The sequence below is a fragment of the Lagenorhynchus albirostris genome, chromosome 1 (genome assembly GCF_949774975.1).
Source record: "Lagenorhynchus albirostris chromosome 1, mLagAlb1.1, whole genome shotgun sequence".
NCBI classification, from domain to species: Eukaryota; Metazoa; Chordata; class Mammalia; order Artiodactyla; family Delphinidae; genus Lagenorhynchus; species Lagenorhynchus albirostris.
The window spans coordinates 135315369-135603726 of record NC_083095.1 but is presented as its reverse complement, the minus strand read 5'-3'; the positions used below and the strand labels follow the sequence as shown (position 1 = coordinate 135603726).

Below are 288358 nucleotides of genomic sequence, written 5' to 3'. Positions count from 1 at the left end.
TCACTATACTCTTGGGAGGCAGGGAGAAAACCAGGACCCTCTCAGTTTGAAGAATACAATGTAGACCCCATTAGGGAAATGAAAATTAAAACCACTACATACCTGTAAGAAGGTCGAAAAGAAAATATATTGGCAATACCAGGTGGTGGTGAGAATGCAAAGCAAATTTTACATCACATTGTTGGTGATGTAAAATGACACAACCACTCTGGAATACAGTTTGACAGATTCTTGTAAATTTAAAAATACGTTTGCCATATGACCCAGCAGTCCTACTCCTAAGTATTTACCCTAGAGCTGTGGTTCGCAACCAGGGATGATTTTGCCCCCATGGGACATTTGGCAAGGTCTAGAGATATTTTGGTTGTCACAACTGGAGGGTGGGCTGGATACTGCTAGAATCTAATGAGCAGAAGCTGGGGATGCTGCTAAACCTTCTAAAATGCACAGAACAGCACCCCAAAACAAAGAATTATCTGGTCCAAAATTTCAATAGTGCCAAGATTGAGAAAATCTGCCCCAAAGAAATGAAAATGTACATTCACACAAAGTTCTATGTAAAATGTTTATAGAAGTTCTACTCATAATTGCCAAAAACTGGAAATAACTCAAATGTCCATTGATAAACAAATTGGAGTACATCAATATTATGGAATACTATTCATGAATTAAAAACAAACTATTGATACATGCAACAACTTGCATGAAAGGATCAAGTCTCAAAAAGTTATATGTTGTATGTATGATGTCATTTATACAACATTATCCAAAAGGCAAAACTATAGTGATGGAGAACAGATCAGGGTTCCATTTACTTACACATGAATGTCCGACTTTCCAATATCATTTCTTGAAAAGACTATTCTTTCATCACTGAATTGCTTTTACCTTTTTCAGAAACCAATAGGCAATATTTATATGGGTTTTGAGGGGAGTTTCTCTATTATGTTCCATTGAAATATGTGTCAATGCTTTTGACAATATCACCCTCTTGGATACTGTCACTTTATAATAAGTCTTAAAATTGGGTAGCATCATTCCTCCAACTTTATTCTCTTTTTTCAATATTTCTGGTCTTTTTTTTTTCTTGCTTTCCCATACAAATTTATAGAATCACCTTATCTATATCTGAAAACTATCCTGCTAGGATTTTTATTGGTATTGCATTAAATCTATACATGAATTCGGGGAGGATTGAAATCTTTAAAATGTTGAGTCTACTTACACATCTTTTTCCATGTATTAGGGAGACACTATATGTCTCTTCATTTATTTAGATCTTCTTTGATTTGTTTCATTAGCATTTTATAATTTTCATCACACAAGTTCCATACATGTTTTATTAGATTTATACCTGAATATTTCATTTGGAGCTATTGTAAATGTGCGTGTGTGTGTGTGTACATGCACATGTGTATGTGTTTTCATTTGGGTCTGCAATTATTCATTGCTAGTTATAGAAATGTGATTTGATGTTTGTTTTGACTTTGTATTCTGTGATGTCACGAAACTCATTTATCAGCTCTAAGAGGTTTTTTGTCGATTCCCTGGGATTTTCCACATAGACATTCATATCATCTATGGGTAGGGATAGTTTTATTTCTTCCTTTCCAATCTCTATGCCTTTTATTTCTTTTTCTTGACTTATCGCACTAACTAGGATTTCTAGTATGATGTTGAGTGGACATGGTGAGAGAGGACACCCTTCCCTGGTTATCAGTCTTAGTCAGAAATCTTTCATCAATATGATGTTTGTTATAGGTTTTTAGTAGGTATCTTTTATCAGGTTGAGGAAGTTTCTTTCTATTCCTTTTTTCAAGAGTTTCTGTCATTAATGAAAGCTGAATTTTATCAAATACATTTCTACATCAATTAATATGATCATGTGGATTTTTTTTGTCTTTAGACCATTAATGTGGTGGGTTACATTGAATGATATTTGAATATTGAACCAGGGATTCCATTGCAGGGAATCCTTGAATTCCAGGGATTAATTCCATTTTCTCTTGGTGTACTGAACTTTTTATTTTGTTCATTCAATTTGGCAATATTATGTTGAGAATTTTTGCATCTGTGACCATGGAGGTTATTGGAATGTAGTTTTCTTTTTATATACTACTGTCTTTGTCTAGTTTTGGTATCAGAGTAATGCTAGTCTCATAAAACAAGTTGGGAACTATTACCTCCTCTTCTATTTTCTAGAAGAGATTGTATAGAACTGGTAATATTTATTCTTTAAATGTTTGGTAGACTTCACTGAACCTATGAAATCATCTGCAACCAAACATTTCCTTTTCAGAAGTTTATTAACTATAAATTCGATTTTTTTAATAGTTACAGAAAAAAGTAGGTTTGGGTAGCTTGTTGTTTTTGAGAAATTGTTCCATTTCATCTAAGTTGTTGAATTTATGTGCATAATATTGTTTGTAATTTTCCCTTTTTTAACTTATAAATATCTTGGAGGGACTTTAGTGATATTCCCTTTCTTTTCAGACTCAGCAATTAGTGTCTTTCTCTTTTTTTTTTTTGGTCAGCCTTGCTAAAGTTCTATCAATTTTATTAAAGTTCTTTTAAAAGAACCAGTTTTGTCTCAATTGATTATCCCTACTGACTTTTAGATTTTAATTTCATTGGTTTCTGCTCTTACCTTTAGAGTTTCCCTCCTTCTGCTTGCTTTGGGTTTATTTTACACTGATTCTTCTACTTTGTTCAGGTGAAAGTTTAGATTATTGATTTGAGATCTTTCTTTTTTGTAATATATGCATTTTGGGGCTATAAATTTCCCTCTAAGAACTGCTTAGCTGCATACAACAAATTTTGATACGTTGCATTTTTATTTTCATTCTGTTTAAAATATTTTCTAATTTCCCTTGAGACTTTCTCTTTTACCACTGAATTATTTAAAAGTGTATTGTGTAATATGTTTTTGTTGTCTTTCTTTACTAATTCTAGTTTAATTGCATTATGGTCTGACAACATAATTGGTATGATTTAAATTACTTAAAATGTGTTCAGTTTTGTTAAGGAGTAAGCATATTGTCTATCTTTGTGAATATTCCATGTGCATTTTTTTTTTTTTTTTTTTTTTTTTTGCGGTACGCGGGCCTCTCACTGTTGTGGCCTCTCCCGTTGCGGAGCACAGGCTCCGGACGCGCAGGCTCAGCGGCCATGGCTCACGGGCCCAGCCGCTCCGCGGCATGTGGGATCTTCCCGGACCGGGGCACGAACCCGTGTCCCCTGCATCGGCAGGCGGACTCTCAACCACTGCGCCACGAGGGAAGCCCTCCATGTGCATTTTAAAAAGATGTGTATTCTGTACTTGTTAGATGGAGTATTCTGTTGATGTCAGTTAGATCCAATTGACTGATGGTTTTGTTCAAATTTTCTATACACTTGATGATTTTCTGTCTACTTGTTCTTTCAGTTACCAAGAGAGAAGTTTGTAGCCCTACAATTGTACTTGTGGCTGTTTCTGTTTCTCCTTTCAGTTTTGTCAGTTTTTTCTTCTAAGTATTTTGAAGTCTTATTGTTAAATCCACGTTCATTTAGGACTATTCTATCTTCTTACTGAATCTTATCCTTTTATCATTATGTAGTATTTCTTTTTATCTGGGGCAATTTTCTTTGCTCTGAAGTCTACTTTGCCTGATATTGATAAAGTTTCTCTAGTTTTCTCTTGATTAAAATTTTCATGATCTGTAATTTTCCATCCTTTTACCTTTAACCTACCTATATCATTATATTTGAAGTGAGTTTCTTCAACACAGCAAATAGTTTTCATTGATTCTAACAATTTCTATCTTTTAACTGCTGCATTTAAACAATCTGTATTTAATGTAATGATTGACATGCTTGAATTTAGCTTTTTCGTTTTATTATTTGTTCTCTTTTTCCTTTTGTTTTTTTTTTGTTCCTATGTTACCCTTTCCTTGTTTCAGTTATTTGAATTTTTTAAGTTTCTATTTTAATTTAACTTTTGTGATTTTAACATCTCTTCATATAATTTTTAAGTGGCGGTTCTAGGGCTTCCCTGGTGGCGCAGTGGTTGAGAGTCCGCCTGCCGATGCAGGGGACACGGGTTCGTGCCCCAGTCTGGGAAGATCCCACATGCCGCGGAACGGCTAGACCCGTGAGCCATGGCCACTGAGCCTGCGGGTCCGGAGGCTGTGCTCCGCAACGGGAGAGGCCACAACAGCGAGAGGCCCATGTACTGAAAAAAAAGAAAAAAAAGTGGTGGCTCTAGTAATTACAATATACATACTTTAAGCAATCCCTTTTGGAATTCAAGTGAAATTCAAAATCCTTGTCACTATATGGGTCCCTTATCTTCTCCTTTATGTTTTAATTTTCTTATGTATTGCATCTACATACTTTAAATACCCCACCAGCCAATATAATAATTTTAATGTGAGTCTTCAAATATATATTAAAGAACTCAAGAGGAAAAGGATAGTCTGTTAATAGGTATGCAGATCATGACTGTTTCTGTTGTGCTTCCTCCATTTCTGATATTCCAACATTTCTTCTTGTATCATTTTCTTTCAATCTGAACATTTTCCTTTAATTTTTTTAGGGAGATTTGGTGGTTATGAATCCCCTTTTCTTCATCTGAGAATATGTTTATTTCACCTTTATACCTGAAGGATATTTGTACTGGATATTGAATTCTAGTTTAACATCCTTTAAAAATCTTGTTTCTCCTTCTTCTGGCTTCCAGTGGTTCCTGATGAGAAATCTACAGTCATTCGAATTATTGTTCCCCTGTTGAGAGTGTCACTTTTATCTGGCTGCTTTCAACATTTTTCCTCTGTCCTTAGGTTTCAGCAATTTGATTTTGTTGTGTCTGGCCATGGATTTCTTTAGGTTTATCCTCTTTAGTTCTCTGAGCTTCTTAAATCTACAGGTTTGTATCTTTGCACAGCTTAGGAAGCTTTCAGTCATTATTTATTTAAATTTTTTTTTCTTTTTAGGGGCACTGTACTCTTTCTCCTTATTGGACCCTCATGACATGAGTATTACACCTTTGGCGTTGACTGACAAGTCACTGAAATCCTCATTTTGTCAATCTTTTCTTCTCCCTCTTCTTCAGATTGGGTCATCTGTTGATCCATCTTCAGATTTACTGACCCTTTTTCTTTCTCATCTCCAATCTGCTGTTGAGTCCACTCAGTGAATTTTTTCTTCCAATTGTTGTATATTTAGGGTCTAAAATTTCCATCACTTATTGGAGCATTTTCATAATGACTTCTTTAAAATCTTTGTCAGATAATTCCGATATCTACCAACTCAGAGTTGGTGTCTTTTGATTGCTCTCTTCCTTGGGCATTGAGATTTTTGTGGTTCTTCATATGTCGAGTACATTTGGATTGCATCCTGGACATTTTGGATCTTATGAGATTCTGAGTCTTGTTTATAATCTAAGAAAAATGTTGACTTTTTAATTCTATCAGGTAGGTTCATACTGTAAATTTCAACCTGCCTTCTCTGGGCTGTGGTTTTCAAAGCCTTTGCTGTCCTATTTGGCTAAGCTTCACATTATGCAGTCTGTGACCTGGGCGGGGGTCTCTTCAGTAAGTCGTCAGAGCCTTTGGTGTACTGATTAGGACAGATCCACGCATGCATAGCTCACAGTTGGGGAGAGGGGAGTCCAGGAGTTCATAAACAACCTCATGGGATTGTTTTCTGAAGCCCTCTTTTTATAATCTTCCAGGTACTTTTTGGTTCCCTGGGACTCCCTTTTCTGTCCTCCAGCCAGAATGCACCACTGTGCACATAGCCCTGTCCTGCACCCTGCTCATGCAGGACTTGTGTATGTTTTATATTGTCTCCCCTTCAGACTGCAGTATCCTGTTGGTGCAGCCAACCCAATGCTTCTTTTTGATTCTTTTCCAAACCCTAGCTCAGTGCTGGCCACTTGGGGCTGTGTGTACCTACAGAGCCAGATCCAGGAGCAGCAGGCACGGAGCTAAGCACTTGTGCCTCCACACACCCCCAGGGGAGGCATTCCTGCCTGGAGCCCATGACACCAGTGCCGAGACCTGAGCCATTATCAGGCGGGGAGCAAAGGCCAGCCCTCGTGGGATGAGTGCTCACACCATTTTCCCACACTCGTGCAGGGAGGGCTGGCCTTCTTAGAGGATAAGGATTCCCTAGAGATGGGGAAGAATAGCATCATCAGGCAGGAATTAGAGCCATGTCGTCTACTGAGCACATGTGTTATGTTCTGCGTCAAGCAGGGCTGCAAAGCTGTCCTTATCATGACCAATGACAGAAACCTGAGTTTCAGAAAATTAAGTCAGTTCCCAGCATCCCACAGCCCAGAAGAGACAGAGCCAGGATCTGAACTTGGAACTGACCACAAACATAAACCCATGCTCTTATCAAATGCAAAACAGGCATGAAAAGCAAGAATCAAGAACTTATCCTGAGATTTGTGATGAAAGTAATCAATTTTGTTCTTTAACCTTTTATAAAAGAAAAGCTTACTTGCTCACCATTAGATGAGACAGGTTATGGAGGCTGAGAGGCTGTTTGAACAAAGAGAAAAAGAGGCTGAGAGAGGGGGGCCATTTCAAGGACTCTTGGGCAGCCCCCACAGAGTGACTGACACCCCAGGCCCCTATTTCTCTTGTGTGCTGCTCATTTTGTAACTGACTTTCCATAATTTCATTGCTGTGTCTACATAATTTCATAATATGTTTGCTGCCTTTCTATTTTATTGGACTTTTTCAGAAATTACTAGAATCCTAAATGGTTACCTGATGTACAGTCTCAGAGGTATGAACTTAAGTCAGTCTTTTAAGGAAAGGTGAGTGGCATGCCACTGCTGGGAGGTGCCCACCCCGCAGGGTCAGGGCTTGGCCCCTTGTGGAAAAGGAGGCTTTCTTACAAATATTCCTCAAGGTGCTGTGACTTTTACCAGTGAACCAAGCAGGAAGAATGTTTGTTCACCTAACGAGTTCTCACATTTGCAAATGTGGAATCCAGGTCAAATTTTTAAAGACATTGCTAATTGAAAATATGATTGAAGCCAAACTCTTCATCTGTCAGGAGGCTTCCCTGACCTTCCTGTATAAAGCAGCCCCTTTTTAACCACTGTGCTTATTAACACCTGATAGTTATTTGTTTGATCATCTGTTAATTGTCTCTACCGCTTAGACCTGCATACATGTGCACACATGCACACACACACACACACACACACACACACACACACACACACACACACACACACACACACACACACACACACACACACACACACACACACACACACACCCCTAGCAACAGTGCTATACCCAGAGCAGATACTCAGTAAATATTTGTCACACAAATGACCCCAGCGTATTCATTTTAGGCAGTGAAATGAGTCCTCACCCCCAGGCTACCCTGGCCACAGTTGAGAAGCTCCTGTCAGAGCCCGAGACCCTCTTGGTCCCCTCAAAGTGCCAGGGGTGCCACCCTCCTTCCGTCCTGGATCCCCAGGCCATAGCGTTTAGTAAGGCCCTAGCAGCCTACACTGTGCCTTAGGAAATCTTTTGGAAAAGCTTCCCATCTGGGCAGACACAGTTCCTGACTGGATACAAAGGCCCACAGCAGGGCACCGGCTGGCCTCAGCCCCTGTGAGCCCCTCAGGGTGACTCTCCAGCCCCCCTCTGCACCTATGTGCCAGCTCATCAAAGATGTCGTCATGGCTCCAAACCCTGCCTGGGAGAAGGGGTCGAGTCCCACCACTGACAGAAATGCTGCCGTGCAGCTGTGAGAGGGGAGGAGACCCACATACCCTGACGGAGGCCTCTCTGGGATGTACTGTTAAGAGGAAAATCAAGGGTCAGAATAGCCCATGTAGTGCCCTGCCTTTCACCTAGAGGTAGGGGTGGGTATGTGTATAGAATCTAAATATGCACATACATTCATATTCCTCTATATGTGCGTATGCACACACACACAAACACATATATGCTTATATTTTTTAAATTTTTATTGAAATATAGTTGATTTACAATGTTGTGTTAGTTTCAGGTGTACAGCAAAGTGATTCAGTTGTACATATATATATATTCTTTTTCAGATTCTTTTCCATTATAGGTCATTACAAGATATTGAGTATAGTTCCCTGTGCTATACATTAGGTCCTTATTGTTTATTGATTTTATATATAGTAGCGTGTATATGCTAATTCCAAACTCCGCATTTATCACTCCCCCTTTCCCCCTTTGGTAACCATAAGTTTGTTTTCTATGTCTGTGGATCTGTTTCTGTTTTGTAAATAAGTTCATTTGTATCATTTTTTAGATTCCACACATAAGTGATATCATATGATATTTATCTTTCTCTGACTTACTTCACTTAGTATGATAATCTCTAGGTCCATCCATGTGTGCTTATACGTTTGGATGGGAGGGTACACCAGAAACTGATAACTATGTCACCATAGATAATCCCCATGGATGATGACTCTATAATTTATCCAAATTGGTACATTTGGAGGAGGGAGAGTGGCCACTGGCCATTGGTGACCCATAAAGCAGGACTTTCCTAAGCAAAACAGGAGGTGTGGTCACCTCACCTTGGGGAGGGGGACAGGGGAAGTGTCCTGGGGGGCCTGCACCCAAGCTGCGCCTCTGTGCGGCCGGGTGACTGCCCTTGGGCAAGACCCCACCGGCTGCCCAGACCGGCTTCCTTGTCCATGACATGGGCTCTTGCTGGGGTGGCCTCTAAGGCTGTGGCTGCCGTTTAAGCCAGGACACCCCCAAATCTGCACTGTGCATTTTCACTCCTGCCACCGACTTCCATGCCATCTGGACCTCACTCCACCACTCTTGCTTCTTGGTCCCACCAGGAGTGGGGGCCTGGCCCAGCCTCAGTCCAGGTCACCCCTTGTCTTCCTCAGGGGGTTTTCACTGGGTGGGTGAGGTATCCCTATGCTCCTGACTCCCCCTCCCCAGGTACACACTGAAGAAGAGGGAACAGGTGTGCTGTGGCCTAGAGCATGTGAGGAAGCTCTCAGACACGCCCAGATGTGAGGATGAAGCAGTTATATTGCATGTTAGTCTTAACAGTCACACCAATTAGGTGTTGTATTTTAGGGATTTTAAGTGTTTTTTCCCAGAGGTGAGATCGTATTTACAATCCCGCATCTAGCATTTGCTCAGTAAACTCACAGGAAGGTGATGTGAAGCCTTGGGATGAGAAGTGGACGTTAATATTCAGGACTGGTTTTGCTGGAGCTGATTTCTACCAACGGGCTCCATCACAGTAACTCACATGCGCAGGTCACTGTTCCAAAGCGTCATCCCAGTCATGAGCCCATTTGCCCCGCAGAGGAGCCTGAGGAGTTGTTGAGCCAATGTTCCAGCCTGAGTTTAATGAACAGGAATAGTCACTGAGGCTTTTGAAGCACAAGGGCATGGCCATGGTTTTGAAGGGAGAGCACAGAACCAGGACCCACCCCCAGTTCAAATTTTCTCCCTGCACCCTGGGAACAAGGAGCTGGAGCAAGTAGGGAAGGATATTGGGATTCTCCAGCTATGCCCAGGGTAGAGCTGGGACCCTCTCTGCAACCTCCTGGGCCACTGAGCAGAATCACAGTTGACTTTGGCTCTCATGTTCAACACCAAAACAGGAGTGAAGAAAGGTCGCTCTGCTCCAGGCGCGTCTCCATAACCCCCTCCCAGTTGGGCCTATACCCCCATCACTGCTGCCCATGTCTGGCCATGAGGCCTCCTGATGTATGTGGTGAAACTGCATGCTCCAGCCCTAGCACAGATCTGGGATGGATGGACAGACAGACAGGTGGGCAGGTGGATGGGTGGATGGATGGATGGATGGATGGACAAATGGATGGGTGGATGGATGGATAAATGGATGGGTAGATGGGTAGATGGGTGAATTAATGGACAAATGGATGATTGGATGGATGGATATATGGGTAGATGGATGGATGGGTGGGCGAATAGATAGACAAATGGATGCTTGGATGGATGGATGGACAGGTGAACAGGTGGATGGTGGGTGGATGAGTGGATGGAGGGATAAAAGATGGCTGTTCATGGTGCCAGCTTGTAGCAAGTACTCAATAAATATGTGCTGTTTTTTCAGTTTGAAATACAATGGCCCTGCTTTGAGTTTTGCATGAGCAGAAAGCCACGCCACTACAGTGGTGCCTAATACTTAGTCAGACGTTGCGCCGTGGTTGTTGTGGGTCCCCTCTGCGTAGCTGGTCGGGTATCTTTCTCTTGAGTACACAGGCTGTAAGTCTGTGTTCTGTCTTCTCCGTGCTGCTGCTTGTCTCGTTCAGCCATACACCTGCCTGTGAGCGCTCACTGTGTGACAGGGGTGAGCGAGCACCCGCTCAGAGCCCTTGACCTCACATACCCGTGGCTGGACAGGATAACTACCCAGGATGTTTGGAAATGTACCCCCGAGAGCATTGTGTTAGACTCCGCATGTGTGTATGTATATAACACACTCCCCTTCCACTTCCCTTCCCTCCCTGAAAAATTCAGTCCTAAATCCATAGGTTCATCAAAGCAAGGTGGGCACCTGCAGTGGGCAGAGTGGTGTTTTGTGGGTTTTTTTACCTTTTAGATTTTTATTAGTAGTTCTCTCTGAAAAATCAAAATAGTTAGCAAATTACTTTAGATTCATCAAGACTGTATATCCTTTGTATTTAGATCTTTAATGATGTACAACATAATACAAAACAAACCAAAGAGACTGATTTCTATGACTAGGTGCTATTCATTGTGTCATCCTAGAGCAAGGGGCTGGAGGGAGAGGCTGTTCTCCAGGGAGAACTGAGGTGCAGTTAGTGCTGGGTGACTAAATCACAGCTCTTTCTTCCCCACTTAATGTGCTGGGAAGGGGCCAATGATTTCTTAAACTGACAACTGTTTTCTAGAGCAGGGGGCTCTAAAATCTCGGGTAGCAGAAGACTGTGGTCCAAACGAGGCCAAAAGAAACAGGCTGGGGCAGGGAAGTATGGTAACTGCCTGGCAGAAAAGGCAAACTCAGGGCCCCAAGGGGAAAAGGGCATTCTTTGCACCTTAGAGACATTGCAGAACCAGTGTTAACGCTAAGTGACATCGTTAAAAGGGGAAAAAAACAAAACTCTGGAAGAACCTTTCAATTGCACTCAACTTGGATTAGAGGTCAGTCCACCCTTGCAGAGAAGGGAAACATCTAGCCCCAGAGCAGCACTGAGTCTGGCCCTCCCACCTCCTTCTCCCCAACTCCTTTTGGCAGCTGGGCCAGGTTTTGGATGAGGCCATACAGACCCCAGAAAGACCAGAGAAGTCTCTCTGGATGGCAAAGGTGGGAAGGACACTTCTCAGAATACAAATACTTTTACTATGGAAGGAGCCGGGACAGTTCCGGGGGCATATGCACACCCAAATCTTCCCCACTTTCTCCCCAGCTCAGGACCTAGAGGACACAGAGACCAAGGTCAGGGTGTCAGAGCCAGACAGAGTGAAGAGGGCAACTCAGGGGAAAGGAAGCAGCATTGGTTGGGGGCTGTTTACATACCAGGATCAAATAAGGAAATAGCTTAAGATTGGTAGAAACCAGGTTTCTCACTTTCGGAGAAAGGAGTTACAAGTAGAATGAACTCTGGGGTGTTAGATTGGAATTGGGAGTATCAGGGGACTCAGAGTTTCAGATAGATAGATGATAGGTAGATAGATAGATAATAGATGGATGGATAGATAGATGACAGATGAAAATGTCTATGTACACATGTGGATGTGTACACACACATGCACACACACGTTCCCCAGCTCTACTTACTGAGTCTAGGAGCAATGACATCAGCAATAATCATATTTTGGCTTCTAAACACCATTATCCACTATCTTAAAAAAAAAAAAAAAAAAGGAGAAATGGCTGAATCCAGGGCTGAAGCAGAAGAGATACAAGACGAATCTTGTTGACTGAAAAAAAAAATGCACAGCCTAAAAGTTGAAAGTTATGTTTTACTCGATGGACAGAACTGAGGACTTAAGCCTGGGACACAGACTGTCAGGTGGCTCTGAGGGACTGCTCCAAAGAGGTAAGGAGGGGAACCAGGATACATAGGCATTTTTGTAACAAAGACCGGGTGGTCAGAACATCAAAAGATTACTGTTAATTAAAGAAAACCAGACATCTCAAGTTAAGGAATTTAGTACTTTTCTGTGTATGGGAAGATGCAAGAGTCTGGGCTCACTGAAATCATTCCTATCAATATGTACCTCAGCTCTCTGTGGCCAGTATTCTGTGTTTTCTCATCCTGAGTCCTCTCAGTGTGCACCGTCGGGGGCGGCTGCCGAAGCTGACTGCTAGATGTTGGGCGGGGGCGGGGGGCATCCTGCTTCCATCCTGAGTTCCCTCAGGGCTCACCATTAGGGCACCTGTAGTGGCTGATGGCTGCAACAGCCTTTGTTTACTGAAATGGCAGGCGGCGTTTTTAGTTCACAACCTTGACCATCTTCTTTTGCTGGAAAGCAAAGATGTGCTCTAAAAAATGACGGGGGCTGTCACACAGACACAGATCCCACTTGAACAAGCCCCACTGACCAGGGCGGGTATCTGAGCATCAAGATAATCACATGGATGGATTATAACACAGTGAATCAAATAGAAGCCTGGAATCAGTAAATGTATCAAGGCTTGGTGAGGAGTGGAATATGTCTGTAGATTCCAAGTTCCTCCCCATAAAATGCTTATTAATTACGGAGAGGAAAGGAGCAGCTCTGCAAGAGGGAGCCTGGCTGACGGCCACGAGAGAGATCCACCCAACTGGACACCACGAGAAGGATGCAGTGTAACCCAATCTGCTCTGATTGTGAGGAAACACACACCCAGACCATGGACATTCTACACAATACTGGGCCTGTGGTCTTCAAAATGGCCTAGGTCTTGAACGTCAAGTACCCTGAGGAATGTTCCAGACTGAGGACAGCTAAAGAGACACCGCAGCTGAATGCAGTACACCGTCCAGAACTGGGGCAGATGGCACGTGGTGACTGGGGTCTTTCACGGTGACAGATGCATTGTTGCCTTCGTGATTAGACGAATTCCCAGTTCTGATGGTGATGTAGGAGAATATATCTGCAGGAATGTAACCCCACTCACAGGAAATGCACACGAAGTTCTGCCGGGTGATGGGATTTCAGGTTGGCAATTTACTTTCAAATGGTTCAGAAGGGAAAAAAAGCTACTTATACTCTGCAAATTTTTTGTGAGCTTTTAGGTGCTGCCAATTTTTTTTAAGTCTTAAAATAAGGTATGTTGAGTCACCAGAAAAAGAACAAGAAAAAACTATTGGTACAATAACAACAAAACTCCCCAGGTGATTATGAGGCATCCCCAAGGATGCAGAGCCTTTGTTTGAGAAGCCACACAAGCAGTTGGCTGCAGGCTATGTACATAGAACCCTTTCCCCAGGCCACCCCACCCCAGAATTCTCAAGCGGGGCCACACTTGCTAACTCTGCCCCACCTGCTTAGAGACCGCCCTCAGTTAATTCTGGGTGCCCCGCCCCATTCGAGTGCCCAAGAGGCCCCATCAACCTAGGGGCACTGGCCTTCCTCTCTCCATGCTTCTTCCCTTTGGACTGGCCTGGTTGTTGAGAGACATCAAGGCTACATACAGTTCTCTGCCCATGTCCTAGAGTCATGAGTGATGCAGGTTTTGGAGCCCACTCTTCCCCTGAGCCTCGGAGAAGAGCCAGGGGATGGCTGGGGAGGGTCCGAGTGGCCTGGGTTGGGCATTCTGTCACTCCCTCCACTACCACTCAAGGCAGCCTTCTTACCACCATCTTCAGTCGGGGTATCCCCTAGAAAGGCCCACAGATCTTGGTAGCAGTGGACCCACCGGCCCATCAGACGTGCCCAGGCATACCTGACCCCCTGAGGGTAAAACTTCAGCCTAAGCTGCTGGTTGTGAGCATGAACCCAAGGGGGATCCTCCATGCCTCTTGCCCCAACTGCATCCCCGTCAACCCGCCCAGAGAACCAGCCCCCATGTTGTCACACACCCTGGGCGCCTCTGCCCCCAGGGAGACTGCATCTTAAAGGGAGCTGGCTGCCCACGTTGCCAGGTTCTCTGCTTTGGCTTCTCTCCTGAGACCACCCACCCCAGGGTCAGGGTGGAGAGCTGGGTTCAGTGTGCTTGCCAACATCGAGTGGCGTGGAGGGGGGCCGTGGCCTCAGCTGGCCGCGACAGCCAGGGTCCACGCAGGGAAGGGCCACAGGGAGGTGTTTTGTCCTCCACTCCTGTCCCGACTCGCTCCAGTGACAGGCTTGCTTCACTGTGTCCCTAGCATGGACAACGCCGAGGACCCTGTGTACGAGAGTCTGGAGGAGTTCCACGTTTTCGTCCTTGCCCACATATTAAGGAGGCCCATCGTCGTTGTAGCAGATACGATGCTGAGGGACTCAGGCGGGGAAGGTAAGTTTACTCATAATGAAACCGATGTATTTTATTCATCACCCAGAAAGTGTAACATCCCGAGTAAGGAAGGGACAGTCCAACGTAATGGCTGAGCCTCCAGAAGGACACAGAGCCTTACTCTGCCTGGACAAAGGTCTTATTTCTCCTTGTTTCTCCTCGACTCCACATGTTTCTGGCTCCTCCCAGTAGAGAAGGGATTACTCTTTTTTATTTAATATTTTTTTTTGGCCGTGCCACATGGCTTGTGGGATCTTAGTTCCCCGACCAGGGATTGGACCCGGGCCCTCAGCGGTGAAAGTGCAGAGTCCTAACCACTGGACAGCCAGGGAATTCCCAGGAGAGATTACTCTTGGCCGTCCATCCACCCTGTGTGTCCACGGCAGGAGAAATGTGGCTGAGTGGGGGTGGGGATGAACCCCGAGGGGATCCGGGCCCCACCCGTTGCCCACACCCTCCAGCAGTGCCGGCCTCACCCCAGGGCCACTTGGCCACTCAGCCACTCCAGTCCCCTCCTGCCCCTCGCATGTGTCTTAAAGAAGAAACAAGAAAGGCAGAAAATGCAAAGTCATCCGCAAGGCTGTGATGGGACCAGGGCTGGGGGAGAAGGAGGAAGGGATGGAGGACTTCCCAAGGCCGGTACCCGCTGCACTGCCAATCATGTGCACCCTCTCCCTCGGCCAGGCCACTACCTCCCAGGGTAGACACTGCCTCTCGCTTTACAGACGAGGAGCCCGACGCTCAGAGAGGCCACACAATGTGCCCCCAACTTCAGCTGAGGCCTTGAGGAAGCAGGGTCGACCCAGGCAGGGAGGGCTCCATGTGTGTCCTCTAGCCTTTCTGCTGGAGCCCACAGGGCACCATGCTCTCTGAAAAGGAGGGACACAGGAGGGGCCAGGATGGTGGATGGACCAGGAAGGTCACCCTAGTGTAAGTGTCCTGCCTCTCATGGCTGTGGTTACCACAGAAGGCAGGGAGCTGGGAGTACCTTGGTCACTCCCAGTGACACAGGCCTGCCGGGGTCTGCAGCTCTCTGGGTGCAGAGCCCGGCCTCCCATCGGGGTCCCTGTACTCATCAGATCCCACAGAGCTGGGTCCACACTTCCTTCCTTTGCACCTGTCCTGGAGGGTGCAGCCCTCTCAAAGGCGGACCCACCCTGCCTCTCAGCAGAGACGGGGGCAGAACCATGGTCACTGATATAGACAAAGCAAGGGTGGGGAGGAATCCTGAGCTCATCAAAGACATCCCTGATGTCAACTGTCTTTTCCTTCCACAGAAGGGCAGTGAGTCACTGAGTCTGAGGCCAAGAGGCAAGGTTCTTTGTAATTAAAAAACATGCCGTGTCAGGGCAGGTATTTCCAGTAGTTACTGTATTTCAGTGAGGATTTAGGCTTTTTCCCCCTTTTGGTAAGGAAATGAACAAGACTGTGTCCCAGTTGCTAAAGGAGCTGATCCCCGTCCCTCACTTCCCATCTGACTCACGACTTGGGCCTGGAGTGCTCTCACTGAGCTTCTCAAAACCTAGAACAAATAAACTCTCAAGCAGCACATACGTTTTTCTGTATGCAGATGCTTTTGTGAACACAGGAGAGGAATAAGTACATTCAGGAAAACACGGGTTTCTAGGTGGCCATCAGCACACGTCCTGGCTGACCATCTGGGGTGGGCGTTTTGATCACCTTGCCCGGACTCAGGGCAGCAGGCAGGCCCGGCAGGTCACAGCAGAATCCCCTCAGCCCTGCTTGTTCCTAGGGTGCAGCTTGACAGGGCGCAGGGACAAACGAGCCAGGAGGACTCTGCCCAAGGAGGCAGGTGGAGCAGGGTGCCCTGGTCAGGTACAGGACTTGGGGTCTAATGGGCCTGGCCCCTGCGAGCCTGGGCTTCCCTATCCATCGATGGCAAGCGTCACCTAGCTCCCAGGGAGCTCCTGCCAGGTGGGTGGAGGCCCCTCTGCTGTGGAGTAGGTGACAGATGACAACACCCGGGCCTGCAGCCTGAGCCCGCCCTCCCTTCCCTCCGCCCTGTCACCTCCCCCAGGATGGTGAGGGATACTGTCCACGCCCCCTCCAGATCCACATGTCCTCACCCTTGTTTGTGTCTGCAGCATTTGCTCCAATCCCCTTCGGAGGGATTTACCTGCCCTTGGAGGTGCCTCCCAACAGATGCCACTGCTCACCTCTGGTTCTTGCCTACGACCAAGCGCATTTCTCTGCCCTTGTGTCCATGGAGCAGAGAGACCAGCAGAGAGAACAAGGTACGCCCACCACCACCTAACAGTGCAAGGTGGGGAAGGGGTGGGCCGGGAGGGGCAGGAGGCAGAATATGGAGACCTCCCTGGGAAGCGCACTCAGCAATGATAGGTTTTGCCTAAAACTACCATATGCATGCAAAAAAATATCATTGAAAATAATGCCATTTGCAGCATCATGGATGGAATGGACTTAGATTATCGTTATCATAGATTATCATACTAAGAAACTTAGATTATTATAGTAAGTGATGTCAGACAAAGACAAATATCATACGATATCACTTATACGTGGAATCTAAAAAAAATGATACAACTGAACTTATTTACAAAACAGAAACAGACTCAGACAGAAAACAAACTTATGGTCACCAAAGGGGAAAGGGGAGGAGGGAAAAATTAGGAGTTTGGGATTAACATATACACACTATTATATATAAAATAGATGAATAACAAGAAACTACTATATACCACTACACTCAATATTTTCTAATAACCTCTAAGGAAAAAGAATCTGAAAAAGAATATATACGTATATATGTATAACTGAATCACTTTGCTTGTACACCTGAAACTAACACAACATTGTAAATCAATTATACTTCAGTTTTTAAAAAAAGAAAATAATGCCACAGACAACTTTTAATTTAAATTATGAAGCAAATTAATAATCAAGCCACCCTTAAATAACTTTCACTGTGGTTCCCTTTCACATGTACGCATATACTATATGGATGTAATTAATCTCAGATGTAATTTTTTTTCTTTTTTTTTTTGCGGTACGCGGGCCTCTCTCACTGTTGTGGCCTCTCCTGTTGCGGAGCACAGGCTGCAGACGCGCAGGCTCAGCGGCTATGGCTCATGGGCCCAGCCGCTCCGCGGCATGTGGGATCTTCCCGGAGCGGGGCACGAACCTGTGTCCCCTGCATCAGCAGGAGGACTCTCAACCACTGTGCCACCGGGGAAGCCCTCAGATGTAATTTTTAAAAGCCCGTCTACTTTGTTAGACCAACCAGACGATCAAAATATTAAAACTCTGGACTAGTAATAAACTTACACTTAATAAACAAACAAATAATTAATTAATTAAAAGCCCGTCTAGTGCAGAGAGTCAGCAAATTACAGCCCACTGCCTGTTTGTAAATAAAGTTTTATCGGAAACAGCCACACTTGTTCAAAGACATATTGTCTGTGGCTACTGCTTTTGTGCCCTAACAGCAGAGTTGAGAAGCAACCCCAGAGGCTGTGTGGCCTGCAAAGACTAAACTATTTACTAATGAGCGCTTTACGGAAAATGTTTGCCAGCCTCTGCTCTAAAGTAAGCTTTTGAATCAAAAGCTGGATTTTTCCATTCGAATCATTACATGGGAGTTTCCTGCCAGGAGCCATTTCAGTGCTGCAGAGAGGCTTGCCGGGCTGGGCCCACAGGCTGTGCACTGCACAACTCCAACCACCAGTCACATAGACTCATGTGGGGCCTGTCTTCAGTCAATGCATTATGTGTCTGCTGTGGAAATGGCGGGATTTTGTTTGGAATGTTAACTGCTGACGGATATGTGACTAACTGAGCAAATAAAGGGAAACTCTTCCTTTTTCACTTCTGTGTCTGGTTAGACAGAGAACTCCCAGGATGCTAAAAGAAGGAAAGACTGACCAGTTTCAGGGTCCCTGCCATAGGATGTGGTCCCAGGAAATCCATGGTGGCTCATCCTGTGGTGATGTGAGTCCAGAAGGAGAGGGAGCAGGGCTGCCACTGGCTGTAAGGGGACTATCACGTCCTTTTCCTGTGCTATTTACAGACATCTCGCTTTAGCCATAGGAAGACATGTTTCGTCATTAAGGCCTAGGTGCCATTTGCCTTTTCTGTTGTCTCTCTGCGTGTTGGCCAGTGAGAGCTGGCACCTCCCTCATGGCTTCCAGCTCTTCTCAAAGCTCACCGTGGCTCTGGAGAGACGGGAGGGCCCTTTCTCTGCAGCCTCACCCTATCAGCAAGTGATTGAAAAGACCAAAAGCCTTTCATTTAGAAGCCAGATGTTGGCCATGAATATGAAGAAGAAACTTAATCAGGATAGTAGGTCAGAGGCTCCTAACTGGGCAACTCAGGACTTTGACTTCTATAGAAGAACTGTACAGAAAAAAATGAAAAAAAAACTCTAAAAGAAAGGTGAAATAATAAATCCATGATTTAAAGGTGAAACATTTTAGAAACAATTAACATATCGAGTATAAATTTTGGAGAATTTGAATAAAATTGGCTGTGTTTCATTTAGAAAATTTTAAAAAGAGGGCCCTTCTCAGGACCAGGGATCCAGGCCAGGTGCGGGGCCTCTCATCCGGTCTCCCAGAGACTCTGTGGTCAGGGAGAGATCAAAGTCCCAGGGCTGGCATCTCCAGTTGCTGAGCAGGGCCTTCAGAGCCCGGCTCCCTCCTCACAGAGGCACTGAGCTTTCTTTCAGGCTTTCCAGATACTGCTTATGGATGCTTTCAAGGCCAATATGAAGGTGCTCTTCAATAAAAGGACAAATGTGGAGGGGTTACCGCCGAGCAAGGGAGCGTTGCAGAGGTGCAGGTGGTTTCACCTCTAAAGACTTTTTTTCCCATAAGTGGATTCTGGTCCCAGTGTGGGTTCTGAGCAGCTGTGTCGTGGGCTCCTGCAGCTCCGCCTGCTGGCTTGCTCCTAATAGCAGTGTGGTCCCTGCCTCCACAGCCCTCACGTGACCAATGTGCAGGGCTGCACGTTGACCCATTCGGTCCTCACGACCATCGCACAAGCAGAAGCAAAGCACATGTAAGCGGCTCCCACTGGCTGGGTAACCTCTGTGCTACATGTCAGGCCCTCACACATTGGGAAAGGATACAGATGCTCTGCAGACTTTGAGGCTTTAAGTACTGCTACCGACACATCCCCTGTGCCATCCTCACTGAGCTGGTGGGTGCTGGTAGGCGCAACCCTGCTTCCTGCTCCTCCCACTGGCCTGAAGTCCAGTGGTCCTGCATGCAGTATTTGTTTGGGGGGCCGAGGGCCCATTCAGTGAAGCACCTGTTGCATCCAGGTTTGGGGACCCAAAGATGACAGTGTCCTTGCCTTGGGGCCCTTACCACCTTGTAGGGGAGACAGGCACCCCCATCAAGCCACATACTACACAAGGCAGGATGTTTCCCGAGCAGTCACGAGCTCCATTCAGCAGGGGAGCAATTACTCTAATTGGGAAGAACAGACAGATAGACCTGAGCAGAAGTGCTGGGCTGACGCAGGGATGTGGCTGGCATGTTGCTGGTGTGGCCCAGCAAGCACATGTCATAGGAGCGTGATGGTGTTGGGCCTGGGTGCTGCCGTATCCTCACCGCGTTGCCCGAGGGGCGCCATGTGCCCTCCCAGCCTGTCCCCTTATCTGTTGCCGGTACAATAACACCCATCTCCCTGGAAATGAAAGCTTTCTCCTCCCCTTCCTCACCCTCATTCCCTCCCCCCTCCCCTGTCCTCTGCCCTTCCTCTTCCTCTTCCACCCACTCTCCCATTTGGTCTCTTTTCATTTGACACATGTAAGGACATCACCACTTAATTATGAAGTGACCACCATGGTCACTTCCACACTGAAGTCCTCAGTCACCCCTGGGAATGACATTGTCTGTCCCAAAGCCAGGCCTGTCCCCTGATCCTTAAATGTTGCTTCTAAGATAAACCTAAAGGCCTTGACTGGCTCCCTTCCTGGCCACCATTAGTGCCCAGCATCTCCCTGAAAGGACCTGCCATGGGCAGGAGGAACAGAGCAGACATTGTCCGGGGAGCCATCACCAGAGGAAGCCTACCCCAGGGTTCCTGTGGGGCACTGTCCTACCTTCCAGCCCGACGGTAGAGGCTGTCGGGGGCTTTCTGCAAATACCAGATCCTAGCAATTCTGCCATTGTTACCCAGTGGTTGAGGATGGTGGGGAGAAGCTGAGAAGACGTCAGGAACCTGCTCAGGGAACAGACTCAGTCTCTCTTCTCAGCCTTTATGATGCCAAGAAAATGGAAGCAACCACAGAAGGCCATGATATTAGCCCCCAAAAGAAGATAGTTCAGAATAGCATTGGGATGCAAGGGGCTCAAAGGAGAAAATGGCTGCTGCAGCTGCTTCTCTAACAGGGAGTCCTGAGGTAGGTGGTCCAGGGCTGGTGCATCAGCTCTAGGCATTCTCAGGTACTCAGGCTCCAGCCTCTCCCTGCTCCACCATCCTTATTGTGTGGTTTCAGCCTTATGGTCATAGAATAGGTGCTGCAGCTCCAGGCATCACATCCATATTCCAGGCTGGACCAAATGCCTCTCTTCTTGAAACTTTGTCATTTCAGTTGGGAAGAACACCTTCCCTCGACACGTGCTGGCATCTTACTAAGGCTGAGCTCTATACTTGCAGTTTCCCGGCTTCAGAGCAACCTGAGAAATGAGTGCAGTGGAGGAAGAAGGGGGTGAGGTGATGGGTGGGGGTTCAGTGAGCCAGCTCTGAATCAGGGAGAGGATGTGATGTTTCCAGGCAGTTCCATCTGGACTCTCCTCTTTATTTCACCAGCAATGACCACTCATCTGGGGAAGAGCAAAAGTGCAAAAATGAGTTCTTTACCAACTTGGGTCCTCATCTGGAAATAAACCACGTTAGCTGTTAGGTTCTTAATTCCCTAAAAAGCGGTGGTGCGTGAGGCTGTCAGTGCTGTGCTCCTTAGGAGAAAATCCATTCTCTTTCAACGCAGAGAGAGCAGCAGCCTTGCTCCCAGGGCCGCTGTGTACCGCCCGTGGATGTCAGGTTCCGGGCTGCCTGGGTGAGGGTGGCGCATGCGTCTGGCGGTCCTGGCCGTGGCCACGCCCCCACAGGAGGAAGAGCCGGGGCGGGGGCGGTCCTGCTGAGAGACAGACCTGGCGCCACGCGGCTGACTTGATGGCACGCTGCTGTCCCCCCCGCCATCTAAATGCCACCAGGAAGTTTCATGCCCAGAGGCTTTCTCTCCTAGAGCCCTGGTTCTGTGCCAGAACCCCCCCACCCCAAAGCTGGCAGGAGCCTTCTGACCCTGCTGAACTGAGACCTCGGCCTGGCCCGGGGCTTTTCACTCCGCCTTCCAGAAAGTCTCCAGCTCTGTGCCTTCAAGCTGCGTTGCACTCTGCCCCCAGGGAGCCTCCCAGGAAGCTCTTTACAGACACTAAGGTCCACCCCCATAGCATCCTTGCCTACGAGGACCAAGGATGCTCAGTGAGAGGAAAGATAGTGGGAAACCATCCTCTTCCTTCCTGCCCTTCCCTGCCGTGCGGGGCTTCCGTCCGTTCACAGGGTTTCCTGGTTGCAGGTTAGAGCCCCTTCGACCGCAGGTCACCAAAACCCGACATGGCTCAGACAGGAAGAGGGCTGGTTGTCACACACACCACACTCTCAACATTGTGGGGCAGGCAGGCCCCCCGGGGCAGGTGGGGCGTTTCAGGAATGTTGGAGATGACCAGGCCCCTCCATCCTGCCTGCAGCCTCCTCACTTTCTGTTCCAGGCAAGCCCCTGCCGCCATCCCCTGCTGCAAGCAGGTCCTGTTCGCCCCCAAACTCCGGTGTCTAAGAGCATGGGGCAGGAAGTATGCACAAAGATCCTATCGCATCTTGTCCTGGAAGAAACAAGGCATCTTCAAAGACCGCGAGGGTAGTGTCAGAAGGGCTTCTGGGTTGATGGACGAGGCTCCTACAGGACGAGAGGGACAGTGAGGACCACCACTGGAAAGAGTAGAAACATGATGAAGTTGCTTCGGTCCAGGAATTCATGATGATGCTCGGGGAAAGCCTCCCTCATCAGCTCTCCAGGAAGCTCAGGTCCACCACCTTGGAAACATAAAAAGCAGGAAAGTATCAGGCGAGATCCTGCGTTTCCTTGGTGAACTAGTGACGGGACCTTCCTCTGAGTTCAGGTACCCTGGCTTGTCATGAAGGGAGAGGTGTTGGTAAGGGCTGAATTCATGTGTTGAAGAGCTAACCCCCAGGCCTCAGGCTGTGACTGTATTTGGAGATGGGGTCTTCAGAGGAGTAATTAAAATACAGTGAGGTGATCAGGGTGGACCCTCATCCACTGTGACTGGTGGTCTTATAAGAAGAGGAGGTTAGGACACAGACACACAGAGAGAGGAGATTGCAGGAGGACACAGAGAAGACAGTCACCTGCAAGCCAAGGAGAGAGGCCTCAAAAAGAAACAACTCTGCTGACACCTTGTCCTTGGACTTCCAGCCTCCAGACTGTGAGAGAATAAATGTCTGCTCTTTAAGCCCCTCTGTGTTCCACTGTTATGGCCACCCGAGCAAACCAATTCAGACAGAATGAGAATACCAGGTTATTCAAGCCCATGGGAATGAATGAGAAACTGCCATGTTTCTCATTATTTCTGGCTCAGTTCATCACTGTCACCTTCTTGACCAGCGGATGCTGCGTTCAGATCCATCAGGGGCCTGGTCAGAGTGTGTGAGCTCCCCACCCCTCAGCAGCTCATGCGTGGGGGTCCTGGGACCTGTTGTAGCTGGTGGCGGACTTTTTACAAAGTAATATTCTGCAAGCTCTGTAGATCCAGGTCCCAGCAGATGTTTGGAACGTGACTAGTCTCTCGACTCCTCTCCAGGGGAAGGGGTGGTCCCACTGGGAGGCCCAGCAGAACAAAGAGCAGGCCCACTGTATGCATGGTCGAGAGCCCCCAAAACCTGCCGTGGGCGCCAGCTGCTCTGAGAGCAAGGTCTGGGTCTGGGGATGAGCAGCTGGCCGTGGTCCAGGGGACAGGCTGTGGGCGGGCTCCAGCTCTCTTGTGTACAGCCGCACGGGCCTGAGCCACGGGGAGGTTCATTCAACAAGTGTTCAGTGTGACGGCACACTTGTGACAGTGACAGTACCAGACAGCCCACACCTGGCATGGTAAGAGCTTGGAGTTGAATTCCTTCCATCCCGGGGTCAGCCAGGCCTCAGGCATGGGTCTGAGCAGAGCTGAGCCTCACCAGGTGAGCTGGGCCCCAGAGACAGCTCATAAGTGGCCATAACAAGCTCCACTACCAGGTGCCCCAAACTCAGGGGCTGGTGTCCTCAGATTGGAGGCCTTAGGAAGGAGGGCCGGGGGGCGGTGGGGCTCTTTGTCATGCACCTGCTGGCCCCATCGGTTCTCTTGCCTGCAGCCCTCCTTCAGTGTGGCAGACAAAAAAACAGAGTCCCAGCCTGTGCCCTCAGCTCGGCTAGGAGAGGGACTAAGAAAGCACAGTAACACCAGTTTCTAGGATGGAACCGGGCATTATTCTCTGAAGCCAAGATAAGAGACTCTCAGACCACAGCTGGGCCCAGGCTCAGGACCGAGCCACCAGGCCTGTGGTCTCGGAGCCTGGGGAGGAGGCAAGGGTGTAGGACACAGAGCATCAAGGTCCAGGGCACCTGCTGGTCCCCCACTGCCGAGCAGAGCTGTCGCCCTGCCCCAAGCAAAGGACACCTTGTGGAGGGCGCCCCCCACCCCGGACCTCCCAGCACCCTGGGATGGAGGCTGACAGGTACAGTCATCACAGGCCCAGAGAGAGCAGCTGTCTTGTTCTTGCGTCTGAGGAACGATGTTCTGGGAGCCTGAGAATGAGACAAAATGTGTTGTAGGATGTGACATGGGACTGCCTTCTTCCTGCCACTCCCTTCCTTCTGCTTGGCCCAGTGCGTCTCATCTGAATGTGTCCAAGCTCCTGGCGGCTTAAAAATTCCATGAGGTGTCCTTTAAACCTCTCGTCCTCCCCTGTGTTGAAACTATGTTGGGAAAGAATCCACTGCTCCCTTACAGCTCTCTCTGCCTCCCCCGCCGCCCCGCCCCTGCCGCTGCTGAGGTTGGCCGGCTTCTAGGAAGAACCCCGCTGTGTCCTGCAGGCTGGGGTTCCCGTGGGGAGAAGGCAGGGCTTGCTTGCAGTGGGCAAGCTTGGGCTGGAGGGATTGGTCAGGTGTGGGCAAGCTGAGTGGGCAAGGCTTTGCCAGCGCATTTTGGGACTTTTTGTAAATAACAGTTACCCGTACTTTCGTGGTAACTTCCACAGATGATTGATGGTCCCCTGCTTTCTCCATGGGGAGGATGTTAGTCCTTTGGCCCCAGGACACCTGCACCCTAGTTCTGCAGCTTGCAGGAAGGATCCTCCCATGCCCACAGCATGGTGCCCGTGGCCTCCCTGTGCCACGTCCTCAGATGGCTCTGCAAAACTCAGACCTGGGCTGAGTCTGCACCCCACAGTCACGCCAGTACTTGCAGGCACTTCCTGTGTGCAGGCCTGGTCTAGGTCCTTTCCAAGGGCAACACTTGACCCTCTGCATGTTCTGTGCCCACCTGACAGAGGAGGACACTGAGGAAGGAGGGCCATCCCCAGGGAATGGTCACAGCCGGTGAAGGGTCACTAGGGCAGGTTAGTAGGGTGGATGGTGCGACTTCCAAAAAGCAGACTTGGCCAAACAGGGTGATGATCAGGGAACAGGCATCTCCCAGAGACAAGGTCCGGGAAGTGGTACCCAAGCCAAAGTTTGCTTGGGATATAAAGGCAACTCACACCTGGTGACTTAGGGACCTTCAGGATGGGAGAAGGTGGGGGAGGGGTGCCTCGCTTCCTGGGAGATGTTAATACCATCTGTTTCTATTCTTTTTAAATAAATAAATATATATATATAGTAATTATTTTCCTCCTAAATGCAAACAGCCTGAGAGCCTCTGGGGCACATCCAGGGGCCACATGGGGGTCAGGGTGCCCTCACGGTGTCCCTGTGCCTTCCCTAGGGGTTCCCGCTTAGGTGACCCAGAGAGCTGTGTTCTGCTGCCTCTAAGGAGCCAGACGGAGGAGGGGATGCTGATGTGAACAAGGGGCTTGGACAGTGATGCCCACGCAGCTGTCAGACAGCTCTGAAGGCTGAGACTGACATCCACGGATGATCACACCAGAGTTTGTAGTTTATTTACTGGAAACAGACTCAACACACCCAAAATGTGATATTTGAAAAAAAAAAAAAAGTTTTTGCAAGAGCAGCCTGAAACTTTATCTCTTGCCACTTAGAAACAACACCCCACGTTTACAAAACTGAGCAATTTGGGAATTTTGTGGAGCCAAACAGAATAACCCCACACACAGGACATGAACTCTGTCTTCAATCTGTATTTTATGCACAGCTCATAGTTAAATTAAATGCCAATCTATATTTTATGATTTCTCGAACCATATATAATGTGACATTTCATTTCCAGTCTATTTGACGACAAACTGTGCTCTTTCTTACAGGATTGATTTATAATAAACAGCACCTGTCTCCTATTAAGTAGAAATTGGTCTTAGGCTATGAATATTATTAAATATTCCATTTAAATGGATTTTATAATATAATTTTGTTAATATAGCCATCTAAAATAAAGTGATTTTTACTTAAAAATCACTTCTTCATCATATTCTAATCAAACTGGCCCATCTGTGGACCTGTCTGAATACAACAATGGGAGGAATTTCGTACCAACCCACCTGTTACTGGACATTATGAGAATCAGATGAACTCATGGTAGCAAGAAGGCTTGTAGAAACCAGAAAGTGCCTAAAAAATGCAAATTCCCTGCATTGTCTTTGCAATCAGCCTCCTTCCTCTTCAGCCACCTTCTAGGCTTGCAGTTTGCCACTAAAAGACACACTCGGCCTGGGCGTGCAGAGCCAACTTGCCTCCCCGCGTGGTCTGCAGGCAGCCTTGCTGAACCGCTCGCCCCGTTCCTTTGCTGCTCCTGCTGTAGCCTCGAGCATGGCCCCTGGAGGCCTGGGCCACACCTGCAAAGGCCCCTCACTGTTGGAGAAGAGGAAGAGTCTCTGGGGGCATCCAAACTCTTAGCTCAGACCCTGCACCCCAGGGCCCAGGGACCAGACGAGGGGTGTCATCTTTGACGTTGGTTCTTGACCCAAGAATATCTCGAAGGGCCCCTACGTGACTAGGAGCCATGTGTGGAACTTCAAGGCCGTGAGCTCTGTCCTGGCTTTGCAGGGGGACGCGAATTCAGAGAGCTGGGTCTTGCTGATCAAATGCCCAAGAGTCCAGTTGTCCACCGACACCTGCGTCACCCCGAGGACCATCAGCTCTGGAGCCTGAGACTCAGTTCCAGAGAGATGCCAGCTGTGCTCAGCTACACGGAAAGAACTGGCCAAGGGTCTTTCACGAGGAAATCGGGGCCTGGAGAGATGAGGGAGCAGGAGGCACAGACACAGGCTCCCCCAGGCCTCCCCAGGGTGTCTAAGCCACGGAAAGAGTGGCCCCAGGAGCACCCCCAGCCGCCATCTCCCCCACTCCTGAATCAGCCCAGCCCCCATCTCCATATGAAGTGCCGTCTCTCCCTCAGGCTGCCCCAGGCTCCCTGTGGACCTGCAGGCTTCTGATGGGTGGTGTCAGAACAGGACACGGCCTTCATCGATCCTCCTGCAGAAGAGAAGGAAAACAAAGCCCCAGGCACCTGTCCTGCCCCCTGGACATGGGGAGGGAACCTCTTGGTCAGCCAGCGTTGACAGCCTGCTTCTGCTCTCCGAGAAGCCCCCCTCAACACCGTCCCACAGGGCTGCGTCTGATGCATGAGAGGACACGTATCCAGAAGAAATGGCCGGCTTCCTGATAACCTGAGTCCACTCAGAGTATTGTCTCTCGGGACGTTTTTGTGGGGAAAGGGTCTGTGGGAAAGAAAGCATCCTGATCAGAGCCTAGTGGGTGGTCTGGGGCGTGAGGCCATGGGCAGCTCATCGAGCAGGAACTCACCACTTTCCTTGCGTTTGTGGAGGGGACAGGGCTGCCATTGCTTTGCACCTCGAGGTCTCATGAAGCAAATCCTCATAAAGCAAGTCTGATCTTTCCCAGAGGCGCAAGGATGCAAGGTTCTCGCGCAGCCAGGGACTCTACGTCAGGCCCGCTGGAGGTTGTTCTCAGGCACTGGTGAGCCACAGCCAAGGCCGCCGTGGGGGTGGGAGCAGGGAGAGGAGAAGGATGACAAGGACCACCCTTCGGAGGCTCCTGTTCTTCACTGGCCAGATCCTGGATGTCTTGAAGCCAGATGTCCTGTCTTTCTCATCTTTGTGTCTCCAGCACCAAGACACCTGGGAGGCAATTAAATGTTGAATGAATAAATGAATGAATGAACGAGATTAGATGCTCACGATCTACTAATTTCAGATAATTCAAAAAAAGGCAGGGTGACACAGTAGTGGAAGACAAAGTACACAGTGTGGAGGAAGGCAGACCTGCTTTTCAATCACAGCTCCAGCTTTGGCTTGGAGTCACTTACGTACCAGAGTTTCACCTCCTCTTCTGTAAAGTTGGAGCAAAAATCCTGTAGCTGGTGTAAGACTTGTAAGTAATGAATGTAGAGCTCCTGACACAGTACCTGGTATTGACGGAGAGTTAGACACAGAGATCAATGGAACAGAATATGGAACCCAGGAATAACCCCACAAAATATGATTTTGACAGAGAAACAAAATAAATTCAATAGAGGATGGATAGTCTTTTCAAACAAATGGTGATGAAGTGATTGGACATCCATAAGCAAAAAAAAAAAACAAAAACTTAAACCCAAACCTCATTTATACAAAAATTAACTAAAAATTAACCATAAAGTAAATGTAAAATGCACAACTATGGACCTAGAGGTAGGTGAAGAGTTGGGTTTTTTTAATATAAATTTATTTTTTTTTATTCATTTATTTTTGGCTGCATTGGGTCTTCGTTGCTGCACACGGGCTTTCTCTAGTTGCAGCACAGGGGGGGCTACTCTTCATTGCAGTGTGCGGGCTTCTCATTGCGGTGGCTTCTCTTGTTGCGGAGCACAGGCTCTAGGCGTGCAGGCTTCAGTAGTTGTGGCATGCAGGCTCAGTAGTTGTGGCTCGCAGGCTCTACAGCACAGGCTCAGTAGTTGTGGCACATGGGCTTTGTTGCTCCGTGGCAGGTGGGATCTTCCCGGACCAGGGATCGAACCCGTGTCCCCTGCATTGTCAGGCAGATTCTCAACCATTGCGCCACCAGGGAAGCCCCAAGAGTTCTTATATATGTCTCCTGTTTGTTCTGTGTCTCTGGAGATCCCTGACTAATAGAACCACAAATCTGTTGTTCATCTCTAGAATTTTGTCATTTCCAGCATGTTGCATAACTGGAATCATACAGAGAATGCAGTCTTTTGGGATTGGAATGATCCCCCAAAAAAGATGAAATTAATAACTTGGACCTCTGCTCTGCAAAGAGAAAAAGAGAGGGGGGGACAGGAAGGGAGGGAAGGAAGAAAGAAGGAAAGACAAGTTATAGACTGGGAGAAAATATCTGAAAACCACCTATCAACAAAGGACTTACATCTAAAATATACAAAGACCCCTCAAAACTCAATAGCAAAAAAAATCTCCAAACCATCCAAATAAAAAATGGGAAAAGACATGAACAGACATTTTACCAAAGAGGATATATGGATGGCAAATAAGCACATGAAAAGATGGTCAACATTAGAACCACTGTAAGACGTCCCTACACACCTGTCAGAATGACTAAAATCTTAAAAACTGACGACACCAAATGCTGGAGAGGATGTGGAATAACCGGATTGCTCCTGTATTGCTGGTGAGAATGTAAAAATGGTTCAGTGACTCTGGAAAACAGTTTGGCAGCTTCTTATAAAAGGAAACATCACTTACCATATAACCTAGCAATTGTAATCCTGGGCATTTATCCCAGAAAAATGAAAAGTTATGGTCACACAAAAGCCTGTACACAAATGTTTATAGCCGCTTTATCTGTAATATCCAAAAACTGGAAACAACCCAAATGTCTTTCCCGGGTGCATGGTTCAACATACCGTCTATGCCACAGAATCCTACTCAGCAATAAAAATGAATGACTATGACTCATGCAATTACTTGGGTGGATCTCAAGGGAATTATGCTGAAGGGAAAAAACCAATTCCCAAAGACTGCATTCTGTTTAATTCTAGATCTACAGCATTCTTGAAATGACAAAATTATAGAGATGGAAAACAGATGAGTGGTTCTCTTAGTCAGGGATGTCCAGAGAAACAGAACCTATGGGATACATACAGATACATATACAAGAGGAGATTTATTATAGGAATTTGTTCACATAATTATGGAGGCCAAGTTCTACCATCTGCCAACTGCGAGCTGAAGAACCAGGAAAGCCAGTGATGTAATTCAGTCTGAGTCCAAACGCCCAAGAACCAGTAGCACCGATGTCTGCGGGCAGGAGAAGATCAATGTCCCAGCTCAAAGAGAGCAAATTCCTCCTTCCTTGGCTCTTTTGTGCTATTCGATCCCTCCATGGAATGGATGCTGCCTGCCCATGTTGGTGAGGGCAGTTCTCTGTACCCAGTCTATCAATTCCAATGCTAATCTTTACCAGGACCACCTCCCAGACACACCCAGACATTATGTGTACCAGCTCTCTGGACATCCCCTAGCCCAGGCACGTTGATACATAACATTAACCTTCACAGTGGTGGACAGGGATTAGGGACCGATAGGATTATTTAGAAGCACACTGTTTAAATTGCAAATAGTTGAGGATTCTCCAAATATCTTTCTTGGTTATGGGCACATAGTTTTATTTAGTTATGGTCTGAGAACAAACTTTTTACGATTTCTATTCTTTTAAATCTGTGAAGGTTGGCTAAGAATATGTTCCACCTTGGTGAATATTCCATGGGGTCTTGAAAAGAATGCGTGTTCTGCTGTTGTTGGGTTCCATAAATGTCCATTAATTCAAGGTCTCTGATGACATAGTTCAGTTTTCTATATCTTTGCTGATTTTCTAATTGTTCTGTCGTTTCCTAAGGGAAAAGTGGCAGTCTCCATCCATAATGAATGTGTCTTTCTCCTTTCATTTTTGTTAGTATTTGCTTCATGTACTCTGAAGCCCATGCACACATGTAGGATTGTGATAGCTTCATGGAGAACTGTAATGTTCTTCTATATCTTTGGCAACTGGCCATGCACCGGAGCCACTCCAGTTTTTTTTTATTAGTATCTTTTAACCTATGTATGTCTTCATATTTAAAATGGATTTCTTACAGTCAGTATATACTTGAGTTTTGCTTTTATATCCAATCTGACAATGTCACTTATTAATTGGTACATTTTAACTATTTACGTTTAATGGTAGCTCTTTTCTATTTGTTCCATCTGTTTTTTGTTCTTTTTTTCTCTTTCCCTGTCTCCTTTTGCTTACTTTTTTATTTAATTTTTATTGGAGTATAGTTAACTTACAATGTTGTGTTAGGTTCAGGTGTACAGCAAAGTGAATCAGTTATACATATACATACATCCACTCTTTTTTAGATTCTTTTCCCATATAAGCCATTACAGAGTATTGAGTAGAGTTCCCTATGCTGTACAGTAGGTCCTTATTAGTTATCTGTTTTATATATAGTACTGTGTATATGTCAATCCCAATCTCCCAATTTATCCCTCCCCTGCCCTTACCCCCTGGTAACCACAGATTTGTTTTCTACATCTGTAACTCTATTTCTGTTTTGTACATAAGTTCATTTGTACCCTTCTTTTAGATTTCACATATAAGTGATATCATATGGTATTTGTCTTTCTCTGTCTGACTTACTTCACTCAGTATGACAATCTCTAGGTCCATCATATTGCTGCAAATGGCATTATTTAGTTCTTTTTTATGGCTAATATTCCATTGTATATATGCACCACATCTTCTTTATCCATTTTTCTGTTGACAGACATTTTGGGTGCTTCTATGTCTTAGCTATTGCAAATAGTGCTGCTATGAACATTGAGATGCATGTATCTTTTTGAATTATGGTTTTCTCTGGATATATGCCCAGGAGTGGGATTGCTGGATCATATGGTATTGGGTTGGCCAAAAAGTTCGTTTGGGTTTTTCCAAACATCTTACGGAAAAAACCCAAACAAACGTTTTGGCCAACCCAATAGTTCTATTTTTAGTTTTTTAAGGATCTTTCGCTTCTTTCATTGGTGTTAATTGGGCTTCTTAATGGTTCCATTTATCTCCACTGTTGATTTACTATTATACCTGTATTTTTAATTATTAGTGATTTCCCTAGGGTTTACAGTGAACATCTTTAATTACTGAGACTCTGTTTTCAAGTAACATTCTACTTCATGTGTTGTATACAGATCTCATGACAATGTATTCCCAACCCCTCCCTCCCATCCTCTGGGCTATTATTATCAAGCTCTTTACTTTTACATGTGCTGTAAACATGTAATACACTATTGCTCTCTTTGCCTTACTTCTCAGAGTAATTAAAAGGAAGAAAGCTGAATTTTATTTTCAAATTCATTTATTTTATTTCTATCACTTTTCATTTCTTTGTGTAAATCCAAGTTTCTACTGGGAACATATTCTTCCCCTTAAAGAATTTCGTTTAACATTTCTTAGTGCAGGTATACAGAGGACGAGTTTTCTCATTTTCGTCTGAGAAAGTTCTCCTTTGTGCTTCAGAGCTATTTTTGCCGTGTATAGAATTCTGGATTAGCAGGGTTTTTTCATCCAGCACTTTAAAGATATAACTCCATTGTCTTCTGTCTTACCTGTTTTATCATGAGAGGTCTGCTGTGATCCTTAGAATTGTTTCTCTGTATGTAATGTGTCTTCTTCCCCTGCTGCCTTCAAGATTTTCTCTTTGTCTTTGGTTTTTAGCAGTTTGAATACACTATGTATACAGATTTGTTGCTGTTGTTTTTCCTGCTTGTTTTTTTCTTAGCCTCTTTGATCTGTGGTAGAGTTTGTCATTCATTTTGGAAATATTTAGATAAATAATGTCAGCCATTATTTATTTAAATACCTCTCCTGGTTTTTTTCTGTCTCTCTTTTCCTTCTGGGATTACACTGACACAGATCTGCTGCTATCTGATACTGACCCGCCGATCTTGGGTTTTCTGTTCTGCAACCCTCCCCCCACTTTTTTCTCTTTCTGTTTCAATCTGATTAATGTCTATTGACCTATCTTACTGTTCACAGCTTCTTTCGTCAGGTGTGTAAAGTCTACTGATCAGCCCCTCAAAGTCATTCTTTACTTCCATTATTGTGTTTTTTTATTTCTAGCATTTCGATTTGACTCTTTCTTACTCTCTGCTGAAATTAACCATCAAATTCTGCATGGTATCTACTTTTTCTATTAGAAAATTGTTTTTAATTAGTTGTTTTATTTTTTTAATCAGTTGTTTTATTTTTTTAATCTTTATTAACTTTGTTACAATATTGTTTTATTGTTGTTATTAATCAGTTGTTTTATTTTTTTAATCTTTATTAACTTTGTTACAATATTGCTTCTATTTTATGTTTTTTGGTTTTTTGGCCACAAGGCATGTGGGATCTTAGCTCCCTGACCAGGGATCAAACCCGCACCCCCTGCATGGGAAGGCAAAGTCTTAACCACTGGGCCACCAGGGAAGTCCCTAATCAGTTATTTTAAATCACATCCTATAGTTTCGATACCTGTGTCATATCTGTCTTGTTCTGTCACCTGTCTTTTCTCTTGTCAATGTGTTGGTTTTCTCCTGTCTTTTCTTATGCCGAAAATGTTTCGTTGAAAGCTAGCCATCTTGAGTAGGGCAATAAAGACTAAGGCATATCATTCTGATTCCTTCCCTTTTGCTGCACGGGGTTTGGATCAGCCTAGTCAGGATCTGATGCTGCCCTGGTTATCCAGCCTTCAAATCCTTCTAGTTGTATCTTGTGTTTATGGTGGGGCTGGTATTTCTCATTGTCTCCTGTACCTTTGTGCTGAGCCTCACCTCGGTGAGGGTCTCTCTCCATATTCTTGCCCCTTTTCTAGCAACTTGTTAGCCTGGGTGCAGGAGGCAGAGCCCAGAAGGGTAATGTTTCTGTTGTTCTGATTAAGCCTCTATCTTAGGTGGGTGCTGTGTCCCTGGATCTGGGGGGAGGGAGTGACTGGAAAGGCCCAGTGCCCTAAGACCAACAGTGTGTGTTGCCCTGCTCTCTGCAGTTCCTTCCTTAGCAGATGGGAAAGGTCCGTGAAGGACACTTTCTCAGAATTCTGGCCAGTCTTTTTGTGAGCACCAGGTCAGGTCCCATGGAGAGGGGCCTGTAAGTTCTTGTGGATTTCCCTTATGTCTGTGGCCCCCAAGGTTCTGTATTCTTTCACTAGGCTACACCCTTCCTTTACCAACTTGTTAACAATTTTAGCTGAATTCTTCTTAGTGGGGTCCAGCTTAGTGGGGTCCAATTAAGCTCATGTCCATCCCTCCTCAAAGGCACCTGTCTTTCCACCTGTGGCTGGCCAGTTGCCTATGACTTCAGCTCTCAGACAGGTTAAAGGAAAGTTGTGAATCTGCAGTTCGTCTAGCTTGTTGTTATTATACTGGTGGGACATTGCTCCTTCGGCTTTTTACAGCCCAAACAGAAACCAGAGGTCTCCACTCTTTTTTGGAAAATAAGTACTGAAAATTGGTTGCTGCTTCGGTTATCCTTTGTCCAGGCTAGTTTGAGATGATGCCTGTATGTTTCCAGGTTAAAAGATAGAAGAGAGTTTTTTCAAAGGGGAAAAAAAAGGTTGCAGGTTTATTTTGAAAAGTATTTGCTGTTCCTGACCTTTGCCACCAGAGGGCAAGTCACCGCATCACTCCCCCTCTCACTGGGTGAGGCCAGGTTTCCAACAGGGAAAAGTAAGTGTGTAAAGTGAGAGGCAGAGGCAACGAAAGTACCTGAGGCTCACAGAGGCCTGTTTTCGAGGCCGCTCTAGGCTGTACAGCTACAGGTGGGGCTCCTGGGCCCTGCAGCCCCAGCCCTGACCAGCAGGCCACAGCTGTGCCCTCGGCACAGAAGACGCCTTCTGACATCCAGGCTGAGAGGCTGCCAGGAGCCTGCTGGGTGGTCAGGCTCTAGCACCTGCAGGTGATTCCAACCTTCTGCTTTGTGTGTTGGGGCGGGGGAGCTGGGGGGGTCAGGGTGGGGAGTCCAGGAAGTCCGTTCCAGCCCAGCTACTGAGTGTAGGAATTTCCAGGAGCCCTTTGGTAGGGAGGCTGAGGGGGGCTGTACAGCTGTACTACTTTAGCTGGTTTGTCTGAAACAAATAAACCAAAATCACAGTGGCTTCATGTGATAGGAGTTTGGTTCTCCTGCAGATAAAGTCTAAAACAGGTGTTCCTGACGGGCAGGCAGGTCCCCTCCAAGTGGGGAGTCAGGAGTGCATTCCTGATATCTTGTAGGGCCGCCATCATCAGAAGACATCACGGCGGGAAGGGGTGAAGGGGAGAAGGCGCACCCGCCCCACAGCCACATCGCCCAGGGCTTCCCCCAGCACTTCTGCTCACGTCCCATGGGTGCGAATAAGCATGTGCTCTTTCCTAATGCTAGGGTGGGGGCCTGGGCAGGCGCCCTCAAGGCACCTCTCCCCTGGGAAGGTGGACAGCCAGACCCCAAATCGCCCACGTTGCACCCACAGAAACTGCTCCTAACAGATTATTCTAGAACAATGTTTCCCAGATTTGCTTGATTTTGAGACCCACAGGGGATGCTTATTTAAAAGAGTCTTTGGGCCCGTTTCCTGGACACTGGTTTGGCCATCTGCATGGCCATCTGCATGGCGCCTGGAGTGGGTGCCTTTACCAAGCCCTCCAGGGAGCCATGCTGCCCTGTCTACAGAGGGAGCCTCTACCCCCTGCCCACACCCATGGGTGGGAAGCCGGGGCAACCCTCTCTCTGTTGTCGTGGTGACCCTTGGAACTATGGGACTAGCTCCTGGGTATGGCCCAAGGGAGGCTGGTCCTGAGCTATCCTGCAGCCCTCCCTGGGTGTGACTACCCTGCAGCTCAGCCTGGGGAGGGGCAGCCTGTGTGTCACAGCCACATCAAGGCTGGACTGAGCAGTTTGTGGCCTAGGCAGACCAAGTGGCCCCTGACCTCCCAAACCTGAGCACAGTGCCACCCAGCCACATCGAGATGAAAAGGAAATTCTGGAGCAAAGCTGTGTTTCCCTTATATGAGGGGTTAGGGGCTGGGGTAGAGGAAGAGGATTATTTGTGTGTCTTTAGCAACTGGAGGGCAGCACTGAGTCAATGTTTCTGATTTCTTACCAGAAAATCAATTATTAACGGTATTCAGTCATAGATTTTATGTATTTATTGTTTATTGATTTGTCTTTTCTGTTTTTGCCATGATTCCCTTGTCATGAATCTTGGGGAAGTGACACCAGGTTCATGACCAGCATGGGGTGGGGGAGGGGGGAAGTAAGGAGAAGGTAAGGTAAACCCCAGGAAGGAGCAAGGCCCTGTGCATCCTGGAGTGGTGCCTGGGGGCTCAGTGTCCCCAAAGATGGGGCTCTCGGTGCCAAAGGAAAGCAGCGTGTGGGAGGCCCCATGTGTTCAATCAGGCACAGGCAACATCTGGCCGCCAGCATAGGAGCAGGAAAGAGGTGCTCCAGGGCCTGAATAGGCAAGGATAAGCCTGAAACAGGGAGGCCCCCATCCATGAGCTTTCAGCTCCTAGCCCACTTCCCCCGCTAGAAAGGGGCCTGGCCACAACTGCCTCCTAAGCCAGTGCGACAGCGGAGGCGAGACCTCCCTGTGGAGGCCGCAGCAGGGTCTGAGTGTCACACCTGAAGGTGCACCAGGCCCTGCACCCACACGTGCCAGCCCCAGCGTTTGGGCAGGCTGGTTCCCCAGGCAGCACTCAGGGCAGCACCCAGTGCTCTCTCCACCAGCCACTGGCATGGAGCCCAGCTCCAGCAAACATAGCAGCTGGCCTGGCGGAGCCCCAGGCTGTGCTACTCTGCTGGGGCCTGATGCTCAGGTGAGGCCTGCAGGGGAGCTTAGTGCAGTCCCCACGCAACGCTGTGCCCAGAGGGCAGAAACAGGATGGCTCCTGTCCTCTCCCCGCATCCTTTCTGCCCCTGACAACAAGAGTAAGCCCGTCACTAGGGAGCTGATCCCACCAGGCTCAGAAGCTCCCAGCAGATCCCAGACAAACCTGTAAACAGCAGCCTCCAGCCCAGCCTTTCTGAGGAGGGCCCAGGTTCCCCCAGGGCAGGGGTGTGTTTTGATGAATCCATCCCTGGGTGCAGTGTGGAGCCCATCTCTCCTCACTGCCTTGTCCACCTACGCGTTCCCTCCCCAGAAGGCTCACTGGTCAGCCCTAGAAAAGCTTGCCAAAGCTCCCTCAGCCTGCTGTTCACCCTCAGGGTGCTATCACCACCTGACAGCCTGAGCTGTATGTCACCTGTTCATCCTGTCCCTAGTACAGGATGTGAGCTCCCTGTGGCAAGGGCCACAGGGTCCGTGGGTCCCGCAGCAACACAGAGCAGGTGCGCAGGCAGTCCTCGCTCCCCTTCTCTGGGAGGAGATGGGCGGGCCTGGCCCCAAGCCCCCTCCCAGGTGACCTTGCTCACTGCGCTGTCTGGCCTGGGTCGTTCGTTAGAAACCACAGAAGCAGTAATAGCTGTTTTTTGTCTGCTGCCCAAGGACGGCACCTGTCTTTTGACCCAGGTCAAGCCCAGGTCTCCAAATGCTCTTCAGCCTCCACAATAAAGAGGAAACTTTTTAAACTGTTCATGGTGCGTTTGAAACCTCCGGCCTTAACACCCCTCCTGGCGTAGAGGTCCTGTGTACAACTCCATTCGGTTTCCTCAATCATGGAGACACCTGGTCTCGGTGGCCTTTTCCTGTCTTCCCTGGGGGTCACGGGGACTTCGAGCCTCCCGTCCCCGCCCCCGAGCCACCTGGCACGGGTCTCTCTCTTTTGCGTTCCAGCCGTGATCCCCCTGACGGATTCAGAGCACAAGCTGCTGCCTCTGCACTTTGCGGTGGACCCCGGGAAGGACTGGGAGTGGGGGAAAGACGACAATGATAACGCCCGGCTGGCCCAGTAAGACCCTACCCTGTGTCCCCTCCCCTGGCGCCCTACGGGGCGGTCTGTCTCCGGGCTTCCCAGGGAGGGGCTGGACACGGCGCCCCTGCTCCTCGGGGGCTGGCTGGCTGCACTGGCGGGGTGCGCGAGGGCGAGCTGGGGCGCATCTCACTCGGTGTTCCTCTCTCGATAGCCTGATCCTGTCGCTAGAAGCCAAGCTGAACCTTCTGCACAGCTACATGAATGTGACGTGGATCCGGATCCCCTCTGAGACCCGGGTGAGCCTGGCGCGCGCCGGGACGGACGGCAGGCGCACTCGGCCCGGGGCGGGCAGGCGAAGTGCATCCCAGCCTTGCCCGCGGCCCCGCCGCCCTGCCGCCCCGGCTGGGCTGCAACGCGTGCCTCTGTGCGCCTGTGCCTGCGAGTCTGGACGTAGGCGCGCGCTCCGGCTAGGGGAGCTTTTGTCCCCTTACTTTCTCCAGAGCGACAGGAATAAACACGCCCACTCAGAAAACAAACCGTAGGCAACTCACAACACAAAACTCTCTCTTGCTGAGATGGGAACACGATGTGCTGCCACGGAGCGGAATTAACTATAAAACTGTGTGTGGGTCCTTGGAAAAGGCAGGGAACCGAGGGCGCGATTCCTCGGCACCCCCTCCTTTTCTTCTTCTCTCCCCTCTTTTTCTCCCCTCCATGAGGGGAGGGCTGTGAGACAGGGGGCTGGCGCCCCACTTGGCCCCCTCCCCCAGGGAGGACCCATGCTGGCCCTGCCTCCAGATGCTAAGAGGGATTCGCTTTAAGTATCTGACTGATGTTTTTGTGATCTCAGTAGTAAAGTCCCAGGAAAAGGGATTTGTTTAAAAAACAAAAATTACAAATAATTGGCCCTCCCCAGACATAAATTTACTTACCCATAAAGTCGGGCTCGTAACGAATATTTTTTAAGTTTCATGAGGAAAGCAAGGAGGGCAGTGCCTGGCACACAGTACCCAGGACAAACTGGCACTGCTCAGAGTGCTTTGTACTCCAGCGTTTACGTGTATCTAAACTTCACAGGGCTCCCTGAGGCAGGTCCCGATACCCCATGTTACTGATGGCACGAGTGACAGGGGATGGCAGTCTGGCTCCAGAGTCCAGCTGCCTGGAGTATGTCATGACGTGGCTGTGGGTGTTCTTTTCTCACCCCCACGAGGGCTGTGAAGGCAGCGGCTCTAGATCGAGAATCAGGAGACTCTCAAGCTGGGACACAGCTCGGGTTTCGGGCAGTGAGGCCGGAAGCCACACCGCGGCGGCGGGGTCTGCCTCCACCGGCCGCGTGGGGCCGACTGATCTCTAACCTCCTCCCGTCCCTGCCCTCCCTCTCCCCTGCAGGCCCCTCTGGCGCAGCCGGAGTCCCCGACGGCCTCGGCGGGGGAGGACGTGCAGTCCCTGCCCGACTCGCTGGACTCGGACCGCGACTCGGTGTGCAGCAACTCCAACAGCAATAACGGCAAGAATGGCAAGGACAAGGAGAAGGAGAAGCAGCGCAAGGACAAGGACAAGACCCGCGCGGACTCTGTGGCCAACAAGCTGGGCAGCTTCAGCAAGACGCTGGGCATCAAGCTGAAGAAGAACATGGGCGGCCTGGGCGGCCTGGTGCACGGCAAGATGAGCCGCGCCAACTCCGCCAACGGCAAGCACAGCGACCCGCCCGAGCGCGGCAAGGAGAAGAAGGCCAAGGCGCGCAAGGGCAGCAAGGAGGAGTCGGGCGCCTCGGCCAGCACGTCGCCCTCGGAGAAGACCACGCCGTCGCCCACGGACAAGACGGCGGGCGCGTCGCCGGCCGACAAGGGCGGCGGGCCCCGCGGCGATGCCTGGAAGTACAGCACGGACGTGAAGCTGAGCCTCAACATCCTGCGCGCCGCCATGCAGGGCGAGCGCAAGTTCATATTCGCCGGCCTGCTGCTCACCAGCCACCGGCACCAGTTCCACGAGGAGATGATCGGCTATTACCTGACCAGCGCGCAGGAGCGCTTCAGCGCCGAGCAGGAGCAGCGGCGCCGCGATGCCGCCGCCGCCTCCACGGCCAAGCGGCCGCCGCGCAGGCCAGAGGCCGAGGGCGCGCCGGGCCCGGAGCGCGCCTCGCCGGGCCCGCCGGCCGGGCCTCCCACGCAGCTGGTGCTCAAGCTCAAGGAGCGCCCGAGCCCCGGGCCAGCGGCGGGCGCGCGGGCGGCGCGGGCAGCGGCGGGCGGCGCGGCCTCCCCGGGCCCCGGCGGCGGCGCGCGACGCGCGGGTGCCAGCGGACCGGTCCCGGGCCGCAGCCCCCCGGCGCCGGGGCGCCAGAGCGTCATCCACGTGCAGGCGGCGGGCGCGCGGGACGAGGCGTGCGCCCCGGCCGTGGGCGCGCTGCGGCCGTGCGCCACGTACCCGCAGCAGAACCGCTCGCTGTCGTCGCAGAGCTACAGCCCGGCTCGCGCCGCTGCCCTGCGCACCGTCAACACGGTCGAGTCGCTGGCGCGCGCCGTCCCAATAACCCTGCCCGGCGCGGCGGGGGCGGCGGGGGCGGCGGGCGCGGCCGAGCCCAAGTCGCAGACCTACACCAACGGCTTCGGCGCGGCGCGCGACGGCCTGGAGTTTGCCGACGCCGACGCGCCGGCCGCGCGATCGAACGGTGAGGGCGGCCGGGGCGGCCCCGGCGCGGGGCCGGCGCAGCGGCGCTGCCAGCGCGAGAACTGCGCGTTCTATGGACGCGCAGAGACCGAGCACTACTGCTCGTACTGCTACCGCGAGGAGCTGCGGCGGCGGCGCGAGGCGCGCGCGGCCCGGCCCTGAGCGCGCGCCGCGGCCCCGCCGGCTGGGCTGTCCTCTCCACGCTGTTGGTGTCTCCTCCGCGCCCTGGTCCACCGGGAGGCCGGCGATCCTCTGTCCGTGCTGTGTACGTGTTTGGTCAAACGTTCCTAATGGTGCCTGAACCTACACTGACGCCACTCAGGTAGTAGACGGATAGGAAACAAGTCATACTGTTGGAAGTGGGTGTGCTAGCTAGCATCTGCCTCGTACCTGTGGAAACTCAATAGCCATTGCAAGGGTATTTTTGTTCTTCAATAAGAGAAATAAAGAAATTTGCAGCCCTTTGTTTTTAGAAGGGAGTGTTTTACATGCCTTTTTTTTTTTTTTCTTTTTTCCCTAACCCGGCGACTGACCTCTTCCATGTAGCGGTCACCTGCGTGCGATTGTTGCCACCTAGGGTTTCGAAGCAAACGCGCGGCCCCGGGACCGCGGTGGCGGCTCTGCCTCGGGCTCCCACCTGTGCCCCTCCCGGGTCCCTGGAGGACAGGGCGGTTGGCCTCCCACTGGCGCCCTGGTGGTCCCTGTGACCCTTTAGGAATACACGGCTCCATCTCATAAGCAAAACCTCCTCCCACAGTCCCCGGCTCGAGCGACATTCACACTGCCATCAAAGTCGCGGGCGTCTGTAGGATGGGCACCGGACAACCTACCTCGCAGGGCGCGGTGAGGTGTAGCGATCACTCCCGGTGCCGGGCAGCTCAGGCGACAGGAGCTTTCCAAAGACACCTTGGGGCCCAAAGGCAAGGTTCCGAACTCACAATTTGGAGTTGACCATATATGAGCAAAGATGACAGCCTGCTCACATTTCTCCTTCGAAGACACTTCCTCAATGCTCTGTCACCAGAGTGACCCCTAGGAAGCGACCATCGGTGCCCCAGGAGAGAGGCGAGAACTTGACCCTGCGGTCACTGTGTAAGCCCCCTCTAGGCCGCCCTGAAACCCGGCCTGCGCCTCTTTCCAGAGGGGAGGGGCTGAGGGCCGCCGGGAAGGAAGCCCACCCTCACCTCCACCTCCACCCGCATCTGTCTGGGATCAGCCAGGTGGAGGGGCACCGCTCCCATCGGGGTCCCCTCTGCAGGGTACGGGTAACCCTGACTGTGGCTCCGGAGCACATGAGGGGCAGCCCCATCCCTGAGCAGTCCCTATTTTGGTGCCTCCTTACATTTCTTGAGGAAAAAATAATGTGTCCTTAGCTACCCTTTTCTGAGCAGCAATATGCAGCGTCTTCCTTCCAAGATTACCTCTGGAGAATACCGTTCTTGGCCAAGGACACTGAGGCGTTAAACCTGCCTCACTAAGGAAAGATCTCGTTTCCAAGAAATACAGATACGTTGGGTAAAATCCTCACTAGCAAAAGAATCCTTTAAAACCTGTGAGAGCCTTAGAATAGCCTCTAATAATCCCAAGAAAGAGAGGAGAAAGCACCCAGCTTCTCTGTGGGTGTATCTTCAGAAAACACAGGAGGTAGACCATCTCTTCATTGGCGCCAGCTTCTCCTTCTCCAGAAAGGATGCTTTCCCCCGAGATAAAGAGCAGAAAAAAAAAAAATACGGAAGGGGATTTTTGTTTTTACTTGTTTGAAGAATTATTGATATAATAAACTAATTTGAGTATCTCCTGTGAGTAATTTCTTTTTGTTTTTAATTGTCCACAGCACGTGGAGTTTTCAGTAATTTATTCAAGGTTTACATAAGTGGTTCCTTAAAATTATTTATTAAATAGGATCTTAAATTTTTCGAAAGTTTTACTTTTCGTGCTAAACGATACTTTCGGTGTGTGGTAATTACTAACATTCATGTCCTTCATATTACTGGGGTTTCTTTTGTTAAAAAAAAAGTAGTTTTTAAAAATTCTCTCCTCAAGAGGGTTTGTGGCAGCTTTTTGGACTGATTCTTCACGTCATGCTGACCAACTGCTTTGCCATCCAAAGCTGTGAGGTCACAGGAAATAAATATGGCTTCACGTGTAGACGCCAGTTCCTGCCCTGCATCTCACAGAAGGTGGAACAGCCAGCCTGGAAAATGCTCCCCTGCGCATTCAGAAACCAAACACACACGCACAAGAAGTCAAGGAGGCAGAAAGTAATCTTGTGTTTGTTTTTTAATTTTTTTAACATGAAAACAGCCAACCAGAAATTTCCAAAACTGGCTGTGCAAATATTTTATCTTTCTCATGCTCTCTGCCAGGTTAAAAAAAAAAAAAGGGAAAAAAAAGGCAAACTGAGAATAAAAATGGTCCATTTGTAGTACCAGAGGAAAAAGGAAAACCTTTAAAGCCAGGCAGTGTTATTTGTAGGTAATATCAAAAAACAGTGACCTGTTCTAGCTCCTCGGATTTCAGGGTCACCACCACCAAACCCACATCTGACATATATGCCATAAATAAGAGCCTGAGATCCAACCCCAGACCCCACCCCCAGGCTCCTCCCCTCCCCCCCCACAACATGGAAGACCCGTGCACCGGCCGCTCCATGTGCAGGGTGCCTGTGGGTGTCACTCCCATCTGGTACGATGCCCTCCGTCCACATCGTTTACAAATAGACGTCTCCTCTTGTGAGAGATCTGGATCCATCCTTCCTCTAAAAACAATGTTAAAAACTGAGAGAGCCCACTGTTCCCTTAAATGTGCTGGTCCAGCCACCCACCCCACCCCACCCCACCCACGCCCCAGTGTTCACAAGAGACCTTTAGCCCTGGTCTCAAGCCAGACATCTCTCAGGCGAAATGAGTTCATCAGGCTGGACGGGAACTATTAGAAACTGCTGTGTTTCTCACGTGTGGGTCAAGAGGTCCTCTAATGCCCTTCTGTGACTTGGGGGCCCTTTGTGGAGTGGGAGGAAAAGGAAGTGGATTGGGGGTGCTAGAGAAAAGGAAGACGGCCAGTTCCGATTCTAGAAAGGACATGAGCCCCACCTAGGCGCAGGTCCTGGACACGGGCTGAGCAGCTGCCCCACCTGTGGGCCACCTCCCCAGCCGGTCTGACCTGGCCAAACTTCCCTTTCTGGAAAGGTCAGATGTCTCTTAAGTGACAGCAAGTTTCCAGAAGGATCCCAGATACTTCTAAACCCCAGTGGAGGTTATTTCAGTCATTTGCTTCACACTTCCTGCAACTGCGTTACCTGGGTGTATGACTTTTTAAAAAATAATATATTGTGAAAGGAAGGCGTTTTTAAGTGTATTCTGTTTGTAGATTTTATGCTGTTATGTTAAGATTTTACAAGCCAAGTTTAAACTGTACTATAGAAATTATTTTTATATTATTTTCAGAATATGCCAGAGAGCAATATTTTGCACCCTTATATTGTCACAGGGTTACCCCCTCGGGGGGCTAACTTTAGGTTGGGTGGGGCTCCGCTGTGGGCTCTTGGGGGTGAAATGTTTTCTGCTCTTTGTTCAAATCCCCTCTGAAAGTGGAACTGTGTGAATGTCTCCTCTTTTTCCATGGAAAGCTTGATTTGTTTTCTGCTCCTGGATTTTGGTACCGCATCTTTCCTCTTAAATGAATACTTTCTATTCACTAAGTTACTGTGGACCTTTTTCTTGCCTATCACCACCCAGTGGCTCCAGTGGCGTTCTGAAAAGTTGGGATCTGTTACTTTACAAACTTTATGTTTTCCAAAGTGATTTGATTTATTAATTCTGGTAGCTTACCGTCAGGAATTTAGTGACTCAAGATAGCAGGGGGCACATCTCGAGGTGTGAAATCCTCCAGGCAGTGCCCACCACCTCTGGGGCAGGGCCGTGGCTACGTGGCTCTCACCTCCTCGCTTAGTGACTTCAAGCTTATTTTGCGAACTACTCTACTTTGCAGAAATAAACTTAACCGATCAAAATATATTTCACGTTGGTTAAGAAAAAAGGGCTGTACCCATCAGTGGTGGGAAATTTGTGTGAGGAAAAAAAAAAAAGGCTTTGCCAAACCATGTGTTCCATTCGCTGTGTCTTTCATGTTTACTAAGAGACGTGGAGTAATGCACGTTTGGGAGGGTTTCTTTCTTTAGGACACGATTCAGTTTTCCTCATTGTGGTGTGGACTTTACAAATTAAGTTCCTCGAGTGCTTTTTTCTTTTTCTTTGTTCCAACGGTTATAATAAATAAGAAGAAAACGTGTGTCGTGGTTGAGCAGACCCTGCCTTGTCAGACCCCGGCCGCTGTGACATTGCCTCTGTCCAGAGTCTGGTTCTGCTGTCATCCGAGCACAAGCACATCCAAGAAAGGGCCCCACAGTGGCTGGCACCCCTGGCACCAGGGAGCAGGCACCCCCTTCCAAAAAGCCTTAAAGCGGTGGCTCTCTGGAGACCTCCGGGCCCCACCTTGCCCTTCAGTCCTAACTATAAGTTCTCCTTGCTACTGGAACTGGGCCGCTTTGGTGTGCGGCTCCAGGGTGGGGAGAGGTGCCCAGCTTCATTCTTGTTTCTGTCTCGTCCCCCCAGTGCCCAGATCCACTCTCCAGCACAGGTCCCAGCGGCCCAGAGCGTGATTCTAACGGTGGATCTGCTGACACGGGGTTGGGCCCAGGGCGCTTCATCCCCAGGAGACCCACAGGGCACACATGATGATGAGGGGCCCCACACTCCCCTCAGGAGGCCTGGAGGCTGCAGGGAGCGCTCCGAGGCACCCTGATCAGGAAGACTTTCATGATTGCTCCGAGCAATGTGCGAGATGGTCTGTTCGCAGTCACGTGGGTAACTTTGTTCCCCAAAACCGGTCCTTCCTCTTTGCTCCATGCCCACCCCCAGCAGAGAATAGAGAGGGGGCTGCCCTGCACAGACCTCTCGGGAACAAGTGTGTAGTCTGTGCTGTGTCAAGATGCTGTGCTCCTCCACCCCCACCCCCACCCCCCACCGGCTGACTTAATACACACATCACTGCAGGAACAGCACAGAAACCAGAGTCTCCAAACAAGGCTAAAATATTACTATTTCCATTTTATTTTGCAAAATAATTTGCTGAAATTTCAATTTTTGCTGTTTGATGCTTGCAAAAAGAGTCCCACCCTAATTATGTATGTACAAAATGATGCCCATTGCTTATCCTTTTTTATTCCTCCAAGAGAGCATCTCAAGAATACACACACACACACACACACACACACACACACACACGCACAATCAATTCTTTAATGTAAGATGAGAGGTACCACTGGCTTTTTAAATATAGGCTGAATATGCTCAAGACCAAAACAACCCATTATTTTAAAGAGGATAAATTAGTGGAGCCAGCTCCTTGAGAACATCTGTGATAGAACAGACACTGCAGGATGACTTCAAAGAAACAACTAGGTTCTGACAAAGACCACTCCCACCCCTGTACTTCTCCAACCTCTGCCCCAGTGACACAAGCCTGGCCCAGGGCCTTTGCACATGCCCTCTGCCTGGAATGTCCTCTCCCAACACCCACCCTCAGCCACCCTTCACTACCTGCCAGTCTTTGTTCCAATGTCACCTCTCAATGAGGCTCTCCCTGACTTCTCTATTTAATAAGCCAACACATCCCACCCTCCCTGCCGCCTCCCTGTGCGTCTTCCTCTTGTGCATTTATCGCCACCTGAGGGCTGCGTGTGAATTACTCATTCATTCATTCATTGTATGCCTCCCTCCAGCCCCCATAGAATGTAAGCTCCACGCGGGCAGGAATTTTTGTATGTTTTGCTCACTGCTGTACTTCTGGTGCCTACAACAGCGCCTGACATATATTAGGTGCTGGATAAACACTTGTTGAAAAAAGAAAATGAAATCAATAATTTGATAGCTATTAAGAAGCCTAAAAGTATCAGTTGCAGCCTTTATCAAGTCGAGATTCTACTCTTGCCCCTAAATGGGGAGAATTTTAGCTGATACAGCAGCCTGGCTGCTTCTCCAGCCTGTGGTTTACGAAGGCCGGATGCGGCAGTGAGCACCAGACCTGATGGTGGCGGGTCTCCCGTGTAAACGCCTGCCCCGGGGCCCTCCCTCATAGAGAAGGTACTCCGCTGTTTACAGAGGGCCCTCTGGGACAGGATGAGGTGGGGACAGTTTCCTCCAGGGCACCTCTCGTGATCACACCCCCTCCATGAGGTCGTCATGGGCCTGGACCATTCTGGAGAGTCCCTTATAATGGGTCCTTAGGACGCTGTGCCTTCACAGTGTCTCCAGGGAGATAGGCCTTCCTTCCTAGAGCAAACTCAGTGGCAGCAGATGACCCTGCCCAGGAAAGGGCATCAGCCTGACCACTAGCAGGACCCGTTCTTATGTCACCAAAAGCAGGCCTTCAGGGAAGGGGAGCTGCTCACACAGGTGTGGGGGGACTGCGTTGACAAAGTTGGAGGCCCCCTGTCGCCCCTTGGTCACAGGTGTGTGTGTACTGCAGGAGCAGAGCCTGGACATAGCAGAGCCAAACAACACAGCCTCCTCGGCCAGGCCCCCTGGTGGCCTCGTCCACCAGCAGGGGAGGGATGCTTCCCCCTCTGAACTTCCTACCCCTGCGGGATGATCTTCCCAACTACCTAACCTTGGTGTTTACTTCTAGGTCCTTTGGCCAAATGTGTTTTCCTCTACCAGTTGTTGGCAAAATACTGTTACAAGCTTCTTATAGGACCCTTGTCCTACTGTGGCCTGGTTAAAAGCCTTTGTCCTTCTCCTGTTCCCTTTCCGTGGTTCTGATGTCACTTCTCTGGGTGCCATATTTTAGGGTCCCCCATTTGAGGGGCCAGGAGCTCCCTCGTAGCACTCGCTCGGCAGCCGCCGAGCAGACAGTGAGTGAGCCCACACGTGTGTGTCCCTTCGCTTGAATTGCCAAATAAACAAGGCCCCTTTCATTGCTGCCCTGACACACGCGGGTGTGGCAGACATGCTCCTGGCCAGTGCTCAGAGAGGGCGACCTTTCCAGGGCTGCTTCCTTGGCCCTCGCAAAACTTCCTCCAAGGCAGGAGCCCTGCAGCCTGTCCAGTTTTTCCTGCTTGCCTGGAATGGAATCCAAATGCCTGCCCTGGAGTGATGATTTGGTAGGTGGGAGTGGGGCAGCTTGTCCCCACTAACTTGTGACCAAAACTAGTAAAGCCACCGTGAGCACAGCTGGAGACGGGCAAGTGGCCCAGAGCCCCTGTACACGAGGCAAACGCCACCTCCCAGAGCCAGTCATCATTCAACACCCCGAGGAAGCCCGGGGCCCTCCACCACTCACAGGGCCCTTAGAGCCACAGGGGGCTCCCCTGAGTCTGCACTCAGAACCTGAACCCCGTTCACCCTCAGCTTTGACCAGTGTGTCTCATTTTAACTGATGATTGCTGATGTGTACTTGCTTGGTTCCTTCCAACACGCATTGGCAAGTGAATGTAGTTCCTCTGTTTCTTTCCCTGTCTTTTTTCTTTTACTGGTTCATTTGATTGATTTGGGATGAAATACATGACTTTGTTTCCCCAGTTTACTTGTTACCATGGACGAAGGAAAACATTGAGTCAGAAAGGGGTCAGAAATCCCTGTTGCTTCAACCGAGTTGTCCAGAACCCTTTTCTGATTCAATGCAAATATTCTTTTCCATCTGGTCTATCCTTGGAGAAGGAACCCATTGTAAGAGCTTGTCTTTGGTGGTTGGATTGTTACTTTGTAAAGTATTAAAGCACTAAACCGATTTTTGCAATATGTAGTAAATCTTGCTTTCATTTTGGAAAACTTCCAGTAATGACTACTACTGCACTTTTTATAGAAGAACTGTATTTCATTTCTTTCTTTTATGAAAGATTATTTCAAGTAACAATAGCTCTGTAATCCGTGTGATACGGCTTCTCCATTACTTGACATGGAGAGAAGCTTTGATGCCTACTCAATAAATTAACATGTTTGTAAAGCACTGGCTGGTCCAATTATTTACCCACTCCAGTGTCCCTGGTAAAACACCATCTAAGAAAAGTTTTAGGGCGCGGAGCAAGAGGATTCTAACAGATGTCCCTCCTTACCCATTTTTATTTTAAGTGTTCTTCCAATCAGATGAGATGTAAACCTAGGTATCACAGTTTTATTATGTGAGACAAGAGTTTCTGTCCTTTTTAAATGGTCAGGACACTTTCTGTCAAAATGAAAACAATAGAGCTTCCCTTAACGTGTGTTCGCCAGAGGTCAGCAAGACGGCAACTGGGAGGCCACAGAGAATGAGAGGATTTGACTGTGGATTTTTATTTGCACATGTTTTTCTGTGCAGGAGAGGCATGGTGTCTGTAAAAGAAAGTACGTCGTTTCCCTGTGGGCTGCGGGCCTGTCGCAGGCAGGCGATGGGCTCCAGCACAGTCAGAGCCGAGCACCTCGCAGGAGCTGGGGCAGGGGCAGTGGTGGTGGTGGTGGCGGCCACCACGTGCTGTGCTCTGCCTCAGGAACATCATGAACATCGTGGGATTCTATCCAGGCAACAACCCTGCGAGTTAGATGTCAAAATCCCTGTTGTGTAGACAAGGAAGGAAGTTTGGCAAGGTAAGTGGCGAAACCAAGATTGCAGCTCTAATTTGCCTGATGGAAGAACCCGCGCTCCCAGCTGCAGGGCCACCCAGGAGCAACTCCCAGCCTGTCCAGTGGGTGGACTTGACACACAAGGAGAAGGAGAGGGAGAGGAAAGATGCTCAGCTGGCCTGTGGGATGCACTGTGGCCCTGGGGACAGCGTCCGGCCGGGGCTCCACCTTCCATTTCTGGTTCGGACGTTCTTCTCCACTAGAAAATAGGAGACTGTACTTAGTTCTTGCAGGACAGGTGGAGAATCCCACATGAAAGGCACACTCCTCCACCAGCAGCTTTGAGAGGTGCTTAAAAGGCTTTACAGGATGGTGGTGGGAGCCCTGCACAGGAAGAAAGAAATTCTGGCCCCTAAATTACAGTGACCTTGAGAAAGGCATCTCCCCTTTCCAGGTCCCAGTTTTCTATAAAATTTCAGTATATTCTGTAAAATGAGGGACTTGAGGGAAGGATCTCTAAATCCCCAACAAGTCATGGAATCCGTGTATCATTTAGGAAAACAGAAGTCATATCAGTTATTTTAACAGAGAGAATTTAATATGGGGACTTGGTTGAACAGGGATCAGAAGACTGAAAAGAACAAAAAGGGCCCATGGAGGCAGCATGGAGAAAGTGAAGCTCATCACAGGGCTGGGGGCAAATCTCAGGGGCCAGGTGGTTATGAGCTACAAGCATGAGGGGTGGGGGGCACCCAGGGCTGGAAGCAGGCCTCTGAGGAGGAAGAGCTGGTGTCTCTGAGGGGGACACGGTTCGGCAGGACCTTCCGTGTGGGGGAAAACATAATTAGAACAAACTGCAGCTGGCAAGTAGCGAACTGTTGCCAGGACAACGCTGAGAGATACTGGAAGTAAAAGAAAAGAGCAAGTCCTCTGTGTGTGTGTGTGTGTGCCCACGCGCGTGCACATGTGCGTGCATGCACGCCCATGTGCATGTATGCATATGTATGTGTGTACATATACACGTATTGTCTGTCTACACACACACGCACAAACACACACACACCCCAAGCAAGGAGGAAAATGAGAATAGACAAGCCGCGTGTCTGTCACCAGCCGGGGACCATGGCTGACATTCCTGACCTCCTCCTTCCAGAATGAGTCTGGTTTCCTTTGCCCTCAGCCAGGACCTCAGCTTGTTGGGATCTTTCATTTCTGATGAAATAACCCAAACTTTCGTTCCCGAGAGGTCTGAATCATCACAAGTCCCCTGTTGGATGCTGTAGTTGACCATTAACTTTTATTGGGGGCGTGGATGTAATAAAAGGCACCCCCAAGAGTCCCCTGAATGTCACAGGTCAACCCCTCTGTGTAGCAGCGACTCTATGTTGCCTTGATGATTAAAGTTCGTCACCAGCCAAATAATAGCTCCCTCCTCTGCGTTGAGGCGGTGGCCTGAGAAGCCCCCAGGGCTGGGTCTCAGCCTCCAGACCAGTGACACCCTGAATGTCTCCTGGAGGAGGCCCTCCCTCCCTGGGAACGGGGTGGGGGCGGGAAAGCACAGGTTCTTGGTTACGAGGCAAAATGGTGACAAGAGCCACTCCCACTCCCATGGGACAGACCCCACCGTACGGCCGTGGCTAATTCAAATCATCAGGTCCATCTGTGAGACCGAGCTCCTGCCTTTGCAGGAGCTGCCTCCCTGCTGGCACCATCGCTCAATCTCCAGCAGGCTGTTCCCAGCTCCATCAGGCCAGCTGCTCCCAGGTCAGCCGGATATGCAGTGAGTGAAGCCCCTGTGTGTGATCCCATAGCCATGAAGCTGAAATTCTTCTGCAAAAGCAACACTGTGTGGAGCTCCATCATGGTGAGCAAGGCATCCTTTGAACCCATGAATGGTAGCTTTTGGCAGAAGTGTTGCAGGCAGGGAAGGCACACCTGAATCCAGAATACATGTATTCCAGTGAGAGAAATGGCCTTACTTCATAATGGAAAGGGTCCAGCGCAATCAGCCAGCCACGTCTGACTGGCCACCCTAGGGAGGGAACCATACGGAGGCTCTGCACCGTTCCCCACTGCCAAATGTCACTCGCGCTCAGCAGGGGCGGCCTCCAGGCTGGCCTTGAGGAGGGGAAGTCGTGTAGTTTCGCTCATCCCCAGCCTGCATCGCTGCAAACGGGTCCCTCCGTACTGGGGCCGATTGAGCCTGGAGAAAGTGTTGGCTGACATCACAGGACCTGCCATCTTGTCCAACCGATTCCTGAGAGCCTCCTCTGCACAGGGTACATTTAATGAGCATAAACATGGGACATGATATCTCCATGCTCTAGGAGAGCCGTCCCCAGACATCTTCCTTCGTCACCACACCTCCTTGTCACCGATCTTTGAATCCTATTCTTTCCAAGTTCCTGACTGTCCAGTCAACTACTTGTCCCTGCCCATAAATCAGTGTGGATTGGGATTCCTCGACAGTGGCGTTAATGATGTTTGGGGCCAGATCGTTCTTTTTGGCAGTCCTGTGTGCATGGTAAGATGTGCAGCAAGTCCCTGGCTGACCTCTACTCACTAGATGCCAATAGCTCTCTCCACCTGGATGTGACGGTCAAAAATGTCTCCAGACATTGCCAAATATCCCCAAGGCGATGGGGGGAGGGGAAGAATCACTGGTGTAGGTGAATTCTTCTGGCTGTCTTTCATTCCAGAAAAGTGATAACCATTTGTTCTGCTCAAGCTCTGTCCACTGGGATGATTTCCCTTCCCCATCGTCTTCCAGGGACACTTGAGACTGGGGCTGTAATGCCCTCACAGCCTGCTCTCAGCTGGAGCCAGCATGTCACAGAGAACCACCGGAAAGCAAGCCTCCTCCGCCATTTGGTTACTGGGAACTTCCCAGGAGGTATCGATTGCGGGAGAGGAGGCCACAAGCAAGAGGACATGTTGCAGGGTCTGAGCCACCTGTTCACGCAACTGCGTGTGCCTTCTGGGTTTTCTTAGGCTCTCACACACCATCTCCATGAGATGACAGATTGCAGCCACACAGACCTGACTTCCTGGGAGGGCGGGGCAGATCACACCCCGCCCATAATGCACTGAGCTCAGGACAGTAGTCCACTGATGTCCCCTCAGCTGTTCAGTCCCCACCAGGACCCAGTAGCAGCCAAGACCTCTTTCTTGGAAAGAAGAATAGTCACATGCAGAGGAGGGCATGGCCTTGTCCAGAACTCTGGTGCTCTGCATGGTGGTCTGCCCACTGGTAGCATTGCTGTTGGCCACAAACACTGAGTGTCACTGGGTCTATTAGGAGATGAGGTCCAGGGGCCCCACTCACACCTGGTGGCCTTACAGGTTCCTTGGTAAAGGCTTTGGGAGGGTACACCCAAATGGCCAATATGTTGCTTTCAAACTCCAGAAAGTCTCTGCAAACGTCATGCCTGCTTTTTTTAGGTATAATGATGTCTCTTTCACTGTATTGGGCTGTCCTGAAACGCTCCATGGTCTCCCCACAGCTTTGTCAAGAGGATGGGCCCCTGAATATTTGTGGGGGGGGTTCTCCCTCTTTTGTGTCTCAGGGAGGCAGGTGCAGTCTGCATGAGGACATCAATTGTGGGATCCAGCATGGTGTTCTGCTGGGCCTCTGCCAGCTGTGCTGTGGCAGGAAAACAGAATGAGTCCCAGGCACTCCCGGACATGAGCAAACTGCTCTGGTGGTCCTTGCAGATGCCCAGGGAGAACCAAAGCCACCCATCAGCGCCCACGCTGTGGAACGATAAAGGGATGCATTAGGAACCTTCTCGAGTCATTGATAGCCCCACGAATCTCTGCAATTCCTCCAGGATGCAAATTAATCACCTTTGGTTTACTCTCATGGTAGGGAGGGGAAGTGCCAGGACTTTCCCTTTTGTCCCGTTTCTACCAAAGTAGCATCCACTCCAAGGCGGGAGAACTGATGTGGGGGCTCAGCCAGCTGCCAACCACGCACTGGAAGCTGGGGAGATGACCACAGACCCACCAGCGCCATGGACACCTGCACCTGGGAAAAAACTCTTTTTGTCTCCTGACCTCCACAAGCCCCCACTTTGACTGTGGAACCACGGTGGTATTTTGAAGTCACCAGAAATGAGTGACAACTCAGAGCCAGTGCTGAGTACCCTGAATTCTCAAAGTATCCCTGTCTCCCCGCGGTTACAGGGGAAGAGACCTCTGTCAGAACACGTCTGTCAGTTGCAGGCCACAGCTGCCCTCGGGAAAGGTCTCAGGCCCCTTCGAGGAGATCTGGAGGGGATGTGCAGTGTCAGCCGGGTGATACGGCAGGGCTTTCTCGGGGGACCCAAGGGGCTCCAGACGTGTGAAGTGGCTCAGAGCTGCCAAGTCCATGAACAGCTGTGACTCTATAGTGTGGTTACTTAAGCAAGGAATTTTTCTTTCAAACCAAAAGTGATTTTTTATAACATCAGTTTTATTGAGGCGTATTTTATGTATAGCCAAAGGCACAAATATCAAACATACAGTTGGGTGCGTTTTGACAAATGTCTACTCCCTGGTCACAACCAGCATGGTCGAGATGCAGAACATCACCCTCACACCCTGCCACACCGAGTGCATCCCACCCCCAAAAGCAGCTCTTATCCAGACTGCTCTAGATTTGCTCTGTCCTTACAAACATACAAAGGGAATCAATATATGTACTGTTTGGTGTCAGTTCTCATTTGTTCCACTGGTTTGGGGGATTCACCCACATTGGTATCGGCATCGGTCATTTGTAACTTTTTATTGCTGGGCATTGTGACTGTAGCACAATTTGTGTATCCACTTTCCCGTTAATGGACAGGTTGCTTCCAGTTTGGGGCTATTATGAATAAAGTCACTATGAGCCTTCGTGAATGTTCTGTGGACATAAAGTTTCATTTCTTCTGGATAAATACAAATGAAGCAAAATTGCTGGCTCACAGAATGAGTGTATATTTCACTTTATTAGAAATTTCCAAACAGTGTTCCAAGTAGGTTGTATGGTTTTCCAATCCCACCAGCAAATGGTTTTGGTTACCTGAGACATGAACATACCCTGGCCTTCTTTTCTGGCGCCCATGCAGTAGGCCCCAAGGCCTTCCAACAACCCCCCTCCCTGGAGCAGCCTGGGTGGACGTGGGCTCTCGGCACACACAGGCTTTTACACACCTTTCTCTGGGAGGCTGAGCTCCGTCTGCCCTCTGCCCTGGCCAGACTCACATGCGTGCATCTCCTTGCTTGGGTGTTCGGCTCCTGGACATCGGAACTGTTGTCTGATTTCCCCGATGCCCAGGGGGCCCAGACCATGGGTGTGACTGGCACATTTTCCCTCCGTGCAGAAGAGGAGCCCTCCCCTGTGTGCCCAGGTGAGCCCAGCAAGCAGCCGCCCAGGGAATGGGGGCGACTACCTGCTCTGCATTTTCCAGGTAGCAGCTGGGAGCGGGGCACTGGGGCTGAGCTCGGCTCTAAGCAGGGATCGCCAGGTAAGGAAGACTTCTCAGAGAGCTGAGAGTTGAATCAGACAGAGAAGGGGATAAACGACTGTCCAGCAGGCAGTGAACAGGGTGAACACTCCTTACACAAACACTGATCAGGAGCCTGCTTTGTGCTGGGCTCACCAGTGCTGGGGACCCGCCCATGAATACGACAGACCAGCTTCCTTCCCCCTCGCTCCCGGGAGGTGGGGGGCAGGGAGGGGAGAAGGCAGAAAGGGGGCAGCAACCGGTTAGTGTAGAGGCTGCTGGGAAGAGGATGGACAAGGACAGTAGCCCCATGGCCGTGGCCACTTCAGCCCTGGGTCCCAGGACTGGGGAAGGCTTTGGGGAGCCCCTGCCCATCCTGGCACAGCCTGGCCACTCTCCCACCAACAGGGAGGATCACCATTGCAGCTGGTGGACCAAGAAACCATGGCCCAGAGAGAGTAAGAGCCTCCTCCCCAGGTCCCACAGCAAAGAAGCAGCGGATGGGCTGCAGACAGCACCACTGGCCCCGAGGTTCGTGCTTGTCCCAGATGTGCTTGTGGAGAGAGGGGAAGCTGAGGGTTTCAGGAACGCCGTGTGTCCAGCAGCTGGTGGCACTGGCCAGGCCTAGAGGTAGGGGGCCAAGAAGACCATCCTCTCTGGCCTCTTCACCTCCCCTTGTCAATCACACACCCCACACAGGGGCCCCAAAGGCAAGTCCTCAGCCCAGCCCAGGCTGCCCCCCAGGAAGACAGCACAGCCCTCCCTGCACTGCACTCAGCTATCCCTGGCCTCTGTCCCCTGCCTGTCTGAGCAGAACACACACGATATGCACAGCGCTGTCTGAACTTTCGACCAAAGGCCAGCACCCACGCTCATTCTGGCAGGATGGGTGCCCTAGAACGAGCCCTGAGGTGGTGGCCAAGGCCCCCTGGCAGGGAAGTGGGGACAGTCCTGCCTTCCCGAGGCCCCCTCTACCCTGGCAGAGCCCTGACATCCATCAGGTCCAAACGTGTGGTCTGAATGTTTGAACCTCCAGATTCAGTAAAAGCAGCACAGCTGCTGGAATGAGCACTCACCATGGGACCTGGGTTGGGAGCATCGTGCCTCGTGCCCTCTGCCTCTGGAAAGCCCGGCAGTCCGAGGAAGGGAGCTGCGAGGAGAGGACGGCGAGCCCCAAGGACAAGCAAGCAACTCAGAGGATGGCAGGGGTGTGAACAAACAAGGGGTCAAACTGCTTCTTGCCTGTCAGTCCAAGGATCTTGGAAAATAGCTGGCCATGATCAGTGACATGAGAGGGAAAGCCATTTTATGACCACCACGGAAGGAAAGCTCCCCAGGTGGGATGGTGTGGGCTAAACCCCAACCAGGGGACATGAATGCAGAAGCTGACAGCTAAGTCCACTGATGGAGCAGACAGGTCCCCTGGGGGGAGGGCTGGACCACGACGCACCGCAGGAAGAGCAGAGGGGCTGCTGCCCGCGATGCCGGAGTGAGCTCTGGACCCTCCCAGGATGGACACACAGCAGGAACTGGCCGGCTCCAGAGGTTTTTGGATTCGTGAGGAAGGAGAAATCTTGGTGCTGGACCCAAGAGGATGTTGTCTGGACAAGAGAATGTGGGTGAGGAGACTGGCGCCCTGAGGAGCAGCGCTCGGCTGAGGTCTGTCACCACGGCTGGCCCTTGAGTCCCCCCGCTGTTTCTCCCTTCTCCACCTGGAAACTTCTGGCTAAGGCAGACCTCGGAGATCTGCAGGGTCAGTTCCTGACCACAATAAAGAGCGTTGCACTATTTTTTTGGTTTCCCAATGCATATAAAAGTTATGTTCCCATGCTGGAGAAGGTATGGAGAAAAGGGAACCCTCCTGCACTGCTGGTGGGAATATAAATTGGTGCAGCCACTATGGAGAACAGTATGGAGGTTCCTTAAAAAAATAAAAATAGAACTACCATATGATTCAGCAATCCCACTCCTGGGCATATATCCAGAGAAAACTGTAATTGGAAAATAAACGTGCACCCCAATGTTCATTGCAGCACAGTTTACAATAGCCAAGACATGGAAGCAGCAAAATGTCCATCGACAGAGGAATGGATAAAGAAGAGGTGGTACATATATACAATGGAATATTACTCAGCCATAAAAAAGAACAAAATAATGCCATTTGCAGGGACATGGATGGACCTGGAGATTATCATACTAAGTGAAGTAAGTCAGACAAAGACAAATATCATATGATATCACTTATATGTGGAATTTAAAATATGATAGAACTGAACTTATTTACAAAACAGAAATATACTCACAGACATAGAAAACAAACTTGTGTTTACCAAAGGGGAAAGGGGTGGGAAGGGATTAAATTGGAGTTTGGGATTAGCAGATACACACTAACAACAAGGTCCTACTGTATAGCACAGGGAACTACACTCAATATCTTGTAATAACCTATAATGGAAAAGAATCTGAGGGAATATATATATATATATATATAAAAAACTGAATCACTTTGCTGTACACCTGAAACTAACACAATGTTGTAAATTTACTATACTTCAATTTAAAAATCATTAAAAAATAAAAGTTATGTTCCCAGTATACTGTAATCTATTAAGTGTGCAATAGCATGTCTTTTAAAAAACAATATGCATACCTTAATTTAAAAATACTTTATTTCTAAAAAATACTAACCATCATCTGAACCCTCAGAAAGCAACTTCAAAGATCCCTGATCACAGATCATCATAACAATATAATAATAATGAAAAAGTTTGAAATATTGCCAGAATTACCAAACTTTGACAGAGACATGAAGTGAGCAAATGCTGTTGGGAAAATGGTGCGTATAGACTTGCTCAACACAGGATTGCCACCAACCTTCAATCTGTAAAAAATGCAGTAAAGTGCAGTGCAATCAAAGGAGGTCTGCTGTCCTGTGATGACCGTGACACCTGTCCAGTCACTGTGTCCACCCTGTGAGATGGGCCAACAGCAGTGTTACTAAGGGGATGTCAGAGCCAGAGGAGACCACACGTTCTGGGCACAACAAATACTAACGTCAACGAAGCTGCATCTGGAGATGTCTTTGGATGAGTGGTTGGTGGCTCCTGTGCTTCTAAAAAAAAGGCTTTGCTGCATTCGCAGGACTTTTGGCTTTGTCCTTACAGTGTGCAAAGCTGCATTTAAGTTGTAAACAGAGACCCATATGATGATAAGAAAGTGCAGGGAGTAAATTTTTTGCCTTCGACTCAGTCTTGGAGGGCTTTTAACTGCTTTTTGTTTTCTGTAGATAGATTTGAAGCCATAAAAGGGAGAAGGCTATGCGTCCTGGGCAGCGTAAATTACACTGACCCAAATGGCGGACTAACGTGTCCTTTGGATCTGGGACTAATTCTAAATCTGTTGATTAATCATTTTAAACTTCAACAATAGTAAATGTATTAATTCTGCCCTTCACACGCAATCCAGCTGGAGACTACGGGTGACTTTTGTATTTGCTTCTGGGGCAGAGAGAAGGTAACCACCCTGCCCGCGGCCGCCACGCCCCGCCGCGCCCCGCCCCGCCGACAGACAGACCAAGCAGGGGCATTGGAGCCACAAGCAGCCCAGCGCTGCCCCCTGGTGGTCGGGGCCTCCACGCAGGGCCTGAGGCTCTGGGGAGACTGTGAAGGATGGTCTCCCAAGCTCTCCTCTCCTGAGGTGTCAGGAGGGCCAGGAAACCCACAACAGGGTTTTCATCGTGTTGTTTCCTTTACCCAGAAAGGGACAAAATACTCTGCAAATTGTCTTTAGCAAACCCACCACTTACTTCTCCTTTCAAATCCAAGACCGGTTGATTCTGTAGTTCTAGATTTTGCTGCAGTTTGTGATCTGTGATCACACCCGACAATAACTATGGTGCACCCAACAGTAACTAAATCAGAAGTTTGGACTCAACACAACATTTTGTTTATGATAAAATAAAGCCCAGTCTCTTTGCCACCGACAAGTGATTGGGGAAATGCCCAATCCATCCATTTCCCTGCTGGGAAATAGAAATGAATAATGATACCAAAAAACATCCACTTCAAAAACAACTTTTTATTTAAAGATAATCAATTCCATCAGTTAGATTTTTTGACACCATGTGTTAAAGAATCCTTTTCTGGATGCCTCAAAGAGAGATGCAATAGATATAATCACAAACCACTGCCTCCAGAAGAAAATGCTTCAAAAGTGGTTTTAATGGTCTCTAGGTTAGGATCCCATTGAATATTTTTTAAGGCACCTCTCCACCAACAATAACCCCCCCAAAATGTTAGGGATCTTTCCCATTTGGTTAATGCTTGTGACTGCCACAGGTGTTGTTATTCTGGTGGCCATATTGCAGGTGCTTTGTGATCATGGATGAAACCCATTGGGTACCCACTCCTGCAGGTGTGCTGACCTCCCAGATGCTGAAGAGTAGACAGAGAAAACAGTGAGTAAGGAGAGGGCAGAGGGCCCCTGGGCAGAACTTGGCTGTGAGGAACACTTGTTCGTGACCCGCGTCCCGCGAAAGCTGTCCGATAATAGTTGTAAGCCTCCTTTGTCTTTAGTTTCTTTTTTTTTTTTCATTTTGGCATAGGCTGCTGCAAATGGACATCCTTCTCCGTGTTTTTTTTAAAATTATTTATTTATTTATTTTGGCTGCACTGGATCTTAGTTGCAGCAGGCAGGATCTTCATTGTGGCACGCGGGCTCCTTAGTTGCCACATGTGAACTCTTAGTTGCGGCATGCATGTGGGATATAGTTCCCCCCGACCAGGGATCGAACCCAGGCCCCCCTGCATTGGGAGCGCGGATTCTTACTCACTGACCACCAGGGAAGTCCCTGTCTTTGCCTTCTGTTATAGATGGTTATAGACAGAATAGTTGTGTCCCCCTCAAAATTCATATGTTGAAATATGATGGTGTTTGGAGGTGGCACCTTTGGAAGGTGATTAGGTCATGAGGGGGATCCTTGTGATGGGATTAATGTCTTTATAAGGAGAGGCCAGAGAGCTCCTTCTTCCTCTCTCTCCCCCCACCCCGCACCCCCCTCCCCCCAGGGAGGGCACAGCAAGAAGACAGCCATCTGCAAACGCCGAAGCAAGCCCTTACCAGGAAGCATATCTGCTGGCAGCTCATCACCAGGGGCAGAGCCCTGGAATGCTTCCCAGTACCTAGCCTCCACCGTGGCACTCAGGCTCCTGAGGGCAGGGCCCTGTAGTCCTGCTACCCCCACCCCCCTCCCCCTTCCCCCTCTGCCTGGCCTGGAGCTGAGAAAGTACTCAGTGAACCTCTGCTGGGGGAGAAGCACAGAGAGTGTGAAGGACCAGAGGCCCGGCAGGGGCAGAAGGAATGCCTGGGGTGGGCACCTTTCAAGAGTACTGGAGGCAAGGCCCAGGAGGCCAAAGGTGGGACAGGGTGGGGAGGGCAAGCTGGGCAGAATGAAGACCAGCGGGGCTGGGAGGACTGACACTGGGAGAGGGCCCACCAGGAGCTACCTCCTCTCAGGGCTGGTCCTGCAGGAAGAGGCCCGCACAGCATCCTCCAGTCAGCTGCTTCGTGAAGGAAAAGCGAGCCTCAGATAGAAGGGTCTGGGCAGGGTGGCCAGGTTTAGAAAGAAAACATAAAATATAGGATACCCAGTTAAATTTCAATTTCTGATAAACAACAAATACAATTTTTAGTATAAGTATGTCCCATGCACTATTTGGGACATACACTAAAAACAATTTTCCATTGACTTTCCATTCAAATTCAACTGGTGTAGGAGTCCGTTTGGGCTGCTACAACAGAATACCATAGCCTGGGTGGCTTATAAACAACAGATGTTTATTTCTCACAGTTCTGGAGGCTGGAGTCCAAAATCAAGGTGCTGGCAGGTTCACGCGTGGTGAGAGCCCACTTCCTGGTTCATATATGGCCAACCTCTTCCTGGGTCCTCATCTGGCAGGAGGTGCAAGGGAGCTCTCTGAGGTCTCTTATAAGGACACTAATCCCATTCATGAAGGTCCCACCCTCATGACCTAATCACATCCCAAAGGCCCCACCTCCTCATACCATCACGTTGGAGATTAGGATTTAACATAAGAATTCGGGGGAGCAGGGCTGCCACATAAACTTTGAGTCCACAGCATGTGGGCATCAAGGATTTTCTCTGGCAAGCCCAGCCTAGCAACTCCTGAGGGACAGATGTCCCTTCAACTATCTGGGCACAGAGGTGGGAGAAGGGCCCTCAACACTTATGCTGACATTAAACCATCATGAAAACTCCATCGCCAGAATTCATGATCCCACGTCTGACTCCCCTGAGTCGTGGACCTGCTCTTGACGGGGAAGCAAATCTGGGAGAAAGGAAACGAAAGCAGGAAACCCATCACTCCTGGTCACCCATCACCGGAGGGCTTGGCCTTGTGACAGACCTGCTGGCCAAGTCGGCTTGGAGGGGCTGGGGGAAAGAGGGCTGGGTGGCCCAGAATGCACTGGCTGAAGGGCCCCTCAGCTCCATGTTCAGAGGGACCATCTAGTGCTCAGACCTCCGCAGCCCTGGAACACGGAGGCTACTCCTTCCTGACTGTGGGAATTCACCTACTCGAGTCTGAGAAATGGGCCAATAGGCAGAGCAGAACAGCAGGGTCTGAGACAGAGCTCTGGAGGCCTCTGCAAGGAGAGCAGCAGCAGGTGGGGAAGGCGCCAGCCCTCTCCCTGCTCCCAGCGTGGACGTGGGTGTGAGGCTGGTGCATCTGACAGCCTTGCCGGCCCCTGAGAGAAAAGGCTCCCTGATCTCGGACCTGGCAGGGCGGCTGCAAGCCTGGCTCTGACGCAGCCTCCACAGAAGAGGAGATGAGTGTACAGGAGGCTGAGCAGAGTGAGTGCCTGTGTGTGTGTGTGTGTGTCTGTGTGCGCGCGCGCGTGTCTGTGCCTGGCAGCGTGTCTGCATAGGTGAGGTATCTGTGGGTCTGTGGGTCTCCTGTGCACACATTGTGACCATGGGGGGTCACATTTCTTCCTCCACAGCTGTCCCCCCAATTCTGCCCAAGGGAGGCTAAGAGGGGGAAACAGGCCTGCTCCGTTGCAGGCTGAGATCCTGCTGGTACCCCTCTCCTGCTGGAAGGCATCCTGTGGGGGTTTCTCTGGCCTGGAAGTACCTGGTGCCTTCCTCTGCAGCAGCCTGGGGTCCACCGTGGGCAGGGGCCGCTGGGGTGGGAAGGTTTGAGGTGAGTCGCTCTTAGCTCCGGTCCAGATGGCTCCTCAGGCCAAAGCGGCTGCTGGCCGTGCCGTGTGGGACAGGAGCCCAGGTATGTCTGGAAGCCTCAGTAAATCAACAGGAAATTCCCAAGCAGCTCATGCCAGGCTCACTTTTTCCCAAAGAGATGTTTTGATAAAACTGTGAATGGATTTTAAACATGCATGATAGAAGGACATGGAAAGCAGACTTAAAAGGGATGGAATCCTGATTTAGGTAAAGGAAACAGTGATGCAGGGAGTTGGGGTCTGACACCCATACCCCAAGGCAACAGCCGTAGCCTGCAGAGCTCACGTGCTGTCCGGGTGTCCAGGCCCACGTGAGCCTGGAGAAGGATGCCTGGGCAAGCGCTTCCACACCCGTGGGAGCTGACTGTGCACACGTCAAAGTCAGCACCGAAGGCAGAATTCCGCTTTACGGCAGCAGACATGGGCCACTGTGTGAATGGGCAATCCTAGACTGAAACTGGGCCATTTCGTGAGCAGTAGGTGTCTCTTTGGTCACAAGCTCAACTTTGTCATTTGTCTTCATCAATTTCGAGTACCTTTGCAGGATAAAATCCTCCAGGCAGAAGCACTGAGTCAGTTGTGTGCAAACACATGTGGAGTGACACTGCTGGTGCCCCAGCACATGGAGGCGGGCAGAGCCAGGAGTGGCCAGACACTAGCCATGCAGCCACCAACCTCAGCCACATGCCCAGTGGGGGCCAAAGGAGCAGAGCCAGGGTGTCCCAGAGAGGTGACAAGTGCCACCTGTTGCCACACCACCCTGGGGGCGGGGGCTGGGGGGAGCTGGAGAGACACTCAGCACCAGATGAGGCGGTGTCGATGCCCACCGAGCTCGCCCCACCCAGGACCAGGCTGAGAGGAGCACCGGGTCCCATGTCCCTGCTGACCCGCCGGCCAGAGGAGCAGGAGGCAGCTGGCAAGGGCAAGCTGCTTCTGCACTAGCGCGGGAAGAGCGGCGTTTTCTCGCACTTAGGAGGCAAGCAGAGTCAATGCGGGGCCCAGCTTAAGCATGATTCATCAGCCTCCATCTTTATCCCCTCAAGCTCCGGTTCATCCCTCCCAAAGTTGGCCCCATAGCCAAGCCTGTCTTCTGTGTCTCACATTCCATACCTCTGCCTGGGCCAAGCCACCTAGGACAGGAGGCGGCCACAAGTGGGATTCCTAGGCCTTCGGGGTCTGGGACCCACCTGCGGACCTAGAGGGTAGCGGAGGCCTCCAGCCAGGACCCAGAGTGCCTTCTGCTGCCTGGGGGCCTGTGGGTGGGCTCCACCCAATTGTTACCGACCAGGGTTCTTGGCCTCCTTAATCAATAGAAATTGATCAGAGGCCAGACAAGAAATTCAGGCAAGGCTTTACTGGGGCCCCTATTGCAGCAGGGAGGAGAGAGAACAAGTAACAGTTTCCTTTGCTAGCTCCCTCCCTGGGGCTGGGGGGACTGGTGAGCTGCTTCCTAATATGGGGTGAGGGAAGGGGTGTGCCCAGGGTCAGGCCGGAGGGGTGGCTTAGGTGATCTGCCCACCCCCTTGGTGGTGCTGTGTGCAGGGGGCATGCGCAGTACCCTACTTTTGCTCCCCACACCCTGTTTTTGCTCCTGGCTCTTCAGAAGCGGCAGTTGGGTTTTTTTTTGTCTCTTTGTATCTTGTTGCCCATAATTTGCCCCAACTGCTCATGCACACAGTTATTTTTAGTCCCTTATAGTTTCTTGGTATTCTGTTGCTCCAGGAGACCTTTGTCCAGGTGCAAGCACTGCAGCAAAGGGTCCCAGGTCCCAGGTCAGTGACTCCCACTCCTGAATTCACTGCTGAGTGTGGGCTGGTGGCGCAGACCAAGCCTGAGTCTGATACACTGTGTGGTATAGCAGCCCCATTCTGATACAGGTGGGTTCAGGCCCCACGTGGACGATCAGACCCTTCACCTGGGCCCCACCATCCAGGGTTCTGCATTCACCCAGCACTGTCTGGAGGCCACTTAGAAAGGACACAATGACAGCTCTTGGACCTCATGAAGACAATGCTGCTTCCCACCCTGTGGACCTGAAATCTCCTTCTATAGAACAGGCGTCTCTGGTCACATTTGAAGAACGAGGAGTTGGTCAGATGAACCATCTGCTCTTTTAAAACTTGCAGACAGTTGTACAGAGGATGTCCGATGACCAAGATGGAATCAGACTAGACCTCAATGCCAAAAACACAACAGAAAAATCTATAAACACTGAAAGTTACACAACACACTTCTAAATAATCCATGCATCAAATAAGAAATCTCACTGGAAACTTTTAAATACATGGAAATGAATGAAAATTGTGACGATTAACGGTATGTGTCACCTTGACTTGGCCACAGTGAGGCAGAAGATAGATGGGTCCCATGCTGAGCCACTGGAGTTTGTCCCCTGTGGACAGATACTCCAAAATAGCAGGAGTGAGAGAGGAGCTGAGCCTTGCCCAGATAAAAGGTAGAAACCACATATTTCTCATTCTCAAGGTCAAGGAGACCTTCCCAACCATACATGCGCAGAAAGGCTCCTTAGAGGTCAAAAAGGGAGTGATGTCAACCTACCCATAGGCCTCTTCACTAGAATCCATCTTGGCTAAGTGATGCACGTGCACACACGCGAGGACCCTGAGATAAACCAAATACGGACTCAGAATGAGGCAAAGCAAGATGACTGGCCAAATGAAGCCCAGAAGAAGTGCCCCATATAAGTGATTCAAACTACCATGAGCGCGCAGCTCTCTCTCCCTGAGCCCTCCCATTTGTCTATCCACACGTACTCTTTTTCCTCCTAATAAACACTTTACCTGTTTCACTACTTTCTGTTTCTTTGTGGAAATTCATTTTCTGCAAAGCCATACAGGCCAGGGCCTTGTCACTGGCCACTGGTCTAGTGGCTAGGATTCAGCACTCTCACTGCCTTGGCCTGTGAGTTCAATCTCTGGCCAGGAACTGAAATCCTTCAAGCCACTGCAGGCCGAGGCCAACCAAGATCAACAGGATGCTCCTATCTCTGGCTAAACGTGACTTCTGAGTGTAGCTGTGAGGGTGTTTTTGGAAGAGATTTTTAGCATTTGAATTGGGAGCCTGAGCAAAGCAGATGGTCCTCCTCAAGTTGGGTAGGCATCATCCAATCTGGTGAGGATCTGATAGAACAAAGAGGCAGATGAAGGTTGGATTGGCTCTCTGCCTGACTGCATGAGCTGGGGCATTGATCTTTTCTTGCCTTCAGTGCTGCTGGTCCCCAGGCCTTCAGCCTTGGACTAGCTCTTGGACCTTCAAACTACATGACCTACTTTCCTGGGTCTCTAACTTGTAGATGAGAGATCACAGAACTTCTCAGCCTCTGTAATTGCATGAGTCAATACCTTACAACAAATATCTCTCTATAGATAGATAGATATTTATATCTATCTATCTATAAATATATATATATATTTATATATGTATATGTGTATAAATATATCTTTTAGATGTGATTAACATTTAAATCAGTAGATCCTGAGTAAAGCAGATTACCCTCCATAATATGGATGGGACTCATCCCATCAGTTGAAGGCCCTTTTGTTGTTGAGATTTCACACCATACAAAAAACTAACTCAAAATGAATCATAGAACTAAATGAAACACCTAAGACTATAAAACTTTTCATAGGAAATAGAAATAAGTCTTCATTACCTTGGGCTAGGCTAGATAAGACACCAAAAGCAAAGACAACAAAAGAAAAAAATAGATAAATTGCACTTCACAAAATTAAATAATTTTGTGCTTCAAAGGACACAAAAAAGTAAGAGGACAACCCACAAAACGGGAGGGGAAAAACTGCAGATCATATATCTGATAAGGAACTTGCATTTAGAATACATAAAGAACTATGACACCCTAACAACAAAAAGTCAAATAATCCAACTAAAAATGGGCGAATAACCCAATTAAAAACGAACAGATATTTCAACAAACAAGACATAAAAAGATGCTCAACATCATTAACCATCAGGGAAATACAACTCAAATCCACAATCAGATATCACTTCACACTTACCAGACTAGATCTGACTAGAATGAAAGTCAGATCACAACAATTGCTGGCAAGGATGTGGAGAAATCAGAACACTCATACACTGCTGGCATGAATGTAAAATCATGCCACCACTTTGGAAAATGGTCTGGCAGTTTTTAAAATGGTTAAGGATAGAGATCCTGTATGGCCCAACAATTCCACTCCTAGGTCTATTCCCAAGAAAAATGAAACCGTATGCCGACACAAATACTTATACACTGATGTTCACAACAGCCTTATTCATAATAGGCAAACACACTAAATATCCATCCATTGAAGAGTGGATAAATGAAATCTGGTATATCTATACAACAGAATATTAACTGGCAATAAAAATAAAGTATTGATACAGGCTGCAAAATCAGCAGCAGTGATTCTGAATCAACCCCCACCTCTCCCTTCAGCACCATAAAGCTTTGTTCAGACACATCCGTGGTCATGTGAACTTTTCACTTTTTTTAATGGAGTAGTTTATTTCAGGACCAGGAACCTTTTGGGGGGACTGGTGAGTGCATGGAGTAGAGGGGACACCATGGCAGATGCCCTTTCCCAGGTGCCTGGACTGGGTTTGAGCTCGTGGTGTTGAGAGTGAGGGCAGGAGCTGAGGAATAGATGTTTCTGGAGCAATGTGGAAAATGTCTGAGCCATGGGGTTATAGTCAGAGGTCACCTAACCTTTGAGGACAAAGTCTTGGAGGTCACACTGGGGCCCAAGAGGAGTTCTGCTTGGTCCAGGTGACAAAGTGTGGCTTAGAACTGATGGACCCCATCAGTCTTTCCACTGTTATGGGAAGACAGGCCATTTTCTGCAGAGGTCTGTGTCCTTGGCAATGGGACATGGGGGTGCACTGTGTCTTCATAGTTTGGGTATAATTTAGGTATAAGAAGGACTTGCCTATTACTTTGTGGTCATAGGTTGGTGACCCGTGAGCCATAACTACATCAAATTTTATTTTTAAAAAGACCACTTTCCTTCCCAGCAGTCAAGAAATATTTATAAAAAATGATTACATATTGGGTCATAGAGGAAAATCTCAATAAATACCAAAAGGCAGAAAGTGTACGGAAGTCCTAAAACCTCAGTGCAATAAATGTACAAGTTAATAACTTGTTTAATTTTTAAAATGCAAATCATACCTCAACCCTAAAAATCTACCCACTGGAAACTGAAAATAAAAACACTCTCCTAGATAAATGTTGTATGACAGAAGAAATGGAAACTGCAATTAACACAGACAGGAACGATGAGAAAACTGCCCAGCCAGACTCCCAGGACATGGCCACCACCTGTTCTATAACCAAGCAAGAAGGAATGAATAGAAATGAGATGTCTTCAAAAAAGAGAAGTAAGACGTGAGGACTGTGTTTTGGGCATGCACAAGGATAAAAACAAAAGTAAATGAGTTAGAAGAGAAAAAAATATATCGAGTCTTGATGAATAAAATGAAGGCCTATTCTATGATGAGACTCATCCTTGCAGGCCAGGGGCTAGGGACTGGCATCCTCCTCCCAGCTGTGGGCCTCCAACTGGGCCTCTCAGAGCCCCATCCCTTCCTGCATCTGCCCCAGGCCAGCTGGGGTCATTGAGGTTGAGTGTAAATCACAACACCCTGGACTGGGACCCGTAGGAGAGATGCCAAGTGCACTGGCGATGGAAGACCCGGCTGTGAGCCACGTTGTGAAGAAGTCCTGGGTACCAATGTGTCCCCCTTTCTAAGTCAGCCTAATTAATTAAATTCATCCTAATTTAACTGCCTAGTAACTGGATAACCAGACTGGATCCTTTGTTCTTTGTAGATCTCACCTCCTGATCTCTGTTCTCTCCAATCTAAGGACACAGAATGAAGGAAGAGAGTGGCTCCACAGGCCCTGGCAGCCCGTGACGTCCATCCCCCACCCTCCCCCCTGCCCACCTCCAGCAAAGCCTAGGTGGCTCTGGCCAAAGAAAAATTTCTGTCCTGGCAAAACGCCTCCTGGGGGCAGGTGGGTGTTTTCGAAACAACGCTCCCTGCTGAGCCCCAGGGGAATTTATTTTGCAGATTCATGAGCAAAATAAATGTCATTGTTAAGCCACTAAGTTTGGGGATGGTTTGCCACACAACCATAGTGACTGGGAAGAGTGCATTGATGTCGAAATTGAAGACGGGTAAGAGTCAATCTCCTGCTGTGCGAAGACGGAAGTGCCTTGGACTGACGTATTTATGCTTCAGTAAAAAAAGTTGTTGTTGGGGGCTTCCCTGGTGGCGCAGTGGTTGAGAGTCTGCCTGCTGATGCGGGGGACACGGGTTCGTGCCCCGGTCTGGGAAGATCCCACATGCCGCGGAGCGGCTGGGCCCGTGAGCCATGACCGCTGAGCCTGCGCGTCCGGAGCCTGTGCTCCGCAACAAGAGAGGCCGCAACAGTGAGAGGCCCGCGTACCGCAAAAAAAAAAAAAAAAAGTTGTTGTTGTGGTAACCCCAGAGACAATGTACATAAAGTGGCTGGCGACGCGCCTGGCACACAGCACGTACTCAAGCAGTAAACAGCGGCGGCCATCGCTATCATCACCCGCCCCTCTCCCAGTACAGGTAAGTGTTCAGCAAATGGTGTTACGTGGGAATTAGCTGCCCCGTTGCTGGAACCACAGAAAAGACACCAAGGGTTTTCTGTGGCCACTGACTAGTCCCCACACTAACGTGCCTTGCTTTTTCTTTCATTCATGGACCTCTTTCTATTAAAGGTTTGTCTTTGCAAACTGGTCTCCAGCCAGCTTCCAGGTTTAAAAATAGGCTCTGGGTTTAGCTGAGGCCGGGTGCGCGGTTTGGCGGTGCGCTAGGGCGCAGCAGAGCCGGCGCCGCGGGGTCGCGGAAGGTCGCGTTGGCTGGGGCGCAGGGGCACGCGGGGGCGGCGGAGGGCCTGGGGGCGCGGGCGTCTCCCCGTAGAGCCGCAGGTACCGCCCTCCCTGGCAGGTCACCGTGACCTCGGCGCCGCGCTCGCCCAGACTTGCGCTTTCCGCTCTCTCCGCGGGGCGTTTCCCGGGACAGGAAATGTCGGCGAGGTTAGCGCGGGCCACCCGCTGCCTTGCCTATGGGCGGCCGCAAGTGCAACAGAAGGGGCGACTGAGCGAGCGGCGGGGTTCAGCGTGTCCCCGGGCGTTCTGCACCTCCACCCCCGACCCCGTCACGAAGCCGCGAGCTGGGCGGGAGGAGGTGTCTTAGTGCCCTTGACTCGCATCGACAGTTCTGCTAAAGTGAGGTCCGTGCGCAGGTGAAAGTCCCTGGGCGCCGGGGGCCAGGCTGGACCCCGCCTCCCCTCCAGGAGCCCCAGTATGTCGAGAGGCAGGCGAGCACAGACGTGGTTCCAAGACGAAGCTACAAGCTCAGCCTGCAGGAGAGTCCAGGCTGGGGTCCGCATGGACCTCCTGGGGAAGGTCGTCCAGGAGCCTGATATGAGCCGGTGTGAAGGGATTGGTATGACCGCACCCATCCAAGCGGGCAGCGAGGCCCCATGGCAGGAACAGGAGGGAAAGGCCCTGGACAGCAAAGATCCCGGGGAGAGGACTCCGGAGGATGCTCAGTTTGGTTAGAGTTTAAGGTTGAGAGAATGTTGGATGGGCAAGATTAACCCTCATAGGCCATTCAGACCTTAGCTCAAATGAGCACCCCATCAGCCAGCCAGGAATATTTGCTAGAGAAGAAGGAAGGCAGGGGTGTAGATCCTGAGAGACTGAAAGGATGAACAGACTGGGGCCATCTCAGAGCAAAGCAAGGTCTCAAATTGTCCAAAAGACTGTCAAGGTGTATTTGTCAGGGGAGGTCACCCTATGCTACAGCAACAAACAGCCCCAGATCTTCGAGTCTGAGCACAGCAAAGGTTTATTTCACTTCTGTACGTTTGTTTCTCACACACAGTACACTTCAGATCTGGGCCACTCTCAGGGATGCGATTAACCAAGTGGCAGGTGGCCCTCCAAGCTGCACCCACCCTGTGGCTCTGTCTCCCCTCAAGACCTCCTATCTGGTCAATGTGTATGGAAGAGGGAGAGGGCCCAGAGAATCATGCCTCGCCCTGGATGTCACAGACAGCATTCCACTCACAGTGCACAGCCACCACCAGTCACATGACCCTTGACTGTAAGGGAGGTAGCAGTGTCACCTCCCAAGAAACTGGAAGCAGAGGGAGACCAGATGTTCGGCAACAGAAGTTTCCATCCAAAGGGCCTGAGCCCCAGGGACCAACTCTGCCTACACTCTGCTTTGGCAGGAGGCTGGCTCATTCCCCAGGCCCTGCCCGAGTCAACTGTCAACGACATAAATGCACAGCCTTCTGATTGGCTTGTTAAATGTCAAATTAGCAAAGTTTTGGGTAAAATGACTAGGGTTAGCTGAATCCACTCTCATACGGACCACCCCTCTCCTCTCCAGGTGAGGTCCCTGCTGGAAACACAAGCACTAGGACGGTGAGCAGAGAATTTAGCAGGGGAATACACTGCCCTGTCTGCCCAACTTACTCTTCCCTCTTGCCCTCACAGGAGTGGGCATATGACCCTGGGCTGGCCAAGCTCTGCCTCCCTAGCACAGGGGTCCATCTGGGCTGGGTGTACAACCAAGGGGACCAATCAGAGTGGCCTTAAGGACTTGAGTTCTCTGCTGTGAGGCTCTGGCTTGTCTAAATGGAGCTGTTGATGGCCAGCTTGACACTCTGACCATGTGGGGGAGCTGGCTGCAGGAAGAAGCGAAAGGGGGATGGGGGACAAAATAGAATTATGTACAGAGAGGTTGACATGTTGACTATGGATGCAATGTGAGCACCTGGATCCAACTATGCCTGAAGCTAGTCATCCTGTTACACAGCCAATAAATTTCCTCTTTCTGTTTAAGCTAATTTGAACTGTATCTTCAAGCAATTACAAAAAAAAAAAAAAAGTTCCTGAGTAATACAATTACCAAATGGCCTTTGGCCCCACACCCTAACACAGAATTCTTCTTAGCTGGGATGTACTGCTAATATCCCTCCTTCCCTCCTAGAAGCTAGGGTTCTAGGGCCCTCCTTTTCCCTAAGGCCAAGCTGTTAGTGAAAGAAAAGCAAGTTACCTTGCCTGGGTGTGGGAGCAGGAAAGACCCAGGCCTTTCTACTGGGGCTGTGTTTATCCCTGGGACATACCTCTCACACCCAATCTTCCCTTTTCTCTTCAGTTTCATGTCCTGTGGTTCCAGGGGTCAGGGCCTGATGGAAGTGGGGTACCCCCAGGACTGCTAGAGAGCCCCAGCTCCTCAGATAGAGGGGGCACAGGGGCCAGCGGAGCAAGCCTTCTCTGTTCCCCCAGGGGAAGCATCTGGGGACCAATACCCCACTGCAAGGTCAGGGGCTAGTGAGGGACAGGGTTTGGGGAACAGAGACCCTTTCCAGTGAGCTTGGGTGGAGATCACAGCCATCCACGTGAGGGCTCGTGGGCTTGGAACACGCACAGCTTCTGTCTCTCAGGCTCTGTTCAGGGCCTTCGGGATCTCGCTCCTCTGACCCGTTCTTTCCACATCTGCCCTTTGCACAAGGTCTCTGCTGTCTGGCGGACTGTCCTGGCTGCCTCAGGCCTGCAGTCTCAGCCCCCAGCCCCTACAGACTTCGGGTTCAAAGGTCTTACCATGGAGCCCAAGGTCTAGGAGGTAGAGTTGACAAATACAGGACACCCATGCAACATTGGGGCCATGCTGATACTAAAAACGTATTCATTGTTTATTTCAAATTCAAATATAACTGGACAGCTTGTATTTTTATTTGCTAAACGTGGCAACAGTAGTGGGAGGAAGCACCAGCAGGGAGCAGGGCTGACATAGAAAAAGGACCCCAGGCTTGCCTCCTGCCGGTTCTCTTTCCTGGGCTGCACCCCATCCCACAGATACTCGGGCTCTAAAGCAAGGGGTCTTCCCTTACAAGGGGAGCTGGAGATGACTGCAGAGGCACCCAGAGCAAACCCCAGCATGAAGGAAGATAGCTGCCCCACCCACATTCCCCACCCGGGTCACCTGCCAAGCCCCTCTGACCAGCAGATCCTCTCTGTGCATGAAGTCACTCTGGGCAATTATGGTGTAAAATCTCGCAGCAGCTCTGGGGGCCGTTCAATGGTTGGGTGTATCTCTAATCTGGCCCAGTGACTGTCCTTCCATGGAAAGATAATAAACATTCACTGCCTCTCACCCTTGCCCACACTCAATGTCAGGTCCCAGGGGAACACCAGTACACCATGAATGGCTGGGAACCAGGGCTGGTGCCCACACGTCTGGCTGAGCTGGTGGGGGGGCAGCCTGCACCCTGCAGCCCCCACATCACCCCCCTCCATGGTTGCTTAACTCCCTGGGAGACCGGCCTGCAGCAGGCTTGCATCTGTGGTCCCTGCAGCCCGGGTGGACCTAAGCTGTGGGAGGGTCGTGTCTGGATATCTAGTTCCATCACTGGCCACAGAGCCCTGCAAGAAAGTGCCCATCAGAAAGGGCCGTGGGCACTTTCTCAGATGGGCATCATTGTCACCTGGCGTGGAATAAAGGGGCTCCACAGCCACGTGGCACTCACAGCAACCGTGGACAAAGTCTCTCTGAACAGTCTCTTGGGTCCCCCCATCCTCCCCCCACCCCTGCCACACACACACAGGGCGCACCTGGGTGAACTGACACTGCCCTCACCTTCAACTCCTCCCACCCACTGCGGTGGGCAGGGCCACCAGGCCTCTCATCCCAACATGATTAGGAAGAAGCACCTCCACCCTGAGCACCTCCTGCCACACGAGGTGAGCTGGCTGTGCTTTGATCATTATCACCACCACCCACATTTAGAAGAAACAGGGCTCACTCGGAGGGGCAGCGAGTGCCGCATGTGGCCACGTGGGCACCTGTCTTTGGAGGTGTGGCCTCAAGTTCCTCCTACCTGGACCCCCCAAACACTTGGCCCCCTAGGAAATCCCGAGTCTGGGGTAGCGCTCCCAGGCCTGCCCCATGGGCAGGGGCAAACCTTCCTGCGCTCAGGTCCAAAGCACACGTGCAGCTGCCTGCGTGGAGCGCAGGTGCCCAGGGACTGGGTGCGGGACTGTGGGGCCCCACACAACTCCTTCCTTTTCAGTGCCTGCCAAGCATCGATTGTGACCCACTGATGTGTGGACATAGCTCAGTGGGAGGTGGCCAGCGGAAAATGGATTGGATCACACATCAAGTATATCACACTTAGGGTGAGTTGATGTTGTTTCCTAAAATTTGCATCAGTTACACATTTATGTATGTTTACATGCATCTATACAGAAAATGTGAGTGTGTCGCAGGTAGGGTGAATGTGGGGCACATACAGAGAGTGTTTCTTATGAAAATTGTATCCGTTATAGATAAATGTATACACATGTGCACACATTATACACACATGCATATATATATACATGTGTACACTCGTGTGTGTATGGGATTGCTATGTGAATTGTATTATCTCCTGTGAGTCACAGCCAAGAAAGTTTGAGAAACTCTCTTTTATTCTGTTTACCTAAAGAGAAAGAAAAACTAACAAGCCAAAGGTCCCTTGGCTTTTCAGGAAACAGGCAGCAGATGTTTTTAGCGCAGGCTCTGAAGGTTGAGGAGAGGTGTGGCTGGCCGCCACAGGCACTGGAGGGCGTGTTGACATTGCCCGTGGATGTCCAGGAAAGCGCTTGGACATAAGAGGCAGGAAACCTCGGCTCCAAGACCACGGCCAATACCCCAGCTTCCCGGACCTTCCACGTTCCTCACCTGCCTTACCTGTACACATGAAGGTCCTTGTGTGTGGCCCTAAGTAGACCTTCCTTCTCATTCTCACCAGCAGAGGTTTTTAACTTGCAAAGAAAACTCAAGTCATCCCCAATGTCCCTTACAGTGACAAAGGCCTCTTAGAACCAACCTCACCCTCCTAGCGTACAACTCACAAAGGAAAGAGACATAGACAAAAACTTAAAACAAGCAACAACAACACACACGGAACCCATCACCTCCCTCAGCCAGAGTGTGTAAGATACACTCAGGAAGGAAGTGGCCGGGTGATTCAAAGAGGCCGAGCTGCAATGTCTCAGGAAAGGAATATTTTCCTGGAAATATTCCTGGAATATTTTCCTGGAAAGGAAAAGGCCTGCCGTGTCTGTGGTTGGAAACAAGGTTTCAGATGTAGCCTTGGCCAGTGCCCCCTCCTCGACCCCCGCCGGCACTCTAGACACAACAGCAAGGGTGGATGGGTGCAGGAAGGTGCCCAGCGGGCCCAAGCAAACTTCCTCCCGCTGGTCCTCGGGCCAGCACTGTGGTCCAGGGCCGGCAGGCAGGCCTGGGCAGCTGCACAGTCTGCAGGGCCGAGGGAAGACCTCCAAGAAGCCTGTTTCTCCATGTGCTCCCAGCCGCTGACTCACCCACAAACCTGTTTTTGATTTCTTGTCATAACCAGCTTCAGGCCCTGGCAGATCCAGCCCTATGGAGGGTGTCATTCCCTAGCAGAATCCCTTCCACACCCCTGCAACCCGGGAGGACCCAGCTCTGAGCTCGTCCTGCCGCTGCCACCCCACAGGTCCAGGCTCAGTGGGTGGCCAGCACCCTGATTTGTCTGTGCTGTTTGTTCTCTGCCTTTCCTCCGTCTAAGAGCCCATCCCCATCCCCTAGCTTAAGGCCACCTCCTCTCCCTTGCTGAGGCTGATCTGGCATTTTCCCACGTCAGCAGCCGTGTGTCTAGCTGCGTGAGCCTGAGCAGGATGGTGAACTCTCTGAGCCACATTCCCCATCTGCAGGATGGGGATAATCAAGTTGCCAGCTGAGGCAAGATCACGGCTGCAAGGCACTGAGCCTGTGCATGGTACCCCTGGCTCCATGAGTGTCAGCACCAGCAGTCATGATGATACCTGGCCTTCCATCCTCCGACAGACATAATCTCTCTGCAGTAGGACTTATTGGTCCTGGCTCCATCTTCCCTTAGTGCCTATAGAATCTTCCCTGCATACAGCATGTGATCAGAAAAGAAAGGTGAGGGGATGTGTCTCCTAGCTGTCTGGGGACCCTGCACGGGGGAGGGCAGCTAAGAGCCAGAGGATGGCAAACAGCAGCCCCTGCAGGAGGGGCAGGAGCAGGTGGGGTGGCCACACCTCGGCTGCCGGGGACTGGCCTGGGGCCAACGTCCACGGCCCAGCGCCCAAGACATTGGTCCGTGTCGGCCCTCCTCCAACCAGGCAGGGGCCGGGCTACGTCCAGACCAAGGGCTCGGGAAGACCTTGCAGGCTGAGTGCCCAGTGTGGGTGTGTCTTTGAGTTGACGTTTCCTGGGGCCCTTGAAGCCTCTAGAATCCAAGCCCCCAGGCTGGCTGGGCTTCCCCACCCCTGACCTTCGGCAGGAAGAAACCAAGCACACTCACCCACAGAGGCCAGAGCTGACCAGGGCGCTGGGCTGTCACAGCCCCAGTGCCTGCGGGGCGGCCGACGATGGGCGGGGGAGGCTGGATGCTCCTCTTCCTCCTCCAGAGGCGGGTGAAGTAAGGAGGACAAAAGGTGGCATTCCAGGGCCCTGCACGTGCTCAGGCAGAGGGAGACCCCAAGAGGACAGCTGTCTCAGCCTGGAGCGGGGTGACTGGGCCTCCTGTGTGTTCTAATGAGACGGGTGGCTGGACGAGTTGGTCCAGGGAGAGGAGGGGCTGGGCCGTCCTGTGTCGTAGACGCACTGAGGACAAGAAGCCAGGCCACCACCAGCAGCGGCCAGACGCCCCTGTGGGCCTGTCTCCTGCTTCTGCACATCCTGGTGAAGTTGAGAAAGGTGAAGGTGGGGTGGTACGCGCAGTTCATCTGAATATCTTTACTGGTGTTGAGGGCACAGTTGCTGAGGTCACTTAGATTTTCCAGGCGGAGGCTCATGTTCCTCAAGTTAAAACAAACACGTTGTTCTTGAGAATTTCGGGACAGAGAATTGTTGAGGGTTTCTGGCTCTTCCCAAACAAATGGGCTATTCTCAGGCTTGTGAAATAGAGAGGTCTGCAGGACCAAGGCCAAGAGGGTGCCAGGCCCTGCGCAGACCAGCAAGGCTGGCCTTGGATGGATTGGCCCAGCACCAGGGCCCAAGAGAGGCACCTTTCAAAGAAGGGTTATGGAGGGGAATCTCAGTGGGGTGAACCCAGGGGATCACGTTTCCCTTATGATCAAAAGCGAGGACCTGGTCACCCCACCTAGGCGTGAGCCACAGCACGGGGCCTGAAAACCAGAGCCAGCTGGGGCTCGCCTGGCCATCCCATCGAGGGGCTTCTCGGTCTCCGTGCTGCTAGACATCACACAGGATCCCCTGATCCACTAGCTCTCTACTCTCCCCTGCAATCTCCTCTCTCCTCAGGCCTCCTCCCTCCCCAGCTCCTGCCTGAGAAAAGAGACAGCAGAGAGAAATTCTGAGACCTCTGCCTGCCAGCCCTGTGCTCAGAACCTTCTCTCCTGTCCCACCTGGGGTACAGCCCAACCTCCATTGGTGTACCCAGGATGGAGTTGCAGATTTACCAGATTTACCCTTCCTCCCCAAACTACCATCACTACCAGACAAGCTCGGTGAACAACAGAACATTGGGCGAGGAAGGATGGTGGTCCCTGGGAGATGGGAAATGGATGGGGTGAGCCCTGCTCCCTGCCTGAGAGGTTTATGGGCTGCAGAGCACACCGGGGGCTTCCTGGATGAATACAGGGGGCTCCCCAAGTTCAGGAGATGGAGCTGGACATCCAGGGAGATAAAGGAAGCTAGAGTTTTAGGACAGAGGACCTAAACAGAGACCACTGCCAAGAGAGAGCCCTGGCGATCTGCAGAGTACTCACACGTGCCTGTGAAGAGTGCCCTAAGTGGGGAGAGACCAGTACCCTGTGCCCACTTGGGGTTTCACCGGCCAGACTGGAACCTCAGATTCACTGGGTATCAGGAAAGAGTGCTCAGGGGTTAACCCAGACTCTTAGATCTAGACGTACCCAGCTCCAAACTCACCTGACAAATCACAAAAGTAAGACTATAGAAGATCAAACAACTTCTAAGTAACTTTACTGCATCTCAGAAAAAAGCTCAAGAATATTTCTCAGAATACAAAAATGTCAAGCCTACAACCTGGTAAAATCTACAACCCCTGGCATCCAAATAAAGTGGACTTGCCAAAAAAAATTTAAAGATTAAAAAATAAAAATTTTAAAAACCAAGGGGAAAAAATTAAAAACAAACAAAAAAAAGAATGACCTTGCCTACGAAGAAGCAAGAAAACACATCCCTAAGGAAGAGAGCTGGGCCTGGCCAGCACAGAGCGTCTTCTGTGGGCCAAAGGCCGGGCCTGCCTGGGAAGCAGCGATGAGGGAGTAGAGGTCAGGAGGGTCCCCTCTCCTAGCACAGGAGCTCCTCTAAATGCTGGAGGACGACGAGGGGGGCGGGGTAGGGAAGAGGTCATCAAATACACAAAAGAACGAGGAAAGAATCTGGTTCCACATCCCCCTCCAGTAATACTACATGAAAGGGTTTTCATACTTGCCCTAATTTCTATTTTTCCTCTTTATTGTGAATATACATCCAGAAAAAATGTTTAAAATATGTGTTCAACTAAGCAAATTATAGCCAAGCAAACCCCTGTGTCACCACCAGTCAAATGCATCCCAGTGGTACCTCCTCGCTCCCTGCCCCCTGCCTGGATTTCTGCCCCCAGCATTCGCAGGAAGCCCTTCCTGAAATGGTTTTATAGTTGACCAGGCGTCCTTGCGTCCAGTGATGATAGTGAGAGCTGCGTGTCTCTGTAACATCTATCAATGGAATCGAGCAGTGTATGCACAGCTTTAGATCAACCTTCTTTCTCTCAATATTATGTACTTTGAAGATTTAACACTGTTGCTGGATGCATCTGTAGTTCATTCTATTCCTGCTATATAGAATTCAGTGTATGAACATGCTTTCTTTTTTAGTCCATTACACTATGGATGGACATTTGCATTGTTTCCATTTGGGGACTGCTATAACAAAAATACCACAGACTGGGTGGCTAAAACAACAAACATTTATTTTGCACAGTTCTGGAGGTGGGAAGTCCAAGATGAGGGAGACTGCATGGTCAGAGGTCGGGTTCTGGTGAAAGCCATCTAGACATCTTCGTGATTTAAAGATGGCAGTCTTCCCGTGTGATCTCACATGGCAGAGAGAGAGAGAAACTCTGGTGTCTCTTGTATAAGGTCACTAATCCCACATGAGGGCCCCACCGTCATGACCTCCCAAAGGCCCCACTTCCAAATACCATCACATTGGGGATTGAGTTTCAACGTATGGATCTGGGGGACACATTCAGTCCATGGCAGAGGCTATGATCAACATATTGCTAAGAACATACTTGCGTATGTCTTTGGCTGCAACACACACACGTGCTAGTAAGTAGCTCCTAGAGGAACTGCAGGCTTGTGGGTGTGCAAATCTTCAGCTTAGAAGACACTGGCACACCATTCTCCAAAGTGATTACAGCACCAGCAGTGTTAAGAGTTCCTGTGATTTCACACCCTTACCAACCCCTGCCAGTGCCAGTCTTGTTGTGTGGAGCTAGTTCACTGTGATTTTAACTTGCATGGTTAAAGCACATGTGTATGTTATTGTCCATTTGGATGCCCTCTCTTTGGAAATACCTGCCCATTTTTCCATTTTACTCGCTATTCTGTATCTTTCTTACTGATTTTTAGATGTACTTTATATATTCTGGATATGAACCCCTTGCTGGTTACATGTGTTGCAAATATCTTCTTCCACTCTGTGACTTAATGTTTCTCTCTTTTAATGGTATCATTGATAAAGAAAAGTTCCGTAATTTAAATGAATCAAAGCCATCAAACATTTTCTTTATCATTAGTGTCTTTTGAATCTTGCTTAAAAGACCTTTCTCTAGGCCAAGATCATGAAGTTATTCTTCTATATTTTCTTCTAGAGCTATATTATTTGCTTTTCATCTTTTTCATTGTTAAAATATATATAACATGGTATTTACCATATTAATTATTAAGTTCATTCACACTATTCTGCAACCATCAGCACCGCTCATTTCCAGAATTTTTCATATTCTCAAACTGAAACTCTGTACCCATAAAATAATAATTCCCCATCCCCCCTCCTCCCAGCCCCTGGTAGAAGCCATTCCCCTGTCTCTATGAATTTGACTACTCTAAGTACCTCATGTAAGTGCAATAATACTATACTTGTCCTTTGGCATGTCTTATTTCACATAGCATCATGTCCTCAAGGTTCATTCATGTTATAGCATGTGTTAGAATTTTCTTCCTTTTTTAAGGACTTTTTCATCTTTTCAAGCCTATACTTTTATGCACTTGGACTTTTCTCTCCTCAGTATATACTGAAAAGCCTGTCCTTTCCCCATTGCTCCTGCAGGGCCACCTTTTGTCATGAGTCAAATGAGCTTATGTGCCTGGGCCTGTTTCTGGGCTCTTTATTTTGATCCATTGGTTTATTTTATATTTTTGAGCCAATAATCAGGCCGAATTCATGGGCTTGCCACCAATGCAGCTGCTCAGGGCCCCATGCTCAGAAGAGCCCAGCATTTGATGTAATATTCGCCTACTAATGTCTTAGAATTCTTGAAAGCCCTCACATTTTCATTTTACACTGGGTCCTGAAAATTACACAGCCAGTCTTGCCAGTAACACATTGTATTATTTTAGTTTTATAGTAAATTTGAAAACTTCCCACTTTCCTCCAATACTTCTTTAAGACTATCTTGGCTATTTTTGGTCCTTGCCATTTCCATATAAAATTTAGAATCAGCTTCTCAAGTTCCACCAAAAAAACCCAAAAACTGCTGCTTTTGTGATTAAGATTACATTCAATCTATAGATCAGTTTATGGAGAATTGAAAATACTGAGACTTCCGGTCCAAAAACATAGTTAATTCCTCCAAATACTTAGATCTCTTAACATCTAAAAAAGATTTTTACATTTTCATCCCTATGCATGTTGTACAAATATCCAAGGAAGCTGACTTTCTTAAACTGTGGTAAAAATATGTAGCATAATACTATCTTAAACATTATTAAGCATATAGTATTGTTAACTCTGCCCACATTATTGTACAAGGGTCTCTAGGACTTTCTCATCTTGCAATTCTATACAGCTCCTCACTTCCGCCTCCCATTAACCCCTGGAAATCATCGTTCTAACTTCTGCTTGCAAGTTTACTATTTTAGATCCCTGATATTGATGCAAGTAGAATGATACTGTATTTGTCTTTCTGTGACTGGCTTCTTTCACTTAGCATAATGTCCTCAAAGTTCATCCATGTTGTAGCATGTGTCAGAATTTCCTTCCTTTTTAAGACTGAAAAATATTCTATTATATGTATAGACCACGTTTTCTTTACCCACTCCTGTTGACAGACTTTTTTTTTAATAGATCTTTATTGGAGTATAATTGCTTCACAATACTGTGTTAGTTCCAACACTTGGATATTGTGAATAATGTTTCAGTGAACACAGATGCACAAATATCTCTTTGAGATCCTGTTTTCAATTCTTTTGGATGTACATCCAGAAGTGAGATTGTTGGAGTATATGGTAATTCTATCTTTAATTTTTTGAGGAACTGCCGTACTGTTTTCCATAGGGGCTGCAGTCAAACAAATTAGATTGAATTATTAGAGGAAGTATCATTAACTATGAAAAAGTGATGACTATCTCGTTTTGGATTTAAAAGCTTTTATCATGGGGACTTCCCTGGCGGTCCAATGGTTAAGACTTCACCTTCCAGTGCAGGGGGTGTGGGTTCGATCCCTGGTCGGAGAGTTAAGATCTCACATGCCTCACAGCCAAAAAAAACAAAACACAGAACAGAAGCAATGTCGTAACAAATTCAGTAAAAACTTTAAAAATGGTCCACATCAAAAAAGTCTTTAAAAAGAAAGTTTTTATCAGAGGCAAACCAAGAGAACCACAATAGTTTAAGATATTCCAATGGCCGTTTTAAATTGTTCACTAGAGTGTTTCTGCTGCCAGAGCAGAAAAATCTGCCAGTCTAGTAGAGTTTGCCAGAAGTTGATACAACAAAAATAACATTCAAGGATACAAATGATCAATAGGACTTAAAATAGACTTATAAACTGTATCAGTATTACACCATTAAGATATATGTACACACACATAAAGTTCTTGACCATCTCCATTAATCCAATTTCAGCCATTTTAGAACTTTAAAAACATACATCTATGTATTCAAAACAAGTAAAAAATAGGGACTTCCCTGGTTGTCCAGTGGTTAAGACTCCATGTTCCCAATGCAGCGGGGCATGGGTTCAATCCCTGGTCGGGGAAGATCCTGCATGCCTTGCAGTGTGGACTGAAAAAAAAAAAAAAAAAACTAAAAAATACTAATCACACCAACACTTTTACAATCTTTCTTTTTTTTTAATTTATTTTTATTTTTGGCTGAGTTGGGTCTTCATGGGTCTTCGTTGCTGTGCGCGAGCTTCAGTAGTTGTGGTTCGCAGGCTCTAGAGCACCGGCTCAATAGTAGTGGCACACAGGCGGCTTAGTTGCTCCACGGCATGTGGGATCTTCCCGGACCAGGGCTTGAACCCGTGTCCCCTGCATTGGCAGGTGGATTCTAAGCCACTGCACCACCAAGGAAGCCCAACACTTTACAATCATTAAGGCTATTTTCACAAATATAAACTATTCACCAAGAACATATGTAGAAATTGCCTTTAACTAAATATTATTCTATTTAGTATACTGCTCATTTTTTTAAAAACTACAACTGTTAAAAAATGTTGATGCATCTTAAATATTTGTGCTAAAAAAGTTACCAGAAACAAAATACTAAAAACATTTTTGACTTGGTAATGCATTATCCCATTTATCTTTGGCTAAATGTAAAATCAGTTTTTATTACCTGAGCACAACATTAATACAGAGAAAAGGGAAAGGGAACCCCCAGGATTCAAACTTTGCCAGACAATCCAACAAATAGAAGTTAAATGTACTCATTTTAAATGTTAGCTTTTACCTTTAACATTAACTACTCAGTGCTTGCCCAGCATATTATATTTGCAAATAAAACTGACTTTGGTAGTATTTTCTCACAAGTCATTAATTACACAAAGCTTATCTTGCTCCCATAAATAGTCAATCTTCTATCTTTCCCCTCAAATGCTCTTTCCAACTACTGGACCTTTAGCAGGTCAGTAAGATGAATGGCAAGATAGCAATGCTTTATGTGACCCACTAAGCAAGCAGTTAAGACACCCATAGAGAGAAGATGAGGAACTATGAATCTATGAAAATATATGAAACAGGCAGCTCTCACTAAAGCTACCAACCATTGAAATCTGGTATTATCCAACGACTAAAAAGTGCCTTTGGTTTTTAAGTAAAAATAAAAGACACATTTTTCATTTTCACTGAGAATTTTATTGAACAACGTATTTACCATTTTGTTCCACTACCTTGTGCCATTTTTCAGGCAACTCATAATTCCATCTTCCCAAAACTTTTCATCTTTTTGAGCAAAGAACTGTTCCAGGCGCCTTTTACAGTCTTCCAGGGAATTGAAATTTTTTTCTGTTAAGAGAATTTTGTAAAGACCAAAATAAATGGAAATCCGAAAGTGCAATGTCTGGTGAATACAGAGGATGAATCAGAACCTCCCAGCCAAGATATAACAGTTTTTGCCTGGTCATCAAAGAAACATGTGGTCTCGTGGTATCCTGATGGAAGGCTATGCATTTTCTTTTGACTAATTTCGGACGCTGCTTTCAGTTGGTCTAACTGGGAGCAGTACTTGTTGGAATTAATCGTTTTGTTTTCCAGAAGGAGCTCATAATAGAGGACTCCTTTCCAATTTCACCATATACACATCACCTTCTTTGGATGAAGACCGGCCTTTGGTGTGGTTGGTGGCGGTTCATTTCGCTTGCCCCACGATCTCTTCTGTTCCACATTATTGTACAGTATCCATTTTTCATCACCCGTCACAATTTGTTTTAAAAATGGAATGTTTTCGTTACATTTAAGTAGAGAATTGCATGTGGAAATATGGTCAAGAAGGTTTTTTTTTTTCCTGCTTAACTCGGGGGTCCCCAACCCCCAGGCCGCGGATTGGTAATGGTGCGCAGCCTGTTAGGAACCAGGCCGCACAGCAGGAGGTGAGCGGCAGGCAAGCTAGTGCCGCCCTCCATCGCTCCCCATTGCCCACATTATAGCCTGAACCATCCCCGCCGCCGCCCCCCACCCCCCACCCCGTCCATCTGTGGAAAAACTGTCTTCCACAAAACCGGTCCCTGGTGCCAAAAAGGTTGGGGACCGCTGGCTTAACTTATGTGGAACCCAAACATCAAAGCGATTGACATAACCAAGCTGGTGCAAATGATTTTCAACACTTGATCTGGATATTTTGAGTATGTCGGCTATCTCCGCGTGGTATAATGTTGATTGTTCTCAGTGAATGTCTCAATTTGATCGCTATCAACTTCAACTGGTCTACCAGACTGTGGAGCATCGTCCAGCAAGAAATCTCCAGCATGAAACTTCACAAACCACTTTTGACATGTTCAATCAGTCACAGCACCTTCTCCATACACTGCACAAATCTTTTTTGCATTTCAGTTGCATTTTTACCTTTCTTGAAATAATAAAGCATAATATGCTGAAAATGTTGCACTTTTTTTCCGTCTTCAATATTAAAATGGCCACACAAAAATTCACCAATTTTGATAAGTTTTTTTTAAATGCACGCTGGTATAACAGCTGTCACAATACAATCTAACAAAATTGTTTTGAACGAAGTTAAAGACAACTAAGTGCTACTAGAGCCAGCTTACAGGAAAACCGAATGAACTTCTTGGCTAACCCAAGCTTCATAAAGAAGAGGCCCATGAAAGCACAGCACTCTCTCACCTGTAAAAGTAAAAAAGAAAAAAGAAGTACTAGGTTAGTTGTGATTTCTCTTCATACTTAAGAATACTCACATCTGGGAAAGCCATCACACTTGTATTACGATATTTCTCAAAAAAATTAGGCAAGTGAGTAAGGCAATGTATCCATCAACACTTCAGATCAAACTTGAATATAACAAAAAAACCTTAGCATCTAATGTAAACGACTAAAAACAATTAGGATATCAACCTATTTAAATCGTCAAATCATGTATCACCTGCTAAGCAAATAAAATCTACTATAGCCATCTACTGGCAGGGTTGGTTTATTTTTCAATATACATCTGGGATTTAAAGAAATTTTAAGACCTTATGCTCTACTTATTCTTTCTCTGCTTCCAACCCTTTTAAACTGATTAAACTAAGAAAAACATTCTATACGTAAAAATTTCAATGTGCATCAGATACAGCTTTTTTTTTTAAAGAGGTCCCACTATGTTCATGCCTTCAGTGTGGTCAATGATGCTTGGGTATTGGGCTGCTTCAATAAACAACAACAACAACAAAAACCAGACAAGAATTCTAACCTTTGGAACTTACACTCTATGTTGAACCTACCATTAAGACTTGCAAGACTAAATGTTAGGGACTGGAATAAGATCTGGAAGACATCCCTGCTCATCAGACAAATCAGGCAGGCAATTCTTGGCAGTACCTCAAAATATCATTTGATTGTAGAAGAAATAGATTTCTCACATTATTTTCAGTCCACTTGGTTTCAACAGACCCAGAGGGAACCGAAGTGCCAACACAGTCAGCTCTTCTAGCTCTAAAATTAAAATAGCCTCTACTAGCTCAGTTCTGAAGCGACTATACAGCAGTACGGGTGACACTGATATGTAACCAAATAGTTTTACACAATTTACTGGATTTCATATTTTAACTGTTTTCATAAACAATAAGAAGAGTGACTGATAAGCTACTTGGGAAGGTCACAGGAAAGGGCCCAAGCTGAGGAAAACAACTGGTACAAAAGCATAGAAGAAACATGATATAAATTCTTGTGCAGTGGTCCACTCTGAGAAACCACTGCCTGACGCTGCTAGGCCTATGCAGAACTGAAAGTGGAGACTAAAAACAGGGAGACCAAAGACTTTTCCCAACAGGGATAGAACAGAAATAGGTATGAATCAAAAGTAGTGAGGACAGCTAAGCCAAAGCAGAAACAGTTTAAACTGACTTCCAGCAAGGTGGGAGCATTAATCAGAAAAGGAAATGGAGGGAGGGGGTTTCAGATCAATTTTGGAATAAGTTACAGTGGCTACAGGATGTCCAAACTGGAGCCATCTAGTAAGCAGTTGAGTATATACGTCTGGAGCTCAAGAGAAAGCTGGGCTGGAGCCATTGCTGAATACTGTGGACAAGAATGAGACCATGGGGATGTAGATCCAGGTTTAGGGCCTAAGCAGCAGCACCAATGATCAGACCTCTGTGCCTAATTTAACTCTCCAGGTACTCTTTAAAGCACCCTGAAAGTGGCCTTACTCCCCTCTCCCTCCTTTTGGCTGCTGCCACCAAAGACAACTGCACTGAGGCTAAGACCCTGGCCCTAACATCCTGTTGAAAACACATACAGTAAGTTGAGGAGTATGAGCCAAGATAACAAATGCCTATTTTTTCACAGAAGTGGAAACACTGTTAATTGGGGAAGGAGCAAACCACTGTCTCAGATATGTTTTTTTAAACCTTAATCCTTGCTAGTATCAAACTCTAAAGGTAATTTTGCCCAATGCTCTCAAATTCAAGGGTGATGAGATTCCAATTCCCCATCCTCCCACTGGTTTGCTTACTGCCAACATTACTCAAAGCCCAGCATCAGTCAGTCTCCTGACAAGCCAGAAGAGTCTCCCCCCAACAATGGGCTAGATACCCAATAGTCTTCTTTACCTTATGCTTTAACATTTCATGTGGAAGACCAAGTCCGGTGCAAACCAGTCACTGTGCTTAAAAACTGCTTATAACATATGTTGTATCACTATTAAATTAAGAAAAACTTTCAAGTTTAAAAGAATCATGAAAAAAACTGTTTCTGATCATTCATATTCCCACCATTACAGAGGCTCAATTCTTCTGCAGTGTTTTAATACAATTTTTAGTTCCAACAGAATATTCCTTTTTCCTTGCAAGATATTCTCTGAAAATGTCTTATAAATAATTATAACTTCTTAAAGATGGTTATACAACTCAACTTTGACACAAGAGTAGAAAACATGTCTGCAAAGTGATGGTAACTGCAGATTCTTGGGTAGCTTCAGAACCTTACAGAGGGGCTTCCCTGGTAGCACAGTGGTTAAGAATCCGCCTGCCACTGCAGGGGACACAGGTTCGAGCCCTGGTCTAGGAAGATCCCACATACTGCAGAGCAACTGAGCCCATGCTCCACAACTACTGAGCCAGAGTGCCACGACTACTGAAGCCCATGCACCTAGAGCCTGTGGTTCACAACAAGAGAAGCCACCACAATGAGAAGCCCGCACACCGCAACTAGAGAAAGCCCGCACGGAGCAACAAAGACCCGATGCAGCCAAAAATTAATTAAATCTTGCAGATAGATTGGTTCCTACTCTTGTCTAATTCAACACTATAGCAGCACATGGATTCTCCTTCACTATTATCTCCTCTCACTCTACCATCCCTCTAGCTTAGAACTAAAGCACTTCCTCCAGAAAGCCATCCTTAACTGTCCCAGACCTGGGTGATTCTCCTTTGATATCCTACAGTGGGGATTAATTTTTTGCGCCATGGACCCTTCAGTCTGATTAAGCCTTTGGGCCTTTTCCCAGAATTTTTCTATAAACACGTAAAACAGTATTACAAAGGAACCCAACTGTACTGAAATAGTTTTCAAAACATTTAAAATATCATGTTCTATGGTATTATATGAGCTTCTTAACTGATGTAAACATTTAGCTGCTGATCCAATAACTATCACAATTCTGAAGTAATGAAGAGCATACATTACATCCGAATGTATCTCCCACAACTGTAATGCTGGGATGTGAAAACATACAGCTAATACTACTGTGGGGTTTTTTGTTTTTTTACTTTTCTTTTATTTCTTTTTTTTGTTTTTTTGGTTGCATTGGGTCTTAGTTGCGGCGTGCAGACTCTTCATTGTGGTGCGTGGGCTCCTCTCTAGTTGTGGCATGCTGGTTTTCTCTCTCTAGTTGTGGCATGCGGGCTCCAGAGCACGCGGGCTCTGTAGTTGAGGAGTGCAAGCTCAGTAGTTCTGGTGCGCGGACTTAGCTGCCCAGCGGAATGTGGGATCTTAGTTCCCCCACCAGGGATGGAACCAGCATCCCCTGCACTGGAAAGCTGGTTCTTTACCACTGGGCTACCAGGGAAGTCCCGGGTTTTCTTTGCTTTTTTTGTGGGGGAGGGGATCTACATTCATAACTGAAATAGTAAATTTTAGCGAGACAATAGCAAAAAAACTTTTTCCCGTCCAAGTTCACGGATCTTCTGAATTATAAACACTGACCCTAGATTAAGAATCCCTGCTGTAAAACATCTAGTTTAAAAAAAAAAAAGGCAATCCATAGAACTCACACAACTCCTCAGGGTGGGAGAAAGCAGGTATTAAGAGTCAGTTATAGCAGAAACACCCTTGGAAACCTGTTAAATATTCCATAAAGTTACAGTATAATTGTTTTGTGTACATGACTCAAAGTAATTCTAACGCACATTAAAGTTTGAAAATCCCTACAACAACTTTTGCAGACGTCTCGACATCCATTGTAACTAACACATGCACCCATAATAATGAATGGGAATTTTAAAATGTTCTTGCTTGACTTACAGAATTTTACTTCCATTTTAGTTTACTATTAACCTCCACTTTAATATAAATTAATAGATGCGTTAATTGTGAAAATTAAAGAGCTGCCTTCCACTGGAAATCAAGTTCTACCGTCAGCCAAGGCATGCCGATCAAAGACTATAAAAACTCAACTTTCGAATCACTGTTAATCACATATTATTGCAATTAGTCAAACAACTGCTGTACTTAAAAGATGACACCAAGGCAATGGGACTTATAAATGGAAACAGAATACCATTAAGGTAGTTTTTATTTATTGTTTTACAAGCAACTGCACAGCAAGAGCGCACTCACATTCCCATAGGATGTCGGCACTCGGCTTTTCAGAAAGCAAAGGGATGCCTTCGGGCAACACAAAGCCGACCCAGACGCTCGCGCTTTTTCTCTCCTGTCCCCACCCACCTCTTTGGAGTAAGCACCGGGGAACAGGTCCCCGGACGGTGGCGGTGGAAGAAGGGGGCGCTGCATCTGCCCTAAAGTGGCGTCTGCGGCTGGGAGCCGGGGGATCAAGGCGCTGGCGGCCAAGATGGGATGGCCATCTTGCAGCGGCCGTTTTACAACGCAGTTCTCCCGCCCTCAGGCGCGAAGCGCCCCCCCCCCCCGCCCAGCCGCAGCCCGGAGGCTACACTGAGCGCGACCACCTCGGGGCTCGAGGTCGCCCCCGGAGCACCAGCCGTTGGCCGCCCACGCAGCCGGAGGGCCCCGCACCGGCGCCCGAAACCGCCGCCGCTCCCTCCCCTCCCTCATGCCACATCTCTTCCCCTAACGGCCACCTTGGCGCACCCGTCGCCTCCCTGCAATAGGCTACTTTCTCCAGGCCTTCTTCTTCAGAACAAACACTGCACTAAGGCTTTGCCACGCGACAACGGGTCCCTCTGCCACTCTAACGCCTGCCTAACCCTTTCGCTTCACAAGGTTTTGTCTCCTCATGACGCACCGAAATAACCCGCCGCAATGCGCTTTCCCCGCACAAAGACCTGCCCGCTGCCTCCTCGCAGCGCAGCCCTTGCCGCTCCCGGTCCCCGAACCTCAACCAACCCAGCCCGCCTGCCTCCCTCTCCTGCGCCTGTTACCGAGCCCAGCCTTGCTCTGCTCGCCGCAAGACAGGCCAATAAATCGGCTGCTGAGTTGTTGGAACAAGGAATAACAATTTTAATCAGAAAGCTAGCCGACCCAAAAGATGGCAGACTAGCAACTCAAAAAAAAAAACAAAACCATTTTACCTCAATCCAAATTCCCGCTCCTTTTATAGAGAAGAGGGTAAGGGGAGAGGCCCACTCTGGCGCCCACCAATGGCTGAGCGGGACCACTTACCGGTCGCTCACTGACAGTTGCTCGCTTTGGGGAGCGGCCCGCTTCTGCGCCCACCAATGGCTGAGCGGCGGTTGCTGGAGCAGCGAGGCTGCTAGGACTCGCGTTTGCCCCTCCCCATTACAATTCTTCTCCCTCTCCCTTAACACGCTGTTAGACGCCTTTTCCCCAGGGGCTCAGACTCACCCTCCTGGAATTTAGACTTCAGGCCATGCTTCGGAGCCATTTGTAAGCGATTCGCAGCCGCCTCCTCCTTCTCCTACCTCCCCCGACTACTGCCCCCTACTCTCTATCCCACCCAACTCCGCGTCAGACGCGCCGTCAGGCACCGCCATCTCTACCTCCTGGGCCGGATTTACCAGCACCCGCGGAGCCGACAGCATCGCGACCCACGCAGCCGCTACTCCAGCCAATGGCAGCCCGCTGCGCACGTGGCCCTACGCCGGCGCCGTCCCGGGGCAAGCCAGGATTGGTAGCTCCAAGGCACTTGAGGCGCCGCGAGGTGGGGGAGGGCCGGCGGCTTCTTCCCATCCCCCACCCCCTAATGCTCTGCCCCTCCCCCACCCTCTGACTGCCTGGAATTTTTAAAGCTTAAATTTGATTTTGTGTGTTGTTGGGGCGATGGGAAGGGAGGCGGCGCCTCACCCGCAATAAAAGAATGGGAAAGGCCCAGTTTCGGAGGCCCTTAGGCGGCCACAAAGATGTGGGCTTTGAAATGGCCTGAGAGAAGAGGCTACCTCTGAAGCCTACTTTCAATAGCATCTCGACTAGTGTCTTCATAGGAAAGCTTTAGGGTCAGCAATCTGGCCGGAAGAGGGTAGGTAATGGAGTCTGCGTCTAGAAGTTTCATTGTTTAGCAAGCTCACTGCCGGTTTATTTGGTGGAACTGACGGCCATCTGTCGGGTCCTGCTCCTCCCCTTCTCCAGACCTGGTCCTGCGGAAATGAGGACGAAGAGGGAGACACAAGGCAGGCTGTGGGGAGTCGAAGTCTGGCTTTTTGAGATAATGGAGTTCAGCCTATCTCTGAAAGAGGCCAACGTGAATAATACCACACGATACCGAGGTCGGGGTTCCGCACCTGCCCTATTTGTGCAAATTTTTGTCACCTAATTTCTTTGAGCTATTATTGAATATACACACAAATGAATTTCCTCATGTCGGTTCCCCTGTTCAAAAAGTGTGTAGTTTTCTCAGCTGCAAAATGGGAAGAATAATAGTACCTTTCTATCCGTTTACTGTGCGAATTGCATGGAAAGGCTTAATGCGGTGTTGAACAGTGAATTGGTGCTTAAGAAACGTTAAGGAGGATAAATCCCAAAGTCCTTAGCTTGGCATTTGAAGTCCTTCCACAAGCAGTCCCCAACCATCCTCCAGGCTTTATACCTGTCTCATCAGTGCCTTCTCTAACCCCAACATGCTATGCACCCCGTGAATTCCAGACGCCTCTCCATTTATCTGACGCCAACTTCTCCTTCAGTCTTCCCTTAACACAACCCCTTCTTTGACCACAGAAACCCACAGAGAACCCTCACTCCATTGTCTGTACAGCATCTGGTCTGTACTGCTTAGAGCATCAAAAGAAGGGGCAAGGGTCTCTTTGTGACCACACCACCACACCAAAACCCTGAAGTACACTTCTTTTTTTTAACGTTTTGAATACAAAATATTTCAAAATAATTCAAAATTCAATAACTCAAAAAAATTTAATATAAAAATGAAGATAGTGAAAAGTCCCTTTCCTACTTCAGTCCCTCATCTGCCCCTTTCCCCAGCAAAGGTACTACCCCGTTGGTACCCAATTATTCCTCCCCCAACAAAATAAATACACACAAATTCCAAATATGTCTATTTCATTTCTAAACAAGTGAGTACATATCTCTAAATGATAAGGGCTTTTTAAAAACACAGTACCATTATTACATTTAAAAATAAATGCTTCTTAATATCTTCAAGTATCCAGTGAGTGTTCAAATTCCCAGGATTGTCTCATACAATCTAATGATTGTATTGTGTATGTCACATTATAATCTTATGATTGGTTGGTTCAAATCAGGATCCAAACACGGTCCATGTATTTCATTTGATTGAGTTCACTCTGTCACTCTCTTTTTCTTGCCATTCATTTGTTGAAGAAACTGGACCACTGAGAATTAGCACACTTTCTTAAAGTGATTTATTTATTGAATAATTGAATATAAAGCCTCCAAATATGAGTTCGATGGGAGAAGAAAATGTGTTTAACTTAGTGTATCTTTGAATATATTATTTTAGTACAAACAGTTATGAATCATTAGCCAACATAATAAATCACCAGCCAACAATAAGAAAATATAGTTTGAGATTGCGCTCATTTCTAAATATTACTTCTGAAGGAGCTGTGATCATAATGTCCTCACTTGAGCTGAATGTAGGTCCACATCTAAACAAACCATTGCTTTTCCTACAGCTTTGGAAATGAAAGGAAAGGAACAGAAGATGATGACAACTATTTAATATAAGTTTGAAATGAAATGAAGATGATGGCAACTATTAATATAACGTATACTAAAATAAATTTAAAATCAAAATCACCTCCCCAAAGAACACTGATTGCATTAGTTTCCTGGGGCTACCATAACAAAATACCACCAACTGGATGGCTTAAACAACAAATGCATTGTCTCACAGTTCTGGAGGCCAGAAGTCCAAGATCAAGGTGTTGGTAGGGTTGGTTTTTTCTGAGGGTCCTGAGGGAGAATCTGTTCCAGGATTTTTACCTAGCTTTTGGTTGTTTGCTGGCGATCTTTGGCATTCCTTGGCTTATAAACACATCACTCTGATCTCTGCCTTTATTTCACGTGGCATTTTCCCATGTGTCCAAATGTGCATTTCTGGGTGCCTACCTGTGTCCATATTTCCCCCTTTTATAAAGACACAAGTCATATTGGATTAAGCGTGCATTCTACTCTGATATGACCTCATCTTAACTAATTACATCTGCAACAACCCTATTTCCAAATAAGGTCACATTCTGAAGTACTAGGGGTTAGAACTCCAACATACGAATATCAGGGGGACACAAATTCAACCCATAACACTGACCTTCAACTTAAAATGGATATATATTTAAAAGTAAGTATATCTTCATTGACTTCTCATCAATTTACCTGTTTGAATTTTCTCTGACAGAGTTTGCCTTTTAAAAAATTCTACTTCACCTCCCATCCCCTAGAGATTAAATATTCCTTTGTAATAACAGGAGTATTTAGGGGTCTTCATTTTCGATTGTGAAATTTTCCATGTGTTTCTTCCAAAGTCTGAAATAGTATCTTGAATTGATGATAATAACATATGGTAATTGTGGAGAATGTTTGAGAATTGCTGGGAATGACAGGAAATATTTAAGCAAGGAAAGAATTTGCAGCTGTGAACATAGAAGCAAAGTTTCGCCCTAAGAAATTGAGTTCCTTTAAGAAAACATATGAAGGAAAAAATAATTACTTGCTTTGAGATATGGTTTTTTTTTAAATTGAGGTATAGTTGATTTACAATGTGTTAATTTCTGTTGTACAGCAAAGTGATTCAGTTACACACACACGTGCACACACACACACATACATACACATTCTTTTTTTTTTTTTTTTGTTCACATTCTTTTTTATATTACTTTCCATTATGGTTTATCACAGGATATTGAATATGTTTTGAGACTGCTAAATTGCTACGGTAAAAATGTTCAGTTTGGATCACTGACTTAGAAAAAAAGAATTATGAAACTCCTATGTCTGTTCACAATAGCTATCATCACTAAAACAATCTTACAGTGGTTTAAACAGCCCATAATAATCACTAGCCCTTCCCAAATGCGCAAAGTAAATTACTTAGAGGAATTCAAGGATATGAAATTAATGTGCATAGTAAACCCTGTGAATCAGAGCTGATCTCCAAACTAATTTTCAGCATCACAGAGCATAAAGTTAAAATTACACATTTCAAACATTTTGACAGAGATCACTTCAGCAATATTTATGAACCCCACAATTTCATTAATTTTTCATGTCTTCTATCTCCTAACCTTTGGCATTCCACTGACCTTCAAATAGACCACTCAGTAACAAATATTTTTATACACAGATAACCTTTAACTGTGTATTTATAATATGAAATTGTTTTCTAGCTTTATTGTTCCCTTTTTTTAACTTGTTCAGTCTTAATAATTTTTAATGTGTTGAACTGTTTGAAAATAAGTAACACTGGATTGAAGTCAGTTACGTGTTGAATTGTTTGAAAGTAAGATCATCTAGATTGAGTTCAATTATTATGGACCATATGAAGTAATAGCGAATTGGAAAAAACGCAGAAAAGCTACCGCCCAACGTGGGGCTCGAACCCACGACCCTGGGATTAAGAGTCCCATGCTCTACCGACTGAGCTAGCCGGGCAGCTGAGCAACACCCTTTTTCTAAATCTTTTCAAAGTAATAAGATTGTTTTAACTTGTTCCAAGACTTATATTTTGTATCTAAATTTTTTCCCATAATTTTTTTGGGTAAAGTTTTATACCACTCTCAAAATTGTGTTTCATTTCCGATTCTGTGCACACAAACTTTTACTGTTTAATAAATGTTTAAATGGCCCTCTAGTGGTCAGCGGTAAAGCGGGCTGATGCAGGCGCCCCTGAATTCCCGCTGAGAGGACGGAAGTGAGCGTGGGGTGCCTCCTGTTTATCCCCGAGATCCCCGCTGAGAGAGCGCTCACCCCCTGCCGCTCCGGGGACCAAGAATGTTCTCGACACCTGCGTGGCTGGACACAACAGCTGGGTCTGGAGGAACGTCCTGCGTACCTTCTAAAGAAGATCAGAATCCAAAACACATGTGTAGAGCTGGCTGGCCTCTCGGGGGCCCCCGTGTGGCTTTGAGGTATCTGGCATTTTTCTACGACACGACGGTGGTTCAACGAAGCCATGCCCCATTGTTCACATAGTAGAAGATTATTAAAAAGCTAACGCAGTCTCAGAAATTAATTGAATTAATTGTGGTGTTTGCTCACACACAGAACTAAAAGGTAAAAACATTTATCCTACAGTATGATAACACCTCTGTGTGGGAAGGGACCATTATTTCAAAACTCTCCCCACTAGAACGAAAAAAATTAAAGATTTATTCTGCTTTTCTAGTAGTAACCAAATAGTCCCAGTTGATGAGGGAGTGCTCTACTTTATAGGGTGGGGGAAAAAACGTAGGATTAGAAAAAGCGTAAATCGGCAAACCCTTGTAAACGAGGATTATCCTTCGAGGTTAAACCGTTATGTTAATAATTGTTAAGGGTCACACAGGTTCAAAGCAACACTACACGGGTTACTTCCTAGATTCAAGAGTAACTGTACAATGGAAGAATCAAGCTGTCACCACCCTAACTGAGAAATTAATCTGAGTTTTGCTAGTGGTTTACTAATCTTCAATGAGACTGTGTGTCTTCAATGGTGATATAATCTGAACTACACAAGATCAATGGTCATTATTTATTCTAGCCAAAAAATACTTTATGTGGATCTATCAACCATTAGATATTAATTCCAGTTTACAGGAAATAAAGAGAGGAACCAGACAAATGACAGCAGAAGGAAGCAATAGCACAAAATCAGAAAGTGGGAAATTCTGCAGGACAATACGTCAACAAGTATTGTATTTTTAAAAAATGACTTTTGCTAGGTTGAAAGAGATACAGTGGCCATAATAATCGATGCAATAGGTGATCCTGGATTGGATACCATTCTGTATTGTGTATGTGTTTCTTTTTTTTTAATTATGGCAAAATAAACATAACATAAAATTTACTACTTTAACCATTTTTAAGTGTACAGTTCAGTGGCATTAGTACATTCACATTGTTGTGCAACCCTCACCACCATCCAACTCCAGAACTATTTCATCTTCCCAAATTGAAACTCTGTACCCATTAAACAACTCCCTATTCTCCCCTCAGCCCCTGGCAACTGCCATTCTACTTTTTGTCTCCATAAATTTGACTACTCTAGGTGCCTTATGTAAGTGGAATCATATAATATTTTATCTTTTTGTGTCTAGCTTATTCCACTTAGCGTAATGTTTTCAAAATTCATCCATGTTGTAGCATACCTCCGAATATCCTTTCTTGTTAAGGTTGAATAAATATTCCATCTCATGAATATACCACATTTTGTTTATCCATTCATCAGTTGATGGGCATTTGGGTTGCTTCCACCTTTTGACTATTGTGAATAATTCTGCTCTGAGTGTCAGTGTACAAATATCTGTTCGATTCCCTGCTTTCAATTCTTTTGGGTGTATATCCAGAAATGGAATTGCTGGATCATATGGTAATTCTATGTGTAATTTTTTGAGGAAGTTCCTTTGTAATTTTAACCTTTATGTGAGTCACCTCCATAATGTGGGCCTCTGTTTCTTCATCTACAAAATATGGGGAGGTGGGGAGAGAAGGGATGAGAGTGAGAGAGAGAAGGCTAAGAAAAGGGACGGCTTAAGGAGGTCTCTAAGGAGCTCATGACCACATAGACCCCTGGACAGAAGTGCTGGTCGCTTCCCTTGAGTTTCACTGAGTGAGTGTAAGAAGAAAAGCTTTTCTTATTCAGAACAGGCACAACTTGATTTCCGCTAGATGTTGGGCCTGGGGAGGCCTAAAGGTGGAGGATGGAGGATGGGTGGCCAAGGTTGCACAGGCTGGTGGCACTGCTGGGGCTCATCTGCCTCATACCATCTCAACCCAGCATTTCCTTCTCTACTCCCTCAACTTCTCCGTTTGCCTGTTTGTGTTCAGAGAGAAGGGGGAGAAGCCAGTGTCTAGGCCATCCGGAAACACAAAAACACTTGAGGGGTTTCCCTGGTGGCTCAGTGGTTGAGAGTCCACCTGCCGATGCAGGGGACACGGGTTCGTGCCCCGGTCTGGGAAGATCCCACATGCCACGAAGTGGCTGGGCCCGTGAGCCATGGTTGCTGAGCCTGCGCGTCCGGAGCCTGTGCTCCGCAACGGAAGAGGCCACAGCAGTGAGAGGCCTGCATACCGCAAAAAAAAAACCCAAAACACTTGAAATTTTAATAGGGAAATTTCATTGAAAGGAACTGTACCATCTTCCAGTGTCACCATGGAGATGGCTGAGATGAGCACTATGAAGACCCTGGTACTCCCGTCTCCTTCCCTCCTCCCTCTGGGTACCAGCTGAAGCTAAACCACACTCCTCAGTGGTCTGGGGAGATCTTTGCAGCCAGCATGCTGATCTTTCTGCTATTTCCCTTAAATCTCTCCAAGGTCATCCACTGCCTCAGGATGAAGCCCAAGTTACAAACTCCTTAATGAAGCCTGTCTGGTCTTGCCTGATCAAGATCAAGTTACCTCTCTGGCTTCGATTACCCACCCCTACCTGTACTAGAGGCTCCAACCCTACTGGGCTAGAAAGAGCAAAGACATGGACTTTCCAGCTTCCACGATGCCAAGTGCACTTCTCAATATTTAAGTTGTAAGATAAATGTTTACTTTTGCCATCTTCTCAGTGTGTTTAATGATAGAATATACAACTTCATTTGGAAAAAGGGTCAAATGTCTAAACAATGCCTCAAATGCCCCTATGAATAGAAGACCTGGAGCAGTAGGACTTCCTGCTCTCCCCTGTGTGAGGCTCTGGTTCCCACCCTTGATTTGCTCTGTGATGTCAGAGCAAATGTGATGTCAGATGCTCTTTCCCACTCTGGTCCCCAGATTCTTCACCTACATAACAAGGAGACTGACACACAAGGACCTTGCTGGGCGGTCTCTCCTCTGGCATCGTGTGCTTCTTTGACCTTCCCTGAGACCAGCTGGTAAACTCTGGACGGGCTCCCACGCCCTTCCCACTCAGGTCCCAAATGGCATCCCTGCAGGTTGAAAGGACAGAAAGGAAATTGTGAGACCGCATGCTCACAATGGTGCCTTTGTACCCAGCATAGCCTCTTTGTTCTTTTCAGCTCAATCTCCCAGTCTTCCAGGTCAATATCCATTCCCCAACCCCGAAAGTGGTGGGCAGCAGGGCTCGTGTGGAAGCAAGCCAAGAGCATTCAGCAAGCACTTAATACTAACAGCTACCAATTGTGGAGTCTCCACTCTGCGAAGTGCCTCCATGTTCTCAGAGGACCTTCAGCTGGATTAAATGACTTGTGCAAGACTATACAGCTAACACGTAGCAGAGCTGGGCTTGACACACCCCTGTCAAGCTGGTGCTGGGGCACCTTCAAGGCCTCCAATGTCATAACCACTTCTTCTTGTACCCCTTCTCCTTTTCCATGACCCAGGCACTTTGCAAAGTACTGTACTGTATATGTGTTAATTCATTTCAGCCTCATAACAATCCTAAGAGGAAAGTGTTGTTGTTATTATCATCATAAGGATAAGGAAACTGAGACATGGAGTGGTTAAGTAACGTGCTCAAGGACACACAGCTAATGAATCTGTACGGTCAGGCTGCTCAAGATGGCTGTTCTCTTGCTCTCCGTACATCCCCTGCCTGACCAGTCCCTGCTTACTCACAGGACTGTCCAATCCCCTTAATCATAGGGCTTAATCAGTAACTAACTAGGTGCTTGCCCCCTGCCCCAGCTTCTGGTTTCCCTGGTGACTGATGAGCCCCAACCTATTGTCAGTCCTCCCTCCCCCTATATATGGTAGCTTCCTTCTCCCTGTGAGTAATGAAGATGGCTGCCATGTCCTATCTGCCATACACTGTGGAGTGTTTCTCCAGGACCTTTTGCTTCAGATGTGTAAGATTCCATATTGTTGACGTCTCTGTTACTGTCTACGGGCTTTTTCTTTGGTCTTGCAGCTGGGCAATTACAAGGCTTGCAGGCCTGTTGGGTACAATGCAACGAATCCTAGAGCTGGAACTTGGATAAGGCAGTCTGGCTCCAGCACCCATGCTTTGGTCATTATGCACCAGTCAGCTAACAAATTCTTAAATCTGACCTTTCATTTCCTGGGGTTTATGAAGCATTTCTTGGTTGGTTGAAAAGGAATTATAGTCGAAAGGGCTCTGGTGTTACAGGACTAGGCAGATGAGTGAAGGGGCCAGGGCTGCCTGTGAGAGTACAGGTCTGATCTAAAGGGGCAGCCACTGCCGGGCATGCAGGCCCAGGACCACCAGCTCTTCTGACTTTATTTAAAAAGGAACCAGAAATCTGGACTTTAAGCAAAAATTCCTGATTTTCAAATGTTGACAACTAACTTTTTTTAAATGCCAAAACGTGCTCGCTGAATAAAACCCACCCATGGGTCACTTGTAACCTGCAGGCTGCCAGTCTACACCTCTGGAGTAGACTGAGTCAGTCAGTCCCTGAACCTTCCAGGATTGGTTCAGTGGTGGAGACAGGCCTCCCTGCCCTGCTGCTATCTCAGACATCATGGGGAGAGGCTCCTGCCACCAAGGATTAGAGCAGAGGCCCCATGCGTCACTACCAAAGACATCCCCTCCTGGGCCAGAACCCCCCACCCTGAGGCCCCCAGTCCTCAGGGAATTACCACCTGATCTGGTGGGTCAGACCAGGATTCCAGGCTCAATTTGAACACTTCTTACCTGGAGACTGTCCTCTGTCTCCCTAGGACTGCAGCTGTGGAGGGAGGGGCTGCTCCAGCCATGCCGTTGTCCAGTCCTTTTTTTTTTTTCTGAAAGTACTATCAAGTTTTGTAGGAGAAAGGAAAGAGAGGTTTTTTTTAATTAATTTATTTTATTTTTGGCTGCGTTGGGTCTTCGTTGCTGCGCACGAACTTTCTCTAGTTGCGGTGCATGGGCTTCTCACTGCGGTGGCTTTACTTGTTGCAGAGCATGGGCTCTAGGCCCACAGGCGGATTCAGTAGTTGTGGTGCATGGGCTTAGTTGCTCCACAGCATGTGGGATCTTCCAGGACCAGGGATTGAACCCATGTCCCCTGCATTGGCAGGCAGATTCTTAACCACTGCACCACCAGGGAAGCCCCCGTTGTCCAATCTTGCCACACACAGTGGGCACACGAGAAGCCTCTACGTTCCTGGGGAGGGGCAAGTCACTGGCATGTATGTACCTTTGACCTCCCAGCCCTCTTAGTCCATTTGGGAGCCCGTTCATTGCATGGAATCTTAGAGCTGGAAGTCGCCCAACTGCTCATTTACAAAGTAGGAAATAAGTCCCCATAGGGTCATTTTAAAATCTCAGACTTGAACAGATATTTGTACACCAATGTTCATAATAGCCAAAAGATGGAAACAACTTAATTGCCTAGCAACAGATCAGTGGATAAACAAAATACAGTATATGCATACAGTGGAATAGTATTCAGTCATAAAAAGGAATGAAATTTTGACATATGCTACAACATAGATGGACCTTAAAAAATTATGCTAAGTGAAATAAGCCAAGCACAGAAGCAACATTGTAAATATTGTTCCACTTATATGAGGTACCTACAATAGTCAAATTCATAGAGACAGAAAGTAGAATAGAGGTTACCAGGGTCTGGGAAAAGCAAGGAAGGGAGAGGTATTGTGAAATGAGTATGCAGTTTCGGTTGGAGATGATGAAAAAGTTTCAGGTATAGACAGTTGTAATAGTTATACAACACTGTGAATATATTTATTGCCACTGAATTGTATACTTACAAATGGTTATAAATATTATATTTTACCACAATAAAAAATATCTGAAGCCCTCAGTACACTTATTAGTGGAGTCCCCACCCAAACACCATATCAAACATATTGACATTTTAGAAAGCTGTATGAGTTGAGGAAGGCAAGGATTTCTGCTTCTGGCTATGTTGTACTAGCTTGTAGCAGACCAACTATCCTGCCAAGATCTGCTAGGAAAGCTGGATAAAATACAAAAAGTGGCTGAGACAGAAGACAGAAGAGTGGTTACATTTTGGGAAAGTAGTAATGGAAGAGGGTGTGAGAGGGCCTCCAGGGATGTTGGTCATGGTCTCTTTCTTGATTTGGGTGCTGTTTACCTGAGTGTGTTCACTTTGTGAAAATTTGAGTTAAACATTTACGACATTTGTGCTTTTTAAAATATTAACGTTATACTTTAATACAAAAGTTTATCAAAAGTCCTATCTGAGTTGAATCGATGTAGTGTTATGCCTTTAGACATTTATGTACTCATGCATTCATTCATAAGTTTCTTTTTTTAAAAAGCATTCTTGCAAGCCCTTGGCACTGTGTCTGAAGGAAAAAATGTCCCTGGTCTGGAGAAGGGATGGAGACTGCCCACATTTCCCCCAGAAGGTTGGACTGGGCAGATCTAGGACTAGAATTCAGAGCCCCCTCATGCAAATGCACTTTTCTTTTTTTTAAAATTTTATTTTATTGAAGTATAGTTGATTTACAGTGTCGTGTTAATTTCTGCTGTACAGCAAAGTGATTTAGTTATACATATCTATATTCTTTTTCATATCCTTCTCCATTATGGCTTATCACAGGATACTGAATATAGTTCCCTGTGCTATACAGGAGGACCTTGTTTATCCATCCTACACATAATAGTTTGCATCTGCTAATCCCAAACTCCCAATCCTTCACTCTCCCACTGCCTTTCCCCCTTGGCAACCACAAGTCTGTTCTCTATGTCTGTGAGTCTGTTTCTGTTTTGTAGATAAATTCATTTGCGTCATATTTTAGATTCCACATATAAATGGTATATGGAGCTGGGTCTTTTGGCTACTTCCAGGTAGGAGTTCAATTGGAAGAGAAATTTGCTGCACTGGAAGGAAGAAGTCAGTGTTGGAACCCCAGGAAGGGAGACAGACATCCTGGCCCTCAACCCTTCTTGTTTTCCTCAGGACTGTGCTGCTGGGGCCTAACCAGCAGACCAGTGACTACCACGCTGGGGCCAGGCCCTTCTCTCAGAAGAGAAAGGCATGGGTCAAAGTCCTCATCTGGTGTCCGTACCCTCCCGCATATATTAATTCATTAAACAAACATTCATTAAATGCCACATTTATTAATGCCTACTGTGTAGCTAGCACAATCAGGTCCAAAAAACTAAACTCAAAAAATTAAAAGCTAGATAGAGCCTTGGAGGTCACTGACTCTAACCTGCTTATCTCATGGATAGGGAGCCAGAGAGGCCCAGAGGGAAAAGGGCCTTGCTTTTCCCAAAAAGCAAATGAGGAGCAGACTTGGGACAGAGTCCTAGGTCTCCTGATGCCCAGGCCAGTGCCCTCTCTACCAGCCCCCAGCCCTTTCATCCACTCCACCTCCACCTAGCCACATCCAAATTCCTCCCTTGTTATATAATTGTAGCTCTCTATGTGGAAAACATGAGCACCCTTCAGAACTTCAACTCTGTTCTGATAATTTAAGGAGAAAAGATGCTCTGGTGAAAGCCTCTGTGTGGAAACTGTTAAATATTTAACAGCAGATTTGAGTTCTCGACTGGCAGGACCCAAGAGAGAGAAGTCTTAAATTTTATCCACAGAGAATCCCAGTGTCTTCACTGACCCCTAGCTGACTCCCCCAAACCTTGGAGGAAGGGATAGACTGGACCCAGAGCCATCAGGAACCAGAGGTAACAACAGCAACCTTTTATTGAGTGCTTACTATATGATAGGCAATTTCTAGTCAAATTTCAGAGCAAGTCAGATAGGAATTTCCCACATATGGGGAAATCAAGGCTCAGAAAGATATGTAGATTTGCTCAAGGTCACACGGAAAGTTAGGGACAGAGCTGTCCGGATCCTCACCCAAACTAAAAAGCAACAGAAAGACATGCCAGCACATTGCTAAACAGTCTCTCAAAATACACACCATGTGGATCCTGGCATATACCAAAAGAAATGTTTATAGAGATCAAAGTTAAACAGCTCCGAGAGAGCTTTTAGATTGTCCTTTGTACAATAGAGCAAAGAAGTCAAAGACTGGCCAAGCTGGAGACTGAGGCAAAGTGCTCAGAGCAAGCAGGGCCTGGGCAGCGTTAAGAGTCCCAGCCACTTTGGGCCCCCCGTGCCCACCTCGCTCCCAGGCTAAGCCATTGGTCCTGATGGGTCCAAGGGACTGGCTGCATCAGATATCTTTGCTTTTTTCGTATTTTTCCTAGAAGCTCTCTTGGAGACATACAGACAGGGAAGACAGAGAAACCACGACCCACAGGGGTTAGGGTGAGCACCATCCAGGTTTGCCCAGTCTTAACACTGAAAGTTCCAGCTTCTTGGAAACCAGTCCCAGGCAAATGGTTGCTCACCCTGTGTCAGGGTGGCCTGCTTTCCTCCTGGGACCTTGTCAAACTGAGAAATCCAGGCTGTGACATGGGCTCCCTGTGTTACCTTGGACAGTTCCCTCCTCTTCCTGGACCTCAGTTTCCTCTAAAACAGGGGCTTGGCTAGGACCTCTGAGGAGGGTGCTTCTAGCTTACACATTCCTTGGTTTATAAGTTCATATCTTGCTGACCAAATTAATGGTATCTTTCTGTCCCCATATTGCCATCTCCCTCTACAATAATCCAAGGTGACAACTGGATTCCTTCAGGAATGACCCTTCCCACTCCACGCCCCCTCCCCTGTCCTGCCCCCCACACCCTTCCTTTGTCCATTCATTAAGTGTGTCAATTAGGAGGTGATTATTCATCCTAACTACAGAAGAAGGGCATTTAAAATGGAGCTCACTCCACCCTCGGGGAAGTGAAAGTGGGTTTACAGATTCCTGTTTACTTGACTTTTTTTTTTTTTTTTTTTTTTGCGGTACGTGGGCCTCTCACTGTTGTGGCCTCTCCCGTTGTGGCTCCGGATGCGCAGGCTCAGCGGCCATGGCTCACGGGCCCAGCCGCTCCGCGGCATGATGGGATCTTCCCGGACCGGGGCACAAACCCGTGTCCCCTGCATCGGCAGGCGGACTCTCAACCACTGAGCCACCAGGGAAGCCCTACTTGACATTTTAATCAGCGAGCTAAGAGCAGAGAAACTTTAAGTGGAAGGGTCAAGAGTCAGGGCCACACACATTTCCATTTCAGCAAGGAATCTTCCAGCACCCACATCAGCCCAGAGGCTATCGTGAGGGTGAGACAAACATATTGGAGAAGCAAGGTCCCTGGCTTGGAGGACCACCTGCTCAGCCCAGGGAGGGGGTTGTACTCATAGGGACTGAACCTGGGGTGCCCTGTGGCAGGTGCCCTGAGGGTCCCCAGGAAGTGGGGGAAGCCCAAACAAATGGTGGCTGGAGGGCATGACTTTATCAGTGCAAACCTGCCATAACTGGGAGGCCGGAAACGTTCTTTCAGTCAGGCCCAAGCCACTGTTTGTGGTCCCTGAGTGCTTTAAAAGAGATAGCTGAAAATGCTTTAAGAGGTGGGGAGGGCAGGGGCAGGAAAGGGGATTCAGATTCAGGATGCTGAAAGGCCAGGGGGCAGCAGCCAGGCCAGCAGAGCAGCACGGCACAAAATAAGCAGGGGATGTGGGACACAGGCCAGTGCCCCTTCTAGCAGGCTTGACACCCCAGGTAGACGGGACAGCGTGAGTGGATTCACGCGGGGTCCGGGGTCCAGAGAAGGCTGGAGAGGGAGCCCATGGTGCGGGCACAGGCTTCTGGGCTTTACCTTGTTAGTTCCTGCTTCTCATACTGGGGTTCTCCGTGGTGCTAACACAGGGTGTGTTTGGAGCATCAGTCACTTGAGGATGGGGACATTATTTTTGTTGTGGAATAAACACGGATATAGTATGAAGCAGACTGCAAACTGGATGAATTTTGAAGATGAAACTCAAGGTTTTAAGGAACATTTCACTCACAGCTGAATGCAAAGCCTTTCAGAGTACTTCAGTGGAGAAGTCTGGGGGAGCACTGCCAGGCAGCAGGGACCCAGAGAAGGGTTTAAAGCAGAGAAGTGGCAAGGTCAGCTTTCCAGTTTATGGCCTGCAGGAGTGTCAGAGGAGGGTAGGAAGGCTACAGAAAAGGGTCCTTTGAGCTGGGCCTTGATGTAGGCTGGGATTTCGACAGGGAAAATGGGGCTGGGAGGGGTTCCTGGGTGGGGGGCACATGAGGCTGCTGACGCTGGAATGACAGCCTGGGACAGTGGGATGCTGGGAGTTGATTGCCATGTCCTGGGCGTAGGGAAGGCCTATACTTCCTTTCTAAGAAGGCCACACGGTCACGCCAGCTAAGAACACATCAGCTAAGAATACATCAGGGTTTTGATATGTAGTTATGAACTTGAACTCCAGACCAGCTTTGAATCTCAGCTCTGCCAGTTAGCTACAGTGGAACCTTGCACAATTTATTCACCTACTCCATGCCTCATTTTTTTCACCTACGAAATGGGGATCTATAAACAACAAGGCATTTGGAACAGGCCTGACTCAGCAAACACTCAATAAATTTTAGCTCTTCATATTTTCATTACTCAGTTTCGAATGTTTTCTAATTTCCATTATGATTTAGTTTTTGCATTATTTAGAAGCTTTTTCTCAAACATAGGATTTTGTTTTCTTAATTTTGTTGTTATTGATTTCCAACTTCAATGGACTGTGATTGGAAACTGTATGTCTGTATAGTAAGGATTTATTAGTTTTTGTTGAAAGTTGTTCTATGGCTAGTTCATGGTTAATTTTTTTTAAGTATTTCATGAACACTGGAAAGAATGTATATTCTCTAACTGTTGGGTGCAGGGTTTTATACTTACCCATTTGATCAAGCTTGTTAATTGTGTTGTTGAAATTTTCTATACCCTAATTGTTTTTAACCTGTCGAGCTCTCAGTTACTGAGAGAGGTATGTTAAAAATCTGCCACCATGATCATGGATTTATCCATTTCTCCCTTGCAATTCTACCAGTTGTTGTTATGTGAATATAAGCTAAACTTTTTCAAATATCTTACTGGAGAATTGTTATTTTATATCATTATATAATGATCTTCTTTATCCCTAATAATGCTTTTACGCCTGCAGACCCCATTAATGCTTTAATGCCTTCAGCATTGTTATAGATGTTAACAATGCTAGACCAATGGAATAGTACCGCCATTTGTATTTGCTCGGATTCGTATTTGCTAGGTGTGCCATTTTCCATCCTTTTTACTTTCCATCTGTTTTTGCCCTTATGTTTAGGTGTGTCTGTGTAAAGAGCATAAAGCAGGATTATGGGGTTATTTTTAAAATCCACTCTGACAATCTCTGGCCATAAATTGCTTGTGTGTGTGTGGTGTGCGTGTGTCCTTGTCCCCGGAGCCAGCACAGGGCCTGACACACAGTCAGCCTTCAAGAAATGTTTGCTAAATGTGAAATTGATCGCCATGGCCAGAATGAAAACATACGGTAATGAGTGCTATCACGTATTGGGACTGTACTATTCGGGAGGCCCAGTGCCAATGCTGCAGAGAGCATGGTCTCAAGTACAAGTGGGGGTGGTTGAGGTCCAGGGAGGTCAGATGATCTGCTCAAGGGTCACACAGCCCAGAAGCGCCTCAGGGCCTGTGCTTTTTCCTCCAAGGCCACTACCTCTACTGTAAGCACTCCCCCTTTACCTTTGTGCTGCCTATCGTCCCCCACTCAATGCCAGCCTCCCCGAGCCCAGACCCTCTATTGCAGCTCCATGTTAGACCATGTGGGGTGAGTCCATGCTTCTAGCCTCCCCAGGCTGCTGGTCACCAGGGAGGCTGGAAGGAATGAGTGGAAGCTACAGACTTTAGCCAGAGGTGAGCACCCCTCCCCAACCCTCCTCCACAGGCAAGCTCAGCTCATAGGATGTCTGCATTCGTTTCCTAGGGCTGCCATAACAAATTAGCACACATGGGGTGGCTTAACAGAAATTTATTCTCTCCCAGTTCTCTGGAGGCTAGAAGTCTGAGATCAAGGTGTCAGCAGGGCCACGCTCCTTTGGAAGGCTCTAGGGAAGAATCCTTCCTTGCCACTTCCAGCTTCCGGTGGGTTGCTGGCAATCCTCGGCCTGTAGGTGTATCACTCCAGTCTCTGTTTCCATCCTCATACACCACTCTCCTGTCTGTGTGTCTGTCTTCATGTGACCTTCTTCTAAGGACACCAGTCATTGGATTTAGGGCCAAGCCTAATCCATTATGACTTCATCTTAACTTGATTACATCTGCAAGGACCCTATTTCCCAATAAGGTTATATTCACAGGTACCTGGGGTTGGATTTCAGTGTACCTTTTGGGAGGACACAACTCAGTTCATAGCAACATCTGCTTTCAAATATGGTTGTCAACCTGAGGATCATGCTGTCTATCACTGACCCCCAACCCACAGGGACTCTGGATCCTCTCATCCCCACAAGCTGTCACTCCTCCATCACCCCCTCTCTCCTCAATGTTCAACCTCCACCGTTCTGCTCCTTCCCACCAGCACCTAAAGGGCCGCCACCTTCCCTCACAGCCCTTTGTGACCTCTCACCCTCTGGCCTCCATCACGGGCCACTTTGAAACAGCTGTCTACATTTGCAATCTCTAGCTTCTCCCCTCCCCTCCTGTCCTCCAGCTGCTAGAATCTGACTTTCCCCATCCAGCCTTTCCCATTTTTTCCCAGGAGGTATAATGGTCAGACTCCAGACATCAGACAGTGTCTTGATGTCTCTGCTTTAGCCCAAGGCCACCCTCCTCTTGCAACCCCCACATATGCAAGGGCCTCTGGAACGTTTACCCTCTGAGCTCCTATTAAACTAAAACAACTGTGGAAGGTAGGGAGCCATGAGCCGTCTCCACATTCACTCACATCACTTCTGTCTTGATTAACTGCAGTCTGACAACTCATATTAGAGGCAGGCAGGATGGCGGGCCTGGGGTGGTATCAGCTATTGCCAGTTGCCTATATGCCACTTCTGTACTTGGAGCCTCAGTTTGCTCCTCCATGAAATGGGGATAATGCCACCTGGTTCCCAAGGATGCTATGAGGATGAATGGAGGTGATGACATAAAGGAGGTCTGGAGAATGTAATAGGCTGAATGAAGGTGGGCTCCAGAGCAGGTCCAAGCCAGTTGGCCCAGTTCACAGAAGCCTGGATTTTAGGAGCAGTCTTCTGGAAACCTGGGGAGGCTTTGGAAGACCCTGCTCAGGCTGAGGGAAAGGGGAAAGAGACGAAAGGCCATATCATACACAAGCAAACAGCAGAGTGAGGACATACAGAGCAGTGTTCACTCATTCATCAAACATTTATTGAGAGCCTACCGTATAAGCAATACAAGCAAGACTCAGACACAGATATTTACAGTTTATAACTGAAGAAGAAATGGAAACATACTCAGCATCCAGTTTGCTATCCTTCACGGGCAGAGCATTGCACAGGGGACCAGGAAGACCTGTGTGCCTGCCCTTGTCCTCCAAGGTGGGTAGAGGAACTGCAGGGATGCCAGCAGAGTGGAAAGCCGAGAGCCATAACAGAGAAAAGACTCGAGGCACACAAGGAAGGGGTGCAAAGTAGGACACAAGGGCCGCAAAAACTTTCACAGAGAGCAGGCTGGGGTTGAGGAAAGGTCTAGAACATCTGCCTGGGGTTCCAACACTTGAAATGCTCCATGGAGGACCTGGGAGTGAGGTGACTTAGAAGAGAAAGAAAGGCTCAGCTGCCCCTGTCCTGAAGGGAAAAGAGAAAGGTGGCCAGGGTCGGGAGGGACTCCCGGGCTGTGTGACTCAGGGTAGGGGTGCAGGGACGCGTCCTGTCCTCTTCAGGGAAGAATTCAGCAGAGTAAGCTTGCCAAGGCTGAGACACTGGGGCCTGGCTGCTACAAGGGGCCAGGGGGTCATCTCTGCAAGCTGAAGATGTCTTTAAGCCAGCCACCCACGCGCCTCCTGGCACAGGGTCCACGGCTCTATACCTCCGCCCACTTGGAGGGGCTTCAGAAGTCTGAGCATCCCCTCACACCTCTCCCCTACATGCCACTGAGGAGGCTGGGATGTGCTGGGTTAATGACAATATAAGATGTCCTTGCGATTCATTCAGGCCATCACTCCCCACTCTTCTCCCCTCCGCTGCAGCACCTGACACCACAGCCGACCTAGGGTCCATTCACTCATTCAGAGCACCTATTCTTTTGCAGGCATCTGGCTCCTTTGTTGCCTCTATGCCCGGGACACAAGTTGTCCTTTGGCCTCTGTGCATTTTACCCCCATTCTTGGCATCTGGCAGATGAGCCAAAAGCAATTAAGAGTGTGGGCTCGGGCTTCCCTGGTGGCGCAGTGGTTGAGAATCCGCCTGCCAATGCAGGGGACACGGGTTTGAGCCCTGGTCTGGGAAGATCCCACATGCCGCAGAGCAACTGGGCCCGTGAGCCACAACTACTGAGCCTGCGCGTTTGGAGCCTGTGCTCCACAACGGGAGAGCCCGCGATAGTGAGAAGCCCACGCACCGCGATGAAGAGTGGCCCCGCTTGCCACAACTAGAGAAAGCCCTTGCACAGAAACGAAGACCCAACACAGCAAAAATAAATAAATTAATTAATAAAAAAAAAAGAGTGTGGGCTTTGGGGGCTTCCCTGGTGGCACAGTGGTTGAGAGTCCGCCTGCCGATGCAGGGGACACGGGATCGTGCCCCGGTCCAGGAAGATCCCACATGCCGCGGAGCGGCTGGGCCCATGAGCCATGGCCGCTGAGCCTGCGCGTCCGGAGCCTGTGCTCGGCAATGGGAGAGGCCACGACAGTGAGAGGCCCGCGTATTGCAAAAAAAAAAAAAAAAAAAAAAAAGAGTTTGGGCTTTGGAATCAGGGAGCTGCTGTTTGAAATGCTTGCTATGCCGCCTCACAAGCTGTGTGACCTTGGGCAATTCCCTAACTTCTCTGAGCCTTCGTTTCCTCCTTACAATGTGAATAATACTACACTCCTCAAAATCCTTTTTGAGGACCAAGCATACACAAGCCCTGTGCCTGCCTCATTGCCCAGTGCTCAACAAATGCCAGCTCGCTGCTCTTCTTGCTCAACAAGTCTTGGTGTTTGTTCTTTCCCTCAGAAATCTCATTTATTCTGCACTTCTGCATGTGTATTTCCCTCATGTCCCTCTTAACATCTAGTGACGATGCACTCTTCTAGCTCACCTTTCCAGACAGTCTTCTCAGAGTGCCCCGTCCCCCGTGCCTGCCTCCTCACTATCCCCTCAGTGCTGGGGTCAGGACCATGCTGAATGCACCCCTGACTGGGGGCTGTCCTTCTGGGGCACACCTGGCTCCTATTTCCACACACAAGGCAGTTGCAAGGGAAGCCTCAAGAGTGCTGGCTCAGAGCTGGCCCATGGTTTGAGACTACCAATACAGGTATGTGATCTGACCCTCCACAGGAGCCACAGTCCTCTTCTGGTCAACATGATGCTTTTATGACATGAGTCAGTAAAAGTTCATCCTGACCTTGATAAAGGGAACAGTTCACAAGAACTAAGAGTTAAATGAACAGTGTTGTGGCGAGAAATGACCCTAAAAACAGTTTGCAAGTAAAGAGTGATTAGAAAAGAACACAGAGGGGGTAAAAAATTAATCATTTATCTGGAAATTATTACAGGGAATTATCAACCCACTCATTTTATAGATAAGAAACTGAGGCTCAGACAGGCAGAGTGACCTGCTTAAGGTACAGAGCATGGCGGAGCAAGGGCTTCTGATCAGGCTGGCTCCAAGTTGAATGTCTTTGCCTCCCATACCCTAGGGCCCACTGTATGGTATTTATGGAGTCATTAGTGTAACTTTCTACAATATTCTTTAAACAGAATGATTTTAGAAATGACCATTGCCCTCAGGTTCTATTTAATAAGCTATTATTTCTTATTTAGAGCACTTGCAGCTCCCACACAGGTCTCATGTTCTCTTGGGAGAGCACCCCATGTCCCACCGTTTTAGTTCTTATGGCTGGTACCGTGGACAGCAGGGAATGGGCTCCAGGAAGACAGGTGAGAACTGTAGTAGTGGCTCCTTATCCCTCCTGTTGCTTCCACAAAGCACATTTCTCTGCACATGAGGGAGAAATGAGCTGCAAGAGACCCACTTTTAAAATAACACTGAGAAAAATAAGCAAGGCTTGGAGCTATCAGTGAATCACTACAGTTCTTTACTTTGCAAAACATTATTTTCTTTTTAAGCAGACAAGTACTCCAAGGAATACAGATTCTTCTGTACTGTGGTACTTTAGAGGAACAATGGTATCACCCACACCATGAGGCACAGAGACTCTCATTCCATCAAGGGCTAGCTGTGGGCTTCACCCCCCCCCCTCCTTCCAGCTGCTCTGGGTTGACAAATCTGCAGACATTTGAGTTGACCCAAGATCCTTCGTGGGCTCCTGACTTGGACACCAGGCAGTGGGGAATAGGTTTTTTTTTCCCTCTACCTTCAAGCATCAAGTCTTCCTCTGTCAGAAGTATCAGGCATGAAATTTATGAGCAAGTATTTGCAAGGATGCAAATACAAATTCTGACCTCTGATGACCTAATCTCCTCCACTGATGTGTGCTGAGAATGCTTCACGGTGGCTCTGCATCAATATGAGGATCGAGTGCTGTCCACCAGAGAAGGGATTTCAATCAGTTGCCTTTTGATTTACCTTCAGTGGTGCATTTGGAGAGCAGGGGGAGAAGACGCTGTTAAGGCCTATATCATGCAAACACTCCCACCTGTCCCATTTCAGTTACAGGCCTCCAGGCTCAAAGGGATTGCCGAAATCATCTAGCAACTACACACCCCCATCTGATGCATCAATTCTGTCTCCAACAGTCTCTGTTGTGATAACTCCAAAGGCAGGGAGCTCACTATATCATGAAGCTCAGGTGCTCAAAAATGGGAAAGGTCTGCCCTAACGAGGGATAGAAACCTGCTTCCCATGACTTCTCTCCCACAGGTCCCAGTTCTGTCCTATGTGAGCCACTCAGGTCACTGCTGCTCTCCCCCACTGCCCCCCCCAAGCTGCATAGCTCCAGGCCTTCTGGCTGCTCCTTGCAGCCACTTTTCATGCAACAGCTAGCATGTTCAGGGTCATAGCATACTGCTGGATGAGTGACGGTGGGGTCAGCCAAGCCCCCAGGATCCAGGGAGGACAAGAAGCAGGCAGGCCTTGCAGATGAAAGCTCAGAAATCCTGAGCCATCGAGGGCTACCTGATATCCCTGAAGTCCCTCCACTCTAGGTTTCCAAAAACAGCCCACACCCCTCTCTCACAGCTCCCTTATAACAACAAAAGGGGGGAGATCAGCTCGGCGCTTTGTGACCACCTAGAGGGGTGGGATAGGGAGGGTGGGAGGGAGGGAGACGCAGAGGGAAGAGATATGGGAACATATGTATATGTATAACTGATTCACTTTGTTATAAAGCAGAAACTAACACACCATTGTAAAGCAATTATACTCCAATAAAGATGTAAAAAAAAAAACTCATGAAAAAAGAAAAACAAAAGGGAACATAAAGCAGGAGTCAGATTAAGTGCCTTAGAGGGCGATGAATGGAGCTCACACTGTTTGCAGGGGTTGTGCCAGGAGGCTCAAAGGGCTAGATGTGGCAGAGTCCCCAGGGTTCATCTAATCCTTACCTCTCCTTGTACGGATGAGGGAACTGAGGCCAGGGAGGAAGGGACTCACACTGGGTCACACAGGTTAGTGGTGAACTCCCGGTCTTAAGTAATCTCCCCGGCCAAAGGGCCTGCTTCTCCATTGGAACCCAGAACACGGGCCCTAAAGTCAGTCACTGCTCCTTGACATCATCACTCCAAACCCAAGTGGCATAATCTGCCGCATCACTCTTGGTACCGACGGAGCGGCGGGTGGTCCTTACTGAGAGGTGTGGTTCTGCGGGTTCAGCCCTAATCAGAGAGCGCGGTAGCTGGGGTTAGGGCAGTCGGAGAACGGTCGGAGGTCCATGGGGCGCTTGGCCCGGCCGGCCGCAGAGCTCTCGCAGGCCCTGGCGGAAGTCGCGGCGCAGCAGGCAGTAGAGCATCGGATTGAGGCAGTTGTTGGAGCGCGCCAGGCAGATGGACAGGGGGAAGAGGAAGGCCTGAGACAGGAAGTAGGCGCGGTCCCAGGGCACGACGTTCAGCTTGACCAGCAGCCCCCAGAGCGTAAGTGCTTGGTTGGGCAGCCAGCAGAGCACGAAGGCCAGCAGCACGCAGGCCAGCGCGCGAGTAACCCGGGAGCGTCATCGGAGCCGGACCCCAGGCGGCCAGCATGCCCGCCGCCAACGCAGGAAAGATAGGAACAGCAGCGAGCAGGTGGCCAGCCGCAGCACAAAGGCCATGGCGATCTTTTGCAGATGGTAGAAGGCCAGCCAGTCGCGACCGCCGTCGGGGAAGCGCAGTAGGCACAAGCGTTCGCCCCCGACGCTGGCCACTGTGGCGAACAGGGCGGTGGGCGCGGTGGCCAGGACTGCAGTGGCCCCGAGCAAGCAGCACACCCAGACAGCCCATGGGGTCCTGGGCCGACTGGGGCGCAGCGCGCTCGCCACCGCGCAGTAGCGCGCCACGCTGATGGTGCTGAGGAAGAGGCTGCTGGCTTACATGTTGAGCACCGTGAGCACCACCTTGCACATGGCATTCCCGAAGGGCCAGCTGAAGTCACGCACCATGTCAACGGCCCAGAAGGGCAGTGTCAGCACGAACTGCAGGTCGGTGGCTGTAAGGTTGAGGAGGAAGCAGTTGAGCAGCGAGCGGCGGCGCCGTTGCTGGGACCGCACCAGGACCAGCACCAGAACGTTGCCCACCAGCCCAAAAGTGCACAGGGCCAGCTAGGCGCCAGCGATCAGTGCGCGCAGCGCCAGCCTCCGCCACACCCTCCAGGCCGTCCAGGTCTGCGGGGACCCAAGGTCGGGCGAGTGCTCTCAGATCCGTTGCCCACGGAACTGTTAGGGGGCTGCCGCGACGACGCGTTTCCAAGCCAGTTCAGGGGGAGCACGGCCCCGATGGCGCGGGCGATGCGACAGCTGCCTCTGGCTGACGCCATTACCCTTGGTGGCGCGCAGGGGTCCGCTCAGGTCCCCTCAGAGAACAGCGGCCGGGCTTCGAGAAGTACCTGTGGTCGGTAGCGCGCCGCAGAACTTTTAAAGGGATGAAGACAGCCCCGATTGGCCAGTTGCACCCGTGCCCCGCCCTAAGAGCTTCCAAGCTGTATTTCTATTGGCTGCTTCTTCACCTTCGATTTCCTCAAGAACTGAGGACCCGCCGCCTGGGTGGAAGCCGGGAACTGCGACCTGGGGGCCGGAAAGTCGGGACCTGGGAAATGACGTCTTCGATTCACTTGGGCGCAGGATCGCGGCTTGGGTCGCTGCGTGAAGACGCAACGCCAGCAACAGAGCTTCTCCCGCAGCGGTTCCGACACTCGGGACTGAAGGAGACGGTTTCAGACAAATTTCGCCTCGGGAGGCAGCATACCCCTTCACTTTCAGCGTGTGCGGGTCTGGAGATATTCAACGGGAGACCGCGGGTCTGGAGATATTCAACGGGAGACCGCGGAGGGTTGCTCAAGACCAGACAGCAGGGCATGGCAGCCCCTTTGCCCTCCAGCCCTGATCCTCTGAACGGTCCCCCAACCCCCGACTTTTTTTTTTTTTTTTTTGGCCACGACAGGCGGCTTGCGGGATCTTGCGGGTTCCCCGACCGACCGGGGATGGAACCTGGAACCCCAGCAGTGGAAGCGCGGATTCCCAGCCACTGGCCCGCCGGGGAATTCCCTCTCCCTCTCCCTCTCCCTCTCCCCCTTCCCCCTCTTCCCCTCCTTTTTAAACTTTTTATTTTATATTGGAGTATAGGCGATTAACAATGTTATGTTAGTTTCAGGTGTACAGCAGAGTGATTCAGTTATATATATATATGTATCTATTCTTTTTCAAATTCTTTTCCCATTTAAGTTGTTACATAATATTGAGCAAAGTTCCCTGTGCTATACAGTAGGTCCTTGTTGGTTATCCATTTTAAATATGGCAGTGTGTACATGTCAATCCCAAACTCCCTAACTATCCCTCCTCCCTCCGAATTCTTTTTTTTTAATGCTTATTTATTCTTATTAGTCATCCATTTTATACACATCCGTGTATACATGTCAATCCCAATCTCCCAATTCATCCCACCCCCACCCGCCCCTGCCACTTTCCCCTCTTGGTGTCCATACGTTTGTTCTCTACTTCTGTGTCTCAATTTCTGCCCTGCAAACCAGTTCATCTGTACCATTTTCTAGGTTCCACATATATGCCTTAATATACGATATTTGTTTTTCTCTTTCTGACTTACTTCACTCTGTATGACAGGCTCTAGATGCATCCACATCTCTACAAATGACCCAAGTTTGTTCCTTTTTATGGCTGAGTAATATTCCATTGTATATATGTACCACATCTTCTTTATCCATTCGTCTGTCAATGGGCATTTAGGTTGCTTCCATGACCTGGCTATTGTAAATAGTGCTGCAATGAACATTGGGGTGCATATGTCTTTTTGAATTATGGTTTTCTCTGGGTATATGCCCAGTAGTGGGATTGCTGGGTCATATGGTAATTCTACTTTTAGTTTTTTAAGGAACTTCCATACTGTTCTCCATAGTGGCTGTATCAATTTACATTCCCACTAAAGAGGGTTCCCTTTTCTCCACACCCTCTCCAGCATTTGTTGTTTGTAGATTTTCTGATGATGCCCATTTGAAGTGGTGTGAAGTGATACCTCATTATAGTTTTGATTTCCATTTCTCTAATAATTAGTGATGTTGAGCAGCTTTTCATGTGCTTCTTGGCCATCTGTATGTCTTCTTTGAAGAAATGTCTATTTAGGCCTTCTGCCCATTTTTGGATTGGGTTGTTTTTTTAATATTGAGCTGCATGAGCTGTTTATATATTTTGGAGATTAATCCTTTGTCCGAAGATTCATTTACAAATATTTTCTCCAATTCTGAGGGTTGTCTTTTCGTCTTGTTTATGGTTTCCTTTGCTATGAAAAAGCTTTTAAGTTTCATTAGGTCCCATTTGTTTATTTTTTTTTATTTCCATTACTCTAGAAGGTGGATCAAAAAAGATCTTGCTGTGATTTATGTCAGAGTGTTCTTCCTATGTTTTCCGCTAAGAGTTTTATAGTGCCGGGTCTTACATTTAGGTCTCTAATCCATTTTGAGTTTATTTTTGTGTATGGTGTTAGGGAGTGTTCTAATTTCATTCTTTTACATGTAACTGTCCAATTTTCCCAGCACCAATTATTGAAGAGACTGTCTTTTCTCCATTGTATATCCTTGCCTCCTTTGTCATAGATTAGTTGACCATAGGTGTATGGGTTTATCTCTGGGCTTTCTATCCTGTTCCATTGATCTATATTTCTGTTTTTGTTCCAGTACCATATTGTCTTGATTACTGTAGCTTTATAGTGTAGTCTGAAGTCAGGGAGTCTGATTCCTCCAGCTCTGTTTTTTATACTCAAAACTGCTTTGGCTATTTGGGGTCTTTTTTGTCTCCATACAAATTTTAAGATTTTTTGTTCTAGTTCTGTAAAAAATGCCATTGGTAATTTGATAGAGATTCCATTGAGTCTGTAAATTGCTTTGGGTAGTATAGTCATTTTCACAATATTGACTCTTCCAATCCAAGAACATGGTATATCTCTCCATCTATTGGTATCATCTTTAATTTCTTTCATCAGTGTCTTATACTTTTCTGCATACAGGTCTTTTGTCTCCCTAGGTAGGTTTATTCCTAGGTATTTTATTCTTTTTGTTGCAGTGGTAAATGGGAGTGTTTACTTAATTTTTCTTTCAGATTTTTCATCGTTAGTGTATAGGAATGCAAGAGATTTCAGTGATTAATTTTGTATACTGCAACTTTACCAAATTCATTGATTAGCTCTAGTAGCTTTATGGTGGCATCTTTAGGATTCTCTATGTAAAGTATCATGTCATCTGCAAACAGTGACAGTTTTACTTCTTTTCCAATTTGTATTCCTTTTATTTCTTTTTCTTCTCTGACTGCCATGGCTAGGACTTCCAAAACTATGTTGAATAATAGTGGTGAGAGTGGACATCCTTGTCTTGTTCCTCATCTTAGAGGAAATCGTTTCAGGTTTTCACCATTGAGAATGATGTTTGCTGTGGGTTTGTTGTATATGGCCTTTATTATGTTGAAGTAGGTTCCCTTTATGCCCACTTTCTGGAGAGTTTTGGTCATAAATTGGTGTTGAATTTGGTCAAAAGCTTTTTCTGCATCTATTGAGATGATCATATGGTTTTTATTCTTCAATTTGTTAATATGGTGTATCACATTGATTTATTTGCATATATTGAAGAATCCTTGCATCTCTGGGATAAATCCCACTTGGTCATGGTGTATGATCCTTTTAATGTGTTGCTGGATTATGTTTGCTAGTATTTTGTTGAGGATTTTTGGATCTATATTCATCAGTGATATTGGTCTGTAATTTTCTTTTTTTGTAGTATCTTTGTCTGGTTTTGGTATCAGGGTGATGGTGGCCTCATAGAATGAGTTTGGGAGTTTTCCTTCCTCTGCAATTTTTTGGAAGTGTTTGAGAAGGATGGGTGTTAGCTCTTCTCTAAATGTTTGATAGAATTCACCTGTGAAGCCATCTGGTCCTGGACTTTTGTTTGTTGGAAGATTTTTAATCACAGTTTCAATTTCATTACTTGTGATTGGTCTCTTCATATTTTCTATTTCTTCCTGGTTCAGTCTTGGAAGGTTATGCCTTTCTTAGAATTTGCCCGTTTCTTCCAGGTTGTCCATTATATTGGCATAGAGTTGCTTGTAGTAGTCTCTTAGGATGCTTTGTATTACTGCAGTGTCTGTTGTAACTTCTCCTTTTTCATTCTAATTTTATTGATTTGAGTCATCTCGCTCTTTTTCTTGATGAGTCTGGCTAATGGTTTATCAATTTTGTTTATCTTCTCAAAGAACCAGCTTTTAGTTTCATTGATCTTTGCTATTGTTTTCTTTGTTTCTATTTCATTTATTTCTTCTCTGATATTTGTGATTTCTTTCCTTCTGCTTACTTTGGGTTTTGTTTGTTCTTCTTTCTCTAGTTCCTTTAGGTGTAACGTTAGATTGTTTATTTGAGATTTTTCTTGTTTCTTAAGGTAGGCTTGTATAGCTATAAACTTCCCTCTTAGAACTGCTTTTGCTGCATCCCATTTTGGATCATCGTGTTTTCATTGTCATTTGTCTCTAAGTATTTTTTGATTTCCTCTTTGATTTCTTCAGTGACCTCTTGGTTATTTAGTAACGTATTGTTTAGCCTCCATTTGTTTGTGTTTTTTAGATTTTTTTCCTGTAATTGATTTCTAATCTCATAGCATTGTGGTCAGAAAAGGTGCTTGATATGATTTCAATTTTCTTAAATTTACTGAGGCTTGATTTGTGACCCAAGATGTGATCTATCATGGAGAATGTTCCGTGTGCACTTGAGAAGAAAGTGTAATCTGCTGTTTTTGGATGGAATGTCCTATAAATATCAATTAAATCTATCTGGTCTATTGTGTCATTTAAAGCTTGTGATTCCTTATTGATTTTCTGTTTGGATGTTCTGTCCATTGGTGTAAGTGAGGTGTTAAAGTCCCCCACTATGATTGTGTTACTGTCGATTTCCTCTTTTAGAGCTGTTAGCAGTTGCCTTATGTATTGAGGTGCTGCTATGTTGGGTGCATATATATTTATAATTGTTATATCTTCTTCTTGGATTGATCCGTTGATCATTATGTAGTGTCCTTCCTTGTCTCTTGTAACATTCTTTATTTTAAAGTCTATTTTATCTGATATGAGTATTGCTACTCCAGCTTTCTTTTGATTTCCATTTGCATGGAATATCTTTTTCCATCCCCTCACTTTCAGTCTGTATGTGTCCCTAGGTCTGAAGTGGGTCTCTTGTAGAGAGCATATATATGGGTCTTGTTTTTGTATCCATTCAGCAAGCCTGTGTCTTTTGGTTAGAGCATTTAATCCATTCATGTTTAAGGTAATTATCAATATGTATGTTCCTATTACCATTTTCTTAATTTTGGGGGGGTTTGTTTTTGTAGGTCGTTTTCTTCTGTTGAGTTTCCCACGTAGAGATGTTCCTTTAGCATTTGTTGTAGAGCTGGTTTGGTGGTGCTGAATTCTCTTAGCTTTTGCTTGTCTGTAAAACTTTTGATTTCTCCATTGAATCTGAATGAGATCCTTCCTCATAGAGTAATCTTGGTTGTAGGTTCTTCCCTTTCATCACTTTAAGTATATCATGCCACTCCCTTCTGGCTTGTAGAGTTTCTGCTGGGAAATCAGCTGTTAACCTTATGGGAGTTCCCTTGTATGTTATTTGTCATTTTTCCCTTGCTGCTTTCAATAATTTTTCTTTGTCTTTAATTTTTGCCAATTTGATTACTATGTGTCTCGGCGTGTTTCTCCTTGGGTTTATCCTGTATGGGACTTGCTGCGCTTCCTAGACTTGGGTGGCTATTTCCTTTCCCATGTTAGGGAAGTTTTGGACTGTAATCTCTTCAAATATTTTCTCAGGTCCTTTCTCTCTGTCTTCTCCTTCTGGGTCCCCTATAATGCAAATGTTGTTGCTTTTAATGTTGTCCCAGAGGACTCTTAGGCTGTCTTCATTTCTTTTCATTCTTTTTTCTTTATTCTGTTCCACAGCAGTGAATTCCACCATTCTGTCTTCCAGGTCACTTATCCGTTCTTCTACCTCAGTTATTCTGCTATTCATTCCTTCTAGTGTATTTTTCATTTCAGTTATTGTATTGGTCATCTCTATTTGTTTGTTCTTTAATTCTTGTAGATATTTGTTAAACATTTCTTGCATCTTCTTGATCTTTGCCTCCATTCTTTTTCCGAGGTCCTGGATCATCTTCACTATCATTATTCTGAATTCTTTTTCTGGAAGGTTGCCTGTCTCCACTTCATTTAGTTGTTTTTCTGGGGTTTTATCTTGTTCCTTCATCTGGTACATAGCCCTCTGCCTTTTCATTTTGTCTATCTTCTTTGAATGTGGTTTTCCACAGGCTGCAGGATTGTAGTTCTTCTTACTTCTGCTGTCTGCCCTCTGGTGGATGAGTCTAAGAAGCTTGTGCAATTTTCTGATGGGAGGGACTGGTGGTGGGTAGAGCTGACTGTTGCTCTGGTGGGCAGAGCTCAGTAAAACTTTAATCCACTTGGCTGCTGATGAGTGGGGCTGGGTTCCCTCCCTGTTGGTTGTTTGGCCTGAGGCAACCCAACACTGGAGCCTACCGGGCTCTTTGGTGGGGCTAATGGCAGACTCTGGGAGGGCTCACGCCAAGGAGTACTTCCCAAAACTTCTGCTGCCAGTGTCCTTGTCCCTTGGTGAGCCACAGCTGCCCGCCCCCCCTCTGCAGGAGACCGTCCAACACCAGCAGGTAGGTCTGGTTCAGTCTCCTATGGGGTCACTGCTCCATCCCCTGGGCCCTGACGCACACACTACTTTGTGTGTGCCCTCCAAGAGTGGAGTCTCTGTTTCCCCCAGTCTTGTCGAAGTGCTGCAATCAAATCCCACTAGCCTTCAAAGTCTGATCCTCTAGGAATTCCTCCTCCCATTGCCAGACCCCCAGGTTCAGAAGCCTGACGTGAGGCTCAGAACCTTCACTCAAGTGGGTGGACTTCTGTGGTCTAAGTGTTCTCCAGTTTGTGAGTCAGCCACCCAGCAGTTATGGGATTTGATTTTATTGAGATAGCACCCATCCTACCGTCCCATTGTGGCTTCTATCTTTTTTAGTGAGTTCCAGTGTCTTCCTATCGATGATTGTTCAGCAGTTAGTTGTGATTCTGGTGTTCTCGAAAGAGGGAGTGAGAGCATGTTCTTCTACTCCGCCATCTCGAACCAATCTCTGAATTCTCTTGATAAAGGCATTTCTCTAACTGTGCTTTAGCTCTGGGTACTCCTCATCCCCACTCCCATTTTTTTCTGTTCTCTACGTGCCTGAGACCTCCTTCCCATGGCCAGATTTTCTTATGGCTGGCTCTTTCTCAGCACTTAGGCTCAAATGTCACCTCCTCAGAAAAGCCTTCCCTCAACCATCTCCTTCTGTACTTCCAAAAATATTTATTGCATACCTTCTATGTGCTAGGCACCTTGCTAAGCACTGGGGATGCAGCAATGCACATGGAGCGTATTTTCTGCTGGGGGATAAAGACAAAAAAATTGGATGAACTCATATAGGGGAAAGTGCAAAAAATTAAAAGAAAACAAAAACAAAAACAGGGTAATAACTCAGTGGGTGTTAGGGCAGGAGGCTCAAGGAAGGGGGGTTGGGTTTAAGGATGGGAGAGTTCCCAGGAAGGAGGAGACCATAGTCCCCATTATGTTACTTACCAGCTGCATGTGCTGGGGCTAATTGATTAACCTTGCCCATCTGTAAAGGGGAATAATGATAACCTCTTGAGAGGGTCATGGGAGAATTAATCAAGCTAATGAGGGAAAGCTCTTAGCTCTCCCTGCTATGGAGCCCTCCCCCCCTCCCCCCCATTCTCATTCTCATTCTTATTCTTATTCTTATTCTTATGGAGAGGCCTGGCCAACTCCTGTTTTGCTGAAGGCCCTGTCTGTGGTGGCCAGTCCCCCATTGGCTTTAGTCTGTTGCTCCCACTCTCAAGAGCCCTTTCCTTCTTTCCTACCCTCCTCAGGAACATTGGGACAGAATACCACCAGGAGCTGGGAGGTAGTCCCCAGTGGGCAGGTCTTCCCCATGTCTCCTATCCTTGATCAGTGACCTAAGGCAGATTCACTCCCAGGCCTCCATTGCCCAGGAGACAGAGAATCTGCAGCAAGTGGGATTCTCTGCCCAGTGGTCACAAAAGAGGAAATTAACCCAATTACCCAACTCTAGTCTGGGCCAGAACCCAGATGAACTGGTAATCTGATAGAAAGTTTGCAAAATTAGATTATACTTTCCCTGGGGGCCCTGGTGGCCTAGGAATTCTTCTTCCTCTGATGGGAGTTATCACTGAGCGTCAGGTAGCCTGGGTTGCTAGTCTCTGTGCCCTGACCACTAGCTTGCTGTGTGACTTGGGGCAAATGACTTGCCCTCTCTGGCCTCAGTTTTCTCACCTGTAAAATGGTCGGTAAGTCCCCTTGTGGTTCTCACATGCTAAGAGTTCTCTATGTATGTCTTGCTTTCATTCATTCATGTATGACTTTTGGGGTGCTACAGCCCAGGATCTCTTCTCCCCTCAGCAGTCAGAAGGTGAGTCAGATCACAGCATGCCCCTGAATAAAACCCTCCATGACATATTATCTTATTTAGAGTAAAATCCTCACTCCTTCCCTGACCATAAGGCCTTGCCTGATCTGGTGCCAGGTCACCTCTCTGATCTCGTCTAGTAGCCCTCCAACCCACTCTGCTGGGCTCCACCTGCATTGGCCTCTGCTGTCCCTCCAGGGTGCCAAATTTTTTCCTGCCTCAGGGACTTTGCACTTGCCAAGCCCTCTGCTTGGGGTGCTTTCCCCAAGTTTGTCCCAAGACTGACTTTTATTTATTTATTTATTTTTATTTTTGAAAGCTAATTAATGTATTTTTATTGAAGTATAGTTGATTTACAGTGTTTCAGGTATACGGCAAAGTGATTCAGTTTTATATGTGTGTGTGTGTGTGTGTGTGTGTGTGTATGTACGTATGTTTTCTTTTACAGAGTCTTTGCCATTATAGGATATTACAAGATATTGAATATATTTCCCTGTGCTATACAGTAGGTCCTTGTTGTTTATCTGTTTTATATATAGTAGTGTGTATCTGTTAATCCCAAACTCCTAATTTATCCCTCCCCACTCCCTTTCCCCTTTGGCAACCATAAGTTTGCTTTCTATGTCTGTGAGTCTGTTTCTGTTTCATAGATAAATTCATTTGTATCAGTTTCTTAGATTCCACATATAAGTGATATCATAGGATATTTGTCTCTTTCTGTCTGATTTCACTTAGTATGGTAATCTCTAGGTCCATCTATATTGCTACAAATAGCATTATTTCATTCTTTTTTATGGCTGAGTAATATTCCATTGTGTGTGTATATACCATATCTTTATCCATTCATCTGTCAGTGGACAGTTAGGTTGCTTCCATGCCTTGGCTATTGTAAATAGTACTTCTATGAAAACTGAGGTAGATGTATGTAGCCTTCTGAATTAGAGTTTTCATCTTTTCTGGTTATATGCCCAGGAGTGGGATTGATGGATCATATGGTAACTCTTTTTTTAGCTTTTGAAGGAACCTCTATAGTGTTCTCCATACTGGCTGCACCAATTTACATTCCCACCAACAGTATAGGAGGGTTCCCTTTTCTCTACACCCTCTCTAGCATTTATTATTTGTAGACTTTTTGATGATGGCCATTTTCACTGGTGTGAGATGATACCTCATTGTAGTTTTGATTTGCATTTCTCTAATAATTAGCGATGTTGAGCATCTTTTCATGAGCCTGTTGGCCATTTATATGTCTTCTTTGGAGAAATCTCTACTTAGGTCTTCTGCCCCTCTTTTTTTTTTCTGGCTGTGTCAGGTTGTTGAGACATGTGGGATCTTTCGTTGCGGTGCGCGGGCTTTTCTCTAGTCGTGGCTTGCGGGTTTTCTCTCTCTAGTTGTGGCCCTCAGGCTCCAGGGCGTGTGGGCTGTGTAGTTTGCGGTACACGGACTCTCTCATTGAGGCGCGTGAGCTCAGCAGTTGTGGTGTGCGGGCTTAGTTGCCTTGTGGCATGTGGGATCTTAGTTCCCCAATCAGGGCTTGAACCCATGTCCCCTGCATTGGAAGGCAGATTCTTTACCACTGGAGCACCAGGGAAGTCCTTTCTGCCCATGTTTTGATTGAGTTTTTGTTTGTTTGTTTTATTGAGCTATACAAGCTGTTTGTATATTTTGGAAATTAATCCCTTGTCGGTAGCATCATTTGCAAATATTTTCTCCCATTCCATAGGTTGTTTTTCATTTTGTTTATGGTTTCCTTTGCTGTGCAAAAGCTTTTAAGTTTAATTAGTTCCCATTTGTTTATTTTTGCTTTTGTTTCCATTATTCTAGGAGGTGAATCCAAAAAAAAATATTGCTATGATTTATGTCAAAGAGTGTTCTGCCTATGTTTTCCTCTAGGAATTTCATAGTATCTGACCTTACTTTTAGGTCTTTAACCCATTTTGAGCTCATTTTTGTATATGGTGCTAGGGAATGTTCTAATTTCATTCTTTTACATGCAGCTGTCCAGTTTTTCCAGCACCACTTATTGAAGAGACTATCTTTTCTCAAGACTGACTCTTAACCCATAGGTCTCAGATCAAATGTTACCTCCTCCAAGAAGTCCTCCCTGACCATCCTACCCATATCACCAAGTCCCACCTCTACCCCCAAGTTTCCCTCTCATCTCCCTAGAATTTTAAAAAAACCAACTTTTAAATGAAGTGTAATATCCATATGCACATGCTCACGTATCATAAGCAAATACATATCGCGTATTTTCACATACCAAACACACCCATGTAACCAGCACCCACATTCAAGAGAAAGAACATGAACAGCATCCCGAGAAGCCCCCTCATGTTTCTTTAGACCCCCTGCTTCCTCCCAGGGTAATTGCTATCCTCCTTTTTAACAGCACAGATTAGTTTGGCCTGTTTTTGTATTTTATATGAATGGAAACATATGTGCATACACTTTAGTGTCTGGCTGTGTGGGTCTGTGAAGTTCATTGATATTGCAGTGTAGCAGTAGATCATTCATCCTCCCTGCTATATGATCACCCTGTTTTATTCACAGCACTTGTCACAATCAGAATTTATGTATTTGTTGGCATTTTTAAAATCTGCCCGCACCAGAAAGTTAGTTCCATGAAAGCAGGAACTGTCCTTGTCATGTTCATCCCACATGGCGGGAGGTCAGTAAAGAACCATAGGATGAAGGCCTGCAGGACACTGCCCAGCTGGCTCAGCATTTGGTGGGCATTGTGATGGAGACAGAGCTGGACCAGCATCAGTCCTACCCCTGAGCTCACAGGTCACAGGAGAATTCAGACAGGGAGGGCCAGCGCTGAATGAGGGCCACTGAGACAGTGTTGGGGGCAGAAGTCTCTTGCAGGGGCAGGCAGGGAGGGTTGGGGGCTGTGAGCTCTGAGCTGGGCCGTAAGGATTCATTCCATGAGCACTTGTGAGCACACCTTGTAGGAAGGGTTCTGGTTATGGGGAGGCCTTGTCTGGGCCTTCAGGAAGGCCAGAGCTAGAGGGGCAGTGAGTGACAAGTGCTAGAAAGTGGATTCACCAGGACAGGGGCCCAGGGAGTGTTCCAGAGAGGGCAGTTGGAGCCAGGGGAGGCCAGGGCGCCGAGATGCTTTCTGGGAGGCAGCTGCTGTCCCCTTGGTTGAGCAGCTACTATGTGCCAGGCCCAGTGCCAGGCTTTTTACAAGTATCATCTCTCCAATCCTCCGACTCCCCTGTGAGGCAAGAAGTGTGATCCTCATTCGCACAGGAGGGAACTGAGGCTCAGAGAGGGGGCTTGCCCTATGTCCCACAGCAGAACCAGGAGTTGACCCCAATCCTCCCTCTGTGGAGCCTTTTTCCCTGTGGTGCTCTAATGACAACTCTCCGAAAACCTGCAGGTTTGGGGATCCACCCAAGAGAAAGTAGTTATTGGTGGAAGAGGGTGACAGGTTGGGGACATATTTTCTTTTTCTAAAAAAAAAACAAAAAATCTCTTTACTATTGTTACTACAATGAAAAAGTAGCAATTCCACAGAGAGTTTTCTACAAATGACATGGCCAATGTTGGTTTTTCCCTTTGGGATGACTCCCCCCGCCCCCCCCCAAGTGAGATTACAGATGGCAATGTCAAGAGACGTGGGTCATTTTGGGTTCTTGCTGTGTAACCCCCTCTGGTTTCCCATTTCCACGCCCAGTCTGGGCCACTCAGCCCCTTGCTTCGCTGTACTAGGAAGATCACAGGAAGCCCTGGAGAGCCCAGAGGAAGTGCGGAGGTTGGAAAGCAGGGGCCAGGAGGTGGAGGCCGTGGCGAGAATGGCCTGGCTCAGGAGCGCCCTCTTGGAACTGCATCCCCTCCTCCCGCAGAGGGGCTGTTTTTCAGCTTGTATGGCTGTAGTACCTTTTGACTCTTGTAAACCATGAACACGTATTACTTTGATATAAATGCAAATTAAATTGTAAAAGAACAAAAACCTTTGCAAATTTGACAGGTGAGAAGTGCTCTGCAGTTGCTTGGATCTCAATCCCTTTAATTACTGGCAGGGATGTACATTTCTCAAATGATTCTGCACTATCTGTGTTCTCCCTAAACTCTTGGTGTCTGCTGCCAGGAACAGTGGCATGGTTGGAACCTGGCACCTGAGGGCAGACCTCCTTTCAAGTCCTGCTCTGCCAGTGACTGTGTAACCTCACACAAGTGACTTAATCCCCGTTTTTCTTGCCTATAAATTGGATAGTAATAGCTTCCCTCATAGGGTGGCTCCAGGGTTAATAGAAAATTCATGTAAAGCATCCCTCATGTAAGTATGCCAATGTGAGTTCAGGAATAAAGAATGCTTGGATTGGATAGGAATAGCTATAATGCTGGGGTGGTGGTAGTGCGGGAGGTACAGGGCTGACTCAGGGTAAACGGGGAGGACTTGCTGTCCTCAGGCCTGGCCCCTGAGGTACAGTACACCAGCAGGCAATAGCTCCAGGTATCAAACCCTTCCCAGAAGGCTCCTGTACTGAACTATAATTCTAGGCCACTCACCTTTATCATGTCTTCCTAAAACATCCAACCTAGTTGTCATAGAAACAACAACTCTCCCTTTGTACTCAGGTTTGGGTTTACCTATTTAATTATGTTTCATAATATAATAGCAGAAGCAACAGTATAGACTGGTTTGGGAACAAATCCAAGTAGCTCTTGGGAAGCCTGCAGCTTATTCGGTGGGAAGAGAAATGTTTGGGGCCTGCTAGACCAGTGTTTAAGGTGCCCACCCATTCCCTGAGGATTTGGTGAAAAATGCAGATTCTGATTCAGCAGGTTTGGGGCAGGCTGAGACGTTGCATTTCTCACAAGCTCTCAGGTGATGCCTGTGCTGTTCGTCCTGTTCGCTATATCGTCCACACTTGATATAGGGTGGGAAATTGTACTTTACCAGTAGCAAGAGATCAGCATGCCTTGGGCAGTAGTCTGTATATTTTCCCAAGAGATTGGCTGTCTTTGTCCAGTAGGGCTGCTAAAACAAAATGTCACAGACTGGGTGTTTTATAAACAACAGAAATGTATTTCTCACAGCTCTGGAAGCTAGAAGCCTAAGATCAAGGTGCTAACATGGTCAGGTGAGGGCCTTATTCCAGGTGGCAGACTTCCCATTGGGATTGTATCTTCACGTGGTGGAAGGGACGAGGGAGCTCTCTGGGACCTCTTTTATGAAGCCCATTCATGAGGGCTCCAATCTCATGACCTAATGACCTCCCAAAGGCCCTACCTCCTAACACCGTCACCTTTGGGGGTTAGGATTTCAAAACATGAATTTTGGAGGGACACAAACATTCACAGCAAATGGCAAAGTTTTAGTGAATTGGGTTGGCAGCGGTTGCTGGATAACTTCCACCGTGACGAACACCAGTTTACAAAGCACTTTCACATGTATCATCTTAATAAATCTTCGCAATATCATGGATCATTGTTTAAATCTCTTATTTACTAAGGTTATAAAGCTCAGAAGGATCAAGCAATTTGCCCAAAGGCATGCAGCTAGTTCTAGGCAGAGCTGGGACTTAAACCCAACCAAGCCGACTGCAGAGTCTGCCACCCACTCCATCACTGTGTGGAGCTCACCTTGAAAACATCTCTAGATCCTGAACCCAGCCAGCCCAGAGTGGTAGCTAAGCTTAGCCAAGCCTGTGGGTCTTATCTTTACCACTGAGTGTTGGAATCGGTCATTCAGATAGTTAGCAATTAGGCCTTTGTGGGTTCTTGTACATACATCAGGTAACTTATATTTCTTCAGTTTTTGTTCATTTCTTTTGAGACCTCCCTTCTGCATCTCTGACTTCTACTGTGACTCTCTTGGCCTTGTGATTCTGAAATTTTCCTTTACTATTATTTTTGAGACTCCCTTTACCTTACATTTGTGTTGGATCACCTGTTTCCTAGTTCCCAGGTCTTTCTTATAGCTTACCTCCTCATTTTGGTGGGGCACATCCTCCAGTAACTTTCTGAGAAAAACAGCATAGAAGGTAAATGTTTTGAGACCCTCCATATCTTAAAATGACCTTATTCTACCTTCACACTTGATTGAGAGTCTGAGAATTGAGTTCTCTGTTGGAAACCACTTTCCTCAGAATTTTGAAGGCATTGCTCTGTTGGCTTCTAGCTTATAGGGTTGCTGTAGAGCATTCTGGTGCCATTCTGATTATAGAGTCTTTGTGACCGTTTTCTCCCTGTCTGGAACTCTGGAAACAATTTTCTCTAGTTCCTACAAGTTCTGGTACGTCAAGATATTGTGTCTTGGTGTGGGTCTTTTTAATCCATTGTGGTGGATGCCAGTAAGCTCTTTCAATCTAGAAACTCATGTGCTTCAGTTCTGAGAAAGATTCTTGTATCATTTATTTGATCATTTTCTCTGATCTCGCTAGGTCTCTTAATTTTTGATGTTGGATTTAGGGAATTTTATAGTATGGAGAAATGTTTGCTTTTCATGTAGGCACATCTATTAACTATTTTTCCTACATATTTTGCTATTGATTTCATCTTTAAAATATCCTTCCCAACCCCCAAATTATATAACCAATTCCATTTTTAATGTTGGCAATAGCAATTTCAGAATAAATTTCATGCTGTTTTTATTCATTCAAGCTCCACTTCAGGCAGCACAAGTGAGAATTTGTTGGATAAATAAAGGAGTGAAGTGATTTGTTGATTAAAAAAGAGAAAAAAAAAAATGACCCATGTAATTTATTTTATCCAGGATCTTATTACCAGCAAAGATTCTGATTTTTAGATGTTGAAACAAGTATTTTCTTTACAAAAGTTAATAAAAATACGTGAAAAAAATTGTTACAGGATAAATAATGAACAGAAAGAGCTCCCAAACACTCAATAAATACAGTAGAAAAGCATAAAAAGTTTTCAAATTATTTCCAGACACAAGAATATGGAACACTCATTGCTGAAACAAGAGCATGAAGAAGAAGAAAAAAACACAATTAAAAAATAAAAGGGTCGGGGGGAGGGTGGACTTCCCTGGTGGCACAGTGGTTAAGAATCCTCCTGCCAATGCAGGGGACATGGGTTCGAGCCCTGGTCCACGAAGATCCCACACGCCGCAGAGAAACTAAGCCTGTGCGCCACAACTACGGAGCCTGCACTCTAGAGGCCGTGAGCCACAACTACTGAAGTCCGCACGCCTAGAGCCCGTGCTCCGCAACAAGAGAAGCCACCAAACTGAGAAGCCCGCTCACTGCAATGAAGAGTAGCCCCTGCTCACAACTAGAGAAAGCCTGCATGCAGCGACGAAGACCCAACACGGCCAAAAAATAAAATAAATTTAAAAAATATTAAACAAACCACCAAGGCAATCATCAGGCTACTGAGTATGGGGCATTAAGAGATCTAAGGATGGTTAGGGTTGTGCCAGGGTCAGGCTGGGGACACAGCCTCCCACACAACAGTCTTCCCCTGAGATCTACTAGTCTTCAGCCCCTTAGGACCCTGGCCCTCCGGGAGTTCATGGACTAGATGTGAAGACAAGATTTGACTGCAGGGAATAATGTGATGGGCATTCTTAAGGGTCCCTTTGGAAATCAGCATGGCTCTTGGCACTTGTCACTTGGGAGGTTTTCCTAAATGAAAGCCATGGTGAATCCCTAGTGAAGGGTAAGTGGCCCATTTCCCACACATCTAGCTGTCCGACAGACTTAGAAACAACTCCCAAAGAAGGAGCCGGGGAGGAACAGATCCTTTGATGCATAGAAGCTGAAACTGGCAATCTGGGAGGCAGAGGCGTGTAGTGCTCAGGAACTTGGGTGCTGGGACCTTCAGCAAACTACCTAACCTCTCCGTTCTTCAGTTTCTCCATCTGTAAAATGAAGATAATAATAGTGTCCACTTCATGTTGGGAGGAGGATTACGTGAGACACTGCGTGTAAAGCATAGTGCCAACACATGGGGTACAGCGCTCATTCAATATCACAATTAGCCTCTGTCTAATCATCATTCTCACTGCCCAGATGGCTGCTGGTGAGACAGTGGAAGCCAATCTTGGACCTTTATCCCCTGAGCTGACTGACAGCTCTGAAATCTCCATGTGGATGATGTCCATGTGTCCTGTGGTGTTGTCCCTCATGGCAGTGTAGGGGCAGGCACCCCTCCTAAGGCTGGGTAGTTGGCAGGCAAAGGCCGCAGTGTTTCAAAGTATGGGAATATATTGAGAACACCCATGTCTCCAGGGCTTCCAGAACAATGGCTAATCAGGCCCATGGTGGCAGCTCATCATCCCCTTCCAAGTCAATCATTTTATGCATTTCCAAGACCAGCTCTTAGGCCAGTTCCTGTCCCACAGAGGGGGCTTTTTTTGGGGCATCCCTGTTTAGCAATCTGTACCCTAAATTAGCATTTAAAATTATTTTCGCAGTTCTTGCAAAAATAATGCCCTTAATCTGCACATGCCCTTGACAGCAATCCCAGTTCCAGGACTTTATCCTACAGATGTACTCACCCATATGCACAGAGGATAGTCACAGCAAGAGATCAGAAACAATCTAAATACCCACCAGTAGGAGATGGGTATAATGGCGTATACACATAATGGAATGTCAACCATCCAACATTTATATGAATAATTGAAAATATCTACTGAACGTGTATTATATGCCAGTGATTGTTCTAAGTGCCTAGGATACATTAGTGAGCAAAACAAAGATTTCCTGCCCCCATGGAGCTTACATTCTGGTTGATGTGCCACATGCTATTAAAAGACCGCGGCAGGTCCATAAGTAAGGATGCTGGCCCAGCTTCCATCTCTGAGCTATACTGTTAAATGAAAAAAGCCAGGTACAGAGTGTATATGTGCCACCATGCGTGTACAATGTAACTTTGTGTTTGCATAGAATTTTTCTAGAAGGATTCAGGAGAAACAGAAACGGTGATGGCCCCTGGGAAGGAGCACGGAGGGACTAGGGGTCAGCTTTGGGAGGGAAGAGTTACTTTTCACTGTTTATAAAGTTTGAACGTTTATCCTGTGCTTGCCTTACCAAAAAATGCAAAATAAAATACTAAAACAAAAGGGCTTTTACTCTGCCAAGTGCCTGCCTTCAGACTATTTAATCGTCTAGACCAGAGTTTCTCAACCTTGGCGCTATTGACATTTGGGGCTGGATAATTCTTTGTTGTTGGGGGGAGCTGACTTGTCCACTGTAGGATGTTTAGCAGCATCCCTGGCCTCTACCCACCCGTTGCCAATAGCACCCTTCCCAGAGTTGTGATAACCAAAAAAATGCCTCCAGACATTGCAAAATTCCGTGTAGGCAAAATCACCCCTGGTTGAGAACCACTTGCTCTAGAAAACTGTGAAATGGGGGAGTGGGAATCACTGTCTCCATTAGACAGATAAGAAAGTTGAGGCCCAAAGAGGTTTTACAGTATTTTAAAAAATTATATACCTCATTTTTTCATTGTTATCTATTCATTTATGATTTTAAATATACAGTGCTCTACTGTCTTTGCATCTTTTTAAGCCATCTATTAATATATAAGTGGATATATAGAAGCAGAATGAATTTAGTTTCTTATTTAGTTTGATCAGTTTCTGGAGTGTTTTAGCTAAGTTAAATCTTACTGGAGATGTTGGGCTACATAGCATAACAATCATTTAAAAAATAAACAAAATACTTCTGACAAGATTTGGCAGGGGGAAACTCTAATCGGATACTTGACATTCTGGTTAATTACATGTTGAAATATCAAATCTCTTGCTTTGTTCAAAATGTACACTTTACCTCCCAAATTTGGAGCTGGCTGGCCTTATTTTTCCGGTTGGATTGTTATTTGTGTCATGAGGGCAGGACTAAACCTCGCATTCTTTTGTATCCTGTCGTGTCCAGTATGGCTTAAAATGAAGGCAGCCCAGCAGGGTGTGAACAGAGTAAAGGCCAGGACCTGGGACGCAAATGGAAACAGGTGAGGACTGTTGTCAGCTGATGCGTTTGAAAACACAAACTTCTAGGCTGCCTTTCAGAAGATCCTCTACTCTGTGTTTGGCCCTGGCGGCTCACCAAAGGATCGAGGACAGCAGGTTGTGGTGCTGGCCGGGGAGGACTGTGTGTCCCCTCCCCAGATCCTCTCCATCTTTGGGGCTTACTGTGCTGGGGGCTGGGATCACAAAAGAAAGAAGACATGGCCTGAGAGTCTCACAGCGTGGTGGGGTGGACAGACACATAAACAGACAAGAGCAGTGCAGTGTGATTCGTGCCATGATGGGGGTGGCAAAGGGTGCTCTGGGGACCCTGAGAAGGGAGTGCGGGAAGACTTGCTGGGAGAGGTAACATATAAGCTGAGCCTGAAAGGACAGGTCTCAGATGCACCAAGTGTGTGCCCATCTCTTCCCTTTTACCTTCACATGCCTGGTAAATGTCACCTCTTCAGGAAGGCCCTCCTTGACTGACCCCTTGGAAAGTAGACTCTCTAGCCTCCCAGTATTATTTTCTTCATAGCCCCTCTCAGCAGCTGGTCTTGTTTATACCTGTCTACTAGCTTGTGGCCTGTGGCTCTCCTCCAGAGTGAGAGTTCCAGAGACTGTGATCCTCTCATTCACTGCTGTGGCCCCCGTGAATACCCAACACCTGTGGGGTGAAGAGGAGGTTTGCCAGGCAGACGAGGGTAGAGTTGAGGAGTGGGGAGGGGGAGGGCACCTCTAGAATACATCGGGCAGGTCAAGGTGACAAGGACTGAAAAGGGTCCTATGGCTCTGGCACCAGGGTGGAAGATGGTGGAGGGGGTGAGTCTGAGGTGCAGATGGGAGGAGGAGAAATCTAGATAACGCCCTGGAGAAGTTACACTGAGAAAGGGAGCAGAGATGTGCGGTGGGAACTAGAGGGACCACTTGTTCATGGATGGGTATAATCACGATCTTTAATAGGAGGGAGACCAGAATGTTTTTAGACTAAGGGTCAGGAACCAATGGAGACCAAGGAAAGAGGGGAACCCCTAGAGCAAGATCCTAGGTGAGGAGGACGAGGAGAGGGGAGGGGAGCACAAAGGCCTGGTGGAAGCCTTTGTCTCTGACCGCTGGAAGGTGCCTGGTCCATTGCATTCAGAGGGAGGGGAAATGCATGGGTGCCAGTTACAGATGCTTGGTGCACAGGATGGGGGTGTGGGGGACAGGATGTGGTGGTCTGAACTGTCCCTGTCACTGGCAGCAAGGCCAACTGCTGTTAGGGGCAGGGGAGAAACGGAAAGTGGTTGGGTAGGGGCTGGGGGTCGAGCAGTGAGTATAGCTAGGGAGGGAAGTAGGTGAAGCCAGGAGGGGCAGGTAGGTGGGGGGAAGAGGCAGGTGACAAGAGGCGAGTAAGGAAAATATGTAGTGTGATTGTGAACGTTCAGGGAGGGTGGGAAAGACATCAGGGTGTGGTGTGAGAGTGGGGCATCTGATCTTCAGATTTCAGAGTGGGCAGGTGGGGATGACGTAGCCCAGGCTGTGGCGGTGAGGGCTGGTGGCTAAAGTGCAGGGAAGGGTCATTAGAGATGAGGAGGTCAAGGAACTCCGTAGCCACATGCTACATGGGTCCCCCAGGAGGGCAGCAGGGCTTGGGGTGAAGGAGCCAGAGGGAGCTTCCAGGAATGAGGGAAAGTGCATGTGAGATTGAACAGGGAGGAGGTATGTGGGCAGCAGAAGGCAGGGGGGTGGCTACACAAAGGCTGGCCGGGGGAAGAAAGCGGGCCACCACTGTCCTGAGGAACAAGAGGTCGACCAGGTTTAGTGAAGCAGGAGGTGGAGGGTGGGAGTGCTCCTTGACAGGGGCGGGGGCTCCTGGGAGCATCGGGGGAGGGAGCAGGAAGCCAGGATCAGGGCTGCGGCCACGGAAGGACAGATGGCCTGTGTTTGCAGCGGAGGATGTGAGGCTGGGGTTGGCTGGCCTCCAAGCTCCCAGGGGGCCCCTGCTGAGAGTCTGTGGGCTCCAGCCCGTGGGCCGAATGCTTTGCTTCCCTCCAGGCAAACACACTTGGAAAGGAGTCTGGACATGAGGAATGGAGAGACCCCGCCCCTCGTGGGAAACAGCTGCCCACTTGGGAAGAGTCTGGGCCTCTCTCTCCACCTGGCTTTCGAGACCCTGGACCCTCGGGAGGCCTCCGTGTCCCTTTTCCTCAGAAGGGCAGGCCTGCCTAGCCCAGGGAGCACACCGGAGGGCGCCTCCTCGAGCACAGTTTAGGGACAAGGCAGAAATTCCAGAAATTCCAGATTCTTTGGGGGGCCTTGGGGGGCTCAGGTCGGGAGGGGCCTGCTCGGCTCCACCGCCAGAGGGCGCCCTCGGCCCGGTGGGCGGCCAAGCGGCCGTCTGGGGGCGCTACCAGCTCCCTGCCCCAGCTCCGCCCTAGAGCGGTGGGCCGCCGGCACCGGCCCCGAGTGGCCCGCGAGGGCGGGGCCAGGGCGGGGCGAGGCCGAGCCGGAGCTGAAGGGCGGGCCGGGGGCGGGGGAAGGAGCCCGAGGGGCGGGGCGGGGGCCGGCGACTTCTCTCCCTCCCTCCCTCCCTTTCTTTCTTTCTCTCTTTCTCACTCTCCGGTCTTTTCTTTGCCTCCGCTGCCGGCCGAGGGGGCGGGCTCTGCAGCCTTTGTTGCCAGCGGACTGAGCGTAGCCACCCGCCGGGCCGGAGTCCGGGCCCGGGACGCCGGGAGCTGCACGCGGGTCGGGCATGTCCTGAGCCGGACCCGGGACCGGGCAGCGAGCGGACGAGACGAAGAGTGTGCGCGCGGGATCGCCCGGCGGCCGCCCGGCACCGGCCATGCCCGGCGGCCCGAATCCCCGCAGCCCCGCGCTGCTGCTGCGCCCACTCCTCCTGTTCCTCTGCGCTCTGGCGCCCGGCGCCCACGGATCTGTACCAGGTGGGTGGTCGCCCTGCCCCGGCCGGCCGGCCGGCCCTGCCACCCCTCCCCGCTTCCCCAGCCTCAGTTTAGCCCCTTCTCACCTCTGCAAGACGCTGTGCCCGCCAGGTTCTGCCTGGAGCTGTCGCGCCCCCTGGTGTTAGTGACAGGGGTGGGGTTGGGGCCGCGAAACCGCGCCTCCAGGGAGCCTTCCCTGGCCCCCGACTCCGTTACCCACCTTGCCTGTAGCCGGAAAGAGCCTCTTAGACGCTCTTCGGGCTCCAGTTTCCCCACCTCGGGTACCGCAGAGCGCGTCTGACTCTCCCGGGGATCTCTCGTCGGAGGAACTGGACGGAGCGTGGCTTACACGCGATGGATTCAGCTTCTCGCCCTCCTCAGTGCGCCTCGTCTGGAAAGCAGGCTGGCCAGGGTGCTGCGGACCAGGGCTCGGGGTCGCAGGTCTACGCGGTCCCCCGCCGCGCTCCCGCCCCGGCCCCTACCCACCGCCTCTAGGTGCCTACCGGCCCTCGGCGGCTCCCCGGGCCGGGTCTCCCGCGGTCCTTGCGCTTCCTGCCTCCCCCTCCCCCAAGTGTGAAGGCGCCTGGAGTGGAGCGGGGAGAAGGAGCTTCTTTCCCCAGCCCTGGGCTTGGCTCTCCCCGCCCCGGCCGGCTGGCCTCCGACGAGCCTCTGGCCAGTGTCCAGAATCTTGCTCCGCCGCCGTCCGCCGCCGACCGCCGGGCCGCGGAGGTCCTGGAGCGTCCGGAGTAGACGGCCTGGGAATTTAGGAACAGAGGGTGTAGAGGACCCCTGGCCTGCCCCTCAGGGAGCTCCTGGTCTGATGGGGGCGGGTCGAGTAGTGGGGAGAGCCGTTCTGGCGAGGCAGACGGGAAGGCTTTGTAGGAGAGGAGGGGCCTGAGCTTGGAGGGACTGGAAGGATGGATGAACTTTGGATGGGCTGGAAGGGTGCGTGTTGGGGGTGGGGGTGCATCCCGGCCGGGCTTGGTGGAGGGAGGTGGCTAGATTAGGCCTGCGTGCTGGGCCTGGGGGAGACCTGCCTCCCCAGCAGAGGGATTGCGGTTGTGAGGCTAGAAAAGCATATTGGCCGGAACGTAGGGGACATTTAAACCAGATCTTAGAGGTCGGGGGAGCCGTTGAGGGGAGCAGCTGATGAAGGCAGTGTTTTAGGGGGGAGGCTCCCTATCTAGCAGCAATGCGTAGGGGATAGAGCAAACATCTAATGAGAAATACCATGTGCCAGGCTCCCTAGTTCTTACTTCTCATCAGCTCCACAACAACTCTGCAAGGTGTGTGATGGAAAGTCCTTTTATAAATGAGGAAAGAGGTTCAGAGAGGAGAGTGACCTGCTGGTTTGGACTCCTGGGCTACTTGGGTAAAGCCTGTGTTTTCCTTCTGTCCAGAGCTGGGGACCCATGAGGAAGAACCAGGTGATGGAGATGAGGGAGCAGGAAAGTGGTTACCCCAAGGAACTGCCCCTGAGCCTGAACTTGGGTCCAGGCCCCCTGGCAGCTGTGGGAGAAACGTGGGGTGGGGGAGTCCCCTGTGGTCAGGGTCCCCTTTACTTCTACTGCAGACCAGACACATGTATGAGGTTGCCCATTTTGTTAAATGGGGATAATGGTACCTACCTCCAAGGGTTTTTGTGAGAATTAAGTGAGATGCTAAATGTGATTGTTTTGCACAGAGCAGAGAGCCTACCACGTGGTGGCCGTGATTTTTATTAATCTGCCAGGCAGACCCAGTAAGATCAGGGAGTCCTTGGTGTGTCCTGTAACTTGAACCTGCCATTTGGGGTGGAGCGAGGCAGGCACCCCTCCTATCTAATCTGGGTCCCCCTTCAAGGTGAGTGTCTGTCTCTAGTACTCCCATTGATACGTAGCATGGGGCTCTCCCCAGTCTGCTCCCGATCAGGATGCCTGATCCTGAGGCTGTTGAGCTTCGTCATTTTCTTTGGACTTGCCTGGGGGATGTAGACCAGGGCCCCTGCCCACTGAATGCTACCTTCTTTCAGGCCAGAGAACTTATCTTGGGCTCACTTTTAGGAAAATGTGACAAACCAAGGACTTGTTAGGATTGCTGGGACTGGAGCAGGGGCCATCAAAACACTGTATCACACATGTGAGCTCTATGTGTGTGTGCAAGTGAGGCAAGTGAGGACAGACTCAAGGAGGAGGGTGTGTGTGTCACACACACACACACACACACACACACCCTGGTTATTTTTTCTCTTTGGCATGAACTGTGGGTCATTTGAAGGGCTGGATTGTAACTCAGGTACTCGATAAGGAGGTGAGAGTAAACACCATGTTGGCATTTCTTTGGGAAAAGCTCCAAAGTGACAGTTCTGTCACCTAGGGGTGATATTCAAAGTATTCAACACCCATTGTGGCAGGAACTCCGTCCAGTCACACCCTGGCAAGACAGTCTCAGCCATAAACCACGAGTAGTCCCTGCTCCCATCCTGCTGTAGATTTAGCTCTGTTGGCTCAGCTCTGATGCACCCACAAACCAGAGACTGGAACCTGCAATTACCCTTTGCTGGCACTGGGTGGTGGTAGGTTCAGCCATCACTGTTGCTACCAGGGGTCAGCTGTCGGAGACGTTGAAAGAGTTGTTTATTTTTTAACTCACTCTGTCCTCATTTAAAAATATTTTAATGGCAAAATGATACAAATTGACTATTGAAAATGAATGCAGAACAAAACAAGAAGATGAAAATTATTGCAGTAAAAGTGGTAACATCCTGTAAGTATTTTTAAATTTTTGATTAAAAGATATTTTATTACACCATTAGGCAAAGAGATAAAACAGGTTTTTCAAGAAATAGCTAAGTATACCTTAGAACTTCTCTTGCTAATTTTCAGTCATAACTTAGTTCACATTTGCTATATGTTATCTCCTGTACTAAGCACTTACGTATTAACTCATTGAATTCTTACACAACCTAAGGTACGATTATGATCATACCCATTTTACAGATGGAAGGACCGAGACTGTGTGGTTGAGTAATTTACCCATGGCCTCACAGCTGTAGGTGGCAGAGCTGCAAATTCAAACCCAGGCACTCTGTCTCTAGAGCACATTAATTCTAATGCCTTTCACCTGCAGCATATTCCTACTTAGCCCCATTACATTTTTGAACTTAAGAGGATGCTTCTTTATAAATCACTTGAATTTCTGTCTTGCAATAATTTCCCAAGATCTGGAGCAGGGATTGTCAACAGGACCGCATGACCCCGAGGTCATGGATCCCTCCCCAGGGACACTGTTGAGCTCTTGGAGCCATTTCTCCCCAGTGGTTCCGATTCCCCAGCCACATACATACTCCCCTCTCCCACCCGCACACGTTTGAGGACACTGCTGTTGCCTAGAAGTATGCCATGTAGCTTTCGTTTTTCTGGTATACTGAGCAAGTCATGGCCGGTTAGCCTTAGCACTCCCAGACCTTCAGCTTGTCTTCAGCAGCGTTGGCTGTGACGGTTCATGCCCTGGGAACTGCTGTTAATACTCATCTAAAACAAAGCCTTGGAGTGTGGCTGTTGTCTTATTCTCTATTTGCCCTGTGACCCTCCTTAAGTTTTCTGACCTGGATTCTCTGAGCAGTTGAGGAAACTGAGGCTCAGCAAGATTCAGTGACTGTCTAGGCCACACAACTATGAAGTGGCCAAGTGGGCACCTGAACCTGGGTCTTCCTATGTTTAAAGCCCATACTTTTGACAGTGCATTATTTTGTCACTCCATTGTCTCTCATTTCACAAAACACACACCTGGGCCAAGCTTCTTACTGCTTGTTCCCCTCACCCCTGGCTTTTTCCTACTTCTCTGGGGGTCTACCACATGGTGTCCACCACCAAGATGCCCTCCCCATCTTCACGCTTAAATACATACCTGTATGTCAAGGGACATTTCACATGTGCCCCTTTAACGAAGATTTTCTTCATCCCCCGTCCATCTGTGGGGTATCCCCTCCCCTCTCTTGGACCTTCTCAGCACTGTGTGGGGGGTAAGGATCACGAGTGCCCTGCACCCATTTCTCTATTCTGAGGGATGGACCAGGCAGGTAACATAACAAGGCTGGTGGGAAGACATTTTTCTCGAAACATGGGGCTTCTTGGCCCACCCCTTGTTTTCCCATTTTTGTTAGAGATTCAGTTCTTTACTGAATGAAAGACAAGTGTGAAGCTGAGGGCAAAGCTATATTTAGCTGCAGTGTTGAGAACACCATAGGGAGTGGTAGAGACTGAGGCAGATGGGGGAGCACAGGCCCTCTCTAAAGGGCCACTTTTGACAAGTGTGAATTTAGGCCTGACAGGGATGGATGATAAGACTTTAAGCTGAAAATGGAGATTTTTATACAAAATTATGTGATTTTTTTAAACACTAGCAACTGATTAAATACTTTCCAACATTTTTGCCAGCCCAACAAACCACGCCACCCCCCCCCCAAGTCAATACACTGACAAACAAAAAAACAAGTCTGCCGGCTGTGGTTGTGGAGTTGCCATCCCAATTGCCCTTATTAGGATGTCAGAGCAAGAAGTCTCCTTCAATTATCCAGCCCAGTGGCTTTCAAATGCCAGCCCTGAAATGGTTACAACAGAATCCCCAGAAGGTTTAGAAAAATACAGAAAAAAATACAGATTCTGGGGCCTCAGAGCCCTGGACCTATGGAATCGGAATCTCTGGGCTGGGTCCTGCACAGCTGCAGTTTTTCAGAGCTCTCCAGGTACTGCCGATGTTCAGCCAGGTTCACTTCCAGTGAGGAATTTCCTAACTTCCCTGATGATCACAGTCTCCTGAGGCTCTTGGTAAAAACACAGCTTCCAATGGACTTGAGGACACGGGGAGGGGGAAGGGGAAGCTGGGACGAAGTGAGAGAGTGGCATGGACTTATATACACTACCAAACGTAAGGTAGATAGCTAGTTGGAAGCAGCTGCATAGCACAGGGAGATCAGCTCGGTGCTTTGTGACCACCTAGAGGGGTGGGATAGGGAGGGTGGGAGGGAGGGAGACGCAAGAGGGAGGAGATATGGGGATATATGTATACGTATAGCTGATTCACTTTATTATACAGCAGAAACTAACACACCATTGTAAAGCAATTATACTCCAATAAAGATGTTAAAAAATTTTTTTAACAAACCCCACAGCTTCCCAGTCCTGTTTCCTGGAGATGCTGATTCAGTGGGTCTGGGGCAGGGCCTGGGAATTTGTTTTTAACAAATTCTCATCTGAGATGTCTGGAAAATCCTTGCACTGGTGCCTTCCTGAAATTCAGAGACAGGGAAAATTTGTCCAGAGCCACACGGCAAGTCACCCCAGCCTACCCTGCCTCGCTCGAGCATGCTCTTAGAGGACCGTGCCCTGATGGCTGGCTTGCTGGGGCAGTTGTGGGCCGCGGGGGTTGTCCTCAGCAGGGGGGCACACCACTGGCGTGTGCAGGGCGCTTTACACGTGGTTTGACAGGAGACAGATTGGAGGGCGGTTTGGGTTTCTGCGGCCTGGCCTGGATGGAGCTTCAGGCTGGGCTTGGCTTCCCTTCCAGCCCCAGCAGTGGCCACACAGAGAGCCCTGTGGGACAGCTGCAGGGCACTCAGGCATTCTTGTGGCCTCGAGGGGTTATTGTCACGAGCAGCCAGGATCCTAGGAGCTGAGCATAAAGCCAGTTGATCTGGGCAGGACCTGAAGCTGGGAGACACTTCACATGGGCCAGTTTCCTACCTGTACCTCAGAGCCTGGGAACTGCAGAGAAGGAAAAGGGGGAACAAGAGCACCAGCCCTGGGGTTCCCGCCCACCCCCAGCAGTGCTGCTCTTATGTGTGTATGTGTCCCCATGAGATTTCTTTTGAAGACTAGGTCTGGTGGCCAAAATAGTTTGAAAAACTTGATCTGGTCCAACTCCTTACGCTGGCGAAGGGGAAACTGAGGCCCAGCAAGGGACGGACTGCTGAATGTAGAACGATGTTACTGAGAGATTGAAGCCATTTGGGAGACTTTATTACTCTCGCTGTGTGGCTTTAAGCCAGTCTCTGCACTTCTCTGAATGTCTCTTTGCATTCTCCAGAAACAATCTGGGGACTCTACCGCAGGTGTCCTAACCTGGATCTGCAGCCATAGAGACCTGGGTAGAATTCAGAGGCTCCATGACCTTGGATGGGAATATATTACATCTTTAACTTTTGTAACCTTGAAGTGAAATGTAGCATTTCCTTCAATTATAAATATTAGCAACAAATCACCATAGTGTTGGCAGTATCTGTGATTTTGCTACCAATAGGAAAAGCAAAATATTTTATCTCAATACAGTTGCAGGTATCTTGAAATAAGGTTGACATTTATCACTACTTCTAAATCACCATAGTTGTTAAATTTGCCATTAGATCTTGTTTAGTGCATTAGTAAAGGAGCACATAATTTCACATCTACTTTTTAAATTATTTTGACAACTGTATTTCAATATAATCAATTTCCTTGGTATTTCCTTGGTATATTATTCTTATACATTTAAAAACATTTTTCTGAGAAGGAGTCCATGGCAAAAAAAGGTTAAGAATGAAGCCTTACTGGGAAATCCAAGCAGACTGACTATGAGAGGATTCTGCAAATGGCAAGGGCCTGAGCAGAAGTTTTGCAGCCCTGGAACATTTTCATTCAAACTCTTAAATGTGAAAGAAATAAACTAGAGCTGCTCCGCCGAAGTGGTAGTGATGAGGGGCTAGGGGGCCCTACCTGGGTGGTCCTTCTCTGACTCCCCATCTCAGGAGAGCTGGAGATGTGTGCAGAACCCTCGGGCACTTAAAAAAAAATCCATTAGGCTAATAGTCATACTAATCATACTTGCCATCATGTTCAGTCAGTGGGCCAGGCTATATGTGGAGCAGTTCAGTTCATTTAATCCTCAGCTCCCAAAGTGTAAGTAATTATCCCCATTCTACAGATTGTACACAAACATTTACTGAGAAACTACTAGTTTCCAGATACTCTGGCACTTAAACTCTTCAGCAAAGACTATGAAGATTCTTGCCCTCCTAGAGTTCACACTGGGAGGAGATGGAGAAAGAAAAATAGGAAAAAGAATGAAAATGTTAAGTGATACAGTATGTCAGAAGTGCTATGGGGAAAAATAAAGCAGGGAAGGGGGAATAGGGAGAGCCAGGGAGTTGCAATTTTAAAATAAATCGAGGAGAGCTTTGAAGAAGGACTTGAAAAGAAGTGAGGGGTTTAGTCAGATGGAACACTGAGGTTCGCGTGTTTCCGGTGGAGGGAATAGCAAAGCGAAATCCTGAGGCAGGAGCATGTCTGACTGAGGAACAGCAAGGAGGCCAGTGGCCGAGGGGAGGGAACTCGGGAAGTGTAGCAGAGATGAGATTGGAGCGGTAACCTTGCCTAAAGCCTCACAGGCCATCGCCATAACTCTATCTCCTGCTGTGTGTGAGCTGGAGGCCACTGCAGGGTTTGGAGCAGAGGAGGGCCATGATCTGACTGATTTGGAACGAATCCCTGTGACTGCTACGCTGAAAGAAAACTAGGGGAGAGGGATGCCACACGGGCAATCGCGGAAGCAGGGAAACCTGTTAAGAGGTTATCCTGATAACCTAGATGGAGCCATCGAGGCACGGAGAGGTGAAATAGCAGAGGTGGTGGGTGTTTGAGTCCCGGCGCTCAGACTTCAGCCGCCCTCTCGGCCGCTCCCCACTCCGGTCCGGCTCTTCTCTCTGCAGAGCACACCGCCGAGGGCCGGGCAGCGTTGGACATCGTGCACCCGGTGCGCGTGGACGCGGGGGGCTCCTTCCTGTCCTACGAGCTGTGGCCGCGCGCGCTGCGTAAGAGGGACGTGTCCGCGCGCCCCGCCGCGCCCGCTTTCTACGAGCTGCAGTACCGTGGCCGGGAGCTGCGCTTCAACCTGACAGCCAATTCGCACCTGCTGGCGCCCGGCTTCGTGAGCGAGACTCGGCGGCGCGGCGGCCTGGGCCGCGCGCACATCCGGGCCCACGCCCCCGCCTGCCACCTGCTCGGCGAGGTGCAGGACCCTGAGCTCGAGGGTGGCCTGGCAGCCATCAGCGCCTGCGACGGCCTGGTGAGTGTGCGCAGGGTGCGCTGGCGGGACGCAGGGCTGCCCCCGGCCTGGCCACGGACCTGCTGCTAACTTCGGCCTGTTGGCTTTTCCTCTCCCAGCCTCAGTATTCACACCTGTAAAATGGGGTGGACAACGTAGGCCTCTTTGTTCTCTAGCAGTTCTCAAACTTTAATGCGAGCCAGAGTCACCCAGGCCTTGTTAAAAACCCAGTGTACCTTGGGGGGGGGGGGGCGGGTAGCAAAATCTGAATTTCTGGCAATTTCTCAGATAGTGTTGAAGCTGCAGGTCCAGACACCTCACTTTGAGAACCACTGTTTGTGGTGTGTGTAGACTAACTTAGAAAGCAGCTGAATCCCTCTTCTTTGGGGGATCAGTTATGACTTTGTTTCCCTCCACGCCCCCCACCCTTTAGGCTGCTGTTCTCCAGGACAGGCTTCCTCACCTTTACCTTGCCTCAGGGGGTGATGAGAGCAGGCCTCAACCTCCAGGTTTTTCTGGGTTGAGGTAATGCTGGCTACTGCCTGCAGCCCTAATTGCCTCCCTCTGCTTGAGTGCCCAGTTAGAGCAGCTCCACTCCAAGCAGGATAGGGCCCCTTTCTGCTCCCAGCTCCCAAGCGTGGGGTGTGGGAGGAGTTGAAGGGTTGCACATTCTCAGCCATCCACTGTTGGTGGGGGGGAACCTCAGCTCAGATTGCTCAGGAAAAGCCATGGGCTGTGGCAGGGCAGGGCCTAATACAGCCCACCTCACAGGCTCTAGGGTATCTGGGCCATTGAGAGCCCATATGCCTGGGAAAGTCTCTCATTTACCCAGTCTGTGCCCCTCCCTTTCCATATAGCTGATTAATCTTGTTGAGCCTGAGCGACAGGTGTATCATTTCCACTTTACAAATGAGGAAGCAGGCTCAGAGAACTTGCCCAAGGTCACCCAGGTATCCAGTGGTGGAGTCTGCATTCACCCCAGGCCTCCAGCCCCTAGAGCTGATGATGCACTGTCTAGCGCTCCAGGTTCTCTGGCCCTGAGTGACGCAACTGGCCGACTTGGAGCCAGTGAGGGAGGTCCAAGGGAGTAAAACCTTCTTCCGTCTTGGAGTCCTGAGCTCCCCCAGGAGGTGGTGGGCTGCTCAAAGATACTTACCAAGGCCCCTCCTTCCTCTGGCCTCTCTGAATACCAGCGGACATGACCAAGACATCCCTGCCAGCTTTCCTTCTCTGGCAGACCCTGGGACCAGGGACAAGGATGTCCTCGTGGCAGTGGGCATCTCTGTGGACATCTCGTTAGATTCGGAAGCAGACCCATTTCTTTCTTTCTTTCTTTCTTTCTTTCTGTGATCAAATTTCTTTCTTTTTATTGAGATATCATTGAAATATTAGTTTCAGACAACAGTTCGACACCTATGTGTTGTGAAATGATCACAATAAGTCTAGTTACAAATTTATGTACATAGAGTTGTTTTTCTTGTGATGAGAACTTTTAAGATCTTTCTTTGCAACTTCCAAATACACAATACAGTATTAACTGTAGTCACCATGCTGTACATTACATCCCCAGGACTTTTTTTCTTCTTCTTGATGTTAAGCTTTTAATTGTAATTCCTGCTTTTCTTTGGGGATGCAGGAGATGCAGACCCACTTCTTGCTTCTTATGGGCTAAGGGGTAGGGTGGGAGCAGCTTGCTAGGCTGGTGGCTCCTGAGCTTAGCCTGGAAGCCTTTGGCTGGGTGGAGCTGTAAGGAAGGACATTCCAGGCAGAGGGTACAAAGTGAACAAAGGCCCAGAGGGAGGAAAGCACAGTGTGTCAGGGTCAGCTGGGGTGGTGGGCTCCGCTGGGCAGGACAGGCCTCTGGGATGGGTGGGAAGAGCAGCTGAGTGCCAGCCCTCCCCAAGTGACCCTGGTGCTTCTTTCCCAGAAAGGTGTGTTCCAGCTCTCCAACGAGGACTACTTCATTGAGCCCCTGGATGGTGTCCCAGCCCGCCCTGGCCGCGCCCAGCCACACGTGGTATACAAGCGCCAAGCCCCTGAGAGGTGGGCAGAGCCGGGGGACCCCAGGGCTCCAGGCACCTGTGGGGTGAAAGGTATGTTTCTCTGCTACCAGCTCTGGGGGAGGGGATGGGTCTGGGGGCATGGAGGGGCCTTCTAGAAACCTCTGTCAACACCTCCATGCCCAGCTCCTTTTAGACCAAAGGGACACAGAACGACAGACACATCATCATAGCCTGCGACCTCCAAATGTGCCGCGGGCCTGAGGCCTCTGCCTCTCAGGCCTGCCCCCGCTCATGCCCTGGACTGGCACCTCTCACTGTCAGCTCCTCCGTCTCCCCACCTCAGGGCTCCGTCTCTGTCTCTCCCTGCCCCTCCCCACTCACTGCCTGGGGCACCTCCAGCTGTGCCAACTATTCTTCGAGTGTCCAGGTGAGGCCGGGCCATACCCAACCCCAGCAGGACAGCTAGCCAGGAACCTCCCTCCCCTCCCCACTCTGGTCCCAGCCCAGGATAGCTGACTTGCATTTTGGAGACCTAGAGTGTGGCACCCAGCACCTCTTCTGCAGAGTGGCCACAGTCAGTGCTGGCCAGTCTCTGTAAGGAGCTGCCTGCTAAGGGCTGCTGGGGTTTGGGGACTGCTCCAACTTCACAAGCTGCCCACAGCTCAGGGACTCTCTTTGCTGGAACAGATAACCAAAGAGGCATGCTTCTCACCCTCAGTTTCCCCAGCTTCATAGATGTGCTTCCTCTTCTGATCTGGGGGTAGCGTGGGTCAGTGGGGCAGGTCCCCAGTGGGGTCAGCTGGTTGGGGTCTTGGTCAGCCTCCCCAGGCTGGGGGTTAGGCCGGGGATCTGCATATGCTGGGATGTACTTACCCCCCAGCGAGGGAGGGATCAGTGTGGGGAGATAGGGGCTTAGGAGCTTGCCTCACGGACACAGTGCTTTACTGTGTTCATATCCACCATTTCATTAGCCCCCCGAAGTCACTCTGTGAGGCTGATCAGCGTATCTATTTATAGTCAGGCATCCCCCAGGATCAGAGAAGGGAAGTGACCAGGTCAGGGTCACACAGCACAGGTCTGGGGCAAAGCCATGACGGGAGTCCAGGCCTTTTGCCTCTGATCCCAGCACTGTTCCCCCTGACCCAGAGAGAGCTCACTGGGGAAAGGCCCTTGAGACGTGTGCCCTGGGCCAGTCTACTGGCAGCTAACCCACAGCCCGTCTGGGGCCCACAGAGTCCCCGGAGCTGGAGCCCCGGCGGGAGCGTTGGGAGCAGCGGCAGCAGTGGCGGCGGCAGCGGCCGAGGCGTCTACACCAGCGCTCGGTCAGCAAAGAGAAGTGGGTGGAGACCCTGGTGGTAGCTGATGCTAAAATGGTGGAGTACCACGGGCAGCCAAATGTCGAGAGCTACGTGCTGACCATCATGAACATGGTGAGGCTGCTGCGGGCGGTGCGTGGGGGGCGGCGAGGGCTGCCAGGGGATGGTGGTGTTGAGGTACAGAGGGTGGGTGTACCCCAGGCCCCAAGCAGGAGGTATAAGCTTCCAGCTCCTAAGTCCAGGAGGGGATGGGAGGCCCCGCAGGGAGTCACTAGGAGAGAGCCTGGGCAGAGGTGGGGCCTTTGGGGCTGCTGTGAGGACACCACTGAGTGTCATTCCACCCCGTTGGCTCAGCAGCCTCCACCCCCTGCCGGGACCAGAGCTGGGGGAGGGGAGGCTGAGGGAGCTCGTAGACTGGTTGGCCCATTCCACACCACTCTGAACAAACCTCCCTCCTCTGTGCCGGGACCTGTGCTGGTCGCTGGGGACACGGAAATGACCAAGCAGACCAGCCCCTGCCTGAGACCTCAGCACGCAGCAGAGTTAGAAGGATCTGTACAGTTCTGTGTTCTACTAGCCGGTGACCTTGGGCAAGCCACGTTACTTGTCTTAGCCTCAGCTTGCCCACCTGTGAACTGGGGATGACAATAGTACCTTACAGCATTGTCATACTGCTCTTGACGCCACGGGACAGTTGAGATAACTAGGCCCCAGGAGGGTGAGTGACGTGCCCAGGTCACAAGCGAGGCAAGACAGAGCTGAACAGGAGCCTAGGTCTCCCAGGTCCCACCTGGGGCACCGTGGCAGGCTGGAGCTGGTGACTCCTGCTCCTGTAGTGCCAACCAGTCCCTCCCTGCTGCTGCCCTGGGTGTGCAGGTGGGAGGCCTCAGGGCCCCCGGGAGAAAAGATCTCTGCCTTTGGCATTCTTAGCAGGCCACCCACTGAACAACACTGTTTTCCTCCTGGGCTGGGTGACTGAGAACAGGTGAGGTTCTCAGTACAGTGTGCTCTGCAGCTGATGTGGCCAGTGTCATGTGCTGTGACTTCCACCCGTGCCAGCCTCACACCCCCTGCAACATTAAAGGAAGTGCGCTCTGGATCATCGAAGGTCTGGCCACCCCTTTTATCGCCATGAAGCCTGGGGTCAGAGAAAGAAAGGGGCGCCGTCTGTGGCCACCATGCCCCCACTACTTCAGTCTGCATTGGCAAGCTCAGCTCCGGGCCGGTTCCTGCCCGACTTGGCCACCCATGTTGGCTCCCTCCTCCTTATGGAATAAAGGCCATAGCCTTCTGCCTGGCACTTTAGGGCTCTAAGACCCAGCCAAGCTTCTATTTAGCCTTGTCTGCCCAGGGAGACAAACCACGAAAGACCAGGGTTCAGGAGGGACTGTTGCTGGACAGCGGGGCCTGGCTTCTGGGCTCGGGGTGGGCAAGGTCAGGTTCCCAGGCCATGAGATCCTCCACTCAGGGGCTCAGCCTGAAGGAGGCCCAGGAGCTTGGCTGGAGCCACCAATGGTTAGCTGGGTTTATTTGCCTCATTTTTTCTGAGTGTTCCATGTGGGCAGGTACTGAGCCCTCCAGGCTCCCCCGTGACATCCCCTGTGTGCCAGGGGTCAAGGATTTGGCCCCAAAGCAGGGCCCCTTCTTGCTTCCCTGTCCAGGCTCACAGGACGTGCACATTTACGTTGTGAGCCCCACCCTGGAGGAGGGAGTGTCTGGCTCTCACAGTCACCTGCTCTGGACAGTATCGGGTTTTCCCAAGCTGGCAAGTCCAGCATTGGTCAGGAGAGAGTCGGGGCACCTATGAGCCTAACAGTGCTAGATACCTGATAGGGAGACTCCAGGAGATGGCAGGGGCATGGGCGGGCATGCAGCCAGCCTCCGAGGAGGACCGTGTGTTAGGGCTGGAACCTTCCGAACACCTGCTGCTTGTCCAGTGCTCCAAGCTCACTGCCTCATCTAAGCCTCAGCCCCGTTTCATAGTTGAAGGAACAAAGGTTCAGCGAGGCCAAGGGGCTTGCTCAAGGTCACACAGCTAGTGAGTGGCAGAGCTGGGACCGGAGGTCAGATGTATCTGCTTCCAGAGTCCCGCTCTGTCCTCTCTGCCCCTCAGCCAGCCCCAGAGAGGGACAGCTGGGTAGCTGTGGTGGCCAGAGTGTGCTGGAAGGATGGGGGAACAGGGTGGTGTGGATGGGGAGAACTTACCCTCCTTTCCCTCTGGAGCAGTTCTGTAACGCTGATGTGATGAGTGCCAGCTCTGTACCAAGGATGAGGTGACGGATGCATAAGAATAGGATCCCATGCTGGGGAAGCTGTGCCTCATTGTAGCATTTCTCAAAGAATATTCCAGGGAGTACTTGTTCCAAGGGATGCTACAGGTGTTCTGTGAAAAAAGATTGTGCTGTTGAAAAAGTTTGGCAACGCAGGGTTAAAAAAAAGGAACACAGACTTTACTGCAGGACTTCTCAGAGCCTCCAAAGCTATAGGCATTGAGAATCCCTCAGAGAGGAGGCAGGCAGCGCTTTCCAAACTTAAGAAGTAAGAGCAGAAACTTCGATGCAGTCAGATCTGGGTTCTGATCCCCTATTCAGCCTCTCTTTGAGCCTCGTTACTCCATCTGTAAGGTGGGGATGGTTATGCCTGCCTGAGAAGTAAGAAGGTTAAGTGAGATGAGGCATGTGACGCTCCCAGCATGAGGACTGTGTGTGCTGGGCTCGGTCAGTGTTACTGCTGCTTTTGTGGCTGCTTTAGCGTCTGCCCTTTGGCCCCACAGCCACCTTCAGGACAGCTCACTCCTCTTCACCAGGGCCTCCTGCAGGTTCCAATCTGTCAGTGGCCTCTCTGTGCCAGACCCAGGTCCGAGCCCGGGAGCTCAGGTGGGTCTCTTCCAAGCATAGCAAGAGAGGTCCCCCCCACCCAACTTTGCGCCCTCAATTCTATTCATGTCCTCGGAGGTCACAGGCCCTTTTTGAGTGGCTCATGTCATACTGTCAGCTCATTGGGAGCTTGTGGTCACCTGTAACCCCCAGATCTTACTCTCATGAATACTGCCCACCCTGGCTTGCTCTCCAGGCCTGCACCAGAGCAGGGCTTGTCTTCTCTAGGTATTGTTTATCCAGACAACCACACTGACCTCAGGCCATAAACAGACACTCATTGGTTGATCTGGTCAACAAGTAATGACTCTGCCACCCTCCAGTCCCTCCCAGCATCTGTTTCACCTCCATACTTGTTGGGGGACGGTGAGAGGTGTTATATATGCTGGGGGTGGGGCTTTGTGGTGACAGGAAGCTGTCCCAGCGCTAACTCAGGATATGGGCTGGGCTAGTTGTTGGGACAGGTCTTAGCAGACCCTCAGGGGCTCCTCTGGGCTCCACCTGCATGTCGACTAGGAGAGACTTGTTCTTTTAATCTGACTCTCTCCGGGGTACTCTTTTCATTTTTCACTGTTTTTTTTTTTTTAATGAAATAACGCGTTGGAAAAACTTAGCAAGTGCTCAAGATTCATTCATTCCACAACTGTTTCTTGAGTCCATCATGTGCCAGGTACTGGACAGATCACTGGGGCTGTAAGAGGGAGTCCACACAGACGTTGCCCTCATGGAGCTTATGGTGTGGAATGGGAGAGAGACGTTAATGAAGCCGTCACCCTGATGAATATGAAGGTGTGATGGAGGGGGTACTAGGAAGGACAAGTTCATGGTGGTTTGGGAGTGTCGGGTAGAATAAAGCTCCCCAAAAGACATGATGGAGGGGTGAGAGCTCAGAGAGGGTGAGAGATAACTTGGGAAGGTGTTCCAGGCTGAGGGCACAGCATCTGCAAAGGCCCTGTGGTAGGAAGGATCATGGGATTCTGAGAGAAAGCCAACGTGGTTGGAGACAGGAGTGAGGGGGTTTGAGGAGGGGAGTGAGGCCATAGAGGTGGGCAGGGGCCAGACCACACAGGCCTGTATGCCGCACAGGCCTGTATGCCTTATGTGTGGGTAGTGAAGACCCACTCATTGCTTTAAGCAAGGGCATAGGGTGATTGGGTTTGCATTTCAGAGACAGATGACTGGGGTGCAAGGCTGCAGGTGGGCTAGAGGACAGAATTTAGGAGGCAGAACTGGCTGATGTGGTGGAAGAAGGCAGTGCAGAGGGGCTCCCAGCTCCAGCACGTGCATGGAGGGCACAGAGACACGTTGCCTCGCTGTCTTCACCGTTCCTGACCTTGGGCTCTGACAGTGTAATTCATCCCCATTATCAGGGGCTTTTTGCCCTCTTAACAGTGTGTGTTTTGTCCATTCCTATTTGAATATTATTTTTCTTGATGGAATTGCTAGAAGCCAACTCACAACTGGTGTGTCCTGACATCTCTGCCTGCTGGGACCTTGACAACTGTCCCCAGCTGTGGACTGGCCCCTTTCTTGTTCTGAGGGAGCTTTAAAAGAGCAGATAGCTTTAACCCCCATTTCCCAGCACCTTGGCACACTGTCCATCTTTGGGGATGGCCTTCTGTCTTGGGGCTGAGTGTGGAGCCGCCCTTGTAGCTATGGGGGCCTCTGAGAGGCACACACACCTGCCCTCGTGGCCCCATGGCTCTCAGCCCCAGGGAAGATGGGCCTCTGCCTGCCTCCACCCCTCCCCCAGGCCGTGCCCAGGTCACGCCTCAAGGGAGGGCTCACTCCTGGGATGCTGGCCCTGGTGTCCTCAGGGCAGGAGGGGGCTGCAGGGCTGTCCTAGCCAGGGCAGGTTAGGGCCCTGAGATGGGCCAACAAGCCAGCATTTGGAGGTGTGAGCTGGGGAATAGGATCCCAAACTGGTGCTCAGGAATGGCCGGGGGCCGGGAGGCCCTCTCGTCCTCCCCAGGTTCTGCTGTTGCTGGCTGGGGAAGTGTGTGTACAGGTGTGGGCACGTTCATGTATGGGATGCATGCACTGGTGAGCTCCCCATTGTGTGAGCTTGGGTGTGCACCCCTTGAGGTGGGCAGAGGCTGCCCATATCCTGTATCCAAGGTGACAGCCTGACCCTTATCTCTTGGGCAGGTGGCCGGCCTGTTTCATGACCCCAGCATCGGGAACCCCATCCACATCACCGTTGTGCGCTTGGTCCTGCTGGAAGATGAGGAGGTGAGAAGTCACGTGGCCCCACACTGCCCCCTGGGGATGGGCATCGTCTGCCAGGGTCCTCCTTCCACTTGCCTGAGCTGCCTCATGTGGAAGGGCACAGCGAGGGCCTCCTTGGCCCAAGCAGTGTCATCTGTCACCCCCAGTCCCTGGCTGACCCTCTCTTAGGTCCCGTCTGGCACGTGCCTGTAGGCAGGGTTGTCAGACTGGAGGCTGGACTGGGGGCCTGCCTGCTTGTCTTCCCACTGCCACCTCTGGGCCTCTGTCTCCCGCCTTCATGTGAAGGAGAATTTGGCCTGACCCTTCAGAGCTCAGGGATAGGCTTGAGTGGCCACGCTCTCTGCCCCCAGGAGGACCTAAAGATCACTCACCACGCAGACAACACCCTGAGGAGCTTCTGCAAGTGGCAGAAAAATATCAACATGAAAAGGGACGCCCACCCGCTGCACCACGACACCGCCATCCTGCTCACCAGGTACCGCCACTGTGAGGGGCTGGGCCGTGGGTGTGGCCGGTAGAGCTTGCGTGGGCGGGAGGTGCTACCTGACCCTCAGGGTGGGCAGACACAGCCCTGCTCTCAGGGAGCCTCATTTTGAGGAGGGTTTTCACACCTTTGACCCAAGACTGGATTCCAGCAGTACTGGGGCAGATCTTTTTATTTTGGAATGAATGTGCATTCCATGCAGTTGTCAGAAATAATACAGGGAAGTACCATCTATACTTCATCCAGTTCCCCACAGTGGTAACATCTGGCATAACTGTAGTTATATCCCAAGCAGGAAATTGACGGTGATATGATCCACAGACTTACACAGGTTTCATTAGTTTTACATGCACTTACTTGTTTGGTGTGTGTGTGTGTGTGTGTGTGTGTGTGTGTGTGTGTGTGTGTGTGTGTGTGTGTGTGTGTGTGTGTGTGTGTGTGTGTGTGTGTGTGTGTGTGTGTGTGTGTGTGTGTGTGTGTGTGTGTGTGTGTATTAAGTCCTATGCAATTTTATCACATGTGTAAATTTCTGTATCCACTGCCACAGTCTAGATATAGAATGGTTCTATTAGAAGGATCTCTTGTGCGACTCCTTTATAACCAGAAATTCTTACACACCACCCCCCTTCAACATGACCCCAACCTCTGACAACTCTTTATCTGTTCAGAGGCAGTGTTTTTTTTTTGGTTTTTTTTTTTTAACATCTTTATTGGGGTATAATTGCTTTACAATGGTGTGTTAGTTTCTGCTTTATAACAAAGTGAATCATTAAACATATACATATGTTCCCATATCTCTTCCCTCTTGCGTCTCCCTCCCTCCCACCCTCCCTATCCCACCCCTCCAGGCGGTCACAAAGCACCGAGCTGATCTTGTGCTATGCGGCTGCTTCCCACTAGCTATCTACCTTACGTTTGTTAGTGTATATGTCCATGCCTCTCTCTCGCTTTGTCACAGCTCACCCTTCCCCCTCCCTATATCCTCAAGTCCGTTCTCCAGTAGGTCTGTATCTTTATTCCTGTCTTACCCCTAGGTTCTTCATGACATTTTTTTTTTCTTAAGTTCCATATATATGTGTTAGCATACGGTATTTGTTTTTCTCTTTCTGACTTACTTCACTCTGTATGACAGACTCTAGGTCTATCCACCTCATTACAAATAGCTCAATTTCATTTCTTTTTATGGCTGAGTAATATTCCATTGTATATATGTGCCACATCTTCTTTATCCATTCATCCGATGATGGACACTTAGGTTGTTTCCATCTCCAGGCTATTGTAAACAGAGCTGCAATGAACATTTTGGTACATGACTCTTTTAGAATTTTGGTTTTCTCAGGGTATATGCCCAGTAGTGGGATTGCTGGGTCATATGGTAGTTCTATTTGTAGTTTTTTAAGGAACCTCCATACTGTTCTTCACAGTGGCTGAACCAATTCACATTCCCACCAGCAGTGCAAGAGTGTTCCCTTTTCTCCACACCCTCTCCAGTATTTATTGTTTCTAGATTTTTTGATGATGGCCATTCTGACTGGTGTGAGATGATATCTCATTGTAGTTTTGATTTGCATTTCTCTAATGATTAATGATGTTGAGCATTCTTTCACGTGTTTGTTGGCAGTCTGTATATCTTCTTTGGAGAAACGTCTATTTAGGTCTTCTGCCCATTTTTGGACTGGGTTGTTTGTTTTTTTGTTATTGAGCTGCATGAGCTGCTTGTAAATTTTGGAAATTAATCCTTTGTCAGTTGCTTCATTCTGAGGGTTGTCTTTTGGTCTTGTTTATGGTTTCCTTTGCTGTGCAAAAGCTTTTAAGTTTCCTTAGGTCCCATTTGTTTATTTTTGTTTTTATTTCCATTTGTCTAGGAGGTGGGTCAAAAAGGATCTTGCTGGGATTTATGTCATAGCGTGTTCTGCCTATGTTTTCCTCTAAGAGTTTGATAGTTTCTGGCCTTACATTTAGGTCTTTAATCCATTTTGAGCTTATTTTTGTGTATGGTGTTAGGGAGTGATCTAATCTCATACTTTTACATGTACCTGTCCAGTTTTCCCAGCACCACTTAATTGAAGAGGCTGTCCTTTCTCCACTGTACATTCCTGCCTCCTTTATCAAAGATAAGGTGACCCCATGTGCGTGGGTTTATCTCTGGGCTTTCTATCCTGTTCCATTGATCTATCTTTCTGTTTTTGTGCCAGTACAATACTGCCTTGATTACTGTAGCTTTGTAGTATAGTCTGAAGTCAGGGAGCCTGATTCTTCCAGCTCCGTTTTTTGTTCTCAAGATTGCTTTGGCTATTCGGGGTCTTTTGTGTTTCCATACAAATTGTGAAATTTTTTGTTCTAGTTCTGTGGAAAATGCCAGTGGTAGTTTGATAGGGATTGCATTGAATCTATAGATTGCTTTGGGTAGTAGAGTCATTTTCACAATGTTGATTCTTCCAATCCAAGAACATGGTATATCTCTCTCCATCTATTTGTATCATCTTTAATGTCTTTCATCAGTGTCTTATAATTTTCTGCATACAGGTCTTTTGTCTCCTTAGGTAGGTTTATTCCTAGATATTTTATTCTTTTTGTTGCAGTGGTAAATGGGAGTGTTTTCTTGATTTCACTTTCAGAGTTTTCATCATTAGTGTATAGGAATGCCAGAGATTTCTGTGCATTAATTTTGTATCCTGCTACTTTACCAAATTCATTGATTAGCTCTAGTAGTTTTCTGGTAGCATCTTTAGGATTCTCTATGTATAGTATCATGTCATCTGCAAACAGTGACAGCTTTACTTCTTCTTTTCTGATTTGGATTCCTTTTATTTCCTTTTCTTCTCTGATTGCTGTGGCTGAAACTTCCAAAACTATGTTGAATAAGAGTGGTGAGAGTGGGCAACCTTGTCTTGTTCCTGATCTTAGTGGAATTGCTTTCAGTTTTTCACCATTGAGGATGATGTTGGCTGTGGGCTTGTCATATATGGCCTTTATTATGTTGAGGAAAGTTCCCTCTATGAGAGGCAGTGTTTTTGAACTTGAGGTGGAGTTATTTCCCTTTTCTGAGCTCCGGCAGCTCCTGTCGGCACCCTCGCTGGGGTAGTAACCCAAATTGTGCATGGGTCTACTCCCCAGGCCCAGATAAGTGTCCTGGGTGAACGAGGGCACCTGCTTCCCAAATGGCTCCTGCGCTGGTCTCGGAGCGATGGCAGGGACATCCTTTTCACTCCCAACCTCCCTCAGTGTCAGCAGGGGCCCCTGCCTAGCCCCGTCAGCTTGGGTGGGCCTGGCTTCTGGCCAAGTCAACCTGAGGACCCCTTCTCTCTGCATGTGCAGGAAGGACCTGTGTGCCGCCATGAACCAGCCCTGCGAGACCCTGGGCCTGTCCCACGTGGCCGGCATGTGCCAGCCTCACCGCAGCTGCAGCATCAATGAGGACACGGGCCTGCCCCTGGCCTTCACCGTGGCCCACGAGCTCGGGCACAGGTACCCTGCCAACCCCACTGCCACACTAAGAGCCCGACCTCACCTCCCAACCTGTGGGCACCAGACAGCCAAGCCGATGGCCCACACAATCCCAGGGAAGGGAGCCCTGCCTTGAGGAATGAGCCCAGCCTGACCACATTGCTATCCCTGGCACTGTCCCCACCCCACAAACAGGCCGCTTCCCTGTTAGGAGAGGGGTGAGTCTTATTTGAAGTGGGGTTGAGATGGGCCAGAAAGTCACCATAGGCCTTTGTCCCTCCCTGTTGCCCTCAGTGCTTTGCATTTCTTACTCTTAGTCCCTGCCAACCCCCTGTTCCTAATCGCTCTGTGACCCTAGGCAAGTTCCCTGCCCTCTCTGGGCCTCTGTGTGTTCCCTGTTCATTGAGGGGGTTGGATTCAGTGATGTCCAAGGCTCCCTCTGTTGGACACCTCCACATGAGGCTATTATGCCTAGGCATGGCCCGTACCCTTGGCCCTCTGTGCCCAGACAGTTTAGCTGTGAATATGGCAGTCTTAGATCTCTGGGAGCCAATGAGGGCAGGCTCACAGAGAGCTCTGTTGGTCCGAGGTGTTGGGTCATCCCTGAGGGTTGAGAGAGAGAGTGTTTCTCACAGTGCTTAGTATGGTGCCTGGCACATAGTAAGTGCTCAGCAAAGGTAATTTTTCTCATGTCTTTCCCAAGGATTGTCTTGAGACTTTTCCTGTGGTGCAGGAGCTCAGACTCTCTAACTCCACTGCACAGCCTTGGGACAGGACTTGAGGGGTGGCAGGAACTCTGTCAGACTGTTCTTGGCACCAGTGAGGTTGCAGGGGCCACAGTGGGCCCCACACATGACACCTGGCTTGCCGTTGTTGGCCAGCTCATTGCAGGAGCCGGGCTGCCCCGTGTCCCTGGTGCTTAGTTCAGGCTCAGGCTGGTGCACCTGGCAGAGGGCCCTGTGGGACACTAGTTAGCACACCCACGTTTTACCTTAAGGAAACTGAGTCTCAGAGATGGGATATGACTTTCCCCAGGCCACACAGTGGTTTGGTGGCAGAGCCAGGCCTGGGAGCCAGGACCCAGCACCTTGCAGACCTCTGAGGGAGGGGCGGCCTGGTGGCTTCCCACCAGCTCACTCGCCCCTGGGGCCTGTGCTCTCACACAGTTTTGGCATTCAGCATGACGGAAGCGGCAATGACTGTGAACCCGTTGGGAAACGGCCTTTCATCATGTCTCCACAGCTCCTGTACGACGCTGCGCCTCTCACCTGGTCCCGCTGCAGCCGCGAGTACATCACCAGGTTCCTTGAGTAAGTCCCTCCCCGAGCCCTGGGCCTTGTCTGAGCCCCTGAGGTCAGGGTGTGACTGGGGAGATGCAGACAGCACCTTGGAGGATAAGCAGGAGTTCACAGACGTATAGAAGGGAGAAGAGTGGTATTCCTGGTAGAAGAGGCATGGGCAAAGGCACGAGGACATGAGCAGTGTGGGATAATTTTCAGGGAACGGCAGGATATTAAGTGATGCTACAGGAGCCAAAGCAGAATAGGAAAGGAAGCTGGAGGAGGTACAGGGCTGGCCATGTGACCAGAAGGGTCCAGTGAAAAGCAGGGAAGCAAGTGCCCTTAAAGGCAATGAAATATAAAGCTTTTCCTTTCTTTTGTGTCCTCTTGATTTGATATGTTATATTTTTATTTGCTAGTTAATGTTCTAAGTAAAGACAAACTTAAAAATTTAAATGATTAGCAGAAGTTTTTTTTTTTTAATTGAGGTGTAGTTGATGGTACCGTATTATATAAGTTTCAGGTGTACAACAGTGATTCACAATTTTTAAAGTTATATTCCATTTATAGTCATAAAATATTGGCTATATTTCCTGTGCTGTGCAATATATCCTTGTAGTTTATTTATTTTGTACATAGTAGTTTGTACTTCTTAATCCCCTGTCCCTATCTTGCCCCTCCTCCCTTCCCTCTTCCCACTGGTAACCACTAGTTTGTTCTCTGTATCTGATTCTTTTTTGTTGTATTCACTAGTTTGTTTTATTTTTTAGATTCCTCATATGAGTGATATCATACAGTATTTGTCTTTCTTTGTCTGACTTATTTCTCTAAGCATTATATTCTTCAAGTCCATCCATGTTGCTGCAAATGGCATTATTTCATTCTTTTTTATGGCTGAGTAGTATTCCATTGTATATATATACCACATCTTCTTTATCCATTCATCTGTTGATGGACACTTAGGTTGTTTCTGTATCTTGGCTGTTGTAAACAATGCTGCTGTGAACATTGGTTTGCATGTATCTTTTCAAATTAGTGTTTTCATTTTTTTCTCATAGGTACCCAGGAGTGGAATTTCTGGGTCACATGGTAGTTCTGCTTTTCTTTTTTGGAGCCATACTGTTTTCCACAGTGGCTGTACCAATTTACATTCCCACCAACAGTGTACAAGGGTTCTCTTTTCTCCATGTCTATACCAGCATTTGTTATTTGTGTTCTTTTTGATGATAGACATTCTGACAGGTGCGAGGTGATATCTCATAGTTTTGATTTGCATTTCTCTGATGATTAATGATGTTCAGCATCTTTTCAAGTGCCTGTTGGGCATCTGTATGTCTTCTTTGGAAAAATGTTCAGGTCTTTGGCCCATTTTTTAATCTGGTTATTTTTTTTGATGTTGAGTTGTATGAGCTGTTTAAATACTTTGGATATTAACTCCTTGTCAGTCGTATCTTGCAAATATTTTCTCCCATTCAGTAGGTTGTCTCTTCATTTTGTTGATAGTTTCCTTCACTGTGCAATAGCTTTTAAGTCTAATTAGGTCCCATTTGTTTATTTTTATTTCCTTTGCTTTAGGAGATGGATCCAAAAAAATATTGCTACAATTTATGTCAAAGAGCGTTCTGCCTGTGTTTTCTTCTGGGATTTTTATGGTTTCCGGTATTATGTTTAGGTCCTTAATCCATTTTGACTTTATTTTTTGTATATGGTTTGAGAAAAATGTTCTAATTTCATTTTTTTACATGTAGCTGTCCAGTTTTCCCAGCACCACTTATTGAAGAGATTGTCTTTTCTCCATTGTATATTCTTGCCTCCTTTGTCGTAGATTAATTGACCATAAGTGTGTGGGTTTATTTCTAGGCTGCCTATTCTGTTCCATTGCTCTGTGTGTCTGTTTTTGTGCCAGTACCATACTGTTTTTTTTAATGTTATTAAAGTATAGTTGATTTAAAGTGTGTTCATTTCTGCTGTACAGCAAAGTGATTCAGATATATATATATATATATATATATATATAAAATATTCTTTTTCATATTCTTTTCTCTTATGGTTTATCATAGGATATTGAATATAGTTCCCTGTGCTATACAATAGGACCTTGTTGTTTATCCATTTTATATGTAATAATTTGCATCTGCTAATCCCAAACTCCCAATCTTTCCCTCCCCATGGCCCCTCCCCCTTGGCAACCACAAGTCTGTTCTCCATGTCTGTGAGTTTGTTTCTGTTTTGTAGATATGTTCATTTGTGTTGTATTTTAGATTCCCCATATAAGTGGTATCATATGGTATTTGTCTTTCTTTTCCTGACTTACTTTGCTTAGTATAATAATCTCTAGGTACATCCATGTTGCTACAAATGGCATTATTTCATTTATTTGTTTATTTTTGCTTTTATTTCTATTACCTTGGAGACTGACCTAAGAAAACATTGGTATAATTTATGTCAGAGAATGTTTTACCTATGTTCTCTTCTAGGAGTTTTATGGTGTCATGTCTTATATTTCAGTATTTAAGCCATTTTGAGTTTATTTTTGTGTATGGGGAGAAGGTGCGTCTAATTTCGTTGATTTGCATGTGGCCGTCCAACTTTTCCAACAACACTTGCTGAAGAGACTGTCTTTTCCCCATTGTATACTCTTGCCTCCTTTGTTGCAGATTAACTGAACTTAGGTGTGTGGGTTTATTTCTGGGCTCTCTTTTCTGTTCCACTGATCCATATGTCTGTTTTTGTGCCAGTACCACGCTTTTTTGATTACTGTAGCTTTGTAGTATTTTCTGGAGCCTGGGAGGGTTATGCTTCCAGCTTTGTTCCTTTTTTTTTTTTTTTTTAAGATTTTCTTTTTTTTTTTTGATGTGGACCATTTTTAAAGTCTTCATTGAATTTGTTACAATATTGCTTCTGTTTTGTGTTCTGCTTTTTTGGCCGCGAGGCATGTGGGATCTTAACTCCCCACCCCGCACCCCCTACTTTGGAAGGCGAAGTCTTAACCACTAGACCACCAGGGAAGTCCCTTCAGCTTTGTTCTTTTTCCTCAGGATTGCTTTGGCAATTTTGGGTCATTTATGGTTCCACATCAGTTTTGGGATTTTTTGTTCTAGTTCTGTGAAGAATGTCATGGGTAATTTGATAAGTATCACATTAAATCTGTAGATTGCTTTGGGTATTAGGCTGGCCATTTTAACAATATTCTTCCAATCCAAGAGCATGGGCTGCCTTTCATTTCTTTGAATCATCTTCAATTTCCTTTACTAATGTTTTGTAGTTTTTTCATCATATAAGTCTTTCACCTCCTTGGTGAGGTTTATTCCTAAGTATTTTATTTTTTTGATGTGGTTTTAAAAGGAATTGTTTGTTTACATTCCCGTTTTGATATTTCATTGTTAGTGTAAAGAAATGCCATCAATTTCTGTATGTTAGTCTTGTATCCTGCTACCTTGCTGAATTCGTTTATCAGTTCTAGTAGTTTTTGTGTGGAGTCTTTTGGGTTTTCTATATACAATATCATGTCATCTGCGGATAATGACAGATTTACCTCTTCCCTCTGAATTTGAGTACCTTTTATTTATTTTTCTTGTCTGATTGCTGTGGCTAGGACTTCCAGTACTATATTGAATGGAAGTGGTGAGAGTAGATATCCTTGTCCTGTTCCAGATTTTAGTGGCAAGGCTTTCACCTTTTCACCATTGAGTATTATATTGGCTGTGGGTTTGTCATAAATATCTTTTATTATGTCGAGATATGTTCCTTCTATACCCACTTTTGCAAGGGTTTTTTTTTTATCATGAATGGATGTTGAATTTTATCAAATGCTTTTTCTGCATCTATTGAGATGATCATGTGGTTTTTGTCTTTTGTTGATGTGGTGTATCACATTAGTTGATTTGCATATGTTGAAACATCACTGTGACCCTGGGTTGAATCCAACTTGGTTCTGGTGTATGGCATTTTTTGTGTGTTGTTGGTTTTGGTTTGCTAATATTTTGTTGAGAATTTTTGCATCTATATTCATCAAAGATACTGGCCTGTAATTTCTTTTTTGGTAGTGTGTTTGTCTGGTTTTGGTATCAGGATGATGGTGGCTCATAGAATGTCTTTGGGAGTTTTTCCTCCTCTTCAGTCTTTTGGAAGAGTTTGAGAAGGATCGGTATAAGTTCTTCTTTGTGTGTTTGGTAGAATTTGCCTATGAAACCATCTGGTCCTGGGCTTTTGTTTGTAGGGAGTTTTTTCTGTTTGTTTTTTTATTCCAGATTACAGATGCTATTTCACTTCTAGTGATTGGTCTGTTCAAGTTATCTATTTCTTCTTGATTTAGTTTTGGTGAGCTGTATGTTTCTAGAAAGTTGTCCATTTCTTCTAGGTTGTCGAATATGTTGGCATATAATAGTTCATCATATTCGCTCATGGTTTTTTATATCTCTGCAGTATCAGTTGTGATTTCTCCTCTTTCATTTCTTATTCTGTTTATTTGGGTCTTCTCTCTTTTCTTCTTGGTGAGCCTGGCCAGAGGTTTGTCAATTTTGCTTACCCTTTCAAAGAACCAGATCTTGGTTTTATTGATTTTTTTCTATTGTTTTTTAAATCTGTTTTATTTATTTCCTCTCTAATCTTTATTATTTCCTTCCTTCTGTTGACTTTAGATTTTGTTTGTTCTTCTTTTCCTAATTCTTTTAGATGGTTCAGTTGTTTATTTGAGATTTTTCTTGTTTCTTAAAGAAGACCTGTATCGCTATGAACTTCCCTCTAAGGATTGCTTTGGCTGCATCCCATAGATTTTTGTATGGTTGTGTTCTCATTGTCATTTGCTTCAAGGTATTTTTTTATTTCTTCTTTGATTTCATTGTTGACCCATTGGTTTTTTTAGTAGCATGTTGTTTATTCTCCTGGTAATTGTGGTTTTAAAAAATTAATTAGTTTATTTATTTTTGGCTGTGTTGGGTCCTCATTGCTGCACTGGGCTTTCTCTTGTTGCGGTGAGCCGAGGTTACTCTTTGTTGCGCTACACGGGCTTGTCATTGCAGTGGCTTCTCTTGTTGCGGAGCACAGGCTCTAGGCACGCAGGCTTCAGTAGTTGTGGCTCACAGGCTCTAGAGTGCAGGCTCAGTAGTTGTGGCACGTGGGCTTAGTTGCTCCGCAGCATGTGGGATCTTCCTGGAGCAGGGCTCGAACCCGTGTCCCCTGCTTTGGCAGGCGTATTCTTAACCACTGTGCCACCAGGGGAGCCCTTTGTAATTGTTTTTTCTTGTTTCTTTTTCTGTGGTTGATTTCTAGTTTTATGCCGTTGTGGTAAGAAAAGATGCTTGAAATAATTTCTATACTCTTAAATTTTTTGAGGATGGTTTTGTGCCCTAGTATGTGGTCTGTCCTAGAGAATGTTCCATATGCACTTGAAAAGAACGTGTATTCTGCTTTTTTTGGATATAATGTCCTGAAAATATGAATTAAGTCTAACTGTTCTGTTGTATCATTTAGAATCTCTGTTGCCTTATTGATTTTCCATCTTGAAGATCTATCCATTGATGCGAGTGGGGTGTTAAGGTCTCCTACTATTCTTGTGTTCCCATCAATTTCTTCCTTTACATCTGTTAGTATTTGGGTACTCCTGTATTGGGTGCATATATGTTGGCAAGTGTAATATCACCTCCTTGTATTAATCCTTTTATCATTATATAGTGTCCTTCTTTATCTTTCTTTACAGCCTTTGTGTTTTTTAATATTTATTTTTTTACTGACGTATAATTGATTTACAATGTGTTAGTTCAGATGTACAGCAAAGTGATTCAGATATATATATATACACACACACACCACATCTTCTTTATCCATTCATCTGTCGATGGACATTCAGGTTGCTTCTGTGTCTTGTTTATAGCCTTTGTTTTAAAGTCTATTTTGTCTGGTATGAGTGTTGTGACCCCTACTTTCTTGACATTTCCTTTTGCATGAAGGAATATCTTTGTCCATCCCCTCACTTTCAATCTATGTGTGTCCTTTGCCCTAAAGTGGGTCTCTTGTAGACAGCATATTGTAGGCTCTTGTTTTATAATCCAGTCTGCTGCTCTGTGTCTTTTGATTGGAGCATTTAGTCCATTGACATTTAAGGTAATTATTGACAGATATGTATTTATTGCCATTTTAAACCTTGTTTTTCCATTGATTTTATATTTCTTCTTTGTCCCTTTCTTTTGCTTTTTGTTTTTCCTTTTGTGGTTTGATGATTTTCTTTTGTATTATACTTCTTTTTGGTTCTCTTCTTTTTGGTTTTTGTGAATCTGTTGTGTGTTTTTGATTTGTGGTCACTCTGTTCTTCAAGTATGTTATCCCCTTCCTATATCTACTTGTTTTAGACTGGTAGTCATGTAGGCTCAAACACATTCTAGGAAAAAACCCTACATTTTCTGACTCTCCTCACCCACATTTTATGATTTTGATGTCCTCTTTTACATCTTCATGTTCATCCTTTTATTGTTAATTGTGGTTATCATCTCTTTCACAGAAATTTTTTGATTTCTTTTTAAATCTATGTACTGACTTATTTAAGTGATTTACTTTCCAATTGTGATTTTCTCTTTCTTAGAAGTCTTCTTTCTATTTAGAGAAGACCTTTCAATATTTTCTTTATGATAGGTTTAGTATTGCTATATTCTTCTAGTTTTTGCTTGTGATAATTGAAAATTTTAAAAATGATAATTTTGCTGGGTAGGGTATACTAGATTGCAGATTTTTCCCTTTCAGGACTTCCAGTATATCTTGCCACTCTCTTCTGGCCTGCAACGTTTCTGTAGAGAAATAAGCCGATGCCTTATGGGGGTTCTTTTGTAATTAACTCTTTTTTTTTAACATCTTTATTGGAGTATAATTGCTTTACAATGGTGTGTTAGTTTCTTCTTTTTAACAAAGTGAATCAGCTATACATATATCCCCATATCTCTTCCCTCTTGCGTCTCCCTCCCTCCCACCCTCCCTATCCCACCCCTCCAGGTGGTCACAAAGCACTGAGCTGATCTCCCTGTGCTATGCAGCTGCTTCCCACTACCCATCTACTTTACGTTTGGTAGTGTATATATGTCCATGCCACTCTCTCACTTTGTCCCAGCTTACCCTTCCCCCTCCCCAACTCTTTTTCTCTTGATGCTTTTAGAATCCTCTCTTTAACTTTTAATTATAATATATCTTGGTGTGGGTCTGTTTGGGTTCATCTTGTTTGGAACCCTCTGTGCTTTCTGTACCTGGATATCTACTTCCTTCTTTAGGTTTGGGAAGTTTTCAGCCATAATTTCTTAATACATTTTCAATCCCCTTTTCTCTTTCTTCTCCTTCTGGGAGCCATATTATACGTAGATTGGCATTATCCCATAGGTGTCTTATTTTCAGAACTTGGTGTCTGTTAGACTGAAGAGATCTGTTTCATTGTTCTTTCAGGGCAATTCTCTTGACCTTTTAATTGGGAGCGGTTCCTCTGCTTCTTTATTTTACTTATATTTCTCTTGCTCTGAGTTTAGGAGAAACAGTTATCTACTGTGGTCTTGAAGGGCTGTTTTTGTGTGGGAGTGGCCCTGTGTAGCCTCTGTGGGTTTAATAAGTTTTTGGTGCAAGGGCGGTTTTTAGTATGAATGCCCACCACCTCTTTCCTCAGTGTATGCTGGCCATTATCCCCTTGATAGTAGGTGTGACTAGAGCCTGCATTGGATGTTGAGCAAGGCCTTCCTTTTTGCTCTGTGGTTGTCACTGCCTTGTCTAACTGTCCCCTAGTTGTTGGAATAGAAGCCCCCAGATCCGTTTCTGAGCTGAGGTGTAAGGTAGGCAGGACTGGAGCATTCCCACTGGGAGAGGAGCCCCTGAGTGTTCCTCCGCCAGAGCCATCCACTGGTGTGCATGCTCTGTTGTGTCACCTGTTGTGCGGGATCACAAAGTCCACTGTTGTCGGCACTGCCCTTGGCCCCGCCTCAAACATGGGAATGACATCAATAAACCCTGGTGTTTCTCAGGCGTTGTTTTCACAAGGCCACTAGTGCAGATCCACTGAAGTCAGGTCCCAGGACTGCAGTAGTCATGCACCTGGACTTGCTGTGAGAGTGAGGCAGCTCAGATCCTGGCCTGGCCCAGCCCCTGCATGCAAGTGCCCACAAAGCCCACAGCTCCTAAGGCCAGACCCGTCCCAGCCGCAGGAGCACCCATTGTCTGCTCAGATGTCCCACAAGTGCTGAATTTACAAAGCTGGCAGCAGAGGTGTACATCTGCAGTTCACACAGCTGGGGAAAGATTTCAGCCCTGCTTCATAAGTCATGCGGTCACTGGGGCTCAGTTGTGATTTCAGCCCCACCTCTGCACATGGGCAACCCACTGGCACCTGCTCCTGGAGCCCGCCAAGGCAGTGGCTGGCATGGGAGCCCACCAAGGCTGTGGCTGGGGTGTGTGGGCCCACCCAGGCGGCAGCTGGGGCATGGAGAAAGAGGCTGCTATGGCGGCCCCACCCCTCCCTTTGCTCACCACTCAACAATGGTGCATCGCTTCTATGGCAGGCCCGGGCTTCTTCTGCAAACAGCCCTGGTTGCAGCCATACCACATTCCAGCCCCTTCAGGCTGTCTCCACACAGGCAACACCAGTCCTCTCTCCAGGTCTCCTCTAAACCCCAATTTTCAGCACTGAGACCCCTCCTGTACCAGCAGATTCTTGTCTCAGGCTGCAGCATGCAGGGTGGTGGCGTGGACTGTCTGTGCAGGTCTCTCTCTGTTCTGCCTGCCGCAAACCAGTTGTTTTGCTCTTCTCCAAGCCTCTGTAGCTCCCTTTCTGTCTCAGTTGATCTCCCAGTGAGGGGGCTTCCCAGGGTGCAGGAACCTTTCCTCTTTTACCTCTCTCTCCCAGGGGCGCAGGTCCCATCCTGCTTCCTTCCCCCCCCTTTCATCCTGCCCAGTTATGTGAAGGTGTTTCCTGTCCTTTCAGGTGTTTGAGGTCTTCTGCTAGTGTTTAGTAGGTATTCTGTGAGAATTGTTCCATTTGTAGATGTATTTTTGATGTATTTGGGGGAGGAGGTGAGTTTTACATCCTTCTACTCTGCCATCTTGATTCCTCTCCCAGTACCATACTATTTTGATTACTGTAGCTTTGTAGTATAGTCTGAAGTTAGGGAGCATGAAATCTCCAGCTCTGTTCTTTCTCAAGATTATTTTGGCTATTCGAGGTCTTTGTGTTTCCATACAGATTCTAAAATTATTCTAGTTCTGTGAAACATGCCATTGGTATTTTGGTAGGGATTGCATTGAATCTGTAGATTGCCTTGGGTAGTATGGTCATTTTAACAATATTGATTCTTCCAATCCATGAACATGGTGTGTCTTTGCATCTGTTTATGTCATCTTCAATTTCTTTCATCAGTGTCTTACAGTTTTCTGGGTACAGGTCTTTTACCTCCTTAGGTAGGTTCATTCCTAGGTATTTTATTCTTTTCAATGCGATGGTCAATTGGATTGTTTCCTTAATTTTCTTTCTGATAATTCACTGTTAGTGTATAGAAATGCAGCAGATTTCTGTATGTTAATTTTGTATCTTGCGGGACTTCCCTGGTGGCGCAGTGGTTAAGAATCTGCCTGGCAATGCAGGGGACACAGGTTCGAGCCCTGCTCCGGGAAGATCCCACATGCCATGGAGCAACTAAGCCTGTGCGCCACAACTAGTGAGTCTGCGTTCTAGAGCCCGCGGGCCACAACTACTGAAGCCCACGCACCTAGAACCTGCGCTCTGCAACAAGAGAAACTACTGCAGTGAGAAGCCCACGCACTGCAACAAAGAGTAGCCCCCGCTCGCCACAACTAGAGAAAGCCTGTGCACAGCAACGAAGAACCAACACAACCAAAAATAAATAAATAAATTCATTTAAAAAAAAATTTTCTATCTTGCCACTTTACCGAATTCGTTGATGAGTTCTAGTGGTTTTTTGGTGGCATCTTCAGGATTTTTCTATGTATAGTGTCATGTCATCTGAAAATAGTGACAATTTTACTTATTCCTTTTCAATTTGGATTCCTTTTCTTGTCTGATTGCTGTGGCTAGGGCTTCCAATACGATGTTGAATAAAAGTGGTGAGAATGGGCATCCTTGTCTTGTTCCTGATCCTGGAGGGAATGCATTCAGCTTTTCACCATTGAGTATGTTTTTTCACCATTGTGTATGATGTTAGCAGTGGGTTTGTCATATTTGGCCTTTATTATGTTGAGGTATGTTCCTTCTATTCCCACTTTCTGGGGGGTTTTTGTTATAAATAGTTGTTGAATTTTGCCAAAAGCTTTTTCTGCATCTATCGAGGTGATCATATGGTTTTTATTCTTCAGTTTGTTAATATGGTGTAGCAAATTGATTGATTCACAGATATTGAATCATCCTTGCATCCCTGGGATAAATCCCTCTACATCATGGTGTATTGTTGGATTCTGTTTGCGAATCTTTTGTTGAAGATTTTTGGATCTATGTTCATCAGTGATATTGGTGTGTAATTTTCTTTTTTCGTGATATCTTTGTCTGGGTTTGGAATCTGGGTGATGCTTCATAAAATGAGTTCGGAAGTGTTCTTTCCTCTGAAATTTTTTGGAATAGTTTGAGAAGAATAGGTATTAACTCTTCTCTAGATATTTGGTGGAATTCACCTGTGAAGCCATCTGGTCCTGGACTTTTGTTTGTTGGGAGTTCCTTTGTTTGTTTCTGTTTTTTAATTACTTCAGTGTCATTACTGGTAATTGGTCTGTTCCTATTTTCAGTTTCTTCCTGGTTTAGTCTTGGGAGATTATATATTTCTAGGAATTTGTCTATTTCTTCTAGATTGTTCATTTTATTGGCATATAATTGTTCGTAGTAGTCTCTTATGATCCTTTGTATTTCCATGGTGTCAGTTGTAACTTGTTTTTCATTTCTGATTTTGGCCCTCTCTCTTTTTTTCTTGATGAGCCTGGCTAAAGGTTTATCAATTTTGTTTATCTTTTCTTTTTTTTTTTTCAGGCAAGGCTTTATGGGGGCCCCTGCTGCAACAGGGGGGAGCATGAACAAACAGAAGATTCCCTTGCTTGCTCACTCCCTGAGGGGGGTGTCAAGCTTGTTCCTTATATGGGGTGAGGGTCCAGCTCTTATTATCTTTTTTATTGTTTTTTTTCTATTTTTTTTTAGTCTTTATTTCTAAATGATTAGCGTAAATTTTACCATTCATCTTTATGCAGTGCCAATTTTTAAATGCAAGTATAGGCACATTGAACTCATATGTGGAATCACCAAAATGATGCAATTCGTATTTCATAGCTCATATTTACCAGAACGGTGGACATACTGCACAAAACTAATTTGACTGGTTTTATTTCACTTCATAACATGCACACATTCTCCCAATACTCTCTGCCTTGGCTTACTGATGAGTGAGGAAGAACTGACAGGAAATGGAACTATCTCTACATTTCCTTCTAGCCCCATCATTTTCAGTGCAGTAGTTGGCTGATACAAGGAAGTAACACAAATAACAAAAGATTATAGAGTTCCCTGGTCATTTCTGTTTCTTAAAACATCATTGCCTTCTTTCTGCCTTTGAAGCAAGTTCTGGTTGTAGTGCAAAGTATGGCCTCTGGGGCTGTCCTAGACATAGCATGCTTATTTTCCATTTGCTTAGAGTCTCACTGAATTCCTCCACATCATGGGCCCGCTGGGATGCTGTGCTCATGAGGTGGCAAGGAGCAGAGGACACAGACATCGCATATCTCCCCTGCTCACGCACATGCTTCTTGTTCCATCAGAACTCGCTTAACAGAACACAAGTTCAAAAACATTAAGAGTTCGAGATGGCAGTAGCAGAGCTTTAAATCACCTGCTGCACTCTTCCCCACCCTCCATTCTTTGGGCAGCCACTTTCAACTTTCATCCTAAGTTTTTTCTTACCTTATTTACTTTCATATTTCCAAAAAGCCTTCCTAGAGTGCTGTTTCTTGATTTTTCAATTTAGATATTATCAGATGACTTGTACAATGGAAGGTTGGGATTTAACCTCCTTGTGTCACTTCCTGCACACATTTGCCCCTGCCATCACATCCCAATATCATGTTAGCATATTTTTTTTTTTTTTTTTTTTTTTTGCGGTGTGCGGGCCTCTCTCACTGTTGTGGCCTCTCCTGTTGCGGAGCACAGGCTCTGGACGCGCAGGCTCAGCGGCCATGGCCCACAGGCCTAGCCGCTCCACGGCATGTGGGATCTTCCCGGACCGGGGCACGAACTCGTGTCCCCTGCATCGGCAGGCAGACTCTCAGCCACTGCGCCACCAGGGAAGCCCCTGTTAGCATATCTTGATTAAATCCACGTTCAGTGTTTTCATTATTAGGATTGTATCGATAATGCCAAACCAAGCGTTGTAACAAAATGATGTTCTCTTTTTAAGAACAACTTTTTTATTTGCCTAGTTTTCTTTGCTTCTCTAAGTCTTCCGTATCCTCCAACAATTCTACAAAATGTCTCTTAATCCAGTTTTCCAGAAGGCAATCCCTGCCCCATCGTCTAACAGTTTCCTTCTTTCCTGGACATCCCCCAAAACTTCCCTTTGTCCTTCTGCTCCAGTCTAAGCTGGGTGCTTTCTGTTGCTCCCCTGAAGTTGTCATGCATGGTCTTTCTGTTTCCTGGATCTCTTGCTTACCTTTTGTAGAGGAGTTTACTTCTTTTTTTTGGTGGAGCATATTCTCAAGTATCCTTCTGAGAAGGGGCGTATGGAGGTGAATGGTTTGCTTGTCTTTATTCTTCCCTCATACCTGACGGATCATTTGATAGCAACTTCTAAGTTAGAAGTCTTTCTCCCTCAGAATTTCAAAGGTGTCTTTCCTTTGTCTTCTAGCTTCCAACACTGCTGTTGACAAGTCTCATACCAGTCTAATTCCCAAACCTTTGTATGTGACCTTTTAAAAAGTCTGGAAACTTTTAGGATTTTCTCTATCTCTCTCTTAATATAGAGAATATTCTGTCTGTGTCTCCCTCTCTCTTTTTTTTCTCTTGGTGATTTGAACTTTTGCAATTATGTGCCTTGGTCTACTTTTATTCTGGGAGGACACTTGGTAGTCCCTTTTCATCTAAAAATTCATGTCCTTCAGTTCTTGGAAATGTTCTTATTATTTATTTGATAGTCGTCTTGCTTTTATTTTCTCCTTCTGGAACCCTTCATATTCAGCTATTCTCTCCCTTTCTTTTTTTTACTTTTTTCATCTCTTTCTGTTTACTGGAAGACATCCTTATCTTTACCTTATAACCCTTCTATTACATTAAAAATTTTTTTCCTACTGTACTTCTACTTTCCTGAACTTTCTTATTCGCTAAATACTCCTTTTTATTATCCTCTTCTAGTTCCATAAGTAGAGTATCTTATCTTTCTGAGGTTATTATTTATGTGGATTTTTTTTCTTTTGCTCCCTGTAATATCTTTCTTTCCTTCGAGTTATTTTTTTAAATCTTTCTGTCACGTTATAGGTTTTCTTAAGATGGCATGGCTGTATTCCCTCCGCGGAAGGAGGCACTGGGCTGGAGTTGGGAGGTCTGTGGACTGGGCCGCACTTTTCCACATCACCTATGAGGGACTGGTGGGGATGGGGCTGTTTCTTTGGGAGATCTTTAAATGTCAGTATCTAGGGTCATTTTTCTGAGTGATTGTTGCCCCAGAGAGGCATTCTCTAGTCTTTTCCTGTGAAGGTGTAAGTCTGGCTACAGCGTTCTGGCATCCAAATGGGGAAGGAGCTTGGCGGTTATCTCAGCCTTCCTCATGTAGACTTTTCTCTGTAGGTCCCTCTGCCTCAGGCCTTCCACTGTGCCTGGTGTTCCTGGACCAGATCTCCTGGATCACCCCAAGAGTGACCCCGGCCCTCTGCCAGGGAGGTGGCCATCGCCTGGCTACATAGGGTTGGGAAGGGGATCTAGTGGGTCTTACAGACTTTCAGCCAGGCTCTTGTCCTCAGTCTTCCTGATGCACAGGCCTCCAGGGGTCCCTGGGACCCTGATTCCTGAGCCCTTCCAGTGTCCCACTTCTGGGTAGTTTCTCCCTGCAGGACTGGCTCTCAGCATTCACTGCTGTGGTAAGTCAGCTGCTACTCGATCATCTGCTTTCCGGCTTCTAGAATTTTTGCTGACATCTTCCATCTGCCATCATCACCTCTCTCTTGCCCTTTGTCCTTGTGGATTTATGCCTTGTTTATTCCTTTCCTATCATCTTAGTGAGGCTCTGGAAGGGAGTGGAAATAAATCTGTGTCTGTTCAATGAGCCATATTTTTCTAGAAGTCCATTCACTGGGGCCAGGTTCATTATGGATGTGAGAGCAAGGACTCTGGCCTCTGATAGAAGAGGGATAACTGGGTGGAGAGTGAGACTAGAAGCAGAGAAGTGTTGAGTTTGATGTTAAGACCCTGGACTCTGGGCCAGGTTTCTACCTGTGTTGGCAGACAGTTACATTAGCCTTAAGCCTCAAAGACTGGGGATAATGATGGGACTGCCTCCTGGGTTGCCCTGAGGATTCAGTGAGCACACATGTGAAGTGTGTAGCACAACACTGGCCACACGGTTAGCATTCAATGCCTGGTGACTGTTGTCACTGTTACCAAGTGATAAGTGATAAGGAGCTGAAGCAGAGAAGTGGCCCGCGCAGGGAAAGCTGGGTAGAAAACCATCCCAAGGGTCTGTCACCTCCCGACATAGGAGTCAAGAGTGCGAGAAGGGCTGGGAAATCAGAAGAGTAGCCGCCCCTGCAGTACCCTGAGGGCTTTTCCCAGCTGCCCCCACCCAGGGTGCCGCCCAGCCTGACTTCTGTCAGGACAGACAGACAGACAGATATGTCTCTGTCTTCATTCAGCTGCTGGAATGCATGAGGGACTTGGCTTGGGGCCTGGGGCCTGGGGTGAGGGTGGGAGGAGAGGGCGAAACCCTGAGCCGGCCAGGGCCTCCCGGAACCTTGGCACTGAGAAGAGCTGGAAGGAGGCGGAAAGAGAGATACAGGCGGAAAGAGAGATACAGGCGGAAAGAGAGATACAGGCGGAAAGAGAGATACAGGCGCGGCAGATGGAGGGGAGCTGGGGAGGGAGGAGAAGTTCATCTCCCCAAGGGTGGTCGCACTCTCACCTCTCCATCCTGGAGGGTCAGGCAGGAGGGGATCACGAGGCCCAGGACAGGTGCGGGAGGGGGTGCTCAGACGGAGAATGTGGTACCAACCTGTCTCTAGCCCCTCCGCCCTCTGTCTCCTTGTTGGGGGTGGGACAGAAGACAGGACAGGTCCCACCTAGACAGGATGGAGGCCAGAATGAGCAAGATTCACAGAAGGAAGGCGCCAGGTGGAGTCAGGCAGTGTTTCCAGGGCTTGAGGGTGTCTTAGAGGCACTCAGACCACCCCCCCTTCCCCACTGGATGTGACACTCCTCGGCTCCCTGCAAGTAGATGTTTATTAGGCCACACAGACCCAGACATTGGCGAATCCCACTTGGTCTCAAACTGTGCTCAGGGGGACAGTGGTAGAGGAGGTCGTGTCCCTGTCCTCAAGACCCTCACCATCTGGGGGGCACAGACATGTGACAATTCCGGGTAATTAGCACTGTGGCAGACAGGCCTGTGGGGTTTGTAGGAACCTGGAGAAGAGGGGCAGGGACGTCACCTCTGAGAAGGAGCCGCGGAGCTGCCCTCTAAGGACTGATGCAGCACCCTGAGGAAGAAGGGTGCTCTAGGTGGGGTGCACAGCGTGGTCCAGGGCTGGCAGTGCGGGAGCGTGGGGTGGGATGGGGAATCTTCAAGAGGTGGTGGTGGGGCTGGAGGAAAGCTTCTGGGGCCTGTGGTCATTGGCCAGTCCAAGACGTCAGCCTGAAGAACTTGAAGAGCCTTTCTAGACTGAGGGCTGCTTTCAGGGACCCTGCTGTTTCATAAGGGACCTCTCGTTTCTTGAGCTACTGCTTGGACCTGGGGCCAGGGAGGGAAGGCCCTGTTCTCTCATGCCTTCGCAGCCAGGATTTCTGGAAGGAGAGAGGCGGGCCTTATCGTGTGTCGGGCCCTTGCCCCCACCATCTGGCGACTCCATGACTAGGCCCCCAGGGGTGGCGAGGGGAGGGGGCACACAGGCTTCTCCCAGATGATGGGCAGCTCTTTGCAGCCCTTGAGGTGGGAGTGACACTTCCGACTGGAGCCACCCGCTGTCTGCTCTGACCCCATGTGGGGTTGCCCAGCCCACTATAATTAGAGCGAGGAGGGGCCCCGAGGGGAAGGGCTGACGTATGTCAGCAGCACGGGGAGCCTGGCAGGGAGCCGACCAGAGGAAGGAAGGGCCGGCTGCCGGCCGCCCGTGTGACTTTTCCCAAGTAGATGCTGCTATTTATACCTCTGTTGCTTGGGATCCCATAGGCTGCCTCAGCCTTTTGTAGATGAGGATGTGAAGGCCCAGAGAGGGTAAGGGATGGCCCAAGGCCACACAGCATCTGTAGCAGGGCAGGATTGGGGTTTCCAGTCAGCATCTGGGCCTGAATGTGGCTCTGATTCTGGTGGTGGGTCCTACGAGGACCCTTCAGGCCCCCCAACCTCGCACACACATATAGGATGGCCCTGAGAGGTTGTGGTCGCCCTGGCTGCCCAGCAGCAGGCCACAGAAGCTTGATTCGTGGCATGTCAGCACCGGGTCCTGGCCGGAAAACTGAAGGGCTGGATGTGGCCTGGGACCTGTTGGTGTGGGGCTGAGGCACGTTGGACCCCAGTCAGAGGAGCTCCCTGACTGGGTCTGAGTCAGAGGAGTGGGTGAAGCCCCCAGCTACATCTTGAGTTGTGTCCTGCCAGGCAAAAAGGAGGAGCCCCGGGGCCAGGTTGACCCTTCACCCCCTTCCTCCCCGTCTCAGCCGATACTCTGCCCCAGGGTGCAGGCGCAGGGAGCCCGCAGGCTGAAGCCAGCAATCGGAAGACTCCTTTCTCCCTGCCAGACCTCAGCTTCCATGATTTAGAGCTTCTGTTTGGAGTGAAGTGTTTGAGGCGGGCTCACGATCGGATGGGAGGAGCTCTGCACCAAGGGCAGCCTAGCAAGTGGACACGTGGGCGTTGGCAGCCTGGCCTGGCATCACATCCTGACCGTCACTGCCCTCCCACGTGACTCAGGGCAAGGGACGCACTGCCCTGGGCCCTGAAAGTGGAAGGAGATGGTGGTAGAGTTTTCTGCTTGAGGGGTTGTGAGCGGCAGATGGGAGAGCGCCCGCTCAGCACCCGGGGCTGGCCTGGCCTGCGGCGATCCGGGACAGACAGCTGGGTCCCACACCTGCTCATTCGCCCGACGCCCATTTTACAGGGTCCATTTCTAGCTAACACAGGTGGGCCAGGTGATTCTGGGTGGGGAGGGGCCCCCAGGGTCCTCAGCAGGCGTCTGGTCACTGAGGCTTTGTTCCCTGAAGCTCTGGTGGAGCCCGGGCCCTGCCACTAGCCAGGGGACTTGGGAGACCACATGGACCACCCACCCTGGCCCGGGCTCGCAGCTCCCAGACCTCTGCCTCTGAAATTTGGACTCCCAGATCCCAGCGGCTGACTGCCCCCAGCCTTCCCTCACGCGGGCCTACAAATTGGCCTATTTCTCGTCCTCTCTGTGGCCCGTAGTGTCTCCTCCTTCCCTCCTGGCCAGACCCCAGCATCCATCACCTCTGCCTTTCTTTCCTGTGCCTCCCTCAGTCCTAACCAGGACCCTTTGCTCATCCTGGCTCCCTGACCTGGCACCAGCCACCCTCAAGCCTCCCAGACTGGAAAACTGGGGGGTTTCTGCCTCCCTCTACCCTGCTTAGCCTGGGACCCCAAGTCCCACAGGTCCTGCCTCCCTCCTGCCACTGCCAGGGAGTCCTGGAAGGAGATGGACAGGAGTAAATAAGGGAGTGACACAGGCTGGCAGACACTGGGCTCTCTCCCAGGTTGGCGGCCGGACAGGGGGCAGCCTTCAGGCCTTGGTCCTCCCACAGATGACCCTAGGTCTCAGCCCAGGGCGGGGCTATCAGAGGCCTGCTGTTGTATCAGCTGTGATGTGATGCTCTCCAGATCGTGGACAGAGGGGTGGAGGCTGCAGGAGCTCCGAGCAGGCTTAGTGGTCCAGGAGGCTGCAGAGGGCAGGGCCTTTCGGCTGGATCTTGGGGAAAGAGGCTTCACCAGTGGAGGAGTGGGGAGAGTGTCGTGGGTGGAAGGAATAGTTGGTGGAGAGGCCTGGCACTGGGGAGCGGGGATTAGCCAGCTGGAGTGCCCTGGAGGTGGATGGGAGAGGCTGGGAGGGTCTTTCATGCTAGCTTAGGTCAAAGAATAGGATAGGTGAGCAAGGAGGCTGGAGTTTTCCTGTAAGTTTAGGGCTTTAAGCCCCTTCCCACCTTCCCTGCACAACTGGTCTGGTACGGCCTCCCTGATGGGTCTCTCAGGCTGCGCCCTCTGCCCCAGAGGACAGGTGGCTCCTCACTTCATACTCCTGTCTCATCTCTGCAGCCGTGGGTGGGGCCTCTGCCTGGATGACTCTCCCACCAAGGATGTCATCGACTTCCCTTCAATACCACCTGGCGTCCTCTATGACGTGGGCCATCAGTGTCGCCTCCAGTATGGGGCCTACTCTGCCTTCTGCGATGACATGGACGTGAGTGTGGGGCCTGTGTGGACACGGGGGAGGAGGGCAGCCCTCAGCAGCCTGCAGACCCCACCCAGCCTGGGCTCGGCCCGCACGTGATGCCCACGAGACATAAAGTGGCCTGTGGGAGAGGCCGAGGGTTGGGCGGCCGTAGACCTTGTTCTGCATTCTGGGTGGACCATTTACCAACCATGGGACTTTGGGCAAGGCCCTCACCTGCTGGAGCTGGATCATAAGAGGTAAAATAAAACCTCTCCTGCGGGGTCCTGGGGAAGATCGCCCAAAGTGATGGCCATGGGCATGTCAGAGACCCTGCGGCTTCTAACCAGGGTGTTTCCAGACGGGTAGGCTGGGGCTGGGAGAGGTGTGGGTGAGCTGGGGACTGCTCCGAGCCACAAACCCGAGCCTGGGGCCCCAGCCCAGGACCCCTCACACCATGTGCCGGCCCCAAGGAGGGGTTCCCAGGGGTCTCGTGGGGGTGGTGAGGGGGCAGGGCAGGTGGCGGCGCCGAGGAGGAGGTGAGGGTATGGCCCTTGCCCTCCTCCTTGCAGAATGTCTGCCACACGCTCTGGTGCTCCGTGGGGACCACCTGTCACTCCAAGCTCGATGCAGCTGTGGATGGTACCAGGTGCGGGGAGAGCAAGGTAGGGGTTCGCCAGTCCAGCTGCGGAGGGGGTGAGAGGTGAGACTCCCTGCTGTGTCCGTGCTCTGGGGTCGCTCATGCCCTTAGCAGAACCCCAGCCCTCTCTGGCCCAAGTCCCCACCTGCAGAATGGAGGCTTTGGGGCAGAGCTTGACTGGGCAATTCTCCAAAGTGCCTTCAGCTCAGAAGAGTCAGCATGTGGACTCTTATTTTATTCCTTGCTCGGCTCCACCATGGGGCCCAGGTGTTGGGCGACTGGAAGGGGGCCTCCCCCAGCCCTTAGGTCCTTCCCCTCTGGGCCTTTCCAGGCCTTCCACCCACCTTGTTCTCACTAGGGTGAGGAGCTTGGAGTGGGCTTGCTCTACCTCTGTCTGTCTCGGTAGTGGTGTCTGAATGGGGAGTGCGTTCCCATGGGCTTCCGGCCCGAGGCCGTGGACGGTGGCTGGTCTGGCTGGAGCGCCTGGTCCGTCTGCTCCCGGAGCTGTGGCGTGGGCGTGCAGAGTGCCGAGCGGCAGTGCACACAGCCTGCGTGAGTGCGGGGCCGGGGCTCCCGGGGCAGGTGGGATGGGGCGCCCGGAGCAGAGTCGGCGATTGCAGGGACACTGGCTCTGTCCCAGCCTCCCACTCGCAGAAGTATCCCCATGGAGGCCAAGCCTGGAGTGTCCAGAGCCACCTCGGGTCACTTCTAGGAGTGCCCTGGAGGCTGATTGAGTCGCCACTGCTGACCCCATTGCAGAGAGGGAAACACCAAGGCCCAGACACTGGAGGGACTCATCAGAGGCCACACAACAAAGCAGCAGCTGGTGGGAGGGAAGCAGGGAGGACAGTGGCTAAGAGCTTAGACCCTGAACCTTAGATGGATCAGGGTTCAAATTCCCTCTCCACCCCTTCTCTGGGCCTCAGTTTCCAGAGAAAGTATATGATGGGGCAGCAGCAGTGCCCATCTGGTAGAGGATAAATGCAGGTAAAGCCCTGCAGCTAGTTCGTAGTAAGCGCTCAGTAAATAGAGCCACTTAGTGGCATTTGAGGTACAAGTGGGTCCAAGGTGAGACTGGGGACAGCTGGGAGAATTGGTCAGCCTGGGAGGGGTGAGTGACTTCATCTCTCTGGGCCTCAGGTTCCCCATCTAAGAGTGGTGAGGTGAAGATTCAGGGAGATGCAGAGAGGCCAGCTGTACTGTAGACTGAGGGGATGCCCGGCACCTTTGGATGAGCCCACTTCACTAGGCTGCCCCAGGGTGGGCATGGGATTCAGAGCCAGGTCCTTCTAGGGCCCCGTGCTTATACCCCACCCTGCCTCCAGGCCCCTAGGCCTGAGCTGGGTTGGGGGCAGATGGGGTGGGGTTAGGGTTCAGGCTCTATGCTGGGGGCATACCTCAGCCAGGGCCAAGGGGGCTTCCTTTTGACCTGGGCTGGGGTGCTGCCACCAGGAACACATCTGCTGACACATGGGCTGTCAGGACTCTGGGTCCCACGGGCTGGAGACTTGGAGTGGCCCCTTCAGCCAGTCATGTCTGCAGCTTGGCCCAGCCTCTGAACAACCCTCTGCAGAGGCAGCCCCAGTCCCATTTTATAGATGAGGATACTGAGGCCCAGAGGGGTCCAGAGACTTGGCCAAGGTCACACAGCAGGTTAGGGGCAGAGCCCAGGCTTCCTGCTGCCACCTCCCCTGAGATGCTTTCAAACAGGGAGCCTGTGTCTGGACCAGAGTGTGGGCGACCCACAGGGAGAGCAGCGTGAACGGAGGTGGACGGCGGGAATCTCTGGGTGTTAGGGGTGCAGGAGGAGCCGCTCGCTCCGAGGGCCCACTTCTGGATCCGGGTGTGCAGTCGGCACTCACTGCCCCCCACCCCACTCTCCCCACAGGCCCAAATACAAGGGCAAATACTGCGTGGGTGAACGGAAGCGCTTTCGCCTGTGCAACCTGAAGGCCTGCCCCGCCGGCCGCCCCTCTTTCCGCCAAGTCCAGTGCAGTCACTTTGACGCTATGCTCTACAAGGGCCAGCTGCACACGTGGGTGCCCGTGGTTAGTGACGGTGAGTCCTGTTGCCCACAGGGACACTGAGGCCTGGAAGGGCAGAGATCCAAGGGCCAAGGTTGCCCAGGGATACAGGCACTGTCTGCCGGGGCTGCTGCTCCCTCCTGGCTCCCGTGGACAGCCTTGCACCCCCAGCCCGCCACTGATGGGTGTCGTGGAGGCGGTCTTCCCGGTGGCCTCCGTGGCTCCTGCCCTGCCCTGGTTGCCCCTCACGGCTCCTCTGCTTGGGTCCCCAGTGAACCCCTGCGAGCTGCACTGCCGGCCCTCGAATGAGTACTTTGCTGAGAAGCTGCGGGACGCTGTGGTCGATGGCACCCCCTGCTACCAGGGCCAGGCCAGCCGTGACCTCTGCATCAATGGCATCTGCAAGGTGTGCCCAGCTAGGAAGAGAGTCTCCAGCACTGCCCTCCCCAACCCCCTGGCAGGTCTCCTCTGGCTTCCTCCTGCTTCCCTCTGGCCCCCCTCCCCAGGCTGTACCATTGGGCTTCCCCGCTCTGCCAGTGAAGCCCTTTGATGGTCTGCCATCGCCTCTCAGCAAAGCCTCCCCGCTCCTCCTGGGACTGGAGCCCCCGTGTCATTGGGCCTCACCCCCAGGCTCTGCCTCTGCACCATGGCCTGCCCGCCATGGCTTCTGAATGCTGGCTTTCGTACCGGCCCAGCCCCGGCCCGGAAACCAGAGCTCAGGTGGTAGCTCGACCTCCTGCTGGCTGGATGACCCCCAGCAGTGGTTTCCTCTGCGATAGTAGAAAGGGGACTCTCCGTCCATGTAGCCACGTCACAGGGTTAAATGCAGTCATTTAACAGGGCAATTGCAGGGCCGTGCAGGCCTCAGGGCCTGGCAGAGAAAGCGTCAGTGTTTGCTGACAATACTTAGACTTATTTCCAGCAGTATCAGTGCCACTCCCCCTGCCCGTGTCCTCAGCACTTTCTTTCCTCTGCTCCTGGGAAGGGAAGCCCCTGGGCGTGGAGGCCTGTGCTCTGGGGAGGACCAGCAGGGAACACTGATTTCTGCTTCGGGGAAATTCCTGCCCACGCTGGTCAGGAGCGTGGGTGTGGCAGCCGCCCCGCCTGCTGTGGCCTTTTACAAAGCTTCTCCCGTCTCTTGTCTCATGCGATCTCACAGCACACCTTCCCGGTGCAGGTGGTTCTCCCTGTTTCACATCTGAGGAAGCTGAGGCCCAGAGAGATTGAGGGGTTTACGTGGGGTCAGAGGGCACAGCTGTGGCGGGGCCCCCGCTCCCTGCTCCGAGCTCTCTCCTCCCCACCCTGGCAGGCCCCCGAGGCTGGTGCCAGAGAGGGCTCGCCGCCAGGGGCCCAGCACCAGGGGGCTCCCCTCCCCATGTGTTGCAGAATGTGGGCTGCGACTTCGAGATTGACTCGGGTGCCGTCGAGGACCGCTGCGGCGTGTGCCACGGCAACGGCTCCACCTGTCACACCGTGAGCGGGACCTTCGAGGAGGCTGAGGGCCTGGGTATGGGTGGGACCCCTGGTGGGGGGCAGGGCACTCCTGACCTGGTGACCCTTCCTTGTCTCCCTTGAGCCCTGCCCACGGCCCCCATGGCCAGAGATGGGAAGCAGGGAAGCTGCCTTGCTGGGTCTAGGATCCTGGCAGGAGTCAGGGCACCCAGGCCCAAGTGCAGAGACCTGCCTTCACAGGGAGTCCTCCTGCCCCAGGGACCCCAGCCTGGGCTTATCAGGCTTATGAGTGGCCTTATGAAGCTTTAGAGACCCCCCAGCTCCACTCACTCGCCTCAGGGCCTGTTTTGCATCCATTGCTTAAGTGCCAACTGTGTGCTAGGTGAGGGAGACACAGAGGTGAAGAGCTTACAGTCTCACCTCTTAGTGTGACAGATGCAGTGGAGGGAGGCCCAGAGGGCTGTGAGAGCCCTGAGGAAGGAGGTCCTGACATGGAGAGGTCAGGGAAGACTTCCTGTAGGAAGTGGAATTTAGCTGAATCATAAAAGACTCAGACGAGATGGGGAAAAGCATTACACATGGAGGAAAGAGCTTGTGCCCGCCCAACAAAGCCTGGAGGCAAGAAGGAGCATGCTCTGTCTGGGGACCTATGTATAAGAAAGGCGGGGATGCCATAAGGCTTTGACTGCTAGACCAAGAAGCTTAGATTTCAGCCCCAGAGATGCAGTCCAGTGTGGTGGTTAAAGCTCAGACCTCAGAGCTTGATTCACTTCCCAGCAGAGCCCTGGTGCAAGTTATGTAACCTTTCTGTGCCTCAGTGCCCTCGTGTGTAAAACGGGGATAACAGTAGTGCCTACGTCATAGGGTTGTTACACCTGCAGAGTCCCCAGGGTAACGCCAGGCACGTGATGGGTACTACTTAGTGAAAGAACAGAAACAGGCTGTATAGGTATGAGGAGGATAGCCCAGGGGAAAGGCCCAGTCAATTGGGGTTTTTAGAAAGGTCATGCTGGCCCCAGGTATAGGGGATAGGCCCAGCCTTGTGACAGGGAGACCAGCTAAGGTTTCCCAGAGAAGGGTGGTGGGGCATGGGTCAGGGGGTAGGATTTGAGCCCTTCTGAGGCTTTGGTGATCTGGGACAGATCTAAGTGGGGAGCCCAGAATCTTAACGATGGAATCTTTGGCCTCGGCAGGCAGGGGCAAGTGGAAAGAGAGGTGAGGGCGGGCAACAGCTAACCCTCTTACCTCTTTTCACCACCTGTGCACGATCCCTGGCCAACAGGGTATGTGGACGTGGGGCTGATCCCAGCCGGTGCTCGCGAGATCCGCATCGAGGAGGTGGCCGAGGCCGCCAACTTCCTGGCCCTACGCAGCGAGGACCCGGATAAGTACTTCCTCAACGGTGGGTGGACCATCCAGTGGAACGGGGACTACCAGGTGGCGGGGACCACCTTCACATATGCGCGCACAGGCAACTGGGAGAACCTCACGTCCCCGGGTCCCACCGACGAGCCTATCTGGATCCAGGTGACCGCCTCCTGGGGCCCAGGCTGGGGAGGAGCAGAGGTGGGGTCCGTGGCTCCCAGCCGCATGACAGGAGCGAGCCCGGCTCCGGGCCTGGCCCTACTGCTGGGGCCTCTGCCTCGGCTTCCCCAGCTCTAGAATGGCTCCATGGTGTAGCCCCAGGTCCCAGAGGTGGCTGAGGTTGGCTCCTTTAGGATGGGTGGCAGGGCTTGGCAGAGGGAGAGGACACCTCATGCTCACGGAGGCCCCCCCCCCCCGCCTGCCCCAGCTCCTGTTCCAGGAGAGCAACCCTGGGGTGCGCTACGAGTACCTCATCCACAGGGAGGCGGATGGCCGTAGCCAGATCCAGCCGCCCGAGTTCTCCTGGCACTATGGGCCCTGGACCAAGTGCACAGTCACCTGCGGCACAGGTGAGGAGGCAGTGGGCGCAGCTCCTGCCCAGCAGGGCCTGTGTCTCTGGGCACTGATGCCTGGCTTTAGCCTCTGGCTCGTTGCTTAGTTGCTGGGCTGCTGTGAACTGGGAGTGCTGCTTCTGGGCCTCAGTTCCCCCATCTATATAATGGGGCTAGCAATGGCCCCATCTCTTAGGTCCGCTGGGAGAGTAAACGAGGTGAGGCAGGCACGGCACGTGGTGCTTGGCGAGCGCTCAGTGTGTCTCCCCCAGAGAGGCACCAGCTGCCTCTCCCTCTTCTCACTGCTCAGCTCTGGCGGGTCCTGTGCCCGTGGTTCTGCCCCATACCTGGGATCTGACCCCTTCATCCTCCCAGAGCTTTACCTGCATCTCCGTCAGGACAAGCTCCTTCCTCTCCTCTAGCTCCTGCCACAGACAGGCTTCCCCGGGCCCCCCTCCTCCTCGGTGCCCTCCCACCCTTCCTGGGAGGCCCAGAGCCTGACACTCCTGGGCTGCTGGCCCAGGAGGGCTTCCCCAGTGAGAAGGGGGAGGGGGGAGGGAGAGAAGGAGGAGGGGCAGGGGAGAGAAAGAAGGAGGGGGAGGAGGATGGAGTAGGACAGGGGCAGGGAGGAGGGAGCTGGGACGTGACAAGGATCTCCCCAACCAAACTCTGAGCCTCGTAGCCCAATGGCCTATTCACCACATTTACTTATTCCTTTCAACTCTTTATAAAATGTGTAACAATTTGACTAACTCTCACCACCCACCCCCCCGTGGCTTCTTCAGTCTCCCTTCCCCTCCCCCTCCCCCTCGGTGTCCAGGGGTCTCAGTATCAGGAATCTGGGACAGAGACATTTGAACATTCCTTGAAATGCTATTATGATGACAAATGAACACTGACCTACTAAAGCTGGGCAGGAATCTTCAAAAGCTATTAAAGGCATCCTACCCCGTATGAGTTAAATTTACAAATGTGAAAACAAATACATTTGAGGAACCAGACACTGGGAAATTGTCTTTCAGCAAATCGGTGGCTTCCCACGTGGCCAGAATAGGAATGTGTTGAGTGGCAAGTGGCAGGATCCTGATGCGTGGTAGCTGGAGCAGATAAGGGTTTGCTTGGCTTCGGCAGTAAGAACCCCCAGGGAGGGTGCGTAGTCCACCATGGCTGGATGGCCTGCCATGTTTTTAGGGACCACTCTCAGCCCCACCTTCCCCTCATGTGTCACAAGATAGCACCCTTTGCCCAGGCTTCTTGCTGGCAAGAAGAAGAAGGGGCAAAGGGCTGACTCTCGGGAAGGACTTGTGTCTTTTTCTCCCGGGCACGACTGTGTCCCAGACCCCCTAGCTGCACGGGAACTACAGTGGGGAGTGTTTTCAGCAGGTCCCATTGTTACCTTGAACAAACCCTGCGTTCTATTAGGAAGGAAGGAGGCGGGTGGAGGGGAGACTGGAGGCTCAGGGCAGGGCTGAGTCCCCCTTCTGTGCCATAGGGGGAGCAGGGTGAAGGCAGAGCCCGTTGGAGTTGGTCCTGCCGCTGGGCCTCAGCGGGCGGTGTGGGGTGCGTGTGGAAAGGGAAGAGCAGGGCTCTGCAAGGGTGCAGAGAGCGGCAATGGCAGGGGGAGTGAAGGACAGGAACCGCGACAAAGCGAGTGCCGGGGCAGGGGGTGGGGAGTGCTGTGAGCTGGTGAGGAATGCCTGACTGGGAGGTCTGACGGATTTCTCCTCCAGAATTTCTGGGCACTGATCCTGTTGGGAGGAGTGTAGACACTGGAGGTGGTGCTAGGCCGTGGTTGGATTTGGCACTGGTTGCACTCTTACCACGCACCAGGCACGGGCTGAGCCTGCACGTCCGTAAGCACGTTATCCTCACACCTGGCCTTCAAGGCAGGTGTTATCGTTACTCCCACTAACAGATGAAGACAGTGAGGTTCAGAGGGGCCAAGTGAGCTGCCCAGGCCTCCCAGCTTGGAAGCTGTGGGGCTAGAGCCCCCGCCCACTGAACCTGCACACTCTGCTGCCTCCCTAGGGGTGGGGGTGACGGCCAGGAGGACAGTGAGGTGGGGGCAGTGGGGGCCTGCCTTCAACCTGACAGAGGCAGTGAGGCCCTGTTCTGGAAGGGATCTGAGCAGAGTGGGGTAGAGCTGTGTCTCTGGGTGCAGCGTGGCTCAGGCAGGGGGCGCCCTGAGTGCCAGGCCCAGGCTGAGCCCCCATGGCCTCCCAGGGATGCAGAGGCAGAGCGTGCGCTGCATGGAGCGGCAGGCGGGGCCCGTGGACGAGAGGCACTGTGAGCCCCTGGGCCGGCCCGATGACCGTCAGAGGAAGTGCAGCGAGGAGCCCTGCCCCGCCCGGTGAGCCCACCAGGCGCCTGACTCCCAGTGTCCCTCATCAGGGCGCCCCTGGGAGGAGCAGAGGGAGCTGGGCTCTTAGCCTTCCTTCCCAAGGCTGAAGCCCCAGCCCCTGGTTGCCCGCGACCTCAGCCTGGGCCTGGGTTCCCCTTCAATAGCCAGCATCAGCCAGGGACATGCCTGATCGCTCGTGCTTGGGTCCCTGGATGTGAACACGGGCCTTGGGTCTTGCCCAGGTCCCCCAGGGGTGAAGGTGGCAGGAGCAAAGGGTACTGTGCCCGGTCACTGGGCTTTGGGGGCCAGGGGGCCATCCCAGGCTTGGAGCTCTGGGAACGCGTCCCCTGGGCTTAGGCCCGACCCTCCCTGAGCCCTGAGTGCCTGGGAGTCCAGGTGACTGCACGCTGACGCTGCCCTTGTGCCCCCCACAGGTGGTGGGCAGGTGAGTGGCAGCTGTGCTCCAGCTCCTGCGGGCCTGGGGGGCTCTCCCGCCGGGCCGTGCTCTGTATCCACAGCGTGGGGCTGGATGAGCAGAGCGCCCTGGGGCCACCTGCCTGTGAACACCTGCCCCGGCCCCCTGCCGAAACCCCTTGCAACCGCGATGTGCCCTGTCCGGCCACCTGGGCTGTGGGGAACTGGTCTGAGGTGAGCAGCACGATGGGAGGGGGCCCGCCCCCAGCTCTGCCATCGGTCTTGGGCTACAGGGAGGCAGAGACAGCCTTTGGGGAGCCCTTTCTGCCGGGCACCGTGGTGGGAGGGGCCTGGGGCATTCCAGGTCCGGCCCCATCCCCAAAGCCTCTGGGGCTGGGATGCCCTGGCCAGCCATGGCCACAAGTCATGGTCTCGAGCTGGTCAGGGCGAGAGAGGGCTGCCTGGGGCCCTGTACACTGACACTGAGCAGTGAGCAGGGTACCTTGCCAGGCCCCAGCTTCCCCTGGCCCTGAGCCCCTCACCCTGGCCTTCCCTTTAGTGCTCTGTGTCCTGCGGCCCAGGCAGTCAGCACCGAAGCATCCTCTGCACCAACGACACTGGTGTCCCCTGCGCTGAGGACCAGCGGCCAGCAAGCGAGGCCACCTGCCTTCTGCCACCCTGCCCGAGGGCCCTGGACGTGCTGGGCCCCGAAGGCTCAGGCAGCGGCTCCTCCAGCCGCGAGCTCTTCAACGAGGTCGACTTCATCCCTCACCGCCCAGCCCCACGCCCTCCGCCCCCCTCGTCAGCCAAGCCGGCTGGCATGGGCAACGCCATCGGGGAGGAGGACCCTGGGCTGGGCCCGCCGGGGCCCGTGTTCGTTGACGACTTCTACTACGACTACAATTTCATTAACTTCCACGAGAACCTGTCCTACGGGCCCTTCGAGGAGCCTGACGCAGACCTGGCAGGCACAGGGGATCGGATGCCCCCACCCCTGAGCGGTGCTGCCGAGCCTCCTGTGGGCACCCCCATGCCCACCACAGAGCCTTCTGGGCCTGAGGATGAGGGGGCACTGGGAGATTGGTCCCCTGCTCCTTGGCCCGGCCAGGCTGGCCGTTCCCCACCCCCACCCTCGGAGCAGAGGCCTGGGAACTCCTTGGTCAATTTCTTATTTGAGGAAGATGCCCCCGTGGGAGCCCCAGACCTTGGGCTCACCAGCTTGCCTTGGCCCCCGACTTCGGTCAGCGTGGAGACGCCTGCCGCCCCTGGGAGCCAGAACGGGCTCCTGGGAGGGGGGGACAGCCACAGCCAGCCGCCGCCTCCCTGGTGGGAGAGGACCAATGAGGTTTCCGAGGACAGCGAGGAAGCCTTGGGCCGCAGAGCGCCCCAAAGACCCAGCCCCACGCTGCCCCCCTCGTCCCCCATCAGCACCTCCCACTCCTCTCCTAGTCCCGACACAGTAGAGCTGTGGACGAGTGGCACCTTGGCCTGGGAACCAGCACTGGAGGGTGGCCCGGGGCCTGTGGACAGTGAGCTGTGGCCCACCGTTGGGGGCGCTCCTCCCACCGCCAATCTGCCAGACACTCAGGGTACAGACAGTGCCCTGGAGCCCGGGACTCCCACCCTTCCCGCCCCAGGCCTGGCTCTACAGGACCTGCAGACCCTGGCGATGCCAGGAACCTTCCTTCTGAAGGCTCCGACCGGCCTAGGGCACGCGCCTTGGGTGACTGCCCTGAGCCTGGGGCCCTTGGGCCAGCCTGAGTCCCCCAGCCCTGAGACGCCCCTAAGCCCTGTGCTGCTGTCCACACCAGCTCAGGACAGTCCGGCCAACGGCAGCCGAGCCCCTGGGCCTCTGGACCCCAGCCCAGCAGAGGAGGGGCCCCCCGTAGACCTGCTGCCCGTCAGGAATGCCAGCTGGCAAGTGGGGAACTGGAGTGAGGCAAGTGGTGCAGGGGTCGGGGTGGCCGGGGGGTTGAGCAGGACCTCACTAACTTGGTCTCTTCCTCTGAAAATGAGCAGAGCAGGATATAAGCCTTGTCTGTCCAGCCTCCTGGGTGGGTGGGGATTAGGGAACTGACAGCCCGTGGTGAGTGGAGGCTCTGTGAGGTGGGAGGGACTTTGCCCCAGCTCAGTCATACTGCCCTCCATGTGCCCCTGGGGCTGCTCTGCCCCATTGGGCCTCAGTTTCTCTTCTGAACAGTAGGGTGGGGCAAGGGGGCCTGTATCCCTAGGGTCCCCAGAGGCTCATTCCTGAGTAGCACAGGGGGCCGCTGGGAGGGCAGGGCAGGCACAGATGAGGGGCAGCCAGGGGGAACGGCCCTCTCATACTCTGGCTTGCATGCTTCCAGGGACAGGGAGCTCGCCCCAGGCAGCTGTGTCAGTGGGGAAGCCTCCTCCCATGGTCCCCAGGCCCGGCGGGGCTCAGCCTGGGTCCCCCAGGTGCTGTGCAGTTCCTGGCCACCTGGTTCTCCCCTCAGGGCTCCACCAGCTTTGTCGGGCCTGTGAGGGTCTGAACTGCATGGCAAGAAGCTGTCCTGTGTCCCCTACCCCACCCCAACGTCCCCAGGTTGTTACCATAGGGGAAGTGAGCTGCTTCTGTTCAGATCCCCAGTTTTGGTGTGGGAGGGACAGGTTGAGGCCCAGTGAGGAACCCAGACTTCCTTCCCAAGTGATTCTGGGAAGCAGCGAGCCTCGTCAGCACAGCCGGGCCACCTCACACATGTCTCCTGTAGCAGGGACAGTTGGTTGCCAGGGGATTTGACTTTTCATCTTCATGGTCTCCTTGGGAGGTGGGTGGAGGAGCCCATTTTGCAGACGAGTTAACTGAGGCACTGGCGGGTCCCTCTCACCTGGCTGGGGGGCTGGAGGGTGCAGGGATCTGCCCGGCCCTCATGGGCACTGCGTCCCTGCCCCCAGTGCTCTACCACCTGCGGTCTGGGTGCTGTCTGGAGGCCCGTGCGCTGCAGCTCCGGCCGAGAGGAGGACTGCACTCCCGCAGCCCGGCCCCAGCCCGCCCGCCGCTGCCACCTGCGGCCCTGCGCTGCCTGGCACACGGGCAGCTGGAGTAAGGTGCGTGAGGGAGAAGGCGGGCAGCGTCGGGGCACGGGGTGGAGCTCTGGGGCCCGTGGCCTGTGTTTGGGGTCAGCCATAGCCACCGGGGGTGGGGGTGCTCTGTGCTGCACATCTTCGTACTCTGATTTCTAGCCTCTGGGATCATTCCATCTGTGTGTGGTTCAACCTGCCCCACTCCCCTTCTCTCACTGGTTGTATCCTTTTCTCTCCTTTCTGTCACCCTCGGGATTTCACTTTCTCCTTTGTTCCACTCTTTCTCCATCTGTCCCATGCCGGGGCAGCCCCTGGCCACGCCACCCGCCGCCCAAGGCTGGTCAGCCATGGCTTCTCCCTGGGGCCCTTAAGGGACTTGCCGCGGGTGGGGGTGAGAGTGCCCAACGCTCGCCCTGCCACAGCCCTCACCGCATCCTCGTGTGCGTGCACGTGGTGGTGGTGTATCCACACGCGGGACCCTCGGCCTCCAGTGCTCCCGCAGCTGTGGCGGGGGTTCCTCCGTGCGGGACGTGCAGTGTGTGGACACACGGGACCTCCAGCCGCTGCGGCCCTTCCACTGCCAGCCGGGGCCTGCCAAGCCACCTGCCCGCCGGCCCTGCGGGGCCCAGCCCTGCCTCAGCTGGTACATCTCTTCCTGGAGGGAGGTGAGGCCTGGGGGTCTGGGATGGGAGCGGGGGTGTCCTCAGAGCCTAGCAGTGCCCAGACCCCTTCCCCGGCCCTCCTAGTGCTCCGAGGCCTGCGGCGGTGGTGAGCAGCAGCGTCTGGTGACGTGCCCAGAGCCGGGCCTCTGTGAGGAGGCGCTGAGACCCAACAGCACACGGCCTTGCAACACCCACCCCTGTACGCAGTGGGTGGTGGGGCCCTGGGGCCAGGTGAGCCGGCGCGGGGTTTCGTGCGGGGAGGACGTGCAGAGGGGGCACTCATGTCAGCAGGCATCCATCAGACCTTTGTTCACGCTAGGGAGTTGTTGAGTGTGTCCTGTATGCCAGGCTCTCTGTGGTCCCTGCAGATACAGTGGTGGCCCGATGAGGTCCCCACCCTGCTGAAGCTTACAGCCCGCCAGGGAGACAGACTTAAAAAAAAAAGGGATGTGCGCTGTGATGTCAGGGAAGGCCTTCTGGGGAGGGGACTTCAGAGCGAGACTGGAGGGGTTTGTGATGTGAAGGAGAGGCATACGGGAGCAGCAGATGCAAAGTCCTGGGGCAGGAGTGACAGACACAGGATGTTCAGGAGACTAAGCAAAGACCAGACTGGCGGAGGGGGTACGGGAGTGGCCAGTGAGGCCTCAGCTGGGCAGGACACTTCCTGCCAGGCCTGTTTGGGAATCTCAGTCCTTGTCCCACTGGCTGCTGAGGGACCCTGGGCAGGTTGCTTTACCTCGCCAGGCCTCTGTCTTCTCATCTGTAGAGTGGGGTTGTGAGCATTAGATGCTCCTCTCACACAGTGAGGCATTTAGCACAGGGCCTGGCACGATGTTGGCACAGATTAAATTTATTTTTACGGCTTTTTAAAAACATCAGACCCCAACTGATAAGAACAAAGCCTGACTTGGGATGGTGGGCCCTGTTTGAGAAACTTTCTCTCCCTTCCTTGCACTGCCCATGGGCTGCAGCAGGTCCTCCAGCCCCGGAGCCACTGCCCAGGCCTCTCAGGCGTGTCCCGTCCCGTGTGAGGGGCTGGCAGCTTCCCCCTCCGCTCTGCAGACGCAGTTCCTGCAAGCGAACACCTAGTGGCCTCTGGGGACAGGACCGACCCTCTGAGGAGGCTGGAGAGATGGGGCTGGGAACCGTGAGCTAGGCTTCCTGGAGAAGGCAGCAGCTGCCCTGGGGACGCGCCTGGGATGCCCCCCTGCAGGGCTGGTAAGAGGATGCTCACCCCTCCCGCGCTCCCCACAGTGCTCAGCCCCCTGCGGTGGTGGCGTCCAGCGGCGCCTGGTCAAGTGCGTCAACACCCAGACTGGGCTGCCTGAGGAGGACAGCGACCAGTGTGGCCACGAGGCCTGGCCCGAGAGCTCGCGGCCATGCGGCACCCAGGACTGTGAGCTCACTGAGCCTCCGCGTGAGTGCCCCACCCGGCTGTCTGCTGGGCGGGGGGTGGGCAGGGTGGACGGTGGGGAGATGGAGAGTCATGGAACCGTCCCCCTACAGCACTGGCTGACTGACAGGGAGCCACGCAGAGGCTGGGGCTGTGTTGGGGTCAGAGCCAAGGGGAGTCCAGCCCCGCAGGCAGCTTTCTTTAGCTCAGGGGTCTCAGTTACCCCCCGTTCCCAGAGTGAGGCCAGGGATGTTCCTGAAACTGTGTGGAGCTCAGGCCTGGGTGAGCCCCCATCCCCAGCTCTGGCCCGTCCATCTCCTGGCCAGAGGAGGGCTGCCCAGAGTGAGCAGTGTAACCGCATGAAGGGGCTTCCCGCCTAGGGTCCTGCTAGCTCCCAGCAGCTGGTGGCTTCCTGGCCAGCTGGGTCCTAGAGGAAGAGCTTGTGGCAGAGGTGGCTCTGGACATAGACACGCGCACACGCACACACGCACGCGCACACATGCACATGCACACGCGTGCACGCACACACGCATGCACACACACACACACGCACACACACACTTCCTTCCTGCAGCCCAGCCACCTCCAGCCACCCCTAGCCACCCCCAGCTGTGCTGAGCACAGGAAACTGGCCCTGGAGTCACACCTGGCCTCCCATCACCAGCTCTATGGTCTTGGGCTCCACTTCCCTGTCTTACGCATAAAGGGGCAGACAACCCCCATCCTCATAAATGAGGTCTTGGGGTGAAGAGCCCAGGAAGTGCTCAGGGAAGGTTGGCTTCTTCCTCTCCCTCGTGGACACTATCATCCCCCGTCATGAGGTCAGGAAGAACGCCTAGGCTACCTTGTCAGTCAAGAGAATGCAGCAGCTCCTATGCCTATCAGCTGTCTGACTCCTGCCCCTAGGCCAGAGCCACCCTAGGACAGAGTCCTTGGCCCTCTGGCATCCAGGGCCCCCAGGGACCTGCCGCAGTCTGCATCCTGTACCAGTGACTGGCTCCTTGGTAGCCCTTGGGCAAGCCCGGACTAGCCACTGCCATCCCTTGCTGGCCACACCACTGGGAGGGATAGGCTTCCTGCCCCAAATCCCATTACCTCAAGGCCCAGCAGAAATTCCACCCACCCCAAGCGCCCAGCCCTCAGCATTCATCCAGCAAGCGCCCCCGTGCCTCCTGCACACAGCCCCAAGGTAGCTGCTGGCACCCAAGCGCGTTTAAGGGTGGAGGCCAGCCAAGGAAGTGACTTGCATGCCGAGACCCTGGAGTCCCCAGGATGTTTTGATGATCTGTGGGGCTGTGTGGCAGGACGTTTGGAAAGCCTGGAAACTTGGTCATCACGGTGAGGCAGCTGACATAGCACGGCCACATCCGTTTGCCTGTGGAGGTGGGGTTACTGGCAGCGGAGGGAACTGGGGCCCCTTGAGAAGTTAAGTAACTTGCCTGAGGTCACACAGTGGGAACAGGATGCAGGTCTGCAGATGTGCAGGTTAGAGCTGCTGCTGAGAGCCAGGGTGGAGGAGGCTGCCCGTTGCCTCATGCCTTCTGCCGGGCCCCAGGGACATCCCAGGGACAGGGCTGCCAGTTGCCTTCCTGCTTCTCCTCCCCTGGGATGTCTGCTGAAGTGAGAGGGCCAGGCGGCAGCTGGGGGCTGTCACAGGCAGCGGGAGCAAGGCCGGGAGGCTGGAAGCAAGCCACTTCCCAAAATAGCTCTGATAAGCACAGGGCAGGAGGGCCCTCCAGGCCTCAGCCCCGGGCAGGCAGCCTCCCTTTGGCCCTCCTCAAGAGGCCTGGGCTCTGCTGACGGGCTGATGGCCCAGGCCACACCTGCTCTGACGGCTGATGGGACTGTTCTGTGTGTGACCCGGAAGCTGAAGCTGAGTACAGCCCATGGCTGCAGGGCCAGGGAGGTCTGGCAGGACAGGTGCATTTGGGCAGGGGGTGTGGGGCAGAGGCCACTGTAGGCTGGCAGGAGGCACCTGGGACTTCCGTTGTGTGCCCCGTCTTGTCAGGTCTCGCAGGGTCAGGGACCGAGAGGGGTGGCAGGCTCTCTGGCTTCTCGTGAGCACCTGAGGCGGTCAGGACTGGGGTCTCGGGGCCTTTCCTCTGGAAACCTGAGCCCAGCAGGGCCAGTTCTCCAGTCCTGGAGGCGGGGGCCTAGGCCAAGGGCAGGTGGGACAGGACAACAGCAGGAGATCTGTAACTCAGGCCTAGGGGAGCCCCTCCAGAAACAGGAGGCCGATGCTCTGGGGGTGGCTGCAGGTCTCCTTAAGGCCCAGCTAAAATCTCAGGGAAGCCCCTCCACCCTGGGTGCAGGTGGGAGGAGGGGGGCGGTTCCGGTGCCCGCCTGCTGGTCCTGACCGCCCCCCCTCCAGCCCTAGGCTGCGAGCGCGATCGCCTGTCCTTCAGTTTCTGCGAGACGCTGCGCCTGCTGGGCCGCTGCCAGCTGCCCACCGTCCGCACCCAGTGCTGCCGCTCCTGTCCCCCACCCGGCCGTGGTGCCCCCTCCCGCGGCCGTCAGCGGGTCGCCCGCCGCTGACCCACACCCCGGCCCCCCGCGGCCAGGATGCACAGCCAGACCGATGCACGGACCTCAGCGCCCAGCAGGACCTCGGTGCCCAGCATGGGCTGCGGTGGAGCCCCGCCCCTCGCGCCCTAATGGTGCTAACCCGGCCCCCCGACAGTGGCAGGCTGGGGACCCTTCCCCCTCAGAAAAGGTATTTTTTTATTCTAACAGTTTGCCTAACATTTATTATTATTATTGTTATTGTTACACATAAACAGGCATCTGCCGTTTCGAAGTACAGCTTGGCTTCCTCTTGGATTAGGGGAATTTCAAGTCAGAACCTACACCTCTGCTGCGGCCGACAGCATCTTTCCATCTGCTCCTCTGGGAGGCCCACAGGGGAGAAGGGAGCAGAGCCCATGTGGGCAGGAAGGCCTGAGGGAGCAGAGCGGAGGAGGGCTTCCTAGAGGCGGTGTGTGCAGGGCTTCAGACGGCCGGGTAACAGGCGGCAGGAGCGTTTTCTGGGCACCAGGCGCAGCCTGGCAGAGGCCCGGGGGTGCTGGTCCCTACTCACAATCCTTCCACACCTCCACTTCATGCCCCCTGCCCAGGCCCCCCAGCCCTTTCCCCCATGTCCCCACTCTGCGGTCTTCACCAGAGACTCGTGTTTCACAGGGATTGAGCCACACGCCCTTAGAGGAGCAAGGCCCATCTGGTCACCAGCAGGGACTGCCCCCTGGAGTGAACCCCATGGACACATCCCCGGCCCCCTCTGCTTCATCTGTTAACTCTTAACTCTTTATCTGCACCAAAGGGATGGAGGGAGGGGCTGTCTGGCCAGACACACCCTTCTCGGCCCCCACTTGTCCCTTTCTTTCATCTTCTCTGTACTCAGCGGTGGGGCTGGGCCAGTTGAGGCCAGGACGTACGGGGGCTTCTTCCTCACTGACAATCCCAGGCGCTGGGCTCTTGCTATGTTGACATGTGGTCCGGCTCCCCAGCACCTGCCACGCCAGCCCTTCCCTGCCTGCCACACTTAGTTCCATGGAGTCAGACTGTGGTGAACACACCAGGGAGCAGATGCGCATGAGGTGCTCTGAAGGTGTCCCGGGCCCTGGTGAGGCGTGAGGAGGCCGGAGGCGGCTAGACACTGTCTCCAGGAAGTGACCTGTGCAGGCGCCAGCCCTTACCTCTCACCATGAGCCTCGGACTGGACCGTTTTACAATCTGCTCACAAGTCCTACTCCTGGAAGGGGTTTATCCCTTTTCTCCAAATGGGGGACCACCACTCATTCTAGTCTACGGTGTCCGCCGTTCACAGACTGTGATGTGAATGGTGGTTCTGGAGCTCTGCGTGTGGTGGCTACTCACAGCTTGGGTGTGTGGGGGGGGGGGGCGGAGGGGGAATGAAAATCACTCCTTGGGGACTGAGACCAAGAAACAGTACCAGAGGCTGAAGCAATCAGCACGTGTCTGTCCCAGGGCTGGCCCCTCCAAGGGTCAGAAGGGTGCTGGAGTGCCCAGCTCTCCCATTTCCCATTCTCTGATCGCACATCACACCCTATTTAATCATCAACACACTCCATGGGGCTGGAGTGAGTACCCCATTTTCAGATGAGAAGCCCAAGGCTCTGAGAGGGAGGTGACTGGCACAGGGCATATGCCCTGACTACACAGGCCTCAAGCTCCCGTCATCTCCTGCTCCGAGCTCTGGGCCACCTCTAGCAGCTGACCCCTCTGACCAGGTAGGAAGATGGCCCGAGCAGGCCCCACGGTAGCTTTGCACAGAGAGCAGTCTGGGGCTTGCGTGAGTTCAAGCGTCACCGCACTGTCTGAGAGTGGAGGGGTGTCAGGCTTGCTTCCTGTCTGTCTGCAGCAGCCCGGCTGGCCAGAGGATACCCTGGAGACCCATGGTGTGAGTAATGTCTTCCTAGGGATTTGCACTGTCACAAGAGCAACCCCTTACAAGGGACAGGGGGCAGGGCCTCTACTTGTGGGCCCCTGACCCACACACTGAGCGGGGGCTAGCACTCAGGTCCCAGTCACAGCTGTGCCACTGCTGTGTGCTGTGACCTCAGGAACCCCCCAGCCTCACTGAATCCGTGTCCCAGGAGGATACAGACTCAACAGTCTGCTCTGTCTGGGAATCCTCACTGGAGCTCCCCCCTCCCCCGCCACCATCACACTGTAGAAAGACATTTGGTCTTAATCATTCTCGTGTTTTTCTGATGATGGGGGGTGCGGGGAGTGGTGTCCCAGGTGGCAGCTGGGACTGAGCTGTCAGCCTAGGCAGGAGGCAAACAACCCATGACTCAGGCAGGGCACGTCACAGCTGGTGGAAGGAGGGGTGCTTGCCACCCTGTGGCTGGGGGTTGCTCCGGACACAGGGAACTCCAGCTCCTGGCTCTCGGCCAAACCCAGTGCCTCCAGCCCTCACCTGCAGCTTGGCCATGGCTTCAAGGGCCTCCCAGGCATTCTGTCCCACCTGCCCAGAGCAAACCAAAGACAGGGATGCAGGAACACCCAGCTGGAAGGTGAAGAGCCCCCCCCCTCCCCCGCGCCCCCCATAAGCCCTGAGGCACTTCCGAGCCCTTGGGGCTGAGTCCCATCACAAGTGACTGTAACTGCATTTCAAACCAGAAGGTTATACAAATTAGTTGTTTATTTTGCCTTTTAGTATGACAATTCCAAAATTTAACTTGAAGATAAGCACAGAAGCTGCTGTGACATAAAAGGAAAAAGTCACTTGGCAACGCCCGCCCGGAGTCCTCCACTGCTGGCATCCAGCCTCCTGCCCGCAAGGAGGGCCCCAGGCATGCCCAGCTGCCCAGAACACAGGCAGAAAGGCAACACCGTGCAAAGTGAGGAGGAGGGATTTGTGCAGTAATACATTTAGTTTAAAAAAAAAAAAAAAGGACTGGCTATTTGCCTAGAGTACTTCCTATATCAATATAATGTAGAAACCAGAATTGTTCCCAGCACTCAGCAGTCTTGGCTGCTGTCGGATAGCTGTCGGCATGACTGCAAGTAGCCCCGAGGCTACCTGGGGTAAGAAGTGGGCCCATGCATACATAAGGAGAAGTCAGTGATGGTCAAGGCTAGAGGTCAGAGATGGCACAGAGGTGCAGAGCGATTCCGGACGCTCAGGTTTACATAAATACGCACAAAGGAGTCGTGCACGCAGAAGGACTTGTTATATAAAATAGATGTACATAATCTAGAAAACCGTGATAAAAATAGCCTATAAAAATATAAACTGTAGTGAAAATATACAAAAGTATTAACAAATGTTCAACCCACACAGAACAACTCACCAACATGGAAGCTGGCAGTTCCCACCTGGTGTGATGAGCACGGCTCCCCTTGGCCATGGTGTGTGTGCCTGGGAAGCAGGCTGGAGGCTGCCCCACCCTAGGCTAGCACCTGTCAGAAGGGCCCTCCCCATGGGACCAGCAGGGGAGGCACTGGAGGGTACAGAGCAGCTCTTTCCTCAACAGCACAAGGAGAGGGGACGCATTGGCTCAAAATAGTGGGACCAAACCCTACAATTCTGGAGGAAGGAATCAGCTCCATCCCGTCCCCAGTCTGGAATCGGGCCAAGCATTCCCTCTCCCTCCCTCTAGACACCTAGCGCTTTATTCCAGAGAGGAGAACCTCCTAGCAAGGGTTCCTGGTCCACTTCCTCCACGATCTCTCTGCTCTCCCACGCCCACTGCCTGACCACCGATGCTAACAGCCTGGAAATACTAACACGCCACCACCGCTCAGGGCACGGCTGACACCGGCCGCACACAGCTGGTCCCTGGGCCCAACTCAGGTGCTTTTAAGATGAGTCTTTTCAAGGCAGAACAGACAAAACAAGCATATTCCTAAAGGCAGCATTTTAGCCCACAGGACACAGCAGTTCCAGGGGGAAATCAGCTTGGAAACTGAAGTCTCAAGGAAGCTGGAGCTGACCTGTGGGGCCCCAACCCCATTCCTACTGCACCTCCTGGGCTGCTGGCCGCTAGGCTGACAGCAGGTGTGGGAGGTGGGGGCCGGGAGGCGGTCTCCAGCAGCCCCAGTGGTCCTGCGGGGGTCTGTGCAGAGTGGCGAGGCCGCAGCCCAACTCACAAGGCAACTTCCTGAAAACGGCAGGCCTCAAACAGCTGCTCCCAAAGACCAAAACGATGATAAAGTATGTTCCTGACACCTGAAAACAGACGAAGGCTTTTGGCTACATACAGAGGCCAGCTCCCTGTACACAGCAAGAAATCAAATTAACCAGCTTGACCACAGAAAAGTTGAGCTTAGTCTAATACGCTGAAATGCCATCCTAGCTATGATACTGCTAGAAGGTTGACAGGAAAAAAAAAAAAAATGCTTATGAAAAAAGTGCTGCTTCAAACTACACTGCTTCAATAGTCTGTGTTTTGTATCAACTAAGGATTATTTCCAATTTTTTCCAGGTAGTGTAAAAAAATCCGTGTCAAATTTTCTTTCCTATTTGAGTAATACTGTCCAGGAAACACTGTCTCTTATCTACACGTCAGGGATGGTCCAGAGTGATTAAGCAAAAATAACCTTCCTTGCGCAAAGCCTCTTTCCAGGCCTTCAAAAAGGTAGTGCTCTAAGTCCCAGAATTACCTAGGCAGCCTCACATACTGGGAGCAATGGTGACCCCACAGGGGAGGCCAGCTGCTGAGAACAAGGATGCCCCCGAGTGGCAGTGGGGAGGGGACGCGTCTGGGAGGGCTCGCCAAAGCTTTGACCTCAGGTGAAGGCTTCCCAGCCCAGGCCCTGGCAGCCGGCCTCCTGCCGTCCCAGCCAGACACACTGGCTGTTCCCGAGGAAGCCACAGTTCCCAGCTGCCCAACGGCATTCACTCTGCAGCTGCACCGTTGCCCTGCAAAGCACCCCCGGAAAAGCTCCCTCCGTCCCCTCAACCCAGGGTGGGCCTGCTTTGTAGGATGACGATCCACAGTTTCCTTGGAATCCCATCCACACGGGTAGAACGAACCAAGGGTCAACTCTCAGATGGAAAGAAGAGGGTTGCACAGAGCCTCGTGGAGCCATGCGGACAGTGAGCGTGTGGTGTCTGGAGAGCCAGCAGGTTGGGAGTTACTATCTGAAAGGCTGTGCGTGGAAGGGCAAAAGCTATCCCAGAAACGGGGCACGGCCAGCACCCTGAAGCCACCAGCAGAAGGTCTGTGGGCTTTCTATAGGCCGTTTCTGAAAGAGGGATGTGCTTGCTTTCCTAAGGAAGTTCCTTTATTCACACCAACCTTATGCCACCCAAAGCAGTCAGACTCTGGCCCAGCAGTGTGTGAAGTGCAGTGGGCACCCTCCACAGCAACTGTTTAAAACACGGCCCACGACGTACGGGAGGTACCACAAGGGGAGATGGCCCACGTAAGGTTCTCTAAGCACAGAGTCACCAACAAAGCTGACACGCTGTAAATAGGCTCTTGAAAATTGCCAGCTATAAGCCTAGCGATGCACTGATCAGGCGGAAAGCATGACGGGATACGGTAGCCACGTGCCATGGCATGAAGACGGCTGTAAACAGATTAGACCCCCACCCCGAGTGGAAATGAGAAAGTGCAGTGTGGCTTTGGACATCTGCCCAGCAGACCTCCAGAGACCACGGATGTTACATTCTGGCTTTGAAACGAGCAGAAACATCTCTGCAGTTCACCCTTTTGGCACACTTTGGTTGTGAAGGCAGGAAGAGCGGCGTCGCGGGCTGCGAGTGGTGGCACTCAGGAGTCCTCCTCCTCGTCGCTGACCAGCTCGCCCTTGTCAGGGCTGGTGTCCCGGTCACGCAGGAAGTCCTCCCGGATGGCCTCCAGCTCCGTCAGCTCCAGCCGGACCTTCTCCAAGTGGTAGGTGCGCCGGTTCCGGATCTGGCGCAGGGGGAATGGGTTCAGGTCCCCAAAGGAGATACCGATCAGCTTCCTGGCAGGACACAGCACAGAGACAGAGCATCAGGGGGGCTCAGGCGAGAGCTCACACACAGCACTCATTTCAGCCCAGCCTGGAGGCCTGGGGGTGTGGGGAGGCGGACCCCGGACACCACGTCGAGGGCCCGATGTAGATATGTCACTCGGAGGCCAGCGCTCACGCAGAGGCTGCAGGGGCAGCCCCCGAACGCCGGCCTGGATCCAGACGCCAGCTCCACCACACGCTCCCCATGGGACGCAGAACAGGGAAAGTGACCCCCCTTTCCAGCCCCCAATTCCTCATCTGTACGTTCAGATAACAGCGGTGCTGCCTCCTGGGCATGGGGTTACTCAAGTTGCCGCCCGTGAGCACAAGGACGGGGTCTGGCACTTGCTCGGTGATGGTGGGGGCCACGTGCCTCTGAGTCCTCGGAACCAGCATGAGGCCTGGCGCCGGGTGCGCTCAGAAAGGCTCTGTCACTGGACAGACTGACGCGGCGTGAATGGATGCACGGATGCCCGAGCAAACCTGGGGATAACGGTCAGACTCAGTGGTGTGACAGGTGTCGTGTCAAGACGCAGTCTACAGAGAGACGTGCTGATTGTGGGTTTCGTACTATCCCCAGGTCAAGGCACCCATCTACAGTAAATACTTTAAAATCACGGTACCTTGCCCCTAACCACTGGCCAGCGGTTTAATAAAAACAGGACTAGAAAGTGCCCAAGGCCTGGCTAAGGGCTTCCAGCGCTAATCACGGCAGCCACAGCCGTCTGGTGGTGTCACAGAAGCCGGTTCCTCGCACACTAAGCCCCCGCCTCCCTTCTGCCGGCCCCAGCAGCAGGGATCTAAGGCCTGGTGCTCTTGCAGACCCGGGAGAGGCTGTGATGAAACAGCAGTGTCACAGGACTTCCTCCCCGCCTGTCAGAAAACAAACCGTTTGCTCCTGCCGCTGCCCCACCACGTGGAGTGCTTTACTGTGACGCGTACATGCCCTTAGCATCCCTCCCTCTTACATACATTTTCAAATTTTATTTATTTATTTTGTTTATTTGGCTGCACCGGGTCTTAGCCGTGGCATGCGGGATCTAGTTCCCTGACCGGGGATCAAACCCAGGCCCCCTGCCCTGGGAACACGGAGTCTTAGCCACCGGACCACCAAGGAAGTCCCTCCCTCTTATATTTTTAAACACTCACACCTTAGACATGCTTCACTCCAAGCCAGAGGATGCTCCTGCAAGGAGGTAAAGGGTCAGAAAGGCTGGCTTTAAGAGCCGAGCTCCCCAGAGCATGTTCTAGAACTCGTGAGCAGGAAAGGCCTACTCAGTGTGGGTCTCTGTGAAACAAAGTGCTGGCTGGGGACTGGGAACCAGGCCTGCATGACCAGCCCCTTTTCTCCAACAGCTATTAGTCACAGACTCCATACACCTTAAATCCAAGTGTCCAGGCCCTTCCCTGCTACAGAAAGCACGGCATTGGATTGATACTGTCCGCTGCCTCCGTCAGGCAGCCACCGTCAGCGCAGGCTGGGGCAGCATGGGGGACCGCACACCGCTCTGCCTCGGGCCTGGCAGGTGCGGTGGAGAGATGAGAAGGTGCCCTGTGTCAGCTATGTTCAGAAGACAACGCCTGGCGCCTGCGAGGCCCCGGAAGGTCCTGATTCAGAGACGGGTCTAATCTCGTTGCACCACACCCCTGACCACATCTCACTCAGTCGCCTGCCTCCTCCTCGCAGAACCAATCAGGGCGCTGCAGGTCGAGGCTCCTTGGAACCGCTAGTCTGGGGAGCTTATTAAAATACTGGGGCCCCAGTCCAGAGGTGGGGCCAGGGCATCTGCAGTCCAAACAACACCCACAGGTGATCCCGCCGCACAGGGAACTCTGGGTCCAGTGGACGCAGACTTCCTGTGGCAAACTGACAGGAAACTGCACGAAAGCCACTCACCAGGTGGCGCTGCAGGAGTGCGCAGGGCTGACCGTATCCCAGCCAGGCCCACCACCCCTTGCGTCTCTGCCACCCGGCAGCACTGACAACCCACACAACACTGTTAGGGGCTGAGCAGGATGCCCTCCACACGCATTAGCTGTTGGAGTGAAGTTCACTGAACGCCACTCCTGTCATCTTGACCCGATGTGAGATTAACAAACGCTCTCAAGGTTCACCCCAGGACTCAGCATCAATCTTTCACAGGCAAACATTATTCTTGGATATCCTATTATTGTTGATATAGCAATAAGCTTGAAAACATCTTGAAAATCTACTTCCCAAGTAAAAGATCCTAACGATAGTGGTGATATCCAAGGAAGCCAGGTGTGGCCTCAGCCGGCACCTTCTCCCAGCGTCCACCTCCCTGGTCCCTTGGCCTCACTCAAGAGAACCACAGGGGAATGGTCCTCCTTCCCCCCTCTCCGGCCCCACATGCTCTCCTGCCACGAGACTCCTGCAGCCCCGGAGCCCTCAGCCCCTCCTGGCTGACCAGAGGCCTGGACGCTGCCCAACCACCTCTCCCTACCTCAGCCAAGGAGAGAAGCCCTCCCTCCCCGTCAGGTGAGCATATCATGGGGGGGGGAACTGGTGTCTGTCAAGTAGGTTGTCACCCATCAGTGGATCAAGGAATCAATTGAGTGAGTCATGACGAGCATTTTAAGTATGCAATAAACAGTGTATTTAGAAAATATATCAGAGGGTACAGCACAGATCTTTGGCAAGCACTGGAAATATTTCAACAAATTCTTTTGTTTCAGTTACATCCACTCCAGTATGTGTGTCCTAGGTTGTGAGATAAAATGTTCTTATTATGGGTGGCAGTCAACAGAGTTTGAAAAACATTAATAAGCTCCAAATGTTTCTCAGTCAAAGGACTCCTGTGGTTTTCAAGAGGCCACAAGTCTGCTGCAGGGATCCACTCCCGTGCAGTACGGGCAGCTCCCAGCACCTCGGCACAGCGAACGTTAGCGCTGCCTCCGTGGTTCGCAGGGACGTGCGCCCTCACTTGCCCAATCAGCAGCAGGCCCACAGAACTCCCCTGGAGAACCCAGCCTTGGTCATCAGGGCCAGAGCTGCTGCCAACTGTAGTTCAGGGGACACACGGACAACGAGGGTGGCTCAGAACAGGCAAAAAGTGTGTGGCTGGGGAGCGAGGGGGTGAAGAGATTCCCGAACGCTCAGCTGCCCAGGCCAGAAAGCCAGGGGACTTGGAAGTTCAAATTCCTTCTCCACCCCCTTCAATCTGCCCCCTCTTTTCTGTCTCTGGGGGCACCTCGCTGCAGGCTACCACCTCTCTCGCCGGGACCCCCTGGGCTCCTGCTGTCAGTCCTGCTCCAACCTGACGTGCCCTTTTGGTGTCTAACCCTGCAGGAAGTTCCCAACACTCAGGATGAAGCACAAGATCCTGGGCAGAGTCTACAAGGGCCTTAACAGCCCAGCTCTGCTCCCGCCCGGCCTCGATCGCTGCCGCGCCAGCCCCACCCTGGCCGAGCCACTGCGGCAGTTCCCCCAAACACGCCGCGCGCCCACAGCCCTACGAGCACACGGCTCCTGAGTCCCTCTGCCCGGGCTGCCCGCTCCCCACCACCCCTGCCTGGCCCAGGTCACCCGGCCTTCCTCTGGCACTTGCCCCATCCCCGGGCTTCCTCCACCACAGCTCTGAGCAAACCAGCCGTAACACTTCCCCACAGGTTCTTCAAGGACAGGGCCTGTTCCTCATCTACCATCCTCAGTGCCTGGCAGAGGGCTTGCCGTGTGGTTAATACCCAGCAAGTAATCACTAGACAAATAATGTGCTTTGGTTGCGGGGATTTATGTCTGTTGAATAAAGGATAAAAGCATCTTTCATCTTAGTTCCTCCCTAGTCTCTGGAGGCCGCTCCTTTCCCCCTTTTCCCTGGGAGGAAGCACCCTCTCTCACCACTGCGCACCTGGGAAGGCTCTGGGTCTGAGACGGCTGGGACAGTCCGTTCTCGAGGAAGCAGAGGTCAGGATCCCTGCCCTCCTGGACGTCTGGGGATTCCCCCAAGGACTCACCTAGCGTCAAGGATAGTGCGAGTGAAGTAACGGAGATACTTGAATATGGACATTGAATCTTGCAATTTCAGGATCTCCTCTTCCTTGTATTTAAAATGTGCCAGGGCAAAGCGGAAGATGACCTGTGGAAAGGACAGGGAAATCTATGAGTAGAGAAGCACCGTGGCTCCAGGCACCGGCTCCAGGGATGGAAGGCCTCCCTGCACGGCCTGCCCTGGGGCAGACACTTGACCTGAGGTGCAATTTCCACCAGTGCCTTTCTTAATAGAAAAAAGTTTTCAACTCTTTGGTGGTTTTCAGCAACACTTCAGCCCAAACCAAAAATTTCCTTAAGGAGTAGAATCTTCGTGGAATCCTTCCACATTTAGCTCACATTTCTAGTCAATAAGCTATACAGAACTAGAAATAATTTTTAAATTAAATCAAAACCAGGGTCCTCTGACTCTGAAACTCTTAGAAAGCTCCACCTCCAGAGGCAGTTTTTATCTCACCTACTGAAACTAGGGTCTGAATTTCTGACTTCTGAATATGGTGAAAGAAAATAAATTTTTTTTTCTTTTTTTTTCTACTGATTTGTTTCTGGGTCACTGTGTTGAGGCCAGAGGGAATGGACTCCTGGTGGTCCCGCAAGTTCAAGCAGCTTTGGAACAAATTGCTTCGCCCACATGTAAAGGCACGGGCTGGCTTGCACCAACCTGAACTTTTTCTTATTTAGAAAACAATATTTACAGAGTTTAAATAGATTATCTTTCTCTTAACATCCCTACCTGTGGCCCAATAGGGAACACTGTTTAAGCCCTGGTTGAGAATTCTTTTTAATAATGACAGACTAGATTAAAAAGTTGATAATGTACTGTACTGGACAGAGTGTGAGGTAATATACACACTCAAACTTTGCCGGTGGGAGTAGAAATTGGTAAGGCCCTTCCGCAGGGCAATTTGGCATTCTTGATGAAAACTACAGGGTCCTTGGATTCTGGATTTACCCTGGACCTAGCACTTCCACTTCTAGGACTAAACCTATAGATGCACTTGCACCTATAGAAAGACAATTATAAAGAGTCATGGCAGCACAGTCTGAAGTGGCAAAAGGCTGCAAACAGTGCAAGTGTCCATCATCAGGGGACTGTTATGTAAATTTCTGGTTCATCTGTAGAAGGAGATACTATGCAGAGTTTAAAAAAAAAAAAAGAGCCAGATCTATATGCCCTGATATGAAACTATCGCCAATAAATAATAAATTAAAAAAACATATTTTAGATATACATAAAATACCTTGAAAAAAAGATACAGGACATTGAGAAGAACGGCTAGGAGACTGGGGATCTCTTTTCTACTGCACGCCCTTAGTTACATGATTTGAGTTTATCATGTGTTACTCACAAACTGATCTTTCTAAAACATAAAACAGATTGGGTGGGAGGCTTGTGGGCAGTAGGGCTCTGAAGTTGGCCCCCCGAGTCTGCCCCTGATCCTCTGTTTACTCTGGGCCTCTACGTCCTCATCCATACAGTGGGGATAATACTGCCATCTGTTTGACAGAAGTTGAGGCTCAGACTGCAAACCATCAAAGCCCCCATGCCTGGCACAGGGTTTGGCAGAGACTCAATGTTTCTGATAAACGAGCAAATGACTGCAGTTTCCTGCGACCCCAGACCAACCTCCAGCAGCACCTGGTGCTGGGATCACTCTGCCCCTCGGCACCCTTCCTGCGTCCCAGCTAAGCCGGCCACTCTGCTGCCACTGCCGCTGCCCATGGAGTCATGCAGCAAGCAGACGCACCTTTGGTCCCTCGTAAAGGAAAGAGTCCCATATCTTAAAGAGGATGTCACTAACGACGCTATCCACAAACACCACCAGAAACCAGTTGAACGTGATGAGGGTGTAGTCCACTTTGTACTGTTCAAAGTGGGCATGCAGTCGAGGCAGCTTCTCACTCATGAGGTCTCTGAACACCCGCTGGTCCACCTGGAGAGGGAGCAAAGGGGAGAAGTGTACGGGGGTTGCCACTGCACTGAGCAGGCCATCCGGGGCCCCGGAGGGGCTGCAGGCCCATCACAACACACAGCAGCACAGCTGTTCCAAATGCGTGGCGGGCTCACCCCAGAGTGGACTGCTCTGCACCCACTCTGGGGTGAGCCCGAGAAGCAGCTGCCTTGCACACTGCAGGTGCTCACCAAGTGCCCCCTGACTGTCATCCTTTCCACAGGGTATGGGGGTGGGTTCTGTGGCCTGAAAGCCACTCCTGTACTCAGAATGCCCCATGAAAATGGGCTGCTGCAGAGCCGGTGGTGTAGTCAGTCTTGCTAATCCACGTGGAAATAGAGGGTGCTGCTGCAAAGGGCCATATAGCCGAGTCCCGGGCCAAAGAGGAAGTGTGATATCACCACATCCATTCACCAAATATTTACTGGGCTGTGTGGGGCAGTGAGGGAGCAAGGACTCCAGAGTCAGCTGGACCTGAGTCTGGCTCTCGGCTCTACCACTTTCTAGCTGGGTGGCCTTGGGCAGATTATGTTCTAGACAGCTCTGTGCCTCATCTGGAAAAGTTAATGATCTCTCTCTCCCAGGGCTACTGTGAAGATTACATGAGACTTAGGTAAACACATATCAAAATAGGTGGCTGTTACCCCTCCATGCTCTGTGTCAAGCAGGGGCCAGGGCTGGGCAGAGAGTTGAATCAGGTTCAGGCCTGACCTCTAGGAGCTAAAAGACAAGTGGGGAAGCCAGATGTATGGACCATTACGATAGCTGTGGCCACCAGGGCTTGGTAGAGATGTGTTTACAGAGCATTACAGAGCCCCGGACAGGTCCCAGCCAAGCCTGGAGGAGAACAGCCCTGCAGTGGGAGCACAGGATTCTGGGCAGAAGGGGTGAGAAGGACGCAGCTCAGCCCGGCAGAAGCACCAGGTCCCTGAGGGGCAGACCTCACCTACAGGTCAGGGGCTTTTCCAGCCTTTGTCTGTGACCCACAAGAAAATATACATCAGCCATCACCTGGTCTGTGTGCACAGAAGAGAAACAAACTCACAAACAATACTTAACCCCACAAAGTAGGACAGTTCTACTCTATTCAACTTAATTTGATGAAAAAAACAAAAAAAGCTAGTGCCAATCCCGATTCCTCATGTTTGAAAAACGCAGCAGGCAATGAAGGAGAAGCGTTAAGAGGCTTTAAGCAGGAGAGTGATGTGGCTGGATTTGTCCTTTAGATCCATCTCTCCACCTGAAACAGGGGGCCAAGCTGAAGGGGAAGCAAGGCCCCATGGAGGCCCCACCACACCCGGGGCAGAGGTGATGAAAATCTGAACCAAGGAAAGGTGGTGGGAGGAGAGGGGCGCCTGGATCAAAACTGTGTAGAGGTAAAGTCTGTATGAACCTACGGACCCCTCTGCTGTCAGAGGTCAGGTCAGAATACACAGGCTTCCCACAGGGGCACGGAGAGGGCAGAGCGTGGTTCCCTGAGGCCGGATCACAGGAATGAGGGCTGGGCTGGGGGAGACTGGGACACGCTGGTGCCCGAGGGGCATCTGCAGCAGGATAACTGCAGCCCACCAGAGACCCGAGGCTGAGGCTCCAGGGCCTGGGTGGAGTGACGTCACCTTAGGTGAGTGGTGAAACCGTGAGAAAGAGACCAGCAGAGGAAAGCAAGCCACAGATGCACAATGGGCCAAAGCCAGGCCGTCCAGGAACGAGAGCGCAGTGAGGAAGAGCCAGCTGCACGGGAAGTGTATCACCTCCTTAGCGTTCCCTGAATGGTACACTGTGAGGGCAGTGTGAACCGGTACAACCATTTAGGAGAGCAATCCGGCAACACCCAGGAAACAGGAAGCCTCACGCTACAGCAAGCTTACTCCTAGGAATGGATCCCAGAGAAACCTGCCAAACTTTCACCTGCATATCAGTCAAGATAAGATAGAAGATGTGATAATTCTTGGGATTACTGGGATACTAAAATAACTAAAAACAATCTAGATAAATGTTAAAATGACATTTTAAAATGTCCTTTTTTTAGGACAATCCGAAACTCTGAAAATCTCAATTGTTTATCCTTTTGGGAAGGTCTGCTTTTTAAAAAAAATATAGAAGCCATTATAGTCAAAAATTTTTTTTAAAAAAAGAATGTTACATAGGTTCAAGTAGGTATCATTGGTTGAAATTTAAAACTTTAAAAGTAACTTAAAAAACTAAAAAACATTATTTTTTACAGAAATGATTCCAAAAAATTGTAAAGTCACCCTAGGGTGCACAGAGGATAAAATACAGGAATCATGGTTGGAAACATACATTTTTGTCCAGTTTGCTTTCTGACTAGAAGAGACAAAATTCTGAAGATCTAAATTTGCTGAAATGAAATATAATTAAGTTTTCTTGGAAGACTTAAAAAACAAAAGTATATAAGAAGTTACAGGACTTCCCTGGTGGCGCAGTAATTAAGAATCCACCTGCCAATGCAGGGGACACGGGTTCGATCCTTGGTCCAGGAAGATCCCACATGCCGCGGAGCAACTGAGCCCGTGCACCACAACTACTGAGCCTGCGCTCTAGAGCCCGTGAGCCACAACTACTGAGCCCGCGTGCCTAGAGCCTGTGCTCTGCAACAAGAGAAGCCACCGCAATGAGAAGCCCGTGCACTGCAACGAAGAGTAGCCCCCACTCGCCGAAACTAGAGAAAGCCCGCGTGCAGCAACGAAGACCCAGTGCAGCCAAAAATAATAAATTTATTTTTTTAAGTTATAAAACCATCCCATAGTGTGCAAAAAGTATCAGCCTCTCACCTTCTCACCCACATCCACTTCCCACCTCTGTAAAATTCTGACAGGTGGACCAACAGCTGAAAGGCAAGTCGTAAAAGCATCCCACGCATGCATGTGCGGTAGCCACTCTGACAGGCCACTCCTGGACGTCTTCTTCGGTCAGCTTCCCTGGAGGCCCAGCTCCTCCCACTGGGCAGGGTCAGCATCACTCACTAGTGATGGGTCTTCTTTTCTGCTGCTGCTATTCCATCCCTCAACATTTAAACAATGACTACATATTTGCACACACTTCATGCTTAGCACTGGCCAGGGCTGGGGACAAGAGACAACAGGACAAGGTGCTACTTTTAAGGGGTTATAAACGGGCAAGGGACACAGACAGCTGACCACTGGACCAAGAGATGGCGATGTGATGCACTCTGCCCAGAGGGACTGGGCTGAAAGTGCCTGAGAGGAAGGGACCAGTCAGCTGGCCTTGAAATGGGAGAAGAACGAGGCACACACCTCTCCTCCCAGGTAGGTGGCAGATGGTGTCTTGTTCTCGAGGCTGCCGGGTGCTTGGCAGATGGCTGGCGTGGGGCAGGCTGCCAGGGACACTTGCTCGGGCCTCTGTTCAGCCCCTCTCAGCTCAAGAGGACGTGGAATGACTGTATTCATCTCTGTGTCCTCAGCGCCTAGCGAGGTCCTGGTGCACAATGTGCACTGAACTGACGGAGAAGCTGCTGAGCATCTGGACTGCAGCGCAGCGTTAAGGGGCTCAGGCACTGGGCTCTGGCAGGAGGCAGCTGACAGCGATTCGCAAAGTACAGCGCTGGGGGCTGACTGCACACACAAAGCCATCCGCATTTTAAGAGTGGCCTTATGCAATGTCCATCATAGGAGAATGGTTAAATACCTCAAGTCCATTCACCCAATGGAATATTACAGCCACCAAATACGATGGTTAAAAACTATATAACTGTATGAGAAAATGCTCATGCTGTCACGTGAACCAGCCAGGATAATCAGTCTCTCAATTTGGATACCTAAATGTATTGGGAAAAAGTAAAAAGTAAATATATCAAAATGCTAACTGTGATTCTCAAGCTGGTAGGATAACAGGTGATTTTTCATTTTCTTAATATATATTTCTGTATTACCTAACTTCAGACAGCATCGATTACTTTTAAAGTCAGGGGGAGGGACTTCCCTGGTGGCGCAGTGGTTGAGAGTCCACCTGCCGATGCAGGGGACATGGGTTCGTGCCCCGGTCCGGGAAGATCCCACATGCCGCGGAGCAGCTAGGTCCGTGAGCCATGGCCGGTGAGCCTGCGCGTCCGGAGCCTGTGCTCCGCAACGGGAGAGGCCACAACAGTGAGAGGCCTGCGTACCGCAAAAAAAAAAAGAATCCACCTGCCAATTCAGGGGACACGGGGTCGATCCCTGGTCCGGGAAGATCCCACATGCCACGGAGCAACTAAGCCTGTGCGCCACAACTACTGAGCCTGCGTTGTAGAGCCCGCAAGCCACAACTACTGAAGCCCACACGCCACAACTACTGAAGCCCGTGCACCTAGAGCCTGTGCTCCACAACAAGAGAAGCCACTGCAACGCGAAGCCCTCGCACCACAACCAAGAGTAGCCCCCGCTCGTCACAAGTAGAGAAGTCCCACACACAGCAACGAAGACCCAATGCAACCAAAAATTTTTTTAAAAAACCTTAAAGACGGGGAAAATGTCTCTTTAGAGTTTACATTTATGTTGATGTGACAATGTGAGGCAAATTTTATCTTAAATTCACATACTTAAAATAGGTCTTCCCCTTCTGCCTGTAATAACACTATTAATAATAATTTTATTGAGTTTTTACAGTGTTCTAATCATATTAAACTCTTCTAATGCATCATCTGAATTCAACCTCAGACACTCTATAAGAGGAGAATATGACACTCATCTTACAGACAGGGAAACTGAGGCACAGAGATGTTAAGTGATGTGGCCAAGCTCCACAGCTCCAGGACAGGGCCTGTCTTCCAACCCGGCCATGTAACCCCGAGCCCAAGCACACCGAGCACTGATGTGCTCAACCACACCTCAGTGGAACTAAGAAAGATCAGTGCTTCATTTTTCTCATTCAGAAACACTGAGTCATCTGAAATTTTTTTTTTTTTTTTTTTTTTTTTTTTGCGGTACGCGGGCCTCTCACTGTTGTGGCCTCTCCCGCTGTGGAGCACAGGCTCCGGACACGCAGGCCCAGCGGCCGTGGCTCATGGGCCCAGCCGCTCTGCGGCATGTGGGATCCTCCCGGACCGGGGCACGAACCCGTGTCCCCTGCATCGGCAGGCGGACTCTCAACCACTGCGCCACCAGGGAAGCCCCCACCTGAAATTTTGAAGCTACTAGCTTCCAGGTGTCCATGAACATATAAAACTTTCTTTACTGACCTCTTTATTCGCACCTGACTGTGCCAGCTGCCTCTTCCCGCTGCTGTTCATTTCCTACTAGTTTACCCACTATCTTAACAAAAACTAATCTCTAGTTTAATTAGCAAAGTGAAGCGATCACAGGGAGACCAGATGGGCTTCTCCGGGATCAGGTGACATCCATGTAGCTGGGACAGGAACCCAAAGGAAAGCCCGCTCTGCAGGAAGGGCAAAGCTCACCCTCCTGCCGTCCTCCCACAGCACTCCAAGAGGCAGTGGCGGGGCAGGGGGAGAGCTTGGGCCCAGAGCCACAGATGTCTGAGGCCAAACCCCAGCTTGGGCTCTCTGTGGTGGCACCTCAGGCAAGATGCTTAGTGGATTTGATCCTCAGTTTTCTCCCAAGTAAAATGGGGATAACCATACCTCCACTCACATGGCTTTGTGCAGCTGTGTGGCTGCTAGCAACGGGCTGGGGCTCCCTTTCCCTGGGCAAAGAGCTCACGTGAATTCAGACACTCACTTCTGGGTGCGAGAGACACTAAAATGAAAGACAGGGCTGCAGCCCCTAAGCTGGAAGACAAGCAAGCACGCAGGACGACCCAGGATGATAACCACCGTCACCGAGGCCTGGGCCAGAGCAGTGGGAACGGGAGCGGGCTCTGAAGTCGGCTTTGGGAAGGCGGGAAAGTATCACAGAGGAAGGGGCACGTGAGCTCAGGCTGAGCAGCAGCTTTCTAGGGAGGTAAGCGGGGCAATGCCATCTAGGTAGTGGAACTGTGTACAAAAGTACACAGAGAATGGCGTACCACCAGAGGACAAGGGCCCCATCACAGGGCATGCTGCGCTCCCAGCAGCCCAGCAAACGGGCAGGTCAGGGTGTGGAAGGAGGCTGGGCTCTGCCCGGAAGGCGGGGGGTGGGCGCGGGGGCTGGTGAGGATGTGGCTGAATCTGTGAGTGAGGCGGACAGAAGGGCTGGGTGAGTGAAGGCAGGAAGAGAGGAGATGAGGCAACTGCAGTGATGCAGGAGAGAGGATGGTGACCTAACAGTGAGGAGCGAATGAGAGAACGAATCTAAGAGCCGTCAGGCGGTGGCAGTGATCAGAAACAGCAACTCCAGGGACACAGAGAGAGAGGAAGGAGTGGTGCAGGCTGACTCGAGTTCCTGGCCTGGGGAACTAGCGGGTGAGGGGGCAGTACAGGTGGTAACAGAGGGCAGTAATGAGGATCCCTCCAGAGGCAGAAATGCAAATAGAAAGTAAAATTCAGGGCTCAACTCGGCAAACAGAAGCCACGCTAAACATTTATAACAGGGATTTACCCAGGGCAACAGTCACACTGGTGACGGAAAAGCTGAGAAACCAAACAGTTGATAGTGAGGCAGTCCAGAGGCCAGGGCAGGAAGCCATCCCCAGGCTGGAGCAGGGAGGCCCCCGCTGGCATGAAGAACCCGCCAGACAGGAGCTGGCACCACGGAGGAGACAGTCACCGGAAGGGGCAGTACCCAGGACGGAGAGGGAGAAAACTGCCTTCAGCTGCCGCGCCCTCCTCCGCTGGCCGACACAGGAGCTGGGAGACAGCCTGCGGGCCAGCTGTCAGGACAGGAGTAGAGCAGTGAGGGCAAGGAGTGGCTGTGAGCAGGCAGGCCAAGCACTGGCACGAACCTGGAGAAGAGGATGCAACGAGCACAGACAGGCACAGCTGCGGTCAAGAGAAAAAAAGGCTCTTGGGCAGGACTGGACCAAATGTCAGACACAGGAAGAGGGCTGCCAGTGGGGAAGCAGGGAAAGGCCATTACAGAAGCCAGTCACGGCAGCACCCCCAGCCCAGCAGAGGGAAGAGATGCCCTGGGCTGCAACGGCCAAGGGTCTGGTCCAGGGTCGGGACTGTCCCAAGTGGAGACAGAACCCCTGGACTCTCCCAGCCCACATCATCCTACCCGCCCCCTGGCTTCAGACTCCAGGCGTGGTGGGCATGAACTGTGCTTGTTTACATCTCCTGCTGTGGGCGGTACTGACAGCCCCAGCGCTGCCCCTCTGGATCCATCACCACATTTGTTTACAGAAGCCATGTCGCCCCCGCTGCTTCCAGCCAGTGAGTGAGCAGGGAGGGCACTAATGCAGCCCGTTCCCACTGAGATGTGTGCACCTTGAACAGGTGACGTTGGCTTGAGGACGCCACACGGGCCTGGCCGAAACTTTCTCAGAACCTCACAGTAGGCTGGGATTTTTCCCACCTACCCAAACCTTCCTTCCTTCCCCTGGTCTGGGGGTTCACGGGGCCTTCCCAGTCCCTCCCCTAGATCCTTCACAGGTCTTTTTCCTCAGAATCTCTGGCACATCTGCTTCTGCCTTGGTCTCCACTTCTTGGAGAACCCAAGCTAACACACCAAGCTCCCCAGGCACCCCTGGATCGTGACTTAGCTGGCCAGGCAGGCCGAGCCCGGGGTAGACAGTGCTGAGCAGTGACCACAGAGCAGGTCTGCAGGCCTGGTCTGTTTCTCTCTGGATGTAGCAATCACTCTGCTGGCTTCCAGGGCACTAAGTGAGCCTGACCTGGCACTTGCTCACAAGCAGCCCAGCCCAGTCTCCAGGGCAGGCCCAGCCTCGGTGTGCACCTTGTTCAGGGGTCCACACACATGGAGCCTCCCCCACCAAGGCTTAATTCAGGCCACATTTCAGCTCTAATTCTACAGGTTTTTGACTTGAAGCACAATATTTTTAGAAGTACCTGGGATCCTAAAAGAGTCTTTGTGTAATAGTCTCGAGGCATGAAAACTTCCACTATGGTGACTAGACACCAGAAAGCGTCTTCTTGTTCCAAGTATAGGAGGGCCACTGCCACCAATCTACAAGCAAACGGAGAACAAGGTGAGCGCCAGCCTCCTAGCCCAGACCCGGGCAGCACGGCCCGTCTTCACAGAGGCCTCTGCAGTATGCTGCACTCTCTCACGGCCACAGCAACTTCTAGTTCTCCAAGAAAGAACACTAAACGAGTGTTCCTTGGCGAGGGTGGCATTTCCTAGTTTGAGAAGCAAAGCTACATCCACATTCCTTCATTTGGTTTTGTTTAAAGATGATGAAATTGTTTCCCAATGAGCAGCCAGCCTCATTTTTTAAAATGTTTTCACGATAAGATTTTTGCTAATGCAGCTAATTCTTCGAGTTTTTTGTTCAAGAAGTTCCAACTAATCCTTTTATGCACAAAAAATCCAGGGGTGAATATAAGGGGAAAAGAACACATGATGGTTTAAAAACAACTTTCTTGATACCAGTCTACTTGAAACGGGGCTTCAGACAAATGAATCACTACGGTGGGGCTTTCTCAAAGAACTGCATCCACGGCACACACGTGGGGTGGGAAAGGGGACCGTGTGTATCACCTGTTACGTCACTCACAATGGAAACTTGGGTCTGGCTAGTTACATGGTCACCACTGAGAGGTTACTCATCCAGTAACCCCAGGTTTGGCTCCGAGCGGGCATTCAGGGCAGAAGGCTGAAAAGGAAGAGGCAAGAGGAAAGCCCCCCTCTACATATCCAAGAAGCTCTGCTCGCGACATGAAAGCTTCTGCGCATCACTTACGGAAAACCCCAGAGTCGCTTCTCAGAATCTGTTTTTGTTTTCTTCCTTGGATAAGATTATAATGAAATCTCAAAAGGTTAAAAAAAAAAAAAAGAACTGGGAAGGGGATGCCTTGAGTAGGCATGAATGGGATGGAGAGCAGAAAGGTTACAACAGGTAGAGATGGACAGGGAGAGAAAACCAGGACATGCATAGCACCTGCGGACGCCAGGAGAAACGGTAGAGAGACTGAAAAGAGCAGAGCCTTTGACGACCTCACTTTTAGTTAACTGATGTTCCAGATGACAGGCCTGAATCACTGAGGAAAGGCTAGCATTCTTCTGCTGAAGTTCTGGGTTCACAGTTCTGTTCTCATGTACAAAATAATGTGGAGAAAAGAAGTCCAGTAAAACGGTTAAAATTTAGAGGTCCTAATGGTGATGGTACGGAGAAAGATTTAATTTTCTGGAAAGTCTCCTTATGTGTGGAACAGCTGATTCCATGACAATGTCAGATAAATGGGGTGCTACTGCACCCCTAACAGGCATGCTCGAGTCCTCGCCAAGATCCCTTAAGTTTCGGAGGTTTTTAGCTTCCAGGAATTTTTAGACTGAGTATACAATGTGAACTGTGCATTTAAGCAAAACAAGGCTGCTTTGTTAGACAATAACTTATTTACAGGCTTTTTTTTTTTAAATGGGGACCATCGAGGAGCAGCCACAGTCCCTTTTACTTTCAGGGCCCAGAGAGGGCACCCTGTCCATGACTTCCTGGAAACCACTGGTTTCAGGTCTTAACCAACTAACATTCCAGTTTGAAAGCTTTTCTTCCTGCAATACTCTCATTTCAGATGCAAATAGATAGCCCTTATCTGGAGGTCAGTATCCAGCACAGATGAGGATTAAAAAGGCCCATGAGCTGCCAGAATAAACTTCAGCATTCAAAACTCAGTGCGTGCACTTGACTTAAGGAGAACTGCTAAAGGTGGCACACGGAGCTTCTTCATTCTTTCTCCATATTTCTAGCAAGCTTGGTTACCTACTCTGATTACACAGAGGAATATAAAAGGACTCTAATGACAGCAGCAGAAGTGCACCAGCGAGGTAAGAGACAGACAGGAGGTAAAAAGCAGGCACAAGCACTCAAAGTCCAGTGATGGGGAGCAGCTCCATGGAGAACAGACCTCAGTACCTCCCGTGGCCTCATCCCGGTGCAGCTCAGCTCGGAATGAGGAGCCTGGATCATTTAGAGAAGGGGAGAGGCTTTTCAGTGTCCTCTGCCTGTATGCCAGACCTGCAGAAGGCTCTCATCCAAAAAAAAAACAAGTTTGGGCTCTTCAAGGGCTAGGTTTAACCAGCTGAAAAATTGTTTGGGGCAACCTCCTGATTGACAAAGATCCTGTATAAACAAGCAGTGGCCTTGTTTTCACATCAAGCATTATAAATGAATGATAGCAAACTTCTGATCAAAACCTGAGTGTGATGAGAACAACAAGGAATCAAAATGATTTCTCATTTTGTTGTTCCAAATAGTTTGACTTTGGCGTTCTTAATATTGGATTGGCCAAAAAGTTCATTCAGAAAACCCAAACGAACTTTTTGGCCAACCCAATACTTTCCAAAAGCATGTCTGTTTCTCTCAATTATTCTAGCATTGGGGATACTGCATAATTAAAACTAGCTTACTGCAGCTATTGATATTTATTTCCCTTAAAAGACTGGTTTTTCTTGGCTCACCAGGAGGGGAGGGGGCTGTCAGGCAGCGCCTGGAGCTACAAGTTATCTTAACAGCAGAGAGGAGCCCTTGTGGGCCAGGCACCCACCTGTTTAGACCTTGGCAGTAGCCAATGTCTGGATTCCGCCAGGAGAAGGCGAGCAGGACGTTGCGCAGCTTCTGTATGCCTTCCGAGGTGGGGCACGAGTAATGTTTGTTGTTGGGCAGAGTCCGCAGCAGGTCCAGCTCGATCTGCTTGGAGGCCGGGTTCTGTTTCTCCAGAGCCTTCTGAAGCAAGGTCTGGAAGTAACCAGGCTTAATGCTGTCCTTGAATTTCCTGGTGTGGAGGTCCACACACCACTTCCACACCTTGGAACGGTGCTCATGTGGAATGCCCGCGCGGATCAGGTTCTTCAATTCTGGAGAGCACATCATCTCCCTGTTCACTGTGCTCGCAAAATAGTTTTCCCACTTGACGCCAGTGGAAACCTCCTGGTTTTCTGTGAGGTAGAGAGTCTTCAGGTCCAATGCTCGGACTTTGGCAACCAACTTCTCTTCCTCGTCATCCTCTGGGACAGTCCTAAACCCATAAATGTCATATTCACTGTTGAGAAAAACAAAAGGAAAAATTAAATGATGCAATGTGGCAAAAAGGCCAATGAAACAGAAAAGAGAACCTAGAAATCTACCCATGTGTAAATGGCATTTTGATATATGACCAGGCATTTCAACTCAGTGAGGAAATAATAAACTTCTCACTAAACAGGGTGAGAATAACTGGCTATCTATATGGGAAAAAATTACATTAGATCTTTCCTTGATACTATACAGGAAAATAATCAATTCTAGATGGCTGAGGTGCTAAATGTGAAAAGCACAAAAGAAAATACAAGCAATACTGCAAATACAAGGCTGATAAATTTGGCTACATTAATATACATGTGCATGTATGTTTATATAGCCTACATATACACATCCATAACACTTATGCTCAAAAAATGTTTTAAAAAGTGAAAAGACAAGGGAGAAAACATTTGTAAGACATTAGGGATGACAAAGAATTAAGAATTCTTTTTAATTCTTAAAAAGAAAAAGAATTATTCTGCTGTGGTAGGTAGAATAATGGCCCCCCAAAATGTCCCTGGAACCTGTGAATATGTCACGTTACGGCATGTGGAATTACAGTTACAGAACTTAAGACGGGGAGATTATCCTGGGTTAGCCGGGTGGGACCACAGTAAACACAGGAGCCCTTAAAGTGGAAGAGGAAGGCAGAAGAGTGGACCAGAGATACGACAAAGGAAGAGGAGGCAGGAAGGATGTGAAGTGGGAGAGGGCCTGGACCCACGGTTGCTGACTTTGAAGATGGAAGAAGGCGGCCACAAGCCAAGGAATGCAGGTGGCCTCCAGAAGCTGGGAATGGCCACACCTGACAGGCAGCAAGGAAACAGAGACCTAGTCCTACAACCAGAAGGAACTGTATTCTGCCAACATCTTGAATAAGAAAGGACACAAACTGTCTCCTAGAACCTCCAGAAAGGAACGCAGCACTGCTAATACCCTGACTTTCATCCAGCAAGACCATGCTGGGCTGCTTGACCGACAGAACTGTTGCATAATAAATATGTATAACAAACTTATTGGCTTAAAACAATAATTTGTTATGGCAGTCATAGGAAACCAATACAAAGGCCTTTCACACACTGCTGCTGAGTGTGTAAACCTGTACAAGAACTCTGGAAATCAGATCTAGCAGAGCTGAAGATATGAATTCCCTATAGGTCAGGAATTCCACTTCTAGCCTACACCCTGGAGAAACTCTCTCACGCAGACACACGGACACATGGATACACGTACCACAATGTTTACTGCACCACGGTTTGTAACAAGGAAAAATGGAACCATTCTAAGTGTTCACCATGAGAGAAGGAATAAAAATGTGAAGCTGTGAGGCAGGTAAAAAAAAATTCTCAGGAGCTACACGTAATCAACCTGTATAATTTCAGAAAACAATGTTGAAAGAAATAAGTTGCAAAAAGGTATGACTATGGTAGGATTAGCATATTAAAACATGTCTTCAATTAGAGGTACATATTGAAGTGTTTAAAGCTGAAATGACATGTCTGATACTTGCTTTAAAATATTCCAGAGGGGGGAAAAAAAAAAAACTTTGGAAGGGAATGGTACAAAGAAACAGGATTACCAGAATGTTAATAATTGCTAAATTATTGGGTAACAGGTTGCATATGGGGGTTATCATATGATTCCATCTACTACTTTGTATGTTTGAAATTTTCCATAATGAAAAGTTCAAAGTAAATCAATATACACAGCTATTGTTCTAGTCATACATGAAGTTTGAAAAGATACAACATGAATAGTAAGAGCCTAAAACACAAGCAGGAAGAAGACGTGGTGCCCTCAGGACAGACTGCTAGGCCGCCCTCACGGGAGTCCCCCCGCCACTGCGGACGCAGCACAAGCGCACAGCATGGAGACAGCGCTCCTGGCCTGGGAATGGGGCTGCCCAGTCTGGGGCCACGTCCTTGCCACTCACCATCTGTGTGACCTGGGCAAGTTACATCACCTCCCTAACCTCAGCTTCAGCATTTTCTGAGCAAGGATAAAAACATCTGCCTGGCTGAGCTGCGTTAAATACAAGCCTGCACATAAGGCCCTTGGCACGGCTCCCGGCACACAGGCCTCCGTAAGAGTTTTGTAACAATTGCGTTGGTCGCAATCTGAAAGCACAGTTTTACCTGTCGACTGAGTAACATGGACAAGGCAGGCCAGTGCTGTAAGCGCAGAGAAGGGAAAGAGTGGGTCAAGCTGAAGCCAGGCTTCCCCCGGGGCAGGGGTGGGGCTGGAGAAGCTGAGCCACAGCAGCGAGCAGGGCCTAGGCACAGGGCTGCCAGAGGGGCAAGGGGGCGGAGACAGGAGGAGACCGGACTGAGTGGATTTGCAGATTTCTCCTTGAGCCAGTAGTTCATGAATCTCAGTTTTAAGAAACTAGGATATGAAGGTTCTTAGTCCAAGATCCATCACACGCTTCCACACTCCATGATTTTCTGAAAAGTATATGCAATACTGTGTGTGTGTCCAACTGCATTTTGGGGCCAAGGGTGTCCACGGCTTGTATCAGACCCTCAATGAGTTCTGAAGCACTGAATCAGGTTACCCAAGTGTCCTTCCCTTACAGAGAAGACCCAATTTTCCACTTAGGGTCCCCCTTGGCTTTCAAACTACCCATGGGTGCAGCCATGTCTCTGGAGAGGGTTCTACTCCTAGGAAGACGGGCTCCTCTTGCAGCAGGACTGGCTACCACCCATGTTGGCACGGTACATGGCGGAAAGGTCTTGGAATGAAAACTTAGGCTGAACCCCAGCTCTGTTACTTGATTATTACAGCAAGACTATTATCTGTTCTAATGACTGGACAGTCCTTGTCATGAGCATCAAACGAGACACGGAGAATTGTGTAAAGTTCTCAATGAATGGCTACTGCTGTTGAAAGAGGGGCCTGAGAAATGGGTCCCACTATCCCCAACAGTCGCTAGCACCTTTACCTGACGAGATGAGGTTTAACGAATGCTTGCTCCGGATGCTCCGGGCTCTCAACCTGCAGAGCATCCTCCAGCAGCTGGGCTATGACATCCCGAGAAGGCCCCTGTTCTTCTGAGCAAACTGGTGTCTTCATTTCTTGGAGCAGTATCAAGTATTTGCTTTCTATCTGGCAGAGCTTGGCTTCCAGGCTGGAATACTACAGAGAATATGGTAGTTACCTCCAATTAGACAGAGACACAGGAAGAGCAATCCTTAAGTACCTCAAGCAATCAAAGAATGACAAGCCAAGAACCACTAGCAAGTGAGCCAGAGAGAGACTGTATCAAAGACAAGAGATGGGGCTTCCCTGGTGGCGCAGTGGTTGAGAGTCTGCCTGCCGATGCAGGGGACACGGGTTCGTGCCCCGGTCCGGGAAGATCCCACATGCCACGGAGCGGCTGGGCCCGTGAGCCATGGCCGCTGAGCCTGCGCGTCCGGGGCCTGTGCTCCGCAACGGGAGAGGCCACAACAGTGAGAGGCCCGCGTACCGCAAAAAAAAAAAGACGAGATGAATTTATGCCACAGGCCACCTGTCTTATTTAAATGGCCCACATGGGCCCCATCTTCCTTCTAGGGGGTATGACACAGAAGTACTGGTAATAAGGCCTCTGCATGTCAACACACACATCAGTTCTGGACAGGGTTGAGGTGAGCAGCAGAAACCAGGCCACATACCCATTCCTGAGGTCAAGCTGAGTGCCACTTGGACACGAGCCCCAAGCAGCCATCCCATGCAACATCAATACTTTCCTAGGACGCTGTGACCCAGAACTAGCTCTCATCTGCTACCTTATCAGACAAATCAATACACCCCTGGAAAACATGCAAGAACAAGGTTTGGGAAGATGTTCTGAGGACTGTTCAAAAGGTATATGAGGCATACAACAGCTGCTGACACAGTGTCTCTGAGCTTCATTTGATCGTAACTGGAAAGTCTGTGATGTCTCTACACCCTGCAAAGCCCTTTCCCGCCCACAGTCACATCTAACTCTCAAACCAACCCTATCAGGTTCACAGAGGGGGCATCACCCTCACCATCCCCATTTATAGATAAGAAACTGAGTCACACAACTCAGTAGCATAAATCAAGATCCAAATAACCTTAGAATTGTATTTAATTTTTTTTCTGTAAACTTCATTATATGTGTGAATAAAAGCCACCTCTCAGGACATTTCTATTCGCCTTCATCACGAAGTGAAACTAAACACAGTGCTATGCACTTTATATACTTTAAATATAATCTGGTATCAATAACCACACCCTCCAAGCATGTGGGTTGAACTGATTTTAAAGCATGTCCATTTTTAAATGGTTTCTGAATCATACCTCCCACCAGATAATAGAATATAACCTTCCTGACCCACCTTTGCCATCAGATCCCTCTCTCTTCTTTCTGCATTTCTCCGTAGAGCTGCGAGTTCCAAGATTTCCTTATTCAGAAATTTATTTTGCGTTTTGTACCCCTGTAGATTATCCTGTTGCAAAAAAAAAGGTCCATCAATTCACACTGGTTGAATGTTGATTAATTATGCTATATCAGCGGTCCCCAACCTTTTTGGCACCAGGGACCAGTTTCATGGAGGACAATTTTTCCACAGACCGGGGGGTGGGGGGATGGCTTTGGGACAATTCAAGCACTTTTCATTTATTGTGTACTTTATTTCTATTATTATTACATTGCAATATATAATGAAATAATTACACAACTCACCATAATGCCGACAGGAGGTGCAGCTCAGGCGGTAATGCGAGCGATGGGGAGCAGCTATAAATACAGATGAAGCTTCGCTCGCTCGCCCACTGCTCACCTCCTGCTGTGCGGCCTGGTTCCCAACAGGCCATGGACCGATACCACTCCGTGGCCCAGGGGTTGGGGACCCCTGTTCAATATAATTAATATTTTGCTGCCTCACCAATCAAATAGCCCTGCTAAGTTAGAACAAGTTCTAAGGAAATGAAAGCTGATTCCTAGACACTTTCTGATTAAACTTTGCGGCTACCCTTGGCAGTAGAAGGTAGGCAGGGACTACTGCTGTAATGAAGGAGATGGGGAAATAAATTTATTTAATGGTGGAGATTTTCCTCACCTGTCCTTAGGAAAAGTAAGTAGGACTTATGTCCTAAATCTATGCAAATATTTTATCTACCCACATTCATTGGGTACAAAAGGTAATGCCTTACATTCATTTTGTTTTTTAACTAGAGAAACTGAACAAATTTTCTGTAGATTCTCATTTTTACGTATCCAGTTTATGTGGAAGAGGCTACACACATACACAAAGCCCTTACCTAAAGAATTACACTTAATAATGAATACCTATAACCTACAATGTACAAGGCACCTAAGAGAACATGTTCCTCAACTTTTTTACATTAAAAAATTGCAAACTTATGAAAACGTTAAAGAAAAGTACAATAAACACAATATACCCTTCACCTAAATTTGCCAATTGTTAACTTTTGCCACATTTACTTTCTGTTTTTAAGAGAACATCACAAGCTGGTGACACGTTCTGCCAAGTCCAACTAAAAGTTCAGCCCTGGCAGAAGCGGGTGCCACACGTGACCTTCAGCCCTTGACACTCTGAGCAAGGCAAGCGAAAGGGAACCTTTGAGACAACTGGGGCAGTGATTTCTAAATGCTCCCTACCAAATTCAGTCTTTTACAGATGTCTTCTTCCCCTACTCTGTTTGAAGTTTTCAAGGAATTTCTGATCCCTCAAACACAGGAGAAACTGTTCACAACAGCTCCAAGAGAAGGCCAGGGGTGGTCAAAAAAGGCACTGACACCTGTGCTGTCCCAGGACAGAGACCATGGCCCCTCCCCAGAGATGTGTCCAGAGACATGCCCCCATCTCCAAACCAGAAGCCACCATGGCGGTACACAATCTCCCCTGAAAATACAGAAGAACTGAAAATGTTCCAACAGTCCCTTTAATCGCTGACACCTACGGAGCACTTGCTGCGGGTTACAGGTGCCCTGTGGTCCTCGATCCCATTTAAACCTCACAACTCTTCAGCAGCCACTCTCGTCATCTCCACCTCCTAGGTGAAGAGCTGAGCCACAGGGAGGCTGCACAACTACTAAGTGTCAGGCTGGGAGCCAGGCCTGCTGCGCTCTTGGCCCAGGTGCTTGGCCCCTGACGCCCACCTGAGCTCTGATACGCATCACACCTTCTCAATCTCAGCAAGACCGCACGTCATGACAAGCATTGAAGACGGGCGCTGTCAAACCCCAAAGGAGGTCTACAGACTTCCTTTTCTGATCAGAATCATGATGTTCTCCTTTCTCCTGGCGTCTTGAAGCTCTCATATTTGGAAACAATGAACAAACATGTTACTAAAAGGCAGGCTGATTGAAGGAAGGTGAGCTAGAGGGCAACAAAAGAATACACTGGGCCGTGACGGCCAGAGACTGAGCAGCACAAGGTGGGTCGAGGGAGCAGGACACCACAGTGTGCCCTCCGTGTCTTTGAGTCAAACTTTGCATTACAGTCTAAGGAAGTCCTGATAATGTATCTCAAGCATTCTTTCTCTAAAAAGGGAACCCTCTTGCACTGTTGGTGGGAATGTAAATTGATACAGCCACTATGGAGAACAGTACGGAGGTTCCTTAAAAAACTAAAAATATAATTACCGTATGACCCAGCAATCCCACGACTGGGCATATACTCTGAGAAAACCATAATTCAAAAAGACACGTGCACCCCAATGTTCACTGCAGCACTATTTACAATAGCCAGGTCATGGAAGCAACCTAAATGCCCATCGACAGACGAATGGATAAAGAAGTTGGCACATATTTATACTATGGAATATTACTCAGCCATAAGAAGGAACGAAATTGAGTCATTTGTTGAGACATGGATGGATCTAGAGACTGTCATACAGAGTGAAGTAAGTCAGAAAGAGAAAAAGAAATATCATATATTAACGCATGTATGTGGAGCCTAGAAGAATGGTACAGATGAACCGGTTTGCAGGGCGGAAGTTGAGACACAGATGTAGAGAACAAACGTATGGACACCAAGGGGGGAAAGCAGTTGGGGGTGTGATGAACTGGGTGATTGGGACTGACATGTGTATATACACTGATGTGTATAAAACAGATGACTAATAAGAACCTGCTGAATAAAAAAATAAATATAATAAAATTCAAAAATTTAAAAAAAAAAAGGATTCTTTCTCTAGAATGATGATCACAGCAAGTTAAGACTCTATGAGGTGCCGGGTGCCCTGTGAGGACTTTACATGGAATACCTCTTTTAACCCTTACAAGACCCTATGAGGTAAGCGCCATTTCACAGATGAACACTGAGGCAGAGAGGTGAACCAGCCCGCCCAAGGTCAGAGGTCATGAGTGGCAAAGCTGGGTTTGAACCCAGCCAGGTCTGACTCCAGAGCCCATGCTCAGTCTAAACTGCCACCCCATACCGGGACACATCCCCTTCCTCATTGATGTTTGTTACAGTTGTGATTCTGCTTTTTTGTTTTTGTGCTTTATAAACTAAACTCTGAGCTCCAGGAGGACAGAGACTGTATACTTTGTGTGGAGTACAAAGCCCAGCACATGGCTGAATGAATGAATGAATGAAAGAGTCCCAAGAAGGAAAAGTCCCAAGAAGTCCCAAGAAGGAAAAGCTGCACGCATGAAGATATTCATGAAATAACAAATCACAGGAAAGAAGACAGAGGCTGATTAAGTAAATGATGACAGAGTCAAAAGATGGACAATCTGGAATCATTAACGATAGCAATACAGAAAGTACCTGGGTTCTAAGGCTGCATGAAACAAAAGTCTACCTACTCCAGGAAATGGAAGAATTATGTAAACATGGAAAAGGCCTGGAAGGAAGTGTGGGGAAAATATTTAAATCACTAGGGTGGTAAAATCCTAAGACCAATACGTGCTCCTGCCTCAAAATACTACAGGAACAGAAAGTGACCACATAGGAGACCAAAACAGAAATGTTTCTAAAAAGCAGAAATCTTTACAGGCACATACGCTGACTATAAAGCAAGACACTGAATAGTAACAGTAACAACAACAAAAAAGATACCTACCTTCCCCCCACCAAAACACACACACAATTTTTTTTTCCCCACCTAGACATTTTAAGTTTGGGGTCAAACGAAGAAATCAATATAGAAACCATGCGGTATCTAAAAGTGAAGGCCAATGAGATTCTTCGCTCCAATTCTCCCAGTGCCACCGCAGAGGAGGCACGAATGTGACTGTCTCCTGCATGGCACAGGGGATGCCCTGGCAATATGCGGCCCAGGCAGAGCAATGTCATAAACATGAGGTCACAAGCCGGGCAGGACTCACTCAGAGGAACAGGTCACAGGGAAGTCCCCTGACAACCCTTCTGCCTCTCCGTAAGCTATGCCACCACTTAGCCTCACTCTTGTGGAATGCTGGAGCCACAGGCTTTATAAATTAAGCTGAGAAATGTTGGAGGGAAAAAAAAATGTCACCCGCTACCCCGCAAACAGAAAAGGTCGAGAAGTCTAGCTGTGACCAGCTCCGTCAGTCGTCTCCAAAAGGAGCTGTGTGGAGCCACAACAACAGAGCCACACACTCCCCTCCACACCCTGGCTCGGCCCCCCGGGAAAACATGCTCCCCACGCGTGTCCCCCACTGCCGAGCACTGGGACCTGGAAACCGAACGCCCTGGTGTCATTCTCCAAACACTATAAAGACAGACGTGCTCGCAAAATATAAAATTCAGTTGACCTTAAATAAGTGGTCTTAAAACGTGTATCACTGATGGGATGTATATTTAGGGTCAGTACACTCTAGGTTGCATATATAAACAAAACCAACTTTTACAGGCAACACTAACCAGGACCTTTTTTTTTTAAACACGGCTATTTTTGTAGTAGATATAATTATAAAGTAATGAGATTGAGGGTTTTGGTGGTGTTTTTGCCCTTTTGGTCCTTCTCACCAATAAATCCTTCTGGCCTCATGTATCTACTGGGTGCTGTCACTGAGAAGTTGTCACCATGGGAGACCACATACATATTCCGACAAAGCTGCCATTACTCCAGTGTTTTAATTTCCATTTTGGAATTATCTTTAAGGCTCAGGCATGTCCATCAGGCATGCAATCTACTGACACTGCGTGACAGGTACTACTAGTCAGGAAGCAGGCTCAGTAACAACCTCAAAAGTGGCAAACCTTTGCCCTTCAAGGATAAGCTGCATTTGGGGGGCAAAACATCCTCGGTGCCACATTATTTGCAAAAAGTGGGTAGCCAGGTGAGGAAGACTTTGTGGCCAGGTGGGACCGACAGCTGCAGAACTATGTGGGGTCAGCTGGGGTCTGGGCTACACCCAATGCCTCATGTCCTAGGAGACACTTCTCCACCTGAAACTTCTCCAAATTGAGAACTGGTGGCAGCAAAACTTTTGGGACCCTCGCTGTGGCCTGACTGACAGTGGCCCAAGGCCATTCAGCTCTCCCCTCGGGACCAGCACGCTTCTCCGCGGGCACAGAGTCAGACTGCCCATGCCCCCAGTAACGCTCTTCCTACCTCATCAGCTGGCCACCACCCCAGGTATGATGGGGACAGTCACCTCCATTTAGGAACCAGCCTCCCATCCCCAGGGCCACTGGGACACTGGGAAGAGAGCTCTGCCCTCCCTTCTGAGTGTCAGGACCCTCCTGCCTTAGGCATGGGGGGCACTGACTCTGGGCAGGCCCTCTTCCCCGGCGTGCTTGGGAGCCAGGGTCTGCTTTCCCACCTGGCCCCACACTAGCTGTTGGGAACAGTGTTCCCTCACCTGGCCTCCATTATGTCCTGAGGCGGGCTATGCAAATGATGGTGTGTGCATCCACACACAGAGGGGGCGAGAAACAGCCTCTGTAGGTTACATGGAATAATGAAGTTCTAAGGGTGTATAAACAGAAAGAGAAGTTTCAGCTGCCTGAAAGCAAGGGAGGGGAAAGATCTGAAACTGTTCTGAGCTATGGCGACACTGACGGGCTGAGACTTTCATTTTCCAAGGAAGCTTCTTAGAAACCTAGTAATTATCTGACTGGAAGTCCTGTGACACTTGTTTTTTTAAAAAAAGGCACAGCTGCTCTGCTGTCATGCCAAATTAGCTCACGGAGGCTAGCAGCTCTAGAGTGACATCAACAGACAGGCTGTTAGTGGGTTTTGGATTTCTTGTCCCAATAACAGGGGCCCACGCCCTGCTCTTACTTTCAGTCGGTCCAGTTCCAGCTGGTCCCTGGCTGTGGGGAGGGCCACAGGAGAGCTGGGCACGGAGGTGGGAGAGGATGCGCTGCCCTCGCACTCGCTGAGCTGCCGGGAGAGCTTCATGATGACCTCGTCCTTGGCCTGGATGGTCTCCATCAGCATCCCCAGCTGCTCACTGAGCTCGCCCACCTTGTTCTTCAGCGTCCTTACTTCCTGCTGAAGACTCTCTTTCTCCTGGTTGAACCTCTCCAGCTGGCTAGTGAGGCCCAGAATCTGGTCGTCCTTCTGGTGCAGAAGCCCCAGCGTGTCCTGCGGGACCCCCTCACAGAGGCGGCTGCTCGTGAAGTACTTGTCGTACTGGGAGGACCGCACCGTCTGCTGCAGGAGCCGCACGAGCTCCTGGGAGCCAGGGGAGGATGGAGTGGGGAGCAGGGGCGGGAGAAAAAGCAGAAATCATGGCAACTCTGCACGGAGCAACCATTGGTATTTGAGCAAATGCAGAAACTTTACTGGAAATATTTTAATAACCAACTTCCTCTCGAAGGATCTCAAAAATAGAGAAGGAAAAATATTTATTCCATAAAGGCTGTCTGTAGAGAACAATAATAGGAAACAGGAAATAGTGGACAGGCAGACTGCAATTAGCAATGGCTCCCAGTAAACGTTCATCCGTATTAAAAAATCTGAGGTCTAAATTCACTGACCTGCTGAGGAATTAAGTATAATTAGGTGTGATCAGCTCAAAAGGAAGCTGCTGTTTTAACAGGATGTGGAAACTCATTTAACAACTGTTCATGGGCCTTGGGCTGAAGCTATGCTCAGAGAGATTTGACGTCAGGGCAGGCGTGGGCAAGGTGCAAACAACACCCTCCCCGACCCACTCTGAGGGGTCTTCACTCTCGTCGGAACTTCAAATGTCTATGAAAAAATGACCAAGCAGAACAGCAGTGCCTAGGTCAGTGGCCGTGGCAACATACAACTCTTAGGGGAAAAGCACCGTCTGGGAAATAATGGAGTCAGAGAAACGTGAAAGCCGGGTTTTGCTCCTCTGGTCCCTGGCCTGCTGATGTGAGATGAGATAGAAATGTGAGGAAGAAGAATTACCTTCTGACTGGATAAGTCTTTCCTTAACCTTTCCAGCTCTTCCTGCTGGTTCTGGACCTGCAGCTGCATCTCGGAGGCCAACTTGCTGGTGCTACCACTGCCCGACGGCCCCTCGGCTGAAGGGTCCCCACTACTGTGGCGATTTTTATACGATCCAATCATGTCTTTCAAAGGGCGTTTTCCTTTGTAGGGAATACGTCCAAAATCAAAGGGAAATCCTGAGCCAGTTACTCCTACATAAAAACAAAACTTGTTTAAGTTCAGGTCAAATTTTCCTTTCGGAAATTCCAGTAAAATACATTAACATTCCATCCATCGTCCTCTAAGGAGTTCTGCGTGCGTCACTCTCTGCTCCTACCTCATTCTCGACAATAACCAAGCTGAAAATCAAAGATGATCTTTCATGTGATCACTTTTAAAGAAAACTTTCTCTATTTGCTCAATTTTTGCATTAAGACAGATGAAAAAAAGTCAGACTATACATTAGTACTAATGAGGAATTTATGACAAAACTATACTAAACGCTCTCAAGATTCTTTTGTAATGTTATTTTCCAAAAGATCAGTTCTAAGCCATGTGTTCATATCACTATTTTCTTATTTCAGTTACTTTGAGGACCAAAGAAAACAGAGACACAGACCAGGGAAGAACATGGTTGCTCCAAGTTCCTACAGCAACCTGAACACAAGGTGCCCCTTCCGCCGGGCACCTTAGTAAGGACAGGGCCTGCATCTACAAAGTTAGAGGGCAGGCCTTAAGAGATACACTAGGGATCCCCAGCTGCTTATTTTTAGCTAATCTGTCCTTACTAAAAAAACAAACCAAAAAAACACCAAGTTTATGTTGTCTTAATTGTAAACACATTTTATTCTCTTCCTTAAAAATGAGTATTTAAAAATATTGAGGGATGCAAATAAATTTTAGACTAAATGGATTCAAATATATATTAAAAATATAAAGAGGAGAGTACATACCATATAGATTCCATTTATATAACTTTAGAAAACAGGCAAAACAAATCTATGATGTTAGGAGTCAGGACAGTGGTTTCGGGGGCAGGGATGGGAGGTGATGTAGTGACTGGAAGGGGTTTGGGGATAGAGGCTGTGACTCCTGGTACTGTCCTGTTTCTTCAAGTAAGTGCTCTGGCTACATGGATATGCTCACTTTGTGAAAATCCATTGAGCTACACATTTCTGATTGGGGGACTTTTCTGTGTGTATGAAGATTAGCTTACTTCCCATGAATGACATGGACAAGAAGCTGGCAGGCTGATTCTTGGAGCCATTACAGGAAATATCCATGAATCATCAAGATAAAAATCCAGAGACATCCTTGTCCCTCCGTGTCTTCCACACAGGCTCCCTCTCAAAGGGATCTGGGGCTGGGCAGAGGCTGAGAAGCTGCTCCCAGACAAGAAGCTGCTGTCCAGGGGTGCTGGGAGTTTCTTGCCCCACCCGAGTCACTGAGCCTTACTGATTCTTCCTTCCCAATCTTGCTACCATTCACCCTTCCATTTCATTCTTAGAGTCTTATGGGGAAGTCAGAGCCAACAATGTTTACCTTCAACAATCCAAATCCCCAACACAAATCCCTGTTCCTCAGAAGGCCTTCCCAGTTGACAATGAGCCCCTCTCCTGGGTGCCCCGCTGGCTGTGCCATATGCTGGGTCACGAGGCACGTGACCCACATCTTCACCACGTCACACCGGACCTTAGGGTTCCATGCTACCATCCTGGGGATCACAAGTAAACTCCCCACCAAAGCAAGTCATGTGGTCCTTTCCCAGGGAACAGAAAAACGTATTACCTTCAGTAAATATGTGCTCTCAGTAAAGACTTCCTAAAATCCTGCCTCCTCATCCTGCCAGCTCGTGCCAGAATGAAGCATAAGGCAGAATTTCAAAATTATTTATTGTTATTTTACATTTAAAACGTCCATGGTCCCTCAATGGATCAATGGATGTAGGATCACGAAGGGCTGCTTAACGCATCAGGCAAAATGCCAATGGAGAGATGTATGAACGGGTCAGGCTGACACCCTAAATCCTGATTGACCTTAATATCACAAAAAGAGGGAAAACCAGATACGATGTGGTTCCAGATGTGATGCAACAAGAAATACACAGCATCCCTAGCCCCCAGCCCACCCCAAAATATTCTGGTCATAATTAAAAGTCAACCCTGAATATGGGCAGGCCTCTACTCTAGCGACAGGTGTATAGGAAATACAGGGATGGAGAAGCATATTCTGTGACCCCGCAAAAATAGAATTAACAAAATCCAGAATGTGGGCAATTCCTTGACAGGTAGACCCTGTTTCTTCAACAGGCGTGGCAAGGGAAACGGAAGACAGAAAACAAACAGAGAGCGGTTCAGACTGAAAGAGACCCAAGAAGACACACAACTAAACACACTTGGGGGCCTGTTAGCCCCTCATTTGCTCATGCCAACTGCAAGCAGACATTTATGGAACAACTGGGGAAGTAGACAAGAAGGATTTACTGTAAGTGTTTAGGTATAACGATGAAGCTGTGGTTCTTTTGAAGAGTCATCTCTTGGAGGTACATACTAAAATGTTTACAGATGCAAAGGATTAATATCTAGAACTTCCTTTAAAATAACCCAGCTGGTGGTGGGTGCCAGGAGGGGCAGGAGCTCAGAGGAGATACAGAGAAAAAAAGAGAGGCCATAAGTTCAAAACTGTGGAATGTGACACTACAGCTTCTACTTGTGTGTGCACTAACAAATTTCTATAAATAAAAACTTTTAGTTTTTTTTAAATCAGTATTTCTGTAAAGAGCACCATGACTTCCAGATCTTCTATCTCCTGAAAAAGTTGCAGAACCACAGGATTGGACAGTTATTTATTTCTTGTGACATCTCATTTTCAAGCCTTTAGGTTTTATTTCCCACAAAGAGAACACAACTCCCGTTGGGTCTCATGCTCCCAGTGATACCTGCTACCAAAGGGTCTCCCACATCACCAGTGGTTAACAGATGGCAGCGGAGAGAATGAAAGACAGCAGGAACCACATCCATACCTTTGTTTCCTTCAGGGATCTGCTTCTTCCTTTCTTCCTGCACCATGGACTCCTCCAGGTCCTTAGGGCTTGGCTCTAAAAGCTCCCACTCTTCATTGGTGTAAAACACACTCCTCCGACTGTCATTATGCCCTCTCCCAGGACGAAAAGAAGACATTGAATTTCTATTGGGAAAAATGAAATGTTTTTTTTTTTAAATGGTAAAGCAAAACATAATGTCACATACATACGCTTGGCAAAAACTAAAATCTGATAATAGCAAATGTTGGTGAGGATATGGAGAAATGAGAATTCTCTTACACTGCTGGTGGGAGTATAAATTGGAACTATTGCCATGGAGAACAATTCAGCAACATACAGATAAGTTGAAGAAGTTTTTGCCCTAAGACCCAGCGACCCAGCATTTCTTAGATTCTTCAACATGTGCACAAGGAGACACAAACAAGAACATCCACTGCAGCACTAGTCATATTAGCAAAAAACCCCAACAACCTAAACATCTATTGACAAGAGAACAGATAAGTAAACTGTAGCATATTCGTACGATCAAATACTATACATCACTTAAAGTGAATTCATTCATTCAACAAATATTAATTAAGTGCCTACAATGTGCCAGGCACTGTTCTCAATGTTTGGGATATGCTAGCGAACAAATATTCCTGTCCTTGTGGAATGTACATTCTATCTAAAGCTACGTGGATCATATGGACAAATATTTTTTCAATGCTGAATAAGAAAAGAAAGAAAATTGAAGAATGATATGTACAACATGATATTTGTTTAAATCTTCACGATAATACTATTAATAGATATCATTTATAGATACACACATATGTAGTAAAACTTAAAAATCCACACAAGAATGATAATTATCAAATACAGAACATGGTTACTCCTGTGAAGGGCAAGAAAAGAATGGGATCATGGAGACAAGAAAGGATTTGAACCATATCTGTAATGTTTTACTTTGTGTTTTAAAAAGCGCAGCAGAAATTTGACAAAAGTATATACCTTAGCAGCGGTTACCCAGGTAATCAATTTACTATACTTTACACTTGCCAGTGTGCTAAAATTATTTCATTAAAACTTTTAAAAACTAGGCTGGGATTTCTACTTCCAATGAAGATGGACTAGGAGGGACTGGATTTACAGCCATCTGAAACAACTGAAAAACTGAACAAAATACAGGAAACAATGACTTTCAGATATTGGACATCAGGCTACACTGGGCAGTGATCCCTGAGAGGTGGAAAACAAACGAGGTAAGGCCCACCCCTGCCCAAGCTTACTGCCTAGACACTTTCCAGGCCACGGTGCAGGCAGGGGGAACCCAGGTGGAGCTCTCCCATGAACTGATAAGACAGCTGGGAATCCCAAGGCAGGTGGAGTTCACAGCGCACAGTACTGGAGAGAAGAGAGCTGTATGGAGGGCTGCAGAAACATCAGAGGGTTCCCAAGTCTCCAGATGAGTACTATCAGGCTTGTGTGTAAGAAAGCTATCCAAGAATGGGGAAAGAACCATCCCTCTGCTCACACAATCGTGGCTAGTCCCACCGGCCAGAGTGGAAAACCTCACACGTCATGGAGTATGGTAGACTGGTACTTGGAAAAAGGTTACTGACATTATCCCTAGACTAAAGCCTGCTCTCATACTACCTAAAAAAGCTTAAAAGTGAACTTCAAAAGTATCAAACTGTTTCTGAGTAATTAAACTACATTCCAGAGCAAAGCTTAAGAATATATGTACACGAACACACACAAAAATCTAGCACCCAGAAAGGTAAAACTCATAATATCGGGCATGCAATAAAAATTATCAGGCATGCAAAGAAGTAAGAAAATACAACTCATTCTAAGGAGAAAAATCACTAAACAGAAACAGACTCAGAAATGACAAATAATAAAATTAGTAGACAAGGGTTTTAAAAGTTACTGTAACTGTTTCCCCACGTTTGAGAAGCTAGAAGAAAGACTGAACATGTTAAATAGAGATATGGAAGATGTGAGACAAAGATCCCAATCAAAACTTCTAGAGATAGAGGAAAACACAGGCAGAACATTCTTTGACATAAATCACGCAATATTTTTTTAGATCCATCTCCTAGAGTAATGGAAACAAAAGCAAAAATAAACAAATGGAACCTAATTAAAGCAAAGGAAACCAGAAACAAAATGAAAAGACAACTTACAGAATGGGAGAAAATATTTGCAAACGACACAACCAACAAAAGATTAATTTCCAAAATATACAAACAGTTTACACAGCTCAATATTTAAAAACAAAAAAACCCCAACACAAGCAAAAGAATGGGCAGAAGACCTAAATAAGACATTTCTCCAAAGAAGACATACAGATGGCCAACAGGCATGTGAAAAGATGCTCAATATTGCTAATTATTAGAGCAAGGCAAATCAAAACTACAATGAGGTATCACCTCACACCAGTCAGAATGGCCATTGACAAAAAGTCTACAAACAATAAATGCTGGAGAGGGTGTGGAGAAAAGGGAACCCTCTTGCATTGCTGATGGGAATGTAAATTGGGGAACAGTATGCAGGTTCCTTCAAAGACTAAAAATAGAGTTACCATATGATCCAGCAATCCCCTTCCTGGGCATATATCCAGAAAAGACGAAAACTCTAATTTGAAAAGATACATGCACCTCAATGTTCACTGCAGCACTATTTACAATAGCCAAGACATGGAAGCAACCTAAATGCCTGTCGACAGATGAATGGTTAAAGAAGAGGTGGTACATATATACAATGGAATATTACTCAGCCATAAAAAAGAATGAAACACTGCCATTTGCAGCAACATGTTTGGACCTAGAGATTATCATACTAACTGAAGTAAGTCAGGCAGAGAAAGACAAATATCATATGATATCATTTATATGTGGAATTGAAGAAACTGACACAAATGAACTTACCTATGAAATAGAAACAGACTCACAGACATAGAAAGCAAACTTATGGTAAGCAAATTTATGGTTACAAAGGGGGAAGGGGATGGGGAGGGCTAAATTAGGAGTCTGGAATTAACATATACACACTACTATTATAAAATTAACAACGAGGACCTACTGTATAGCACAGGGAACTATATTCAATATCTTGTAATAACCTATAATAGAAAAGAATCCGAAAAAGAATATATAACTGAATCACTCTGCTGTATACCTGAAACTAACATAACATTGTAAATCAACTATACTTCAATTAAAAATAACCTAGGGGGCTTCCCTGGTGGCACAGTGGTTGAGAGTCCACCTGCCAATACAGGGGACACGGGTTCGTGCCCCGGTCCGGGAAGATCCCACATGCCGCGGAGCGGCTGGGCCCGTGAGCCATGGCCGCTGAGCCTGCGCATCCGGAGACTGTGCTCCGCAACAGGAGAGGCCACAGCAGTGAGAGGCCCGTGTATCGCAAAAAAATAAATAAATAATAAAAAAAAAAACCTAGGGATAAAACTACAATGTCTATGATGAAAATACACTAGATGGGATTAATAGCAGATGAGATATTGCAGAAGGAAAGATTGGTGAACTTGATGACAGTGCAACAGAAACTATCCAAAATAAAACAGAGAGAAGAAAGACGAAGGAAGAATCAACAAGCCATGGGGTAATGTTAAGCATGTAATAATGTCAACTGATGTTCAACAAGGGTACCAAGAAATTCAATGGGGAAAAGATAGTCTTTTCAAAAAGTGATACTACATCTGGTTATCTGTATGGGAAAAAATGAACTTCAACCCTTACTTCACATAATACATAAAAATTAACTTAAAAAATATAAATGAGTAAGAATTAAAACAATTAAGCTTCTGGAAGAAAACAGGGAAGAAAATATTTGTGACGTTGGGTTAAGCAAAGATTTCCTACACAGAACACAAAAAGCACAATCTGTAACAGATTAAAATGATAAAAGAACTTTATCAAGATTTAAAAGTTCTTCTTGGAAAAATATTTGCAAAACCTATATCTGACAAAAGGCTTGTATTCAGAAAATATAAAGAACTCTTACAACTCAATAATAAGAGAATAAACAATTCAATTTAAAAGTGGGTGAAGGACTTGAATAGTCATTTCTCCAAAGATATACAGATGGCCAACAAGTACATGAAAAGATACTCAACGTTATTAATTATCAGGGAACTGCAACTTAAAATCAAAATGAACCACACCCACCACAATGGCTAAAGTTAAAAACACCAGCAAGTGTCCAAGTGTACCAAGTGTCAGGAAGGATGTGGAGCAACTGCAACAGTCAGGTACTGCTAATGGGAACACAGAATGGGGCAGCCACCTGGAGGACAGTAGGGCAGTATGTTATCAAGTTGAATATACACTTAACTAAACAGCTCAGCAATCCCAATCCCACATATTTACCCAAAAGAAATGAAAACATGTCTACATGTAGGACTTGGATGTGAATACTCAGAGCAAGCATTATTCATAACAGCCATGAACTGGATATCAACCAAAGATCTGTCAACTGGTGAATGGAAAACCAAACTGTGACATATCCATACTTACTGCATACTATTAAGGAATAAAGAAGGAATGAGATGTGAAAACACTCCACAAAATAAATGAGTCTCAAAAAGATGATGCTAAATGAAAGAAGACATACAAATACAGTATGATTCCATGTATATGAAATTCTTAAAAATTTCATGCAAAGGGGCATGAGGGAAACTTGCAGGTGGTGGAAATGCTCTATATCTTGATTATGGAGGTGTTTACATGAATATGTATAATCTCTAAACTCCATCAGCCTGTACACCTAACATAGATAAATTATACTTCAGTAAGGTTATTAAAATAAAGAAACAGGGACTTCCCTGATGGTGCAGTGGATAAGACTCCACGCTCCCAATGCAGGGAGCCCGGGTTCAATCCCTGGTCAGAGAACTAGATCCTGCATGCATGCCACAACTAAGGAGCCCATGAGCCGCAACTAAGGAGCCCACGTGCTGCAACTAAGGAGCCCATGAGCCGCAACTAAGGAGCCCACATGCTGCAACTAAGACCCAGCACAACCAAACAAACAAGGAAATATTTAAAAATAAAGAAAAACAAATACAGAAGAGGAAGAAATGTGCATCATTTGGAGTTTCCTGAGGTAGATTAAAGGTAGGGGATGAAAAGGTAGCTTCATCTCTAGTGTGAATCAGATGACATTCTCATGTAAAATAGTCATTTTCAGTGTTTTATGTTTTTGAAAGCATGATTTTTTTCGCTTTATTTGAATTTCATTAAAGTGCGTTAAGAATTTAGAAGAATGCAGAGAAATTACCTAAAACATTTATGTTCGCATCACTCTGTTTTAACAAGGAGTCACCAGGAACCTGGCAATTATACCTGCTTATATGTTTACACCTGCTAAAAGTTTTCTTATGGTTTATTTACTGGGACCAAGAGTGAACTGGCAAACAAACAATGTAGAGCTTGTTACATGTACCGTTTATTTCCTAAGTCTCTCCTAGTGCCTGGCAACCGTGCTACACATCTTCCCAGAGAACTGCATAGAGGAACGCTAGTAAAATCCCCACTATAACCCAATGAGCAAAGTTGAAGTAAAGGCTGATTTTATAAAAATTACCGAATTGTGGAGAAAGCTATTTCAAAATAGTTGCTCAGGAGAAAAAGAAACTTTCACAAATGCTCCATATACTTTTGCTCATTTCTTTGATACAATTAGCTGGGTACACTGGACCCACTACACTACAAAATTTCAGTTGCCCCACTTATGGCCAGGGTCTCACAGCAGCCTTCACTCACATGTGGCATGTTACTACCACCACCATCGATTTGAGAAGTTAAATTCTCCTTGCCTTTTGCCGGAGCCTTCAAACTGTGCTACTCAGCCCTGGTCCTTAAATGGTAGATACAAGAGGGAGGAATGAGAGAACAGGGAAGAACAGAACATGCCTGGGGAGAGAGAAGAGCAACTTAAATGACTCAGAACTTCCACACGCCCTCCTTCTCTCCAACATGGTCTTGGCATCCCTGCCTTGTCACGAGGTCCACCTGCACAAATGCCATGCTCTCACCTGTGGCTGAGGGACTGAGCCTCGGTTGCGGGAGGTACCACCTGCCAAGCCGTAGGTGATGAAGAAACCAGATCTGGCTCAAAGCGAAAACCTCTTTAAGCTGAAACACTATAGAGCCAATCCCTGCTTTAGATCTTAGTGGTAAAACCGAATTCTGTGACTGTGCAACATGGGGGTCAGTAAAGCATATGCTTCTCAAACCACTCGTCCTATCCGCTGCGGTCAGCAGAGGCCTCTGCACTGACCAGGTGTCCTGCCTGTGCACTAATTAGAATTCACTGCCAGTTTAAATGGGGTTCTGCTGGCTGATGCTCGAGGCCGTTCTCATACAGTGCTTGCCCTTTAAAGAACCCAATGTCATCTGACAAACCTTTGAGAGCAACTTCTGTGTCCTTCCAGGCACGGTGCTAGGTGCCTGCTGTTTTGTTCAATAAACACTCAGCTACTCTGATCTGAAGTGAGAAGCAGGAGACCACCAGGCAGCCAAATGTCACCTTGACAGCTGCAGTGTTCAGGCTGAACTTTCAAAAACAAACACCAGCAACCACATTGTAAATCCTATTTCATTGTAAATACTCCGATGAAAATTTAAAAACAAACAAACCAAATACCAGCAATCTATATAATTAATAAGAAAACCTGTTTCTAGGTTTACATATTTCAGTTCAATTTCTCTACATACAGTTTAAAATGTCCACCTAAAACAGTAATAATTTTTTCAACATTCATTTCAACTCTGATAATCAGCTAGAGTTTTACAAGTTGACAGAATGGCTGGAAAATGCCCCATTAAATCCTTCAAGAGCTCACAGCTCTACAAACACGCTGCCCAGCCAAGTTTTGGCCTCTGCTACTACCTTGTACGTGTCAGGAAGACAGGGGCAGAAGGAGAGCAGGCTACCTCCAGGGCAGCCAATCAGCTCCATCCCTCCTAACTACAAGCCCTGTCAAGAGAAACAAAAAGTGGGGGCGGGGGGGCTCTGATTGGCAATAGCTATCCTAATAAAGACGATGCAGTATCTCCTCTCGCACACATCAATTCTTCAGATAGATTCTCACAAGGACATGGAGACGTATGTCAGGGATACCAGGACAATGTTATTTGAAATGATTGAAAAAAGGAGAAATAACCAAAAGGGACTTGCAGATGTGATTATATTAAGATCTTGAGATGGGGAGATGACCCTGCATGATCTGAGAGGGCCCTAAATGTCATCACGAGTGTCCTTATAAGAGAGAGGCAGAGGAAGATATCTCTGTAAGGGGAGCAAGTGACGTGACTGGGGAGGCAGATTAGAGTGATGCGGCCATGGGCCGAGGAATGCTGGCAGCCACCAGGAGCTGGAAGAGGCCAGGGACGCATTCCCATCTGGAGCCTCCAGAAGGAACCAGCCCAGCTGACACCTTGACTTGAGCCCAGTGAGACTGATTTGGACTTCTGGCCTCCAGAACTCTAAAAGAATGAATTTATGTTGTTTTAACCCACCAAGTTTATGGTAATTTGTTACAGCAGCCAGAGCAAATGAACACAACCACTCACCAATAAGCTACTGCCCTTCAAACCATGGGCTTTGCAAGACTACTTTTTGTTACAGTCCGTATTTCAACAGGCATTCAAGTTTGGAGCATTATATCTAAAGTTAAAATATATTTATTGTTGACATAATGAGAAAGAAGTGTCATCAGAAAGGCCCTTTCCAGGGACTTCCCTGGTGGTCCAGTGGGTAAGATTCTGTACTCCCAATGCAGGGGGCTCAGGTTCGATCCCTGGTTGGGGAACTAGATCCCACATGCATGCCACAACTAAGAAGTCCTCATGCTGCAACTAAAGATCCCTCATGCCACAACGAAGATCCCGTGTGCCACAACTAAGACCCGGGCAGCCTTAATAAATAAATAAATATTTTTTTAAAAAAAAAGAAAGAAAGGCCCTTTCCAAAATATCCTATACATTTAATGTGGATAATGAGTCCACCTATTCTAAAGAACACACATCTAATAAAATGTGCACCGCCTCTAAAGAAAAAAAAGAATCAAAGTAAAACTAATCTCATCATAGAATTTCCAGGCAGGTACAGCTCTACCGGCTTCCTATTGCCCAAAGGACAGACACTACCCCATCCCTTCACCCTGGGCCTCCCGGCCTCTTCAGCAACTGTTTGATCATCACCTCCACCCAGCACCCTAAGCTCCCAGCAACATGAATCTGTGAACTCATGAAACCCTGTTCTGACTTCCACACCTTTGCATAGGTGAGTCTCTGTACTTACCTTTCCCTTTGGCAGCTCCCACTTCATCCTCCACGGCACAGCCTGCCCCCCCCAACCTTCTCCCCGACCACCCCCTCAGTGCACCCGGGGAGGCATGACATGCTGGGTTCAGCCCTCAACTGCACCCTACAGTGCCTTATGACAGGACTCCTTACCTGCCTGTCTGTCTCCCCTGAGGACTCTAAGTACCTCAAAGGCAGGGAGGGACTACCTCTTATCCAATGGAGCACTCAGGCCACAGAGGAGGGGGAAGAGGAAGATGCAAAGATGACTGGGGGGGGGGCGCGGAGCCAGGCTACACAACCAGAGGCAGCCTTCCAAGCAGTGCTTCTCAAACTATGGGTGGCAACCCATTAGCGGGCCAGGAGATAGAATTAAAGAGCCATGAAATCCATTTCGAGGGTCATGATGGGAATTTTTTTAATACATTGGAAGAGAAATTAGTACTCGGCTTTACTAGATATATCCGTTAAAATTGCATGAAATTTCTGTTTCAGTTTTGTGTGCTTACAAACAGTATACATTTATGTATGAATGTATATTATTTGCTGTGGATTCCCAGTCAAGAAGGTGAACAACACTTCATTAGAAGGAAACCCCTTCCCAGGAGGCCAAATAGCAGAGACACCCACGGAACTGCAGCCCCTGGCAGGAGGGTGTGGACAGTGCCACCCGCACGTGTGCACAGGGTGAGGACAAACCCCAAGCAGCAGGAACAGAGTGCTTCTGCCCTGGGAAGGGTACTGAGCCCTTCGCTCATCATTCCTTCCTCAAGCAGGCTCCAGACACCCACCACGTGCCAAGTACCATGTGAGGTGCTGGGGACACACCCAGCCAGGACAGACAGCGTCCCTGCCCCCCCATGGAGGCCCCAGCCCCCCCAGGGAGGTGGACCACAGACAAGAATGCAAAGAAACAGAATCATTCCAAGTGGTAGTAAGGGCTGTGAAGGAAAAGCAGGGGGGTGGGCGGAACGAGGCTCCCCTGAAGGGTGACCGGGAGTCACCGGGAGGAGAGAGCCCTCCCAGCAAAAGGTCAGCCTGACCAGGGCCTGTAGGGAAGACAGTGCGTTTGAAGAACCGAAAGAGGCCAAGCAGGCCTGAGATAGGGGAGATGAGCCCACTGGCCCTCTAATGCCACGTTCAGCAGCGTAGCCTGCGGCCTAAGGCAATGAGACGCCTCCCGAAAGGCTTGAGCTAGTGGCAAGAATTGATGCGGGTCACTGAGAGTATAGGGCCCCTGCCATAGGTGGGCCCAGGACCGGCAGACGGTACAGGGTGCAGGCAGCTTTCCCTTCCCAGCCCCCAACTCTAAATACAATGGCAGACGTGGGCCAACTACTCTCTCCCTCGGTGGCCCTGAACAAGGCACCCAAGTTCTCTGAGCCTGTTTCCCATGCTGACTAGGATGACCACACATCCCAGCCAGGGTTATAAGCCAAAGTCATCGCTCCTCTCACCACTGCAGCAATTTTCATGGAGCGGTGTCATGCAACCGTGGCCCTTCTGATTCGTGGGCCCCCAGAAGTGTGCGGCCAGTGGAGGTGGAGAGGACTGCTGGGACAGAGCTGCTGAGCATGACCCTTGCTCCCCAAGGAGCTGTCGGAGAGGACTGGGCGCTAATGCAGCAAGGTGCAGGAAGCCCAGCCAACTCCCGCAATCACTGAAACTCTGCCAGCCAGGAAGCCGGTCACCGTCCTTCATGCTTCCCTCTCCAAGAGGCTTAGCTTTGAAACATCAGCGTGGGGCAGCAGCATGGTGACTAAATTCTGTCTTGTATAGACAGAGCTGTGCCTTACAAGGGAAACCACAAATAAGTACCATGTTACAGTTACTGGGCATGAACGACTTCCCCAAATTCACCAACCATCTGCCTGCTTTGGTCTGGGCCGCACCCTCTGCTACAAACTGGGGATGAGCCACCAGGCATGGTCCTAGACAGCAAAACCAGAACAGTCTCCTGAGAACACCAGCCATGCACACAAGTAACTATACCTGGCCTGAGGGGTCAAGAGGGAAGCAAAAAACAAAGGGTCAGAGCAGGTCAGCAGCTAGCAGAAGACCTATCAGAGGCAAGCCCAGAAGGACAAGCACACCTTCCCAGTCACCCTGGTCTTCACACCCATCCTCCAGAAAGGCACCCTCTACTTTATTTATGGATAATAAAGTAAAGATCCACTTCACTTACTGGCTCAACGGAGGCAGGGTAACAACAGTGGCAGCAATACCAACAGGACTGGATCGTGTGACCACTTTTTCCTGAGCACTTACGATGAGTTAGACACTGAGCTAGGCAGTTCTTATATCTAACCTTAACACACCCACCCACTGGGGAAAGGTATTCACACACACACGCCAATTTACTAATGGAGAATATAAAGCTCAGAGAAGTTAAGTTACTGGCTCAACATCACACAGCTAATGAGTAGCAGGACTGTGATTCCAAAACCCAGGCTGACTACAAAGAGCACGAGCCACGGCGTGACCCCACTCCTGAGCACAAGTAGAGCTGGACCCTGGGAGCTGCCGGCCACATGTCAGACATGGCTGAGCACCTGGCAATGGACTCACAGAACCACAGGGCAATGCTCATTGCCATCACATAACCCGCAGCACTGCTGCAGCCTAAGCACGCCTCCCACGCCTACCCATCTTGTTCAAACTCTGCACGGCCTCCAGGGCACACACTCCCACTCCCACCCCCACGCATGCACACTCACACGTGGACCAGCCAGAACTGCACGTGAGAGCTTTTACCTGAATTCTTTGATCTGAAGTGATCTGGACTGTTAGTAGATTAATGAAAACGTTGGTTAAAGCAGGAAACCATTTAACAGTAACTGAAAACAAACACATGTACCAATAAAGGCACAAGTAAGTGTGCGCTGGTGTGCCAGCCTCCAGATGTAGGCCGGCCAAGGCTTCTCCTGGAGGCTGAGGTTACTGAACACAGTTCCCTGGTATCTTTTTAGGATAAATCACACCCATAAGGCATCATCTAACTTTTCCAAATTTGTTTTGCTTCTTTTTAAAAAGTAGAATGGGGACTTACAGTTGTGAAACAATCTAAGTATAGAATCTTTACAGGTTTTGAACAATTTTTTTTTTCCTATCTTTCACAACTGTGCCACCCACATCCTGGCAGTGTTTTAATGACTCACCTTTATGAAATTTCCCCCAAGCGTTCAACTTACTTTTCACAGAAAAAACGTTTCATTTTAATATGTTATGGGTTTACTAAGTATTTCACTGAATTATGTAATTACAAGAACAAGTACAACTAGTTAGGAACAAAGCCAGCCAACTATTGGTAAGTTTGCAGGTGGCTGGTGGGAGCAGAGGCACAGGGTGCCCTGCGGTAGCCCATTAGTCTCGTGCGGTCATTGCGGACCACAGCTCTATAGCAGGAATTTAGAATGTCAGTTAAATAGGGGAGCTGGTGGAATGGAAGCTGGTTAAGAGAGTTTCAACTGTATTGATAAACACAATAAAAGCACAGCAGACAAGCAACCAATTATCCCTCAAGGGGCTTCCCTGGAGGCGCAGTGGTTAAGAATCCGCCTGCCAATGCAGGGGACACGGGTTTGAGGCCTGGTCCAGGGAGATCCCACGTGCCACGGAGCAGCTAAGCCCATGCACCACAACTATGGAGCCTGCCCTCTAGAGCCCATGAGCCACAACTACTGAGCCCGTGTGCCACAACTACTGAGCCCACACGTGCCACAACTACTGAGCCCACGCACCTAGAGCCCATGCTCTGCAACAAGAGAAGCCACTGCAATGAGAAGCCCGCTCGCCGCAACTAGAGTAGCCCGTGGGCAACAACGAAGACCCAATGCAGCCAAAGATAAAATAAATTAAATAAACTTTTTAAAAAACTTAAACAAAAAATTATCCCTTAATCCATGACTACACTTTAATTAAAACACCATTTTAAATTTATATAAAATATATGTAATTTTTGAGCCACGAATTTATAATATAGAAATATTGCTTTAATACTTCTGTGGTCATTAAAATCTCTCTACGCACCTAAAGCATCTTATTTAAACCTTCGCTAAGCACGTCGTAAGTAAAAAAAAGAAAAAAACCATAAACACCTAAGATCCATATGCCAATCAATAAACATCAGGGTTTCTACAGGAAGTGGCCCCCTGGACCTCCGTGGAGAACGGCTTTGCCATGAGCTGTGTCTCCCCCAAAAATGGCAACAACTAGCCCTCATCTAGTACTTAGTGAGGGTCAGCTTAAGTTGTCATCATCATGTTGATCTCCCGAAGTATGTGTGATTATTACCCCCATTTTACAAATGAAACTTAAGTAATTTGCCTGAGTTATCCAGCTTTTAAGTTGTAGATCTGGGAATTGAACTCAGCTGTCTGGCTCTTAATCACTGGGCTACAGTGGGAAGGCACAGCTGACAGAAGATAACTCCAAGTGACCTTTAACCCTGAAAGTGAGCAGTCAGTTGTTACAAGCAAAGGTGACACGTGCTCACTTTCCTAGGTTGGACACACTCCATAATCAGAAAGCCGCCAGTGTTACAGGTCTGTCTCTGCCCCTTTCCATTATCTAACTTTGAGGGCAGATGAGGCTAGTTAGGCATGAAAATCTGGCAAATCAACAGTTTCCCAAATATGTTCTTACAATGAGAGGTGGAAGGAACACTTGGCTCCAATCGAGGCACCCAAGGTGCCTTTCAGATCTGCCATACACCTGCTATGTGTCTTGAGCAAGTCACTTTACTGATAGGGACTGAGTAAAGGGACAAAGTAGGTGATTAAATAGTTAATTCCACTAAGGGATCGTAAGTAAAGAAAAAAGTATGGGAGACCCCTGTAAGTTAATGATCACTCAAGAAAGCAGACCTCCCTAGCAACGAAGCCAAGCAGGCTTGCTTAGCAACAAAACCATGCAACAGAAGCATGAGACATGTCCCAAAACAATAAAACAATGGTGGAATGAGACCCACATCCTGCCCTGTGATGTCAGTAAGTTAATGACCCCTAGGACATGCTCTGCACACATAAAAAACAATAATTTGGGAAAGGTGACATTTCAAAGTGAAAGACCCTCATTATACTGAAGTAATTTTTCCATAGCACCGTGACAGTGCTATGGATGGGCCATATAGGGTCAAAAACTCCCCCTCCCAACATGTCGGAGGAGTTAGCGATGGAAGACTCAAAGAGTGAGGAAGAAGGTGGTCTTTTCCCCCTCCCCTCTTTTCCTTTGATTATAAAACTGTAGCCCACTAAGTTCTTGGGGAGGCACCCTCTTGCCCACCCGCTTGTAAACCTCACAAGTGTCCTATTCTAATAAACCACTTCTTATCTATCACTTTGCCTCTCACAGTATTCTTCCTGTGCTGAGACATAAAGAACCGGAGCTCCTCAGAGCCCCCCACCAAGATGCATTTCTGTGGTTTCATTACCTCTCTTAAGTCTCAGCTTCTTAACCTGTAAAAGAAAGGGATAAGCTCTTGGTGGCTTTCCAACATTTTTAGGAGCATAGAACCCTTTCTTTAAGGAGAAGTCCAACAGGTTGAAATCAATGAAAGTAGTGCTGCTCCAGTTGCAGGCACCCAGGGAGACAGCCCCACCTTGCCTCCTCCCTCCCACCTTACCTTCGGCACTGGCTGGCAAAGGACTCAATCAGATGACATGCGGCACCCCGAGCAGAAGGACACACCATGAGTGAAGGTCCTGGGTGAGGAGTAAGGTACGGAATGGCCGGAACACAGCAGCTCAGGGAGTGAGAATATGGGGAAACAGTGACCTAAGGAACAAGCCACTTCCTGGATCCATAAGAGAGGGGAGGACACAGGGCCAACTGCTATCCCCAATACTGGAAGGACAGGCCAATACGGGGAGTCGCAGCTTCCTAGAGCAGAGGATCACCTAAGGAACCAGTGCCACGGTAGGAAAACTCACCGTAATTGATGACTTGCTGGAGGCTCAGTACAGACAACTGCGAGTTAAAAACTCCAGAGGTGGGCTTCCCTGGTGGCGCAGTGGTTGGGTGTCCACCTGCCGATGCAGGGGGTGCAGGTTCGTGCTCCGGTCTGGGAGGATCCCACATGCCGTGGAGCGACTGGGCCCATGGGCCATGGCCACTGAGCCTGCACGTCCGGAGCCTGTGCTCCGCAACAGGAGAGGCCACGGCAGTGAGGGGCCCGCGTACCGCAAAAAAAAAAAAAAAAAAGAATATAAACACTCCAGAGGGCCTGTCATAGGGGTCCCCACAATATTGTGAGAGTTACCTTCAGGAGCTCAACCAGGTTCCCACAGTGAATACCAGAGAAAAATTCCCTCTGACTTCTGGCAGGGAGAGGGGAAAAGGAATAATTTTTTTTTTTTTTTTTGCGGTACGCGGGCCTCTCACCATTGTGGCCTCTCCCATTGCGGAGCACAGGCTCCGGACACGCAGGCTCAGCGGCCATGGCCCTTGGGCCCAGCCGCTCCGCGGCACGTGGGATCCTCCCGGACCGGGGCACGAACCCATGTCCCCTGCATCGGCAGGCGGATTCTCAACCACTGCGCCACCAGGGAAGCCCAGGAATAATTTTTAAATACTCCAGAGTACTCTGTTCTTAACAAGGCCTGAACTATTAACCAGAGCCTAACCTGGGTATTATCAGAGCCTAACTGACCTGTGGGAAGGGGAATACACAACTCCAGCCCATTCTAGCCATCCTGCCCCACCTAAGGGAGGAATAAAAACACGGAGAAACACTTGCAAAGTTCAAACTCCAGGGGCACAAGCTCACTAAAAGACCGAGCCCTCATCATAGGACTATACAACACTTCCTCACCTCCCACACCTCATCACCATATTACTAAAAGCCTATTTACAGCAGTTACCTTTTACCTAGAACATCATGTTCAGGTACCAACAAAAAATTACAAGGCATACCAAAAGGCAAAAGCCTCCACAGTTTGAAGAGACAAGCAAGCACCAGAACCAGACATGGCAGGGATGTTGGAAGTATCAGGCGGGAAATTTAAAACATCTATGATTAATATGCTCAGGGCCCTGATGTATTAAGTAGACCGCATGCAAGAACAGATGGGCAGTGTAAGCAGAGATGGAAATTCTAAGAAAGAACCAAAAAGAAATGCCAGAGATAAAAAAAACACTGCAAAAATAATGAAGGATGCCTTTGACAGGCTTATTAGTAGACTGGACACAGCTGAGGAAAGTATCTCTGAGCATACAGATATCTCAATAGAATCCTCCAAAACTAAAAGGCAAAGAGAACAAAGACTGGGGGGGCGGGGGGAAGGAGAGAAAAAAGAACAGAATATCTGAGGACTATGGGACAACCACAAAAGGTGTAACATATGCATAAATGGAATATCAGAAGTAGAAGAAAGAGAGGGGAAAAGAAGAAATATTTGAAACAATAATGATGGAGTATTTCCCCAAATTAACCTCAGACACCAAACCACAGCTCCAGGAAGCTCAGAGAACACCAAGCAGGATAAATGCCAAAAAGCCCATACCTTGGCATACCATTTTCAAATTACAGAAAATCAAAGATAAAAAATTCTGAAAGAAGTCAGAGGAAAAAAACTACCTTACCTATAGAGGAACAAAGATAATTACATCTGACCTCTCCTCAGAAACCATGCAAATAATAGTAGACTGAAATATGTAAAGTGTTGAGAGAAAAAAAATCCCACCAACTTAGAATTCTGTAAACTGTGAAAAGGAGAATAAAAAAAATAAAGACTTTCTCAGACCAAAAAAAAAAAATTGAGGGAATCTGTTGCTAGTAGATTTGCCTTGCAAGAAGTATTAAGTTCTTTAGAGAGAAGAAAAATAATATAGGTCAGAAACTCAGATCTATCATAAAGAAAGGAAGATTACTGAGGAAGGAATAAGTGAAAGTAAAATGAAAACTTTTATTTTTCTTATTCTAATTGATCTAATAGGTAACAGTTTGTTCAAAATAATAATATCAACAATGTACGCTTATGTATACATGTTACGTATGGTATACTGATGTACATTTTATATATGTGCAAGCTTATATTATGCATATATTATGTATGCTTATGTATACATATTATGTATATATGTGCTACGTATGCTTTATATATAAGTGAAATGAATAACAGCAATGATATAAGGGTCTAGAGGAGGATACCGGGATTATTTTGTTGTTATAAGGTACTCACACAACCTGTGAAGTGGATAGCGTTATTTCAAAGTGGACTTGGATTAGTTGTAAATGTATATTGGAAACTCTAGGGCAACCACTAAAAAAGTAAAAAAAAAAAAAAAAAAGAAAGAAAAAAAGTATAACTGATATGCCAAGAAAGGAAAGAAAATGGAATCATATAAAATGCTCAATTAAAACCACAAAAGGCAGTTAAGAAAGTGGAAGACAAAAATAGCAATAAAGAACAAGGACAACAAATAGAAAACAGTAACAAGTACAGTATATATTAATCCAACTATATCAATAACCACTTTGAATGTCAATGGTGTAAATGTAGCAATTAAAAGACAGAAATTGTCAGAATGGATCAAAAATCAGCACACAACTATATGTTGTCTACAAGAAACCCACTTTTAAATAAAGACACAAATAGATTAAAGTAAATAGAGAAAAATATATTGTGCTAAATAATACCCATCAAAAGAAAGCAGGAGAGCTATATTAAATTCACACAGAGTAGACTTCAAAGTAAGGGAAGTTGTCAGGGATAAAGAAGGGCATGACATAATGATAAAGCAGTCAATCCTCCAAGAAGACATAACAATTCTTAATGTGTATGTGCCTAACAACAGAGCATCAAACTATGTGAGGCAAAAACTGACAGAACTGAAAGGAGAAATAGATGAATCCACTAACATAGATGGAGACTTCAACACCCCTCTATCCAAAATAGACAAATCCAGCAGGCAAAAAATCAATAAGGACACAGTCAAACGGAACACCATCAATCAACTTCATGTAAATGATATCTATAAATTACTTCATCCAACAAGAGCAGAATATACATTTTCCTCACATGGACCATTCATCAAGACAAACCACATTCCGGGTCATAAAACACACCTTAACAAATTTAAAGAACAGAAATCATACAACATCTGCTTTCAGACCACAGTGGAATTAAACCAGAAATCAGTAACAGAAGTTAATAGAAAAATCCTCAAGTATGCAGAGATTAAACAACACATTTCCAACTAACAGGAGTCAAAGAAGACATCTCAAGAGAAATTTTAAAATATTCTGAACTACATGAAAACATAAATTATCAAAATCTGTAGGATGCGCAAAAGCAGAGCTTAGAGGGAAATTTATAGCATTGAATGCATATAATAGAAAAGAAAAAAGATCTAAAATTAATAATCCAAGTTTCTACCATAGGATACTAGAAAAATAAGAGCAAATTAAATCCAAAGTAAGCAGAAGAAAATAAATAATAAGAAGTAGAGAAGAAATCAATAAAATTGAAAACAGGAAATCAATACAGAAAAAAATGAAACCAGAGACTTATCTGGTGGTCCAGTGCTTAAGAATCTGTCTTGCAACGCAGGGGATGCCAATTCGATCCCTGGTCAGGGAACTAAGATCCCACATGCCATGGGGCAACTAAGCCCGTGCACCTCAACTACTGAGCCCACACACCACAACTAAAGAGCCCACGTGCTGCAACGACAGAGCTCACGTGCTCTGGAGCCCGCAGGCCACAACTAGACAGAAGCCCACGCACCGCAATGAAGAGCCCATGCACCACAATGAAAGATCCCTAGTGCCGCAACTAAGACACAACACAGCCAAAAAATAAATTAATGTTAAAAAAAAAAAAACATGAAACCAAAGCTGGTTCTTTGAAAAGATCAATCAGTGTGATAAGCCTCTAGCCAGACTAACTAAAGAAAAAAGAAATGACACCAATTACTAATATCAGAGATTAAAGAGGGAAAATCACCAGATTCCATGGAAATTAAAAGGATATGCAAGAAATACAACGAATAACTCTTTGCCCATAAATTTGATAACTTAGATGAAATGGACCATCCCTTGAAAGACACAATCTGCCAAAACTCACACAAGAATAAAAGATCTGAATAGGCCTATATCTATTTTTAAAATGGAATCAATAATAACCTTCCAAAACAGAAAGTACAGGCCCAAACGGGTTCATTGATGAATTCTACCAAACATTAAAGAAAGAAATTATACTAATTTTTAAAATATTTATTTATTTATTTGGCTGCACCAGGTCCTAGTTGCAGCACATGGGATCTTCATTGCCACATAAGGCATCTTTAGTTGCGGCATGCAGGATCTTTAGTTGTGGCATGCAGGATCTCGTTCCCTGACCAGGGATAGAACCCAGGCCCCTGCACTGGGAGCACAGAGTCTTAACCACTGGACCACCAGGGAAGTCCCAGGAAGTTATATTAATTATCTACAATCTCTTTCAGAGGATAGAAGCAGAGAGAATACTTGCTAACTCATTCTATGAGAGCAGCATTCCCCTAATGGCAAACCAAAAAAGGAATAAAAAAGGGAACTACAGACCAATGTCTCTTATGAACACAGATACAAAAATCCTCAACAAAATATTAGCAAATCAAATTCAAAAATGTATAAAAAACTATACTTCACAACGAAGTGAGATTTATCCAAGGTATGCAAGACTCATTCAACATTCTAAAATCAATTATTGAGGGCTTCCCTGGTGGCGCAGTGGTTAAGAGTCCACCTGCCAATGCAGGGGACATGGGTTTGAGCCCTGGTCCGGGAAGATCCCACATGCCATGGAGCAACTAAGCCAGTGTGCCACAACTACTGAGCCTGTGCTCTAGAGCTCATGAGCCACAACTACTGAGCCCATGCACCGCACCTACTCAAGCCCCCGCGCTCTAGAGCCTGTGCTCCGCAACAAGAGAAGCCACCACAATGAGAAGCCCGTGCACCGCAACGAAGAGTAGCCCCCACTCGCCGCAACTAGAGAAAGCCCGTGCTCAGCAATGAAGACCCAACACCGCCAAAAATAATAAATAAATTAAAAAAATTAAAAATAAGATCAATTATTGTAATCCATCACATCACAGACTAGAAAAGGAAAATCACATAATCATATCAACAGATACAGAAAATGCATCTGACAAAATCCAACACCCATTCATGATAAAAACTCTCAGTAAACTAGGAATAGAGGGAACTTTCTCAACTTGATAAAGACTATCTACAAAAAGTCTACAGCTAACATCATACTTAATGGTAAGAAACCTGAAGCATTTCCACTAAGGTCAGGTACAAGGCAACGATGTCCCCTCTCACCACTCCTTTTCAACTCCGTATTGGAAGTCCTTGCTAATGCAATAAGGCAAAGAAATTAAAAAGATTGGGAAGGAAGACATAAAATTGTTCATAGATGACACAACCATCTATGTAGAAAATCTGAAAGAATTAACCAAAAAACTCTTGGAAATAATAAGTGATTACAGCAAGGTTGCACAATATAAGATTAATATACAAAATTCAACTGTTTTCCTATATACCAACAATGAACAAGTAGAATTTGAAATTAAAAATACCATATCATTTACAATAGCACCCAAGAAAGCAAAGTACTTAAGTATAAATCTAAGTATACATACATATATATATATATATATATATATATATATATATATGATCTGTATGAGGAAAACCACAAAACTCTGATGAATGAAATCAAAGAAGAACAGAATAAATGGAGAGATATTCCACACTCATGAACAGAAAGACAACATTGTCAGTTCGTCCCAATTTTATCTATAGATTCAATGCAACCCCAATCAAAATCCTAGCAAGTTATTTTGTGGTTATTGACAAACTGATTCTAAAGTTTACATGGAGAGACCCAGGATATCCAACACAATACTGAAGAAGAACAAAGCTGGAAGACTGACACTGCTCTACTTTGAGGCTTACTATAAAGCTATGGTAATCAAGCCAGTGTGGTGTTGGCAAAAGAATAGACAAATACCTTAATGGAACATAACAGAGAATCAAGAAATAGAATCACATAAATACAGTCAACTGATCTTTGACAAAAAAGCAAAGACAATACAATGGAGCAAAGATAACCTCTTCAACAAACGGTGCTGGAACAACTAGACATCGACACGCAAAATAAAGAATCTAGACACAAATCTTACACACGTCACAAAAATTCACTCAAAATAGATCACAGACATAAATGTAAAACTCAAAATTATAGAACTCCTACAAGTTAGCACAGAAGAAAACCTACACAACCTTGGGTATGGTGAAGGTATTAGATACAATACCAAAGACACAATCTTGAAAGAAATAATTGATAAGCTGGACTTGATTAAAATTTAAAACTTCTGTTCTGTGAAAGGCAATATAAGAGAATTAAACGACAGCCACAGACTGTGAAAATATATTTACAAAAAACACATCTGATAAAGGACTGCTACCCAAAATATACAAAGAACTCTTAAAACTCAATAATAAGAAAACAAACAACCCAGTTAAAAAATGGCCAAAGACCTTAACAGACACTCCACCAAAGAAGATACAGAGGTGGCAAATAAGCACATGAAAAATGCATCACATCATATGGCATGATATGACAAAAATCTGACAACACGAAATGCTGGCAAGGATGTGGAGCAACAGGTACTCTCGTTCATCGCTGGTAGAAATGAAGGCAAAGTGGTCCATTTCAGAAGACTGGCAGTTTCTTACAAAACTAACCATACTCTTACCATATGATCCAGCAATCGTGTTCCTTGGTATTTACTCAAAGAAGCTGAAAAATTATGTCCACATAAAACCTGCACACAGATATTTATAGCAGCTGTATTCATAGTAGCCAAAAAGTGGAAAGAACCCAAATTTCCCTTAACTGAAGAATGGATAAACAAAATGTGGTATACCCACATAATGGAATCTTATTGCTCAATAAAAAGAAATAGGGACTTCCCTGGTGGCGCAGTGGTTAAGAATCCACCTGCCAATGCAGGGGACGCGGGTTGGAGCCCTGGTCTGGGAAGATTCCACATGCCATGGAGCAACTAAGCCCACGCGCCACAACTACTGAGCCTGCGCTCTAGAGCCCACGAGCCACAACTACTGAAGCCCGTGCCTAGAGCCCATGCTCCGCAACAAGAGAAGCCAACGCAATGAAAAGCCCACGCACTGCAATGAAGAGTAGCCCCCGCTCGCCACAACTAGAGGAAGCCCGCACGCAGCAACAAAGAGCTAACGCAGCTAAAAATAAATAAAATAAATTTATAACAACAAAAAAAGAAATGAAGTACTAATATGTACTACAACATGGATGAACCTTAAAAACATTATGCTCGGTGAAAGAAGCAAGACATAGAGGATCGCATACCCGTATGTCATTTATATGAAATATCCGAACAGGCGAATCCATTGACACAAAAAGTAGGTTAGTGGTTACCAAGGGCCGGATAGGAAGAGGTTTGGGGGAAAGGGGAAGGGACTGCTAACGGGTACTGGGGTTTCTTTCTGGGGTAATGAAAATGTTCTCAAATTGATTGTGGTGATGCTCATTCAACTCTGCAGCCTGGGAGACTTGTGACCTTAGACAAGGACTCTTCCTGAGCCAACTGCTCTCTCTGTAGAATGTCAACCATATGACCTACCTCACAGAGTCAAGCAATTAAACCATGAGTGTGAAAGTGTTTCACAGCAACAGGCACATAATAGTCATTCCATACAAGCTAAAAAAATAACAAAATATGCAAAAGTACCTTGTGATAAAGCCTTCACAAATGTCAGGTGGTTTTATAATTTCCTATATAAAATTATAACATACATTATCAGAAATAAGCCATTTTCAGTTTCACATGCTGCTTTCCAAAGACTCACTTGAGCTCAGTGCCCCACTGTTTCAAAGAGAAGTTAATGGAATTTGGATGCCCTGGGGCGGGCTGATTTGCAGCTTGCTCTCCCACCAGCTCTCCAGGGGCAGTTTCCACAGCTAGGACATTTCTGGCTTTTTCTGCAGAAGCATTTGGGTGCAGGTTAATTAAATCTGAAAGAAAGGCAAACAAGTGTCAGTTACTCCAAGTTTCCACAGGGAACCTGATATCCTACATAGTACACTGTCTTGATATACTATATAAAAATCTATATAGTATATATTATAGTATATTTTTAATGTGTACTACATGAAAACACAATCTGTAGGCAGCTAGCGTGTTCTGCAACCATTTTCATCTAAAGTAGACCCATGGTCCTCAAAGGAAGGTGGTACATGCTTCAAACCACCAAGTTAACAGCATCGGCCCAGGAAAAGAAGCAGCTAGGGCTCTTCTCCGCTGTCTTGTAGATCAGTAAACCTGGTATAAAGCTGTGATCATGGTCCACTCACCTATACTGATAAGGCACAATTTCCAGGATAAACTGTTAGGTGAAAAAAGCAAAGTGCAGACTAGATTACATTAATGCCCTTTTCTGTAAGAAAGTGAGGGGAATAGAATATATATATACTTGCTGATCGCAAATAGTGACACTGAAAAAATAAGTTTTCATATAAAGGATAGCAGTTCAGTAAATTCATAGGCAAATGCATTGATGCTAAAGCATGATCAAATTTCAGAATGTATCTTTAAGACGTAAGTGGTTGAGGGACTTCCCTGGGGGTCCAGTGGTTAAGACTTTGCCCTCCATTGCAGGGGGTGTGTGGGTTCAATCCCTGGTCGGGGAGCTAAGATGCCACATGCCTCGTGGCCAAAAAACCAAAAAACATAAAAAGACAGAAGCAATACTGCAACAAATTCAATAAAGACTTTAAAAATGGTCCACATCAAAAAAATCTTAAAATGTAAATGTCTGAAATATTTAAGGTTGCAATCATATGATGCCCAAAATTTGCTTCAAGATAACAGCATTTTGGTGCTCGCTTCAGCAGCACATATACTAAAACTAGAACGATACACAAAAGATTAGCATGGCCCCTGCGCAAGGATGACATGCAAATTCATGAAGTGTTCTGTATTTTTAGATTAGGATTGACATATATACACTAATATGTATAAAATGGATAATAAGAACCTGCTGTATAAAAAAATAAATAAAATAAAATTCAAAGAAAAAGATAACATTTTGTTATTTAACAAATAAATAATATTTGCCTCAAATAACATGTTATTTGCTTCCAAATAACAAAATTAAGTGGGTAAGTATATCAGTGAAACAAGATGGGTCGTGAAATACTAATTGTTGAAACTACCTAATAAACATTGGGTAATATTATGTTATTCTCTCTTTGCATATGCTTAAAATTTCCCATAAGACCCATAATAAAAACTTACTTTTCTCAAGTTTTGATACAATGTATCCAACAATAAATACTTTGTATTCTTCCAAATGATACAATCTCTCAGAGAATATATATGTTTGTAAACAGAATTTAACATTGTTTTACAATAATCAATTTGACCTATACTCCCCTTGAATAAAGCATCCCTACATTGGCAATATCAACCGTCACTCCTTCAGTGGAAACAGAATCAGAATGGAACGCTGAACACTGATAACCAAGAAAAAAATTACTTTCTAATCAGATGAGCACACAACCTGAGTTCACTTAGAACAGGTCACTGTGAAGGTCATCGAGCACTCATAGAGAAGGCAGAGCACAGGGAATCCTGGACTCGGGGGCCCTTGAAAATTGATGTTCCAAACGGGAACACCTTATGACGGGCTCACACTTTGTTGGCAGGTCACTAACTTGACCACAGTCAGCATGGCAAGGGCTCCGGGAACACACTGGGAAAAGTATGCTGGCTGTGACATGAAGTGACTGCTGTGTATCCATGAGGGGAACTGGTGCCTGCCCAGGAGAGTCAACACCTGGCTCATAGTAGCGTTCTAAGTGGAAAAAGCAAGAGGGTGTGTTGGGAGACAGAAGAACTATAGGCTTGGCAATGGATTATAAGATTAAGTCAAGAAGGCCAGAAGTTACAAACCACCACTGGTTCCTGATTCTTGGTTCAAGTCACCACTGTGTATGAAGCACTAGGTGCTCGGGGTACCAAAAAAAAAAAATGAGAGAGTTCTTGCCCTAAAGGAGAACACATCTAGGAGAAAGATATAAAATAATCAAATGTTAAGCTGCAAGTCACCACCGAATGCATCGAGTCCCTGGTATCCAGACTTTCCTCTGAGCCTTAGGGATTTTCAGAGGGAGAGAAGGAAGGGGTCCCACTCTCAGCTTCAACCACAGTGGTTCCTCTTTTCACTCTTTTATATCCTGGAGTTCCTCTTGAGATTTCATTTGGAAAAAAAGAGTTCCAATAAACAAACAAAAAACAAGTTCAAACACCACTAACCGGATCCAGTTTCCTCCACCTACTTTATTTGTCAGGACACAGAAGCCCTGAGCTGGGGCTAGAAGGCAGTCACCTGCTCCTGCAGTGACAACAGCCTTATGGCGGGTGCAGTGACTGTACTGGGTAGAGGCAGGCATCCGACATCTGTGAGTGTGTGTCGGTCATTGGGCACACAGGTGCACCACCTCTATTTCAGACAAAGGTAAAACTGATACCCAGGCTTCCCGGAGGCTGGTCTTTCGCAGACCCCTCACAGGCAAAGCATTACAACTCTACACCAAACCAGGAAATAAACACAGTGCACTGCACCTGTTTCTGTTTCGAGCAGAGTCCAGCCCCTTCTTCCTGTGTGGGTTGGCAGCAAGGTGAGGAGCGGCCCCTCTGCGGGTGAGACTGTCAAGCTCTCTCGCATAGCCAAGCACCTGTTACCAGGACGCCCAGGCCTGCCAGCAGCCCTGGACCCACACTGGAAATGGTTCCTGAGGAACTCAGGCCCTGGGGGTAGGGTGCAGAAAAGGGACCGGAGGCCAGGGAGGATGTTGGCAAAACAAACCGTTTCTAAAAGTCATCGTTTGACGTGAAAAAGAAGCCATTTCCCAGTTTTAGCTGGATTGTTTTGTCTGGTTTTTGGTTGTTAAAAGACCACATGAGATTTCCTTAATTAAAAGCGGAGCTGCTGGCTTCCCCTCAATACATGTCCTAACATTAGCATTCAGGGAACCGCCTCAAGAAGGACACAAACTAGGACAGGGCAGTATTTCCTTGAAATCCTTAAGAGGATGGACTGGATTCACGAACATGTGCTTTATCTTGCAGCTGCAGTGGGGAGAGAGTCTGTGCTTGAAGAGTTTTGGTGTTCAGACCTTCTCTGTTGTTTCTGAACACTTCCCAATGCCTAAATGACACCTCTGAGCGACTTTTAGACCACAGATTTCCTGGGTCCTGATTCCAGCACAGCCTCTATCATTCTGGCGTGGCCATTCCCAGATCTCCAGGAGTCCTTCCCGCTGAACGCATTCTAACACCAGGGGCCCTGTGGGGCCCACAGAGGGAGGCTCCTGCTCACATCTGGACACCTCCGTGAGTCTGCCCTCCTCTCCAGCTCCTAGCTCCACCACGAGCAACCTCGCAGAGGGCAGAACAGAGTGCCCAAGAGGCAGCAAACTCCAAGAAAGGAGGGAAAAGCACTGGGAAAAGGCCATTGCCATGTGTGTCAAAGATACCGCAAAAGAGAGCCTGCAAGTCCCCACTGGCAGCCGGTGGAGGACACTCAGAGCAGGGTTAACCTGAAAAAGCTTTTTTTCCCTTTTTATCAAAGTGCGTTTAACCCAGATTGTGAAGGCGTGGTCAGGAGCGGTACAGTTATCTTCCAAGTAAGGGCACAGTGTGCATCTAACCCCAAAAGGAAGAGGCAGCAAGCCACCGGGTCTGAGCGTCCCCCGTGGGCCAGTCCACGTGTCTGGCTAATTACGCATCTGTCTGCTCTCTCCCATGCCTCACCAAGGACGTAAATCTTGTGAGAACTGGACCCCAGCCTGATTTGCTAACAGCTGCATACCCAACAGCAGCCACAGAGGAGGGACTCAATAAATGCTGGTAAAATGGTTGAAGGAATGAATAAACGACTGCCGTGGTGCGGCAGGGAGGGCCTTCTGGAGGCTGAGGAAATCACGCAGGAGGCAGCAGGCCCATGTCGTTCTCTAAGGAACCACGCCCATCATCCCTCCTGGCTGCCCCTCTCCTGCCACCTTGCCTCTGACAGACCCCCTGCATTAGGGGTGGGGAGCACACCTGACTCCAGGGCTTCCCTCTCTTCCCCTCTCCCACCGCCCTGCACTCCTGCAGCGGCTCAGCACCCCAGCACACCGCCCAATCCCGCCCCCCGTTCACTGCACCACATCACACCCAGAGCCAGGCCCAGCCTGCCTCCACAGGCACCACACTCCAGCCCACCACGGACCGTCTCATCCGGACCTTCTTCAGGAGGCTCCCCCAGGCTCCCCCAGAATCTGACCCTGCTCATCGTCTCCCTCCCTTTCACAGCCTGACGTTAGGAATCACAGAACCTTCCATCCAGAAGGAATCAGAGAGAGCATGTTGCTCCCAGAGAGGGAAACAGTGTGTGCCCTTCATTCCATCAGCTTTCTGCACTAGATCAGGCTGCCTCTCAGCTACAAGGCTGATAATCACCGTGACTTACACTTTAAAACAACACATGACATTTTGTAGTATTCTACAAACAGGATAACATAAAAGCACAGCTTCTTTGATGACTTTAGGGAACTGTGACATGAAATGATTCCATGGAATTCCTGTGGCTTTGCTAATGTGGGGTCTGCGTCCCACCCTACGGTTTCCCTCCCACCAGTTCCAGCACTTGCGCAGAGAGCGCGGCTCAAACTGGGGGAGGACTGGAACAAGCAGCCACTTCCCTTCCCCTCCCCCTGCTCCCACACAAGCCGAGAGGGTGGCAGTTACTCTCGAGGCTGCTTCAGAGAAGGAAAGGTGTGGTCATCCCTCAAACCATCTTCACTGTACCATTTTCCCCCTGTGATGGTGAGGGCTTTTGTATTCCTGAACTCTCAGGAAGTCTTAAAAAAGCAAAGTCTTGTTATCCCTGACTTGTTTGCCTATTAGTTTACATGGGAAATGAAGTAAACAGAACGTGCTGGACACACAGCTTGTAATGAGGCTGTTAGCTCGCTACAAGCCTCCTTTGAATTCTGGCTGCCTCATTCCCAACAGCTATGAAGGTCTGCAGACGCTTGATTTTATCCTTGCAAATTACTCCTTTGTGTTGAAACTAAGTCTTTATCTATCCAAACACGGAAGACAAGCAGAGTGGTGTCTGAGGCGTGGCATACTTTCAGAGGCCAGGCTGCAGATGGAAGGCAGACAGATCAGATAAAACAAAGTCATCTCACTTTCTAACACTTGATTGACTAATAGGAGGCTGCAAATTTCAGTCACACAGATGAACAGATTCTTACTCTAGAAACATGAACTCTTGAAAACAAATTTAATGTAGGTAATTACGTGACACTGCCAGCTGCCTATCTGATACCCATTCTAGCTCTTCCTTACAGACCTGGTTTTGATGGTGGCCACACGCTCAGCTAAAACACTGGCCTCCTCAAACTCCATTCCAGAGTCTCCATGACACAGTTCTAGTTAATAAGGCATAAAGCAAGAGTTTCTGGGAAAGCTTTCTCCTTTTTAATATAGGTGCCACTCCCGAAGGCAGCTAGCATGAGGAGGGAAGCTAATACTCTAAGGCTGGAGAACAGAATGGGTCCCTCAACGGCACTGGGGAGAAGGTTCACCAGCTATGGACTGCCATCATGAGACAAATAAATCTCTATTTGTAAGTCCCTATTAGGTTTCCTGTTAATTGCGGCTGAACATAATCCTAACCGATTCAAAATGGTAATATCATATATGTATGTATACGTGTGTAGATATAATACACTTGACACTTTACACTTAACAATGCAGTTTCCCATCTGATCCTCAAAACAGAAATACTGCCGGGATGGGGAGGGATGGGGGACAAGGTTGTTGTTAGTATTCCTTCCAATCCCATCCAGCCAACTGCCTGGGCCTGGGACCGGTACCCTCTGCCTTCCCGCTCCCTCAAAGCTAATCCCACCTTTTAATCCACCAGTTCTCCCACCATACAATCTCCCGACTCTGCCCACTTTTTTCCATCTTCTCTGCTGCAACGCTACTCAAGGGTACTATGATTGCTAGGCTCAACCAGCCTTCTAACTGGTCTCCCTTCCTCTTGTCTTGCCAAGGAATCCATTCTCTCCCACTCGGCCATGGTTAATCATCTCAAATGCATAAGCCCTTCCAGGTCTGGCCCCTGATCATCCATCCAACTTTCTCTTTGTCACTCCTGTCCACACTCTCTACCTTCAAGTCAGGCCCTGGTCTCTAGGGTCTCCAGGCCTTTCCTTTCCCTGCTTCACAAGGCCAGCTCTTCAGGACTCAGTTCAGCCCTCTCCTAGTCCAGGAAGCCTTCTCAGACACCACCAACACCCTACCCTCCAACACCCACACGCAGGTAAGCTTCCTGTGCTCACCTCTGGCCCTGTGCTTACCACACTGCATTGTGCAGGCCTCTTTACCTGTCTGGGTCCCTCACTAGACCACACACTCCTTGAGAACATGACCCATGACGTATTTGTCTTTACATCCCAGGCACTGGCACAAATGCCTAGAATACAAGAATGCCTGGAGTGAAAGACTGAATGAACAATGTCCATTTTACAGATAAAGAAACTGAGGCTCAAAAAGAGAGGTGTGCTCAAGACATCACAGCAAGGGTCAGCAAACTTCTTCTTAAAAGCCCAGACAGTAGTAGATATTTTAGACTGGTGAGCCAAATGGTCTCTGTGACAACTATTCAACTCTACCACTGGTGTGCAAAAGCAGCCACAGACAATATGCAAATAAATGAGTGGTGCTTTATTCTGATAAAACTTCATTTCCACAGGCTGCAGTTTGCTACCCTTTACTAGAGAGAAAATGACTCACGCAGAGTCTGACAAATAGTAAATATCAGAGCCAAGACTCAAACCCAGGATCACAGGGATCCTTCCACCAGAGAGAGCTGCCTTCCAAGATACAACTGCCTGTCAAACGTTAATTCCCTATATCCTTCCCCATGTTGAATTTCGGTGCTAGGAGGGTACTGATGGGTGACACCCATTAGACAACAAATGAAAATGTTACCAAAAACTGGGTAACAAGGAGAGGACAGTAGGAAAAGTTTTAGTTTTTAATGTAAATCAGAGTAATAAAAACATTTGTCTTCAATCCTAGCTAGAGTTAGCACGATTTAGGATAAGCAGAGCAGATAATTACAAGCATGGCTTCAGAAACACGACAGAGCACCACCACATACCTTAACTCATTTTACCTTTTAACCAATTTTTATCTAAAATGATGATAAAAAAGGAGGGTGACGAAAATCTAGCCTTTTCTTCTTGTCTTCCCCCTTTAGACTTTCTGACTTCCTGAATAATTACAGTCTTGCAAATTGCCTGGTCATCCAAAGTTTCATCATGTGTTCTTAAAAGCTATATAAAAATCGGCAGAAGTTCAAAATTACAGTCGGTTCTGCACATAAAATCTTCAAGATGACTTTTGTTCAAGATGACTTTGAACTTTTGTTCAAGATGACTTCAAGTAACTTTTGTTCACTACAATTGGTCAAGAAAATAGCAATTTTAAGAGCATTTAAGAGCATTCCACTGCTCTTAGGAGAGTCCAAAACCCCAAACCCAGAGGTCCAGGCCCCTCCCACCCCGGCCCTGGGTGTGCCTCCAGGCTCAGCCCACTGCTGGCACCCTCTGGCCACACCCTCCTTCCAGCTCCTGGAGGCACCGCACTCCTCTCACCTGGCCTGACTCCGGGTCATCCTCAGATCTCAGAGAGTGAACCCACCCACCCCAAAGCTGTGCTCAACCCATTCATGGCGCTTGGTACCCTGTACCTTCCCTCTCATGTGATCTCACTTTTTCTTCACTCTGCTTGACTAGAAACTCTGTGAGGGGGAGATCCAAGCCCATCGTGGGCATCTACTTGCTGAATGAATGAGTAAACACCAGAGGGTGCCAACTCCAAATTCCCAGGCTAGAGTCCCAAAACCAAATGCAGAGAACCAAATGCGGGCTGCAGGTGTTTTTGCCGGCTCCCTAGCCTCAGCACTTTGGCTTAAAAGAAGGAAGGATGCGTGTTATAAAGAGACCACAGGGTTTCATTCCTTTGGTCCTCCTCTCGGTCTAATGCCTGAGTCTCCCTTAGAGAGAAGTGCTTGGTGACCTCAGAAAGAAGGAACAGAGGCAAAGTTGAGTATCGTCTGTGCCAAAGGCACTAGCTACCACCATGAATACTGCTGGTTTCCCTGCAGGGTTTCCAATCGTTCCAAGTGACTGATACTGAGTTATAGAGCTTCTTTTGATCAAAAGCACTATAATAGTGTTTTTTTAAATAACTAAGTCATCAATGAGCAGAAGTACAAACTAAACATAGTGAGGGTTTTGGCATCCTCTCAGCCAAACTGGAGGCATCCTCTCAGCTCCTGCTATCATTCGTGTTAAGACATCCATGAAAATGACCTGAGAACTCTCATAGCACAGCATAGGAAGAGGAGTGAAGTACACATAGTAATTTCTCACTGACCAGAGGGTTAACCTGCTGATTGGTAAAAACAAGGCTGGCAGGAAAACAGGGATTTGGAGGAAAAAAATAATTTAAGAAGTCCAAGAAGGCGTTTGTTTCCAAAACAAGTTGGCTGCACATGTGCCAATGCCACCGTTCATTTACAGGGAGCTTGACTGTAGCCTGTGTTCTCCTGAGGAAAGGTCCCACAGGTGTTACAAAGCTTGGACCACACGTCTTTACAGGCATGAGAACCAGCCCATGCTGGCTAAATTCCAATATGCACTCCTTCAGTCCTTAAGAAATGCTGGTGTGATGGCCTGGCCTTTTCATGCCTTACTTCAAGGCCCAGGGGTCAGGTTTTTCTGGGCCTGCTCCTCTCCCTGTGTGAAGAGAGGGACCACAAATACAGCCCCACCTCAGTAGTCCCTGCAGGCGCCGGGTCGGGGGTGGTCTGTGTATAACCATAGTCCTGTTCTTTCAGTTAACAAGGCTCAGCACCACCAGACAGTCATGAGGAGATCACAGGGTTCTAATTTTTGATATTCAAAGATAAAACCACATCATCTCCACACTGCAATCAGCCAGGGATCAGCATGAGTTATGGAAACACCACAGATCCAGGATAAAATGGAATTAGTGTCTGATAGTCAAAATCTTCCCAAGAAGCATCACTGAATCACATTGAGTGCTTTGAGAACATCTTGCCAGTGTGCACAAGTATCTGTGCACAGGGCTGTGGGTTTGGGTGCTTCACCTTCAGACAGGGTAGAGAGCGGGCTGGCGCTGGAGTCAGACTGGACTTCAGCACAACTCACGACCCACTGCTCTCAGCCGTACTATCTCTTTAGGATGCTTAGCACCAGCCTTGCCTTACTCCTGAGGTTGTCATTGGGCTTGAATACAATCCTGTACATGGAAACAGAAGCCCTCAATAACTATAGGATGCAGCCCATTTATAAGGGATCATCACCATTATTTTCATTCTCAATTCCTCTGCTAAGCTGACTTGCTACGTCAAACGGCGATACACAAAGCACTGACACAGGTGCCCTCCCTTTCTGACCTACCTGTGTTATCTCTGGCCACAAGACCCTTAGAAAAATCCCCTGGAGTCGGGGAGGTCCTGCTGTCCCACTTTACCATGTCGAGACTGTTGCAATATTCCCATCTCTTCTGCTGAAGCTCTTGTAACCAGTAAGTCATGAGTTGACGATTAGGGGCCTAAAAAGAAGGAAGGGGAAAAAGTGTTATGGCCACCAATAACATAGAGAGCTTAAAAAAATAATTATGTTTTGTGAGGACAGACTGGACACCTTGCCACATGAAAGGGAGAGGTAAGAACAGGTCAAAGAAATTTCAATTTCAAGATTAGTAACTTTTGGGGCTTCCCTGGTGCACAGCGGTTGAGAATCTGCCCGCCGATGCAGGGGACACGGGTTCGAGCCCCGGTCCGGGAAGATCCCACATGCCGCGAAGCAACTAGGCCCGTGAGCCACAACTACTGAGCCTGCGCGTCTGGAGCCTGTGCTCCGCAACAAGAGAGGCCGCGATAGTGACAGGCCTGCACACCGCGATGAAGAGTGGCCCCCGCTTGCCACAACTAGAGAAAGCCCTCGCACAGAAACGAAGGCCCAACACAGCAAAAATAAATTAATTAATTAATAAACTCCTACCCCCAACATCTTCTTAAAAAAAAAAAAAGATTAGTAACTTCTGTTCACTACAATTGGTCAAGAAAATAGCAATTTTAAAATAAAGAATTTAACCCTAATAATAAGAAATCTTTTTAAATTCTAAAATTACAGAATGATACAATATAACATTTTCCTCAAAAGGTTTTAGGAAGGCTTGATATCCCCAGTGCCCTTTCACTCTGAGCACCTATAAATTAAGAAGTCAAATCTCACATGGGTATGGATAACATCCCTGCCAAATCAAATCAAATAATGGTATTTAGATCCTGTCAGCAACTGAGAGAGTGAGCAAAGAAAACTGCAGATTAAAAACTAGAGAGGACATCTATTACAATGGCTAAAATTTTTTAAAATTGATAATACCAAAGGCTGGAAAGGATCCAGAGCAACTGGAACTTTCATTCATTGCTGGCGGGAATGTAAAACGGTGCAGCTCTTTGGAAAACAGTTTGGCAGCTCCTTATAAACATACACTTACCAAGTGACCCAGCAACTCCACTCCTAGGTATTCAATGAAGAGGAATAAAAATATACATTCACACAAAAACCTGCATGCAAGTGTTCAGAGGCTTTATTCATAATCGCCAAAAAGTGAAAAGAAGCCAAATGTCCTTCATCTGGCGAACGGATAAACTGTGGCACATCCGTACCATGAAATACTGTTCAGCAATAAAAAGGAGCAAACGACTGATTCACACAACATGTGTGAAAGAAGCCCGTCCCAAAAGGCTACATACTGCACAATACCATTTATGTGACATTCTTAAAAAGGCAAAATTATAGGGACAGAAGACAAATCTGTCGTTTCCAGGGCTTGGGTGAAGGGAGTGACTGACTACAAAGGGGCAGCACAGTGGATTTTTGGGTAATCAGCCTATTCTGCACCATGACTGTGGGGGTAGATACATGATTCTACGTATCTGTCCAAACTCAAAGAACTATATACCGCAAAGAGTGAATTTCACTATAAACATTAAAAAAAAAAATCAACCAAGATACAGAGGGAACCCAAAACAATGAACCTAGCTATAAACAAACAAACTAGATGGCAGGTGTGGGTCACAGGTCTCCAGGCTGCCCCCAAAAAGGAGTCCCAAGGAGAAGGATGCCACGGCATGATTATGGGAACCAGTGGATGTAAGGTGTACAGACATCAGACACAGTGGTTTCAGCACCTATAAATTCTACCCCAGGGTCAGAGGCAATCTGGAAAACTGCTTTGTAGGCCCGACAGCAAGCGACGATCCAGAGACCAAACCTCTACTGTCCACAAGCAACGTGCTCTTGCTACAACCTGGAGTCTTTTTAGTGACACTTGCAGGCACAGCCCTGGTAAGGAAAACCATTCACTACATGATCCCTGGGTATCTTACAGAAAAGCCCTCCAACTATCAGCCAAGCCATCATTTCATCCATACATTCAACCAACACTTACTATTAATATTTATCTACCAGGAACCTGGAATCGGGGCTTGTGAGAAAGATAGGCAAAATAAATCAGTAGTTTCAAGAGTGTGTTAAGTGCTATGACAGAGGTCAGAGTGGGTGAAGTGGGGCTGGTGTGAGAGTGCAGAGGAGATGGGTCAAGAGTCAGGTACTGAAAGTTTAGGAAAACTGCTACCTGTGGATTCAAAACGTTCACAGTATTGGCTTAATGTCTCTCTTCTCCAATAAACATAAACTCTGAGATATCTCCATTTTTCTAACATCCAGCTCAGTGCCAGATACATAATGGTTGAATAAATAAGTGAAGAAATGAATGAACAAGTAATCATAAAATGATGCAGGAGCTTGGTCTTAAAGGGGAAGCAGGTGGTAGCCAGAAGGACAAGACAAAAAAGAAGCTCTGGGCAGAGACAAGAGTATGTGCAAAGGCCCAGAGGCAAGAGAGCACAAGCAAGGGAGGCTGGCAGGGGGGTGGAGCTGGGATAAGCAGGGACCGCGCCCAAAGGAACTCAGTGCCTTCCTGGATTCTTGGCAGGGCAATGATGAGATCAGACAAAGTCACTGCTCTTGGAAATTAGGGGTGCCGGAGGGGGGCAGGGGAGTGGGCAGGGGAAGCAGGGTTCAGGTAGAAGAGGAGATTTGCTCAGGCCCAGGAGCCCTAAAGCACAGCTGGGGGCTCAGCCTGGCTCCGAGGCTGGACAAGAGACCCCAGCATTCCCAGAGGAGGGGAGAGAGTGGCTGGAAGAGCAAGGGGCTGGGAGACAGCCAAATCAGAACCCAAAGCCCACCTAATCCCTCCTCCTCCCTCCTTTCACAGAGTCCATACTGAGCCCCTAGTCTCCCGACCCCAGCTTAGGGGAAAGTGTGTTTTGACAGTGCGTGCATGTGTGTGCACATGTGTGCATGCGTTCTGGTCCTCCCACCAGCTCCCCTGCCTGGTCCCCATCCCCATCCCAGGGAGAAGACCATACTGTGTCAGATCCATCACTAACCTCTCTAGCTGTCTCCTGAAATGCAAACACCATGAGAAGGCTGCTTGTTACAAGAAAGCCTTTTCCCTTTAAATCTCTGAGTATTAAATTCTGACTGAGGAACAGTTAGTAACTTCTTAATCATCTCTCACTAAATTCCTCGGGCAAAAAACTTTTAGATCACATGCTCTCAATGTCTGATATGTTATTCATGTTACAGAAATCTGGTCAATAAGGCAGGCAAAACTACCTCGAGACAATGATTAACTGGGGTTCATTTCCTTTAAAAAAAAAAAAAAATCTAGCAACCACTAAAAGCATCTCAAATTCAATCCCCAAGCAGCTGTGAAAGGCAGTTGGGGGCACATGGCTCCACGGCATGTGCTATGATCAAGGAGGTGGAAAAGCCCCCAGAGGCCCTTCCCTCAGGGAGCTGAGACCCATGAGACAGGGCAGGATTAAAAGTAGAACAGCACAATCAGCAGCGATCCACAAAACCCAAAACCTCCGTGTTTCCCATTTGATATCTTTTAAACAGAGACTGAACTGAGATTTGATCTTGTTCAGTCCTAATTAGATGTAGAATCACAAACTAGTCTCTTCATTGCCCCAGTCCTGGTTAGTCAGGTAAAGTTAGTCTAAATCTGCCCCATCCAAACACAGTAGCCGCTAGCCACACATGGCTCATGAGCACGTGAAATACGGCTACTACCACATGATGAAATATTATAGACACATTGGGTTAAACAAAATATATTTATTAAAATTAATTTCACCTGTTTAATATGGGTATCTGAAAACTTAAAAGTATATAACTGGCGAGACTTCCCTGGTGGCGCAGTGGTTAAGAATCCGCCTGCCCAGTGCAGGGGACACAGGTTTGAGCCCTGGTCCGGGAAGATCCCACATGCCGCGGAGCAACTAAGCCTGCGAGCCACAACTACTGAGCCCACGTGCCACAATTACTGAGCCTGCGTGCCACAACTACTGAAGCCCGTGCACCCTAGAGCCCGTGCTCTGCAACAAGAGAAGCCACCGCAATGAGAAGCTTGCGCACCGCAATGAAGAGTAGCCCCCGCTCACCGAAACTAGAGAAAGTCCGCACGCAGCAACGAAGACCCAACGCAGCCAAAAATAAATAAATAAATTTATTTTTTTAAAAAAAGTACATAACTGATTCACACTGTCTTTATTGAACAGTGCTGGTCTAGATCATGATGGCAAACAAATTCCATTTTGAGAGCCAAGGTTGGTGGGAGATCTGGCTAGGTGGGAAACCCAGTGGGTCGGAAATGGCCTTGGGGATGACCAAGGGCATGGGGTTCTTGAGAGTGTGGGGCAGCCAACATTATTCACCTCCCAAAGGACTTTATGACTCAAATAACTTTCTTCTTTAACTAGGTACCTCCATATCTCCAACCACCCCATGCTCTGTTAATGTCCATGGAGATGCCAACATTATTTGGGGATCCCAAAGAATGGGTCTGGCTGGTCTGGCTGATGGCTCACAGTTTCAGTGTCGTCACTGCCCCCTCCCAAAGGAAGGCAAGGACCCTCGAGTGATCTGGCTTCACAGACAGCACCTCAAGGAGTCCATCACCAGGGCTCGCTCCACTGAGCTGCAGCCCAGCTGGTGACAAATGAGCCAGTCAGTGCTGAAGCTTATCACCACCACCAGCATAACCCGGAGAGAATCAATATCTGCCCCACCCTACCCCAAATCACCATTTTAAATGCTTTAGTCCCAAATTCTGAAAAGCCAGACAGACATTCCAATCATACTGGAAGGAGCAAAGACGAGGCAAAGCTTCACAGCTCAGTAGACAGTAAGAGCCAATGCCAGGCAGGCATCCAACAGGTCAGTGTCAGCATCTACTGTCTGAAGTCTCACTGGGACCATATCCTGAGTCTCCCATGACACCATTCTCTCCAACTCCTACTCATCCTTCAAAACCCAAATAAGGTTTCCCTGACCTGCATGCTCTTTCCATCCTCGGAATGGGGAACTCACAGCACCATGTAGCCCAGGACAGCTTCCCACGGCAGTGTGTGTTCTTCACTAGTCTAAGTTCTTTCAAGACAAAGGCAAAACCTGCTGACCTCAATATGGCCCAAGATGCATAGCACAGTGACTGGAATGCAGTTAAGCGTTCATATATCTGACTCATCCTTTCCTATGTTCAGCTACTGCTACTGCCTCAAAACTGCTAAAATTATAATTCAAATATGGCACCAAATCCCAACATGAGAGACCACGCCAAACATCTTGGAAAGCCATTCTGGTTGTCCCCTACACAGCTACATGAATGTCCTGGGGAGCTGGGGGCAGACAAGGACTGGGTGGGCACAGCCCTGATATGACAGACATCTGCTGCATTTAGGCACCATGACGTGAGGTGCCAGTTCAGAGAATGGAAACCAGGCCATGCCTCATCCAGCCTGAGGTGGAAATCAGTCCCTGACAGCTGGCTGAGAAGAACCATGCGATACTCCAGCTGTTCCCACGAGCCTTTGCACCCAGACCTCTAGTAGCCCAAAACAGTCCACTCTTGGGGAGATGGGCCCCAGACACCTGTCCCTTCTCTTGGGCCCCAGGGACTTCCCTCTCTCCAACACCAGCTCTTTCCTTGGTGCTCAGAAAAGTCCCACAGTAAAGTTAATTCATCTCAACACACATTTATTTATTAAGGGCCCACTCTTGCAGGCAAGTGCATTACTGGGGATGGGGGCTGGAGCCACAATCTTGCAGCACACACAGAGAGTCAGGCCTCATCTCCTAACTACATTCTCACTATACCACCAACTGACCCAAGCACTCTTATTCCCCAGCCCTTTGGTAAAGAATCTCCATCTAAAAAGACTCAGCACCTTTTAGAAGCTATAATAATGCTCATTTCCTTTAACCAAAAACTCCATTCCTGGGAATCTATCTAAAGTAATCCAAAAGAAGAAAAAGGAGGAACACCATATACATAGAAATGTTTGTTCATTCACTTGGCAAATATTTATTAAGAGCCTGACCTAGGCCAACGCAGCAGTCAACACTAGGGGTACAGAACTGGGTGAGACCTGGTCAATTTTCGGCTCTCAGACGCTCCCAGTGAGCAAACGTTTCCTTTATACCAGCAACAGATAGTTAGAAACATGTTCACAGTTACAAACAAAACACAAAATGCATAGGTATACACTTAAGAAATCTGTATGCATATAGAAACAAAAAAAATCCAGCCAAAATTCTAAAAAGTTCTTCAAAGCATGGCAATGAAATTATAAAATTCATCTGAAGTTTAACCTTTGAGAATTCTGAAAAAGTAAATGAGGCATGAGGCTTTGCCCTACCAAATAAGTAAGCATATTATAAAGCCACAATAATTAAACCAGCACTCTACTACCAGAGGATCAAAATACAGGGCTAAATAGATATAAAATACTTACGTGGCATTTCAAATCAAATCAGTGGGAAAACTATTAATTATTAAACAATGACATTAGGACAACTGGCTAAAAATATGGAAAGAAATAAAAGTATTATGAATTACGACCTAGGTGTGAAACCTAGGTCACAATATAAAAGAAAATAAATTCAAAATTGATTCAAGATTTGAATGCAAGATAAAACCATTTAAATTAGTAGAAGATGCCTATGTAAATTAAAATTAAGTTTCTGTCTCTTTCTGCATCTTGTAACAACAGTTGCGTAGATTTCTGCCAAATTTTAAAGGTACACAAGGGATGATCTGACTTTACATCCAACCGTCAGCATAGCAGCACTTCACACGGAAGGTCTGTGCAGAGATCTCCTGAACAGTTCACACTGAAGTACAATCAACGGCCACGACGAATGCCCTGTGACAACAAATGCCCTGTGCGTCCTGACTCTGTGGACAAGGAAAACCAAAGCTCTTTCAGGACTGAGCCCCAGATTGAAGGCTCAAAGGGCAGATCTTCAGACTGCAAGCCACAGAGCTGCTTCTCACACGGGCAACTCTAGGGGGCTGACTCCAGGCTGAGGAGGGGCAGGGAGGCACTGATTTTCACTGCATTGATTATTTACCCTAGCAACACGGAAAAAAGTCTCCGCTGTAACATTTCTGTTCTCTTGGAATGTAAAAGCCTGTCTAAACCCAAAAAGAAAGACAGCAGAGAAAAACATCTGGATGTGTGTCCAAAACCACCATACAAAATTAAAAGGCAAACTGAGAAAAAGAACAAACAAATTCTAAGTCACTAAACATAGTGTGGAGTTCCACAGCTTTGCAGAGGCACCTCACTCTGCCAGCACTTAAGGAGCTCCTGTTTGCCTGGGAGCTCCCATTCAGCTTTAAAAAAATAAACAAAAACAAAACCCAACAACATATTTTAGACTTTTATTTCAATAATAATAATAACCCATGTTTGCTGTGGAAAATCTGAAAAATCCAGAAAAACAAAGAAGAAAATAAAATGAATATAACCACATCCCCAGTAATAACTTCAATCAGCACTTTGGAGTACATCCTTTCAGATACTTTTCTATCCATAAATACATGTAGCAATTTTCTTTACAAAGATGGAATAAAATTATATAGACTATTTCATAATGTATATGTGCATATTAGTAATAATATTAGATACCATTAAGTAAACAATTACTATGTGCCAGACATTGTGCTAAACACTTTATACACGCTATCATTTAGAGCTCATAACAATCTCGCAAGATAGTATCATCTACTTTCCCAAAGTATTACCTACTTGGACTCAGGAGCCTAACTGAGTTCAAATCCCAGCTCTGCCATTTGCTAGCTGTATTAGGCAAGTTACTTAATGTGTCTCGGACTTCTCATTGGCAAAATGTGAATAACAGGAACCTACTTCATGTGATGTTGTTATGAGGATTAAATGAGTTAATGCGTGTTAAGCTCAAAACAGTGCCTGGCACACTCGTTAGGCGTCAACCATCCATATTATCATGATCACCCAAGATCTCACAGCCAGTTGGCACATCAAAATTCAAACCTGGGTCTGTGTTCCTTGCTATTAATGGGAAGACGGAGAAGTGCACGTCCAAGACAAAATCCATCCCCTCAGCATGTCAGCAGGAATCAGAAGTTCCTCTATGGTCTTTCTCAGATACTGAAATGTTGGTGACCCCAACCAACAGCCAAGTTCAATTTAAAGTGTATTGGCTTCATGAGCAAGGACAACTCCCACATCAGAGGCTGGTCTTTTTTTTTTTTTTTTTTTTTTTTTTGCGGTACGCAGGCCTCTCACTTTTGTGGCCTCTCCCGTCGCGGAGCACAGGCTCCGGACGCGCAAGCCCAGCGGCCATGGCTCGTGGGCCCAGCCGCTCCGCGGCATGTGGGATCTTCCCGGACCGGGGCACGAACATGTCCCCTGCATTGGCAGGCGGACTCTCAACCACTGCGCCACCAGGGAAGCCCGAGGCTGGTCTTTTTGACAGTACAGAAGTTCCTCAGGACATCGAAGGGGGCTCAGCACAGCTTCACTGGGTTGGAGAGAGTATGACCATCAATCGGCTATAAGGTGCTCCCACTGGATGCTCTGAGCCACAATTCTTCTCTAAAGACATTTCTTTAAAAATAGACTGCAGTGAGCAATAATAAGACCACACATAAAAAATGTAGAGAAGAGAGGAACTGTCCTCCAGCATAATAGGATCACCAGGTCTCCAAGTCCAAAGAATCCCTTTGTCAGTCTCTCAGATTCCTGCTCCCTGACACTGCCCTGGTTCATCAACCTCAGGCCTCTGCAAGAGCATCCTAACTGGTCTTGCTGTCCTCAGTCGCCCCTCCCCAAACCCCCTTCTAACACATAGCCACCTAAGCCATATTTATTCCATGCTTAAAACTCTCTGGTTTGGCATGGTCACCTGGCCTACACTGCCCCACACTCCACAGGACCATAGCCTTTTGCCCACACAACAGGCACACAGAAGCCAGCTCAGCTTCAACGACCCCTCCTCCTACTGCACTAATTAAACCCATTTGCAAACGCCTACTCACCCCTCAAGACCCAGTTCAAACACCCCATCTATGAGGCCATCCGACGTCCCTTACAGAACCAATCATGCTATATGGTGATGACAGAGCACTTCAGTCACCCACTTAGGGTGTGAACTCTGGGCTCCTCCCCAAAGTGTCAGTGCCTACCATGTTTATAAGTCAGAAGAACAGAATAACCAACGGTCACGAGACAGCCACGAGAAGAGAACAGAGATGGGCTAAGTTTGCACACGTCATAGAAAGCAATTTAAACTGCATGCATAGTTTGACTCAGTCATAACTTAAAAGGATGCAATGCCTGCTCATAATGAAGGAATTTTCGTTTCTTAAATCTAAAGAAGGATATCTGAGGGATTCCCTGGCAGTTCAGTGGTTAAGACTCGGTGCTTTCACTGCTGTAGCCTGGGTTCAATTCCTGGTCAGGGAACTAAGACACCACAAGTCCCAAGGCGTGGCCAAACAAAGAAAGAAAGAAGTATATCTGGATTCCCAAGGTAATTCTTCCATAAGCAATAAAAAGCACAGGAACATTGTAAACAGCCTGATAATACAAAACAAAACTCAGATGAAAAACAGACTACAACCCCATATCTGATAAATAACTTTAGGTTCCAAATATTCTTCTGAACATTTCAAAACCATGGGGCTGGAAACAATCTCACGGGATCTGGCCCAGTACCAATGAAAAGAAAAGTAATTTTTCCTTGGGAAAGTTTTGAAATCTTCTGTTTCAGCCCAGTGACTGATGCTGAGAAGGGAAATAATACTGGATCTCCTGGCTCCTGGGAAAATGGAGTGCAATTGTACAGACCTCCCGTTCCTCTAACACGATAAGTTCTTATTTTTTTGTCTTTTTAAATGGCTACCCTGAAGTCAGCATTTTCACATAACTTATTTTGCAAAATAATTACATGAATTCTAATCTAAATCCTTTTCAAAGGCTGAGCAAGAACCTAGACCTCCCCCGCCACCACTTTCCCTGGACAGTTGGCAGTGGGGGGCAGCCTCTCCTCGGGAAGGTACCCCACTTCTCACCCATTCTGGGAGGTAGCAGTCTGAGGAGTGTTGCCATCTCTGATACTCAAGCATCTTCTTTTAAAAACCAAACACCTTGAGAGATCAGCCACTCCTTAAACCCATCTCTAACAATTTAATGAAGATTACAAACTAGGAGGAGACTACAAACAGAACAAAGACAAGCAAATGCGTGTTCTAGAAAAGAGGACAATAAAGATAACTGGGCTTGTGAGGGGCCTGGCCCAGATGACAGATTTCACCAAGGCGAGGGCAAGGACAAAGACACTCTCTGGGCCTGCTCTTCCCTGCAGGAAGTGTGGAAGCCTGTCAAAACGCTTTCTGTTTCAGAGGGAAGGGGAGCACGCGGCCTCCGAGTGACCACAGGGCTACATTCCTATGGCTGCCTATCAGCTCTGCCATTGCACAATAAGAGAGCGCCAGGGTTTTATGAGCTCAGGATAAATAAAAACTCCTGCAGCAACAGCCAGCAGACTGGTGGAGAGCCCCACGCCATCTCTGTCTGCGATGGTTTCCACACACCATGCAACACTGCAATGTTCTGGCTTGATGGTTTTTAACTTAAAAGTAGGACACAGGAATGACTGACTTAATATGAAGTTTTATGAACTGGGGTTTGGGAGGGGCAGATTCCCAGGCACCGCCCATCAGAGATTAGGAGGAACACGGGAGCCTGAACCAGAAATCTGCCTAACCTTTTAGTGAGTTTACAAGAGTGTTTGGGAAGCATGTTGATTTCTAACAGTCTTTTAAGATAGAGCTGGTACCTCCAGAAAGTGCCAGATGGTTCTCCTATATCAATCGGTTACTCCCCCCTCTCTGGGTGAAAAGCTGGGGGCTCTAAAAGTCCTTATCAGCTGTCTGGTGGTGGTAATCATTAAAACTCACCCTCCCAGAATCACCCTAAGGATGGCAAGCGAACACTATCGCCCTCCAGGAGCTTCCCTCTGAATGGCCCTGGAGGAACACTGAAATGTGGTGCTGTGCCAGTGACTGAGTGATCAGCTCAGGAGACAGAAACTTCAGGGCCATTGGGAGGAGGGAGTCACAGGCCCCAAACCATTGCTCTGGAGCACAGAAACTCAGAATGCAAAGAAGGTAGCAGACATAAACCACAGAGTGTCAACCTAAGGATAAATGGCTCACACTTCACTGGTCTCCACCCACGCAGTTTAGTTATTTCTAGTCTGCTTAGAAAACCGTCCTCAAATAGGGCCAGTCTTTACTTCACAGTCAAAGAGAGCAGTAATTCATGATCCGGCGGAGAGTGGTGTTTCTCAAAGAGAGGACCATAAAGGTCTGCAGCAGAAGGGTCGGCACAATGGATAAAGATGCAGATTCCTGAGGTCCACCCTGGCCTACCAACCGAACCAGAATCTCTAGGGGGGAACCCCACAACCTGCATGTTAACAGGATCCCAGGAGGCTCCTTCCCCACACCAATCTGAGAACCACAATTCTCAAGGAGATGCTTCCCTTTGAAGGACAGAAATGAAAGATAGCCTTATCATCATGTTACCTCTGGGATAGTATATGTGAGAGAGCTGTGTAAACTGTGAAGATTAAAAAGCTGGTTCACTTCTTTTTTAAAATTTATTTATTTAATTTATTTATTTTTGGCTGCGTTGGGTCTCCGTTGCTGCATGCGGGCTTTTCTCTAGTTGTGGCAAGCGGGGTCTACTCTTCGTTGTGGTATGCGGGCTTCTCATTGCGGTGGCTTCTCTTGTTGCAGAGCATAGGCTCTAGGCACACGGGCTTCAGCAGTTGTGGCTCACAGGCTCTAGAGCACAGGCTCAGTAGTTGTGGCGCACGGGCTTAGTTACTCTGCGGCACACGGGATCTTCCAGGACCAGGGCTCGAACCCGTGTCCCCTGCATTGGCAGGCGGATTCTTAACCACTGCGCCACCAGGGAAGCCCCAAAACCGGTTCACTTCTGAAGCTAGAGGGCATGGCTTACAGAGCAGCAAGAGAAATCACACCAAGGGTCAGTTTTCCTCTGCACACCTCCAAAGAGAAGGCTCCTGAACAGGGATGTGCAGGTCTAGTCCCTGCCAGGGAAACACCACTAATGTCTATAATCAATCAGCCCCCACTGGAAGCTTATCATCTATACTGTTAATATCCAATCTTCATGTGACTTGAACATCTTACATCTATGCTGCAGCACCGAAGAGGTAAATGTACAATTTCAGAATCTGTGTACAACAACTAAAAACAGAATAAGCCTAATTTCCTACTAAGGGAGTAGAATGGCAAATAGCATCAAACTGCTGGGTTTAAAATGGCTAAATATCACTCAGGTGTCTGGGGGAGGTTTTAGTGCCAGAGCTGCTGCTAACTAGCTGTGGGACTCTGTTTCTCACTCTATCACACAAGGGGCAGGGCGGGCTCATCTGAGGGTCTCGTCAGTTCTGACTCAGGGATAATGACCCTTGGAACAAAAACACCAAATGACTTCCTCCACCTCACAGAGCCACTTGATGACAATGCCCTAATGAAACCCCAGAACAGGACAGCTCCGAGAGGCCAGAAGCAACACCTGACTCCCGCTAGATGTCCATCACGGCCTTGCCCAACCAAGACTGTTACGTGAATGGCTGGCTGGCTGCATCAAATTTCCAAGCACAGTCTTCCTGGACATCACAGAGCTGGAAAGGGAAATGAAAACTGGGCTCGCTGCCTAGAAATAATGCCTATAATCCAAGATCAACATCTCTGATAACACTGGCCTGTCCGCCTCCAGTCCACCGCCAGGCCTGCCAGGTCTGCCATCCGATGCCCAGACAAGTTCTCACCTGAGGGCAGACCGCTCAAAGGACGTCTGCTCTTTCCAGGACGGCTGGCCCTGGAAAGGGCCAGAGAGGAGGCCAAAGGATCTCAGCTCCTGAATGCCCCCTTCTCCCCCGGATTCCAGTTTTCCCACACAATCCGTCAGAAGAAGTTAAGCACTGGCCAAGCATGCAAACTCATGAAAAGATGCTGATTCCCATCAGACTGGGAACACTTCTTGTTGATCCAAAAGGAACTAAACCTTTGAACAGCTATACAATTATACCAAAACCTAACCAACTCCCCAGCCCATTTCTCCAGGGAGCTCTTCTTGGTGATCAGTCACACAGATCTCCCCAATTCCACAATGCCCATAGAAATTATTGTACAAACCACAGATTTCTGGCCGTGGGTGATATCCAAATCAGTACTTTACATTCAGGATTCCCTGCCTCCCTCTTTATTTACTATGGAAAGATGCCAGACCCCCCTCAGGATCAAAAAACTTGCAGACATTTGATATTTACTCCCAACTCTGAATACTACAGACAAAAATGGTTTCTCTCCAAAGTTTTTTCTCAAAGCTATCAGGTGCTAATCTATTTTTAAAGTCTTAACACTGTAGTTTCTGAAATGAATGGAAAACTTTCACTGCTGTATATGCAGAAAAAGCATAATGCTTACAACATGGTGGATGCTCAAAACTATTTGCTAAAGGAAGAAATGGACACTGCAAATCTCCTTCTGACTGTGCAACAAGGGCACACCACACACCCACCCCAAGAGGGCATGAGGGTATGAAGTATTCATTCGGCTACCCAGTATATACAGAGCATATAATCCGTGCCTGACACTCTGCTCAGCATTAAGGCTGAAGCGGTGAACCAGGGACAAAACTCTGCCCTCCGGGAGTTGGGCTCTAGTAGGACACGGCATCAGATGCTCAAACACCAGAACAGGACTAGACCCATTTTAGGGAGCACCACCACCCTGAATCTGTCCATTCGGGGTTTCCTGTGCGGCTTGGTGAGCTACTGTTCATTGCGTGATCATGACACCTGCAGCCTCTCCGGGGACCACCTCGGCCTCCCGCCCCTGAAGGCCTCGCACATCCACGCACCCGGCACATTCACTTCACCGAGTTCCCAGGAAGAATATTTAGCAGGACGCTGGTTAGAAGCATCACTACTTTCTAATTCGCCATTCCATATTGCATTCACTCTGTGAAAGTGAACAAAATCCACTTAGGACTGGGCCTTCCAGGATGTAGCTAAACACCCACTCAAATGTCATTAAGACCCTACTACATAAATCTCTAAAAGAACTGAAAATTCCTAATCAAAACCCCTTCCACTCCACCAACCGGAGAGTCATTTCTACAATAACGGGGTTCTTTTCTTTCTTTGGAAGGAGGGTTATTATCTATATTTTGTTCTGCCCAGAGATGGGAAGGCTGATGATGGATGCAGGCACCTGAACAAGGAGAGCCGTCCACCCCTCAGAAGCCTCAGTGAAATGCGAGAGCTGTATTCACATCTCAACCCTGAATGCACGTGACCCCTCCCTCCATTTCTCAAGCAACGGTTTCCTCCAAAGGGGAAGGAAACTGGTAACACGCATAGAGCAAAGCAAGTGGGACATGAGAGAAGTCAGGGAAGGTGGCCATGAGGAATGCTTTGGGAAAGGCAGTCCCGAGAGGGGTGGGGCAGGCTGTAGCCACACAGCCCCCGAGCCAGCAACCCCTGCTCAGAAACAATGGTGCTTAAGAGGCAATGGACCACGAGATCTTCAACTCTGCATTTATCAACTTTAAAACCTGTTTTCCAGTGGGTAACATATTAATATTTCAACTCTTAAAACATAAGACAAGACAATCCTCCAACATAATTAGATGAAAATACTGGATATAACCCAACCATCAGTTTGGGAGGAAAAAAAAACCGCCAACTATTTGTTAAGCCCTGCTGAAAATTCTTTGCTGATTCCTACACCTCGGGCCCCAAGGCCCTCCCCTCCACCCCAGCTGCCATCGGGCATTCCTTGAGTCCCCTACACACCTAAGGGGCTCCGCTCCTGCCACTTCCTCTCCCTAGAACACTCTACTCCCCTCTCCATTTCTCCAGTCAACACCAATGTGCCCTTCATGCCTCAGCTCAAATGTCATTTCCTCAGGAAGTCTTCCCTAGCCCTCCTCCTTCCAATCTAAATTAGGACCCCCTATTATACATGCATCCCATCTCTTTCCTTTTAAACTTCACAGCACTGGTTGGTGTTCGTTTTGTTTTTATTAACGTCTGTCTCTGGGCTACACAGAAAGCTCCCCAAGGACAGGAACTGTGTTCACCTTGTTCAGTCTATACCCCCAGTGCCTAAGCACACAGAATGGGTAAGTGACAGAATGAATGAGAAGTGTCCAGGCCTTTCTAAAACACCAGAGCCAGTGAACTACAGCCTGAGGGCCTATCCAGCCTACTGCCTATTTTTACACAGCTACAAGCCAAGAAAGGTCTCTATGTTTTCAGATGGCTGGAAAAAAAAACCCAAAAGAACAGTATTTTGTGGCGTGTGAAAATTACATGAAATTCAAATTCCAGAATCCATAAACAAAAATTATGGGAACACAGCTACACTCATTCTACAGTTGTTTCTGTACTATAACAGCAGAGCAGAGTAGTCACAGAGATGGCACTGATGGAAGACCTAAAATATTTACTACATGGCCTTTTACATAAAACATTCACCCACTGCTACAACAGTGTCCTCAGAGTCAAGACTGTGGGCATGAAATACAAGAGACCTGAAAATGAAGGACCGACGGTAATCCGTCTTTTGAACCCCTGATGCCTGTCATATTTACTGGGCATTCCTTGAATGGCAGGCACCTCCATGACATGTGGTGAGAATGTCATTTAATACATTTGAGAATTCTGGCTGATCACTTCTAAAGGGCTGGAGCTCACACCAAAACCAGCGCTTACTGGGTAATGACCTTCTACTCATTCGTTGAACAAACGTCTGCCTGGGCACCTACTTTGTGCAGGTGCTGTTCTGGGAGGGCAAGGATGCAAACAGCAGTGCTTAGAGCCTCATGAGCAGGAAATAGTGTGGAGGTCACACTACCATGAGGCCTGTGTGACAAGACAGTGGGAGACAGAAAGCCACGGCGACATCACACCTGTGAGACTATACCTGCCTTTAAGAAACTTACTCATTGGGAAGCCACGAAAAATCCATGGAAAGTCAGGTCTCGATAAAAGATTTAAATAACATTTCAAGACCCCTGAGCGGACGCCCCAGGGAAGAACAGCTTAGCAGAGCCATTTAGCCAAGAAGACTGGTTCACCACATTTATTTTGTACTGCACACACTATGATTACCCAAGCTAGCAAATGTTTGTCATTAAGCTGAGAGCAGTTTCAACACCAGAGAATGTGCATCCTTCCCACAAAAGTGCGTTAAGAATAGGGATGTATGATTGTTCCGTTACGTGCGACTCAGAAACCAACATACACGTCCATTTGTGCACCATATGCCTTCAAGAAAGGGAGGAGAGGGAGCGGAGTGCATCTGCTGACAGTCTGATGATGCTCCTTGCTCCAGGGACCGTGGAGATCTGGCAGAGCAGGGTCATTCAAGCTTTACCCCCAGTCAGTCACATGCTCTCTCTTCCCTAAGTGCCAGCTCACTCCAGAACGGTCTCCTGTGCCTCAGATCCCAGGAAAGCTCAGTGAGAAGCCTCCAGCACCTCCACACACACACACACACACACACACACACACACACACACACACACACACACACACACACACACACACACACACACACACACACACACACAGAGGAAGCATCAGTTTCTGTCTGTTGTAGCAGTTTCCAAATGTCTAGTAACAGGTACCATACATCCTGGTAAAGAATCGGTAGGTAAAAATGTTCCTGGTGCTTTCATTCTGCATGAAAAGGACAGAAATCAGGGGCTTCCCTGGTGGCGCAGTGGTTGAGAGTCCGCCTGCCGATGCAGGGGACATGGGTTCGTGCCCTGGTCCGGGAAGATCCCACATGCCGCGGAGCGGCTGGGCCCGTGAGCCATGGCTGCTAAGCCTGTTCATCTGGAGCCTATGCTCCGCAACGGGAGAGGCCACAATAGTGAGAGGCCCACATAACGCAAAAAAAAAAAAAAAAAAAAAAAAAAAAGGACAGAAATCAAATGCAGTAAGGGAAAAACCACTACATCTTATCTAATCCCAAACCACTGAAATCCAAAGCAAAAAAAAAAAAAAAAGGGAGACTTGTCAAAACTGATAATAGAATTAGATACTTGGCATTTTGGACACTCACTGTTCCCAGAGTCTCTACTAGCCAAGAGCATCTGAGTCTATCTTCAAGATCTCAGACAAATCACATCCCCTCTCCGGCCTCCATTCCCTCATCTGTAAAATAAGGTCCACATCCCTGAGTTTATGAATAGAAAAGCCTACCAAGAAATTCCAATATCAGCTTTCATTAAGACTCAAGCGGTAAAACATTTTGGAAAACTTCAACAAAACCACAGCTCCTCCAGAGAAGGCAGAAAGTCACTTTAAAATAAGAACCATATGATAATACAATAAGCAAATTGCTTATTTTTTTTCTTTTTAACCCGTCAAAAGAAATGGTATCTATAAAATTATATATAACTAGCTGAAGCTTGAGCAGGGTTTAATCCTCACAGGGTTTAAACCTACAATCCCCCTTAGAAATCAGGGTCTGCCCTACCGCTGAGCAGCCCTAAAGGGAAGCATTAAAGCTTATGGGAGTCAGTTCTTAAATCTGAAAGGTGAAAAGGAAGATAAATTGCTAATTTCCACTTTTACCACCATAAAATTTTTACGCCCACAATTCAGAAGGAATTACTGTACAATAAAATTCATCCCTTTTGGAGTTTCCCTGGTGGAGCAGTGGTTAAGAATCTGCCTGCCAATGCAGGGGACACGGGTTCCAGCCCTGGTCTGGGAAGATCCCACATACCACGGAGCAACTAAGCCTATGCGCCACAACTACTGAGCCTGCGCTCTAGAGCCCACAAGCCACGACTACTGAGCCCACACACCACAACTACTGAAGCCCGCGCACCTAGAGCCCGTGCTCCGCGACAAGAGAAGCCACCACAATGAGAAGCCCGCGCACCGCAACAAAGAGTATCCCCCACTCGCCACAACTAGAGAAAGCCCCCACGCAACAATGAAGACACAATGCAGCCAAAAATAAAATAAATAAAATAAATTTTTTAGAAATTAAAAAATTTAAATTAAAATTTAAAAAATCCTTCTTAAAACACACCCCTACTCTGAAACCTTACATTTTGACTGTTCCCTTCCTTTGAAAAGGCTTGCCTGTGTTTCCATTTCCATTGTTTTTATAAAGCAAACCCTTTGTCTCAGGCATGCTGTCTTATTCTGTGACTAATTCAACTTTACATACCAAAATATTCCATAGTCAGTAACCTACAGGAAAATCAATTTCTTTTTTTTTAAAGAAATATTCTGAACATACAAAAAGACAGATAGAATAATATAACAAACACCACCCAGTGCTAGAAATAAAACACTGCAAAGACACTAGAACCCCCCTGAGCACCCATTCCCACTCACGTTCCCCTCTCTTCCCAAGTGGGAACCACCATCCTGAATCCAGGGCTCATCACGCCCACACAGCTCTCCCACTCCCCATGCAGCATATGTGTTTGCATGATCTTCTTAGTCTTTACATGAATGGTACCTCTGTATGCAATCAATCTGTAACTTTGTTTTTCTTTCTCAATTTTATGTTTATGAGAGTCATCCATGTTGACACCTAGAGCTCTCATTCCTTTATGTTCACGGCTGCATAATATTCCATTATATGAATGTACTACCTAATTGGCCAAAGACACCACTTGTTGTTTCATATGGCTGCCATGTAGTGCCTACTCTGTGCCAGCTATTTTCCAGAATTCTCAAAACTAACCAATGAGGAAGGTAAGATTCCCATTAGACTGAAGAGGAAACTGGGACAGAGAGGTGGTATAGTTTGCTCAACACCTGTGAGTGGCAGATTCAGGCCGCAAGTTCAAGTCAATCCAAGTCTAAAGCCACACTCCTGACACTGCATCTTGCAGCCCCACTTAGGTAGATACCTCCATCATTCAAAAAATTTTAATGAAAAAACCTGATGGAGGGCTCCAAAGTCATTTGAGAAAATCTGAAACAGGATGCTCTATTTTCTGTTTTAACAAACAATTCCACAGGAAATTCAGCTGTACACAGGGACAGTCCATATATACAGTGAGGACAAGCCTTTCTTTGGCAAAAGTCCCTGTGTACTTGCTCAGATCACTCCCAAGTTTACACCAATGCTTTCTAAGTAAGCCCGAGTTGAACTGCAACTCTGCTTGGCTTCCTTTGGAGAAAAAGGCTGTCTGCACCCACTTAAAGAAAGGATGGAAGAGCCTAAAAGAACACAGTAATCAGACTCTGCCTGAAACAGCAGGAACTGAGCTGACAAAGCTCTAAAAACGACCTGGGGAGCAGCTCCAACTGTTGCTGGCTTCGGAGATCCTGGGAACAGCCCTGTGCTCACAAGGCCAAGGGCGTCAGGCTCAGCCCACTCTGCTCTCCACTTGGCGAGCTTTGCAGAGTTTTCATACATCCCAGCCCAGCCCTGCTGCTCTGGAGAAAGCCCAGCTTGTAATACGGAAGAGAAGCGAGAGAGAGGAGTGAGGGTGGAGGCTCACAGGAACCAGGCAGGGAAGGAGGCTGGGAGAGAGACCCAACTCCAGGCCAGGGCCCAGACGCCCAGGTGCTGGAAGCAGGAGGGCCCCTAGGAGATAATGGGATGCCCCAAGGACAGGGAAGGCTTCTCAGCACCAGAATCAGGACTTCTGACTCTAGTCTCATGCTTCTACACACTGTGTAGAAAAAAGATTACGGAAGCCTCAAATGGGCAAGGCAGAACTGGTTGAAGCAAACGTTTCCCTCCTCTCCCAGCCAAAATACGGAGCAAGCAAACAGTCTCTGCTACTTACTGTCTGTGTGACCTTAGCTGGAGTGTCTCTGCCCACTGTGGAGGAGACTGCAGTGGATTATCTTTTCAGGGCCCTGCCAACTCTGACTCTCTCGGTCTATAGCCCTGAATGCAGTAACACTTAGGAGAGGTCAGAGTATATTTCTTATAATTCCAACACCCCCACGAAGTAGATACTACTGCTATCCCCATTTTACAGAAGAGGCAGCTGAAGAGGGTAATAACTTACCCAAGGGCAGGAAGCCTACAGTAATGAATGCCTGGGAGGGTTACACAGGACATCCACAGGACAGGGGTGGGGAGGGGAAGGGAGGTGGACAGAGAAGGGCCCGAGGCAAGGCACAGAGGGAGATAACGGCTCAAGGGACTGAGTAGCCCCCAGCCACTCTGGCCTAAACCCAGGTAAAGGGCTTGAGATGGGGACGGGGACAGAGTCTGAGGAAGAAGTGGGGAAAGAAAGACAGAAGGGCTTTAGAGAAAGGAGGGTATGCAAAAAGTTAGATGGTCAGAGGAGCTAGGCTGAGCTGGGCATCGGGGGCAGCCCCAGAGGCTAGGCAGGGGGAGCAGGGGAAGGGCGTGTGGGCGGGTTCCCGGGAGGCGGGTGCGGGGCTGCGGGGCGCGCTGTCCCACCTTGAGCACCGTGACGGCTCCCGCGCTGTGCACCTGGAAGTGAGCGGGCGGCTCCGCGCCGGGCTCGGCCGCCTCGTCGGGGCCCGTGTAGCTGAAGCAGGCGTCCGCGATGTCCAGGTGGCCGAGGGGCTGCGCGTCCTGCGGGTTCTTGAAATAGTAGAGGTAGCAGCGACGCGCGTCGAACACGAACCAGCGGCTGCGGTAGCCGCGCAGCGGGCCCTTGCCCGACAGCTTCTGCAGGTAGCCGCACAGCCGCGCTGGCTCCCGCCCCGGCCCTGCCCCAGGCTCCGCCGCGGCCCCCGGGGCCGCGCCCTCGCCAGTGCTACCCTCCTCCGCCCGGGCCCCGGGGCCCAGCATCGCCAGCCCGCGCTCCAACCGCCAGCGCCGCGGCCCCCAGCGCCTCGGCGCCGCAGCTGAGCCCCCTCCCTTCAACCCCGCCGCTCCGCACGGCTGGCGGGCGCGCAAAGCAGCCTGGGACCTGTAGTCCCGCCCCCGCCCGCCCCCGGGAGCGGTCCCGCAGGCGCCCCAGAGGCTGGTCCGGAAGAGTCACCCCTGCCCTCTGTTCCTTTGTGTAACCTGGGGCTCAAAACCTCGCGCTGCCGGGCTGAAACATTGTTCTATTTCTTTATGGGAGTGTGGGTACTTGGAACACGCATTTCTCAAAATTCATCAGGGGTCCCCTTAAAACTGTACGTTTCACTCTATGTAAATTATACCTCACTAAAAAAACTTTATTTTTAAATCTTTGCCCTGCCAGATTCACAGGCTAGTATTACAAAAATGAGAGAGCCTATTGCTTGGCGCTGAGTGGGTGCTCAGTAAATGTTTATAGAATGCGTGAATGAAAGCCAAAGCACTTCCCACCTCTCCAGACCTCAGTTCGTTCACCGATATCAACAAATATTTACTGAACGCCTTGTATGTGCCAGGTACAGTTCCAGACACTGGAGGACACAGCAGTGAACAAGCCAATCATTTCCCTGCCCTCATGGAGATAATAGTCTAGTAAGGGTGAGAGATAATACAAACTACATAAAGAAGACAGATAAATATACACTGTGTTGTATACACGCTGTGATGAAATTTTAAAAAGGACTACCACTTAAATAGCATGTATTACTTACCAGTGCTTTGTGTATTAACTCATTTGAATTCTCACAATAACTTCAAGAGGCAAGTGCCATTGTTTCGCAATTAAGCAAAGTAAGAGGATGGGGGGATGTAGGGCAGGAGTGGCAGGCTACGTTCCAGAGGGTCAGGGAGGCCCCTCTGAGGAGGTGACATGGAGCAGAGACCTGGATGATGTGAGGGAATGAGCCGTGGAAAGATGTGGGGGAGAAGCAAATACAAAAGTTCACTTTACTTGAAGAAAAAAGGAAGGTCATAGCTACGTTTGTGAAAGGGCCAAATCAAAACAATATCTCATCTTCGTTTTGCATGTTTTTACACAGACACACTAACAGACGCAGGTGGAAAATCGAGCTTTCTGAAATGGACATGGATACCAAATTAGACTGCTTACTTGGAGACAGGTAGCAAGAGTGAGCTTACCCCGCCAGCCAACCAGCTATGGGCTCTATGTTAGCTGCCACATGACCACCCCTTTCCCCAGGGTCCGTCAAGAATCTGGCTGGCTGGCCACAGCAAGGACACCTCTACCTTAGTGCCCTTTGGTTCTCTTTGAATGCAGACTGATGGAATTTGTCTCCTAGCTCTGCCACTAACCAGAGGTGTGACTTTGGGCAATTTATTTTACCTCTCTGAGCCTCAGTCTCTTCATCTATAAAATGGGGACAATATAAGTAGCTACTTCATACCATTGTTCTTGTAAGGATTACAAGATCATGTAAAAGTGCTTACATAGTAAGCACTCAGTATATCAATTATTATTATTATACAGTTAGCATTGATGTTCTTTGAAATCAGCAGGTTCGGAGAGGGGGCTCTAGCAGCCCCAACACATGGGAGGCCAGAGAATGCACTGCAGAGATGGGATGGGCCACCCTCAGGAGTGAGGGAACCATGTTTAATTTGGGCCTTGCCATGGGCAAGAGGGGCTGTGATTAGTTGGCTTATGGGGAAGGCAGCCAGGGTGGGAGGTGACCGGGAAATCCTATGGAAAGGGGAAGAGCTGGGAGAACTGAGACTGCAGTACACAGCTACACACAGGAGGTATACAGGAGGCCACAGGGCGGGAGTGGGGTACAGCCCACCTCTGCCCTCAGCTCTGTCAGTGAGTTGTGCAAAAGTAGGGGTGACCAGAGACTGTCGACTGAGAGGACAGAACTAAACCCTGTGGGGTATCTGGTAGAGGCAGATACCTGCTAGGCAGGAGGAAAGCATCCTTCACGGGTGGCAGGAGTGAGCGCCCCACCCTGGGCAAGAGTTTGGCCTGGCTGGCCGGGTCTGGGCAGATGGTACTAGACAAGAGACCTTTGCCGTCCCTCCCAGAGCTGGTGTCTGTGCTTCTCAGTGGGCAAGCTGGCCTCAAGCCTGACCCTCCTGCACTTGAACTTCCACTCTCTCCCTGTCATTTTAACATGCTCGCAGGCCCTCCCCTCTTCCTTATGGAGGCCACACCCCATATCATATCAAACATATTAAAATGCTCCACATCCCATAATAAACATAATTTTTGCTCTAAAAATGTTTGAAGGAATTTCTAGAATTATGCGCTGGATAGTATCTGACTACGAGGAATTCATTTTAATTTACGTTTGGCTACCATATCTTGGCAGTCATCATGTCTATTGGGAATCCTGGCTGAGTGAGAAAAAACCCAACCTATAAATTGTTTTCAAAGGGAGTGACATTTTTATGATAACTATGATGTTGACGTAATGTTACACTTTGTAGACATTTAATGAAATATTTATCAATTTTGATTTTCCTCTTTTTCTTGGGTTTTGCAGCCAATATCCTTTTCTTAGGCTACAAACATTTCCTAGGCCCCTTGAAAGCTGGCAGACCCGGGTGCTGGACCTACACTATCTACTGATAAAAACTCTATATCTAAACTCTCCTGGCCCTTTGCCAGGCTCTGGCCAGGCCCAGAATGTGGCATTCTGAGGAGGCTGCTCAGCCACAAGCCCAGAGACCCCAGTGAGAAAAGGCAAAATGTGGAGGCCTCAAAGCCGGTGGCAACATCTCAGCAGAGGCCTCTGGAGGGCCCCACGTCTCTGCAGAGCCAAGCAGAAGAGGCTCAAGGCTCCAGGACAGACCCCAACACCCTCTGGATCCCCCAGACTTCTCCCAGGCCCCCCTGCCCTGCCAGTTCTCTCCTGGCCACCCTGGGATGCCGGTTATTTCATAGCAAATCCTGCATTGTGTCACCCCCCATTCCTAAAGCTGCAAGCTGAAGGGGGCTGGACAGTGAACCTTCATCTCGTCTCTCTTAACACCTCTCTCCAACTTTATTTTGGACAAATTTTTATATTTTATGTAAAATGCTAAACAAATGCAGCTTCAGTTTCCACCCTTTTCTAACCAGATCACCCCCGTCCAGGCCCTCCTACATGGACTTTCTGGGCCTGCCCCTGGTGGTTCCTAATTCTTTGGCACCCTTCTTTGATGGCTTATTGACATTTTGCAGTTTCCAAAGTCTCTTAGATTAAAGGTCAATGTCCTGTGGTCAGACGCCAGCTTTACACAGCCTACATGCCTTCCCCCGTGTCCAGTACGGGTGAGCTTGGTGCCAGAGGGTCTGCCCTGCCTGCCCATGTGAGCCCCTGCCCCCTCGAGCCTCTCAGGAACCAGCGACCAGAAGGAAATGGCCAACCCAGGAGGAAGTGGCTGCTGTTTACTGAAAAGAGGAAATTTGAGCAGTGAACTTGGTCCCACATGGCCAGCCTCTGGTCGAACCCCAGGGAACACAGAGCCAGTGACTCATCCTACTCCAGTTTCCCCAGAGATGGACAGGGTGAGAGGCCTCTGAGGAAGCACCCAGCCACATTGCCTTTGCATCTCTCAGATCCCAGGGGACAGAGCTGGCTAAGACACCAACCTGCCACAGGAGGAGCCCACAATCCCGTGGGGAGCCCAGAGAGGAACGTAGACCTTACCACCTGATATGCTGTGTGTCCTTCGGTGTGTCTGTGCCCTCTCTGGGCTGCAGTTTCCCACCTATTCCACGAGGGAATGGATGGCACGGTGATCTCCAAGAGCCCTGCCCCACCTGCTCTGAAATGGATCAGCGGCGTGAGGCAGCTGTGAGGGCCTGTGGTCATTCTCCCTGTAGCTCCCCAGGCCAGCAGAGGCTCTGTTTTTTTGAGCCTCCATGCTCAAAGGTCTCTTGATTCTTCCAGTCATTACAACCAACCTAACCCTTCCCTTCAGAGCGCTATGTCATCCTGCAGGCCTGGCAGCCCACTCTGGTCAGTGCAAGCATTACCACTTTGCAACTTCCCCTGCCCTGCTGGAGAAGCTGCCTTAACCCTCCTGCCACACACAGATGGCACCAGTGGAGGCCTTCCGTGCCTGAGGCAGAGAGGACTGGCAGAGCTGGCTCCATTTTCAGGGGGTGGGGGGGACACAGTGCAACCTTGGTGGGGACTTGCTCAACCCGGAGCACATCTGGAGGAAGTTGGCCTGGATGGGGAGGGTACTAGAGTTCATGGGACAAGGCTGGTGTACTGGAGCTGTGAATGGGCGGAGCTCAGGAGGGTGGCAGAGGGAAAAGGGAAAGCCAGACCATCTTCATAGCAGAAGCTGCACTGACCAGGGTGAACAGCTCCCACAGGGAAACCCCCACCACCACCAGGGAGAGGGCTGTCCACGTGCTTCCACACAGCCCTGCACCACGCTGCCTGCCCTCTGGCTGTTGGGGGGGACGGTTTCCCAAATAAAGGAGGGGCTGTGTGACATTAGGTGGATCACCCAGTCTTCCGTTGCCTCAGTTTCCTCATCTATAGAATGGGGCATAATAATAGCATTTACCTCCTAGAGCTGTTGTGAGGCTTAAACGAGATAACAAATGCCAAGCATTTGACACAGCCCCTGATGGGTGGTAAGGCCTCAGAATGGTAGCTGATTCATTTAGTAAACGTCCCCAGCCCCTCCTCTTTGCCTCCGCCTGGTGTTGAGTAATGCTGAAACTCCAAAAAGGAGTGGGCCTGGCCCCTGCTGCAGGAAGCTCTTGGTCTAGGCAGGTGGGGGAGCTTCAGACAGGGGAGCCCCCCAAGGGAACCCTCTCGGCCTAGATTTGCCGTCTCCAGCTTCCAGGAGGCCTCATTTCCCTACCAAATTGGCAGGCAAATCTACACACCTGTGGTTCTCTTTCCTGGAGGGAAGGCATCTGGGGTGCTGGGCAAGCTCCCAGCCCCGGGACCAGGTAGCCAGGGCTCAGATAGGTAGAGGCTTGGGTGCCCCTGGGAACTGATGGGGGGGTGGAAAGCTTGCAGGGGCTGCGTGTGAGGCCCGCCTAGGAGTTAGGGAAAGCCACATTGCCCAGGAAGCAGGTGAGAACTGGACCCCAGGGGAGGCAATGGGGCTGTAGCTGCAGAGGCCCTGTCCTTTCTGGTTACTGTCCTGTTTCTGGGCCTGGCACTGTGCCCAGGACACTGTAAGCCCTTCTGCCTTCCCCACTCACCTTTCCCAGGGGCCCTCTTACGGTCCCCTTCCCAGGATCCCCATCCCTCAGCCAAACTTGAGCTCAGATTCTTCCTCCCTGCTCACACAAGCGCTAGGACTGCAGCCTCCACTGTGAGACACAGCCTGGGAGGTGGGGGCATTTTCATTGAAGTCCTGAAGAGATGCTGTTCTGATGATAGAAGTTTAGACATCATCCTGGTTGGGTAAAGGGGTTTCCAAAGGAGTTTAAAAGGTGCTCATGCAAGCAAAGCAATAAGGAGACAAGACCTTGGAGGGAAGTTCCCAGAAAGCAGTCAGGATGTGATAATGGGCAGTGAGGACACCCAGAAGGAGCTGATCTTGGAGTGAAGAGGAGAATGTTTTAAGATTTGTTTTGTATTTTGAATATATTGACAAAATATTTATTAATTTTGATTCAAGGCATTTTTTAGGTACTTACAGAATTTGAGTAGCAAGGAAAGGAGCCCCAGGCAGGGGAGATGTCAAGAGCAAAGGCATGGAAGGCAGATGCAGCATATTTACTAGGAACCGGTGTGGGACACCCAGGTTCTGGTCCCAGCCCTGCCACTGACTTACTCTTTGTCTCAAGCAGGCCATTTCCAGTCCTGAGTCTCAGTTTCCCATCTTTACAATGGGGACAAATGGAGACAGTAATGCTACCTCGTCTACCTGTTATAAAGAGGAAAGGCAATCATATGTATGTATTTGAAGTGTTTGGCACATGATAGGGGCTCAACATCGTTATAGATCTACTGTGGGCCTCCATTTCCCAGCTGTGAAGTGAGGGGAGGGGAGACGGGGACAGGACTAAGGGAGGGGCAGCTGCAGCTGTCCAAGCTGTCAGGTGTGCCAGGACCCGTGGCGGCCATCTGGCCTCCAAGAAACTATAGAACAAGAGTTCCAACATATGGTCCTTGGCCCCTGATCTTCCCAACAGGCCCTAAACTGATCCCTACATACCCGTCCCTTCTTTAGTTCTCATGAGCAGACAGCATGTAATTTTGTAGATTTTCATTTTTGCATGGGACTCAGAACTACTCACTGGTGAGGCCAGATAATCTATAGAGAAATAAATTTACGTCTTGTTCTTGCTGCTAAAACTGAGAGGTACAACCGATGGGGGAACGCCTCTGATCTGAGGGGTGAGTTCCCTTTCCTCCGGGGTTGTCAGGACCCCACAGTCCCAGAGCAGGGGTATTCTGTGGAGTAGGTGGGGCTGGCAGTGTTCTTAAGACCATGGTAGGTCTAAGGCACTCTTGCTTTTGGAGTCTGCATCTCACTATGTAGCAAATAAATAAATGAATAAATTTAATGACACACCCACATTTGAAATTTTAAAATTATATACAATATAATATTAATATTATATATAGTATTAATTAACATTACATATATATTATATATGACATAATATTCTAGATATCTTATGTATAATACTATATATAATTTTTCTTTTCTTTGAACTTTTTAGAAATGATTACTTTTATGATTTTCCTTTGGAATGACTTGGCTTTGAGAATTCATTTAATTGACAGTTGGTAACAATCTGTTGGCAGTTTTCCTGAACACTTGGGGATTCTTGTGAGGTAAGACAATCTGACCTCCAAACCATTTTCAGATATGATGAAACTTTTATGAATACTAAATGAAGCGGATGCAACAATATATTGTATAGACATTTATTATGCATTTGTTGTGATTTTGCAGTTTTCTCCTTTTGGACTTTGGAGCCAATAGTGGTAGAGTTGTTTTGTTGTTGGTGTTGTTTTTCAGGTCTCAGACTTTTTTTTTTGAGTCGTGAGTTAAGTTTTATTTGGGGCAAAATGAGAACTATAGCCCGGGAGACAGCATTTCAGATAGCTCTGAGAAACTGCTCCAAAAGGGTAGGGGGGGAGGTCAGTATATACATGATTTTGGTGAATGGGGGTATGTGCAGCCCATTTTTGCAGAGACTTGCTGCTGATCACGAGGAGCAGATGTCACCAATAATGATTTTAGTGCTTTTCTGGACACTAGGAGATGCAAGAATTGGGCTCATAAAATCTTCTGAAAATATCTGAAAAATTCTGAAAATATCTGAAGGATTGTTGTGCCAGTTTTTCCCGGTGCCCAGAGGGCCTCTTTCCAGCCCTTGTAAAGTTCTCAGTACCTGGCCATTGTCCTGTGAATGAAACAGAGCTGCCTGTTTGGTGGGAAGACATCTGTAGGGAGCATCTCTGGGTACTGCCTTCCTACCCCAACAGCCATGATCTATAGGTGAAAAGGTGAGCTTGCTCAGTGACATCAAGGGGCCGAAAGAGTCACAGTAAAATTGGTGACCTCTCTGAGTCAGCATCAGCCCCCTCCCAGTTTTTCTTGCAAGCTGGGGGCCCCCAAATGTCTGAGCTTGGATATATTATTTATTCGTCTATTCGTTCATTCAATATTTCCTGAGCATAAATGACTACAACCCCTAAAGAAGGCAATTTGGCAACATCTATCAAAATGACAAATGCAAATACCCTTTTGACTGAGCAATCTCTCTTCTGGGAATGTGTTCCATGGATGTACTCACTCTTATGTTTAATCAAATCTGTATAAGGTCATTCGCTGCTGCATTGTTGGAAATATAAAAACACTGGAAACAACCCAAATGCTCGTCAGTAGGGGACTGGTTACAAAGATTATGGTGCAGCCATGCAGCTGTAACAAAAAGAACGACATCCCTCTATGTACTCTTATGAAAGGAACTCTAAGATATATTACTAAATAGTTTTACAAAGCAAGGTGCAGAACACTGCATAGGATTCTACC

General features: G+C 48.6%; 3 protein-coding genes and 2 non-coding genes across 8 annotated transcripts in view; 3 read left to right on the top strand and 2 right to left on the bottom strand.

The window, feature by feature from the left end:
* The window catches only part of LOC132532105 (OTU domain-containing protein 7A), a 383571-nt gene extending 343227 nt beyond the window's left edge, over positions 1 to 40344 (top strand). The window contains exons 10-14 of the mRNA XM_060170306.1: positions 14306 to 14433; positions 16539 to 16688; positions 37434 to 37548; positions 37724 to 37808; positions 38905 to 40344. Of these exons, the coding sequence (XP_060026289.1) occupies positions 14306 to 14433; positions 16539 to 16688; positions 37434 to 37548; positions 37724 to 37808; positions 38905 to 40344 (1918 nt within the window). The remainder of the gene's footprint in view (positions 1 to 14305; positions 14434 to 16538; positions 16689 to 37433; positions 37549 to 37723; positions 37809 to 38904) is intronic.
* A 52619-nt stretch (positions 40345 to 92963) lies between these two features.
* On the bottom strand, positions 92964 to 93036 carry TRNAK-CUU (transfer RNA lysine (anticodon CUU)). The gene has a single exon. It is a non-coding gene; the product is annotated as a tRNA-Lys (tRNA).
* Positions 93037 to 133264: 40228 nt separating this feature from the next.
* On the top strand, positions 133265 to 190501 carry ADAMTS7 (ADAM metallopeptidase with thrombospondin type 1 motif 7). 3 transcript variants are annotated; one of them, XM_060155198.1, is made up of 25 exons: positions 133265 to 133543; positions 141264 to 141619; positions 143526 to 143691; positions 144835 to 145031; positions 149942 to 150025; positions 150373 to 150497; positions 153825 to 153974; positions 155120 to 155263; positions 173698 to 173842; positions 174385 to 174477; positions 174859 to 175004; positions 176341 to 176510; positions 176749 to 176882; positions 177863 to 177983; positions 179211 to 179455; positions 179721 to 179862; positions 182068 to 182194; positions 182620 to 182833; positions 183159 to 184128; positions 184411 to 184538; positions 185516 to 185668; positions 186136 to 186309; positions 186391 to 186537; positions 187561 to 187723; positions 190071 to 190501. In XM_060155198.1, exons 1-25 carry the CDS (start codon positions 133444 to 133446, stop codon positions 190232 to 190234), a joined length of 4758 nt encoding a protein of 1585 aa, XP_060011181.1. In that variant the 5' UTR covers positions 133265 to 133443; the 3' UTR covers positions 190235 to 190501. The 3 variants fall into 3 exon arrangements, 2 of the variants coding, with proteins under 2 accessions (XP_060011181.1, XP_060011173.1); XM_060155190.1 differs by having other exon boundaries at positions 183159 to 184538; XR_009541621.1 differs by lacking the exon at positions 190071 to 190501 and having other exon boundaries at positions 183159 to 184538; positions 186136 to 186287; positions 187561 to 187697.
* A 2340-nt stretch (positions 190502 to 192841) lies between these two features.
* TBC1D2B (TBC1 domain family member 2B) lies at positions 192842 to 280333 on the bottom strand. Of its 2 annotated transcripts, none has more exons than XM_060155118.1 (13): positions 279977 to 280333; positions 259456 to 259609; positions 249750 to 249915; positions 227535 to 227698; positions 224492 to 224724; positions 223391 to 223786; positions 217543 to 217653; positions 216141 to 216334; positions 212685 to 213179; positions 210030 to 210147; positions 201926 to 202111; positions 200144 to 200265; positions 192842 to 196138 (listed from the first exon to the last, which is right to left on the bottom strand). In XM_060155118.1, exons 1-13 carry the CDS (start codon positions 280331 to 280333, stop codon positions 195943 to 195945), a joined length of 2892 nt encoding a protein of 963 aa, XP_060011101.1. In that variant the 3' UTR covers positions 192842 to 195942. The 2 variants fall into 2 exon arrangements, with proteins under 2 accessions (XP_060011101.1, XP_060011110.1); XM_060155127.1 differs by lacking the exon at positions 192842 to 196138 and adding an exon at positions 196148 to 199190.
* LOC132504496 (U6 spliceosomal RNA) lies at positions 250779 to 250885 on the top strand. The gene has a single exon (XR_009534916.1). It is a non-coding gene; the product is annotated as a U6 spliceosomal RNA (small nuclear RNA).
* Positions 280334 to 288358: the final 8025 nt, after the last annotated feature.

Coding starts and splice junctions, on each gene's coding strand:
- ADAMTS7 (XM_060155190.1), top strand. CDS start 133,444: ATGCCCGGCGGCCCGAATCCCCGCAGCCCCGCGCTGCTGCTGCGCCCA. Junction 179,456..179,720: donor ACGAGCCTATCTGGATCCAG/GTGACCGCCTCC, acceptor CGCCTGCCCCAG/CTCCTGTTCCAGGAGAGCAA. Junction 182,834..183,158: donor CTGTGGGGAACTGGTCTGAG/GTGAGCAGCACG, acceptor CCTTCCCTTTAG/TGCTCTGTGTCCTGCGGCCC.
- TBC1D2B (XM_060155118.1), bottom strand. CDS start 280,333: ATGCTGGGCCCCGGGGCCCGGGCGGAGGAGGGTAGCACTGGCGAGGGC. Junction 223,787..224,491: donor AAGACTTATCCAGTCAGAAG/GTAATTCTTCTT, acceptor CCTGGCTCCCAG/GAGCTCGTGCGGCTCCTGCA. Junction 216,335..217,542: donor AGAGGGATCTGATGGCAAAG/GTGGGTCAGGAA, acceptor TATTCTCTGTAG/TATTCCAGCCTGGAAGCCAA.